This window comes from Rhopalosiphum maidis, chromosome 2, assembly GCF_003676215.2.
Source record: "Rhopalosiphum maidis isolate BTI-1 chromosome 2, ASM367621v3, whole genome shotgun sequence".
NCBI classification, from domain to species: domain Eukaryota; kingdom Metazoa; phylum Arthropoda; class Insecta; order Hemiptera; family Aphididae; genus Rhopalosiphum; species Rhopalosiphum maidis.
The window spans coordinates 14,908,432-15,196,789 of NC_040878.1; the positions used below are offsets into that span (position 1 = coordinate 14,908,432).

A 288,358-nucleotide genomic window follows, 5' to 3' on the forward strand; every position below is an offset into this window, starting at 1 on the left:
ATGGGTAGGTGATGCCTGACCACTTCCCAACAAAATATGGCCACATCCTAGTACATTCCTGAACTTGACTAGTGTAGGCATAATAGTGAACTACTTATAATATAATAATCATTATTATAAATTATTATTTTAAAATATTTTATTTTTTACACCATTTTGTACAAAATATTTAAACTTGATTTATAACAAGGCAAAAACAGGATCAAAATTTAAAATATAAATATAAATGGATTATTAATACATTTTAAACATAAATTTAACATCATAAGTACTTACTTACATTTACAAATAAATACTTTATTTACTGTTAATGGCTATATAAATACAATTTTATAGTATTAGACTATTTGTTATTTTAAAAACTACAAAAAATAAACACAAAAATGAATTATGATTAATGGGTAATGCACTTGACAGACCATGCATGTATGATACTATACATAACAATCTATGTGTCAGTATGATATGGGGTTAAAAATGAAAGTAAAATATTGCATTTTTATCTCTTATTAATTATTATTACTTTAAATTACATAACTAATCTTATACTTTGATACAATAAAATTGTGTACATGTTGTTAAGATGAAAAAATCAATCAAATTAAACTTATTATATTATAAATAGTGAGACCTTTGCTATACTGAAGTTGTTAATGTGTAACTTTTTGCATGCTTGGTATTAAAATTAATCTGACAGATCAGTAAAATCACTTCCTTCGCTTGTAGAACCATCATATGGCTCAAAATAAATATGTGGTTCGTTTAACTTTCGAGGTCGAAGTTCTCTTTTAACACCATCAATTATATCCTCTGAAGGATCTAATTCTAGATCATAATCAGCAGGTTCCTGTTTAATTTTAATTGGTTTTCTTGATTCAATTTTAGAAGTCTGTTCGCTTTCTGAAGTACATTTTTTAGACTTCCTACGTCGTCGTTCACTAGTAAATTTCTCTGAACAACCACTTTCTTCTTCTTTAATCTGAACAAGTGGATTGACCTTAACATTTGTTTGTAATTCTGTTAGGTCCTCTTGGTTAATTTTGCCTTCTTTATCCTTTTCTATTTGATTTTCTTCATGTGAAGTCATTTCTATTTCTTCAGTATGAACTTCTTCGTTAATAACATTTTCAACATATTCTACACCCTTATTATTGTCATTAGCTTCTTCAAAATCCATTTTCTCATCAATAATTTCATGTTTAATATTAATTTCAATACGTTCTTCAGCTTGACATTCATCATTTATTAGGTTGTTCATTTTTACACTAGTATCATTTTCAGATGGTTCAGTTTTAATATGTACATTAGATGCTTCACAGTCTTCATCACTAGATTCTGAATCATCTGAAACAGATGGGCTTAAGTTCAAATTATTGGATTCGGATGCTACTGACTGCAATTGTCCTAGATAATTGCTACGTTGGTTTAATAAAAAATGCAGTTCATCATTTTCTTCAGACATTTGAGCAATTTTTTTTTCCTTTGACCATGATTCATTTTGCTGTGTTTTAAAATTTAAAATCTAAAACAAAACAAATAGTCATTATTTTATATCTATATATTTGGTACAAACATTCAAACATACATACCTCATTGTTTACTTTTTCAATTTTATTTTTTATAATTTGTTGATAATAATCTTTACGGCATCTTCCCAATAAATGAGTCAAATGGTTTTTGTTCATTTCTCTTAATTGAGTTAATGCATTATCACACTTGACTAATTCTTCTAAAACTTCATCATTTTCCTAAGGCAATATGTTTATATAAAATAAAAATATAAAAAGAAAATGTTTTGAATAAAATATTTTGATAAATACCTCATCAGCTATACTCAAAGAAGGTAGTAATTCTTCTGGTGTTGGTACCGGTTTAGAATTACGACCAATGAGTCCTAATTTATTCAATTGTTTCTTGACACTTTGTTCTGCATAAAATTCTTTACAAACATTGCTCATTTCTTGTGGTTTTTCGTCATCTTAAAATAAGTTTAAAAATTATTATGAATTATTTTTATGAGCGAGTATATATGTAAATAATTCACCTTCATATTCTGCGAACATATCTTCAGAATCCTCTATAGACAAATTTGAATGATCCAAAAGAGCTGTGATAACTCTTTGATAAACTGGTGTGTATACATTACCATCATGTCTATAATAATTAAATAATATTAGTTTATGAGTGTATGTGAGAAAACTATAATTTGATATAAAAGATTTTTAAAATAACAATTCATAAATAAAAAAGTTTTATTGCTTTTAATTTAATTTAATTTTATACATTAACTTAAGTTAGTGTAAAAGAAGAAAATAGCTAACTTGATTTTATACACATTTAAAATTTTGTGATTAAGCATTAATTAAGTTAATACTATAATACTAACTTGATAACTTTTAAGTATAATTATTTAAACACTTTTGTTATATAACAGAGATCATTTTAGACTTAAATTTCGACTGTAAGAATATAAATTTTAAAACTTGAAATAATTTTTATTTATTTTTGCTATATTTAGTAAATTGAAATACTTATCAAGATTTGATTTACAAAGCTATAATTACTAATATATTAAAATTAGTGCCTTAATGACTTAGCACCATTGGTGAGTGTTAAAAATACATAATATTTAATAATATATCGTAGTTTTCCATTTACAATAAATAATATTTTTCATGTATTTATTTAAGTAATTTTGTACAAAACGTAAGCTACTATATTCTTCATACATACTTACAATTAAACATTTAAAATTCAACTTACATAGCAGCATTAGCTTTTTCCACTAATTCTACAACATCAGGGGGTATACGTTCAGCAAATTTAAGTTTTTTAGGCGGACGTGGAGAACATGATGACTGGTGTTTTTGCATTTCTAGCTCTTCTTTAGCCCAATTCTTTGCATAATGTTCACCCAAAGGTGGTATTTCATACAATTTTTTACTAGGGCTATACGATTTAACTAGGTCATCTAACCACTGAAAAGTTTCATTCAAATTAAATAATTAAAAAAAAAAAAATTGTTAATATATTCTTACTTTGAGATCTTCTTTTTTTACATGTGCTAAATATGGTTCAACCAGTAACCAAAATTTATTTGCTGATTCAGTTTTGCTTGGTGGTAATTCCTAAAATAAATTGATTGAAATTAAATAAACTATTTAAATAAAATATAATCTAATAATATAATATATAGTGAAAACTCTTTATAACGAATACGAAGGAACCGAGAGATTTCTTACGTTAAAGAGGGTTTTTGTAATAGAGAGGGTTTAAAAAAACAAAATTTTTGTTAGAAATTACGTCGATAATAAAATGAATATACTCGATATTGATAAGAACGGTATTATTGCGATATTAAAACAATGAAAGAATGTAATCGTTATTGTAAATTTAGGCATTTATGCCGATTACTTTTATAATTTATAATACGATAGCAAGTAAATTGTCTTATGAAACATAAAATATTGTTTCATTATTGAGAGTGACTATACGTTATAGAGAATGAATTGACTAATGGGTTATAAAGCAAACCAATCATTATTATGTAATGTTTACGTTATACAGTTATACATAGTTTTTCGTTGTAAAGAATTTTTACTGGACATAATAAATAAGTATCCGTGTGATTGTTATATGCAGTAAAACCTATCCACAACAGAACCTCCACAAAATGGAAACAATCAATTTTATTATCATGTCCCTATTAATAAAAATATACTTTAAAACGAAATTAGTAGAAAACAATGATTATTATGATTGGAAGTAAAACCAATGATGAGTCAAAAATAAAATATTTTAAAACCGCAATTTCACATTTAGAAGAATTACAACAGTTTTCAGCCACAATTTTGAATTCAAGTTTATTAGAACTAACAACAAAAGTACAAAATGTGCTAACATGCTTCCCTTATTCATAAAATGCAGTCAAATATTACAAAATATTTTTCTTAATTATAAAAAAGGTAATATTTAATGCTAACATTAATTCTTATTTTTAATATTTTGGAACATATGTATTATACAAAAAACATATTTAAATGTTAATTCATATATTATAATGTTTAAGTATAAATTTACATTGTACAAAATATTTTTCTAAAATATAATTTTTAACACATATGTGCATTCTTGAAACTAATGTGTTGGTCCCAAGCGACTCTGTTATAGAGAGGTTTTACTGTACTGTATTAGCAGTTCACTCTTAAGGGACATCACAATACTAATTTTTTTTTAATTTTAAGTTTATTGGTGTATTATTGTAGTTAACAATGATTATTCAAGGAGATAATGAGAGTTGATGAATAGCCGCGTGATGTCATAGAGCCAATATCTGAGCAGCCACCTAAGTTTTACGTGTAAAAGTATTTTGATTTATACAATAATTTAATAACTTAAAATAGTATTTTAAAAATTTTTTTTCATAATCTTAAGTATATTTATGTGCTTAAGATGATGGTGTGATTTAAAATTAAATATACCTTGTTGTTGCATATATATTATAAATTATAATTTAGTAAAATTATTGAGTTTGTGACTCGCGTTGTATTGCCGCACAAAGCAAATTTTACAAAATTGACTATAATAGTTTTATCTACTATAAAAAAACTAGAAAGTATATTAAAATTATAATCACACCAGTGTCATAGACACAAAAAAAACATTTAATGTTACATAAAAATAAATATAAAAATATTATATTTAAAGATTGAAATCGCCGTGTTAATCTTGATACTGTTTCACGTAAAACATACATCGCTGTTTCGACTATGGCTCTATGACGTCACACACATATTTTTAAATGCCTGTATCTCATTGAATAATTAGTGTATAAGTGTGGGACACACACCATATTTCTTAGATAATGACATACTTGTGTTCCCGTGAAGAGTACATTGGCCTGAGCAGTTTACTTTAATATTGATAAAGAGTAGAAATTTAAATAAAAAATATGTTATAATTACTTTGCTAGTAGGATCAAATTCAACCTTCATCTTACGACATTCATTCACTGGTGATATTTCTGCAGCAGCTCTTGGTCTCTGTAAAAATTAATATACAAAATATTAGTAAAATCTGTTTTTTCTAAATATTTACAAATTATTGGCATCACAATTTCATGTATTTCTCACATAAAAATGTTCATGATATACACAAAAAAAAATGTTTTACATATTTTAATTTTCAATATGTTACTGTTACTATACTATTAAGTTAATATCTTAATATATTGCAAATTTTATATGTTGCTTGAGCATTGTGCAAAAAAGCCTATTAGTAATAATAAAAAATAAATAAATACAAATATTCCCTTAAAAATAAATATTGGTTATGTTTATTTGAACAATAGTATTAAAAAAACATACTTTCACAACAAATATACTTACAATTGTAGGAAGTTTAGGGTTTTTAGCCATCCTATGTAGAGAACGAGCAAACTGCATTGATGCAAAAGTGCTTAGCTCATCTCTTATTGTATTTCTGCGTACGATTACATTGGTTAGCATTGCTTCAAGATCCCATTGAATATGGTCCAATTCGTCATCTGTCATTATATAGTCAGATTTGTTATCACGGTCCAGCACTAAAACAATAAAACTCTTTAAATACCTATAAGAATACAAACAAATTCTCTAAATGTATTTTTACTTGATAGGAATGTAGAATTTTCTGGAATGACAGTAGGTTTTAATCGAGGTAATGACAGCTCTCTTTCTTCACTGTAATCAGTATGTTTTTTTCTGATTGATGACTGTGGAGGTGACATTGCCTGTTTGAACGACACATTACCATCTGTGGATGTACCTTCGGCATCAGTATCATCTGCAGTAGGAGTATCTGGAGACAAAGGTTGACGTGGCTTTGGACCTCTTCTTTTCGTTATACCTCTACCACGACCTCGTGACCCTCCACGTCGTTTTCTTTAATACAACAAATAAAATTTATTTATATCAATAGTATGTTACACGTATGAAATATCATTCTTGGGGGCCTTATGGCTTCAATCCTATAGAATTTTTAAAAGCCCCATATTTATGGACGTTAGAAAAAGAAATCGGAGTGTGGACACATGAATAACTACTTTAAAAAATGCTATTTCTTCCCCTTCAAAAAAAAAAACAACTAAAAGTTAGATCAAATATCTCATTCTATTGTAATACAGACAGATATACACTTAGTACATAAATAATATATAACGTTTAATACTCACTTTGGCGACATAATTAAATTCGTTCAATTTTAACAACAGTTAAATACCGGTTTTCGAAATTAAATAATTCGATCCAAAATATAAAAACTACAAATCACTGATGTTATTGAGAAAAAAATTCAATGTTTGTCAACTTAGCAATTAATATAATATTTTAATAATGCCGCCGAATGCCCTGAATTTACAAAATACGATTATAGTTATAATAATAAGCAAAAAGTACATGATAAGAATCAGTGTGCGCACTTTAAGAAAACATAAAATATAAAATAATCTACCAAACTAACTGCTCTTACATGGCTCAATTACCAAAATACCACCAACAAGGCAACGAATATATTAATATAAATATTCTGTGATTCTATTTAGCACAGAATTATTAATTATTATTCACTTTGGTCTTTGGCACGAATTAAGATATACCTTAATTTACTTAATAGGTACATCTTAATTCGTGGTCTTTGGTGATCATTTTCGATGAATCACAATCATGATCATCCTCACTCTCAGTCATGATTAAAGATTAAAAGATATACTTTAATCATGCTCTCAGTGTACAATAGTTTGAAGTCTGTTGAATACACAGATATATAAAAATATTTTATTTTTATATATCTGTGGTTGAACAGAACTTCGTTGATGATAACTTATATATTTTCAATTTTAATGATTTCCTGTTGATTATTATCAAAAATTCAAAAGTAAACCATGTAAACTAGCCACTTGACAATATAAAGTATAATAAGGTATAATATACCTTAATGCTTAATATTATTAAAAATTTGAAATTGAACCATATGAAAATAAAACTGGACTTAAAATTTTTCACCACTGCGTTTATTAACCATACACAGTAATATTTAAATTAATTATGAACTATTTTAAATTACTATAATAATATATTATATCTAATAGTCTGCGTTTACCTTTGCTCAGAATTATTTTTCACTATCTACAATGACTTATCAATTATCATAGAAATAGAATTAAAACTTATCCATCACATTGACTTGTCTCAATGTCGAGTATTCGACACCTACTAAATTACTAAAAGCACAGCGACTTCCACTGTTTTTTTTTTTTTTTTTTGTCTTCACAGTACATAATCATGGGTATTATAATGTACAAATTGTAAGCACCTTCTTATAGTTTACTTTGTAACCAACGGATAATAGATATTAATTAAAAAGTTATTATCATTTTGTATGTAGGTAAAAAGCCACTGAATGCAAACTCTTTTTGACTTTTTAATTTACTCAAAGCCCTACCTAGTCACCATTCGCATCATTATTTTAATAGTAAAAATAATATTATTAAATTACTATAAATTTAATTACCTAAGTACTTATACGTATTTATTTAATAACTGTTAAAATGATTTATTATAATATATAATAACATTGAGTTATTGTATCTGGAAATACATCCAACATTAGGGCTTAGGATCTAAATAGGAGTAATGTATTCGTGCAGGTATTATTCCAACTTGAATTTAATTAATTGGAACTTGAAAGTCGTTTATTGTTTATTAGCATATTATGAATTATGATGTTTTATCAGCCTTATTCACGCAAAAATGGTTACTATGGTTAACTATATAGCTACGCTTTCGGAATATTTAATTAAATTTAAAAGGGAGAATAATATCTAAAATTTTAAAGTTCTCACGTAAGATTTTTGAAATTTTAAACTATGTTATGAATTATAAATGTTTAAAAATTTATAATTTTTGTATATTTTTTTTATTACCAATAGTCTTCATTTTAATGGTAAAAAACTGAAAACATAAACGTTTTTATTAAAATTGCAATTTTAAGGTCTAGTGGTGAACTTGGCATCCCTTTAGGCTTTGGGTACATCTTTGAAGTACAATGATGAAATCGAAATTGATTTTGTATAAAACATATTATATCTATATTATCTAATTTTATACATCGCTTTGTTCTAGATCAATATACCATGTATTTATATTATACGAGATCTATATTAGCATAAGTTCATGAAGGCATAAAGTATTGATATCGGACTCCACGAATCAGAAACGAAAAGGGTGCAAATATGACATGCATGTCAAATGATGTCAATACGTTATTTATAGACTACAATACTACACATAGTTAATAATAAATAGAGCACAGTATAGACGGTTGTAGCAGATAGAACTTGTGAAGTTATGGGCCATTGCAATATTTATTTATTTATTATGAATTAAACGGGCTGAGCCCTTTATAAAATTAAGTAGAGCAGATATACAGAAAAAAAAATACAATTATTACATAATGATATTAAATACAAAACAATAGAAATACATTTTAAGTTTGTGTACAATTAAAAATTAAGAAAGTTAAAGGTGGGGTCCATGTTGGCATGCAACATCAAATGTCTTGTAGGTTCATTTTTCATGTAGTTGGTGGCACTAAAAGCGGGAGGATCGTTGTGGAACTTTAAATGTAACTAGGGAAAATAAAGAAGGAGAATCTATAACACCAGTCAGTAGGTCTTTTAAAAATGTATTACCAAAATACAGTGGCGTATATTGGGGGTTTTATAGGGATTCAAACCCCCCAGAAATGTATGGTAAGTACGGGCATTGATTTTGATTGTATAATTAATTATACAATAAAATTATACAATTATACATTATAATTTAAGAATGGAAATTTTTTTTTAATTCCCCCTGAAATTAATTTCTATATACTGTCAAAATAACGTCGGCGATCAGCTAAAGAAACTAAACCAAGATTAGCAGCAACAGGAGAATAATCATGAGGTGGACAAATAATGCCAAGTAAGTAGCTGGCCAAAACGGAAAAACCTTCGCTGAACCCTTTCTATAGCTGACAAGCATTAACAGCAGTACGAGAGTCCCAAACAATGGCACCATTTTCAAGTATAGACCGTACAATAGAATAATAGAGAGTCTTAAGGGAAGAGTCTTGGGCCAACCTCATATATTATACGATATTGTCTTTTAGGGCCTTTTAGCTTCGGGAAAATTACGTTAAGTACTTATAATACATATTAGAATTTTTTTGAAAATTAAGGGAAAAGAATAGAAGACTTACTAGCTTACTTACTTAGTTTTAGTACCCGTATATTATATCAGCTATTATACTATAATAATTGTTTATATTATGATACAATAAAATATTTAATAATTTATTTATTTTTATATAGTGTAATATTAATTTAAGAGGACGCCATACCCGCGTGTGTTATCTCTGTTTTACTAACGTACATCATTACAAATTTTCGTTTAGCAGAATACATTTTGTGATGTTAGCTTTAATATTAGAGTAAATTTACCTATTATCAAATTTAAAGGTAAGACTATTATCTAGACAATTATATATGCTTTTATTAAAATTATTATTTTAAAGTGAGTTATAGCTATGTAAGATTTTACAACTTTAAAATGTTCATAACTCACTTTAAAATGATAATATCAATAAAAGCATATGTCATTGTCTAGATAATTTTCTTACCTTTAAATTTGATAATAGATAAATTTACTCTAATATTAAAGCTAACATCACACAATGTATTCTTCTGAACGAAAATTTGTTATGATGTACGTTAGTAAGACAGAGACAACACACACGGGTATGGCGTCCTCTTAATAAGATAGTCGTTCAATTAACGTCAAGAAACCAAATCTTAACATCGTGATATAAACAATTAATTAATTTATCTTAGTTCATGTATATATGATTTAAGGTATACGTCTAATTGACTATACTTTGTACGAGAAGTCAATATTATAATATGTACAAAGTGATTCTTTTATCATAAACCACTCATTATTTCAAAAAGTATTCATGTTTTTGAAAAAATTTTTTAGGTACATAGTTTCAAGTTGTTAAAAAAAACGTTTTTATTAAAAAATTATATTTTTAAATATTTTTAAAACATGAATACTTTTTGAAATAACGAGTGGTTTATGATAAAAGAATCACTCTGTATATATAGAGTATTTTAATTGACCTTGGAGTCTTACTCCTCAGCCCTTAGGCTACATCATAGTAATTACTCTACGGGCTACATAAACATTAAACATAGGTATAATATGTATTTAACCCAATAACACAGAAGTCCAAAACCGGTTACTTTGCACGTGGTTTCCATGCGCGGTTACCAGTTGCCGGATACTGATAACTTTAATCGATATTGTTGTTTAATGATAAGAGATAAGCACAGAATATAACAATTAATAATTATCTTGTTTTTTGCTTGAAGCTATAGCTGTTTGTTGTTATTGTCATCTAATGTTATACAACCGGAAAAAATAGTAAACAAAATAATACGTTTAAAATATATTTTTTTTAATTTTTTACTTCTCATTTGTACAATACAATATTTAACATGTTGATTATATTATAGGTACTGGATTTGATGAAAACATATTATAACTGAATGTTTTCTATAGGTATTGATTGACTAACACACTTTTATTTACATATGTGAGTAACTTATTAATTATATTCTAGTTTAAGTATAGAATTAATTATAATAATCTTAATGTTTATTTTTAATATAAATGCAAATATAAATAATTATAGATTTTTGGTAAATACAATTTTATGAGTTTTATTAAAAAGTACCTATCACTGTGTTTAATTATTCAATATTTAAATTTTTGTCAGAGATTCCCATCCAGGGTGCCGCAAAATTATTTTAAATATATTTTCAGTTTATAGGGCATAGGGTACCTCTGGATTTTTAGAAAATAACTAAGGGTGCCGTGAGTCAAAAAAGGTTGGGAACTTCTGCCATATGTACATGAGTAGACAATCAATTATAATGTGTTTTTTGGACTTTTGGAATAAAATCAATTAACAATTTTACTGTTATGACAGCATATTAATTTATGTAGTTTTAAAATTTTAAAATCAATTCAAAAATATATGTTTTTATGAAATTTAATTTTGTACAATCAATTTAATCTAGCTCTACTACTTCATTAAGTTTAGAAATTATATTTAAAATACTTCAGAGTTCCGAGTTGTATAAGCTTAAATTTAAAATAATTATCAAGGTTTTAAAAAAAGTGTATTATTTTATTTTTACAATAATACATTAATACACTAGACAATAATTTTTAACATTTAAAAAATTCGTTAATACACTGTTTTTCTTGATTTTATTATCAAAATAACTTCCTGTAGATAGTTCTAAATATTTAATGTTAACTATTTTCAGCATAAACACTATTATATTATGCCTAGCTGTTTTTCAATTTTTATGTTATAAATACTTATTCATATTAAAGTTATAATGCATTTTTTATTAATATATAAAAATGACACATGTTTACAAAAATAATTATATGTAAAAAAATATCTTTCATACCTATCACAATATTTTAAAGCTAAAATTATAAATAATGTGTATTATATTTATATTTTTTTTTCTTTCAGGAAATTGTTTGAATAAGTTCAAATCAAAACTTATTAAAAAAAAACCGAAGATGGAAAAACCTTTGAAATTTGATGTGATTGCCACTTGCAATACTTCACGAGCTCGTACTAGTTTAATGAAATTACCACATTATACAGTGGAAACACCAGTGTTTATGCCTGTTGGTACCAAAGGATCTGTTAAATCAGTTTTACCAGAACAGCTGGAAGACATTAATTGTCAAATTATTCTAGGAAACACATATCATTTGGGTTTACGACCTGGAGTTGAGTTATTAAAAAAAGCAAAAGGACTTCATAATTTTATGGGTTGGAAACGTGCTCTACTTACTGATTCTGGGGGCTTTCAAATGGTTTCATTGTTACATATGGCTGATATTAATGAACAAGGTGTTAATTTTGAATCACCTTATGATGGTACAAAAAGCTTGTTAACTCCTGAGAAGTCAATTCAAATACAAAATGCTATTGGTGCAGATATAATGATGCAGTTAGATGATGTTGTGCCAACTACTTCAAAAGACAATGAAAGAATGGAAGAAGCTACGTATAGAACAACACGCTGGTTAGATCGTTGTTTAAGTGCTCACGAAAGACCTAATGAACAAAATATATTTCCAATTGTCCAAGGAGGTCTTATTGAACATTTAAGAAAGTTGAGTGCCAGTTTACATTTAGAAAGAAAAGTAAATGGTTATGCCATAGGTGGTCTTAGTGGTGGGGAAGCCAAAGAAGATTTTTGGAAAATGGTTCTTCTATCTACTCAAATGTTACCCGGAGATAAACCTAAGTATGTGATGGGAGTCGGATTTGCAGTTGATTTAGTAATTTGTTGTGCTTTAGGAGCAGACATGTTTGACTGTGTATTTCCAACAAGAACAGCTCGGTTTGGTTGTGCATTAACTTCAAATGGTCAGATTAGTTTAAGACAAAAAAAGTTCCAGATGGATTTTGGACCGATTGAAAAAAATTGTATCTGTTCTACTTGTAAAACATATACTCGAGCATATATACATCAGATTGTTGCTACTGAAGCTGTTTCCTGCAATTTATTATCAGTGCATAATCTTAATTATCAAATGCAGTTGATGAAGGGTATTAGAGAAAGCATTAAGATAAACAAATTCCCAGAATTTGTTCAGGAATTTATGATAAATATGTATCCAGATAAGAATTATCCACAGTGGTGTATTGATGCACTGCAGTCAGTGAATATAGAACTAAAATAAAAATAAATATTATAAGCACATAGGGTTGTTCTACAAACCATACAATATTATTTGATTTTATATTTTTTTCATAATTTTCTTTGATTGGATATTAATATATCAACTACCAAAGAACTATTAAAATAATATAATTGTATTTATTTATTTAGTTATATATAGGTGTATATTATTTAAATTAAGTTGGTATTATTGAAATAATTTATAATATTTGTATTTAAACATTTAAATTTAACATAATTTTTATGACGTCATATTATGTTTTTATTGTTTTTATATACAATTTGTTTACAATTAAGTTCTACTATTAACTCATTTATTTAAACTGTACAAAATTTGAATAAATCTTTTAACATAACATCTATTTTCCAACTCTGTTTCAAGTCTAGATGTATACCCACTTCATTGTAATGAATACGAATTACCTACCCATAAATTTAAATCATAAGAAATCAATACTGAATAATTGTATGTTTATGTTAAATTATCTATCCTGTATGTAAGTAAATTAATTATGCTGTTAAACATCTATCATTGGTTCAAAATAAGGCTTTAAGTCAATTGAAAATTATTTTATAACTAGCCAAGTAGGACCTTGGTTTTTATATTGTGATTAAAAACTTAAGACCATGAGTTATGTGGCTAGCATTGTAGCATTTAATATTAATTATTGGAGTGTAGATACTAAATTAGTATTCAATCAATTTTAGTTTACTACTATTGTTCATACTATTACAGTGTTAAAAAATGAAAAACATTAAGGATTACCAATAAAAACTGGTATCTGTCTTCTGCAGGTAATGAGATAACCAGTATACCGTGATATCACTTTTCTCGAAAAACTTTGTTTTTTCTCGGTTTTTCATGGATTTTCTAGTCCCAGTGTTCCTGCATTTACTACATACATATTTTCGACTGCACTTCTAACAGCTCAATCTATTAATATACAACAATAGGGAATCAATTTGCACGCATACATCTTAATGGTCCGTGAATCAACTCATACATACCTATTAATGACCCGGAATATTGGCGCAACTACATATAAAATATTAAGGGGCTACAGGCCCACAAATAAATACCTAATTTAATTTACGTACTTTCATGTTTTCCAAAATACTAGATGATCGTCTGGATTATTTTTATATCAATAGCAACAACTGTACAAATACGGATAAGTTTTCTGGTACATTAAAAATACTAAATGAGTTTTTTTGTCCATTTTTAATCATCCAAATAAAAGTAAAATATTGGACGATGATCGCCGCAATGCCGCTGGTAGATGCCGCATGCCCGTATAATATTTATTAGATAAAAATATTTTTATTAAATGATATGTATATTGCAAAATAAACTTTAGTATTTTATATTTATACAATTAATTTTTAAATAATTCTGTTATAATAATTATCTACGTCATATTGTATAGGATGTAGGATGTATCCCACATTTTCACTATTATATGCTTTATGGGTATCAACTTACTCCGTTCTAAACACTGATTTTAGACCAAGGTTCAAAAAATAAAAAAATTAAAGACAAATTAAACATTCAAGTATTTGTATTATTATGGATTAATTTTAAACATGCATAATTTTAGTCATACACAAAAAAAAGCACCTTATCTTAAGATATAAATTATTGTTATATAATATTGTACCTATGCATATATAGGTGAATAGTAATCAATGATTTTCATTAATTTTGTTTTTTACTTTAAATTCTACGCACACAAAATATTAAGTATAAAATTACAGATGTTTTTGCTTACAACTATAATTATATGCATTATTGACATACAAAAATGTTAACATTACGAGTTATATTTTAGGAACAATAATAATAATAATTTTTTTTCTATGTGGAAAGACATTTAAATTATAATTATTATTTATTATAATACGAGACCTACACAATTAAAAACAAAATATATTATGTTAAACAATTGTATAAAATATTTGTACAAATTATATTACGCAAACACGACTTACTGAAATATAATTTGCGTTTACTTGTTTTAAATATATATTGACATCCATAAATTTAAATATGATTTAATAATCTTGGCCTTTAGGTAGCCTATTGGGATTATAATATTTTCACTATAAAAATGATGACCTATGAAAAATATGGCTTATAAATAATTCAAAATCAAGTGTTGCTGTAAACTATTTATGAGTTATTGTTTATTTATATATTATTTTGCGGACTACAGTACATATTACCATTACCATATTAAAATAACTAAATGTACCTAGTTGTCAATGATATTCTAATAGTGAATAGTACGATGTTTGAGCGAAAAAAATAAATTTTTGTATAACATATTTTTGTGTTGAACAGCATGATGTTAAAAGTTTAAGAAATTAAATTATTAAATATAATTACCCTTTTAAAGCATTTGTCAATTTCAAAAATCATCCCTTTCTATTGTATCACAGATTTAGATTTTAAACAATACGTGTATAACTTTCAATTTTTAAAACAAATATTATTTAGTAAAAAAAAAAAAATTGTTATAGCCTTATAATCTGTTGTTGAAAATTACCAGTAGAAAAAATATTGTGGTCCCAATTATTATTTTACGAGATTTTTTTTTTTTTTTTTGTTAATGACGTACAATAATATGTCTATAAAATATTTTATTTCGAAACCGGCTGCGAGTTAATCTGAATGCAAATGATATGTAATAAATTAAATCTGAATTAAATATTTTAAGATATTATAAAATAATTATAAAATTAAAGCGATAGATTTATGTATGATATATTGGTAATTGGCATTAATCATTGAAAGTGAAATCGAATAATGTAGGCACAAGGCACCTATCTGGATATAAGAAACAAATAATTATCATCCAACTCATAATTATACCATAAATTTATAAAACTATTGAGTACAATATTATAGTAAAGAAAATTGGAAGGTTCACACAAATATCATAGGTAATAGGTAGGTATACTTAAAAATAAACCGTTTTGTTCAATTTTACGACAAACTTAGTTATGGTATAATATATAAGTGGTTAGGTCTATATATTTTATAAATATATATACGTAATAATTTATGTTTTGATTAAAATGTTAAAAATTACTATATAGATTAAATTGACACAAAATTTAGTCTTAAATTGGATGTTTCATGTTTCATTACAGTGATAGGCTATTTAAAAACACCGCCTGAAGGTAGGTCGGTCATTGTGTATAATGCATGTCTAAACTTAAATCTTTAAACAATAATAGTATAGGTACCTACCTAATATCAATCATATTATATGTTAATATAATGGGTACCTACAGTTAAGTTTAAGTACGAAGCACTTGTAATTTAAAATAGGTACACCATTTTATTTATTATAAGATTATTTTTTAAGTTGTTGTATAGCAATACGTATAGTAATTATATAGTACATAGATAGGTAATATTTTTAATTAATAAAATAAGTATTTTAAGGTAAGATATTATAATAATATGTATATAATTTTAAATAGTATAATATATATATATGTAATACAATTTGTTATGACAATATTTATGTAACTTAATCTTACTTATAAAATATATAATATAGTCATACATAAATATAATATTATTGTATGTTATACTAGGTAGGTACTTAAAAATTACAGCTGATTACAGCACGTAGCATGTGATATTCTTAATTTTCACAACACACACACACAGATTAAGGCAAATATAGTACATAATTTATATACTTTTCATAATATAATTTTGTTTTTAAGTCAATAAAAAAATCGAGGAGGGGTTGTATATTATGTACCTATATTTATTATGAATAGGTACTTGCAGTGTACCTACTTTATTGAGTAAAATTATTATGCGTCTATCTATGTGACTGTGTAATTAGGTATACAAATAAAATAATTACATTTGAAGACATTTTATTCACAATTTTTAAAAGTAGGTTCCTATAGGTTTTGAAAATAAATAATGTATTGATAACACAATAATATATTCTAAAACATTTATATAATGTCTTTAGAATACACATACTTTTTCAAGTGTATTCATATTGTTTATTTACAAACAATTAATATAATATATTTATTATAATGGAGAACCGTACCTATACATAGTGGTAAGTAACTTAAGTTAACACAATTACAAGAAACCCTTTCAGAGGCGTATTTAACAATCAATTATTGTGGTCTTTGAAAAGTTTTTCGTAATATATACTTTGACACCCGTGTGTAGCGATATTTCTATTCAATTGATGTAAAATTGTACAAATAAAAATGTGGACAGGTAGCATATATTCACTATTATTAAATAGACATAACACGTAGGTAGTAGGTAGGAATAAATTATTATATAGACTTTATTTTTAAATAATATAATGCTTGTCACTCAAGTTCTCGATACGTGACTTCTAAACGATAATGTAGAAATTCGTATTTTTGGTTCACTTTTACGAATTCTATATTAAGTGTTTCATTTATACCAATCTATTTAAGAAGATCTCCATATTTAGCGCATATAATGAAATTTTGTGTTCCAAAAGGCTTTACGACAACGAATTGTGCATACAAAAGTGTAAATGTGCAATAACAATGTAAGCTACAGTGCATAAAAATAAAACGTAAAATAAGAGCCAAGAGTTAAGACAATAATAATTTAGATTGTTTAAACCAAAACGCGAGTTAGTTACGTTAAAAGTAAGTCGGCCATTAACGTTTTGAAATGGACGTGGTTTAGTTTTTGGTAGAGTATCTTTGTACAGGTCTTATAATATGAATATAAAATTAAATTAATGTAGTTAAAACAAATAGTAAATACCAATATACGGTATTTATTATTTTAAGTTTTTACTGTATAAGGTTTGTGTTTCAGCTTCGTAGGCAGGTATTTATATTTAGATACAATTTATACGCCTCTAACCAATAATGTTATAATAATAATATAATAATATAATTATTTACAAGTCAGATACCTATAAGAATATATTTTTTTCAAATGAGAGGGTGCAAAAGTAAATTTAGTTTATCTATTTATTTATGTAACGATGAATAAGTATTTTTGGCGATATAATAGTACTCTTACTATGAAAAACAGAAATCGAAGAAACCAGAATATAGTTATTCCCTGTTTGACTGCAATTCACAAATGCATTAGCCATAAAGTATAAAAAATAAAAATACAGCAGTGTGTGGTAGGCAATTAATAATTTTTATTATGTAACCTATGTAATTTTTGTGATTTTTTTTATACCAAACCGTAAACCTCGAACACGCACTGTATTTTGTACTTCAAACTGTACACGATAGAGGTGGCGATGTCAATCAAAAGTCGTTTAAAAACATACATTAAAATGTATAATACTACTTTTCCAGTTTATTTCTGTGAACAAATTATGCACGTTAGGTACTACGGAAACGTCGAGAATTTCGGATACTATTGGAAGACGTGAGTTCGTGAATATGTTTGTGTTAATTGTTCCGATCCAGCTCAATAGAAATAAATTAAAAAATAGTTAGATATTGCATCGAGTGCGGTGTTCCAGTGTAATGTAATATATCATATTACTATTATAGAATATAGGGTAATTGGAGAAGAAAAACAGATATTTGACGAATAACAATTATTATTTATTATTGAACTCATTAAGTCAAAGCAAACAATCAAAATCACCATAATATTCTATTATATATTATGTTGCGTATACAGAATAATACTGCGAATGAGAATAGTTGTGAATAAGAGCCTTTTGTGTTTTATGTTTTTATGTTAATTATTATTACCATGACATTTCCGAGTAAACCTATACATATACATTAGTCATTATACACCTACTACCTACCTATTCCGTATTATATAATATACAAATGACTATATTATACATATTTAATACTACATCATATTATTTATGTATTTATATATAAATATTATATATGGTCGGAAACTCAGTCGTTTATAACGTTTTGAATAGTATAATATTCATATTTTAATACGAACAAACAAAAAGTTCCGGTATATTTGCATCGGTGGACATCGATCCGCTTTTGTTTTCGTAAAATCGTCTATGTATGTGTGCGGAAATTTCGAATACAGATTAAGCATTGTATATTACGTACTATACTTTGCTAGTATGCATATGGTTTATTTAAACGAAAAAACTAAATCATGACGACCACTGGTCATTTTACCTGTACAATATATTATATTGGCTGTCGAGTGGTCCCTAAATTCAAATTTCAAATTGTATCCATTATGATGTATTAGTAATACTCTTATAAGTTATATCTAACAATATAAATGGACGTGATAAATATTATAATTTATTATTACACGGTTCTATAACAGTTATTTGTTTTGTATGAACGGGGGAGGATTGAGTGAAGGATATGAGATAAAGTAGTTTTGGGATTATTTTCGAATTTAATTTTCCACTGTTTTGAATCGCTAAAATTGCCGAAATTCGCCCGCACACATATACAATATATTAAGCCACAGTTCACGATATTTCAATCTAAATCGACTGAATTATGTTATTATTTGTCCAGGCTTCACTGCTTCAGCTATTAATGGGATTGTGAATAGATGTTGAAAGCATATGATATTATACATAATATATATTTATAAATCTGAATCTTATATTTGACCCAACGGTGACCAGAAGGTGTAACTAAGTGAAATGGCTATTACAAATATACCTGTACCTTCTATATATAATATTAACTTGTTAAGTTTTGATAAACGTATACTATTGGCTATAACTAGTCCAAAGGACGTGCAAAAATTATAAGCTAGCACAGTAAATGAAAAAAAAAAATATAAAAGATTACCTTTACCAGTTATCAAACGTGTGATATTTCTTCGACTATAATCGAAACGACGACGGCATGTTATTATTTATCATACATAAATAAATCGAACATTTAATAATTGTCATTGAATAATAATGTATCATGCTATTATGTTACTCAGACTTGCCGTGTTTTAATTTTTATTATTTTATGTAAATTATGTCACCGATCCGATACGATTCAAATAAATTGCGCGTTTCTTGCAGTGTAAATATATTATATATCTATGTGTAATAAATAAGACGTGCCATATGGGCTATAAATAGTTTAATAAATATATATATATATACTGTATATACATGTAATATAATTGACAACGCTTGTTTGGCTCGGGACAGTGGACGGGTATAGTATATATAATATATATATATACACATTCTTATATAATATATTATAAATCAACGATGGAATGCATTGGTTTCCTGAATATACGGAATAACGGGTGAGTTCCACGTCGGAATGCAAGTTTGGGATAAATTGAAGAATAAAATAATATTTATATATCGATAGACGCTATTCCTATGGCGGTAGTCGGTACAATAAGGATCAGGATGTTAGCGGCGAGTATATTATCATACCTCCGGTCCTATGCTCCCGACGAAATATTGCGACAATGCTCTCGTGGAGTACCCTTCAAACCAAAGCTCCTTTTCAACCCCCGCCACGTGCTAAATATTATGCACAACAAGTGTGTGTACAGTGGCTGTGTACATTGCGATCAGCAATAAATACGAAAAATCAGAAACGATACCGAAAAAGTCTTTTGCAGCCGCACATAATAAGTCATCGTCGTCGCCACCATCGCCATCTTGTTTAGGGTTTATATAATATGTATGGGGTATACTTCAACTGTATATTACTCGAGGAGAAAAATATAATTCTAAATCTGTCGCCGCCGTTTCGTGTTTCACAAAAGTGCGCGTCGGTCTGGGCATTCGAGCCAAACCGTAGGTAGGTAGGGATATAGGTATAGTCGTCGAGAGTCGACCAGTTTTTATCGCGCCACATTGCATATTATTACTGCAGTCATTATTACTGTAAGCGTACAATTATGACGTCGTTTATTGACACGTGTGGCGGCGGCGTGTGATGCGCACCGTTTTGCTCGATGACGGATGGCTCTATTTTTGTTCCGCTCTTCCCCCGTCCGCTGGCTGACACTACTTACCGCATCGTACGCTATTATAATAAATACGGTTTGACGATTGAATAAAATAATCATATCATGCGAAGCGACTGCGCCGCACCGTTATATTGCGCGCTATATCGGCGATCGCGGGTTAAGGCCTTTTTGTCACGTTGGCCCCAAAAGATCTGCAGAGAGATTGTGTCCAGTGCCGGTTCTAGATTTCAAGAGTCCGCGGGTGTAACTACTAATAATTGATGATCTTTGAAAAATCTATCCATAAGTAATTTGACACATTAGTTATGATATATATTTTTCCTTCGTATTTGATAAAATGGATTTTAAAAAGAAAACGTTTCAACTACGATGGGGATCGTACTGTGTTCCTGGAGTCACTATACAATAGGGTTGAAAGCGAGTGTAGAATAGTTTGAAATCAACGGGTGCGGGTAACTTCCTAAAATAATCTCTTTCTCGACTATTATTTAATATCCACAGAAATATTTATCACTTTACTAAGTCAGAAAATCTAGGACGACGACCCGAAGCTCATTCTAAAAGTACCTACTCGGCCTTGATGAGGCCCCGTTCGACCGTGCGACCCCCTGCAGTACGCTCTCTTTAAACCCGGCACCGGTCGTCTCGTTATAAACGTCCGACTATAGTTGATGGCGGTGGCGGGGGAGGGGGAGGAGATTAATTAGCCGAAATATCCTACTCGCCCGCCGCAAGCGGTCGGCCGACCTCACACGTATCCGTAATATTATTGCATTATATGCGTTATGACTGCGTCATGTCTGCACGTGACGCGTGTCGTCCGACATTCCCGAGCATAGAACTCGCACATACCCCGCAGCCACGAGGATTATTCTTTTACCGCGCGCAACGTGTACACGCGACGGATCGACGAGACTTACGTTTCCACGCCTTAACGCAAATTAAACATTTCGACGACGGTGACCATGCGCGCGCACGTCATAATTTAATACCATTCGGTATACTATATACATGTAATGTTATTACATTGCATTACGGCGTATTATTATGTATAATATGGTTGTACACAGGACGTATAATGATGCGAGTGTGACGCGCGCGCGCGTGTGTATAATATAAATGCTGCGAGCGCGCTTTTCCAGAGGGTAGGGGTTTGTAATGTCGTGTATGTGTGTGCATTTATATAATATTTATGTAGTATAATATACGAGGGAAGAAAAAAATCGTGCGCATGTATACACGTATACAATATATAAACGTAAATCGCACGCGTAATGATAATAATAATAATGATAATGATAACAATAATAACGGTATATACCCATCTAATGCGTGTTCGGAGCGGAGTCGTAATAATAACATTATATTAATATAGCGCCGGACGATATTAACAGCATATTATTGTTATTGTTATTATTATTATTATATTGTATGGGCAATATCGTATCATATATTATATTATTATTGTTATTATAATATCATCGGCCGGTGGCTTACAGCTCGTACACGTCGCGGCCGCCACCGCCGCCACCGCCGCCGCCACCGCCGCCGCAGCCGAGGCCGCCGCCGCCGCCGTTGGCCCTGGCCCGCGGCCTGCCCTGCAGCGGGCACGACCCCGACTCGCGCGACCTGGTGGGACTGGTGTACGAGTACATGTTGTAGCCGGGTATGATGTGCACGCGGACGTCGCCGGACGGACGGCTGACGCCGTCGCGGGCCCGTCGCGAGAACGTCACCGTCGTCTTGCAGCAGCAGTAGTGGAACAGGTTGACGTACGCGTTGCGGAAGTGCCGGTTGCCGGCGCAGTACACCAGGTTGTTGAAGCACGACTTGCTGAGGGCCAGCCACGCGAGGTTGTAGAACACCTGCGCGGACAGCCGCTGGACGGTGGCCAGCGCCAGGACGACGGCGAACGGCGCCCAGAACACGACGAACATGACGAAGCTGTACGCGTTGGCCAGCATCAGCGAGTAGTCCCAGTTGAACGCCAGCGGCGGCTTGAAGCTCGGGTTCAGCCGGGCCACGTGCACCTGGTAAGTGATGCGCATGTACAGCCCGGCCGTGATGAGCAACGGCGCCAGCACGATGGCACCGGCCGCCAGCGCCTGTGTCGGAACGATGCTGCTCACCTGCAACACGGCAGCATGTAATTACGTAAACGAACACACGTAGTCATAACTCATAGTATACAGCTGTGTAGTCGTATGTTGTAATATCTCTTATTATTTAGTATTTTGGTGAATCCCCCCCCCCCCGCTAACGCGCGTTGTCGGAATATTCGTCTCGATATACCTACGTCTTATACGTGTTTTTTATATTATCGTATGAAACTTACTGAATTTTGTCATGCATCGTAAAAATATATAAACAGAAAGCAGCGAGATGAGTTTGGACGAATTCAAAAATCGTGTGTTACTATCACGTGCGCATAGACCTCTCTCCGGATTAATGTTATATGCGTTTATGTTGTAAACAGAGACCCCTGGAGTAATGCTGTTGTACACCACTTTTTGGCAATAAAATATCAAATCGAACCCTATAGCGTCTTCTTTCCAGGTCCAGCATTGCTGAAGGGTAAGTCAGTTATATAACTACATATTTATATGTGTATGTATATTGTACATAAACACATAAAATTTGTCAGTTTTTTAAGGCTTTTATATTGGAATCCAACGCTCTATGTAATAAAACCCGTAGGCTCTGTGGGAGTCATATTATATTTAATAGTGTAACTGGTTCGAACAATTTTTATTACTTACCCTATAATATATGTTATTGCGTTTTGTATGCATATATTTATATATATCTATGTCAAACTCAACAATGACCTAATCTAACCTATACAACTGTAAATTATATTTGCTCAGAGTTCGTCCCGCTGGACCTTTACGATGTATCTCATATTATTGTGTATAAGTATTGTGACTATTGCAGGCAGCACATAATACACGTGACTCGTTACTGATTTTATTACGATTACCGTATCTTCGCGAAAATCAGTATACGATACCCTATCGCAGAGGTTCAGAACCTTTTCTTGCATGCAAATGAGCTATTTTTATAAACAATTGCAAAATTGTGATTTTCAAAGAGCCGTAAAAAATTACTAATATATTTCAGTAAAACATTTTATCGGGAATTTATATACATTAAAAAAATATATAGTAAGTCTTAAATTTAGAAAACTTTGTTCCATTATAATATAATCGAATTTTAATTTATATTTTTCGGGTCTCAATATTGGTTTATATTATAAAAATTCCTAGGTTTCCGACCCCTGCCCTATAGGATAGAATCTATATTCTCGCAAAAATACCTATACAACATTTCAATATAATACAACATATAATATTATAATTGAATTTATAATATACGCGCGCGTGTGCATCATTCCATGGCGACAATCTCCTATTATTATATTCCCGTTAAAGCGCTCTTATCCATATCGCGCACGTCTGGGTGTGACACATATCATATTATATATAAGGTAGATATGTATTATTATATAGATAAAATATGTCTGCAGGCGTCGCGAAAACGTCGATAAAACTGTGTAATAATAATAATAAACTGTAGAGTTGCTGCAGTAAAATGAATGCATTAAACAATTTTAAAAATTAATAGTATATATTATATAAGTACGTGCATGTGAATATTAATAATACAGAACTTATATACGAGATAGATCTTGATAAAACTTAATTTATTCTAAAAAGTTGCAAAAAAAAAAAACATCAGAATTATAATAATGTACTAGTGATGCATTAAATTCACAACCCTGATGTGTATTCTCTATCTGACCTCAGAAAAAACACTATGGGTAATTAGTATTGTCGAGTGTAAGCCCCATCGTACGAGCTGATTTTGTTAAAATGTTAAGATTGATTTGGTGCAGACGACTTGATATTGGGAGCGTGTACTGAAAAACAAAATAAATTGGAAAATAACCATTGTCATGGGATCGGTTTTTATCAAAGTGACGACGGCCTGCCAATATAATAATAATTAATGTATAGGGGTATACACACTGCAGTCAACAAAATTACTAAAGTTTTGAACGATTCATAGGAGTGTGTAATTGAATATAAAGTCGAAACCTTATTTTCTTGTTCTCTTTATTTTTGATTAAAATTAATACAACCGAGATGAACAGTTTTGGAGAGGGAGGAAGGGTCGATCACAACGAGCGTTATAGTTCAATGCGTTGTAAATTGATGTCAATATTACGTCTAAAACAGTAACGAAAACGTATTAACTATTACTTCATCATCGTTGATAATAATGGCGTTATAATGTAAAATAGTTAATGGTTATCGAAGACACATACGATATAGTGATACCAATAGATAATAATGATATATTTTTATTTTTTGGTGTATCTATGTTAAGTGCAGTTCTCGTTATTGTTGTGCTGCAATAGCCGCGTCAAATAATCGAACATTCATGCTGTACCTACTGCTGCTGTTGCTGTTGTTGATTCGGTTGCAAAGAAAAAAATCTCTGCCGATAATAATGGGGACAGTGGCGTCTTCGTTCGACATCTATACAGATTCCAATACCAATAATGAGAAAAACAGAATGCATTGCAGCATAGTGATACACAAAAATAAAAACTTATCCAACCTTATAAGGTCAAATATCTACTAGATAAAGGTCTAAAAATGGAAAAGAATCGTTATTTTCGCAATACTATTATATTACATTCGCTATACTGCAGTCTTTCACGGGTGACTGCATTTTTTCTCTCTATTGAGCGTTTCGTTTCTTTTGAACGTGCGCGTATTATTATGATATGAAGTCGGTCCGATGTTTATTATTTAATTAGTATAATAATACCATTGTCCATCATGCGTACATTATCAACAATTCAAAACAATGTTAGTAAAACAACATCAAAGACTGTACGAACATACAAAGATATCCGAGAAGGTCTTCAAAACTGAAAATAACGTTGAACGTTCCGAGTGCCTTCTATTTTCTCGGAAGAGTCGACGAAAAAATATATAATTCAAAGCCACATTTGTCTGTTGACCTTTAGTCAGAAAAATGACGCACTGATAAAAAAGTAGTTCATGTCTTGGAAAAAAAGAGTTGACGGGTGAGATGGCTTTTGACGTGACTTACTTTTGATCATGATTTACATACACAAGTATACACCTAATACATGTATTATAATACAACAAACTGTAAGAGTTATAATATGTATTTATACTTTACACGATATGTATCTTTTACATGTGGCAATGTGGTATAGAGAATAGAGATGTAATAAGGGAGAAAGTCGTGCATCATTTTTTAGGAAACTTTGGAAAACTTGAATACTGAGGAGTGAGCAGTAAGCAGTGAACATCACCTTTTCTTATTTCTCCGATAATCTTAAATATAATGCAGTTATGTAACAAAAAACCTTATAATATTCTACTTACAGCTTTTAAAGTTTTTAAAATAGGCAAAAAAATGGTTATGTTTTATTCACGTCATAAATAGTAAGCAGTTACACAACATACAACCGTTAAGTATAGCATTTGATTGCATAAAATCCAAGATGTGTTACAGAAATATCGACTTAAACAGTTATTTTTAGTTATTTTGTATAATTTATACAATTATTCATCGACGTCCATAAAATAATATGATATTAATAATATTATATAAATGCACTCGCCTTACCTTTTTGGCGCAATAGTCTGGTCCCATCTTGTAGACAAATTGTAACGTGACCAGGATCGAGCTGACGATCCAAATGGCGAACAAGAGCGTGGTGATTTTCGTGACGGTAAGTTTGGCGTAGCATTCGGGTGTCAGACAGAGTCTTATGTAGTTTTCGGCCGCCACCGCGGCCATGGTAAGCACGGTTACCAAGCAACACAGGATCGACAGGAACCATTGAAACTGGCACACCGGCGGAGAATCCTGTAGACCGGACAGGATGACCACGGCAGATGCTGGAATGACCAGGCCGCTGATTAACAGGTCGGCCAGCGCCACGTTCGCCACGAAAGTGTTGCCTGAAACGAGTGTACAATACGTTAAATTAAACACTAATATACACAGTCTATTCCGAATATTTGATGAACATTCTTATTATTTGCGATTAAATCTAACACATTATCATATTATCACAATTTAATAAGAATATAAAAGACTTTTCGATTAAAAAAAATATACTAACGATACAACGTTAGATTTCCGTAAAGTCAGTATACATCACTGTCAAGAGGTATAACAGAGTTGAACCACTCCGTCAAAAAATTAAATTAACAAGTAATTATTATTTTTTTAAAGTATAAAATGTGGTAAAGTTGATAATCTTTTAATGGTTATCGTTCTGTCAACCAGAAATGGAGACCTAAACGATGAGGAGCGTTTACAGTATATACTTACTCATATAATTGTCAAAAAAACAAGGTAACAATATAATATCTATTTTTTTTTTTTTTAATTGGTTATTACTTATTAATAATTATAAATATGAATATTTACGGGCTAGTTAAGATTTTTCAGTAAATTTGTTGCTAGTTTACGAGATAAATTTTAATATTGGTTTTATGTACATATCGTATAGTTGTACAATGATTATTTAATATTTATTGTTAAAATATACTACACACTACTAATGCGAACCATTTGCGTGATTATACGCTAATGTGACGATATGTGTGTAAAGATGATTACGTTGTACTTACCGATATGTGTAGTGTACACACTACACGTACACACTCAATGCACTATAATAATAAACGAATTTCAATTAATCAATAATAATATTATTCTGGTATCTACCTATATAAAACACGGAATGTGCCATGTGTATAAAAGCAGCGTAGGTTTTGGAATAATATACAATATTGTATGACACAATAGAGAGATAATATGCATACACAATATAATAATACACGATAAATATTACTATGTACACGTTAATTAAATTCTTTTAAAACATTATATTTATAATGTATTATATATCTATACACTATAAAATTATTCCAATCACAGCAAACAAAATCCGTTGCAGGGCGCTAAGCTTATATTTTGTTCAAAATATTACCATAGAATGAACGAGTTATAAATGAAATTGAATTTATTCTGTTATATTACTATCGCTTTATCGCTTTATTCGAGATTAATGCGTTTTGGGGAATAAAAATAAATAAAATGAGCTATGGTGTGTTCGTTACAAATGTATTATTACAAATGATAGATAAACAGGTTTTAAAATGTTAACCAGGGCCGGATTGGCACCCAGAAACTTGCCGAGCCAGTTTACCGGCCCAGTTAATTTAGCCAGACATTTGATACATTTATTAGATACACGGGCAAGCGGCGCGTGTATCATAATAATCTTGCGGCCCAATCCGGGCCTGATGTTAACTTTCACAGTATTTCACCTATAATACCATGATAATACACTGTATATTGTTCTTCACACACGTTTGTATATCGTCTCGTAGACTTTTAGTTTCACATATTTTTGTTAATCCCGATTGAGCCCATATTATATAGATAACGAGGTGTATTATGTTTTATTTATATTATATACCAACCTCATGGTTCACTCCACAGTGAATTTACACTGCGCAGCTGTTTTGCGCCGACGAGGATCGAAATAAATAAATCTTCCGTAGTCTGAGTATGTCAGACTCTTATCGTGGAGTTCTAACGATTTCAAGTGGAATCGGAAATCTTATTACACCGCTGCAGTGCTAACGAATGTGTCTATTTATTGACATTATATTATATTGTATAAAAGAGAAATATGACATTTTTTTCGGCATTTAATGACCAAGCCACAAAAAGTTATTAAACTTTTTTGCCAACGCTGTAAGTGGGTAGTGTAATTTGATTTTGATGCCCCTATTATTTCTTATTTTTCATATATTTCATCGTTTCTGCGCCGTATAAAAAAGAAACCCGAACGCGTTCAGAATCTATTATACATATGGTTTGATGTTTTTACGCTCTTAAACTTAAAGGGCCCATCCCTAACCTAACTCCTCGTATATAACAATATCATATGCTCGTGGAAAGACTATATATTCTAGGGTAGCAAGCGAATATAACGACCATTCTATCACTAAAGTTCAATCTCTATATATAAGTATAAATATATGAAATATAGATTATTGATTATAGTTGTCTTAATTTTCTAAGGCAAATTTATTTTATTAATTTTCTTTTTCTCGTTATTAAAATTCCAATTGAGTGATATTGGACCATTCAAGGCTCAAATAGATGATCTTTGATTTTTTCCACGTAGAAAGTACAAATTATTGTGTTACGAGTTAAGTGCAAAAGTTTTTAAAAAATTACATGTTTCAAGAAATTTGTACTTTACAAGGACTTTGAAATATTTTATTTTACTGTGACTAGGTATATGTATAAATTATGAACGTTTACTGATTTACTAAAATTTTATAAGACAATTAATAACTAATTTTTAGTATATATATACGATTTATAATGTAGCATTTAAAAAAAATTATTAGTTTACATGTTTTATATTTGTTTTAAATATGCAACATGTATAATGGCACTTTGGTTAGCTACATAAAATTATCAACATAACTACTAAAATATAAACTCTATTTATACCAATGTCAATGTGGACGTACGGAAACCAATTCGGGTTATGAAAAATTTTCAAAGACCAACCGTATTCAATGCCTCCAATCCAAACCCTCAGAACTATAACAACTAAAGCATCCTTTTACGTTTTCAACCAGTCCTAACATAATGATTTTGCCTACTCATCCGTCCATGACGTAGCTAAAACTTTTTACTGACAATTCAACTTAAATGTTCAAAACTACACAAATCCTAGTACCTGCGTCAACCAATATACTCGATAATCTCAGAAAAATACTAAAAAAGCAGTAGTGTCGGAATTCGTTAACCTAGTTAATGTCCAAATTGTATTTATAATATTATGAACGTACATAAATGTATATAAATAACTGAAAAGTGCATTCACTGAAAGGCTTCTTAAATTCGTCATTCAAATCACACCTCGTTAATTACTGTTACTTATTGTTCTATTTGTAACAAGTTGTAGATTATATTATAAATATAGTGGACATACATATAATAGTAGACACTTAATAAAACATACAATGTATGAAAATAACATAATATTATAATACTTAATACATAAAAACCTACGTATTTAGATTATTACTTAAAAAACGTATTTAGTATTAATTAATTTACATACTAAATAATTTTGATTAACAAAATATTTACAAGTTTTTATTAAAAATTAAAATGTTGGGATATTTTTTGAATTTATTATTATTTTTTTATATTTTATTAATTTTAATTAAAGATGAGTTAAAGTTTGTTTTAAGTTACAGACATTTTTGAATAGATAGGCACCTATAGTGGTAATGCCTATTAATAATTAAGTAGAAAAACCGGTAAGTTGTGTTACTATTTACCGTAGAGCAGCTTTTACAGTATTATTGCCATGGACATATTGTAATATCATCGCGAATTTGGCGAACCTACACACACACATTTATCATTTGAAAATGTTTTTGGTTATGCACAATGCGTAACGTAGACCCGTTTGCATTTTCATAGAAAATATAAGTCTGATGTTTTGCGAATTCGAAAACAAAATATAGTAAATAAAAAGTATAACAGCAATAAGCGTAGTTTTGTTTCGTTCGGATAAATTGACTATGAAAAAAAAACGATATTTTTGACTTTTTATGTAAAAAATAATATTAAATTATTATCCATGACCAAAACAATGTCGTTCAAAACATTCGAACTATATTACTGTGGTTTTCGCCACACCCTAGAATTCATACGCTCCTACAGTATCGTGTGCATCCTATTCAAATACATCGTCATGCGAGATGTCCTTCAGCGAGAACACCTTATCATAAGCGTTGCACGGGACGGTCTTTCCAACCTACCGAGAATTAATTGGCTTTATAATAACGTGTATTTTTTTATGTCTATTAAAATTTTTATATTCTGATATAAACACGTATTTACAAGCTAGACGAAGGACGAGTGCTCCAAGCAATAGTTCTACATTTTCAAGGATTTGAACAATAAGCAGTACCTACGACCTACGTCTCATTACAAGAGTCCAACACATACGACGACATCGATGTTTTTCTTTATTTCTTTTATAGTTGATCAAACTTTTCGCAAGTATATGATTGTGTTCATATAATTTAACGATAACGCAATGACGACAAAACTTACATTTCTTGTGATGAAAAAGTTTTTCAGGGTGATCTATTATACCCTTCTCCATACAGACATACGCACACTGCAGGGTATAACCAAAAACCCAAGCAAAGATCGTGTATTCGTATGTGGTGCCGTATATACTTTCAAGTTGTATACTATTACGCACTTAAATATATTGTTGTTTCACCCCAGTTAAATCTGCACACGTCTGTCTGCCATATTTTAATGTAAATAATATATGTGTAGTATGTATATCATATATTTATTCTTTTATTCGTTTGAGAATAATAGTGTTTGAAGGCTGAAACATTGAACTTTTTTAAATTGCTTATTTTTTTTTCAGATAGTTACTAGAAACAAGTAGAGGTAATAAACTTAGGCTCGAAATGTATTATAATATTATATTAGGTGCCGACTACTTATACACTGTTTTTTTATCTGTTGGTTAGATTTAGTAATTTTGTAGGTTAGTAAGACTACCTATTATACAAATTGTAAATTTTTCATACAGACTATACTCGTACAGTGGCGTAACCAGGATTTTTTTTAGAGGATGGGGGGGGAGGGTTCAGTAATAAAATAAAATAAATCTACAACCGTGTTAAAATAATAAAATAATTGAATAATAATGATTATTATTATCAGTGCAGTCGATAACGTGAATACGGAATAACAGAATACATTTCTGGTCCCAAAGTCTTATAAGCGGCGTCTACTGTATATACATTATATTTTTGATAAAAATACGGCCGAAGGGGGGGGGGGTTCAAAACTCAACCCCCCTCCCCCTGGAAACGCAACTGTACTCGTATTGTTAAATAGTTTATAGATATAAATTTCATAAAAATAACTGATTTTTTTTTAATAAAAAGGTATTTCGAGAAATTTTTAATATAACCAACAACCGATGGCGTTTGTTATGATATACTATACAATTTTGATTTTGTACGCATCGCAAAATATATTATAATAATAATACCGACCTAATATGATAGTTTCGCGTAAAATTACCGTATTGCGATGCCGCTATATTGCAACATGTTTTTTTCGTATAATCGCGCGTATATACATAATATTATACAGTTGTCAGAGTTAAACTCGTGACAACGCGGCGAACAACGGACTATATTCATAAGTGTATATTATTTAGAAGCCTTTTACGATTATTTTGTGAATATTTTATCCGTAAGAATTGTTTTTTTTTTCAAATAATAATATATACAGTACTATATACTCAAAGTGCATACATTTTTGAATCGTTTTTATTTGTCTCTAACAAAAGCAAAAAAGCATGTAGGAGCAGGTGATCTTTATAATATAAAAATTATACTATCACAACCCGTGTGTACGTTTTAAAGAAAATGAAGACTTCGTGAAGGTCTAAACGAAAAGTGTTTATAACTGTTACAGAACAACAGTGCTGAAATAAAACATGATATGCGGTCATACGGGGTATATTATGCGCTGCGGGAAGTATATATTATAATATATAAATCATGGTTAGGTATAATAATATAATAATTTAATAGAAGGTTTGGTAATGCGATATTTAGAAATAAATTATGTTAACAGTAGACGTAAAGCGAAGTGTCTGGTAATTTTATAAAACTATATTGTTATAGATCGTTGATAATAGTTATAACGATATGATTTTATCATATTTATGTTACATTTTTTTTTTAAAGGCATACCGCAGAACAAGATAAGTCAGGTAAAAACATAGATCCATTAATGAAATTCGTTTATATTATCATGCACGTGTTTGAACAGGAGAGAGAAAGGGCTCTGTCCGTATATATTATAATATTCAGATATTATAGTCCCACGCGGATTACCACTATACATAAATCGCGGGTTCAGTGTTTGCAGTTTACGGAGGTATTCAGAGTTTAGGTCACGTTTATACATTTTTCATCGCACAGCGTGTGCATTCGGGTCACGCGATTTCCGCACAGCATCCACCCGAGCCTCCAACGCATCTCTATTCTGCCGGCTCCGTTTCGAAACTTTTTGCATGCAAACGAACAGTAGACACCGCGGAGCAAGCAGGACATCGGTCCCGCGGGCATGACGACACGCAATAAATGCATATGATAAATAACAGATGGCGCAAGATCTTGTTTTTGAGCACAGCTCGTAGCCTTAGCCCCAGAGGGAGTGTGCCAACAAACATGACTGACGCACGGCCCCTGAAAAAGGAACTGGTGAAATACAGCGCGCTGCAATGTATAGTAGTGATCTGCTGTCGACATAACGCTGTTATGCGGTATTAGTATTTCGACTTTTAAACGTGATAATATATGATATGATATTGTTATGACATGTTCACAATATATCGTTACGAATTTGTAGTAGGTGATTATATCGCGCGTATTATGATGATTGGATTCCTCGAGTATATTCTTTGGTATGAAAATGTCGTGTTTTATAATCGATATAGGTATTTTAAATATTAATTTACATGTTCGGTATTTTAGCTTTTATATAATATTAATATAGACAACCCATTAATCGGTATACATTTGATTTGAAAAGCGGTATGCAATTATGTACCTATACGTATGTTGTACGTCACTGTGTATGCATCGTGCACGCATCATATATGATGTTTGTATATGTATAATGCGTTCATATGGCGAACGAGTTATATAGAATAAGTGTGTAGTTATTTCAATCATACGGCTCAGTAAATCAAAACGAACGCGATGTGTATTCGTCTGTGCTCTCACTAGTTAGAAGTAATTTATTGCTCGAACGCAATGACTTGTTATACCTAGTTTACGGGCTTTAATGGAACGGTACAAGTTTCTTTAGATATAACCGTTTAAAGTTTGTTTCTTGAGCTGAATCATTTTTGCTGCAGTCATCTAGAAATGAGGATACGCATTGATTTATTTTAGGATTTAATGGAAATTGACATATCTATAGTAGAGTACAAACATATAAATTATGAAAACATTACTAAGTGTGTATAGGTACATATACGTCCTACATGCGTCATGCTTGTGTAAGAAAAATAGGACAACTTCAAAAGTAGCTTGTAAAAAATAGAGTTTGAAAATTAGATTAAACAATATAATATTACTAGGTCATTTGGTACTCTACATACATAAATTGAATTTCAAATGTATTTCCATAGAATGATAGAACCAAAGAATAGATTATTTAAATGTTGTTATAGTTTAACACATTTTACCCTATAGTCTTGACGCTTGATATGCTCAAGCTTATTATCTTTCATGTAAATGTGGCTTGTGGCTCATTTTAAATGTATGCTACTTGCCTTCTCGTATTTGATTATTTAATAAATAATTAGTTTTTTTAAAAAAAATTCAAAAACTTGTGTTTTATATTTAATAATTCATTATGAGATTATAACTATTATTTAAAAAAAAAAAAAAATATGTTACCTATTGAATTGTCACTATAATATTTAATACAAATTACGATAAATATATATTTTACTACGGTAAAGAAGAATCTGATAAGAAAAAGACCGCTGCGAAAATTTCGATGGTTAAGCGGACTGTTTAAAGAAACAAGTCTCTATTTAGATATAAATTAGTACGATCTGATAAAAAAACGAGAAAGATGAAGAACGATATGTTATGAATATTTGGTCAAAAAGGTGGGGAAACAAACAATATTATTTTTCTCGGTATGGTCACATGAATTTCTTACAATTTATAACAAGGTCACAGGGACCATACCATAGAATATTTAGAAAATTATTTTTATTAAAACGCCCGGTAAAATGCATAAAGTATGTTAATTATTGCAGTAAAGATTATTATCAAAATGCATTAACAGAAAATTATTAGGTACATAATAAAGTTATTTTAATATGGAAATGGAATACTATTTAGTGTTGTATAAATTATGCAATATGTAAATATTTTACTATGAAATATTGTGTCTTATTCTAAGCAGGAATCTGGAAGGATTGTAATAATAATTGTATTATTATTATCCTTATATTACACATGTTATTCAAAAAGGATATTTACCCGTGCACGTAAAACAACTTAAAAACACCACCCGGGCAACTTTTCCAATTTCCAGTAACTGTTTTAGACGGTATTTTATTAGAATCTTACAGTTGTGTAGACCATCAACAGCTTATAAATACCAGCTGGCCAACGTCGACCATAATATTATATATATATATTACAATAATATAACGATGTGGTAAAGATCGAGGACGGTACTCCGTATATATATATACATATATAACAAGTCTCGTTACTTCCACACATGTATTTTATACGTACAATGTGTATATAGTACATACGCATAAATGCGATTCCCATAGGTCGTTCAGATATAACTATATAAGTGCGCCATTTTCTGTACAACACTGCTGTACAGCATCCGGAGTCCGGAGATACCGTTCAAGAAAACCTTTATTCAAATACCCACAGGACCGAACTAAGATAATATCTACTACTAACTAGACATAGAGCTTGGTATCTAAATGTTAGATTATAATATAATATTATGTATGTAGGTTTATATTATATAGTTCTATCTTAGAAATATGGTGGTGTTTATAAACATTTAAAATAATATATAACTAAATATATAACAGAGTTTTTTTAACAGTTGTCGATTTTGTATGGTTTTCCTAAGTAAATATTTCATTTTATTAATGGCTGTTGGTATTTTAACGTATACAAACATTATGATTAAATATTATCAATTTAAAATGTATGAAATGTTCATAATAGGTATAGCGTTACAGAGCTAATAAAAAAAAATATGTCGATTCTAAGACTTGCTATGTACTACCTATATCGTAAGTAAATACACATAGTATGTTTATCATGTACACAGAACATAATATATCTTGCTGTATAGGGACTAGGCACGGCGGGAGAACGCTCTAACTAAACGTAAAAAAAGAACGAGGTGTTTTAAAAAAGCATGCCGGATAACAATTTGCAATAAATTTAGCTCTATTATACGCCACCGCCGAATAAATTGTATAATATACAATACAATAATATACACAGCGGTATTTTAAACGATCCCTTGTCGTTTACGACTCGGACTCTTAACGCGTCGTGATATATTGTATATACCTACATAAACCGTTATTGATAATAATAAATTGTTGTATAGTGACTATAGAGTCTATACATGTTTAAATATCAAAAAAAAAGAAAAGGAAAACGATATCCTATACTGCGTTACAGCAGAATGTCGTTCGTACATTAAGCGAGCATGTATTGTATGTACACGTCTCGGTTATTACTTATACGCGTTATACGTGTACAAATGATCGATCGACGGGCGACGATATCTATAAATTTCGTCTTTATCTTAGGCGTGTAAGGAAAATCCACCCGAATAGAATATCCGTGCAGAAGCGCTCCCATAAAATTTATCCGGTTTTGAAAATTTTATAAAATATTGTTTAATATCGTATATAATATAATATATCGTATCTATTGTCTGCACCACATGACGTCGAGTAGACGACACGACGGACTAGCGCATATATATTGGTATAGCCTTGCGGAGTACAAAACTTTGAGCGACAACGAACAATAATATTAATAATACTATAACAATCAACACCTGGCTGTCGAGACGAATGTCCATCTTGACATCAGACTATGCGATGTCGCCATACAGACTGCCACAGTACGTAGCGGGCATCGTTCCATATGTATTTTTTTATGTATACTAAACGCGAACGGAAAAAACCATTTTTTACTTTTAAATTGCATCGCGTTTATGTTTTAATTTTGTCTCTCACTGAATCTCTATAGCGCAGCAATACGCTTTACGCGGTACCGAAAACTGAACTGAACGTAAAATATTATATACGTATAACCGCTAGCTGACTTGATAAAATGGTTTATATGGTGTTTAACTACGGTCTGTATGGCTGCTGTACGATGTCGGAAGGGTGTTTTGTTAATTTATTGAGTAACTGGGCGATATTTTTGAAGTAAATTAGTCAGCGGTTATCTGTGAAGGTTTTAAGAAGACGTCAGTGCATTATTTGTTTTCTTTTTCTGGCCAACGCGCAACACGGACAAATTGTATTCACGCGAAATCATTTTTTTTGTGTTTTTAGTAATCTTTAAGGTAAAATTATCCACTAAAAAAATTACAGAAAATAATATTTTTGTAGATTTTTAACGTATCGAAAATCAATGTCGACTAAATATTATCTCTTTCAAAATAATTTAAAATATATTTAAATTAAAAAAAAATTCTTCTTGTTTTTAAATTCGAATATAAAGTCAAATAGGTCAAGTAATAATAATAAAATACAAAATCAATGTTATATCGAAACCTTAAAAATATTATTCTCTATAATTTTTGTAATAATAAATGTTTTTATTCTATGTGAATACGTTTTGTATATGTTGCGCTGGGTCTGAGAGAAAAAAACAAATATTGCGTCAACTTCCTCTAAAGTAAATACGAATCTGATTTTATTTCATTATAATTCGAGTGCTCTATTTAAACCGTTTCTGAGTAATTCAATATTTTTATAGCTCATATTTTTTCAAATATCAATAATCTATTTATTGTTTTCGATTATTTCATATTCTGCAAAAGCGCAACGAATATCATGGGAATACCCCATCGGCCACCACAGTTCATTTCGTCCGACTAGCATTATAATAGTTATTTACTGTGGACACTTTATAATTACTCCTGGTAAAATCATTCAACGTATTTATATTAGAATGCTTCACAGAATTATTTTGATTCGGTATCTAACCACTAAAAATATCAATATTAAACTAAAACATTACGCCTTAAATTGCTAATTCATATCATCGTATAGGTGTCGAATAAATCTCGTTATTGAGGCGTAACTCACTGTAATATATATTGTATAAAAATTGAATTCGATGATAAATCATTGCATACGAAAAACGATCCGTAGCGAAGACGGTCTGTTAGCATAATATATTATTAACTATATTTCATGTCCTATTATTTTGTTTATATTGCTATTAGAGTAATTAATTTTACTATTAGTTATTAGATTAATTAATTTTTTCCGAAAACGTGGCATTTTAAAATGTTATTGTGCACATAAAATATAATAATATATGTTAAAAGTTTAAAATATCCATGAGTAATATTTTTAAATTAAGTATAGTAAAATAACTAAAATAATCTAAATCTGAATTTAAAATGTCTATGAAAAGAAAAGTGTGATTAAATATTCTTAAGATATTTTAGTTTTAGTATGAACTACTTATAACTTTTAATAAAATTAAAAATTGACAATATTTAAAATTAGCTCGAAAAAATCAAAATCTCGAAAATTTTATCACGTAATATAGAAAATGCTTAAATAAATATTTGTAAACAAATTAAAGTTTCTGTTGTTATTTGTTTTCGAGTTACATCGAAAATACAAAACAATTTTGTCAAATACTTGTCTTGCGTAAAATGTCCCGTTTTTCCTTATTTTTTTTTATTTTTCTTTTATATTATAAAAGGTACTATTTTCTTTTTCGATTTCTTCCTCAAATTTAATTTAAATCCAATTTGTTAACCAAAAAACATCGTCAATGTTAAAGGCGAAGCGTATTTTACTATTCCTAAAGATGATGACAGACAGAAAAAAAATAACAGACATCATTCATTGAATCACTCAGAATCTAAAATATCAGCCTGTGTAGTGTTCTATGACTCAAATAATAATATTATATTATACATTATAATGTCGTTGGTGCGCAATTATAAGTACTCACCCCTTTTGTTGAGATGGTCCTCAATCATTACCGAGCTGATCATGTACACGTTACCAATGCTTCCGATGACGGACAGGCCAAGCATGATCAACAGCCTGGCCACCCTACTCCATTCCATGCTCAGCGTGACAGGCGATACGGCGTCGCTGTCCACCAGCGGTCCGTCGTTTATCATCGTTGTGCTCATAACCGACTCTACTATAGCTTTGGACGTCTCGTTTATCGCGTTCGTCACGTTGAATTGGTCAAAATTTAAAATGGGATTCTAAAATTAAAAATAAAGTAAGTATAAGAATTATATTTTACGGTACTAGAAAAAAATTGTTTATAAGGTATCGTTATACAATTCTAAAAATGTTACTATTATTATAATATTTTTTAGGACATGTATGTATTTACCCAGAGTAATATTATTATTATGATACGTGTAATGCATAAATAAATGTATGTATAATATATAAATGACTATAATGTTATACATAAAAATATGAAATATATTCCCTATATATATTAGATTATTGGTTGGGTCAAAACTCTGTCTTATGGCTATTGATTTTACAGTAATAATAATTTTTCCGAAAAACCTTACTTTTTAATTTATAACCTCGAAACACATTACCCATACAATTATTGACTTCGTGATTTTTATTTTAGAATTTTAAATATGCAATATGTATCTTTAAAACTGTGTATTGGAACGAAATATATTGTGATAAAATAACCAATATAATTATATAGAACAATCTCCAAATAAAAAAAAAAATTATAGAAACCTGTTTAAAAAGAGAATATTAATACATTGTTTATTTTTAACATTCCAATAACATTTAATAATACAGGTATGAAATAATAATAGGTAAATTAGTTATAAATTGTTTTAGTTACCGGCGATGCACTGCAATTACGTATATCATATCTATAATCTATATTGCAGTGGACATTAATAAATTAGTCCAAGTCTTACTAGAGATATAATTATTATACCTATTATTCAATATTTTTAAATTGTAATTTAAAAAATATATCTAACTAAAAAAATAACGCGTTAATAATCTCTTTTTAAACAGGTTTTTATAAAAAAAATTTATTTGGATATTTTGTCCTATTCAGTGGTTATTTTATTCATTGGATATTTTAGTACAGAACATTTCGTCCTAAATTCTTAAAACCACTATACCTATTGCACTATTTTAGTTTATTCACAGCAGTCGTAATAAGCTACGCACTGACGGACGTGGTGCTATTATTTTAATAATATATATTTATTATGTATGAGTTCTGCAAATGAAATTTAAACACGCTATTGAGTAAAACTGAGGAGTAAAATAATTGCATGCGACGCCGTCGCGGGAGTTGATTAACTCTGAACAGATCGACGTCAGACACATTACGCTGGTCGGCGCCATACTTTAGCCAAGGATTCCCCGCAAAGGATATATGCGACGATGGGGCGCAGGCGGGTTTAGCAGTTACCAATAAAATTCCTTTTAATGAGTTTCTGGTAGAAAAGGACCTTGGAGAAAACGTGTCACATGCGTGCTTTAATAAACATGTCAAACGCCGCCACTGACGACGCCATGGTGAAATGGATCGATCTGGCATTGACGGAGAGGGAGAGAGAGAAAGAACGAGAAAATTATAATCGTAAACAAATATTCTGATGAATGAATGGCAATGTTGAGCATTTTGAGTAGTCTGCAACTGAAAAATATGTTCGTTGTGACGAAGACGAGTTTTATCAAATTATTTTATTTATATTCCGACTCTTATACAGTGTTGTCGACACGGAAAAATATAATATGATATAATATACGTAATATGCTATAGTCGCTGGTTAAAATTAAAGTTCTATAATATATAAACATATAGTTTTTTTTTGTATAAGATTAAAGTAGGGGAGCTCGCGCAAATTAAAATATAATATAATATTTTTATATGTCCCAGTAAATGTGTGATTACGTCTAACAATAATTAGACATATAACCACATTATTCCAGCTATAATCCACAAGGGTATTAAATTTGTAAGCCTATTGTACATAGATATATACCACAATGAAAATAAATCGTATAAAAGAAAAACGTATTGTATACGATATCGAATATTGGTTTATCCCTGAAATTTTATTTTATGTTGAAAATTATTATTAAACCTTTATTATATGATGTCTACCGCACATTTAACAAATTAAATCTACCACGAAACACTTTTTTCATTTCATAGGTATTCATATAAAAGGATTTTACTACAATAATATGATGTTTATTAATATAATATAGTATTCATCATCGTGATGTTTATTCAATTTGATGTACCTAATGATAATGGAAACTGAACTAGAACAATATATACCTATATGTAATATATATATTACGTACATCAATTTTTATTTTTATTATTCGCATGTTTTATAGTGCGTTTTAACGTACGAAACGTATAATAATAGTATATATCATTGGATGTATGCAAACAAAATATAATATTATACGTCACGTGTGGTCAACATGAATAAAATATGCTGGTACGTTATTGTTAGATTACTTAAATCATGTATGATATGATGATGTAACAAGGCGTGTGTTGGACTCTTTGGAAAGATTTTTTTATTTACCTTTTTTGATGATAAGCAACAAAAGAATTCAAACTTTATAAATATAATAACACTTAGGTTAGGTTAGGTTATTATAGATAATATTATAATACGTTATAAACGGTTTTACAAAATTAACGTGAGTGTAAACATTTAACCCTTATTGTTGAAATAATTGTATAGAATGAAAATAACACAAAAAATAACGCAAATACGCGATGAATACGAATTAATGATATGGACAACAATAATATTATAATCATAGCACATTCAAAAAAATTTGTATTTATGCATAATAATATTATAATATGATTTCTTTTTACAATTTTGAAATATAATTATATGATAATTATTTATAATTATCTTTATTACATAAAAATATATATTTTAGTTTTTTTGAAAAATTATAGGTTAGTATTTTTTATTTTTTACCTAATTATGCGTAATGGTATTTTCTATAAAATGCTGTCTTTACTATATTATTCAATATATTAGTTGATGAAATACATAAATATTAAAATGTAGAAAATAATATTTAAAAATCTAATACAATTCATTTTTGATTTTAGGTGACCTGCATATTTTATAATAATAAACGCCGTATATGACATGCCATTATCGAGTAAATCTCAGTGCTAAGGTAAAATTTATTAAAAATATGAGTGGTAGGTGAGGTATATGAGTATTAGTAATTATGATTTATCAGCTAGGTATTACTTAAAACTTGTTTTAATAAACACGATACATACACTATTTACACAATTAATTAATAACTATCGATTATTTTATTTTTTAGCTCAAGTTAGGTTATTACCACAACGTATTAAATAGTTTTAATTAGATTCAATTAAAATTTTTGGTAAACTAAATTATATAATATGAATTTACAAGAACATTCAATTGGTAAGTATAAACATTGTATAGTATATTTTTAATCAGTTCGACAACAAAACATACCGTTTTCACAATTTCCACAAAATATAAAAACACATAAGCTTAATTAAATTGTTTACCTAATGTGGGTTTAGTTATGTCTAAAATTACAAAGAATGAAGAAAATCAAACTTTATAACTTTAAATAAAGCGAAAGGAAGTTTAATCATTACCAACGCTGTCGTGTAAAAAAGCAATACAATCCGATACTGCATAAACAGTTATTACGAAACACTGTGTATTGATATGCTATAATTATTATCAACAAATGCATACGGACTTCAACATTTAAGTTAAATAATTGAATGTAAGCTTATTGCAGACCTATCAAACAACTTATTGGCCACAGACCCGAGTCACGCACCCGAGAACCCGATAGTCCATCGTCGATCGAGCTTCTGACTCTAAACTAATTCTAACTAAGTGTGATTAAAACTTAAGCTTAAACTGACGAGTGACAACCAGCTGCCCAAAATGAGTAATAAATAATAATGTTATACTTATACATCAAAGACGTATTGTTGTCAATCGAACAAAAAATTTCATATAGAACAATGACTGAATATTTAATATTATGCAATTTTATTTTTATCCTAAACAATGAAAAATATCTTGTCAAGTTAAAAGTTAGCTTTTTATAAAAGGAACTCGTTAAACTATATAAAAGTAACTTAAATTTAACTTTTAACTAGTTGATGCCTAGACATGTATTTTATTAATCACATAACTTTCAAGTTTAGGGCGACCTTGTCATTCTGAAGAACACGTATAGAAAATTATACTTCTCTGAGGTCTATGGTGACGGGAAACCGGGTTCGACATATAAGACCGTAATATAATATACGTATGTTATTATGGAGGACGTAAACAGCGTTTTGACAAAATAAACTTTAAAATTAAAAAAATCACTGAAGCGTCAGTAAAAAACCTGTTCAAGATGAGCATGTATAGGGTATATGCATAATGTATTATATTTAATATAATAATATGTGCAGCTTATTGTACGTATGTAAATGTTTTGATATAATATTTTGTTAGTATTAATAAGCTTGTAAAATACTATTCTTTTTTTTTTGTTATTATTATAATAATTATTATTTATAGTTTTTTTGAAAGTTTCTTTTTGTTTAAGATTCAATATGATATAATTATAATATTATTTCTGTATAGTTATTATAATTTAAATAAAAAAATGTTATACTGCAAAATGTTTATATAAGCATGTTCATTCATTTTTTTTTTTTTTTTGTTATTCAAAATCTGTTTTTTTTCTAATTTTTAAAAATACATTAAGACTATATTAAATTCTTAAGATTTTTTTATACTACATAAATAGCGTTTTGTGGAATACAAACTTCTATTTTTCAAATGAGAACCACACTTTTGTATTGTAAATTATTTAGCAGAATTTTTTGAAAATGTTGATAAATCAAAATAATAATTTAAGATATAAGATCTGCGAAGACTTGAAACTGTTAGTAGTTAATATTAGTCTATCGACATTTGTACTTTGTAAAAATAGTGCAAGTATAATAAGCACTAGATAGATCTAGTAAATTAAATTAAATTTATATTTTTATTAAACCTTATTTATAGACTTTTATCATTAGTATAAACATTTTAATAACTAAAAAACTACTTGTTCGAATATTGAATAAGGTATATCAAAATTCTTAAAAAAATTATTCACTAAATAATTAATACTAAAAAGGTAGGAGTTCTTGTTTGAAAAACAGAAGTTTGTACCGCCACAAGACATTCATTAAGCAGTACAAAAAAAATCTCTTAAGAATTTGAAAATATGATCCCTGAGTATATTTAAATATTCCAAAATTCAGAATATGAATAAATCCATTATAAAATAAAATAATTGGGATGAGTATGCTTGGTAAATTACTCTATAAATAAAGAAATTACACGAAGTTTAAAAACAAAGTTTTAAAATTTCTTTTCGTCTGCAGACGTGTGAACAAATATTTGTGATTAAAATAATTAATCTAGATTAGTATTTTGCATTCTAGTTTTTGAAGCAATTAATAATTGTAGTTTTATGTTATTGATTTATTAGGTTAGCAACCGAATTGCACCAATTAGCATATTCTTGAACCTGTCATTTATATTATAATATAAATAATGCATTACATTTTGAATATGTATTTATAGTTATATATATTTTAAGTATGTACCTGTATTGATGCATTGACAGTTTGTTACAATTCATTTTATTATATTATCGTTTTGTATAAATACACATTAAAAATTTGTGTGTTAGTAACTATAATTCTCATAAGTTGTATATCAATTTATACATAATAATATAATAGTATGACTTCATTTAAAGATAATATATCTATTGATTTATATTAAAATATATATTTTTTTAATTCAAGAGTTAATGTATTTATTAGTTAATCAACTTTGTTAATAGGATTAATATAATATGAATAATAATTCATTTGTTGAGTAATTTTATTATAGTATTAAGTCATCCGTTCTGTCTTTATGTAATAGCTTTTAAGCATAAAGGTGATTTTAATTAAATCTTTATAAAAGTACATAGTAAGGAAAACAGACTACTAAAAGATTATTGAAATATACTTAGAATTTTAGGGTTCTAAAAATGAATACATAAATATTCAACGCGCATATAAATTAATACGGGGAATTTAAGTACAACTTTCGATTTAACTTTTTTCCATTATTTTTAAATGAATATTAAATTTAACAATAACAAAAAAGAGATTTGCAAGTTTTTTTTTATTATTATTTTTTTAACATTCAACTTGCTCTGATAACTTATTTCTCTTATGACTGTAATTGAATTATACAAAGTTTTCTCACATATACCTATAATGATATTAATTTAATTTAAATTCTTTTGTTTATTTTTAAGATCTCTTTGAACAATATAAATTATTATTATTATTTCTTGTTATATACACACTTGTTTAAATTAAATCATCAAGATTCTAATCATTAACAAATAAAAGATAAATTTAAAAAGAGGACAAAATATACAGATTGCTGTATAAAAACTGTAAAGTAAATACGGACTAACTTTGATACTTATAAAAATGAACCTATACATTGTTTGTTGAAATTTTGAATTTTTAAATATAAACTTTAATTAGATGTACTTATACAAATTGTAATAAAAGATTTGAAAAGTATTTTGTTATAGTTGGATTTTAATTATACAAGTTATTTAAAATCAACGAGATATTTTTTGGCACCTTCAGTATAAACAGTGAAAACTTTCATTTAGTCATTAAAATAATTTCAATATATTATATTTGTTCATATTTTTTTTTCTATTAACGACAAAAAAAAAAAAATAAGATAATACTAAAATGATATACTGTATTCAACACGTCTTTATCTTAACATAAAATTCATGTTAACGTTGAATGCGACATGAATATTTATTCTTATTTAGTTATATATTTCATAGGTTAACATTATTTTCAGATAATCCATTAGGTTGCTAGTAAATATATATTTCAATAATATTTATAATGGTGGAAAAGATAACTACTTATATTATTTATGATAATATTATATTTGATGTACCACATTGTATTTAGATATTAAAGTTTAAAATACAATTCCCCTCCTCTTAAATTATAAACTATGTCATTATAATCGAAGATTATAATTTATAGCTTATAATATTTTTGTTATATAATATTATTATATGTAAAACAATTAATTTTTTTTTTTGATACTTTCATGTTTTTACTTTCACTTACACCTTTACAATTGTACCACTCGTGAATCAAGTCCCTTCAGATCCCCACTAAGTATGTTTCTTACTGTTGCAGTTATGTAATATATAGTATCTAAACTCCGACCTATACATTATATTAGGACATAAGTTATAATGTTATCATAACTATAATGTATATATACATATACAATAATTACTGGACTGATTAGATACGTTTTTTAATATATTTTTAGATCTATGGACTGTTAATTTTTTACTGATTAAAGGTAACTTTGAACTTGTGAAGCTAACAGTTGTACTATGATCCTCTGAATATCAAAATATATTATTTACTATACAAATTATTAAAACCTTTTTGCAATTTATTTTGTTTTTTCTTTAATTTTTTAAGAACTATGTAGACCATTTTTATGGAACTGAGCGCTTAGGTATTAGTAGTCTTGTTACGTTTTGTAAATAGTGAAAAATCAACGAAGCGTTTATAAAGGTATAATCGAACCACTGCCAGCAATTGAAATAAAACGTGACGCGCTTATAGGCCATGTGTATCTTTAATGAAAATGCTATTTGACTTATAATTTTCAGAATAGTGATATAATATAGGCATGTCTACACTTAGGCTAATTTAATTTGATTCTTATAACACTTAGGTATAAGCCATATGTATCTTCAACAATAATGCTATTCGATTTATAATTTTCAGAACAGTGGTGTAATAATATAGGCATTTCTACGCGTGGGATAATTTAATACGATTTTTATCGTGACGTACCGATTTGCTAACATGTTAATTCGTCGACACACCATTTTGTCGATATCCGACATTCAACTCACCCGATGTATTTAGTTCAAAATTAATTATATTGAAAAATATTATTGTTTTACTGTTTTAAATTATTTGTATGAATCATGAACATTGTTCAAGTCAACTATCAACTATATATAACAATGATTAACCTTACAAATTTCTTTTTCTAAATGAAAATGGAACATTATTGGTGTCTAAATATTTCAAAATACAAACCGTACCATTTTGTAGCCTAAAATTATAATTTGAAATGTTAATAGAAGAAAAATGTATTATTATATGTCTATATGTCATTCAACTTTATGAAATAAATACGATACCTTTCTTTTTAAAATGATAATATTTTTTCTAATTTTCTGTACGAGTATTTAGATTTAATTTTTTGTGGCCGATTGCAGTGTTTTTGTGCTATGAAGTAAAGCTTGCAATTTTTTTATTGAATAAAATCATTTTTTTTTTTTGTATTTTGTGAAACCACGACTTTGTCGAAGAATAAGAACTTTTTCCATTTTTACCATTTCCGCTTCGGCAAAACGAGTAGTCGGATAATTGGACGTCGGCGAATCGGGACTGAATCATTTTTATAACGTGTCACACACCGGTTAAAAAAAAAAACAAAAAAAAAAACCCTGATGAAAATATAATATAAATTAAAGCTATATTACATCGTAAATCAGCACAACGGTCAGCTTGGGCGCACGGCGATTACAGCGATTGAATTGTAGATATAGTAAACAAGCGATACCTACTTTTTTCAACAAAGTATTGTCCATTTTGTCGAGGGACGGACAAAAAAACTAGCTTCGGGGAAAAATACGACTCGTTAACCGATCGTTCAGAATGTAAAAAAAAAAAGAGAGAAAACTCAGTCTAAAGTCTCACGGCGTATGCTGGCTTAAATACATCACTCCGAACGTCCGCACCGTGTGGTTTTAAATGAATCGATCGAGAGATACGTGAAGTATATTATACATATATGTCTGTGATTCTGTGTACCGCGGTATATACCTACCACGGTCAACGCCAAACTCGTGTTTATACCATCACTCGATCGTTAGACTTTAAACACGAGTTTAGAAATCGAATCAAACAAGCGTCCATACGCCAATACAAATATGTATATATATATAAACATAATAGACGTAGGTACACACTCATGGATGTATTTTTGCGCTTACCCGGTTTTTCGCATCGTGTTTGCTTATTTTACTCTTTGAATCCGTGGCGTACACTGCTGCGAACACTTTTACGAGTACACTGCATGCGTGTAACACATCACGCGCGCTTGTCTAGACGACTATATACGTCAGCCAATGAACAATATAATATAGTCGATTTTTTTGTTATCATTATTATTATTATTATTATTATTATTATTATTGTAACTCTGTTTTGGCATTAGCCGGTGAAACGGGAACACGCTGATTTGGCACGGACGGGTGCAGGCAGGGTGTTTTACCCCTCTTATGGACGAAGGAGTGTCGATGGTTTTTGGCCGACGAATAATATTATAATATGATTTGTTCCAGAACCATACGACTGCAGTCTTCTACGACAAGTTAAATTAGCAATAGTTACACGCCATCTCGGCCGCTCTGGTTATAATCATTATTTATCTCACTGTATAGTATATAATATATTATCACTGTGACTACGTAGTGAAACGAAGAACATTTACGATTGTTTATGCGTCCGTCGCATTTTTTAAAATTTTATTTCATCGCTTTTTTAAAACAAAAATAACATTTATGTTCATTTGTTTTATTATTTACACTGTGTAACAATTATTATACTTTATGATTTTATACGATACGTGTATATATATTTAAATAACCCGTTAAAAAGTTTGCAAAGAACAATCCTTATGCGAAATAATAAAGAATAAAAACTTTTTGCTCAAAGTATTAGTACTTTAAAATTTATTATGCATAATTTATATGACGTATATTATTTGACTTTAAAAAATATATTTAAAATTATAGAATAAATAAAATAATTCCTTGTGAATAAAAATAAAAACTTTTAAAATAATTTTGATTCTACAGTAAATATTTGACATGGTTAAATGATTTTTAAATTTTCCTAGAAACAAGAATGATAAATATTTAGTTATTATATAATTATAAATTTAAAACGTATGAATTCGGGTGGGTAATTTTTTAAATCTGTATCCATTTTCATTATAGTACGGGGATCATCGACGGTACATAATAGTATACGATTTTCAACATATTTGCATATTTTAATGAAACAAAATATTTTCCTTGGTATAAATGTTATTAAAAAAAAAAAATTACCTATAAATGAATCACTTGTTACTCGTTTAATCTTAAGTATGCTAAAATTATCTATGTATAAACTATTATATTATTATATATATAACAAAATATTTGTTTTACGATGCATACTATTGGTACATATTGTCTCAAAAAGATTAATCATTTTTCAGTTCGATTTTATAGTCAAATTATATAATAAGTTATTCGTTTTGTTTTTATTAAATAACCGAAAAATAAATATTAATTTTTTCCTCAATATCTACACAATAAAAGCATTATAATATAGCGATATTCGGTTGAGTTGACTTGTTAAATGTATTATGTGTGGATACGTCAAAGTTTTTACTCATACAGTATATAATAAATTGTTGTTGTGATTGATTAATGACATAATGTTTCGATACTTCTTGCGGTGAATCGAATTTATATACATATAAATACGTATATAGTGACAACGTGATGTACGAAAGTAAGACAAACATTTAGAAATATAAAATCCGTAGGAAAATGTGTTTTATTTCAATAACGTTCCGCTATTAATTTCGTTTAAAAGTATATTTAAGTGTATTATCTAATATTGAAATCTTTCAAAATATTTAAACAAATTTTGTTCAAAACTTTAAAAATAAATTATATTTTATGAAAAATATATAGCCTAACTTAACTGTATTGATTTAAAAAAAAAAATAAAATATTTTCTTTGTTATAATATATTGAAAAATATTTTGCACATAATATAATAAATTAAAAACAACACAATATAAGTTTTAAAATAAATTAATCAGAACATGATCCATAAAAAGTATTTAAATCTGAGACTACAACAGCTTTATTAAATTAGTATTGAGTTTTTTGTTTATAAATCTGTTTTTTTCCTTTTGAATAAACATTTCCGTCTAAAGTCAACACCCACCAGTAATATTTTTTACAAGCTATTAGGTTCAAATCATTATAAAAATTTACAAAATTACCCCTTATACTCGTGTTTTTAGGCTATAAAGTTATATTTAAACTTTATATTCCATTATTTTTATATAATTTAATATCAACGCATAACATTTTCGGTGGCTAAGTTACATTTTTATAAAAGATAATAATAAATAAAATTAATATAATTGTAGAATAATACATCGTTTTTAATTAAATTTAAAATTCCTAAAAATAAAACATGAACATTAAGTACCCATATTTCCAGTTAATACTACGGTGGAATATTTTTAATGGTTTACAACAATAAAATCAAGATTAATATAAGTTATAACTTTTAGTAACTATTGCGGCTTTGACATAAAACTATAATTTCCAATCCATCTGAAAGTTGTAGAGAAAATTGTAATTTAAAGTTTATAAAAATTATACGTGGCTTATATAGAATGATTGATATTTGCAAAAAATTTACTTAAATATAATATTATGACACTCAAGAAACTTTTAAAATTAAGGTTTGCTTATTTTTCACGCAAGAAAGTCTTTTTTTACAATTATTTTAATACACAACAAATTAATTATATTTTTGTACAATAAAAAGTAATAATAATAATAAAACTAATAAAACTAATAAATAACTAAAATATCTATGATATATAGTGGGGGTATTTTACTTATAAGAATAGTTACATACTAAGATAGCCAAAGTCATTAAAATAGAAACTCATATAGATTACACATAATATCTACACATGAATATACAGTATTATGTATATTAAAATACAATTAATTTAGTGAATTATGTTACATTATTGGGTAATATCAATATGGTTAAATGATTATAAGTTATAACAACAAATATATTATAATCGACAAGTCTATTAATCATTTTCAAATCAAAAGTTTAATTTTTATCTAATAAGTATGTAAATGAGATTTTTTTCCATAAATTAAATAGCGTACAAAACGGATAAGTTATTTCAAAAATTATTTGAAACACGAGACATCTATCAATCGAAAAACTGTCTAAAAGTAGTTGAATGAAAAATTGAAATTGTTTATAAATTTTAGTCGATTTACAAACTCTTTAAAATAACTATGTATTATATATATATATATATATATATATATATATATATATATATATATACATTTTAGAAATACATTTTTTATTCAAAGTTAAAATTAATGAATAAAATCGAATTAAGCGCATTGTATATTTTGTAAAGGCAATATATATATATATATATATATTGACTTCATAATAAAATCCATGGCCTGCTTACTATATAGGTTTTAATTTCTGATTATATTTACTTTTAAATTATTAAACATTATCTTATTTAATGTGACAATTATTTATAAGTAATGGCTGCTCGTTATAATTATTTTAGTGGAAGTATATTAATTTAGGTCAGTACAACGTGGTGTGCAACAAAAGATAATTTTTTATCATTAGTAATCGGAGAATATTGTGGAATAACGATACACCCTAAAGTATTCCTGAAGAATTGAATATCAGATTTTCTAAGCTTATTAAAATAATCCTTCAACTTGCTCTTGTTATATTTAATGCTGTGTCATTTGCAGTGATGATGTTATGAATTTAATAGCATATGCACTGCATTATTTTCATTCATTGTATATTGTTAAAATATAATATTGTATAGATATAAATAATCATAAAATATATTTTACAATATATTAATTGTGAATTTTATTATTGCAACAGCTTTAGAGACGACAAAAAAATTAATTTGTTTTAATCTTTAATACAAATTCGAAAACCTACGTAATGTTTACTTAATTTGACATAATACGTATTTCAAATATAATGTGTTGTCAACTAAACTTAACTTCAGTACAAAACATAGATGAAAACGTTTTCTTTGAATGCAGAATATGGCGCCACAAATTGATGAGGCTGGATGGTTTATCATCTTGGGACGATGTTTGGGAATTCTATTCTCTTTGAGTGTTTTAGTTTACAATAAATAGAGAAATGCTACAGTTCTAGAAGTATATCAAAGTTTTTAGAGCTTTTAAGTTAAATATTTTATCTAAAATACATAAGAAAATATATTTTCAAAAATTTTAAAAAAGTATTTGTAATTTGTTTATTTAATTGTAGTCGAATAGGTTTATTAAAAAAAAAACGTTTCCTTCCAAAGCGTTTCAAAAAGTTATATATGAATAATGCATTTATATTGATTACAGAAAGGACATAGCTAATACTTTCAAAATAAATAATTTTTAAAATTTTAAATAATTTTTTAAACAAACAAAAATATAATTGCATAACTAATACAAGTGAATATGACGCTAAAATAATTTTCGTGGCCATTTTAACTGAGTTGCATACAGTGAAATTAATTCTTTTTATGAAGTTTTTATATAAATACATTTATCTATACTGCCTTTGTTCGGTCGTATATAATTATGAGCTATAAAAGTTATATTTTAAACTACCTAACATTTTAATACAAGGTTATTGAATTTAATACTATGCATTTTATAATATTATGTTATATATCTTGAAAATGTTTACTTGTAATATTGTTTTATGAATATTTAAAATGTTTATTATTTTATGACAAACTTACTTTTAGGTTGATTGTATAATATGTATAGCTATTAAAAATTAAACATTTAATACGAGGTTACTCGTAATACATAATCAATATATTTAAAAAATAATAAATTCTTTTTATGAGTACTTATAAATTTATTTTAAACATCTTTTAATTCTTCAAGCATTATTCATCCCATTTAAGCGTATTAAATATTATTTTTGTATCATTACTGGTTCCTTTTGTATATAACGAGCCAATAGCTTTACTTACACAATGACTTACTAATAAAAACTACAAATTAACTTATAAAAAACTGCATTATATAAGAATTTCACACAAAAATGATATTACTAATCCCTGAATTTAAACAATGTCAACAAATATAGTGTATCGTTGATAAATTATTTTGATATCATAATAACTTATTATTATGTACAAATTGTTACAGATTATTAATTTTTTTAAATAAAAAAGAAAGTTTTACGTATTGCACTCATTATAATTTATAGTAAGTAAATAACACTGCTAAAAATTATTTATAAAAGCATAATGTACATACAATAATAATGTTATAAAAATATTTAATTTTTGAGATTAAAAAAAATATGAATACCTCAACACCTAACTTTTTTATTCTACATCTTTTTAACTAAATTAAATTAAATATATATTAAAAAGCTAATAAAAAAGAATAACATATATTATCATCGTAAACTAAATTATTACAATTATTATTGTTAAGCAAAAGTAAAATATAATAATCAAATTTATTTAAAATAAATGAGATAAAAGTATTTTATTAAATAAATACTTATAAATTAGTGATTTACAAACTTTATACGAAAAATAAATAATCATTAACCATTAAAATTATCTCAAATATATAATATATATTATTTATTTTAAAAACTAATAGATATTTAATAAAAATAAATTAAATCAATTATAATTTAAATGTTTGATTTTTGTACAATATATGTTTTATAAAGAACAAAGAAAGAAATTTGGTAACAGATTTGTTGTACAGGAAGTGTCGAGTGTATTGCGTAATGTATGTGTTAACTTTGAACTTAAAGATAAATTATTGTTTACGAAAAACGATTCTGAGCGAAGGCCATTTGTTAACTAATATTACTATAAGTATTTCATGAAATATTTTTTTTTGATATTGCTTTTAAAGTAATTTATTTTACTATTTATTTGATGGTAGATTGATTTAATTTAGTAGAAAACATAGCATTTATCATATTAATTATATTAAAGTACGATTATAATAGTATGTATTAATACATTTTATATAATGTATTATTTTTATTAACTTTTAAGTCAGTAACATTATATCATAGAATAAGTTATTCATAAGTGCTTGTAGTATAAGTAATTAATAACTTTATCTAAATATTTTGAATTCGAAATTGTATATATCAATCAATTTCAATAATATAGGTACGCGAAAGTTTCAAGTATCAACCAATATATTTTTTAAATAGGTAACAACAAAATAATTAAAACTGTTAATCTTAGTGTAAATATCTAATCTTGTTTAAATTTAAACTTCAAAAAAAACTGTTGGTTTTTATTTTTTACAGTTTTTATCTCAAAATAAAATACTTATGAGTAACTATAATTATATAAGAAATAAATTTCAAGCCTTAGACTTATCATTGGTTATTCGTTTTTAAATTACAACAAAATAAAATATCGATTTGCCAAAAACTGCAGGTTTTGCGTAAAATTCTCATTTTTCCTTATTATTTTTTTTTTCCAATTATTAAGAAAAGTACTTACAGTGAATTTTTTACATTTGACCTCCCAAAGTACCAACTAGATTCACTTTCTTACCAGAAAAGATATTGAAGTTGAAAATCTAAGCATTTTTACTACTTCAAAAGACGATGACAGACACAAAAAAAAAGACATACACTATACATACACCATTGTATAATCAATACATTCATCGCTCCACTGAAAATCTAAAAAGCTCTACTGAATATAAATATCTCACTTGATTTAAAAACATCGACAAAAAAGTGCACAGATTATAGTTACTGTTGTTTAATATGTTGTTAATAATAAGTTATTACTGTTTTTTTAGATAAAATATTATTTAATTATGTTTTTAAAGTTGCCTGTTTAAAGTGTATCAGCAAGAATAACATACATTTTTTCTTACAATTAATTTAGAAAAACTATAAATCTGTTTATTCAAATTTGAATGGTGGTATAAATAGCTGAAGTATTTTCGTTCTATTTGGTGACTGACTATAGACTATACTGACTTATAATTTTTATTTAAATATTCATTGAAGATAAATTACGCAAATATATATAATATAACAATTTATTAATGCATTTTTTAATTGTCATGTTTTGAAAATATTATTTATAAAAAAAATACTAATATGTAATTGCATACAAATATGTAAGTACATTAGTAATTTCTAGTAACTCAATTAGTAAATAGCAATTTTTATTATTTAAATTTTAAAGCGTAAAATACATTTAATAAGATTAAAACAAATTATTCATAAATAAATAAGATTTTTTTTTACAAATTAAAAAAGTAGTGAAATTACTATTTAGTAAGTTGAATTTACATTAATGAGTGGTTTTTTTTGGAAAGTATATCATAAAGAGCAGTAAAAAAATACAAAATGCATCACGTATCACCTTTAAAGATTAAAAAGTGAACATGCAAATTATATTTTCACTAAAAATGTTATATTCTAAATTTGTTCGTGGTTTTGCAAAAATCAGAAAAAGAGTAACAAAAAACTAGGGCAAAAAAAAACTGTAACTGTGCCTGCGAAAACTCGTTTTCAACATACACACATTACACACGTATAAATGATAATAAATTCATAATTTATACTTTATTGTTTATAATAAATATTATATTAACATTATACCTACCAAAAATGCATCATTAGCTTTATCGAACGATATCTGAATGTATTGTGTAGTACCGATGTTCTTAATTCTTTATACTTAATTATCTTACATTAATACAGTTAATTTACATTATACAGGGGGATCCAACAAGTATGTTCACACTCTACAATGTAGAGCCTAGACGTATTTAATTGGTATTCGATTGTACACACACACGTGCACATATATATATTTATAATAAATATAGATAATATCAGATATTTATTAATATCTCATACTTTATTTCTATTTAAATTATTTGTTAATTATAACCGAATTTATCAATTTAAATGTATTTTTTTTTTATCTAAAATATATTAGGATTTTAATGTTGAATAATTGTAATATTAAGACTAATAGTTTTTAACAAATATAATAATAATAAAAAACTGCTTAAATACCTATATTTTTTCGAATACTTAAGATTTTTTATACCATTTAAAGAGGGTTCTGTGACGAAATTCTGATTTTAAAACGAGAAGTCACCCTTTTTTCTTTAAATTATTCATTAGTTTTTTTTATAAATGTTAATGTATCTAAATAAAAATTCGAGGGAGTTGTTTCCAACTTGTTAAACTTTATGTACTTACTAAGGATAATAAATCTATGATATTACTTCGGGTACCCCGACTATGGTTAGACTTAAAATTAAAATAGTTGTAATATGTAAACGTACTATTTGTTTAGTTATTATGTTCTTTTTAGTAATTATTAAGACAATAAACAACTTTTAAAATTCTAACAGATTATTATTTAATTTACAGATTACCTGTTATAATTTGCAAATCAATTAAACTATCCATTGTGTTTTATTGAATCTCTTATCTATAGATTTTTTGTAAGATAAACAAATAAATATAACATAATATATTATATTACTCATTTGTAAAACCATATTTATTATCTTTGGTATTTTCATAACGTTTAATTGTTGAAAACTACTGTCATCTGCTAAATAATTCAAAGTAATTCTTTTTACTCTTTTTGTATCACCACAGGATACTGCTTTAATGGTTCAAAATATATATATATATGAAGTATTCGAAATATGATATTTAAGTATAAGTACTTGAAAATCACAAAAATTTGAATTTGAAAACATTATAAAAATAAAAATAGGATGAGCATATTTTGTGAAGTACTCTGTATAATGATTAATAAGTTCGAACAACACATTTGACATTACGTAGTTACGAGAAAACAATAATAATATTACATAAAATGTGAATATACAGCTCCCAAAACAATCATTGTTGTGACAAAATGTATATACACCATACACGCTGTGCACATTTTCAGTGCATACGAAATATTGTAATAATCTCGACGATATTAGAATACATAAAATATCAGTTTGTTTTTTATTTCATACTCCTTCGGAGAATTTTGTACTGTGGCTTATATGCGACTTGGGCATACCTTTTATTTTTATACATTAAATTTGTGAAATGAGTAAATTACTTGCCATACAACTCTGAAGCATGCGAGCCTCACTGCGATAAATTCAGTTCAATAAATTGTGTAACCTATACAGTAGGTATATTGGTATAATATTATAGTGGTCATCACTAATTCATAAAACAATTGCAGGAAGACGTTTATAATATAAAAAGTATTATTATTTAAAAAAAAAAATTGCTTTATTTTTATAAATTCTATGCAGTAAATAATGTCTGCTAATGTGTGTATTTATTTTATATATACGCGAGCAAACCCTTTATCAATAAGTTACATATGCGTTTATAATTTAATAGTAACGATAAATAACTAAATAAATAATAAGTACATTTTTTTTTATCACAAATCGCAATAAGTTTATGTGATTTAAGTTTTAATATATATAAAATATATTTATTTTGATGAAATGTAGAATGAACATTAGCTACTCGTACATTATAAGAACATTAGACGGATTAAAGGTTCATTCACATGTATTTTACATGGATAGTGGAACATTAAAAGGCGAAAAAGTCTGATCTGGCATTGGGGAGTTTAAAATTAATAAGTAAAAGAAGGGTTTAGAATCAGTTTTATTAGGTAGTACCTATAATAAACGATTGTTGTAAACGCTGTGCAGAATATTTACTGCGCTCGTTTATATATTACTTAATTGTTTTATGACTACTGGACATGTATTTTTAATAAAATATAAACCAACACATATTTTGATATGGTAAGATATAGAGATGATGTTATTTATTTGTTTTAAAATAAAATATTGAGTTTGTTTACATTTTTACTTGAGAACTATATAAGTAACTGAAAATGAAATTAATGTGAGCAGTGATGTGTATAGAGTAACGAATCACATAATTTCTACAATTTGGGATGTTAAACCAGATCTAATTATAATAGTTATATGGATTGCTTACCCGTATTTACACGCAACTGGCAAGTAATGGGATTTATCCTTCGTTTAATTATGAATGAAGATCGTTCGTTTACAAAAAGTCTTATAATACCTTATGTTACCTACTTAATAACTATATAGTATATATATACTTATTACCTAATAAATAATAATATTTTCCCTTCTTATAAGTTATGTATGTATCGAAAGTTTTTAATGCCCTACAGGCCTAAAACAATGTATTATATTATTACCACAATGTTACCTTTTGAATTGAGGTTACTATTAAGCTTAAAACCAAGATCTAATAAGCAACCATTTGGATGTACAATAACCTAACAATCCATAGGGAAATATTTATGAAAAAAGCATTTCCTTTAAAAATACATAGCCTGACCATTGTTATTATACAAAACTTAAAATTAAAAATATATGGCTATTATAACCTCTGTAGTATACATGCTATATAGTGTTTTATCCAATAAAATAAATTAAATCAAGGTAAATACGTACAAAACATGCGTGCCAATAAAAGCACCAACAATTTTTTTGTTTTTGGCCAATGAGAAACTTATTAATACAGTTAAACGTGTATTTTTTTTATAGAGTTTAATAACGAAATATTATATAGAATATAATGTTTAATGTAAACATTTAAAAAAATAAAATATATAATAAACTTAATAGCATAGATGTGCAAAAAATTCAATGTTTTTTGTAATGTTGCGTGTAATGCCAGGAATAAACATATTGCGATAAAAATTCCTAATGGTTAAGCTCGTTATTCTTTTATTTGCACAATATAATTTTTATAATTAACACAATACACCACATGCATATTATATTTTATACATTATTTTTATAATACGATTTTTTTTTTCAATAAAATACGTATGAATAAAACTAACAAGTGAAATTAATAATAATGACTTCAATTTAAAATGGTTTTTAGTGTTTTTACAATATATACAATATACATTAAAAGTCGTAAACTGTTGACAAAAAGTTTTGTTTGACTTAATCAAGAAAACAGTGATCATTTATAAGCATTACAGACCTACTATAATAAATGTAAGTATTAAACATTTTTTTTTTCTTTAGTTTTTAATATTATAATATATTATATATTATTATTATATTATTTAAATGCTAAATGATTATGTGACTTAAAACGTATAAAATAAAAAAAATTATTTATACTATAAAATTATTGATACGTTTATTTGTATACAACCTCCTTTTAAAATCATAGAAAGAAAAATTGAAAATTATAATTTTATTTGTATTTTGAATATTGTAGTATTGTACTCGTATTAAACTAACTAAAAATTAAGAATTGATTAGTTATTAAATACATTATTATAATATATTAATTTCGCTTATTTTTTGTGGTAGATATAAATCAAAATTTAAAATACTTGCACTATGCAGTTTTTTCTTGTGTCGTCGATTTAAAATTTTTATAAGTAATATCTTTATCCCGAGTAAAGACAGTAAAGTAAGTTGTAAAATGTTATAATACGTGCATGTTATAATACCATCTTATACAAGTTTAAATTACGGCAATTTATTAAACTAACCCACAGTAAACTTGACGGTCATAATTGGCCGAATAAAACAATTAAAAACGTTACGAGTTTATATGTATGATTGGACACTTGAAAACTAAAAGTGTAATTCAACCATTGGATTGTATATATATATAAAGTATATACCTATGTTCTATGGTGTCTCATTGTTAGTTGCGTATTATGCAGATAATTTTAGTTTACCAAAAGTTCTAAACATTTATAGTTTATAAACAAATGAGAGGAGAAACCTCATCTGTATTCTTTATATACATATTAAAAGAAATTGAAATTATATAATATAACAGAAACGTTCTAAAACTATATTTAATTACATTATATTATATAATATACTGTATAGTTGACACAATTTTTTTACGTTTAATGTATTATAATTATACAGCGACCACCGAATTAATTTAGCCTTTAAATTCGTTTTAATCAAGATGATGCAAACTGTAATTAAAAAAATTCCTTTTAACACGCCACTGCAGTGTTTGTCTATACATGCATATATATATAGTCACATAAATTACGATATATTTAGAATATATTTCACGTAGGTACTAGCTATGCCAGCAAATATAAAAAATTGTTAAATTGTTAAATTATTCATGTAAACAGACCATTATCGAGCTTAGCGAATTGTTTTACAGTACCAACATAATAATATTTTAGTCGTCGATTTTGAAAACGTTTAATGTTTTTAGTTCGTTTTTTTTTTTATATTTTAAAACAAAATACTATGCATTTATTTTCATACCTGTATACACAATATATACCATGCGAATTCGGTAAAATCGCTCTATGGAATATTATCATGGCGTGTTTGAACAAGAGTATTCAACGAAATGATTAGGAATATTATGCATGCTGCAGCTATATACCTAACTACTAACGGAAAATCGTGTGAACACAATTATACTACAATATTATATTAACCAGGTTATTGTGTATAATTCTGCACGAAAATGGAAATACGTTTTATCTGAAATTCGACATCGGAATTATTTTAACAGTATAGGTATACTGTAGAATAGAATATTATGTGTGTGTGTTAGTATATGCACACAGTTTCGTGCGTTCAATAGGACGTATTATTATTTATTTTAATCGCCGGCGGTTTGTACAGTGTCGAGTTTTGCAGGGTGGTACTTGATTTTAGTATGAATTATAAATTACGAATTCCCACTAAACTCTGGAATTAAAATTTTTATATTTGGCGTATATGCTACGTGTTATATAAATATATTGGCATTTCTAAATAATCCGTTTTGATTGTCGTGTAAATACTACAGTGACATCCGCGCGCAGCCTTGCCAAATATTTGAAATAATTATAATTTTACAATGCATACAATATTTACCGTCGAACCGTCTGATTGATAAATCGACATTAATTTCTCGACACACAGTGATAATACTATAATTTTTTTTTTACGATGAGGCGCTTAGTGTTTTATTATAATGAAAAAAAAATAGAACGGAACGCGTAATAGTGCAATAATTGTTGTATAATAATTAGCATCAAAATATAATAAAGCAATAACCATTGTAATTTATACACATATACGTACTTTTGAGATATTAAATTAAAGTATTTAACCGACGAGGGAATAGTAACCCCAGTGAAAACTTTTATGGAGCCATATATATTTTAATTTCGAACTGCTAATTACAAAAATAAAAAAGTGGGGACAAACTTTAAAACCATTTGACAAATTATATTTACATAAATTCATATAGATATAATACATTTTAATATACACAATACTCATTCAAAAGCCTATTGTGATCAGTACGTATATAGACTTAATTGGTTTAATTTTTGGCTTTTTGCAGACTCCGAGTAGAATAACTCATAGAAAAGTGGCTCCTATATAGAAAAGTAATTCATAACAACTATTTCATATTGGTCTCATTTTTGATTTTGACATCTTTTCATGGCTGTAAAAATAAAAATAATAAATCGCTTAGGTACTTAAGAACACTACATGTTGTGTTTATTCAATATCAATAGGTTAAAAATTGAAAAAAAAATATTGTGTTAATAAAATAAGTTAAATACAAAGTATATAAAAGATTATGTTTTAATGAATTAATATAGTATCTTATTTGGAATATAATTTTCAACTATAACGTTTCTATGAAAATATTATAAATTAATAATATAATTTCTCATATTTATAAATATCAATAGATAAATAAACATTCATAATATTGTTATTGTTTACATTATAATTATTATTATTTAATTCTCTCATGTTTTAAATAGATTAAAATTAGTTAAAATATTGAAATATTAAAGGCTGTATTGTGTACAAAAATAATTATATGTTTACTGATGAAAAGTTTAAAAAGCTACTTCCTATTTAAATTTATTTAGTTAAAACAAAATAACTAAAAAACATTGGTATTTTTCGAATAAATAACTTATTTCTTCAAAATATGAATTAAACGTTTTTAAAAAAGTTAGCTTAATAGTATGTATTTTCAATATTATTAAATTTATAAAAGAATAACTTATTAGAAACGAACGTTGTATTAAATGTTCAAACTTTTTGACTCGCTTAAAATAATAATACAAAATAAAGTTTAAAATACTATCTATAGATAACTTAAACTAAGCAAAAAGTATTTGGTGAAAAATAAAAATGTTAAGTTTCTATAGGTTATCAAATTTCAAATTATATATTTTTTTAAAATTAAATTATTTTTATTTATGATTTATTTAAAGAAATACAATTTTTTTTTATTGTATTACTTAACATAAAAGTATTAATAATCAAAGAAAAATATGATATGAAGTTTACATGATCAGAAATAATATCTATTGATATTACTCTTTGTGTAAATATATATATATATATTTATATATATTATATACATACACATACATAATAATGAAAGTATAATAAGTTATTTAGATATTCGTGTTCAAGAATCTTTTTTTAATAAAATTGAATATAAATAAGAATTTGGTCCATGGTCCACTTTTTTTTCAATCGACAGATTGTATCAGCCAAGTCTAGAAAGAATAAAATTGATATGACAAGATATGAATGATTATGCAGTTTTTTATAGAATGTTTGTTGAATTAAAATTATTGTTCAGTGATGGTCACCATGAAAGGTTTGATCACTAAAATAGTAAAACGCATTGGTTATTGTTTTGAAAAACTTGTATAATTTGTATACTTGAGTTTTTGGTGCTCTCTTAAATTGGATTTCACAAAAATGTATAGTAAAGATGAATAGTTTGTATAGGTAATAATATATTTATATTTAATTTTTTCCGTGATAGTATAAGGACTTTGATTTAATAGTTTTTATTCTCCATATCTATAAAAACAAGTTTGTAATTAATTAAAATGACTCTGAAGTTCAAAATATGCTGTTTCAGGATTTGGATCAGAGTCAATCATACCATTATCATCAGCAAAAGAGCCAAAAATTGTGATTTTGTTATGCAGGATATCTGGTATATACATTCTGAAGAAAGTAAGTGCACGCATATTCTTTTTTAAAGGTTTCCCGTGTTAATATTAAAACATTTAGAATAGGCATCACCACAGAAGATTTTAAAAGATTGGTTATATTATGTTATGTGTTGGTGATTTTTTTTTAATTAAATTAAATATTTTCGTTTTATTCCTATATTTTGTTTGTTTTTAAATTAGTAAGAAAAGTTGTGAAGATTTTATACTATAAATTCTCCAATTATTGGTCAAAGAACTAATAACTAGATCAAATTTTATTTCAAAAATCACAATTAATGTTAAAGAGTGAATGGAATTTTCTGCTCCAAAATGTGACGTTGGAAAAATTAAAATACACATAGTTGTAAAACCAATATTATAATATGCTATAGATATTTTATGTATAACTTCAAACCTTACATAAAGGTAATTATTCCCTAATCTATATTATTATTAACCTTAGTTAAATAAATGTAAGATATAAGTATATAACAATATGTATGCAAAAGTAATTATACGTATAGGCTATAGCATTGTAAGAATTTAAAACACTAATTTACCAACTTCAATTAAAAAATATAAATTTTTCTAATTTTTAGCTAATTTTAGTTATATATAGTTAAAATAGTTTTGTAATCTTTAATTATGAAAAAAGAACTTATTGAATTAAATTAAACCAACTGGCAACTGTTTAATATTGTTGACCTCTACTGTAATATTTCGTCTCGCAAATAAAACGTTAAGGTAGTTGGAAATAGGAATAGTTCGGATGTCGGGATGTTAGAGTACTATAATACATTCTGAAATGTAGATGGTTTGAATTATTTGGACTATTTAACTTTACTTAATGTAACAACATAAATTACTATAAACATTGAACATTAAAGTATGAATACGAAATATTTGATATTATATACGTCATGTTAATCACGTCTGTAATAAAAACGATTACACATAATTATTCATAGAATAAAAAACATATTTAGGTATGTATAGGGTCGTAGGATTGAAATTGGGATAGCGAGTGGCCTATAGTGTATAAACGTCTGAGAATGTATAAGAAATTAAAATAATTAAATATAGGAATACTTACAAAGGTTTTCGGCTGAGGATTTTTATGAATGGAGAATGGAAAGAAAAGCCCAAAGCAATCATTAGCAGCGGGCTAGGTCCATTATACGCTCACCAAATTACTTTTATCGTTTTTCCACTATATTGTTAATTTTCCACTACAAAAGTACGGCTGATGTAAGCATTCCACTAAATAACATTTTCAAAACCTTATCCGGCATTGTTTATATTTTATTCGGCGTGTATATTGTACATTTATACACAATAAAACAACATATATTGTACAAGCATATACACGTTACCTATACTTAATATACCTATAATAATACGGGAGTATAACAAGTTTAGGTAGTATATTATTCATATGGCAGGAAGATAATAGGTTATTTAGAGGTTTGGTCATTTATTATCAACGGTTGCAGTAGTGTAGACTTAATTTAGACCACTTTGCTATGCGCAGCACGACGTTAGAAAATGTTGCTTTTTAATTTTTACTATGCGTATCGAAAAGTGACAGAATTAATTTATTGTCACAGCTCAAGTAATGATTTACTATCATTTAGCGATTTATGTGTATTCAATAGATCTATATTGTATATTTGTTTTATGTACTTATTCAAATCGTTTTACAATACGATGTACAGACGAGTCTAAGATGATGACTAATAGCTGTTTTAAGTGCATAATTTAAATAAAGTAAATTTTTTTTTTCATATATATATATATATACAGAAATTCACAAAAGTTAATATTTTAGACTATGATCTAGGAAATAAAAATAATGTCTAATACAATATTGTTTTAACATTATTCTATAAATACCAATAAAAATATATCTTATGTTTTTAATTCATTATAAATAATGCTTTTATAATAAATGGTTTGAAATTGAAAATAAGTGATACTCGGTTCTATCTTCCAAGCCATGAACTAAAATATATAATTTTAAAAATTTTAAAAGCTTTACTATAGACATTTTTTGGAGTATACTACTGCACAAATCCAACTTGAATCAATAAGTTATCATTTATTTATCAGAATTAAAAGTTTGCGGCTATACAGTGAATGGTTTCTCCAACCCCACTCATCAAAACTTTGAATAATAAGCTAACTGATCGAGCATGTACAGTATTAATAAATATATTCAGATAAATATTGCACTACAGAATAAAAAATTAAAAAATATGGTTTATTATTGTTTTGAAAAGGAGAAATATAAAAGTTAATATAGTATAGTTCAATGAAAAACAAAATAAAGTTTTATCACAAAAATTCATCGAGTTATTCTTACATTAATATTAGTGATAAAACTGTTTTACTTTAAATTAAAAAAAAAAAATTACAAATAAAATTAATATTGAACGTTGAAAAATCATCTTAAATAGGTAGATAGATATTAGATACATATTTTATTACATAATATAAATGTCTATATGAAATTAGAAATAGTTTATTTTAGCACTGATCTAACGTATTTAAAAATCAGATTGAGTACAAATTTGATAGCCATTGATAAAGAATATTATTTTCGCTCGAAAACCTAACATTTTAAGTAGAATGAAAAAACTGATTTAAAATGTAATACAATATTGTAAATGAGTTAAAAATAAATAAACGATTTTCGTGTTTTGAGTTCATATTGTATCAAAGTATTAAATTGAATTATGAATAAAAAACAAATGCATTAGTTAAATTGAGTAACCATTATAGCATTATAAAATATAGTTAAAGCTATCTGTATCTCAAAGAGGTTTTTTAATGTAAACACGGACGTTTATACATAATGATATGACTATATGTTTGTATTAATTTACATAATTCAGTTAAATAATAACCTTGTATGCAAGACGTAGATTTAAATGTAAGAATATTTTTTCCGGAATATAATAAAACATTGATTTTTAAGTACAAAAAGAGGCAAAGTAAAAGTACAAGTACAGTATAGACATTAAGTGAAATAAATCTTTTATATTTACATACTAATAATGATTCTAAGCGAAGACGGTTTGATAGGCTTGTTAGCCTATATTAATAGAGTAATTTTACGATATAAGTATATTTATAGATATTTCAATTATAATAATTTATTTTATTATCAGTAATACGGTAGATTGCATTAATTTTTGTCAAAAATATTTTGTTTATTATATTATTGGTATTTAATTATTATAATAGTATTATATTTATATCACATATTATTTTATTGTATGATTAAAAAAAAAAAATTATTAGTTTTTATATCTTATTTTTATCTTTCATGGTTTGATGTAAGGTAAAGGTATTAAAAATATTCAAATATTTTTGGCAATGGGGCATCCATAAAAACATACTACAAATCTCTTGGTCGTTATTAGTTAAATTTTATTTTATTAGTTATTAGGCAAATTCTAAATACTCACAACAGCCATACTTAAAATGAAAACAAGCCAATAAACAAATTGTTAACAAATCAATAAGAAAAAGATCACGACTCATAGAACATTGGGGTATTTTTCAAATAAGAAAAACTTTATTCAGGCCACATAGGATTTATTTTTCATCAAATTTAAATAACGATAAAAAAGATAAGATCAGTTTCGAATTAATGAAAAGTATATATGATATAAAGATGTTTATTACACCTATTGAAAATATAAAATACACATAAATATTTTAAAATCAGTCCAATGTGACCTGCATAAAGTTCATATTTCAAACAACGTTTATTAATATTATGTGACGTGTTGTCATAGCAATAGAAAAGTATTTTAAGATTTAAAATACTTTGTGTGAAAAGAAATTTGTAAAAATAATATTTTTGAGAGTGTATAAGTTCGTTGCTTATTTTTAAACATTATTAAAAATGTAAATAGAATCAATTACTAAAAAAAAGCGTGTAAAGCAGATAATAACTAGGTACTTATATTATAAATCGTATTCTAAGGTATTTGTTATTAAATTTCAAATATATAATATTATATTCAAATTCTTTTAATAATAAAAAATAACAAAAGCTATAAAATTTTCACTAACTGTCATCTTCGCACTATTCAAGACACGTACCACGGCCACGGTTATATTATATACGCCGACTATTCACGTTTGCAATAGACTGCAGTACTATGTAATAAAAAATATTTCATACATTTTATATAATAACAATAATAAAAAATAAAAAAACCGTATAAAAGTCTCATAAAAAATATGGTTTATTCCTTTGATTTGTAAACCTCAAAAAGTCTTTTCCGATATTTTATTATAACAAATAGACTTTTGCGAACTCTGGTTTCTCGTAATATTATAATATAATAATAAAGGTATAATTATTGACGGTCGCGTGGCGAATGCGACAGACCTCGCGGGCGTGCAGCCGTTCGGCGACAACAATGTGATATCTATTCGCGACAAATGCACCCTTTGCCGGTGCGCCAACATAATAATACAATAGACATTTGACTGCTATATTATACGCGTGTACCTAATTTCCGCGAACCGAACACGTCTCAGTTGGCGGGGCACTCCCGGATCCGGCAGAGATCGATTTGACGTCACGAATTCCGGCACACATCGCGTTCGGTTTTTTCGATTTCCGCGAACTCTGCGCGACGCGTGTTCGGCGAGACTTTTGCAGCTTCAGGAAAAGTACGCGGCGGCGGCGGCGGTGGCGGCGACCGCCGCGGACGCGCGTCCAATCGATAGAGCGCTGACTGCTGCCGCCGCCGCCGCCGCTGCAGCCGTAGCCTCCTCCTCCGCGGCGGAGAACGGTTTCTGTGTCGCGATCAGTCGGCGGCGGGGACGGACGAGTCGAATAATAAAAATAATAATATTTGAAGAAGCGAAACGAAAAAAAAAAAAAAAAAAAAAAACGATCAAACAACATTGTGTTCAAACGTCGGACGCGTATAATATTATCGTCCTCACTATCCGGCACACGTGTTGCGCCGGACGCGCGCGCGGCCGCCGAACATGCACGTTCACGTCGTTATCGGGACACGGACAGACTCGGGTTCAACAACTGCGCGTGCATTATAACGTTGTAACGATGACGATATATTATTAATATTTATTAACGAATGTCGACCGATCACATCGATCGCGGTTTTTCTCCGGTACACCTTGCCCCGCGCAGTTATGACATAGATCGACTGCGTCGTATCAGGATCCCATGCGACTCGAGCCAAGCAGGCGGGTACGGCGCCGAACAATATTCAGAGACCGTTCGGAGTTGGTCTACTCTTAATAGAAATAATAATAATAATAATAATAACACGATATTATTAAATAAATATCGTCGTAAATATTTTTATCAGCCCCGTCACGCTTACGATACGCGGGGACGCGGTCGCCGCGGTATACCGAGTCGGTGGCGTTGTCGTGTCGGTGCGGTTATTATTTGGGGGAAAAAAATATTCACAATAGCGCGCAATATCGTATCACATAATAGTATTATGTGTTAAAATGTAGTGGGTGTGTGAGCGGTGTGATTTCGCATTATTTCGGTTGTTCGCGCATCGCAGTGAGTTTTCGACGCGTATTCCGACGCACCGGGTCCGTTTCAATTCCCTCGACATCAGGGCCTCATGTGCACACGGAATCTGGATTTTTCGTATGATAATAATATTATTATTGTAATGGTAGTGGCAGTGGCGCGTGTACCGCGACGGTCGAGGTAGAGCCGCCGCCGTCGCCCCCGCCAATCAGATCATCATAAATATGTTGCTCCGCCGCGAGATCGCCGTCGCCGTGAGTCTGTGTACGTGTGGCGGCAGACGTGTTGCGTCACGTTCCCGTGGACCCGGACTAGGAGCTCATGCGAACGACACTGCCTAATACGCTCCAATGCTGAGCGTATGGTCCACGCCGCGTCGACTATAATATTATTTTTGTAACGCATTATAATGCGTATTTATTATAATGGCATTATGTTATTTGCCCGTACGCCGCCCATACCCATAAAAAATGAAATAATATACAAAAATTATAATGTCTATTTCTCTGTCGTCCATAATGTACGGATTTAAAAACTACGAGATCGTTTTCAATACAAGTCAAGATTACTTGAGAGAGAATCGTGTGAATTTTGTTCCGGATCACCTTAATCGAATATATCTGTTTGTTTGCACGTAGGATGGTTTTGTCGCAGATTAATACACATAATAAAATGGTCACTATATGATTGGATATCATTTTATGTATTGTTGTACCTATATTTTTCAATTTAAGAACTACTTAATAAAGTTACTCTATGTAAATGTTAAATTTTGAACCTTATTTTATAATATTATATAAGAAGCAAAGTGAATAGTTGGAATTTATGTTCTTAATGTTTGACCGATTTTGGCAAAAACGGAAATGTTAATAGCTTGTCAGCTAATACTTACAAGTATGATAAGTCAGTTTCTGTTTAAATTATACGTATAAAAATATTGAAAATCCACAGTTTTTGACAAATTGTCGTAAAACTTTGCAGATGTATAATTTGGAACCTAGGATAAAATGTATGGTTAAAGTTTATTGATTTAGAAAAAAAATATTTGGCCGATTTTCACGAATGGTGAGGAAGGTTTAGACAATATATTAAACTAGTTATTTTAGGTTGACTTACCCGCTATTAATAATATTAAAGCCGTAACCAAATATCCGTTTAATTTAAAAAGTTATATATACTACTATCTACCGCAGGTGAATTTTCAATCTTGACATTATCCCCGGCAACGCCGGACATAATACAGTTGGTCATTATTATATCTTTATAGGTACCCCATAAAACGAAGGATATTTTATACGTTAATGTTGTACGCACCGCGATATTTTGTCGTAAAATGTTGAAAAACGATTGCAACAGCAACCTAAGCAATAAATATAACCAATGAAACTATTAAACTAGTAATGCAGTAAAAAGAGTAACAACGATACGTTTAGGTACAACATTATTGTACGTGTGTGGTGTGTATATATGTTGTGTCTTATGTGCGTGTGACTATTGTGACGTAGTATTATCACATGAGTTAAATTAGTCGCAATTCATAATATAATAATCCAAATAAGGGATACAAGAAAACAAAAAAAGTTATCAAAAACTATTAAACTGACATAACGATTTTTGTTTAAGAATTTCAATTTAACGTCCTAAGTTATAACGAAGCAGAATAACTTTATAATATGTATTTATATATATATATATATATATACATATATAAAACATATGCAATAGTTAATTTGAGACACTTTTCCAAAACTTACATCTCTAATGAATTAATAAATGTGCAGAAAACATTGTAAGTTAATTATTTTATATGTACAGTTTTAACCAAGACAGCTATATACTTTTTGTATATTATATACCTGTATAAGGTTAGTCACGATAAAACCATGTTGATGTTTATTAAATTGTACACTGTTCATGGCTGTTCAATTATTCCATAAGTACGCCCGTACTTATACTTGTAAGTACCTTACGTAAGCTTTTTGCAATTTTGAGTTCTACTCAAGTTTATGAGTAACTAGTAATAATTAATTAGTAAACGTATATTATAAATAATTCAAATTATTGAACCATAAGTATATTATAGTCATGCGGTAAGCACGAGTGCGTAGCAATATAAAATAAGTTGCAGCTGGTAAAAGTGCAAAGTATTATTACTTCAGTCGTAAAATTCCATATTTTATATATTATATAATACTTTAATACGATATAATACAATAAATTGAAAAACTGCATCTATTATAGTAGTCTTTAAAAAAACCTTTTGGTTTCTGGAACATTGTCACATAATAATCACATTGTATCGTTTTACTATATAGTATATAGTATATAAAATAATTTATTTCTACAGATTAATCATCTCAATCGTACGTAATTACTAGTCTAATTGGCAATTACTTCAGTAGTTCTGAAAACGAATAAAACAGACGGATGAATTAACATTGGCCATATTGATGTTATAATAAAATAAAATATTATCCATATCAAATAATTGTGTGTAATAAATGTTTTTCAGTGGTTACGTCATATAATTTATATTTTCTATTCTTCAAAAAGATAAATAAGTGCACCTCAAGTATGATTTGTATAAAAAGGTTAATTATTGAAGTAGGGTAAAAACTAACCATCAAATAGGTAATTGCTATGTTGCATAGTAGGTAACGTTTAGGTACCTTTTTATTGAATGATAGGCAATAGGTGTGTTAAATTTGAATTAAATGATAAATTATTTTATACGATGAAAAATGATTCTGAGTGAAGATGATCTAATTTTTTTAGTAACAAAGGTTACTAAATATTTTTCTTTTAGTAATAACATTTACATTTTAACAAATGTTCGAATATTTTTTTACCCTGATTGCTTTTGAAACGGTAGTGATAATTTTTTATTTTGGTGTTCTAAAAGTACCAGTACAAGATGCTATTTACTACCAAAGACCTCTTGAAGTCGATGATCCGAACAATTTTCTACTTGGGAAAGTGTTTTCAGACATAAAAATAAATTAAAAAACACACATCATTGCAGTAAAATTAATATATAGAAAAATTATTTATTAATAAATAATAATTAATACAATTTGTTATAATATGTTTATTTTGAATAAATACAATTTGAATCTGTTATTATATTCGTGTATAAATAAAATCAATTAAATAATTTTTAATATTTTGGATTCTGTGTGTAATGATGAATTATTAGTTTTACAATGATGTATCTTTTCTTTATCTGAAGACACTTTTTATAGTAAAAAAAATATTTTATTCTTTTAACTTCGAGGGTGGTTCCTGGGATAAAATGAGAAGATCACCGAAAATAATTTTTAACATTTTATAAAATAACCGAAATAAATAATAAAAAAAAATAATAATAACATTTAGAGAAAAAATGAAATTGTACTTGCTATTGACATATTTCAAAAAATCCGAAATGTTTTGGTATAATTCAAAGATGAATGAAATAATGAAAATATCAAATTTTATGTTTGTTATTTAACTTATGATTTTTAATGAAATGACTAAAACATAAGACGAATTTTATCAATATTACATAACATCTATTGTAGTATTGTTTAAGTATTCATTATCGTTGTGTGGAGATCCACGACAATTGACGATAGCCAATCGATCAGAAAAATCAAAAAAACAATATAAGAATTAGTATTGTTTGACTTCAGACTCCTACATTTAATACAGACAAAATTGTATTGTATTACATTCGAATACAATTCATCTGCAGTAGGTATTCTGTGAATTCGCATAATTCCTCCAGTAAAATATAATATGAATGCGTCTTCGGAGTCTTAATGGTATCTATATTAATACCTTGTACACGATATTGTTATCTGTGTAAAAAAAAAACGAAGCCATTTTACGATCAAATCCTTGGTCTTACTGTATCCGAGTTTGCGCATAAGCTCCTGAAACATCCCTATACACGAAACAATGGTTGTTGCATAATACACATTTTGACAAAAAGGATTTAAATACCTAACAAATATTAAAAAAGGTATTTTATTATACGTGACATTTACACATGAAGATTTATAATTTCAGACTTGATCAGCTAATTTTTGAATACATAAGAACTAAAAAAACTGACATTAATAAATTCTTCAAAATCAAGAATTGTCATTCAAATATGGGTTTACCTAACGACAATATTATAAACAACTTTGTTAATAGTGTTTGATGGAAAACGGTATAATTTAGCATAAGAATAGATAATAACTATATTTTGAACAAGCCCGACGCTTGTCGTATTTGTATAATATAATATGTTGAGTAGTTACAAATATTTTAGTGTTTTTGTAAAGTACTGTTGGTACTTAATACTTATAAAGTATAAAATATTATAAATAATTTGTCATTAAATGCCGTATGGTATCATATGTACAGATACATCTTAATAATATATAATATGTATAATATACTAATACTGATATTACACAAATAAAATATAAAATACGGTAAATTAAATTTTTACATCACTATATATATATATATCTTAAATAACAACCCAACTATAATCATACGATCTCGTGTACCTAACCTATACGAATAATTTATTATAATTCTTGACTTAAACAGTTACTTATATTATAAGACATGTAATACCCTTAATCCCTATATAATATACTCAAAGTAACGTTGAAATAGATATGCATAATATTCAGCTATTCGCCGTATACATTAATGCTTGGTTATACAGTCACCGTTTATTATATGTACACAGAATTATTTATACGTCTTATCTATGATTTCTTAAGCCACCTTCTCGTCCCTTTTTTAATGACATAATAACCTATGTATTTATTCGAAATTTGATTTGAATTAGTTTTGTATTTCACTTCACGTCCACGCGTAATATTCATTTATATATATATATATATATATATATATATATATATATATAGAATCAATAAGTTATACATATACATACAATAAGGTGGGTCTATTTTAAATAACATACAGATATTGGTGTTACCGTTCTTTACTGTTTCTCCGAGATACTCATGTAGTTACTGTTGGACCACAAAGGACTTAACGACAGCAATCGTACATTAATACGGCGCATATGTTGGGTAGAACGAAGTCCAGCGACGGAATTTCGTGCGTATTCTCGTAGTCGGCAATGTTGCAAGTATTTATATTAGTTGTTAAATTCAGTTGTTTCTGTTGTTTGTATTTCCAAGGAAATTATGAGGTCACTGCGTGCAAACAGTACGAGGTTACTGTGGTTCGTTATCCGTACGCGGAAACACGTGTATTGTCAAGACGTATTCCGGTGTTCAACTACAGCAGAGACAATGTCCGATTTATCCGACAGTATTTGGTTAAACATTTGTGTTAACATTTAATCGATACCAATTTACTGTACCACGCAGTAGTGGTTTAAAACGTTTGGATCAATCGTAAAAATTAGTTAAAAAATTATCATAAACCTTACGAAACAATTATTAGTACGATACGATTAGCATAAGTACCTAACCTATTTATACGATTATTAATTTATAATGTTTAATTATTATTATTTTTTATACAAGAAATCTTTTTCGTATTTTTTGTTGTAAAAAATAATTTTACTACGTAGCGTTTAAGACCACCGAACGATTTTATTAAAAATTAATATTTAAAGAAAACAGTAATATGAATATCTAAAATCTAGATCGTGATATCAAAGTATAGGTGAATAACTTATACCATGCATGTGATATAGATTCATGCAATCGTATCCAAATACTATAAAACGCCTGAACAGTGGACATTTTTGCGTTTCATTTAACATTCATCAAATTTATTATACTGTTATAATAATACCTACACTAATGTGACAAATCTACAATACTTGAAATGTATGTTAGTATCTAAATTGTGTTAAATGTATAATATTATAAAATATGCAATATACAAAATTAATAGGAATTGATAAAACACAACAATTTCCTCGGAATTTACACGTTCCGCGACTGTTGTACGGAAGTTTTACAATGATTTTCCAAGTCTACACGGAATTAGCATACAAGTGCTTGTAGAAAGCTACACATACAACATAGATATAATATACACGCGCATTAATACGTTATACTTAAATTCTAAATAATCTTCGTAAAAGCGTATGGAATTGTAGGTATTCATATAAGGAACTTGGCACCTGTGAATAATATAAATGACTGATGTGAATTCTACCTTAACGTTCCCGCAACTGAAACGTAATCCTCGGGAAAAAAGAGCAACGCGTCTCGACGATCATTATGTGATAATATCTGCACTTTGTAGGATCTTATATAAGTTCATCAAATTCAATGGAATTTCGGCGCACTGTACCATTACTGGATATTCACACTCGTGAGTCGCGAGACAAAAAAGGTTAGTTATTCGTCGGAATTCACAAACGGACATTTTGATAAATTTTACCTAAATATTTATCGGCGAATCCCGATAATTGGTGAACTGTTAAATCCCAAAGGTCCCGCCAACTCTATGGTTAACGGTAAGCGCTCGTGTCTAGTGGGCAACCACATATTTTCTATTGGTCCGTATATTATAAAATAGTCGTTACGACCGTTGTTTACGAGGTCTTCTCTTTTCTATCAAAACATCAGCTATCAGTATTGTCCGTTTTCGTGTATTTTAGTTTTGTATTCGCGACTGTGAGTACGGACAATTTTTGACCATAAATAACCGAATTTCTTTATGTCGTTGTACGCGAATGCGTATTATATAATATTAACTGAACACTGTGCAATGCGTTACATTGTTAAAATATGTCTTGAACACTTACAGCCTGACGACACGTGTAGTCCGTATCCTGTGCTACCGAGGATTAGGCGCCAGGCATTGCGTCAAAGCAGGATTAAAAATTGTAAAAAGTCACATGCATCATTCACAAGCCAGTTGTTGAAATAAAAAATTATATAGACGCACGTTATTTAGAAATAAGAATTCATTGACCATTGTATTTACATTACATTGAGTTTGAAAAATCTAAGACTAACTTTTGTAAAACGATTTCGTAACGATCTAAAAGTTTATATAATACATTAATACTATAAATATCATATCAATGATATTAACTCATATTTTATAGATAAATATAGTTTTATTAATTACAAAGAAATATATAATCAACAAACCATAGAAAATTTATCTTTTTATTGTTTACCATCTAAAATATTTATTGTAGAGTTTTTTCTTAAGTTATGATAAATCATAATAAATAATTAAAAAAAAATTCAACTTTTACTACCTACCTACTGCTAAATTTTTGTAATACAAGTTAAAATGAATACATTTGTCTGAAACTTTTTTAGTGATCAAACCTTTTAGGGACGAGGCGTTTAAAACAAATTATACAAACGAATAGAAATGAGAACTATTGTAAGAAATTTGAAAACGAAAATTGAAGTTCATGACATATTGATATATTTATACTATATTAATCTAAAGGACATTATCGTATGATAGTATAAAATAGATTATTATAAATAGATAATTATACGCAGAGAAATAAAATACTTAATGCTATTAGTTTAAATACCTGAATTATTTTAAAGGAAAAATTTCCTTACTTAAATATGCTAAATAAAGTAAGTACTCATTATCTATTGTTATATGTATAATTTCTGTATGCTTTATTATTTTTAATATGCGATTCGAAATATTTTTAGTTGTTGTGTAATATTAACTAACTTTCAAAGATTATTAAAAAATAAATAATCATTTATATTTAGTTTAATATAATTACAATTTAACACTTATGTAAAAGAAAGAAAAATGTTTAGTTTTTTTTATTTTTAGTGAAATTTGGCTATTTAATTCATCATTTATTTCAGTCTTTTTTAATAAAATTAATCTACTCTATTCGTTTTCCTAATTTAATTAAATTTTTTATGATTTCGTGACTTTAATGTCCATCACAAGCATTCTAATTTTATGATAAATTGGAAATTTTAATAAACTAAACATATTTTACTTGTCTCACTAATATATTATTTAGTTTTCGTCAATTCATGACCTAAATCCATGTTTTTTATGTATAGACGTCCAAATCAAATTATGATAATATAGTAAGTGAAAATGAAAAACCATAAGCGTATGTTATAAATATCATTTATTCCATTTTTATTACCATTTTGTTTTTGCACCAAAAACACCATTAACGTAATTAATTTATACGTTTAAATAACAAGATAACGGAAAGGTCGACGTGTGTTTATACAAATGTTTATGTAGCAATCACTGCAATGAGCACACGCTGCACCGATGAACAGTTTCGCGTGTTTTACAGTGAAATCAAATTAACCGATATTGGATTGAACTACGCTCAAAAACGCGCAGAAAATGGGCTTTGCTAATAAATTACAACCTTGTTGATTAGAAACCGGACGGTGACATAAATTTTATAGCCGTACGTGGATATTCCTACGTATATAACATAGTGACATTTGCTCGGTACGTGCTCGGGCTAATATAAAATATATTGAGTCATAAGCATCTACACACGCATGCAGTTTTCATATTGAAAACTATGGATGTATTATTTCTATAATGTAACCTAATTCCATGCTAAATCGTATGGTAAGTGTAAATACTATTCAATATGATTAATAAATGGCAGAAGAGTAAGGTGTGGGAAATTTACATGTGAAAATAGAATGTCATTCTGCATCAGCACTCAACAAGCACGCATATCATTGTGAATAGGTAATCTGTGAGAGTTATCACCGAGATGGCGAGATGTCAGACATGTCCGTTTGGCCATCCAAGAAAAGCATATCATATACAAGGTAGTTGGTGAAAGCACTATTTTCAAACGTGTTTTTCACCGAGTTTTAAGGACCTTTATGCAAGTTGATAGATTATTCTGTATAATTCACGGTTTTAAATTTTGAAATAGAATGTTTACGTGACCTTTCATTATTTAAAATTTGTGTTTTAAGTTTTTACTAAGCATATTTATTTTTACTCGACATTACATAGTAACATTTTTTACTTTATTAAACAAAATAAACATCCCACGCACCCCCCTTCCAACTTTGTACCATTTGTTGATCGATCGTACTCACAGAAACAGTCCTTAAAGTAAGTATATCAACGGGCGCCTATAGCAATGATACCATAATTCATTATATGACGATTGATCGGGCAAGTTCAAAACGTTCAAAACGACTACGTGTATACGTTTGGATATTATCATTGATTTAATAATTGTTAATGATGATAAATCTGTATAATACTATAAGGTCAAAATATAATAGTTGTTATTTTTTTGTCAAGAACGATAATTCATGATAGGAGTTAACAATTTAAAGTTTTTTTACTCAATAAAATCTGCATACCACAACGGCATTTCACGTGTATGCATTTTTTTAACCCATCCGCATTTAAATGTATTATATATCTGTTTTATAACAATATATAAATACACGTACCCAATGAAACAAAATGCCGGCGCTATGTGCAAGTCTATTGCAGGACATGCAGATTGATGGCTGGCGCTGCTCTCCGGTCATAGATCAAGATAAATATATTATACAAGTATATGAATGTCGATCGTATAATAGCTTTGATGCTTGACTGATATATATTGTATAATATATATAATATATATGCATTGTTATTATGCTATATGTTGAACGGGTATGCGCATAAAGGTGTCAGGTCTGCTTGTTTATTTGTTTACGGTACACTGCTCAAAAACCAACGATCCTTTATTTGTACTGCATTTCTAATAATAATACGCTAAAAGGTTTCAAAATAACCACAGTTGATTTTGTCATCTAACAACCATGCAGCGGAAAGTTCACTGCAGTTTCCGATGATAAATCGAATAAGTAATGCCTGCACACGATAGAATGTCATAATACTATGGATTTTCTGTTGATGTTTGAAGTATAATCGTTTTTTGATATGGGTATATGCCAAAACAAAAAAAAAATGACAATAATTTTGATTTAGTATATACGCCTCATATAGGGTTTTTTTAAATTTACCTTTTGTACTCGTACTTTGGAACCAAATGGGTTTTTGTTTTATTTTATATTCGCCTTCAGCGTACAACCCGAATATATAGTTTTTTCTGTAGTGATAAGTATTCTACAATATTAATACAAGACATTTAGTTTATTATAAAGATACTACCTAAAACAAAACAAAAAAGTTTATTTTTAAATTAATCAGCAAAATTTCAAAATCCATTAATTATTATGCTTAATTAGCTGTTAAATATTAGTTTTATAATATTCATATTCAATAATAACGTTTCTATAACTATACAATATTTAGTATAATGAAATTGAAATTTAAGTTTACAGCTTATAAGTTTTATAGATAATTTAAAATTTTTCTTTATTATTCTAATTTAAAGTAAATACATAGAAACAATAACCGTATTTAATAATATATATATATTAATTATTAATTACCTACTAACTATAGGTATATTTTATAATTTTTGTTTTATAATATGTAAAATCGTAAAATACTTATGTATATTTTAATTTCTTGTATATGAATCAGTATAATTTCATACTAATTCATCATAATAAGTGTCATTGCTAATAAGAAAAAAAATGGACAAAAGAAATATATTGTATTGTGCACCTACTTTTAAAATACATTATATGTCTAAAAGTTAAATATTTATTTTTTCAAACCAACACTCGTGGTTCTATTTGAGATTTTATATTGTGCGTACATTGAATTATTTACAGAATATTTTCTTCATTTTATTGTAACAGTCGTACAACTTTAATATAGTTAAGATATAGAACTACAACTCCGTTGTATTTGTAACACAACGCGTTTCTTACGTCATTTTGAAGGGTTTTATATTTATCGGATCTTAAAAGTTTTAATTTAAAAGATTACTAAAAAGCATCCTCAGACATTATTTTGGCACGGAATAATAATAAAAATGTCCGGTTAATTGTAGCTGGCAGAGTATGTATAAGATCTTTAATCAAGCTTAAGGCCCAAGGAAAAACGTACTCGTCTCAAGAAATATTGGATCGGAATATTTTCGTGGCGCCCAAGCACGCTCCATCGTCAGATTGCAAATTATCAATAAACAAAACCATGTAGTACTAATGCGTGACTTACACTCATGCAGGTGAATAAAGAATAAATACACGAGTAGTGGTACACTTATGTGAACAATATCGAGCATGAACGATGAAAGTAATATTATACATAATGTCACGAACATTTATATTTTTATCCAGTATGTTTTAATAAATAATTGAGTCCGTATTATTGTACTATTTTTATCGACACTGTATAATAGTAAAGATAATAAACTAAATAAACGATCATATCTTTCAAAAATATTGTATAATGTACATAGGAAAAATATTTTTAATGATTTTTATGAGAATAAAGTTCACATTTTGTGCGTGGCTTATAATATAATATATTAGTAAAAAGAATTCAAATCTTTTTGAAAAAGAAGAGGACGATTACACGAACGCCGAACCCTCATATATTATATCTCTGTTTTACAAACAAAGCATATTATAGAAAACCTGCGTTCAGGAAAACCAATTTTGGGTAATATCATTATCTTAAGGTAATATAGGGCACCTTGTGGGTTTTTTATATTGATATATTAATTTTAAAGCGAGTTATGAGCTTTTTAAAATTTAATTTATTAAATGAATATAGATCACTTTAAAATTGTAATATTTAACATAGTTATTCATTTTAATAAAAACCTATATAGCATTCTATAGATGATATTATTATTATTTAGGTTTGATAATAGAATCACACTAATGTTTAAGTTAACAACACAACATTTGTAGTGTTGAACGAAAATGTACTTTGTAGTTGTACGTTTCTAACTCAGACACACCACTTATGCGGGACGTGGTTGAAACGTCCACTCAAGTTATTTATCTAAGCTGATCCAATATTGATGGACAAATTGCATTTGTAATTCTCTCCGGAATCGATCAAATATAGGTTTGAATATAATTTAATGGTTTCAGATGTTTGTTTTACTTCTTTCGACGTTTATTAAATTAAAACGCTCAAGAAAATATTAAGAAGAAAGTATTTACTTTGTCTGAGAGAACTAAACATAAAAATGTATTTAATCTAATATGATTAAAAAGTAATTTTTTCAATTAACACTAAAAATTAACATTATTTTAAAATGTGTAATTGGTGATTTGGAGAAATAAGTGTAATACTACCTATTAATGTATGTGTATATACAAAGCTTATATTGATCAACAACGTTTATTATTTTAACTGATTCCATATTATATGTGTATTCATATTTTCAATATTCATTTTTTATGTTACTACAATATGGTTGATAAAAATAAAACACAATGTTCTGTTTATACTCAAAAAAAAAAAAAACAAAAAAAAATATTTCTCCCATAGATATGACTCTATTTTATTATTATATATATATATATATATACAATACACAAAGATATAGTTTTCGGGTATTAAAATGAAACGTAATACATACAACAAAGCATGTCCTATGGCTCTTACTTTAAATTCTGTAGAAATAGAATATTTAACGTACCGTAAATTTAAAAGACGAGTGAAGTTTCTTAACATGCAATATACATATAAAGGAATAATTTATATTCGTATTAAAGATCTTCACCTGTGATCATGCGTTTTGGCTGATGTTTTATATTATACGGAGACATGGAGCGATATAGTGTAAAGGTATTTGTTTCGAGATTATTTGCCTGTCGATCATATATAATACGCACGACAAGACCGTTTTCGTAAAATATAATGACACACATCACAAATAAATATCTAAATACGTATAATAAGTGTATACATTTATTTTGCAGCATTATTTTACTTTTCTGTTAACAAAAAAAAATAAAAAAAAAAAAAAACACTAACAAGCAAACCATTCACGCTCAAAGTGCGTGCTGCGCCAAACTGGTGAGACGAAAAAACGGCAACATCGAGACTGAGATTTCGGCTTCGCGTTTATACCGTATATATATATTTAAAGGTATACCTTCTCTATAGAAAAAATAATAATACAGACAATCACACGCGAGTATTCTCTTTACCGCGAGTGTGAGAGGGTCATTCGATCGATTGTGCTCGCTCGCGCTGTTGGAGGATTCCCTTCTCCCATTCCTCACCGAAATCCCCTCATCCAGGCTATTTTTAACGCCGACTCTGTGTGTGCGTCTATCTCGTATACCTTCTCCGACTTAATGCCCGACCACTTCCGGCCGTGCCGATTGTTGTGTACACGCATAAACGATGTTATTATGTATACATACACGTGGAGGAGAAAGTAAACGAGCAGACGTGGAGGTGTGTATTAATATACGCACGACTATACACACACACACACACACACACACACACATACACACAAATGCCCGTAAACGTAAGCGTAGAGAGATTCCTCGGGAAAAGTACACGACGAAGACAAATCGTCTGGTCCGTCATCACGTTGGAATATGGTCGGAATGGGCGGGGAAGGAAAAAAATGATAGGAAAGAAAAAGAAAAAAAAAGAACGTTAAGCGTGGAGACGTTTATTTGTTGCCGGCGAACGCCGTGACGTGGCGGTGGTGGAGACGGTATTAGTGGAATAAAAGCGTGCATTCGTTTGCGTCTCGTCCGCGTCGTCAAACTCTCCGAGCAAAAAGATATTATTGTTACGAAAACACAACTACTACAGTTATAACCATTATAAAGACACTATATATTAAGTTACTATAGTACTAATATAGATTTGGGTCATTGCACAGTTGAATGACGCAAATACCGAGATCCGTTAAAGAATAATATCCCAATAGGAAGCAATAGGAGTTCCTTAGTTCCATCAGGTAGGACACTATACAATTTTATTGAGTCCTTAACTTTTATATAAAAATACAAAAGTTTGATTATATACATGTTTACTTATATATATATTATGTAGTACATATAGTATATACATTAAAATTGAATAAGTTAGTGTCATATATATATTATATACGCAACCCAACCTAGGTACTTTTTATGTGTTACGGTCGTTATGGACCACTGCCATGTGTGCATTAAGAAAAGTTTGAAGAATTATGATTTAAAGTGAATTTTCAATAGAAAAAATAATCAAGATATTTGAAGGAATTAGATACAAATACAGGTTGAAATTTGGAGTGATCGGTGAGGATGAGAAATCGAGGAAGCGAATGTGTTTAAGGGCTGATAGCCGTGACCACAAAACATATATGGTATACGTATGCAACAGTCGATTTTATGATTAACCGCGTTAATCAATTAATTTATTAATTATTTTTTTATTTTTTATTTATTTTATTTATTTACGTTTTAATTTATTTAAACGCATTTAAATTAGTCATGAAGTGTCGTAAGTGTAATGATCGTCATTTTGTGGCTTGCATCGCTGTTATAACGTCAGAATTCATTTAATATAATGATGATGTTTTGGTTAGGTATTTTGACGTAACGGAAAAGGGCTTCGCAAAATATATCACGGCCATTATCTTTTTTATTTAAAAAATCATACCTACCATAATGCAACATCAAATCTGATATACTGTAGGCAAAAGAATAAATATTTCATGATAGATCGGAGTAATTATGGATGAAAAATCAGCGAAGACCCTAGGAGCTAACGATAAATCAAACGTTGCTGTGTATAGGTACGTAGCAGAACATGTTTATACCCCATCCCACATATACATACAACTTCACTGCGGGCATTTTAAATTTCGCGATCGGAAACGTTTGATTTCACGAGTGATATATTTTGTTGTAAATCTTTTTTTTATCAGTGTGTACGTTATTCCGTTTCGACATGCATTCAAATACGCACCAAAATGCCAGCTATTGATAAGGAGCTACAAATACCCGAAGTATACACGACAGTTGTAAATATATACACTTTACAGATTGTCGATTTTGTAACATCTTCGTTTCGTAATAGATTGTGATTATATACGATAAAGTCGTCATTGTAAACGATTAAATCATATAATTTATTTTTGGTTTGCACACCGATTGTATTTAATTTCAATCGTGATATTTCAAACTAAACCTTTAATCATTAGGTTAGGTTTTTTTTTAGTATATTCAAGTATTTACTAAAATATAATGTATGACATTTTTGTGATTTTCTAATACGAACCAATAAATCGTTGCAAAAGTGTTATTGTTTAATAAATATATTTCACGTCGATTATTTGAAAATACAACTGAAATCAAATTTAACAACTAGCTGGTTTTATTACACGATTTTCGCTCAGGTATACCTACCTAACAGATGGCTTTAAAATTGACTTCGTTCGAAATGGATTTAATATCCTATTGTTATTTATTAAAAAACTGAAATATAGACAAGTAAATACATAATGTTCACGCGCGATATAAACGTATAAACTAAAATATCGTAACGACTTACTTCTAGGTTAGTAGACATGTTAAACATTCATAAGCCCAATTAGACCACGTCTTGTGGGGCTAATGAAGCGTTCTTTTATGGTGAACACCGCTCGTTCTTAGTGGTTAATTCCCGATAATTGACTCGAATTTATTGCTCAGCGATCTAAAAACACAACGCATACAATTGTTAAATTATATCTGTACAGTATATTCCCTGTGCATTATTAAATTAAATGTTAGTTTACTAAAATGTGTACAATTGAGAGATGTATTTAGACCTATCATCGTTAAGATTTATTTTATGTCTGAAACTTTGAACCATCGCTGTCGTACTAAATAACACCGTTTCCTGCAGTTATCCCTGTTATACCTGTATAATAATTATGATAATGTAATTTAAACATCGTTATAATATACTTAATAACTTAACGAGTACTCGTTAATATTTATGTACACCGTGTTTAAATACTTCGCGTATATAAAATATTATTATCATTTGTAGTCAAAATATGCTTGCGTAAATATTTTTGTATAGGTATCTTTTTTCTTTTTTTTAATAATGTTTATACTTGTTAATATTTTAATCATATTAACCGACTACTTTTTATAATTTGTATTATTATCATTATTGTTTAACTAGGTATTAAAATAATTGAACTGTATAATTGAAAATAAATTTATAAACTTTACTTTATATAGATATAACATTTTGAAAAATGAAACTAAAAGTAATTAATCGGAAGACGGCATATTGTTGGAGCAGATGATATGACATATATTTAATATCGATATAATTCGGCACTAAATCTAAACAAATAGGTACAAGGAAGATTAAAACTAATAGCTTACTAACTCTTATCATGATCACAACAATACAATTTTCATATAAATAAAAATAATAACAATATATAGCATATTCATGTATACAAATAAAATTATTTGATGAACTATGATTGCATATACGTAACACAATATAATTATAAATTATGGTAATAATTAAGAAATTATATTTAATGCAAACATATAAGTAAGTAATTTAGTTTAAGATTATACTGAAGAAATTGAAAATTTTTTATTTTTTTTGATTGGTAAATTTTTAATTAAATGCCCAACTAACAAAAATTTGCACAAAATAGTGTTTGTGCAGCTAATTTTCACAATTATTAACAGTGTTAGTAAATTAGGATTCGTTTATAATTTTTATTATGAGCACACATTTTATGTAAATAGTCATTGTATTATACATAAGTGAAACTTTTAAAGAATGTATGGTTGATATTTTCAATAATTTGTAAACATAATTATAAACAAAACGATTACACCGTTACACAGTCAAGTGTGCTGTTCTGCAATTATAAAAAAAACATTAACTTGAACGATGAAATATTGTAAGCAAGCGTTTGTATAATAATTTAAATAATAATCATATAATAGTTACACTCTTCACTATGTTTTAGTTCAATAAATATACTAACTCGTAATTCGTATACATATTGTCTTACACTCTAAGACTTTGAGTACGCGTCATACATTTACGTATATCGGAATCATTTTTGTATTTTTAACTACATTTATTTGGATTATTTAGTAATTTGAGATTATAATGATTTGGCCTCTACAATCAAACTTAATAATAGTAATATTATTCGTCGGTTTTTACGATATTTCAATTTTTGAGTGAATTATTTGTATTTTTTAATTTCAATATCTTATGTTTGAACTTATAATTCACTTAAGTATTAAAATATATTACGTTAACCGATGTACAACGAAATATAATACTCTTGCTTTTAAGTTTAATAGTAAACAAATTCACTTTGATATCAAAAGTAACAACAGTGTAATATAAAATTGATTCTGCTGAATTCAAATTTGGTATATTGTGCGTAGTTTATATTTGAAATAAAAACATGCATATGTGACGTTTTCTTGAAGATTGTTTGTGTAAAATGTTAATCTAAAACTGTCAGACTTTCTTTGGTTTCCAGGTATATCTAAACATATACTCGTTCAATGTCGTTTGTTGGTCATGGATTAAACATACCTTATCATTCTACAGGGATTTACGCTATTCAAACAATATTAGATTTACAGATTTAAATGGTTTTAAACTGACATTTTATTGCGTTAAAGTCTTTGCATTTTTTTTTTTAATTTTATAATATTCATCAATTAGGTAGTTTGGTAAGTTTATTTTTAATAATTATTATACTATGTCAAAGTATCCAAACATTTTCATTAACTATTAATTTAGTGCACAATCTGTTTTAATGCATAATTTATTAGTTTTGTCTACAATTTAATTTTAATCTTTAATTTTTTTAAAGAAAAAAAAATTATGCAATAATAAATCAGCTAGCGTAAGATTGTTAATTATGTACCAAATGTTTATATATAATTAATATTTTATCATACATAAAATAATTAAATATTAAAATAATATTCAAAAAAATATTTATTACTAAAATATAAAAATAAAATCTTTCAAATATATTAATTATAAGTTATAAATAGCAATTAAAAATTTAAAATTTATATAGTAATTAATACTATTCTTATAATTTTGAAGCGTTACAAAATTGTGAATAAAAAAAAATAATACATGAAATAGTGAAAATGAATAATATAATATATTTAATGTTGTGTATTATGTAATAAACATATGTTTAATACAAAATAAAGTAGTATTTAAATTATTAAAGCATTTATTTTTTTTAATTATAACGTATCATTGTTCATAATGTATTCATATAATTTTCCAACGTACATTTTATTTAATCTCTAGTCAAGTTTTCAATGCATTTATACTATTAGCATTCATTAAAATAATTTTTTTCTGGATTTATTCAATTTCAAAATCAATCATTAATATTCAAAAGGAATTCAGTAAATTACTTTCTCGTATATAAATATAAAGATAACCGTTGGTATGATTTATACGGAATCATTTATTGTTAAAATATTTATGATTCAAACGCTGTGCTTTTTTAACGCTTATAGTTATTTTCATTTTACTCTGTAAAATAATAATTAAAAATGTTATTTTCATATAACTAACGATATTTTGTGAAATTGAGTCAGTATTATTTGTTTTATAATACACTTGTTTTATGCACATTATATTGTCAAAAATAACTATATATACTTTATTAATAATAATAAAAAAACACTTTTTAGATTGTCAACAAATGTTTTATACAAAATACAAATATTACAAATCTAGTTCGTACTTCATTAAGGTAACAAGACTAGTAACGTTGTACTGAAATAAATGTTTTCTAATAAATGATTGAAAAATCCAATAAGCAGCTTTCCGTGTTTCTAAAACTGAACATCATTCACATAGTTGACACCTCACAATACGTGAGCGGTAAAAATAACGAGGTAGGTAAATAAAATAATCAACACTTCTTTGCAACAGGTAATACTTAGCCCAAGCCATTTAAACTTGTTAGTTAAATGAAACACAACTAGCGACCATAATGACACAAATAAATTAATAATTATATGTATTTTAAATTTATACGAAAATCATAATGATAATAATAATACCAAACAGTATAATAAATAGGAATACAAGAAACTACAATCGACTTAAGCTTTGTGATTAGTCTTGCAAATAAAGAGTCGTGAGGTTATATAGATTAATTAGATTTACTGAAGCGTTTTCAGTTTGTGGGTCTTTATACGTCATTTTATTCTGGTCGATGATTAATATTTTCGGTCTAAAATGGCTGCACACTCGTCTCACTACGGACACATTGCCTTTTAAACCTTACCATGCGTTGCACTAACGACGTCGAAACAATAAATAACAAACGAATAATAACTATCATGGGTCCAAATTTATATTCCAATATCTGTACGTATTGATTTAAAACAAAATACTAAAAAGCTGGGCGGGATAGCGGTATACATTAGGACCAGGATACTGAGGTGTACTTTATTATTATTATAAATTTGAAAGTGAGTACAATAATAAATCGTAGCGTTCAAGAAATTGTTTAGCTTAAAGCTCGGTCAAAATCGAGTAAGTATGCTACCATTTCTCAAAAACATTTTGATAGCTGACGTAGATTTTAAATGCAACTGAAACATTTCTTGTATATGCAAAAATCAAAAATAAGTTGATAGCAAAAAAAATTAAATATATCCTTGTAAAATTTATTCTTTCTTAATTTGCTAAGCACTAATTATTATTTTTTATTTTTTTGTATATGAAATATTACCGACTAGATCCAATTTTATTCTAGTATTTGACCTCATTTTTAAAAATTATAGTATTTTACTGCCTCAAAAAGCGTTTACAGACACAAATAACACACACACACACACACATTTTAATCAACGTGAACTTATATTAAGACAAATATTAATATACTCTTTATTGAAATATAAAAATAATTTATTATTTAGAACAGGAAAGACATATGGTATCGTCGTTCAGTCACTTAAAAAAATGTATTATAAAATAAACGTTAGATTCGATTCAAATAAATCGCATGCAACAACTTAGAGGAAAATAGTGAAAATAACTTTTATGGTAACTGACACCATGCATCTATTATATACATGCATTGTATAGGAACATAATTTATTATATTGTAAGCTATTTTAAATTTGTCTTTTCTTCTCGAATACCTATATAACGACAGTCGTGTGGTAACATCGGATGTTGTGGAGGGAGGGGATGACGAGGGTACTATTTTGACAAAAAAATAAAAAGTCCCGATGACAGATAACGGTAGAATTGACAATATTATACAAGTTTTGTGCGTGTATTATAGAATTTTCGTAATTTATGAGTGAACATAAAGATGCAATGTATTGTGTATAATATAATAATATTGTTGTTCCAAAAGCTCGATTCGTTATTACGACGCAGGTATAATACCGAAACGAAGACCCTCGAGCAGCAATATATCCCGAGTGCTCGTCGATTTCGAGTGGATTATAATATGTTCATGCATTCGTACACACTCAACGTGCATATATTGTTTACACAGATATTATCATTGCACTGTATTATTGAGTTATATATATATATATATACATACTGTTATTTTTCTCGCTAATAAAAGCCTAAATTTAATCGTTAGCATATATTAACTAGACGGACGACGTTTCTTTTATATCTGACCGTTAAATAATATAACGGAAATAGCGAATTATTGCATTGTATAATATAATAATAATAAAGTAGTGCGCGACATGTTTATGATTTTTTCCCGACTAAACGCAGACAAATTTAACCGAACGGCGCCTAGAAATCTGCGTCCAAGACACACAAATCGTTGTAATCCTGCGCCCTAAATATACACTATAATAAGCTCGCTGGCACACAAGTTTCGACATAAAATTTAGGGTTACTTGCTCTGACTCCGATAAGTTCATCACTAATAAAATAATACAAACAATATGGTTCACATGCGATACGTATCTGAGTTACAGTGTTCGTTAAGAAAAAAAATACATACAAATTATATAAGGTGCAGCGTTCTATAAAACAGATTGAAAATTTTGGAAAAACTCATTTCGAAAGACATGAAATATTGTTCGTGGCGACTGAAATAAATTTCAAAACATTAATTAATAAAATAAATTACATTTTCTAGTAGGTAGGTAATGTCTATTTTCGCATGTACACGGTCGGTTTAGAATAATTTTTTTTTTGTTTGTTTGTTTCTACGTGTCCAAATTAAATGGTTTATGTCAGAGACCAGTAAAAGAAATGAGATATTATATAAAAACAAAAGTTTTTCCACGTATGTTTGTATACTGTATATGATATATAAAATGCATAATACAAGCATACGTAAATACATATCTTTATTTCGCTTTTATAATATGTTGCTATACAAAAATACATTTATTATTCTTATAATATGCTTATATCGTTATATACAAAACTAGAATTATTTACGTTTATTTATAATATCAAAAAATAATTGCGTGGATCTAGAATGATTATCAAACTTGATAAACTCGAGAGCTCTACACGAACGCACATTTTTTTGAACAAACAATCTATCCTGTACTCGGAACTACGGAATGTCATTGTTGTGTGAATAGTAAATCATCGTGGTTTCTTTTTTACGCAGAAAATGTGACGAGAGTGAAGATCGATTTATTCATGTACACGTAAATCTCGTTTATTCCGAAAACATATTATTAATCCTTCAGGTAGTATACTTTGCGCGGGACAGATCATTTGTTGTGCGAAAAACTGTTTGTGACGAGTAGGTAAATATCATAAATAATAATTAACGAGGTACTATAATTATTACTGTAAATTACTATTAGAAACTTAAAAATATGTTTAAATACATTTAATATTTTCCACGAAGACTTCTACCGTGTAGTGATGTAGCGTATTCTGAGTATACGGATCGACAACAACGTGTTTCAGCTAATTCAATTTTAGTGCTCATAAAACAATTAAAAGCGACTTATTCAATATAACACATGTGCGCGGAGTATACCTATGATGTCCGAAGAAACTTTCCAACGTACAACACACCAAAGCTTAATGTATAAGTAAAAATTTATATTGATTACGGTTTGTACATCGAAATATTGAATTCACTCTATTATTTATAAATGTTTGATTGAGAAATAGAATAAGGATACGCATAACGTACAAATTAGTAAGAGACTATAGAGAATAATTAAAAAAAATTATAAATGTTCGTAATTAAATTTTTTATAACGGTGTTTTTACTATCATGAAGTATAATAACTTAAAATGTGCTGCTGTACAGAGTAATACAAACTTCTATTGTATTAGTATGAATAATTTGTTATACGAGTATACTCTTATTTCACGTGTTATAGTGTTATATTGTATTATGTACTACTTAGTTACCATAAATTAACGTTGACGGTAAACAAGTAAATGTATAAAACTAAAATAATAGCAGTGCGTATTATTTGAACGTTATAATGTTAAAAGTTTTACTGAAAATTATATATTGGGTGTTGACTTGTATTAAACATTTATTAGTTCAATTAAAATATACATTATACTTCAATTTAAATTGTAATTGTTCCAAAAACCCTCTTAATATAATTTAATATTTTTTTTTATCATGGGTTATATGCAAACACAAGAGAACCGTTAGCTACAGTTTACGTTAAGAGAGAAGCTTACGTCGGTAATCATTTTAATAAATATTTAGTTTCTTGTTGTATGTGATCAAACTCGTATATGAGTTATTGTGATGTAATATATGTAGCTTTTGTGAAAGCTGTCATTATTATAAATTTAAAAATAGTAATAAAATTATTCAATAGTTATTAATTTTAAAAAGTATAATAATTATTTATCGTAAAATGAATAAAAAGTATCCTGGATGTTAAAAAAATGTCGTTTTAAGAAGTCATCCGACAAATAATTCAATCTAAACAATAACATTTGTTTAAAAAAATCAAAGTTTCATTTAAAAATAGTATATTATGACGATACAACATTATATTGGTCCCGTTTACTATCCATAATACTTTATATTACCTATTCTATCTATTGTAATTACTAAATCGATGCATCGTGTAAGTAGATAATATGATTACGCACGCAGTTTTATACTGTATTATGAGCTTATATTTTTTAGATCATAAGCTAACTAAAGGATACATTATATATGTATATGTATACATCTCGATTGAATTTATTAACATATTCATTTTTCTACTCTTTATAATATATAAACTACTTATTTATGATACTGATTGAAATTCGTACATATGAATAATAATAGAGATCGGGTGATAACGATTTCTAATTAATAAAACGTAATTACTTGAAAATAGGCACTGCGATCTACCGGCTATACTGTTGATCTACCGTTCTTAAAATGTGAGTTCTATCAAACCTGCAAACCTAATATGTAAAAAATTAAAATTATTTTTCAAAACGTTTTAAATTTTTCAAAAAAATCTATATATTTTCGAGTTAAAACGTCTTAATTTAAAAAAAAATTACACACACGTGATTTCAGCATGACATTACACTGTATTATATCTGTATTCAATAATTTTAACATTGATTAAAGATTAAAAACAATAATAAAATCACACAAAAACCGTAAGAATTTATCGCATCAACCTCAACAATAGTCACGGTTAAACTAATTTATAATTCTTTTTTATCGTATGGTTAAATATCTTTTATTAAGAAAAGACCTTTTCCTAAACAGACATAATGTTATCTTAATTGTAGTTTTGATAAAATTTTGTACGGTAAATTGGTATATCGGTAGTTTGCACGTTTTCCCGTAAATAGCATATACGGTAAATTACACGTTTGGCGCTGTAAAAAAATACTACATTAAAAGTCGAACTTTAAAATTTTTTCACCATTAATTGTACTGCCCATTTATATTTTTTTAGTCCCGAAATGAACTTGTTCGGCGGAGCCCATTATCTTATTGAAGAATAAATATATAAATACAGCTGTGTATAGCAATTATCACCATAGATACTATACAAATTGATAATTGATTTAATTTTATAAAAGCGTTTTGACTACGCTTGTCGAGTACTAAAACACAAAACTTAACTTATTTAAAATATACGAACGTTGCCTAATCGAAAACCTACAATACGCTTAACATGTTGTATAATGTGGCTTACTAATAGTAAAACATACTAAAAATGCCGCGCTGTCTGTCATTTATATATTTTTTATCGGGTAACATAAAAACTAAGAGAATAAGAATTTTACAATGGACATTATTTCAAAACGATAAACCATAATTATTCATGAATAATATTTATTTATTTATTTTTTTATGGTGCAAAGTTAAACAATATTTTTGTTATGCCATTAAAAAAAATGTATCAAGGTCGCAGTGATAGTATTATACTATTATAGCTTACACAAAGTTAAAACCGTCGTCTAACCTAATAATATTTTATCTTTAATCAGATCACTCATCAAAATGTTTTTTTTTCTTCGTGAGTATTATACGTCATACCGATACGATTATTTTTCTCAAAACTCTATCGTCCTTTTATTATTATTATTATTATTATTATTATATATATAACGAATTCGATGTAGAAATGCGCTTATTATACAGTTTATTCGCACCAGAAGTCTCAAACGAATCGTCAGGTGCATATCAACAGTATTTTCAACAGCGCACACAAGCAGACCGTGACCATCTTGTTACGCCCTACCTGTATTTATATTGTTATTATGTGTATACGTATATAAAATACGCGCCCCTCAACAGACCTCAATGAAATATGTAACGGGTGCCGCCGCGACGGGCGCTCATTAAATTATCGATTTGACTATACCATATTACGGTCATTTCAAAAGTTTCTCTCTCGCACACCCCCTTGTATATATAAAACACTGGAGCCCAACGTTAGTTTAACTGAAATTCTTCATTACAATACGTGTATAATGACGTAGCCAGTCGTATTGTGCCCGTGTGTAAACTGAAAACCGTGATAAGAAGTGTACGACACGCGGTCGTCGGCAAACTGCGCGTGTTATGTAAATGTCAACACGTCATAGGTATATCGCTTTCCACAGTACACGGGGAATATTATGTAGGTGTACCTACGTGGAGAGGGTGTGAGACGAAGACAAGAGGGCCAGTTAATCGATCGAGCCGCCGACGTCTATGATACGATGTGATGTGTCACTAGGTATATATTATATAATAATACATTTGGTACACAAACTAGAAATCGAAACAATGATGATGACTGTACATTATTCTATATTATATGCGATACGTACACATATATTTATTATTCATAAACTATAGTAGGATTATTTCACTTGTTTTTTTTAACCGGACTTTGTTTGGAAATACGGTTAGTGGCCGAACCGGGCCGGCGAAACATCGCTTAAAACGTTCTCGATAATCAATTTTCGAAACGGCGCTAAGTGCAAAACCGCGTCTCGGTCCAATTTACGCGTGAGTTATACTGCATTATATTTGCAGGGCGTGTGTATATATTATGTATTATAACACACGCGTCCGTATATGCCAGTATACTTAGTACTACATATTTTGCATACGATATACGCGACAATAAAGACTGCACATTTTCTGATCGCGAGCAATTCGGTTAGGTTTTTAACAAAATTTATAAATGTATATTATGATTAATAACAATGTATGCCATTTATACATAATATACACGGATTGTAATAAAATTCAAATATTTTAGAATATAAATTGTAAAAATAAAGATAATTTAAAATGTAGACAAAAACACGAAGAAACGTACAGAAACAGTAAAAAAAAAAAAAATAATATCACTAATTGCACGGTTAGACCACAAAGTCGTTACTCTAGTAACGGTAAATCGATATTTCTGTACTTGAAAGATCATCATTGGTATTACATTATAATACTTTCTAATAGAAGCCATTATAATATATACTATAACATAAACCACAATAACAATATTATAGTCATATAATAATATAATTTGATATATCATATGACATATTATGTACTCGCTAGCTGTAAACAGCTAATGTAACGTAAAAAAATAAAACTATCTGTTTTCTTATAATCTCCTAGGCAAAAGTTTGTCCAATTAAGTTTGAGTATGAAGATCGTTTCAAGCGCATAACATTATATTATAATATATGAATTCAGCGTGAATTAACCACATGCAGGGTAAAGACAAATAAACCATTTACAACTACACAAGACGTCTCCCGTTGTCACTTACATGCGTCTCACCATGAACGTAAAACATTATTATTACTCTCTCTTCTCTCGGTATAGTATTACGGCAAAACTGCAGCTGGAACGGTATAAATATATATATAATAAGTATCGTTATATTCGGAATGACAGGCGAGCCACAGCGCTTGTGTTATACTCCATAATAAAGTACCTTTTCGTCTAACGGATAAACTTTAATTTAAATATAAATAAATCGACTATTATTCGAGAATTGAAAATTTCACAGAGAGTGTGCTGCGTGTATACGAGAGTGGGATGGCGTTAAACCACGACGAATGTACCTATGTGTGTGTGTCTGAATAATTTATAAATAGATTGATATTCGAATTCGTTCTGAGAACGTTTTTGGTATTCTTAGAGTTCTTCAGCTCTTGTCTGTTGTTAAAGCAAATAAATCGCATATATATTAATAATTAATATTATATGCATTACACCGAGTGAACCATTGGTATGGTACGAGAATGAATCAAACATTTAATATCTTGAGAGAAAACAAAAAATATATTTAGTTTTAATATTACGTGTTTTTATTTATTTGTTTGTAATCATGTTCCGGGCAAATATGTTGATATACATTTTAATTTAAAGAAGTCATTCTTTTATTTTCATGCAATGCCTAAGGAAAATTATTTCTACTTAAGACACATCTATTTTTTATAAAACCAATTGTGCATTTTTTTTATTATAATAAAAAAGTATCAATGACATTAGACACTTGGACATATACGAATTATTTTTAATAACCATTAACGAAACACAAAAAAATCTTAACACTTTTGGGAGGTTCGTGTAAACTGTAAATATCAGTAGATATACCAATTTTACCTGTATTTCATCGAATTTTCAATAAAGTTTCACTCAGAAAGTTTTTTCTTATTCTTATCGATTATTTAAAAAATGGTTACTGACTTTTATTTTAATTTTAAAATTGTGCGTAGCAAACACCAGTTTATATCGAGCAGTGATATAATATCAGCTATCGTTTTTTAGTCACTAATCGACATTTTACTTTATTTTCATAAGTATAATATTATAATATTGAAATAACTGCATTTTAAACGGTTTGTGATGGTTGTTTGATTCATACGACTAACGTTTGTACCCAAGTCTTGAACATTTATGTGAAGGACATTAAACTGTGGTAACCGCGCATTAACATCAGCCAAGTCTTCGCCGCGGTGAATTGAAAACGATTACAGTCACAGGTAGCGAATTGGTAGGGGTATTATCGTATGCGGTACACCAAAAGTTCTGAAAACAGCTGGAAACAGCTTTATTATAGTGTGCATATACTCGATATACTCGAAGTCGTAAGATTTATTACCAAAAAATATTATTGTGATAGCTGTTTAAAACAACTCAACGGTTTAGGTAACTAAATCAATTATATTTTGACGACCACTGTTTGAACATTTCATTCGCTATGCCTTATTTTTATTACCTATGATATTTAAACAGTAAATTACAATATTTTGATTTATTAGTGAACGGTAAAACATCGGCTGTTTAAGGGACCACAAATAAAGTATGATAATTGAATATAATATTAATAATATTTACAACATTAGTTTTATTATATATTTTTAACAATTCATTATTATTATTATTTTTCTAAATTTAGCATATATTGTGCAACTATAATATCTGAAAAACTGACGTAAAATATAATGTTGGCCAAACAATTTAGCAAAAATCAAAGTGTTCTCATTTGATATTTTGTAGAAGAACATTCGTGCACAATTAAACTCAAACGTCCGACGTTTCTATTTCATTTATATTGATGACTTACAATATTACTATATTTTACGGTTAAAGTTTTGAATATAATACTCTTGTAATTCATTTGATGATGTTGTGGAAACTTAAAATTAACAATTAAGAAATTTTTCTACAGCTATTTATCCTCCGTATAAATATGTACAAATTGTCTTAAAGTAAAAACTTATAATGGAATCAAAAAAATCAATTTTAATATAAGTACAAAATATTTCAATGGCTTTTTCCATAATATAATAAATACCTAACCAATGCGTTATGATACGTATTATAAATTATAAATGTGAGTTACTAAGTTGCTTTTTAAAGTAGCTTAAATCTACTTAACTAATTTAAATCATGTTAATTATTTATTAATAATTTGTTGATAAAACAAAACGTAATACGTTTAAAGTTTATAATTGAACATTTTTAGTGCTCGAAATATTAATGATAACTATTATAAATCTTAAATGTGCACCAGAGACCAAACTATAAACTCAGTATGTGGTAGGTATAAGGTTTTTCATTTGAAATATTATTAATATTATTAACTTTAATAATACCTATTTTTTTTAGAATAAATTGGATAAAATAATATTATGTTCGTTAATCGGCGTAGCCAATATGCAATTTCGGTACACGGGCGTGTAGATCACTCTCGGGTGGTATTCACACATGATATATTATTATATTATTTTTTCATAATTATTATATTATTATATATGCATGGTTGTATAGTGTATTTTTTTTTTTTTTTGTATTTTGTAGTTAAATTAGTTATTTTTCAATTAATTTAATAATTTGTTAAAATCATACTCACAGGTGATTAACGTTTGATGGTAAACGATGTTCAATTGTACACGATCACCGACATAAAAATATGTTTATGTATTATTTAAAAAAAAATAGATTTAATGACTAATTAGAAATATTTAATACAAAAATAATAAAGTTATACGATGATAAATCAGTTTTCTTATTTTGTCGTTTACGTCTATACATTTTTTGTGAATAATAATTTTTTTTCGTTAACTTTGTGAATTTGGCATAAAATTATTAACAAAACCGGATAAATAGTAAAAAAGCATGATAATTTAATAAGAATAATAAAAAAAAACAGTAATGTATTAGTGTAGCAGTAGGAATTACGATGATACAAATGATTAAATAATAAATTAAGTATGTGATAAGTATTATGTTTCATTAAAACCGTAAAATACTTTCGAAAAGCATAAAACGTACACGACCCCAATTTCGTGACATGTGACATTAATTTCGGTACACTGGTCCTGACTTTTAACGGAACGTCACTGCCGCCGTCATTGGCCGAGATTGTCAACCGCATATAACGGATTGGACAAGAAGAGGAGAAAATGTTATACATCCGTCACTCTAGTAAAATACGTAATTCCCAGAACAAATGTTTGTGAATTGCTGCTGTGAGTCGACTTTTTTTCGTTATTATAAATAAAATCGCATCTTTTCGCCAACGTCGGTGGTTTTCAGCCGAAACTCGTATATCTACCCTCGCGTAATTTATGCAACACATTATATTGTTGTGTATTTTATACTCGCGGTATGTATCTGCAGCAGCCTTGTCCCGCAAAATCGGGTTCTGTAAAGCATGATGGACAATCGATCGACGCGCTGCAGATCCAAATACCAATCTGTCTAGCTGACGGAATCAGTCGCGCGAATCCCGTCTACAAATCTCCTATCTAAATGTCGATAAGCACATTATTATTTATTGCGGTACAGAATCCCCACATGCTGTCACCGCAGATCAGCCGGTGATTAAATGACACGAGAAATATATTACGCGTATGCCGTGTCACCGTGTACTGCGACGTCTTGCTGTATAATGTCGTGACGACTTAGTCGAAAAACGAATTTGCCCGCATTACATATTTTGACACGATACTATATTATAACCCGCACACGCGTGTACGCCGGTCGGTCACGAATATTTCAGTGCCGGGATAGTTCAGGCGTCGAGTAAACATTTGTGCAAGAGTCATCGACGCGTGTCGATTCAGGTGAATATAATGATTAGCATGATAGCAGTACACGATAGTGTTGCGATGAGTGGAGACACGATCAACAGCCTTTGCCAGTCGTCTCGTTCAATAATTATTATTCGTTTAGTCGTCGAGGAAGCAATGCTGAACTAATGGTAGTGTGTGGGTCTGCGTCTGTACAGTGGTCATAATATATCAATGCGTGCGTTCGTCGTTATTATTGGATAGGTCGACATCGGTATGTAGGCGAGTTGATCGATAAACTCGTGGAGACCTTAATATTTTAATGATCATGGACCATGGTATACGTCCGACGCGTGACGTACACAAAAAAAATGAATCGGTAATTAACTTACCGAACTACTTGATATTTTCTCTACTGCACAGAATATATATTGGATCATAAAAAATATGATTTCAAAATTCTAATTGAAAAAAAATGCATAACTTAATATATTATATAATTCTTCTGTACGTGTGTATGCCACTGAATTCCGTTTAAACAGCTGAACTGATTTTGATGAGACTGTGTGTTTGAATTTCTGCACTGCATAGATTTACAGTCAAACCTGGTAGATTGCACTGCAATCGGGTTCTAGGAAATGCTGACATAAATATAAATATATTTTAAATAACACATGTGGTGTTATCGTGTTGTGTGGTTTTTTTAAATGAAAAAATACACTACAGAGAAGATATAGGCATAGTTTCAAGGACTAAACTCCCCCCCATCCACCAAATATCGAACGATAAAATATGAATAATAAAGTCGAGCTTAATACAATTACAGAAATTGTCAATATTTTATTAGGTTAATTTTTACATTAATGTAAAAAAAAATCATTATAACAATATATTAAACAAATTAACAATTTTCCATGGAATCCGATAAAAATCCGAAATCCAACGATGTAGCGCCGTGCGTTCCTTCGGGCAGAGGAGAAGGGTAAAAGCCCATTTTAAATTATATTATAATTTAATTAAAAATCGAGTCATTAATTTACAAAATAATCGGAAAATATGCACAAAATGGTATAACAGGAATATCTTATCTTCTATGAACGACGAGTAAAAATAACATGGTAAAATAAGTTTGGACCATACATAAGGTGTAATTTTGATGGACGACAAAGCGTACGAGAATAACTATATATATTATAATATAGTACAGAAATTGTTTGCTGCCGTATGAGCTCAGAAAACAATTTATACATCTATACATGTGATCATAAAAACGAATAATATAGTTTACAAAGAAATATTAGTAAATCAATAGTTAGAAACTTTGAATAATACTTTTAAAAAAATATTTAGTCTAACACCGATCAACTGAGTGAAAAATAATTTTTAAAAATTGATAGTCGAAAATAGAATTTTTACACTAAATTAGAAACCAAAAATATTATTTATCCACATTCGTTAAGCTAAATCTTAGTATTAGGCAACCAAATTTAACTTTTATATATTTTGTGCGGGCAACAAAGTGCACGAGAATAACTATAGTATATAATATAATACAAGCGATGCTTCCATGGTAAGTATAGGAGTTAACTTGTGAAAAGTCGAATTGCAAAAATCTTGATTTAGCGGGTCCATTTTTTTTCGGTTGCTATGGTAACGTAAATATAATATGACTATAGAGAATACGGTGCTCGAATCCACTGTCGGTTGTTGGACGGATCAGTCTTCGGAGATGGTTTGACGTATCGCTAGGTAGTCTAAAAGTTTTCTGACGCGTTTTCGTGTTTTACATTATATTATCCTAGTCTTAGGTGTTTACACGAAATAATATGACCTGTGAACTTTCGTATCGCTTTTATTGACGGCGTTACAGTATCTATTTATGTACTTCAAATATCCGATTTCGCGATGTCAAAGTAAACAAGCAACAATGCGTATTACGCCCGTCGTCAATCGGTCAATAAGAGTTTGATATCATGAAAATAATTTTAAGTACATATCCAATATACATCACACATATATAGCACATATAACCGTCGTGCATGAAATGAGGACATTTTTCCGGACCGATAAATCGTTGCCAATTCATCGGCACGGCAATTCGGACAAATGTGGAGTGCGGCCAGTGCGAGTAAAAATATAAAATATTCGGCGACTGCCGGGAAAACGTCTATATACATCGCGTGTCAGGACGGTGCACGAAAATGAATATAAGCCAAGACGCCGTCCGCAAATCGATCATCGCTCGCGCGGTCCGTGCGGTTCTATTTTTATTTCTCGACATAATGATAATGTATGGATTATGGATATCGTGATAACATTTTTACATTGTCCGTTCTCCCGACCTGTTTTACCGCGTTTGCAAAAAAATCATCGATAACGGCCGCGGCGGCGCCCGGTGGGAAATGTTTTTTTATTATACACGGTGTATGCCGCTCCGCACAACCTATGCGGACTCATAAATTATTGACTTAATTGAACGACGGCACGCACGTTTTATAGGTACACACACGTTTCGACCAGGCCCGCCGCCCATGTCATTTTTTTCCCGGATGCCCATCCGTATATACGACGATATAATAAACATTTATTTTATTTTATACCTACTTGTTTATACATATATATATATATATATATATATATTATATTATATTTATACGCACTCGGTCATTACACAACTCTGCTACTGTTTGCTTATATCGGAACAACATAAAGCCGTTGGACGTTCGGTGCAGTAATTTTATTCGATTTTTTTTTTATGACTTTCACAAAGAACTACGTAGTAATAATAATAATAATAAAAAATAATAACAATAATGACGTCCATATACATACATATATATATATATATATGTGATATGTGTACGCGGAGACGAAATGGATTACCGAGGGAATATAACCGAGACGAATTGATTCGAATGAGTCTCGACTCTTCGGAACGACAAAAATAAAACGATAAGACAACTTTCCTATAATATACATAAAAAAAATAACAAGGATCCTTATGAGCCTTTATCATAGAGAAAAATAGCTGTTCAAATTGTTCGGTCAATATACACTTTTTCCAAACGCGTTACGGCGGATCAAGTTAATTCATAAAAGTTATAATATGGTATAATTATATATTTTACATACATTCATGCTTAATTTCTTGTTCCACATAATCAATTACACGCTAAACATAAAATAATACGTAGGTATTACACGCTTTATCGATAAATACTGCAAAATATGAAGACATCGACTTTAAGCAGCTGGTATAATCTGAGTTTCGTTTCGACGGTACTACCACTTTCAAATTTAATTATTTTTCTGTGACTTTTAAGTCATTCATGCTATTCAACTATTCAAGTACTGTCATATTAGTAGAAACTCACTTAAGTATATTTATTATATTATATTAGTTTTGTTCCTATTATACAGTCTCTTGAATACAATAATAATATGTACCTACGTTATATGTTGTTAATTAAGCGACATATTATATACATAATATTATTATAATAGATAAACGAATTAAAATAGAACAAATAATTTAATTTACTCGTTGTAACAATTATTAAATTATTATATTATTTTGTATATTAATATTAATGTATGTTACTAGTATTTTTTTTATTTTAAGCGTGCGTATGAGCTTATTGAGTGCCCGTATTAATTGTAAACTGTATACACGGTTACAATAATCATATATATATATATATATATTATTATTTTTAATGCATCAAAAAATTTATTGTTATAAAATATCTATAATATTATTTCGTTTTAGATTATGAGTGGAACAATAAATATTTTACAATGATGTTTTTTTTTATCTGTGCACGCGGTAAGTAGATGAAAAAATGGTTTGATTTCCAATTTTTAAGGTGGTTTCTAGTAGTAAATTGAACTTACTGAATTTTTTAAATAATCGAAAAAAAATAAACAAAAAGCTAAGGAAAAACATGAAATTTTACGCGAAACCAGCTTTAGACAAAATCAATCTTTTGATTATAAACTATAAATTATTTTTTTGACTATTAATCTTTTAATTTAAAGAATAAAAAAACAATTGATTTCCGAAAATATAAGCCCATCAAACAACTGAAAATATACTATTGTACTAGTAACAAATTAACGTTTAAACAAAATAATCTATTTATCAGTAACTAATTCTTCTCTGTATCATATTGCACGGAGAATTATTATAATTATTACAATATCGTTGTATTCGAGCTATGAATTATTCATCGTTGGAACTTGATATGTATTCCATGGTATATAATTATAAGTAACAAGTACAATATATTGCATTATGAGATATGAATACTCGTAGTCTATACGAAAACAAAGCTTAAGTAAAAACTAATTTTCATTGGTTGGTGGTGGTCAATGATGGTTATAATAGTATATTTTTATAACAATATAATACAATAACGTGAATCAACCCTCTCTTATTTTACTTAGCTCTAAATAGTCCTCATCTCTGACCCCACCACTATACAATCTAACTACTCATATTTATGAAAATGCCTATATCTACCAAGAAATATAAAACAATAATTTATCTGCAATTTTAATTTTAAGCTTATCTCTGTACTTTTCTATTATCTCCAATGACTATTGCTGTCGTGGATGTTTATTTAATTTTTAAAAAAGATTTATTTTTATTTTTTTTCAATTTTTCTTTTGCATCTATATAAAATTAATATGAATAATTTTAACTTAACGTTACGACTCAACCCAATATTTAATATTTTCAGACATATTACAATTTCAGTTAATTTCAATAAAATATCATTACATTATATCATTTGATAATAATACTCTCAAGTATCGAATTCTAAAGGATAATATAATTTAATTTACAGCATCAAACAGAAATTGCAACATTTATATTATAATATGTACGTCATTTGCACATAAAATGTAAATTTACTGCGCCTATTAGTTAATAAGTACATTCTTATTCCATTAATATAATAGAAACTTAGATCAAGCGACTGAAGAAGTTACAATGTAAAATGTCAGTACAGAAATTTCTATATCCATAATCCCTTTGTATAAAGATTATATAAAGATTTAACTATTTAAGCTATTTGAAAGTTCAAAGTTATATGACCGGCATTATGTAAATTAAATTACACGTTATTGTACTTAAGCCATTTAGCTATCACGATGAACCGATTTTAATAAAACAACATATTATTATAATTAAATTCACAAAATCTTAATACAAAAACAAATACTACTCGATATCAACTGACTATAACATAATAATAAATACGTTGTATAAATAAAAAAAATTCATTATTATTAGGTATCTTGAATAATAAAAAAAAGTAAACGCGTAATTAAAATAACATGATAAACGATAACATTATATTAATAATCTGTATATAGAGTATCTTTTGACATTTCCGTATTGAAGTTTTGTAGAACTTTAAAGTAAGAACTTTTTACTGCACCACAATTTATAAATAAGATACAACGTGACTAATTATTAATAATCTTCAACTTTCGTATAATAAATTTCCACTATTATTTTAATCCATTCCTATAAGAAAATTATTTGGTTTGGATTAGTAAATCTTAAAATAAAATATCAGATAGGTAAATTAATATTATAATAGTTGTTTTCATTAAAACTGTGCATAATTTAACATACAATTAACATACACATTCTCAGGAATCTGTGTGTTTGGTAACTGATAATCAATACTCTAATCCCACTTAAATTAAGCGTTTTTGTTATGTTGATATCTGCTGATATGAAAGTTATAAAAAAATATGTAAACGTTATCTTAACATTTTAGCTATCTACTATAAATAAATAAATCTACCTAACCTAACCTGATCTGATTAGTTAGGTACATATTGAGATTAAACAAATTCGTTTTACATTAAATGTAATATTTTACAAAACTCATCACATACTCGTAACATTCCTTTTAGTATTCTACATTAAAAATATAAAATAATATACCTGTTTTCACTATTATATCTATATTATGTTGTAATTTATTATCATTAGTACCAAACACATACTAAATTGTTATACAGGATATACCAATTTGACAACATTAATAAATATATATATATATATATTTTTTTTAATTTAACAGTGAACGTAATATATTATTTTACAGACCGTTATAATCCCAATACAACAGGTATTTTAGTACACACTTTAAAAATGTCTATTGTATCTATTTAATATGAATTATTAATAAAAAAATTCAAAAACTGATTAAAGATATTGATTGTAAAATTCATAATTTTGTGTAAAACGTATGATTCTTATGATCTTATTATTATTTATTATTGATAACTGCAAAGTAAAATTAAACAAGCATTTGCATTGTACGATATAAATAATATTAATTTCTTATGGTATAACCTTTCTTAGTTATATTTCCCAAGAGATGTTTTAAAAAGTAATAAAAATGTGATTAACATCACTGTTAGGTATTAAAAAGGTTAGGTTAAAAATATCCTCGACATTATAATATTATTGTCATAAATGCATTAAATTAAAAGGACAAATGAAAGCAGGTAAAATTATAAAATTACGACCTTGAATTAATTATTAATATAATAATGATTGATTTTTATTTTTACTTCAAAAAATAATTTAAAATATTAAACTAATATATTAATAATATTTTCACCAAGACCTTTTTTTCTGAATTACATTAGCTTAGCACCATTTTTTAAATTTCTCATTTTCTATGATAATAATAATTGTATTATTTATTTATTAGTAGACACATCGTAAAACTAGTGCTTATGGTTATACATTATAAATTTGTACATGAGTTATAAGTATACCAAAAAAATTTTAAAAAACTACATTATCATAATAATAAATTATGTCGACTATAATAATTTATTATTTTATTATTTTAAGATATTATTCTTAGTTTAAGTATATAAGTTACGACTTACGAACTATAGTACTGTTCAATCAAGTAAAATTATTTTTCATTAGTGTAAAATAGAAACGATTTGTTAATAATATCATTATACTAAAAAGATCTTTATACCTATGTGCGTAACATTTTATTGGTTTAGAAATATGTAATTATATATTTGTGCATTAATTAAAAAATCACTTATTTCTTAAGACAAATGTTTTAATAATGTTGTATACTGAATGATTCATCACGACGTAATCATTTGGTCGTATTGATATTTCGTATCAAATAAAAAAAACTTAAAAATATATTTTTTCTGGATTAAATCAAATCTATTCTGTCATGAAAAACTTTATATTGATACGATATAAGGATGACCTTATAACTTTTATAATATAATTGATACCCTTCTAGCGACTATACTGAAAAATCAAACGGACACAGAAAATTAAAGTGACCTAGTTTGGTTTGTACAACACTAATAAATCATATAAATATCTAATAATTTATCGGTTTACAATGATGTTTCGTTTAAGCGAACCACATAAACTTGCAATATTTTATTGATTGAACAAATTTAGAAGGACATTTTTTTCTATAGTGATTTATTTTGTTTTGTTCGATTAGCGTTTTTGTGTTATTTTTTCGATTTCGAAAACATGTTATTCAAGCTTTCAACAATTCTTTCTTTTATCGTAAGCTTTATATACCTATATGGCTATATAGGCGATATGGTGATTACGCTATGTCACTGCCTATGCCGTTATATGAGAGATGCGTGCCGCTAGACGGAAACCAGTCCGCTGCTTGATGTATTCTATTTTGGAACGGTATAATATATTACATTAAAATGACTATTCGTTCCGTTTAAAACGAGATTATCCCTTTTTGAAGCATCATGTCTCATCATTTCAATATTATTATACACATAGAAGCTTAAAATAAAAATCTGTAAATGACAAATAATAAATATTTTTACCGTTTTATATTGAGTTATTATTATTGAAAGCAATGTTAATAGCCATAAGCAGCGGATTTTGTGACGAGTGACAAATGACGAGCATCGAGTGACGACGAACAGTTGTCATCGATAAGCATGACTCGTCATGTCCTATATTGGCATACAGCACAGCGTATTATAGTATGAATCCGCAAAATAAAGTTACCTTCTTCATCCATGTATTAAACAGACAAACATTATCTCAAAAATATCATTAAAAATATGAAAATCTATTAGAAAAATATATAATTTTTTTTTTTAAATTATTGTTTAAATTTTACAAAATATTTCCTTATACTCTTGCGCGAACTATTAAAAATCAAATGTTTTTTAAAACGTCAGTTTAGAATAATTGTAAAGGTTACACTGGTACAAAGATACGGACAAATTCATATATTAGTATAAACGTACGTTTGACACTATTAGTTAGACGTACATTATGCTCAATTTGCACACATTACCCGAAATGTATGATTAATGACAAACGTGATATTTTGCTACGGACTTTCACCGCAAACTTACGAACATTTTTTTCGCAAATATTGTACACGCGAAACTTCAAGTATCGTTTACTATATATTATATAATATGTATAAATAATATACGCCGGCACAAAATCAGTTTACTGCCAAGGCTGCAAAAAGTCCGTTCAAATCGATTATACGCACATAATAATGCAACCACCCCGGTTCAGCATTGATTTCCGCCACGATTTTTCGGTCACGTAACCGACCGGCGGACGCTGTCCGCCGTCAAGTTTGATGAATGTTGTGTGACGGTGGTGTTCGTGCAGTTCATCGTTCGCGATTTTATAAAGGACGGAAAAATGGAAACTCGATGGATCTAACAAATTCGATTTACTTTAATGAAAGCCTGTGGCAGTCGTATATACGTTATATTCTCGTCTTGTGTATATGTGTGGGTGTATATATTATATATATATATGGTATATAGATTTGAGAGAGATTGACTGTGAAAACATTTATCACGTTGCAGCGACGTGTCGACGTACCTAACAAAAACAATCGTCAGTTAGGTGGAATCGATTATTTATATTTTTGATTTACCCCGTCGTACTTGATACAAATATTCACGAAGTCACAGGTATACCTATGTATGTGTAGCTGCTATTTCTTTGAGTGGAAAATTCAGTTTTGAACTTGGTGAGTCGAATGACGATAATAATCATTATGCAGTAAATGTATATGGGCATTGAGTTATAAATTTACGGAAACATACTACTGGTTATAAGATATTGAATCATAAATCATAAATATTCAATAAATATGTTTTGTAGACTAGCAGTCTTATAGATTCTGAAGCATTAAAAATTCGATTAGAATAAAAAAAATGTGTTTGATCTTATAAATATAATATCTTTAAAAACATTTATATTGAATTTAAAGCGAACGTTAAGATTTCAGTGTAATCGTTCAAAGTAATTGAAAAAAATATCATAAATATTATGTACAACGATTGCATCGTATACATAAATATATTACAAAAATATCTATTAAAATATTCAACGTTGTTTTTTTATCTATTGAAGGAGAATTTTTTAAAAAATTGTATTTAGTAGGTATATAATCTAATAATCAATAATCTACTGCAATTCTCATAAATATTATATAGATGGTTTGATAATATATAATAATTATAGATGTAGATTAGCATTATTTAAATTGTAAGCGTTTTTTTTTAAATTTATATTTATTATATTTCAAACTCATAAATCGTAATTATCTTCAAAAAAAAAAAAAATATGTTAACTTCTTTTTTTATTATATTTTGCTTTTACGATAATTAGTCTTTGCAGGCAAGATATTATAATTATTACAACTTTCAATAATGATAACGAGTCACTGCATGCCAACAATTTGTGGTTCTGATTAGTGATAGCCGAATCTGAAGTCATCAATAAAAGAATTTTTTTTTCGACTGCAATAACGAACTTACTATTCACTAATAACGATATAACTATAAATTTCAATACCGAACTCAGTTGATTTTCATTTATTCATATAAAATAGCCATTGTTGTTTTATAAAAAATATTTCTATATCAACGAGTAAAAATATAAAAGCTAATTCAATACAACAGCAAATATATATATAAACTCGTATGATTGATTTTTTGCAACAGGCCAATGATGGATATTACTTAGTATTAAGTATAAAAGTAGCAGAGAAACAATTAGCCCACTTATACTTTGTCGTCGTTTAAATTGTTAATTGTATAACAAATTTAATCATGAATATCATAACGTAAAAAATAATAATAATGATTCGGGACTATAATCCAATATTTTTATTTCATTCCACTATATTGTAAACTGCGCCGGTTTTTATGAAATTAAGCAAGTGGTAATATAATTAATTTAATTTAATTTTTTTATTTGTATTATATCCTTACACAGTAATGATTCAAGGTAAACCGTGCGTACACCAAAGACCAGTATAAAAATATGATAAAACCACAGACTCATAACACACCTGGATAGCTATTATTTATAATGCATGTACGCTGATAAATATTGATTATTGGTACTAACCGCCATTTGCGTAGTGGTAATCAATAAGTTATTATTATTTGTTATCATTAATTATCGGTGCAAATTGGCTATCAAATTGAATATTATTTTATTATACTTCAACTGAAGTTTTAAAATTCCCGTGTTTTGACTAACATTTGGTTACACATATTTAAATTATATATTATAATATCATGTGTACATACTGTAAGTTTGTATTTAATATTTAAATGCAGTTATATATAAAATTAGCTTTTTCAGTAAATAGTTTTTATTTGTATCTATTGAACTCTATGAGTAAAATAGTGACATTATGTAGAAACTTGTAATTACTTTAATTAAAATTACATTTATTGTGATCTAAAATGTACATGAGAGTACAAATATGACTTGTAAGTTGGATAAATTGTATTTCGTTATTCCACTGTTCTGATTTGGTGCACCTAGATATATGTTTTTCCACGAAATGATTAAAACTTAGCCGAAGTTATTAGTTCAACAATAAATCGTTTATAATCAATAAGAAAATATTAAATAAATTACAATACCTATAATAAAATTATCGAACAAAGCAATATAATTACATTTAAAAATTATATCCATATAGTAGGTACTTCAATACATAACTATAATTAAATGTTATATAATTAGTAAATGTCTTCAAATTATTTGCCGGTTATCTATCTATCGATACTATTAAACGACATAATAGCATAATATTGTAACAATTCAAATTTAATTCGTTTAGTGATTATTCCTTTACTACAACAGAACATTTTTTAAATTTAATTTCAACTTAAAATTTTAACGTGTTTTCCTATTGTTAAAATAAAAAAAATTACATAACAATTAAAGTATTAAGTATTTTATACTTTCAGGAACAATCCCGTTCTTACAACCCGATGTGAGTGCCAAACCTTATTGTTGTTATTAGTGAAAACCCCTGACCACTGACCACTAAGTTGGATTTTGACGTCTTACGTTTAGTTCGGAATGTGTATATATTATTTACCTGTAACCTGTAGCTTTACGCTGAAAACTAAAGGAGTATCATATATTAACGAGAAGTAAAAAAATAAAACAAATAAACGTCATAGCTAAAGCACTTTGTATTTGCATAATAAGAAACTCATAAAAAAAATATTCCGCGCATGCTTATAATATATATTCGAACGTCGAAATATTGATTTCCGATAAAGCGCATAAACTTTTCATAGCACGTTACTTATATATATATATATAATATCGCTCATAAACGTGCGTATATGAAAATATAATCATGTATATTATCTATACTTATATGTATAACATAATAATTGCGTACATGTATACGCGTGCATTATTCTAATATATTATACTTAGCATGCTAATGCGTATTTCTTTACTCGAAGTATATTTATCAGCTATAAATTAGGGTATTTAAATTATTTTATGATCGTTTGTAGGATGTATTTTGTTTAGTAGTTTGAAGACTTTATAAATAGTAGTCATTTTTTAAGTTGTGTTCAGATATACTCGCGTATAGCCTTTTCTAATCGAATTGATATTTTTAATATAATATAATTAATCGGAAAACACAGAATATTCGAGTGCAAATAAAAAAAATCGACATTAGGGTATATTACGCACGTAAGAAGTATATAAAAAAAAATGCCTATTAAAATAATAGATAACTACGTTAATGGCAGTGACACGTCATCAGTATAATATACATTACATGCCATTGCCCATATAGTCGCGGGACAAATTTAGTGAAAGAAACAAATCGGTACGTTTAATTGTAATCCAGACGTCATTTGAAGACAATATATGTATAACCATATCGACATGTAATCGATTTATATTATATTGATTGAGTTGAGGGGGGAGGGGGGTGGAGAAAACTCTAACCGTACAGAAGAATGAAATACCTACGGTACAGTTCATGCACTGTATATACGCGTAAATCACAACATCGAACGATTCGAACGGCCTGAAAACATATTGTGTCCAATATATTATTACGCATTATGCGTGTATTATATTATTATACAGCGGCGGTATCGCCGTGTAGACGGATTTGTCTACAGAATCCGCCGACGGGCGCGATGAGGAAAATCACGCGAACATCTGTCCGATTAAACGCTCGACCGGGCGTGTATTATACTATATTATTATTATAATACTATGCGCGTCCGGTTGATAGCTCACCAGATCGGTTTTCTGCTGCGGTTTTCACACAGCGACGCGCATATTATTGTATTATTGTGTCTCGCGTAACGTTCATGTTTGTCCGGTCGGATTAACGCGAATTTATTGTGCGTCGACGCCAACGAATAATAATGTCGTCACCGTAGCTGTATACTATAATATATTATAATATTATGCACTATATATCGTCAACGCTGTGGCCGTTTCCCGAAAGCGGATATCGCACGCGACAAGTGGTGCTCGCCATCCTGGTTTAAAAAAAGTTGAGTGGGATATGAAATTTTAACTGTTCTCAACCAAGTTATTACAAAAAAAAAAAATTAAAAATCACACTGAAAAAAAGATAAAAAAAAATATGAATTTTTATTTTAATGAGAAATTATGAGAAATCAATTGACAAACATAAGACCCTACGGAATGACATGACACACTTTTACCCCCGTGAGCACGCCACTGATACCGTTGGTCGCAATCACTCGCTATATGCGGACAACGTGTCTGAACATACTTCTAACGCATTAATTCGATGATACCGATATCGGTTCTTTTACATTAGAACACTAAATTAGAAACATACACGGTTTTTCTCAAAAAATAAGTAGGTATTTACAGTTCAGATGATCGGAGAAATGGACCAACATTGTGCGGTTTACTTCTCTGCAACCTCTGTTCCACGCTCATATGAGTTTAAATATTTCTAATAAATACAGCTATACAATTGACTACTCGTTCATTATTTGAATTTAATTGATTGAAATTCGTAGAAAATTCACAAATTTGAAGTATAAAAATTAAAATATAAACAGGGCTATTAAAAAAATAAGACCTAAAAAAAAATTATTACGAAAAAAGTATAAATAATTGTATGTATAATGACTTTAAATTATATAAAAATAAAAAAATACTTCCAAAAACTTCTGTAGCAACTTCTTTAGAAAATAACGGTTTACCTTTAAAAAAAACACCTTGTAATTTGAATATAATAACCTGTTACTATGTCCTATATAATTATTATTATCAAGTATTAACTATTATATTATCGTGAACTGTTTATGTGTTCGTATTAATATCGGTAGAATAATTTTCTGTTACGCTATTTCGCACTGGTAGTATTTTATTGTTTTTAGTTTCTACGTATTGTTTCTATAGTTATAATATTATAATAAATTGTTCGAGTGAACGTCGGTTTATCGTTTTATTTAATTCAAAAAAATGATTTTTTTTTTTACTGTATAAATTTACCATAATATTTATAAATAAAACGTTTATGTCTATAATATTGTGTATTTAAATATTGCTTATATAAAATGAAACACAACGATAAGGTCTTATTAATTCTTTTCGTTCGATAATTGATATGGTATAAATATTAATTGGCAACAAGACATTTTCACAAGAGTTATAAGTGACTAATTCACTAAAAATAAAGTAGATGAATAACGACTAGATTTTTTCTTACAATATATTTCCACAGTATACTCAGTATACTTCCCAAAGAATCGCATATTCAACAAATTTCAAACATATACATGGTGTAGTAGATTAAAACACTCTTTCGCACAGTTCTATCAAATTAAAAACTACTGCTAGACTGAATAAAGTAACACATTTTACGAATTATTTGTAAGCTGTACAAAATATACGAATACCGAGTTCGTGTAAAAATGTGGGTAAGTACGAACGAGTACGCGAATGTTTTGTATAAATCGATTTTTATAAATATTATTTATTTTATGTAACATACATACAATATAATATTTATTTAGTGACTATAATAGTAAAGTATGATTTTAACATATTTAAAAAATATACAATTCACTACGGTTGAATTTATATCAAGTAAATGTTAATGTATTTTTTTTGTTGTTGCAAAAGTGATTATTATTATTAGGTATACACACGAATTGCATAATACTGTTACAGTCCTCGAATTTCGTTCTACTATTATCTTAAAATAAAGGTAACACGAATTACGTCTCTAGTTGAATTATTAAACATATATTTTTATGGGTTCTCAGTGGTTTCCAAACTGATTTAAAATATTATAAATGTATAATTATTTTTTGTGAAAATATTTAGCATTGCAACATCAAGCTAAAAATACTTAGTTTAATATTTTATATAAACATGTATGAAACTAGTTTTAATAATGGATTTTATGTTTATTAAAAATATTATAAAATATATGGATTTCCCTCTCAGTAATTAAATAATAGTTCATAGGCGAGACATCTTTATAATATAAAATCGTTAATAGAAATATGATTTTTTATTGGAAACATATACCTATATTAATAAAAATACAGTATTTCCTTCAAATTTATAGGTAGAAAAAAGTTCAAGCTCATTAAGAACCATCAATGCTTGTGCATTTTTTCATTCAAAATTTAACAGATTTTTTTATTATTCTCACCCAATCAATCATATACTTGATATACTCTATGTATTTTTAAAATATTTAAAGAATATGCAAACCAATACTATAACATTAGGAATAAGTAGTCTAGAAAAAGTCCACACACTAATAAGAGAAAAAATATTATTTATAAATAGTACAAAGTGCAATAAGTCAATTAATAATAATGAAATAGCAACTAAAGATTATGTAAATGTTAATATTAGCCAATAAAAAACAAAAATCGAAAAACATGAAATTAAATATGATAATATGTATATCTATATTATATATATTACTTCTATGATATTATGTAGTATTATTATTGTATATTTAATTTTAAATAAACATCAAATTGTATATCATTAGTCAAATTTAAATTTCTTAATTGTATGTGCTTTTGGTAATATAGCTTTAGAAATCACTAATGAAATTAAATGTAAGCGAAAAAATAACACGGGTTACATCCGAAACGAAATTCGTTCAAAAAAGTACGTTAGATATCTGCCTTGGTACGCAATTAGTATGCACCCATTTTAACTTTCCAAGATGATCAGGTTAACATACGAATAGATACAAAAAGGTACTTAGTGAGGCCGTTATCACTCAGTAAACCAAAAGTCCATGCCTCTGTGGTCACCCAAAAAATCAATATTATAATGTAGTGTGTACCACGTCCACCATTACACTCCAAATAATTAACATATTTTACTCATTAGTAGAAAAAAAACATTTATTACGTATGCAGATATTGGAATTTATATCGTCACGTATACATAGGTGTAAGTACTTACTGGAATTTCCAATGAGGAGCCAGACAATTATTTTTAAAAAATCCCTTAAAAGAGGGAATGGTTAAACTTAAAATAAGGTTTAGTATAAAAATGAAAATGGTTATAGACAACCTTTCAAATTTTAATGATTTTATTATGATACACACAACATATCGTAAACAATTTATAATTATCCATTAATTATTTTGTATAATTTATTTATGTTAAAAGAGTCAAGTTACCGAAGTTTCGTAGATAAATTGGGGTAAGAGATAAACATCATCATGAGTTTCCCTCACTCCTGCATATACATGAGTACGTAATACTTTTCACGTTATGTTTACACTTTGGCTAGCTAAATATTGATGCAGTACACTAGGCGGATATAAATTAGTATCAGTTACGACGCTTAAGCAAATTTCAATCACTATTACAATGTTTAAACGCGATTTAAATATTGTGTAACACCATGCAATAACATATGGTAAGTACTATAATAATATATTATTCTAGTGGATTAAGACCACGCGTAATTGTGGCGTTGGATCGACCGAGCTTCAGCACTTCTCCGGTGAATACAGTCTTGTATTATATAATTATACGCGGCTTAGGATTTTTATAATAAAACATTTTAAAATGTGTATTAATGATGTTAACTGTAAAAGTCGAACATTTTACGTTATGGGAACGTGAAATCTCATTCGGCTGGCACTTTCCAAGATGGCGATATTTTCTTTAGATTTATATTACCCCACGAACATAAGGACGTCGGTAAAAGCTACCTAACTAAATACATAAACGGTGGAAATAATTGACAACATTTCTAGCAGTAAAAAAGTTTTTGTAGACGAGCCCCGTTCAATAATCAGTCGATCGAATATACTACGAACCTTTATCAAAATATTATTGGTTTCATAACATTATAACAGAATAATAATGGGACTTTTTTATTTAATTCGGTACCACCGTGTATAAATTAATACATATAGACGTGCGTTTATGAATATTATTATCGTTGTACCACTAACGCGTTTATAAGTTCTTCCGAGAAACCCTCAAGGGTGCCCACGGACACGTTTCCGATCGAGACGTGCGTGACGCAGCCGTACGACGACAGAGTTTCAATTCTGATCGTTTTGTCGGTACTATAATAATAATAATTAATTATGAACGCGATAACGCCGCCACAATAAAATTGTGTACAGCGGCGTAGACTATCGTACGTCATCCAATAGTAACTTCCTTAAATCCACATATACCTACTCATAATTATTGTTGTTACCGTTTCCATACAGATCGGGTTAAGGGTAAATGATAATATTATGTTTTCAATGGCACATCGGTTTATGTTCGATTATTATTTCAAATTCCTAGTGATATTGTTTTATACGGTAATTACATTTGTGTTAATATTTTTTGAAGTGGACAGCAAACTGTGTCGGTCTACTGTTGACGGAACACAATTCATTCACCAACCGAAGACCGATCATTCAACGGTTAACATAACTTTATACTAATACAAATAATTCATTTTGTACCTCTTATTCTTACGAAAATAATAACAAAATTAAACAAATTAAAATATTAATATTTGAACATACATATTATCTACACCTGGTATACTTACCTGGTTTAATTAATATATTTCGATTTTTTTTTCATGCACATATTTTAATTTCTTATAGCACAATTTCTGAATAACATTAATGATGTTATTATATGGTCAAGACTTTAAAGGTAATTTAAAACCTTTGATAATTGATACTTCATAATAATATATTATATATTATTACATTTTCACTCTATCGCCACATCGAGACCACACGTCTTGTCTTAAGTCATTTGGGCGACCACTGAGTATTTACATAATATTCCCAGTGTATTAACCCCAGAGTCAGCCAAGCGATCGAGAAGTCTGTGTATGTACAACGATATCGAGTTCGCTGTTCAGTTGTTGGCACGGGCCCCGTTTTAATCTGTAGCTTGGTGTTTCGGCAAACGGTCCGCAGATTGGGTTAACTACAAAATAATACGGTAAAAATCCAATTTATACGACGGCAATGACTTATATTGTTCCGTATATAATTAGCTAGCTAAAGTAAAGGATGTACTTTATAACGTGACTATACATATAGCTTGTATACTATTTGAAAACGAACAAAAATACGGACTTCAAGGACTCTCGATAAGTCGTATAGAACGAGTAACGAATTCGGCACGATCGTTTAAAATGAATGCCATTAAAAATATAATAATAGTTTTTACGTACATGAAAACATATAGACAACACTGTTCATCGACAACATTTGTTTGGAATAAGCGAACTGCTCTTAAAGGTGTAATTAATAACTGTAAAATACAATGGTACGCCTATACATAACGTAATATAATAATACAGCGACGAAATTTTTATTGTGTTCGCGGTTTGTACGCCCGAAGCTATAATAATATTAGGTGTGTATGTCATCACGTCATTTGTCTGTAAAACGCGAAATAAAAAATTCACAAACGCATGAACATAATATTATAATTCTGTTTGATTTTCTCGTGGTGTTTTTTTATAATTTACTTCCTATCCACTTTGAGGAATTTAAGTAGAAACCCCTGTTTTGATATCCGAGCAAAACTCCCTGTAGAGTATTAATTAAGCTGTATGCCATATAATATAGTTGCGAAAGAGACTGCGTGCGTTTACATCATTATACAATATACACGATGCACTTATATTATATTATGTTCGAAATAGCATTTGCAAATTTTTATTGCATTCCACCGTGCGGTGACGACGCGTGACAATGGGCATGATCGTTTAATATATATTTTTTATTATTGAAATTCTGGTCCATGACTAAGACTGAACGTAGCTATAATATCAGTTTAATGATGTTTTTTTTTCCTCCGGGTTTTTAGGCTAAAAAGCAACTCAGATTCCCAGAACATATTTTATTTATTACATTTATTGAACATCCGTTTTTAATGTCGTATTATTAACGTGTTTTTGACTAACGAATTCTCAAAAATCCCAGTCTTTTAGTAATGAACTAGACATTACAACTTACAATAGTTGTTCGATATAAAATGAATAAAAATTAACTGTTTTTGTGTAAACATATACATATATTATTATATTATGATCCTAATTAGCAATTATTGTGTAAAGTTTAATAAACAGTGATGAACTGAAATTAAAATATGATTCATGATAATACGTTAATTATGATAGTTTACTCTGAGACAGGCAAAGTGAGACAAACGCTAAACATAATAATATTATCTTGTATCCTGTAGTTTTTCGAAACCTTTTTTTCGTTTCTTTAAGAAAAATATAATGGTTATAATATTTTGTTTAAAATGGTCTCACTTAATGATTTATATAGGGTATATGGTTGTACCTACATTAATACCAATTAAAATTCTTTGTATAGATTAATATTTTATACGTACAAAGAATAATCTACCATACCTACATAATTATAGTTTATCCTTGAACGAGTGAATGCGGTGAAAACATGTACATTTTTTAAAATGGAATTATATTTTTATACAAGCACAATGTCTTTTATATGCATTTTTAATTCAAAAAATTCGGTTAATAATATCATTACCTATTATAAATTATTTAATTCATTTCAACATAGATTACCTAATATTGAATTTAATATTTATGCATAGTATATTTAACCGTTTTCACCCGTATTACCTAAATATCTAATCCATTATATCGAATATATATTGTGATTGATTGAAATCTTTATTTATATATAATCATTATTCACTATAATGAACCATGATAGATGAAAATAGTGATGCTTTACTAGATATAATTACCAAAGAATACTCGATTGTATCAACATCGAAATATTTTGAATTAGTCTCGTCAAATTTGAGTGTGCGTCATTTACCTATAGAATATTTACTGTGTTTATCTTCGCGTGTACACGCTATATTCACTCATATGCCTGTATCTAGCCTAATATTTAAAACATTCATATCTATTTTACTACTATAATGATAATTATTTATTTTTATTTATTTACATTAATAACCTCTATTAGTTCTTGATAAATATACATAAATTTAGATAAAATAAAACTACTGTAATGAGGATTACTGCGATGATCATTTCCAAAAATATTAAATATAAAAAAAAATTCATAGTATACATCTGGTGAAATACCTCGTAAATGTAGATATTTTTTAAATTCTCTAAGGATACATGAAAAATAATTATATGTCATTGTCAACTGTTGACACTATTTTACCTTGTATACCATACACACACCCGTTCAAAAATATATCTTAAACTACTCCAAACATTGAATATAATAGTAATGAAAATAAAATACAATTAATCAGCTTATAAAATTCCCTTTTATTACGTGTTTAATACAACATTGTATCTTATTTTCAATCCACAGAACAGTTTAAAAAAACCTTAATATCACACCTATTGGGTATTTGAAACTTGAAAACTAATCACTAACAACAACATGTTATTATTGTAAAATAGATAAACCCTGCATTTTTTCATAAAGCGTCTAAAATTGGATAGTATTTTTAAAAAATAACATGAAGAAAATTAAATTCATTACAATAAAAATATAAAGTTTATAAATAAATTTATGAATTTTCTAAAACGTACAGGTAGAAATTATGAATACCTATATATATTTTCAAAATGTCGAGAATTTTTCAATTACAATTTATTTCTAATTTCCTACATTTTGAATAAACAAACATATGAAAGGTATTCCGCATTTTCGCACATAAATATCGAATTAATAATAATGAAAAAAAAAACGTTTAAACGTAAAATAAATTGCTTTAAATATTCGTTTAGTAAATAAAAATAAATACATGATCATAATCATTATACATACAGGAAGTAAGCTTGAACTTTTGGTTAATACCACTGAAGTCGATGCTTTAATTTCGTCTTACAAATCTGTCAAATCAGTTTTCGTCATAACGGTTTAAAAATAAAATGTTGGTTTTTTGGAAATTATAGCACTTTTAAACGTTTACAGAAAAAGTACTTAATGACTATAATAATAAAAATAATTTTATCGTAATATAACGTAATAAAATGTTATAATTCAAACCTTATCGTTAATGTTCCCAGAACTTTTGTCTCATGGACACAATTCAAAAATCATCTGCCCATCTTGATGCAATACAATATGGTATAATATACACCTATAGTAATAACTTAAAATAACTTAAAATTTTATACTAGCAGGCATAAAACTTATTTTTTTTTTCTAGTATAGTTTCTATAGTATTTTTTTTTTTATTCATATAATATTATACGTACATATTTTATAAATCTGTAAAAAGAATCGAGACTAAAGACGTTTATACATTAATACATTATTATGCCCGAACTCTCTCAAAAAAAATTGTCATCTAGATTTCGTATTTTAAGTACATAAAAAATAATCAAAGTAACCCTCATTATAAAATATAGCGCAATTAAATTAAAAACTGACTATAAGCATAAAGCCACTGTGGCACTACTTATTTATTATCTCCGCATTTGCATACCAATTCCATAAATGACCAAACAATTTTCTTTTAAATTTTGAATTATGTTAACATACGTTTAAAATAAGACTATAATTATTTATAAATAAAGAACTTTTTGCAGAGTCAAATTAAAATGAATGGGCAGATACTACGTACTTACAATTTTATGTACATTATATTACCTTTTAAAATTAATAAAAATTGTCGTTTAAAGACAATGAGAGATTTCTATCCTATATAAACATGGGTCAATGAGTGATGAGTGATGACCAACATAACAAAATATATTCACTGTGTACATATATACGATGACGAAAGCATCCTTTACTGATATTTGATTTTCTGCTTCCCCGTGGGGCGTGTATATCCTCTGAATGTATAATATTTTATAATTTATCCTATTATCCATCGCAGTAGCTTATTCTACTTTATATCATAATATTATACTATTGTATATTCGTATGTAATGTTGATCTTTTAATGTACCTTGTTCAATAATACTCTTTTGAAATATTTGATTGTACATAATACCTATTAATGAGTAATGACATGAATTTATAATTTATTATAATTATATATTGTTAAATATAATATATATTTAAATAGAAAATATGATAACACTTATTAATTTATTTTATTAAATATATATTATAATTATATACATTCATATATTTATATAAGTCCTATAAATGATATTATTAAAACATTATAAATATATTAAAATAAATCTAATTGATTTAGTTGTTCGGTAGTCAACAATAATATTATTTTTAAATTTCAATAACTGAACTAAACTATTATAATTTTATAATAAAAAAATCAATTAAAATTAGTTTATACTGTTATAAACATCATAATTATTATCTCTTTATATATTATATACAATATACGTTATTTGTCAACTATGTATTATTGTTAGTTCAATTACCATTTACCATATATTTGTAGCTATTGTTACATTGGTACATTGGTTTCATAATAAGTAGGTATAAGCAAACATGTATATAAAATCTAATATAATAACATTTCGATTCATAAATATACAGCATATAAAGTACCTACCCGTTTGTATATAATTGAATCATATAATATTACCATAACATGAGTTATTTTATTTTACAGAAAGCCAACGCTAAAGTCTAAAATTGTTTCTATTTACTCGGTTTTACTCTGTTAATTCAGTATTACAAACGTCCTTTGGCTACAGCCCCTCGCCCTCTCACCATTTCCTTTCGATTTGTAATTGCTGGATTGCCGGGAAATCGCTTTGTCTTGCTATTTATGTTATATTATTTAACTGCTCTCGGCGTAAGTGTATTACAGTTACCAGTCACGTTCGTGTATAGCCGTTAGCGTTATACTAGTTACATGCATAGTGTGTAGGTACATATAACAAGTGAAAAATTTAATCGAAATTATATACAGCAGGTGACGAACGAAAACAGTAGAAGCGCGTTTAAAATATTTCAACGTTCTATAGGTGTCATTCTCCAACTATCAAATGAGCGAATCCTTTAGGACTCGCATCGTTTGCAGACGGAATTTTATTGTCCGTTGCAGAAATATGCACGAAATACGGTGGGTTTAAATTTCGTTTAAAGCCTTTTTTTTTTTTTTTTTGTTAAATAGGTACGCTGCATTTAAAAATAATTAATCAATATATCTACATATAAAAATATATTTAATTTTCAGTATAATTTGTAATCATCATTACTATATGAACAAGTAGCCCATACACGACCATGAGTAAGTGATGAGAACGCAATGATTGAATTAAAACGCAAAAATTAAATCAACTAATATTTTGTTAACAGACTCGATAACTCCACGTATAACTACGTTAATATAATGACAATAATCCAACGATGACGATAAAAATAATAATTTACACACCATGTATACATACCTATTCACTGATGACCGCGTGTATAACGTTATGTTTTTAAATGCGTATGTATCGCGGACCTCTGCAGATAGTACCGTGCTACAGGTGTTGACGAGGGTGGATAGTGGAAAAAAAATCTGATCGAAATCCAAAGCCGGTGCACGCACACTATGTATATTATAATATAGTACACGCTCGGAACGTCCAGCTCGTGGTATGGTCGGCTACACTACTGTTTCCCGGGGGTAGTGAACGCGGGTGAAAAGCGGACAGCCACCATAGCCACCCCGCCGCCGCTGACGCCGCCGCACGCCGGCTAGTCGTGTGGTGTGACGCCTCCTCACACGCTCGCCCCGCCGACCAGTGCGAAAGTGTCTGTTTTTGCGCGGGTAAATGGCTCCCTTGAAACTGCACCACCAGGTACCTGTACTTCGGCTATAGGTGAACGACGACAACAATACGCGTATGTATATTATTATATATATACCTTATATATGCAGCATTGCAGCTCCAGTGTATTCGTCTTTGCAGTTTTGAAATACATTTTAATATTATTATTCAGTTCCTCGTCATCGAATTTTCCCTCCCTTTTAAACTTATAATCACTCATTTTCACGAATAGGCGATGTGTTATTCTATACAAATATTATATTCTTATTACGACTATACATGTTTTTCCCGGCCTATTCAATTTGTTGTATTTGTCTCGTATATAAATATTTCACTATACGGCATGCGCTTGTGTGAATAGGCCACTAGGTAGTGGAATAAACGGTTTTTATTTGTACATTTTTTTTTCATCTTTGAATCAATCTGCAACAATTCATTACTCAATATATTATTTTTCAATGACGGACAAACAGAAACATTTTGTTTAAAATTACGACTGTCTCGGGTAGAAAAACAAAAGTTATTTTTTAAGACAAATAAATAATTATTTTACTTTTTGTAGTTACCTACTTAGAAATTTCTTGGTTTTGCAGTATACTAATTGCATTGTTGATTGCTCAACGCCATTGGTTTTCTGAGTAGTCCTTCGATTTTATTAGAGAATAATTTATTTAGTAAATTTAATTAGTATAAAAAACATGTTTACTTATTTCTATATAGATTATAGAAATATATGCATAATCATTAAAACCGTGTTCCGAGAAAATAGATATTAACTCTCTGCTTTTTGGAGGAAAATGGTGCCACTCCAAATACATAAGTACATTAGTCAGTGCCGTAATTACGTGCATAGTGGTAAGTAGGGTGACGCCCTGTCAGAAGATGTGTAGTGTGTACTATAGGTACTATGAATAATATATTATGCTATCTTTAGGAGAACAATTTAAAACTTATTACATAGCTTACAGTGTCTTGATTTAAGAATTTTAATCGCTGTTGCACCTGCCATTGCCTCTACTGAAACTAATAACTATATTTTTCAATTACTTGAATTACTAATGTTTTATATAATACACAGTATAGCGAAAAATATAACATTTTTTTTGATTCAATCGATTAATATAAAACATGTCTATATGAAAAGATAACATTGTCGAGTATACTTATATTCAGCGTTAGCTTAAGTATAACGAAAAAAAAATTAAATGTTTTGATTAGTGAATGTTATTTTACTTATAACACTAATGATAATTTTTCGACAATAACGTGGTAGGAGATAACGGTATTTTAATCTACATAAAAACACTAGGTTTTAAGAGCGTTTGTGTGTATTTTAAAAGTTTATAATATAAAGCGTTTAATAATCACTTATTGAATTTCTCTGTATTACGTAATTGTTTTGGCTATATGGAATGGTTTTGTGCAAAAAGTCTTATAATATTTATACAATATTTAAATTTATGTCTTACATTTTTATGGACTTAAATTGAAATAAGAATGTTTACAAAGTTTTTTTTGACAATTTGAATTCTTGCATATATTACACAAAAGGTAAATTTATTAATAATATACTTAATACTAATTATATATATTAATATTTTATAATATTATATATAGTAAACTACGAAATCAGAAAATCGAGGTAATGTTTTAACCTAGATATATAATATATTAGATTCAATTCGTACAAATAGGTAGTATGCAATACATTATGTAAATAATATAATATGTTTATAATTCAAACAATTGTATTAAAAATAATCAACAGATCTTTGAAATATGTATTTCAAAAGTCAATTTAATAGTATAGTGCAAACTCAGCAAGATCTTAAAATAATAATTTCATTTAAATTAATGGAAGAAAGTTTTTCAATTACCCGACACAGAACATAATTTTGAATACATTTTGAAACTTAACTTAGCGAATTTGCTTGAAAACTTATTAAATCTGAACTCTACCAATATATCGAAACAACCCAAAACACTAAAAACATTATCGAAAAGTGAAGTGATAAATAATATAATATGGTAAAATAAGTTTGGAATTTTAATGTGTCATTTTTTAGTACTTTTTCCATCCGTTTATGTACGTTCCATTACGAATGTTACAATATACGACGAATGTTTGCCAATAATAACGTACATTGTGTAATGCATACACCAAATATTATCAAACTATGATATTAGGTAATGTGATAACAGATAATATATTTAAAAAAAATTATAATGATTGTTTGTAATAATATAACACTATTTTATTGTTCAATCAAATTCATAAATTATTATATAGCTGCTTCAGATATAATCCAATTCTAAGCAATTGCGGCCATCAAACATAAATTTACGATTCTGTAAACTCGTTCGTATTTAAAACGTAGAATGCGAAAGATATATTGCTGCTTTTATCGTGTTAGTTAACGTTCAGTTTGCTTTTAAATTTCGTTTCCAATGTAATTGATGGATTAAATCTGATTATTATTGTTATTATTTATTTTATTTTTATTTTAGTGCAAACTGAACGTGCTGCATCTCGATTTTCACTTAACATCGGTCTTTTCCACAAATTTCCTTCATATTATTCGAGCGAAGGTTGTTTTTAATCATTTTCATATTTCATTTTACAACAAATAAAATACCTAAAAACTACAACATATATACCCAGCATACATTCTTTATTACATAAATATTATAATGTCATAATATTATTATGCTTACTACCTGCAGTGATATAAGGCTATTTATGTTAAATATATATGCCTATATAATATTTTCTATATTTATATTATTTCATTCCTAATTTTCTATATTCTGGAACAGAATATTCCTCTGAAAATTTTAATAAATTATGAATCATTGTTCATGATATTATAACGAATTTCAAAATAAAATATAATTGTAGAGAGCACAGAAAATATTTTTATCTTTTACAAAAATAATTTAAATTGTAATGTATATTTTTAAAAGTAGAAAATCATTACGAGCTGATCATAAATCTTGAACTATGATTGTATTACAATAAGACATGTTATTTGCTGTTTATACTCTACACGTATACATAGAATAATTCAGTCGTCGCTTAAGAGCCATTATTTTAAATAATATTATAAATTAAAATACCGATTTCAATATACTAAGACTCTCTCCTCAGTTACTACCTTAGTCCAATGTTACGGCCGGATAAGAAAGTGTACGACTACTTTAATTATGGTACTTTGAAAATGCAATATCCAAACCAACGTGAATTATTTCAATAATCAAGTATATATACACCCCGTCGAACAGTTTATTAAAAAAATTTACGAAAATATAAACTCGAGCGCGCTACAATACCAATACAAGGTTATTAATCTTTTTAATTGATAATAATATTCTCTTGAATATTTTTCCGATTACATTTATAATTTATTACACTGAAGTTAGGTGAATAAAAATGCACAGTACCTACAGTAAATTAAAATATTTTATCGATGGCATAATAATTTTTAACTAAACTTATTATTATTCACAAAAAAAAAAATTAACTTCCTTTAGAAATTTACCGTTTCTATGTACTTTTATTTATCCGTGATCAAGATCGTGAACGTACCTATTTTTCAATTACGCGTGATGTATTATATTTCTTTTGAAACTCGTTTTTAACATCGAATTCCATTAACTTCGTAGCATCGATCCTAGTTACCTTATCTGTTAACATTCTGTTTTAAATATACCATTCATAATTCATTGTTGTGTATGATTCACCACACAACTACTAACAAGTCTCATCGAAAACCTCCCATGCCACGACAACAACGAAATGTAATTTTAATATTGACGATTGAAAAATATCATGTCATAGTATCAGTATTCGTCCGGCTCCTTTAATTTCAACTCTAAATAGAAGTTATTTATAATACCTATTTAAGTACACATTATAACGATAATCGTTCTATAACCATGCTTAATACATTATAGTATAATGATTATACGGCGCGTCGTGTAGGCAATTTAAGGTCACAACATTTTATACCTACGATACATAATGTATTATTAATTATTGCGCCATTTATAATTATTTTTATATTATAGTTATTCACATAAATAGAAAAACAATGTTATACGATGATTCCATAAGTATATGTATTAGTTACTGAATTATGGATTATTTAGAACTTTGTCTTATATATAATATATGTGATAAGTTTTAAGTTCAAACCTATTACAAAATAGTATAATAAAATGAATTTAAATAATGATAAATAATGTCTTAACTAAACAATATGATTTATTTATTTTAATATTTTATTATTAATTATAATCGGTGCTCTTGAAGTATCACTTTAACTTGAGAATACGAAAAACAGAAAAATTAGGACTACATTAAAAATAAAAATTATTACGAATAAGTTATAAGTTATTCAATTAATATAATAAGAAATATATTAACAATTCCATACAATTAATTAATAATTAGTTTAATTGAAAACATAACAATACTTTTCAGTTAATTGAATAAAATTATTTTGTACATTTTATGTAAATTTGTTGGCTCAAGAAATACAAACTGATTTTAAACGAATAAATTTTAATATTAATAAGAGCTACAATTATATACAGATAACTAACAATATTTATACTGTATATCATCTCACAAAATACACCACCCAACGTAATGCTATGTACTATACATTTACGATGTCGCGATAAAGTCATACGTACTATTTATTTGACCTCTATATAAATTCGCATTATATCCAATTACACTTTAATCAGTAAAGGCTCGGCATATCCTTATAATTATACAGATAAGCCTCACCTTGATAAATGATAATACATTAATACATATTAAATATATAATTTAATTTTATGAAATTATATGATATAGGAACTAGTCACTAGAAGTACTGTTTTTGCACAATGATATTTCAAAACATCACTATTAACTAATAACACATTTATAAAACCACACTGGACAATTAAATTACATCCAATGGTTTTGACATTCAATTAAAACGAGGAATTCTAACGGAACTCCCACGTGTCTATGCTAATTATTATAATTTTATTTTTGTTTACCAATAATATCCATTAACTGCAATAATCGCGCGTGACTATATCTATACATTTGCCAATAATGTGCCTTGTAAACTGTGGCTCTACGTTATATATACTTATAAATTTTTGTTTTTATAATTGATTTTTTAATGGTATTTTATTCATTGTTTAGTGACATGAAACGATTTAACCGAATGTGTTATTTCATGTATCTAACAGATTTTACGATAACCTACCGATAATCTAACTACAATAAAATTTCAAATACTACCTAAATAATATATCTATTAGCTGGATTACGATTATTGTGGTTAAAATTATCGAGGGAAAACTTTTTTATGTAGGCTTTACCTATAGGGGAAACATTTTTCATAGTATCTATACATGTCATCACATTTTTATGATACGTGTTTAAATTTAAAAAAATGTTTAAATATTTTATTCCATCTAATTTTACATCATCTAATTTTCTATAACGATATTTTATATTCACATAATCTATATAAAATTCCTATAAATGATAATTGATAACAATATAATAAGTGATGTACATTTTAAAATTAATATATGTTGTGTTTCTTCTACTTGGGATAGACCAAACTCCAAAACCATTTAGATATTATGATATTAAATATTCATAGTAGGTATATAATGCTATAATAAATATATATATATATATTATATAAATCTGGGTTCTGAAAAAAATCAGCTTGTACAATTTTTACGATATTTTTTAGAAAATTAATGGTTGTTTGTAAAGTATAACAATTTATTAATTTTACATTAATATGTATACAATAGACCTTAAGATAAATATACTTAGTAATATTCTATTTAATACAAATAACATAATACTTACAATACAGTTTGATTATAGTGTATGTCCATAATGTTTGTTCGTTTTAACGTTAAACTTATGAACATTGTTCATTTGTAATTGAGATATAGTAGGTATATTTTATTTATTAAAATTTTAAAACAATAATAATTAATTTAAATTTAAATTTTAAATATTTTTAAAGATATTTGAGTTATGTTGCAACCAACTTCCAGATTATAATCAATACTATAGTAATTGATGCTTATCCTATCTTTTAAGTGTCTTAACTGTATTCCTAGCTATAAAAAGCTATACAAGATATTTGTCAAGTCTAACTGAAAACTATCTGACGAGATCATTTAACGGACTCCTCCCTTATACTTTATAATCCTGTTGAGAGTGGTGGTTACATAAAATATGTTATGCTAATGCTTGATTTTAAGATTATAGTTAATACTTATTGTTCAATGCAATCTGAAGTTTTTACACTATGTTATAATCAATATAATCTGTTTTTTCCTCGTCGGTACGCATTACTTAGATTTAATGACTTTATTAATATTATTTATTAGTTAGATAGCCCTGCCACACTCTCCAGTGTGATCATGTATTTTATCATATTAATTACTGTATAATAGTATTGTATATAATATATATAATATAAAATTCCAAACCTGCATAACATATTACTCTTACATTAGGGTAAAAATGTACCTTTTAACATGTGCATTATACACATTTAATTTATTTTGATTAGAGATTCAGAATTATAGAAATCTATACAATGAGTATTAAAGATCATTGTGAGAGTATCTCCAGCACCACACATCACATATCTGAAATTATCGACGCTTGTCTGTGTAACCTTAATATGAAATACAGAGCTATGTTTCACATACCTATAGGCTATAATACATTTTACATTTTACGTTTATGCGTTATGCTTTTAAACTCTGCAACGACGTAAGTTAACAACACAATTCAACTTCAAGGTAAAAATAGTTACGACCAAAAAGAGTTTAAACAAAATTGAAAATATGGTCGGAAACTCTTAAACTTATACAAAAAAAAATACACTTGTCTGTGACTAGATCGTCAGTTACCCGCCTACCATCGTTACACACAAACACGCTTATATTGATACCATGGTAGATAACAAAAGTAAGAAAACTGACATTTCGCTCTTGCCATAAAGTCAGCGTTTACAATAATAACTTTGCAATCTTAGCACGTTAGTTTATTGACCTTATTCCTGTATTAATAATTTATTTTTCTAAAAAAAATGTGATTTATATAATCTTCTTACAGTTATTTATAACTGCTTGTAAGTAGGTACTCCTGTAGTATACAAAAAACTTTATTATTTTTTTAAAGAATTGAAATATTATTATTCAAAGTATATTCATCAGGATTTTAAAGTTTAAGACCTAAATCATAACACAAATACGTTACTTAAAATTTTTAGATTATTGATTAACAAACAATAAATATTTAAAAAATATATTCTAAGAATATAAAGAATGAAATTATCATTAATTTTGATAATTAAATTACAAAAACGCAGGAAATATTACCTAGTACGTAAAGATGGCGTTGCGTACTTACATGTGATTATCGGCGTACTTAAAAACTTTTACTGGCTTTTAGTTGAAGTTTCGAGGAATGACGGTTTTATTTCATATGCTCAGAAAGATGAAGAAGGCTGAGGAAGGTTGCTTTTATAAATGTATTTATTTTACAAAATTTAAAGTTAGATTTATGAATTTCCATACCTTAAGCGCATTTAGGAAGTGCATCTTGAGGCTTAATCACTTAGAGCGCTCTTGAGACTAATACGATTTACTGCACATTGCGTCACGATTGAACGACAATATAAATGTAAGTTTAGGTATGAACATATTATACCTGGCAATTGCAGGGTTATCGTTGTTAATAAATTTTTATTTTTGTGAGAAATAACAAAAAATAATTTTACGATTAGCCTATAAGCTACTTCCTGCAATTCTAAATGACTTAAGTGGTAAAATTGGTAAATATGTCAAATATTGTGAAAAATTAGATATTCACCATCTATAAAATACTTAATATTATATATGTAACTGTATGTGGTTGCAAAACTTGATAAATTCTTAAATATCTTTTTCTTTTATGTTTTCAATGCATACACTATCATCAATGAAATTTAAAAAACACTGTTATATGTTGGGGAAAACAATAGGTACTTAAATTTTTACCATTAAAATATTATTAAAGAAGCTAACAGGCAACGACACTAATATTAGATTAAGAGCATCATTTTATACACTATTACTGAATACAACCATATGACACATATTTATCTAACTATTCAGTATTATAACCAAGGTATATGCAGTCTAGTCAAAGTTATTATACTTTGAGTATTGAATTTATAATAACATAATAGTGAGATAAAAAAAGGTACAAGAATGTTTAAGACAAAGAAAAATTCTGAATAACTTATATCATATTAATATGTGGTATAAGTGTATAATGTCAGTTTTAAATTCTCATTATTTATCCTTTGTCTTACATTTTTAACATTTTAAACAATTCTATTCAAAAGAAAATATATAAAAAAATATTGAATTGTTTAATGTTAAAACTTTTATATATATATAAGAATATAAAATAAATAATTTTTAACATAAATAAAAGACATATGTAATTTAATATTTTATAAAAGAACATTAGTATAATAAAATAAAAAATTTAATTTATAAATCGTACATTAAAATTATGTTATATTCGATTATATATTTTTTAAACTTACAAAATATGTAAGAAGTTATATTATTATAGGTAGCTGAATTTCTAAATAATAAATACAAATAATTATATGAATAATACAAATAAAGAATCGGTACTTATGAGTTATCTATATAATAGTCTCAAGGCCGGAAATAATGATCAGAAGAAATTAACTGTTAATTGTACAATATATTAGACATTAAACTTATTTATTGTTGCCGTTATTAAAAAATAAATAAATTAGGTAATTATATGTAAAATACCAGATTTATAACGATTATTAGTAGACTAGTAAAAGTAAAATTAGATTAAATAAATGTAATGACGATTCCTTTTAACAGTTAGTTAATAATATTTTTCAAGAATTTATAAATTAATATTAATAATATATTGGTGATGATTACGAACGAAAAAAAAATCAGTGAAATGGTGATATCCAGAAATTGAAAGCCATATGAAAAAACCCATACAATTACGATCAACATACAACAACATATTATACACCAAATAATTATTATTAAATGGATAAATAAAAAGCTTACATTTTAAAGACATTTGATATTCATGCGTGAAATAGCGGTTTTTTTCTAGAACAAATTATATTATTAAATTCAGAAAAAAACTATTGTAACTTGAAACATACAAATTGTTTAATAAGTACACTGTAAAATTTTAAGCAAATTTTTGAAAAATAAAGTTTTAATTTTTTATATAAATAATCTATTCTCATCATTATTCTACGACAATTTTATTATATTTATATATAATGTACATATAACATATAACATATGTTATTATACTTTTATATATATTTTTCAAATTATTAGGTCAATCTACGCTATACCCAATTCAACATACCAATAAAAATAATTGTTTTATTTATTAAATTAATCATTCAATAGATTGTTATTTTTACAATACTTTAAATAAATATATACACAAAATACAGACAAGAAATGTATCATATCGTATACTGTCGTGGACTTGCTGAATTACTGGGATACTACAGTAGTACTAGTACAGTATCCTTTTTCTTAAAATATATTTGAATCCAATTGGTGAAAATATACTTAAGTTAATCTAGCTAAAATTAATGTGAATTTTTAATGAATAAGTTTTATAATAATGACCGATTAGATCATAGATCTAATATTTATAAGATAATTAAATAACTATAATAAACATCATAAATAATACATCTAGGTATATAGTAGCTAGTAAGGAAATAAGTTAATCATTTTGAGCAGCTATTTTTTATATTTAGGTACTCTATTATTATGTATTAACAATGTATTGTTATTTATCCAAACATTATATAACTTCCCGTGCCTTTTTTACCAGTACACACCTGATCATAGGTATATAAAGTCAATAGTTGTAGAAAAAATAATTTTAAAATAAAAGACATAAAATAGTAAATGATTAAATACAATTAATAATTACCTATATAAATATAACTGTTGTTTATAAATAAACCTATCTAAGAATTTTCGTAAATATTAGAATATAATATGTACAATACATGTACCTGTTATCGATAACTATCTCCAGTAGGAACTATCCTACTACCTACTATCCCCTGACCTAGATTAACAAGATTCGCGATGTCTTTTGGATTATATTAAATGATTCTTAAATATAAAAACTGCACATAGATAATTTTAAATCATTATCATATTGCATACTTAATACTTTTAAGTTTTAATGGTGGTTATAATAATGTATTAATGAGGCACAGCTAATACATAAAAAATAATGCATATATCTGTAATCTGTGTGACTTTGTGGCTATGTGTATTAGTTCTGCATCATTTTAGTATGTTTCATGTAATACTATATTCTCTATCTAATGATTCTACCAATTATGTGAACCAACAATCAATTTGCAACGATTTCGGTTAGTGTAAAAAATTTTTAATTGATCACGAAGATGTGATATAATAATTCGAATCTCACTTAACGATACATCATGACGTGTTTGAAGATTTATTTATGAATATATTATAAAATATAAATAACAAAGTTTGTTTATTATGTCAGTGGATATTGAAACTTATCAAATTTTACACAGCTTTAGACATTACCGGTGCCATCTTTCGAAATAATATAATATTATATAATATAGACATTAATACCAGTGATGTTCCAGTGGTGAGAGTATACTAACTATATCATCAAACACGCATGTATTATGGGTATACTGCATAATACCCATAATATTGAAAAAGAATCTTGAGAGTAGGTATACGGCGTACATGTAGTATACCCTATGGGAACACCCCTGATTAATACCATGAACACTCTCTAGTGTTCATGATTCATACGAATGTGGACGACGCGATGTCCGGTGGGGTTCGTTTGGCACGGAGCGTTTTCGGCGTGTTGTCGTCGCCGGACAAAAGGTCGCGGGGCAACACAACTTACGCTCACGACCACAAAAGCAATAGTACGATTATTACGACGATCCGCGCGGCTGCCATGACATGTTTCGTTCCCTTATCAGACATTACCGTCAACCACGACCATTATACCATTATAGCCGTGCTATCGACACGATAGTCGCAACTTTTCAGTTTACAGTTTCCAATGAAATAAACAAACGCGACTTCAGAAAACGTAATCCGAAAAGTCGAAAAACCGTCGGAAGGACATGAACAGACAAACCAGTTAAAGTGTATGTTTTGGGGGTTCGGTAGAACTATAAAAGGCGTTTCACGGTTTTTTTCACGCGCGCGATTATCGTAAAAAAAATCGATAATCACGCACGCTTACGTAAAAACAATCGCCGCTACAATTGTCTGTACCCGTGTCGAGGTGCCCGTGCGCGCCGTCGTGTCCGTGCACTGCAGTGTGCAGTGCGTTTCGATTCTGCTAGTCGCGTCGTCGTCGCAGCCGTCGTCTACGCCACCCGATGTGCGGGACAAGTTGATAAATGATAATAATAATTTTTACACGTCCGCCGTGCGAATCCGTGACACTGTCGAATAGTTGTGTGCGCGCATCGTGGTGACCGCGGCGATCGATTGACCAGAAACAGAAACGTCGCACGTTTGATGGTGAGTTTTAATTCGATTATCTAGGCGCGTACTATAGGGTGCGAGATGCTTTATGTTTTAAGTATTACCGTGGTCGATTCAGATGTGTCAGTCATTACGCACATCGCGGATCAGGGGTGCGGGTGGCCTAAGTCGTTCTGGAAAACTTTTACTCCACACTATACAGTTAAAAAAGATAACGCGATAATATTAGTTTTTTTTTTTTTTATTATTCGTCTAAATGAATACAATGTTGAAGGGACCAAGATCAAGTACTTGCCTATATAGTTTTCAAACTTGCTGATCAAGAACCAGTCTCGTAGAGTGATATAAGTTGATAGGTATAGTTTATCTCGCCATCAGAAAATGTTTGCACTCGGTTACCAATGACAGCTAGATGTGTAACTGTACGTCACTGAACGTTCTCAATAAATTTTGCACTACTCGTTAACACTAAAATTATTTATTATTTATTTCACTAAACGTTCACATCATTTGGGACTTACACAAAGCAAACAGAAAAATAGTTATGTCACTCTAAAATTTGATGTGTAATATACTAAATTGATTACTGAGTTGCTTACCTATCGATTTTACTACAGTAATAAGTTTTCACATGCATTCTTAAATCAAAAAATATTTCAAAATTAAAGATATCTTAAGAATAGTTATAGTAATTCATTCCCCTATAAATTAATTGCTTTGTAGGTATTTAAACTATGTTAATACGTTTTACAGTGGGAACATTCCTGACCTAGGAAATGATAAATGTTATAATTAAAAATTATAAATTAGGTTGGACAGTCAGAAAAAAATCTATTATTTCTATGAGATATATTAATGTATTTATTCGGTATTTATATATTATTACATCTATGTCTAGATAATCATTTTCTTGAATTTTCAACATTTAATATACATATACCTAATTGAATATATATTTTTCTTTCTTGTAAAATGTTGTCATTTAGAATTATAAAATTCAATTTTTTCAATAATTAGTAGGTATTGTTAGTGTAATATGAGTAAGTATAATGTATATATTATTAATTATTAGTTTACCAAAAGTTTCCACAGTTAGGTAGGTTAATTATTTAGTATATTTTATACTTATTATATTAGTTTTATTCAATTAACCCTAGTTGGTTTCAAAGAATGATTAAGTAAATAAATAGTATCCTATTTGTACAATTTAAATGCATTTTCTGATATATATTCTCAATAACATACCACTTTTGACCAGTTTTATTAGCAGAAAATAGAAAAAAAACACCAGAAGAAAGCCCCTAATTAAATCATAAAATCAAATTGTCTTTCTAAGGATCTAAATTCTAAAAATTCTACCAAAATTGTGTTTATATTTTCATTATTATTTTCAAAAAAAAAAAAAATAAATGTGTTAAATATAATTAAAATTAAAATAACATCGCATAATAAATTATTTAAAAAACTAAATAAAAAAAGTTCAACTTTAGATATACTTTAGATAAATCATTTTTAATTTTTATGACACTAACCTATATTTACATTTAACAATAACAAAATATAAAAACAGTTACCAAATAGAATGGTATAAAAATGGTTTACAGCAAATTTTATTTAATATAATTATTATGATGATATATTTTTCAATAACTGTAACATAACCTTAAAATATATAGACCCTTTTTCTTATTTTAGTAACAATTTCAGGATTAGAATTCTTAATTTTAAGACATATAATACAAATCATAATATTATAGTTTATTGGTAACCTATCATTATATTTAGTTGGAAATTATGTAAATACCTAGTTCATTACATTTTTGAAAGCATGCATAATATAAACTTAATTAAATGTCAACATCAGGACTGGGACTATGATAGTTAACAGAAACTTTAAAATAAACATATAGATTTAGAGTTAAACATTTCTATTTTATTATTAGCTACAATTAATGTCCAATAATAAGCTCTGTACAGTGCATTGTCTTCCATCAATTTTTTCCAAAAAATAAATTTCTAGTTTAGTATCAATTCTTACTCAATAGGATCACATTTATTATACTTCAATACTTAATTTATATTATTAGATCACAATATAATAAAAAACATACAGTCAGACAATTTATTATATAACTATATAAGCAGGGTTTTCGGCCCGCTAAACATGTGCAACTCACCTTCACTTAATTTGAAGCTTGCAATCACATTTTAATTATGTCATGTATTTTTTAAAAATAATTAGTGGCTTGCTGTCAAAAAAAATGTCTAAACTATTGTAATATAACCAAGAATATAATAGGACGTCTCACCCGCATGTGTTGTCTCCGTCTTACACACGTACGACATAGTAAATTTTTGTTCGCCAATTTCAATAGTGTGCTTTTAGTTTTAATATTAGAGTAAATTCACCTATTATCAAACTTTTAGGCAAGAATATTATTTGTGTTCTCTCTTTGGTTTATCAATATTTTAATTTTTAAGTGAATTATGAACATTTTAAAATATTTAATAATTTCATACTCATAACTTACCTAAAAATTAATATATCGTAAAAAAACAACGAGAATACACAGATAATGTTCTTGCCTAAAAGTTTGATAATAGGTCAATTCACTCTAATATTAAAACTAAAAGCACACTATTGAAACTCGTAAATGAAAATTTACTATGTCGTATGTTTATAACACAGAGACAACACATGCAGGTGAGACGTCGTCTTAACTATTGTCAATTATCATTAACTACAGTTATCAGGATATTATAACTAGTTTCGCACTAATTATAAAATATTTTATTCTGAATCTTGTACTTTATGTCAATATGTAGAACTTAATTAAATAGATCAAAGATAGTTATGGCTAAATGTCCAAATTGTATTTTGTTGAACTATAATATTCAGGTAATAGCCAATAGGTATCAAATAGTCAACTCAGTATATTTGTGTTAGTATTATTAAATTGCTATGTCTATGTAATACGTAAATATAGAAATTATTATGATAGTTCCTAGCAAATATATTACTTTCTATGTAAGAATTTCATTTTAATAGGTACCTAAAAGTAAAATTTAAATCAAATAATCAAGCATACACTAGTAAGTGCTTATGTTTTATATAATTCGTTCAAACAATTAATAGATGTATTAAGACAAAATAATAATATCTAATATCTCTCTTTTTCTTCTCTTCCTGGCATCACAACTCTTCAAAAGTTTTTGTCGCCACCGACACTTCCTTCCATTCTTCTCAATTTTGTACTTTTTCTTTTCAATTTGGTATCCCTAGTTTCTCTAAGTCTCTTTATCCTTTCTCTAGACATATCTACTTTAAAAAAATTAGAAGATCACTTAAAAAAACTCAGAAATAAACTAAATTAGATATAATTTTGCATTATGATAACAAAAATAATTAATTGATTATTTTTATGATATTTATTTTGTCTTTTGTAAGCGTAGAATAAACAATTTTAGAATTATTATAACTACAAGTTTATGAAATTAAAGAATTAGCCTATTGTATTTTATTTTAATATATTTTTGAATAAGAAGGTAGTTAATGTAATCAATAAAGAATAAATTGAAAATATTAATTACATATCTCTCTCTAGGTATACATTTCAGATTTTGAGACATATTATCTACATCATTAATGATGATGCTTCTTAATTCATACTTAACATTCTAAAATTCAAATATAGGTGATAAATTATTGAATAGGTATTTAAATAAAATTGTAAAATTAATTGCTTATTCAAGGTATTCTTTCTCATGTTTTATAATAGGTAATGACCAGTTATTAAATAACAGCCCTCTGGGCTTATACATTTACATTTATCTGAATGACCTAATTTACAGAATAATATTGATTGCTATAATTTGTAATTTTTATTATTTAATCAATTGAGACATAAAATCATCATAATACTTAATATCTACGTGTACCAGTTGTACATATTTAAACAGGTTGGTTAGAAATATATTTTCAAATTTGTTTTAGTTTAAACTCATTTAATTAAAGATAAGTGTTGAATTATTGTTCATAACTCATACCTAAGTAAAAATTAGGTAAAAATAGATTATTATCTTTTATTTTAACATAATTTTAGTGTACTATTTAATTTAATTTTTACTTTTATGTTCTAGTGTCCTTCCATATGAGTTGCAAACGAGATACCATGGCTGATATAATGGTACATTCGGCTGATAACTCTCCTCGGCGTGAGGTGTATCGATGTGGGATGCTCTCACCAGTACTTGGTCCACGTAGTAGTTTTCGTATGAATAGTGAACTCAAACATAGCCGTAGTGATGATCTAATATTACAAGGTGCTCCTTATACTCCACCTGATATGCAGCATGGTATTAGTGATGCTGCATTTCAAATTCAAAAAGATGCATGTGTGGTGTATGACGATGAAGTTAATGATCATAGAATATCTGTGGCTTGCTATGAATCTCCTATCGTTGCCCCAGAATCAAATCAAACACCGCTATTGAAGTTAACTGGAGATTTTTCATCAGAGGGTGCTAATAAAAGATGTAGTGTAATTGATCGCATTGACCCAGAAGATAGCATTGGTGATATCATCTCTCAAAATGACTTTTACAGGTAATAAATAATAGTTTACATAAAAAATATAACTTACAAACTTTATAAATATAACTTAGTTTGCTTCTTTTATTTATTACAAATTATTTTTTTTTTATGTATTTAGCTAAGAATTTAATTTAATTTTGATTAGTTATGTTACAGTTTTTGTAAACTATTTTTGTTAATGTAAACATTTTTAAATAAACTAGATATTAATAAATTCATAAAACTTGAATAAATTTCTGTATGGCTGTGTCATCAAAGCTAGATTTGTTAAAAGTATTGAAAGACCAACTATATTCTTTGCATGTTTTATTATACATTTTAATTAATTTTTAAAACGTATTGCAATTAGCTAAAATAATTTTTTACAATTAATATATACACCCTTATCTTTTCATACTTTCATAGGTACACAATTATTCCTTCCAACTATTTTATTTGTCATTGTTTTTATTCATACATATTATTTAATCATAATGAAATTGTTGTTAAACATGGTAAATTTGAGATATTAATGGTTTATATTAAATCTTAGTATAGTACCTATATTTAAATTTTATATCTATGGCATATACTATAATACGATACTGGAACGATACCTAATTCCAATAAGATATAATATGTAATTCACTGTTCTCAAAGTATTTGTTACAACTGCACGAAATAAATAAACAATTTTTTATTGTATGACTACATGAACATTATCCTTGAGCATAATGACGAATTGAAGAACACGTTTATAACCTCAGAATTTTAATAATATCTAACTAACTTGACCAGTTTCATGGTAAGGTGTGCTGTAAATAATTATTAATGACCAAATATTTGAAAATAATCTTTAGATTTTTAGATTTGAATTTAAAAAATGAATGGCAATCTCTTCTTTTATTTACAACAATTTACAAACATAAAAAACATACATAATTTTAAAACCATAAATTATTATAAGACCAGACTACAATTTTAAGTTTGTTATAATAAATTACAATTTACAAGTACAAATCTATCTGTAATGGAATGTTATGTGTCTTCAATACTTGCATTTACAAATATACATTAATAACAATAATTGCGTCATTTCTTTTATTTCCCGAAGTAAAAATAAAGTATATATTTGGTAATTTAATTTAAAAATAATTAAATATTTAAATACTATTATTTTTATCTGTGTGGCTCTATTGATTGAATAAATTATTACGTGAGTGGTACAATTAAGTGTGTGACTGAACTGTTGTATTGTCATAAATATTTACCATTTCATTGTGTAATATACTAATATTACTTTGAATTCTATGACAATAGCCACAGCACATACTAAATTAGTAATAAAAACCAAGAAATAATGAACATAAAATTTTCAATTCGATATTTAGTATGAATTTGAAATTTAAATGTGCCATCTATATTATATATTTATAAATACCGTCAGTGACTATAATTATAATGCGTTGTAGTATACATAATTTAAAAAAGAAAATGACTTCGTTATTTTGATTACCTTTATGAGTAATTTTAATTAAAGTTTATTCTACCTATATATTCTTATAAGCTATAAAACGTTATAGTATTATAGGTATTATGTATATTCAGGTTAAATTGCCTAATTATTTTTAAAAATATGAGTACACGTATATGAGAATATTAAAACTTTTATTATTCTATAGAATAATAATAGCTTCTTTTATACATAGATATTTATAATGTAATATTATATTCTTAAAAATAAAAACTACGAGTATAACTTTAAATGTTTGCATTTTAGATATAAAAATTACTAAATATAAATTGTTATATAATTTTTTTTTAGTTTAATTTATTATTTAGTCTCATTTTTGGTTGTGTTAATTACTTACATGACAAATATCAAATGATTTGTATGTTATAAAACTATAAAACTATTTTATAGTACCTAATGTCTTAGTATAAATTATTAGGATAATATGAAGAATGTTTGTTCTTAGTACTTTGCGTATGTTTCGATCTACTGGTGTGTAATATATATAATGTGTATATGCTATATGACTTTTTTTTAATTAAAAACCGTTATATATTAATACATGATTTTCTAATTATGAAATTGTAACGCTGAAAGGTGAAAATTGTTACAAGACATGTGGTTTTGCCCTGTCGAGTTCATTCATGTTTCACGAGATATCAAATCACAAGGTTAATTCGATAATAAGATTTCCGGTAGATAAATTCCCAAGAAATTCTATCTAATTATTTTTAAGCAACATTATTTAGAGTTAGAGTAGTATTGTAGCTTTAAATTTTATTTTAAATAAAAATGTCAATCTAACAATTTTAAATGCCTGTGAGTAGTACATATTGATACTACAGAAATGAATTAGACGCAGAGTATATCAAACAAGAAATTATAATAAAAACATTTGTTATGATTCAAACGTTTTTTGCAAAAAAAGGTATAAAGTTTCATTAAAACTTGAGCAAAAATGTATTCGTATCAGAGTTATGCATGTTGTATAGACAAAAAAGTTTAATTTACGTTTATTTATTTATTTTTGTTTAATAATTTATTATTCATTTTGTGATTGGATGTTTACTTATAATATTTTGAAGTAAACAAATAATAATCTAGATTTTATTTGACAAATCAAATATCTTCAATACTATAGATGTATGACGGATGTACATTATAAAATTAGTATACAACTAGTCAAATTAATTTCGTTAATATTAAGTTATAACGTTTAATTAATAACTCCTAAAAATAATAGACATTAATTATCTAATGTACATGTACTTAATGTAATGTATTATTTGTAATGAACGTCAACTTTTATGATAAATAATAAAGATTTAATTCATGTTTATATTTTATTTCAGATTTGTGTTGTTCAAACGTCACTACGAAAAGTATCTTGATATATCTCGAAAATACGAAGAAGCTCGAAGCTTGGCATACTATTTGGAAGAAAAATATCATGAAATTAAGGTGAGTTTTTCTCTTCCCATATGCGACTATTGTTCGGCGAGTTTAGAATAATACGGAACAAATATATAGGTCGATATACTCGTACATATTATTATATTTTGTTTTATTCGTTATTCTGTGGTTATTAGCACTTTCACTATTCTTGCAGTGTTTGGTTTGTGCGACAACACCCACAATAATATAAAACCGCGCATTAGGAGGCCAAAGATGATTCTTATATTCATTTAAACTAAGCCTCAACATTGATTCTACATAGTGGTGGGTCTCGATGACACTAATTCTGTATTTAGGTCATCGGCTATAATTACGCACATAAGCAAAACAGGAGAAAGCCTAGCACATTATATTATGTTGTCTTCTAGTAGTTTCCAATATACTAGGCGTTTCTACTAATTGTAGATATTAACTCGAGTATCAAAAATACTGATTAGCGATTACCTACGAAGCGGAGAAAAACTGATTTAACTTCCTGTTCGTAATATATGACCTATGATGTGGCAGGTAGGCCAGGTCTTATAGTTTTTGAAACAATTAAACCGTTTGTTATTAAATAATTCGCAAATAAATACGAGAAACGCTAAAAAAGTAAAAACCTCGTGGTTTATGTTTATTAAAAAAAAAATGTATCATTACACTCGCATAATAATCAACGAAGGCAAGTAGTAATTGTAATTGTTGTCCACTCGTTATGTAATTACTGTGAACACGAAGTGAGAGTTGTTCGTGTAGGCACCTACTACCTCTACCGTTCTCCATCAGGAAATCCTATCGATAAGTAAGTTTTTCATACTCAGCTATAATATGACTATGTTTATGTGGTGTTTGCTGACCTATTCTCCCCAGTCGTTGATATTATACTATTATATAATATCGTTAAAAAAAAAAGTATTTTTGAATGAATAATTATATTATAACACACTAGTCTCCTTGATGCATACGTTCCCAAGGTAAAAACGACGATGGATAAATCCGCTGAGGGTCTCGACCGTAAGAGAACTGGAGTAAACACGAAAATAAATAATTGTAACCACTGGTTAGTGAAGTGTAATACGGCGGTGAGGCCAGTATGTGTGCAGTTGTGGTGATTGTGGTGTGTACTTTGCCTTTAGGACATATACTGACACAATCATTTTGCCGAGAGATCAGCTTCTTGCGTGACCCACATTTAACGTCAAAAGAAACAGGCGGCTCTTGATTCACGTATGTGAAATGGATACCGTATCGGGAAATGATCGGTAGTGACGGTGGTTAGGATGCATTTCATTTTTATTATACGCGTGTAAAAAGTCGCTTAGAGGTCTTATTTTTATTTTCTATACCTTTTTACGTAGTACAAAGAAAGTATTAAATGTCGCTATGAATAATCTATAAAATACAATTCGATATGAATTCAATTTTATTTATTGAGTATGTTTGTCAAACATTTTGAAAACTACGTTTTTATTGAGCTTAGTTATTGAAGCCTGGGTTTTGCTATTTTGTATATATATATATTTATGTTTTATTTGTACGGTTTAACGGTTATGAATGTAATAATTCAATTTCTTAAATTCCGGATTATAATAAATTTAATAAATTATTTTAAAAACCAAAATAAAAATGATTAAATATGTCTATAACTTCAGCAGTACGGGTTCTACGAATACATTACGAATTCTATATTGGTATTTACTATTTTGTAACCATTTGTTTCATGATTATTTTAAACTATACAGACAATAAAAACGGAAAAGATATTTTTGTTATCAACTTATCGTAATAAACAAAATGACATACGAGGAAATATATTATAAATAATTATAAACAATTTTAATTTAAACTTTTCCTAGACGCCAATCTCACAATGTTTCACAAATACAATGCTTATAATTTACACAATTAAATTAACCAATTATAAGATGTTTTTCTTTTGAATAACGTCGGAATATTAAGATAAAAATATAAAATAGTTCATTTAAAATGCTCAATAATTATGTACCTTATTTATTGTCGTATTATTTTAAAATGGTTATATTAGATTTACAAAACAAATAGCTTAAGATTTAATTACACAAGTGTAAGTTACACAAATATAAAAATATATTATTAAAATAATTTGACTGGACCAAAGTATACGTTAAATTACCGTTTTTGAATATTGTCCCAACAAAGTATGAATGATTAAATAATATTTAGGTATATAGTTTATTATTTACTTGTAATTTTAAAATAATACGATAATATCAACTGTTCCTTTAACGTTTTATTATTTAGTCAACGTCCATTAGTTTTTATTTTCAAATATATAATTTTAATGAAAATAAACAAATGTTTTTAATTCCCATTCTAAAATTACTTCTATTATTATACAAATTACATTTACATAAAGGGGTCTCATACTCCCATGGCTCGTATTCCTCTTATTGAATAAAAATATTTCCATCATATTAAAGTTTGTTGCAACTAGTATGTATTTGAAATAAAGTAGCTTGTGCTCCACCCAAATTGTTCGGAAAAACTACTAACATACACGTGCGGGAAGTCGACGACTAAAGCTATCATTTATCTACTAACCGAGGTGGGTCGTTTTTGTTTTTAGTGTGTAATTTCTTATATTACAATGAATGAAACATGTACATGCTCAACGAATAAATCGATTTTTATTTTGGGCGTCTCTGGATATAATGCTACAATATTTCGTGTTTGACAGTTTATCGAATTTCATAATTTAATTAATGTAAAAGAAACGTTAAAAAATTATGATTCTTAAATGTTTGATTAACATATTATTATTATTATTATTATCATCATCATCTTGTTATTTGTTTTAAATATTAATATTAATTTATTGTATTTTTATAATAATATAGTGCCTACTAAATTTTTATTTGAATAAATTATTACTGGTTAGTTTATTGTTCGAACGAATTTAAAATTATGTATTTATAAACATTTTATAATTGCATTTAGTTTTAATATGTTATTCAAACGTTCTCTAGTCGTATTAATTTATTTTTGTTTTACATATTCTTTAGTTATTCTACTGATTAATAATATTTATTCTATATTTTATATTTTTATATTTTATAATTCAATTTTTAATTAGTTTAATCAAATCTGTCAATAATTTATGAACATAATGATTATAACAATGTCTAGTGGCCTACATAGACAAATAAAAATTGGACTATTATAAAATCAAGTCATACATTTAGCGATCATTATTTTTTATTTATAATAAATTATTATAATGTTGAAATATTATTACTTCTTTTAAAATATAATTCCATAGTTATTTATAAATTGATAATAACTATTAGACCTTGGTGTACCTAAGTAATATTTCAAAAAACATTCATCTTTAAGTTTTATGTATAGATATATTTATATTTATATGGTTTTAATTTTATAGTGAAATAGATGCATACAAATTTTTTTTTAGTTAAAAATGTAAAGTACACAAAGAGTAAATAATGTTTATTCATAATTTTATTAAAAATTATTAATTATTATTTATTTAATATTTTAACCTCGCGTCTCACAATACACTTCCGTTCAGAGATATCGTTTTGGACTATTTTATCGTGTTAACGAATTTTGTTTGCCAATCTCTGTACTTCAGGTAATATTGAAACATTTTATTAGGATTTTATGTATTAATGTTTGTTGTTATCTATGTTTCATTCATATTAAAATTAAAAAAATAAACAAAAATATTCGTTGTTTTTTTATGGTGATACAGCCAATATAATTATTACAATAAAATTTCGAAATGTAAACTTTAAACTAAATCTTTAAACTTAAAGAATTGCATTATTTTCGAATCGAAATCAATACATTCTCAACCCAATGCTATAATAAATAATTATTATCAACAGTGATATCGGAGACATTAATTGTTAATCCACTTATTTTGTATCACTGAAACGTGCACACTCTTCGTGGTCAACGAAGTATTGATATTTTTGTTGCATGATAAATCGTGTGTAGATAAAAAAAAAATCCCATTGAGATATTTTAGAATGTATATGTCGTGAATACACTTTAGTTAAATTATTCAAATATTCGATGTGCATCCGTAACGGGAAATCGTGTAGGTACTTCCGTTTCTTCAAACGCTCATATGATAATCAGTATACGATATTACGATATTATACGAACAATAGACAAGCGGAAGATGATTCGGTCTTTAAACAAAATGAAAGCATTTAAACATAAGATTTGACCATGTTTATAGTTCAGTACTCAGTACAGTACTGGAGTACTAAATTATACTATATAAAGTAATCTACTCATACATACAGATTGTAATAATAACCTAGCAGTAGTAGTAGTTACGAGTTGTGATCGTGTTTCGTATCCAAATAATGGTATTGTATATATTGTATAGTTTTGAGCTTGAAAGTGTTTTTACAGATTTCTATTATATCTATTATTATACTATTAGTTATTATGCCGTTAATAATTAAAGTGGTAAAAAAAAAATAATAATAACTACTTTTAAATAATATACTTGAAGACATTATTATATTATCGTTCCTCTCATTTTAAAAAATTGTGTACGTAGGTAATACACCAATACGTATACAAAAATAATAAATTGACAATAGAGTACTTCGGCTGTGCACGCTACGTAAATATTGTTTATATATTATATATATATAGGTACCGTGTACGTCATTCGAGCACTCATATCTATATATTAGTTATGAACTTGTACATTACTACAAAAGTTATTGTATTATTAGCGTCAATTGTTTTTTCCGTCACGATTCTGAAAGAAATTTCATGAACTGCGGACCCTCTAATTTCTATTTTACCGATGCTAATAAAATGTGCCCACATTTCCATAGTTAAATAAGTATAAAATCGAATTTTATTTAAATTTGTTGCCTTTTCAGAACTAAATAAAAACAATGCATCTTATCTCAATATACATTCTACTGATTAATATAGTTGTTTTGTGTATTGTGTAAAAAAACTCAATTTAATCTCAAAGTGATTTATAAGTTATAACTTGTATGTCTCATAGTGTTCCTACTGCAACTAAGTTCCAATAACTGCAATTAAAATTAAATCATCGATCAACATTCATACAGTACATACAAATATCGTAAATAATATAATAATAATATAATAGGTTGTAAAATATGTTTTGGTGATAGTGATGTGGCAGATTTAACAAAGATTATAATGAGAAAAAAATCAATTATAATACTTTCAAGTAAAAACTTTTAAACAATCATTTACTAGTAGTTCAACATATACACATTAATGAGAATTCGTGCAGTGCAAACGTAGTTAAAATGTGCGATTAGCCAGCGTTCGTGTATATATATATATATTATATTACACGCAAATATTGTTTGTTATACAACAATATATTGAATATTAAACACACACTTTATTTATTTATACCGAAAGCAGTGCTAGTCTCGTGAGCTGTTTTCAATTTTGCCTCAATCTTCTCGTAATAGTAAAGGACTGAATTATTGCAGGGGAAAATATAAAAATGTGTAAACGAGAAGAGAAATGCTGGAAATAAAGAATTATTCGTCAGAATCGATAAAATTATGTTTTTACTATATCATTAATCATGATGCATTATATTGTCATTGCATACATTTTTTTTTGTTGACTGTTTTATATAAAAAGGAAGGGTGTACTACAAGTTAAAACAATTATATTTCTTTTTGTCTTAAAGTTTTAACTAGCTTATATTACGTGCAATTATATGTGTGTAAACAAAGCAGCTATATATCATTTAAAGTAATATATTATATAATTACTAATTACTTATATTTTTAAAACGAGTGTAATTGCCCTGTAAACCTTCTGGGTGAATATGATGTTTATGGCCCTGATATCCTAAATTCGGCTTAGTTAGCCGTCAATCGTTTCTGTTTGGATATTTATTTTAACATTAGTACTTATACTTGAACAATTCTATTGTGTGTTTTGTTTTATTCGCCAAAGCAGTAATTTTTCTGTCTGTTGACGTCGATAAATTAATGTCAGTTTCGGTTTCCTATTAAAAACAAATATGCCCGCCGTGAAAAATGTGAAAAATAATAACGCTGCGCTGCATGAAAAAATTATATGTAAAACATTATGTTTTCGACATTGTACATTAAACACGTTATTATATTTTTCACCTAGCCACCAGTGTGACGCAGTGGAAGTATGTGTATATACATAATACGTATCTATACCGGACATAATTGCAATAACGTGTTTACCAAGGCCACAGAATAATATATATTTGAATCCGTTGTACCCGGTACGCCGATGTTACCGCAAATTCGTATACACAAACGCTAGTATTGTCTGTGTTATACACATATTTATATATATTATATTCTATATTTATTTTTATTATATACGGGTAATAATAATAATGCGATTTTGCAATTCGCGTCCTTTCGCGAAAAGGACACGCACAGCGCTGCCGCTGTGGCGACCTGCGTGTTGCGTGCAGTGTGTGTGTGTGTGTGTGTGTGTGTGTGTGTGTGTGTGTGTGTGTGTGTGTGTGTGTGTGTGTATTAGAAAGTCGTGATAACAAAAAAAAATATTTAAAAAAAGAAGAAGAAATAATATAATAAAACTGTCTAATCGTCGTTTGCGCTGACATCATGATATATACCGCGCATTGATGTAACGTTAAATGTATATGGACGAGGTGTGCATAAAACGGAAAGTAGGTAGGTCCTATACACATCTACACATACCTACACATTATGTTGAGAATATTCAGTAAAAAACAAAACTTTTTAGTCACCCTGGGCCATCTTCATGAGTTTATAATAATGATATCTTCACGTCATGCGTGAGTGCCTAGCTATTTTCACATCCTATTTGACAATATACCTACGACGTTACGCTTTTATATAAAACAATACACACAATATGCAATCTATACAACTGGCACTCGGATGACTTTCGAGTACATAAATAAAAAAATAATTTCATTTCATATCTTTGTCTATTAATTTAATTTTATTATATTTGTATATTACTAACTTATAATATCATATATGTTCACCTTTTACAATTCATAATCAAATGTGCCTGTTAAAGTTATAAGTACAATAAATATCAGTTAAAAAATAAACTGAAAAATATTTAGATATAATAAATATCCTATCTCAATGAAACGTATAATAATCTTCATCCCTACTTTTATTTCTGATTTTTAATTTTTTGTATACAATTACAACGTTTTATTACAGTCGTGTACATAATAAACCAATGTCTGTATTGTGATAATTAAATATTAAAGTATATGTGCTCGTTTTTGATAGAATGCAATGCAGATTGCCATTTATTTTTCAAAGCGGGACGTTTTTGCGTTCTTTAAGGACAGCGTGACTATGCCGCCCAAAGCGGAACGTTAGTTATGTATAATATATTATATTATATTGTTATATTTAGGTAGGTTAAATTTCATTTCATAAATAATATTACGCTCTTCTAATATATACCTATTCAGTTATATGTATAAGTATAATATTAATAATATCATATGAAAACAACCGCTTTTGTTGTTGAGATGAAACAATGAACGACTAAAATCCAGGGAACTGGGCCGCCCAGAGAGTTCGATACACTTTGCGCTACCACCGTCTAGACATATGTACACGACCCGGAAACTCGCTCGCCTACAGACCCACAGCCATAGTCTACGGCCGCCTTTGCGAAGTGTGTGGGAAATTCTCGTTTTCTTTCTAAAATCGTGTACATAGTTGATAGGTATACACACTCTTGCGAGTGATTTCCCTTTCGTGTTAATTGAACTTTTATTATTAGTAAAAAATTATTACTATAAATATTATGTACATTAAGTTTTAACACTTTTTATATATAAAAATAAATTTATGAAACACTGGTGTGTCTAACCTTATAACAGTTATAAGTTATAGCTTATGATATTATGATACATATCATCGGAGATACGATAGAAAAGAAAAATTCTATCGATATGACACACACGGCGGTGACTATAATATCTAATTACACAGGACCGATACCAAATACGGCGACTTCTCCGATTACGGCGTCACATCATATGTGTCTTTAGAAGTCAAAGAAAAACTCGCTCACGTGTCGTAGTCATCCGACCAATCACTATCGTCTAACACAATAATATTGTAGATATTATCTGCAATTATACCTATCGTCGTGTATGTGAAAACAAACCCAAAAACGGAACCGAATTGTATCCAGAATCGATAAAATTAGGTTTAAGTTTTATAAACATAGAAATGTGTTGTAGAACAAATCTGATAATTGTATGTTATTTATTTTATATTATACTGTACAAAGGTTCATGCGATGACGGCCACGATTCGTAACGGTTCTAAACTAGTCTTGGCAATGCGTGATTTGGCTTAGTCGAAAATTTATATAATATGGAACGTTTGGCAGGCAGACGTTCTCTTTTATGCCGCATATGTGTAAATTGACATTTTGTGGGAGTACAGTTTGAATTCATACATCACAATTTATTTATTTATATACTCAAAACACGTTTAGAGTTGTTCAAATAATCAATAAAATTCTCAATTCAATAATGCACGATTTTGATTTACGTATTGATTCAGATTTAAAAATATATATATTATATAAATATCTTTTATTTACGTTGTTTTTGTAATTATTTTTTATTTAATTCTTAATTCCATAATGATCTCGAATTCGTAGGAAATGAAGAATTGACATTAATCGATATTAACCAGCCAAAACCACAAAATCATCATTCTATTGACCTGCTTGCCCGTTTTTTCAAAATTGAATATTCCCAATAAAACCAGTTGGGGTTACGCTGCGTAAAGGTCCCGAATTCATAGTAATATAAAAGGGCAACGTACTGCAAGATATATTCTAAAAATACGTATTTCACAGCAGTTCGTGCTTAACATACATTTCCGTTCCGATTCGACTGAACATACTGCACAAAGTATTCCATTATTATATTAAGTTAAGACATATAAATTATATATAAAACCTTTTATAATGTATCAATTTTATCGCAAACGAAATTTCCAATTTTGTTTTATTTCGATATATACCGATAAAACTTGTATTCGTATATAATAATAGTTTACTATCGATTCAATCATTTATTGCAATTTATATACGCATCGGTGCAAAGTACAATATAATGACACCAGAGATTTCATTTACCGTTTTTATACACACGCGGTAAATGATTATAAGTCGTAGTTTGTTTGACTCCATGTGGTCTATTCTCAACGGGCATTTTTATTAATTGGATAACGACAAAACGAAAAGAAGACTACATCGTATTCGTCTCGTATTTCGTATGTAATATGTTTTATCGTGCAACCAACGACGGTGCATAGGTCGTAGGTGGGCTATAACACTTGTTAGCTGCGTATAATATTCGCGAAGAAGGTATTAAGTATATTGAATGACAGGTTGTGGTGTCCCGTGAAGCGTGTATAATATAATATATTGACTCGAGTTAGCGGTGTCGCGCATTTGCTTGCGGTAAAAATGAACCCGTATTTCATCGATTTTTTTTATTTCCATTCAGGTCTTTGCTGTCGTTAAATTGTGGTAAACGCAAATAAGTCGTTTGGATTGGTGTTAGAAATTAAAAAAAAAAAAAATAATTTAATTGTATAGAAAACGTATACGTATGTGCATTCTCTTTAAACACAGGCAGTCACACAGATATACATTATAAACTTCTATATATGTTCTATATTCTCAGCAATGAAAGCTTTTTACAATAATAATAATAATTATAGACGGATAGATTAAATTATATTCTTCTTTATATCAATAGATAATGATATACAATATATAATAGTCATATAATACTGACTTCCTGAAAACGGTTATATTTATAAGAGTATAAGACATGTTTGTACTTCGTGCGTGTCTTCTTTTCTATATACTATAGTACCTATATACACTTTTCGAATTGAGATTCAAAATTACATTTCTTTTCCTATAATGCTGTGTACGCAAGAGAAAGGTAAATCATCAGTGATGTATCTCAGTGTTTTTAATTTGAAAATTATAAAGCAAATCAAACGAGTTTGAGAACTTAACTGTGTAATCTAATAATATTTTTTTCTATACGTAGGCACTATAATATTCACATTCACAAATATGGTATACATATACATTGTATTACATACATAGGTAATTTAAATGTTATGATTTTGATTCATATACCTACATCTTACTTAAGTTATATCACCATCGTTAAAATGTTACATATATGCAGGTAATTCTCATAAACTGTGTTATAGCCTACAGCGTAGTGGTATAATATTATTTATGCGTAGAACGGTTATGTGCGATATATGCTTAAACCGTTTGCGGTGATTTGAGTAAACATACACACCACTTTAACATTTCGACCGTATAACCGATTTAAGTATCGTTTGGCAGATTAACAGAATTCCTAGTGTTGCGTTGAAAAGAATAATAAAAATCGTGGCACTATAGCGAGGTCAAAAGTTGTATTCTGTTTACAGTGTACAATAGTACAGCATGAAATATCTCGACATATATAGAGATCCTACCTGATGTGATGATGACGATATTGGTAGCCGCCATAACGGTAAACTGTCATCGGATGGTGAGAGCAATTGTGTACAATTCGGGAATTGTCCGATATTTAATTTATCTGTATATACAGAGTGTAACAGAATTAGCAGACGAATGTTATTAACTAACTATTCAATAACTGTTGTTCTAATCAATACTTATCACATTTATTTAAATATATAATACCTAATTTTAAAATGACTTTATAATTTTTTTATATCAATAATGACAACACTTTTTACGAGGTATCTAGTGAGTTAATTACTTTTGTTGGTTCTTTCCGTTACACTCTGTATACGATATAAAAACGAAATTATAATAACCATACGGTATACAACTCTACGTTAATAATAATAATAATAATTATTATAAAAGAACGAAACCGATCGAAATCGTCTCGTAGATTAATCGATAGAATAGCCTACAACGCTAGTTTCGCACACAATAGACACGAAAACGTGACGTATATAATATGATTATAAACCCGGTATCTTTACTTATATTGTTATACGGTGCGTGGAAAATGGTGGTAGCGTTGTGCCACTGGACTCCGTGCTCGTTGTTGACCTGATTATTGTATGTATAGTTCTGATGAACGGCTCTAAGCGCACCGGGAGGGAGGGTAAAATACGGTCATCGAGAGTATTATAATAGTATTGTATCTACCTATGTATAATGGGTATAAATATATAATATATATATATATTTAACTTTGGCTATGTTTTGCAGGCAGAACGTGACAGTTTAATTGACACGCACCACGAGCTAGAAAAACAGCTGGTGACCCGGGACTTGGAACTGCACGAAAAAGAAGAAGAATTATTTCTGCAGCTAGAAAAGGTGATTCGATTAGAAGAGGATTGCGAGAAATTGCGCAATGAAAAAGACAAAATGGTCAAGTGGAAGGACCGTTTGGAACGTGAGAAAAATGAAGCGTACAGGCAGCTGCGGCTACAGGCTGAATCGTCGGAAATCACTAGGCGCAACTTGGAAAGAGCGCGTATGGACGCGTATAGACAGTTTTCGGAGATCGCAGCCGAAAAGGACACCCTTGAAAAAGAGGTATAATGATTATATATTATTTGCAGAAAATGTTTGAAATTTGTTAATTATATTTTGTTGGTTTTTTTTATTTTAGAACTCGAGGCTTAAAGAAGTGTTGGAGGATCTCGGGCGGAAAGCCGACTTGTATCACACCAACAGCAGACAGGCCAGTCAAAAGGCCAAGCGCGTGTCTGGTCTGGAACGCGAAGTAAACGAACTAAAGTTGATGGCCAAACAGTCAGCCACTCTGAACAGCCAGCTGCAGAAAGGTATGAAACACTTGGCTACATGCAGGCGCAAAAAATGTTCCGTTTGTTCGTATACCAGAGCTACCTTTGGAGAGTACACGTCAAGCAGACACGGGTAAGTCTAAACATCGAAATTAGTAAAGAATAAATAATTTGATTGAAGGGTAAATTCGTTTTTTTTTTATTATCAATCTTAACCTGTCAAGTACATCATTTGTTTTATGTTAGATAAAAATATCGCTGCTTAATACTTATATATAGTAAACAGTTTGAGGATTTTATTAAATCTATATTTTTTACTTTTAAAATAGTCAATAAATAATTAAGTTGCGCGTTCACAACTACCTCTTTTTTTTGTCCATATAGATCGCTCTAAATTGTTATATTATTATTATACCGTCTTAGTCATTTATATATTATAATGTTCATCTTTTTTTTATTGGCCCTCAAAATATGCAGGGAGAAGACTTCGAGATTCATCGGAGGTTGTTTCCCACTCGACGAGCTTCGCCGTTCCTCCGACCGGATGTCCGCGTCTGACATCGAACTGGAGTGCGCAAAACTCGCCGAACGCCTGTCGGCGTGCTCGTTCCCGCACACGCCGCCGTCGACGCCAGAACGGTCGGTCGCCAGTGGATCGCTGTCCCGGTTCGTATCGTACATCGACGACGCGTTCTCTTCGGCCAGCGATGATGAAGACGTCTGTGGTGACATCGGAGGCCGACCAGCTAAATGCACCGGAAGCGGAAGCCGCCGCCAGTTCTCTTCAGATTCTGGAATCTCGTCGTCGTCAGCCACGCCAACTGATCCGAACAAGATAACTCCGGCTTGTAGCAGTCATCGCCCATCGTCTTCCACGTCATTCAACCGTTCCGCCAAGTGGACTTCTTCGTTCAGGAAGCTTATCAGACGCGTGTCTTCCAAGAAGCACGTCGACGAGTCTCAGTAAAAATAATAATAATGTAATATGTGCACGCAACCAGATAGGTTTGGAAAAGTTTTCCGTCAAAAGTATTATCTACATCATCACGTGTATCGTTATTTTTTTTTTTTAATTTTAGTTTGTTTATATTATTATTATTATTATTAATTTAGGGGAAGTTATTACTGTTGATATACTTAACTGGTGTATCAAATATCTCGTTTATCATTACTGGGGGGGAGGGGGGTTGATAGAAAGACGTGCCTGTACTCACGAAAACTATTTTTACGAAATTTTATCAACGCCGTCGTTGTTCACTCGGAGTTTGTTTGCGCTACTTACACTAAGTCTATCTTCGTAGATATATAATATTATGTGGGTAGACTAGCCGATAGGTACGTAGAGGTAGGTGCTTAAGTCTTGATTTTTCGTGTGATGTACCTACGTTACAATATACTAATATCATACTTATCTCTCGCTATTTTTATTGTTTTTATTACGATTTTTAATTTTATTTTTTAACTTACAATAATTGCAGTATTAATATATTTACTTTATCATATCGTTAATATTCAAGAAAACTCATTCCTATTTAACGATATTATGTTATTCCTATGTATCTTTAATATTAAATAATGAATTCTTCAATTTTTTTTTTATCAATTCTATACGCTTACTTGTTATTTAGCAATATTTTATTTATGGCAGTGTTGCATTTATATTATATAACGATATCTATTAAGACAATGTTTGTATACTGACGGGGATCAGGAGTATAACGGATGTTTATTAAAAAAGACATTTAAATAAGTATTATTTTATTAATGGTCCTATATATTACACACGATGTAATTGGTTAATTTAATAATTATTATATTTTACTGTAGATTGTTTTTTTTTTTTTAAACCAATAACGTTGTTTGCCTTAGGCTTTACTTTTAAAAAATAAAAAATTTTACTGTCTTCGAAGTATATATACTTACTAAATATTATTGTAATTTAATAATGTTTAGTTTTTTTTTTATCATGTAAACAAAAAATATTGCTAATGTGTTGTATACTTTATTTGTTCGTTGTATAATTAAATTTAATATAAATATATCAAACAGATTTGAAAGCAAAATAAAATTATTATGTATTTACGTTGTCTCTTATATACATGCGTACGGGCTATGATGTTATAATGTTCGAGCTTGAAGCTGGCGAATTCGCGACCTCTTATTTGTAGCCTTGTAGGTATGGACACAATACACTCTAATAAAGGACGAACTACCAAAAGCGTAATATTGAAAATATTTTTTCGACTGACAATGATTGTTGCAAAACCGTCGACAACGACAACGGAGCGTAAGTTTTCGGAACAAATTTTTCGTACAATAACAATTGAAACTGCTAAAAGTGCTAAATCGATTATATGTTATTATAATGGTGTGCAAGTCTCGAATATACTATATACAAATATACAGCACGTATTTAACGGGATATAAACGAAACGAGTCATCGATTCGTCGACATTGTAAACAATGATGATGATGATAATAATAATAATAATGTCTGTGCTGATTTTTTTTGGCAAAATATCAACAGTCGACACGGAAAAAAGTGAGTGAGACACCGTATTTATATGCTATAATATATTATACACACATGGTTTCACTTTTACGGGATCAATATAAGAAATCAAAGCTTTTTCATTATACTATTAGTCTATATATTTTTATAATTCATACGTATATGATATTTTTAATAACGAGGCGTATATACGAAGTGTGTGCTTGTTTCGCGCTGTGACTGGTACAACAGCACTTTATAATTTATGTAGTTTATATTATGTTTGTACAGTATAAAATAACGCATATATCTTAGAATCTAGATAACTAAAAAAAAATTCTCTCGACCCAGTTTGAGAAACGCCGCGGTTTGTAGGTACCTATACAATTTATTCGTTGTAACGTATTCAACGCGAGCTGCAGAACTGCTGCACGACGCCGCGTAAGTACTACCCGATATGGTTCTGATTATGAACGAATTCGACCACTATACTCGGAAATTTATATTTTACGTCGTGACCGTTGGTAATTTTTTTTTTCGTTGTCTATATTATGACACGTGTGTCTTGTTGATCGATTTAAAATTCACCGACTCCGTTCGCGCGTCGTTTGACGGCACGAAAGTGAAATAATAATAACAATCGGCGGACGACATTATTTCGTGAGATTGTTTTGCGGTGTGCGAATGTATTTGTAGTGTTTGACGAACGACAGTGAATTTTAATGGCGCGCCGTCGTAATATATTATTCGTACGAGTACCTACATGTGTTCACTTTGGCTATCCGCGTGGGTTTCGCTTGTTTTTGTTTTCTATAATATTTAACGTTGTACCGTTTAACGAGGTTGTCTATCCGAAAGAAAAAATAAATAAATATACCGCGCACGTGCGTAGTCCATGACGTGTCAGTGGTCGGTTGACGGATGTTTAAATGTGTAGAGTATTATTACAACGAAATCCAATCGCGATTGGGCGAGCGTCTTAGATGGTGCGGTGTATACTGTATAGCCGTACGTATAGGTATAGACGTTTTTCACTGTGAGGTTTCACCGCCCTCCTCTACAGGTGGAGTAACTCGAGAAGAGAGGACTTGTAAGACTAGAACCCATACTCCCTTGTGATATCTGCAACACGAATAGAACTTAAATATTTTCAAATACACAGAATCTATGTATGTTTTCAACGATTATTTATTATGATTTTACCTCGTTTTTTCGGCTATTAGGAGTTCCTCGATAAATCGATCAAAAATTTGCTTAGAGCCATTTATTTATCGGAAAATCTAAATATTTAAATGATAATATATTTTATGTTTTGATGTACACATTAAAATTTACATGTATTTAAATATAAGAATTAAACAAATGTTAAAGTATACATCAAAAAATAATATATTGAATCCGTGTAATTGACTTGTAAGTACAAGTCACTTTAATGTCATCATGTTATATTGCCTATATTAATTTCCTTAAAACACGACCGACTGTATCCCCCATAATGATCTACATTAACTATCACTGATTATTTACTCAATCGCTTAATAAAAAAAATATACACAAAATTCTATATTATCTGCAATATAATAACATAAGGTACCTACACAATATTTTTTATTATTAACATGTTATCTATGAAAATTTGGGAAGTTCCTAATAGAATATACATTTATAAATAAATATACAATCGTTAAAGTATATTTTATGTATATCTACATAATCTACATAATAGAAAATTAAATAGTTTTTATAAATATAAATCGTTTCTAACATTGCAAATATCCAAAAAATTGTCTGGTTTTTTAAATTTCTACTGCCCAAAATGTCAGAGATCTCATATAAAAAGTCGGGAAACTAAAAAAAAAAATGTAAAAAAATCATCTAACTAGGAGAGAATCTTATATTCGTTAATCTAAAAATATAAGCTGGCTTAATTTAATGATTAATTGATAAATAACTAATAAGTTCTCCAAAAGCTAAGCCCTCTGAAGAAAACTGCAGCAATAGAAGGGATAAGTGTCGCTGGAATTATAAGCTCATAATATTTATTATTTACACTTTTCGTCCGCACGTTTTAAAAAATTAACAGTTGGTTGTTGTTTATGTAATGTCAATTTAAAGTCAAATTGATCGGTAAATATGATAAATATCCGTGATTTACTAACTTCTTGCTCTATTTATGTTTGATGGCAGTATATGTGTACTCAATTTTTTTTATAATTTATCCAGTTAAAAACTGCAACAATATAAAAATAAATGTTTTCCAAGAAAGCGCTTTATTTGATTTTTTAATAGTATATAATGCTCGTATTATATTTGATTCAAAATAGTGATTGGTTATTACATTTATCACTCGATAAAATAATTCAATTTTTTTTAAATACATATTTTTAGAAATAATAAAAACAATATAATATGTGTATCGAAAATAAACTGTTTTCATAACTTATTTATTTTATATTTTATACTTACCTAATATCCTTACAATAGCATTTTTAAATTATTTTCTAGAATAAAAAACAAAAATTATTTTTAACTGTTGTAGTCTTGAATTGGAATGCCAATATTTTACTAAGATATTAATTAATCATAAGTCATTCAATCAATTCAATTATTATTTGTCCATAATAATAAAGCCACTTTAATCACATACCGTACTTACATAAAATAATTACATGTAATATTATAAATTACGAAGATTACCTATTACTTTAATTTAACAAAAAAAGACGACTTGATTCAAGTCATACATCTATTGTATAGCCAACTCTCGAAATCTTGTCCACCGTATTACTAAACTCGACATTTACTGTCAGTACAACAACAGTAAAACAATAATCTCCAGGTATTTTTGTTGGGTTCCAATCATTTTAATTCGATGAATAAGACATGTAGGCAAGTACATCAAATAAAATATATTTTATTCACACTAGTTAGTTCTAATTAAAGGCATAATCTATTTCTATTTTATCAAATAACATAATTATTATTACCATTTTCGAAAAATGTATTAGGTTAGTATTAAGGTAGTGTATGATATTTTCACTATTTCATGATACCAACTTGTCAATTTTTGTAATAATTGATTTATATACTTAATAATACGAAAAAAAAATACAATTTTTTAACAATTTTTAATTTTATTAACTTTTTTTAACAACAATTTTTTGAAAAAAAAACAAAATAAATTGTGGCCGAAGGGCTCAAACAGCATATTAAATTAAATTTTGTAATATTGAACGAATAATTGATAAAAAGTGTATAATTTTGAGTCTGTCAAAATGTGTGAAGCAATAATCACAACAAAACGTGTTAACATAATATGAACAAAAATAATATGCCTTTTAAAAAAGGAAAAACAAAATCAGGTAAAAAAAAAAGGGGGAGGCGTGTAAGATAAAGGCTTCTGCAGTCACCTGTACAGCGGTCGAGCGTATTTTGCTGAGACGTTTGTCCGGCAACGCGATTCAACGACCATTATCACGGCAGGCCAGTCCAGACAGCTTCGGCTTCGGGAGCGGCTCGGCGCGATGTGGTGCAGATCTGGCGACGGACAGGGGACACCAAAACGCACGGATCGGCGACGACCGGAGGCGTAACGGCTGACGGAATCGCCGCGAGACGAAAAAGGGAGTCAGCGGACAACGACGCAACGCTGTCTTCGGACTCTCCTTAAATCTCGTCCCGGCGGTTCCGTCTGCCGTGTCCACATCCGGCGTGCCGGCCTGATCTTGAACTTCCGAGTCGCTAATCGGCCCGGATGCAGCACATGCATCCCAAAGCCCGTCGTACCCCTTTCCACGCCGTCGAAAATCTTCGACGACGTGGAGGGGTGACGAATGGTTGCATGGTTACACCCGGTGCCAGCCATCCGATTAATTCTCCTAGACTATTTTTTACTTCTTGGCCCCTGGCCATCACAACGTCCCTTTCTATCGGCTCCAACTCACCGCCGCCAGCAAGTGTGCTTTCGAGCGACGCATTATAATCCATTTTTTCCGGCACAGTACCCTTCTCTATCGCTTCCTCGTCGCTCGCATCAACCAATTCGTTTTCGCGTAACTCCTTGTCTATTTTGTCTGGTATACAATTTTGTAATTCTATCTCCACGACGTCTGTATGGATTGCCGCTGCCGCCTTAACATCGCCATCTAGTGATTTATCATCGGTCGACAAAGATTCCACTATTTCTGGTACCACCACGGACGTTCTTATTTCCTGCTCTTCATTACTTGTACCAGCCAAGCCATCTTCGGGCGACGAATTTTTTAATTCTATCTCCACGATGTCTGTATCGATTGTCGCCTTAACATCGCCATCTAGTGATTTATCATCGGTCGACAAAGATTCCACTATCTCTGGTACCATCACGGACGTTGTTATTTCCTCCTCTTTACTTGTACCAATCAAGTCATCTTCGAGCGATGGACCTTTTAATTCCGTCGTAGATATTGCATTGTCGTCGCCACTAATTTGAGAACGATCTCCGCTAGACACTGACGGTCGCAAGAGTAGATCGTTCTGTATTGCCCGTACATTTTGATTATTAAATAACCGTAGTTCTTCAATAAACTGATCTATATTTCGTGACATTGTTACACTAATAAATATTTTGTCGTATGTATTGAGAATAAATGTGTAGTATGTCCGGGGAATTTATTGTTAATGAGCCTTTAAAAAATGTTGCGCTAACAAAAAAATTGAAAATCTCCCAGACGACGGATACAGTGTTGTTTATTATACTAGCCAGCGACGAGTACGGTAAGTCCGTTATTTTTCCAAAGACCATTATTATATTGTAAAAATGTTAATTATTTAATATAAGTATAGGTACTATTTTAACGAAAATTTTGATTTCTGTACTATACCCATTTTATACTTATAGGTGGATCTTTTTTCAAATATAATATATTTTTTTTCGATTTAACTCTATAATATATGACATATTTTTCCGATAAACAAAGTTTTTTCCAACTATTTTATATTTAATACAATAACGATCAAGTAAAGATATTATTATTTATTATCAATATTATATTATTTTGTAATTTAATATATTTTAAATAATGTATTTCTGTGTATTATACATATATTATACTACGACTCTTCTGGTCCAAACCTTTTTACCGTTTTTTCCTTGAATTACGTTGCGGCATAAATAACTCTTGGCTGAAAGATGGATAGATAAATTACGGTGTGGATCCACACGCTCCTCATCACATCAAAAGCATATGAAAAAGTTCCCAAATACATGACGATATACGTCAGCAATTGGATGTATTACAATTTAATTTAAAATTTGGAAATAAACTACAATTGTTTTTTTTTTTTTTTTGTTATCACGCATCTTTTAATTACCAATGAGAATTTTATAATATTACATTTAAACTGTTTAAAGTAATGGCATTGAATTAATTAATTTTGTTTTAGCCGTCAAATTTTCTATAAATTAAAATTATTGAAATAATAATGTTTAGTTTAGCATTAATTTAATTTTAGTTATTAAATATTTTTTTTCTCAAATTATGTAGGTATAATTTGTTATTAAAAAAGTTTTAACTTTTTAAAATAATTATTAGACTTTTAAATGTCTTGTTTAAATTTATGTTATGTGTATCAGAATAAAATTACACGCCAATAACTGAACCGCAAAGAACCGAAAACCCTTTAAAATTAAAATTGGTATTTTTAGATAGAATAAGTCTTATGACTCTTAACAGGTTCTTATTGATTTTAATAGATTAAATAAAACAGATTAATTTTATAAATTGCTTTTCGTAATCTTAAGCTGAGTTTACACTTAGGCCTGCCAAGTCTATAGGTTTAGTTCCATAAATTATATAAGAAGTTTAAAAAAATGGAGCTATGTAAATTGAATCCGAAATACTGTTTTTGTGGTAAACTGAGTCCCGGATTTGAAAAGGTATACGCGGTAAACTGGCTTATAATAGGTTTAGTTTCCAATAAAACAGCACACATTTTCCTTCTCACTTTTACAGGCTTAGGACTATCTGTTATGTTAACAACTGGCATGATGGTTAAAAATGTGCTTTTTTGTTTTTAATATCTAATATATTAGATATATTATACGTTGTAGATACAAATCACAATTAATTAAATACAATAATATATTATACTATTATACAAATTCAAGTCAACTTTTTTTTTAAATTATATTTATTGTTATTATGTATACATAATACATGGTAAAAATGTATTTGATATGTTCTTAACAAATTCAAATCTTGAAATATTTTTATTTTCATATTTCAACATTTCTTGTCTCAAAAAAAATTTTTTCTATTTTTATTTTTTTCATTTTAATCAACTCTTTGTTACAAATTTTTATATATGTATCTATTTAAATGTATTTAAGTAAGTAAATCAATAATCACTAATTGCTGGCGACTATAGTCACTATATATATATATATACAGTACTCATTGAATATAGAGACTTTTTATTTTTAAGTAGGTACATCGTCGTTATTTATAAATTATTTGTTCGAAAAATATTACTACTCGGAACTCAGTTCACTAGGACGTTAGTTTTTCGGACTCAATTTACCCAGCCCCAATATCCACTCAATTATTTAGCCCTCAGTTTACCACTCCCATAAAAAAATAAAATGTATTATTTATGCACTTATGTTGCTGCATAAATAAAAATATATAATACATAAACATTCTTTAAAAATTGTATTAAAATTATATAGGTATATAATCAAGTACGTGTATTATTTATGTTTACATGTAATTGACAAATATATGCCAAACTTAACCCTTTCTTTGCTCAATAAATTAAAAAATGACAGCCTACCAATTACAATAATTTAACTAATTTAAGCAATTAGTATTTAAAATTTAAATAGATAAAATGTTATTTAATAAAATCAGAATATAATTTATGCATGATGCATCCATATTTACTTTCAGAAAATATATATTTATATTTAATGTTAAGGGGTGTTTATATTAAGATCGAATTACCTATTATTTATATATTAATATATTATAATTACCCTGTGAGATTTTGAAAAAGCAATCAATATATAATATATAAACTTTTTTTTTTTGGTAGGTATAAAATTTATTGAAATCAAAAAAAACCTTTTAGAAGTCGTAAAACCTACTTAAAAATATCGATTTTAATTTTATAAGATTTCTGGTTTCAACTATTGTTCCCCGGTAGGGAGGATAAAATTATCCCCCCCCCCTCTGATATAAAAATTTCACTAATAATGTTGATAAAAAAAACAATTTTATAAACAGTGTCGACACAGAAACGAAAATCATACACCGCAACGTTGTCTTATTGCCTATCGGCAAAAAAGCGAAGTGTTTAAATTTTTTTTTAAATTTTATAAAAAATAAAGTACAGCATTTATTTTAACACAATTATTGCCTTTTCTCTTTTAAAATATAATTTTTTTAATCGTCCCCGTATCGCACCTATCTTGTACACGTATTGAATACGGTATACGCCGATACTCGCCACACGAGCTCTACCAAACCAAAAAAATAAAAACGCTTTATACGACCCTGGTATCGGAACGGTTTACTTCCAATGGGTACCAGTTTAGTACGCCGTTTTTCACGATCGACATTTCCGTGTTTTCGCAGATTACTTGGACAGAGAGATGGAAGAAGTCAAAACCGAATACTTCGTCAACAAATCCGATAGCATGGGAAGTGGCGGAAATCGCCCGGTTAGTTATAACACACGTTATTATAGTTATTAGCATAGAAGACAAAATCAATAATAACATTATTAATGTGCACTGAGTTATTTTAAACACTTAAATGTTGCTTATTATATATACATATATATATTATATAATTATAATTTTCTGAGATGAAATTTAAATTATTTCGCATAATTTTTTGAACTTCTCTGGTTGCCATAGATGTTTTTGAATCTAATTTTGAAATAATTTCTCGCATATTTGAAAAATACGACAATAATATACGTATTTGTGTATAAATAAAACGCCAAAATATTTACAAACATGGTATAATTGTATTATGAATAATTTAAATCGTTAACATTTATTACCTACCTATTTTAAATATCTTATTCTAATTAAAATATACATTTATGCATATAAATCCATTCCCAGCTACTTATAACTTATATTATTATTTATTACTAATGAGTAATGATGAACGCGTAACGCATATCATATTTATAAAATTAAACAAAATAAATACTAATTCGATTCGAGACTTCGAGAACATCGATTTCTTTTAGAAAAGTAAACAATCAATTTGGTAAGTAAATATTTTCTATGAGTTTCGCGTTTATGAGTTTATTACGTATAGTCACACTCAACGATAAGTCTGGCATTTAAGGACTGTTTTATGGACAGTGTAGAATATACAAATATCCTTAAATTATATTTCAAAATTTCAAAATTTGAAACTTATACATTCATTATCATATGAAAAATAGGGTTGAGTATAATTCAGTTTGGAATAGCCAATTATTATCAATATCAGCTTAATAACAACATTTTTACTGCAACATTATGATAGTTTAGCATTTTTAAAACACTGAGTATTTCTAATTTGTTTTAGAACAAGGAACATTTTTAAAAATAAGATTATCAATACAAATTAATAATCAAAAATATCTTCATAATGCATACTATTTTAATTTGTATTTTGTTTGTAACAATAATTCTCATACATTACATTATGAACCCATTGTAAAAAAATTATCTACGTTTTTGGTATGTGCTTTTATTTTTAATTTTATTCAGGGTAAGCAAATGAAATCAGTGACAATTGTTTACTCCTTAGCCCTCAGTCATATTATTAAGATTTTAGAAAAGAAAATTAGTATTCTCATCATCGAGTTGTTAGCAAATAGTTGACAAGACTAAATTTACTTTCGATATACTTTCCCTAACTATAATTTCATTATTCATTTGTGCTGGTTCTTAGTATAGAGTTTGTATTAATGAAAACAAAATATTGATTTTTACAACGTTCTGCAGTTAAACATAGAAATAGAAGATAATTTTCTTTCTAAAAGTGATCAAACAGAAAAATTATTCCATCTGATGAGTCAAGTAATGGAAGATATGAACTTTTACAAAAGATGTACATTAATAGATAATAAAATATTATAAAATATATTAAAACATTTTTAGTTTTATTTTAGGCAATTCATTTGTGTTTTTTTTTTTTTTACTTCATATATTAAATAGTATAAATACTGGTTTATCATAAATCACTTTTTCTGGAAGGTAGTCATGTGTATTGGACATAAATTCAATTTTTACAAATATTTAGATGCTGATGTAGTAACATTTTTTTTAACTATTATTCATAATTCACTCATTATTCTTACAATCAAACATACTAATTGTGGATCACATAAGAAATAATAATTATTATATTATTAATCACAAGTTTACATTAATTATGAATACTAATAACTCACCATGCATAATCTTATACCAAGATAATAATATAATTTAAATGAATATTATTATCAAGTATATAAATTAGAGACTTCATTTTGTATCCATCGGCTGTCATACAATTTAATAAATTCAATATATACAATTTAAATAAAAATTAAAGGGAAAATATTGTAATCTAATTTATGAAAAAATTATCTATAAAAACTATAGGTAGTGCTAAAACTGAAAACAAAACATTTTATTAGTTAACAAAAGTCGATAGAAGTCTAATAAGTGAAATTTTTTTAATTATTTGTTATCATGGAAATCGGACATCTATGATGCATCTCTGTAACAACTTTGATTTTAAACATATATTTAATATATATTGTACATATATACATATGTAATACACAGAAAGAAAAAAATATTACAGCTTGTCCTTTTTTTTTTACATTCAGGATGAGGACTTTGGAAATAAATTTTAAATTTAGATTACATTTGTTTATCTTAAGGATAATATTGTAATTGTCAAATAAGACATCCAGTGTTATAAATAAAAAAAAAGTATAAAATACATACTACAGTGTGTATGAAAAGTAAGTGAATGTATACAAATTGTATTGAATAAAATAATAAGTAATAATTTACTATGGGCACTTGTGATCAATTTGACTTTTACCACCTTCTTTAAATTCTTGATGACTAATCCACATTTGTTGGAAAGTTCCAATTGATGCTAATATTGAACCACCAATCCAGGCACCAAATCTTCTTTCAGTGGATCCATTAGGTGCAATCAATTTTAATCTCATACTAGCTGGTATGCGAACAGAGAGATCTCTGTTTAATCTTTCTGGGAAGCCCTTTGAATTTATAAATGCCAAAAATTAATAAACATTATGTATTCTAATTTAATACACAAATCAATAATTTACTTGTAAAAATGAATTTCCCCCAGTGACAATACCATTGTTGTATAAGGCTGGCCTTACATCCACATCACACATTCCAACACTTGTGGTAACAATCTGACTCATACCCAACATGGAACCACCCATACTAGCACTCGGATCAAATAAAGCTTCTGGTATTTTGAATCTTTCATTGCCAAATTCCTAAAAATAAAATGCAAAATATAAGGTGCTATCCATTTAGTTGAAGATATCTAAATTTTAAATACTTAAAACAGTTAAAACTTATAAATTACTCGTCCAAATTTCAATTTTTTATATTGATATACTATAAAGTATATTCTGCTTCAGAATATGAAATTAAAAATTATATTGTCATTTAAAATGGTAAGATTTTTTTTTTTAATTTTATTTTTTAGATTAACCAATATCCTCTAAAATACTTTATTGATATGCTAAGTATTTTCAGGACATTTATTAACTTTTTTTTGAATAAATTAAATCACACAAGATAGAAAATTTTTAACAGTGATTGCTTATATACCTACCACTTAAACAGCATATCATGTAAATACATAATACTGAAATATTAAAAACCTACCGTACAATCACTTATATTAATTATATAAAAATAAAAACTTGTTAATATTATTAAATTGTATAATTGCTGTCTGTTGTTAACTAATTAAAATAAATAAACCCAATAAAGTAAATTAATAGAATAATTATACGGCTTTAGACTTTTTGATTCTGATCAATTAATAAATGTATGCTATTAGTGTTTTGAGGAGACATGCAATTTTATTTTTATTAATATTTAAATTATTTAATATAACTGTGGTATCATCAATTATTTAAGAAGTTTAAGATCAAAATAGCTAGAAAAAGATACCAATTTCTAAGTTTTACTAATTAACATTTAAATATTACTTGATTATAGCCATTAGGAAACTCAAAATGAGAAGTTGGAAGAACTGATATTATTCTTTCATCATATGGACCTTCAGATACTTGCAGTATAGAATGCTTAAAGTCTTGAATAACTGCTTTACACATATAATTATACCAAGAAGTTGTTACTTTGGGAAGTGAATTTTTCTTTGTCCATACTGGCTTTTCTTTTTCTTTTACTTGTTCTTTTTTTGCTACCATATAATGTGGAATCACTTCAATTTCATTCTCCTATAAAAGAGGAAATTAAAAAATAATTAAAAAAGACTAAAGAAATACTTAGTCAAATAATATACTTACTTTTAGGAACTGTCTACATTGCATACTAATGAAGTCTCCACCTAATGGAGATTTGACAATAGCATTAGGTATTACATAACCATCATGTACAGGGATTGCAGAAGTGTGTGTTGCTCCGCTGTCTACCACAATACCAGTAGCTATTCATGTTTAATTTTGATATAAATGTTGTGCTACACCAATTTTCAATAATAAATGATTTCAATAAAAATATAAGTATGTTATACTGAATTTGAATTAAAACGATGAAGTCTCATTCCGTGTTAAGAATTAAGAAGAATTGAGCAAAATAATTAGTACTAAATACCAGACAATAAAAAAAAAAAACTGTTTATATCCATCGATAATGAATAAAAATAGAAAATAAACATTTTTTATTACTATCATGGAAGACAAAAAATATCAATTATCGTTTTGGAATAAAATATAACAAACATTATTAATTGTCGCGAAACTTAAACATTTAAAATATTTTTATTACTCAATACTCATTGATTAAATTATTTATTCAAATTGAAATTATGATTTTTGTAGTACGCAGTCAATTATCTATTTAAATGTTATTGAAATTTCACATAATCCACCTCAATTGGATTTCTATGTTCTTTTATTAGTATCTGAAATAGATTTTTTAGATGAAAAGTGGGATTTAACTACTAGATAATTGAGTGTATTCTTCACATTTCAATTTTTAGTATTGCTGTAATAGTAACCTATGTTATAAAATATAATAAATCCTTGTGGTTTTCAGGTAGCCCCATTACCCGCATGTATTGATGGAGTAAACCATGTATCTAAAATTTCTAAACTTTCTAAATTGGATACTGAAGTGGTTGCTTGCTGCTTGTATTCAAAATCTAGTATAACTTATTTAGTTTTATTTGAACACATAACTATTGTTCAGTTGAAACAATTTACCAAGATAGGTATTTTATATATTTTTTTTTAGGTATTGGAATGTTGTTTCATTAGTAGACTTATTCTGTTATAGTAACTTGTATGTATGTACTACTAAAATAGGACAACTTGCAAGTAATAAAAATCGCTATTATGAAGCAATTAGTGCTATATCACAACCATGTTTGTTAATTTAAAATTTTTATTTGAAAACAAATGTATGCTAATAGCCATTACTCTGTAGGTGGACCAAAATCAACATTTAAGGACATATTTACTATGTTTTCTGCAATGAGGTAAGGATCACGATTTATTGATGTTTATTTAAGGTTTAATCCAGTTTCAATAAATATTAACGAAAGAAATTTAGTACTCTATGGGCTTGCTAATGGCTACATTCGACAGTTGAGAAAGGTAAATTATATGCCCAGGTTATTAAACATTTTATTTAATAGATCACAAAAAATTAATTTTAACTTGATTAACACATTTTTAAGGTAATCTTATACAATAAGATTAATTTTTATTTTTTTTTCAAATCTTACTTAATTACTAATAGATTTACTATATTATGGTTTATCTTTACCTGTCTCTATGTGCTTGACATGTTGATTTTTATTCTGGTACTTGGTAGTTTAAAGTCAATTCATATTCTACCTTTAATAATATGACTCATTCTTTCTGGAATAAATGGAATGTGTTTGTTTCTGAAGTTCAAGATCAACTAATTGCTTTATAACATGTGTATGTTAAAATACAAAAATACATTCTACTCATATGGGAATTTTCGCCGACACAATAAATTATCTGGAATTTAACCTAATTGGAGATGAAACTATGAAAGTTTCTCTGCCATAAAAGATATAGCATTATATTTGTTTTGAAATAAAAAATATATGCAATAGATGTATTTTATTTATTTTCAGTTTCAAATTGCTGTACTAAATTTAATTTGATGTACTATAATAAAACAACACAATGTGTTTTAAAAATTGTTTATCTTCATTGATTAATATATTTATTTTTTTTGTAACTCTTTTAAATAAAGTATTAAAAAATATTAAGATATGTGCATCAAGCGCAATAAATAATATGATAATTATGTACATTTTTTCAAATTATCCCTCCCACTCAAATTTTTCCCTAAGTTCACATATGATGTGCATGGAATTTCTTTTTATATGTAATAATTAATTTTTCTTAAAAATTTATTTTGTTTTAGTATCTTGTGGTATTAAAAGAAAAGGATGTAGATAAAACATTTATGGGGAACTACTACAATAGCCTAAACTTACTCAATATAATTAGCTGTTTTACAAATTCAGATGTATATCAATTGGATTAAGAAATTGAGAGGGATATAAGAATAGTATCAGTATGGAAATATCTAAAAACTGTTGTTATGTTGAATTAAAAAATATTCAATAATGTAAACTGTAATATAACAAAAAGTAATTTCTATGTTAAATGGAAATTAAATGTAAATAATATTTTAGTAAATTATTTATTATTGTTTGGCGTAATTAAATAAAAATAAAAAAAATTAATTTCAATTTTGTTTACATGGATATCTATAAAATATATTTTTATTGTGATGTTTAAAACATAATATTATTATCAAGTATACAAATTAAAGACTTGATTTTTTATCTATCAACTGTCCTACAATTTAATAAATTCAATGCATACAATTTAAATAAAAATTAAAAAGAAAATTTCTAAGTTTTACTAATTAACATTTAAATATTACTTGATTATAGCCATTAGGAAACTCAAAATGAGAAGTTGGAAGAACTGATATTATTCTTTCATCATATGGACCTTCAGATACTTGCAGTATAGAATGCTTAAAGTCTTGAATAACTGCTTTACACATATAATTATACCAAGAAGTTGTTACTTTGGGAAGTGGCCTTTCTGAGGGACACACAATGAGTTAATGTCAATAAAATGTTTTGTATTTTCGTTGATGCGATTTCTTGGTTTTACGTCAGGTTCTAACATCCTAGTTTCTGCTATACCATCGCTCGAGACACCAACCACTGCTGGAATTTCTGCTTTTGGTGTATCTTCTTGGGCATAACCATTTCTTTCATTAACTCATTGTGTGTCCCTCGGAAAGGTACTTTACAATAATATCTATAAATACCTTCAGCTTATGGATTATAAACACCATTTATTTCTTTATCAAATATATGCTCTTATTAGGTATGGAAGTTGTAAGCTATATGAAAGATGGTATGATTGACGATTGGGATTTGTTAGAGAAAATATTGGATTACTCTTGTCTCTTACTCAAAGTGCTTACAAACAGTCTTCATTAAACATTATATCTAAAAGAGAAAAGTTGGTCGAATTAATGTTTGAATAGTATAATGTTCCAGTTACTATTCTGGGCAAAAATTCTGTATTAGCTACAAATTGTTATGGCCGCTCTACTGGTATTGTGGTAGACAGCGGAGCAACTCACACTTCTTTCATATAACTTGCAACTACCATACTCAATAAGAGCATATTTGATAAAGAAATAAAAGGTGTTTCTAATTCATAAGATAAAGGTATTTATTGGTATTATTGTAAAGTACCCTTCCGAGGGACACACTACACACAACGAGTTAATGTTGACGAAATATTGATGTTTTCGTTGTTGATTCGATTGCCTTGTTTAGCATCATGTTCTAACATACGACTCAAAACCGCCATCCAGTCTTACCAATATTGCACAATATTTCATTACAATTATTTAAAACGACAAAACACCATCAAATTAATTACGTTGTATTATCAGTTATAATATAATATATTCCGTTTATCCTAATTAATTTGTTATCAATATTAAGTTTTTAATTATACTTTTCTGGTCAGAACAATTTTTATTTTTTAGATATATAAGCAATTTATTAGTTTAAGGTTTAAGCCGTACAAATTAAATTGTACTTTTCAGTGAAACATTAACTATTATAATATAACTACCTAATAACCTAATAAATGAATCGCGAACGAAAAATCCGTTTCAAAAAAATTGGACAAAAATTCCTAAAATACAAAATATTTTATATAATTAATATTTATTTTAAAAATTTAAAAATGTTTGTACAAATGTCACATATTATATTACTATATTTTCGTATAACTAACAAAAATATAACGGAAATCCACTTTCTAAATCTTTTTTTTTGAAATGCCAATAAAAAAAATTGGCATTCCAAAAAGTCTTAAAAATTTACTAGGTTTATTATAAATCTATAAATAAGTTGTACTTGTCTTATTTTAGTAAAAAAAAAATCAAAAATCGTTAATCTCAATATTTGTTTAAAGCATTTATAAAGTTCAAATTTCTACGAAATATGTCAAAATCGCGAAAATTTGCAAGCATTTTAGAAGTTGAAAATTTATAACATTTTTGTGAAAATATAACTTTATTTTAACTCCATAACTTTTTCTTCAAACAACTGTAAAAAAAATTCTAGCATTAATATAGAAAAAATTGTATAAGCTTATGAAATTTAATTTTTTACGAAATCGCGTAAAATAACGATATATTAAAATTTATTTAAACATAGCTATTAGCAAAAATATAATAATTCCTACTAAGTACTAATTATCTTAGACTGACAAATCACCTCCGTTAAAAATCGTTTTTCGTTTACAATGATGATACCTGTCATTGCATCCATTTTAATTTATAATAACCAGGACCTACTCTCCATCTCTACTATACAGCAGAGCAATACCCACTTGCTCACCTTTTTTTAGTTTTAGTTTAGTTGTATTTATAAATAAAATAAAATTTATTGTTTATTTTAATGTATTAAACAATAGTATTCATTAGTTACCATGTGTTTGTTAAATTTTGCTCATGAGTAAATAAATTATTTAATAATTATTAATAAATAATAATAATAATGAAATTAATAGGTAATCATCAATAAGTTTTAAATTATGGCCTTAATTGTTTATAAATTATACTAAATATTCTAGTATAATTCTGTAGGTTTTAAATTTAAATAATTATATTCTTATATTGATAAAAAAATAGGTACCTACCTAATGAAATACAATATATGTATTAATAATTAAAATATGTATTGATATTATACAGATCATGCATGAGTATTAATATTTAATTCTTTGAATAAATTGGGCACATTCAAATAGTATATAATATATTATTCATATTAGGAATAATACACATAAATTAGTAATTGTTAAGATATGCATTAAAAAGTCAATAAATAAGAATATCAGAGTTTCATTACACACAAATTATACGAATCATATAAATGAGATAGTGCTAGATGCAAAATTCGTCGTGGCTCAGAAACGGTTTAAGTTCTCGAGATTCGGCACTATAAATACATATTAATTTAACTATCAAATATTATGATTTATAATATGTACAGTATATTATAAACTCTAACAGGTTTTAGTATAGGAACTTTATACTATTCGAAGTTCGAGTTTATACAAATTTTGATTTCACTTGCTACGCGCACATCATCCGCGATTCGACAGTTTGATTGCCTACCGGCCTGATTATGGGAGGTTTAATTTCGTTTAAATAGTTTTTCCCCGATATCTGACAACTTGATTAAAGGTATAACACTAATTTGACTTTAACTTTTTCTCTTTCAAAACAGTTTCAGACTTTTGACGTCTGGAGTACAGCTACCTATCGATTTGTATCGGTTGAAGGCTGATTTCTATAGATCCCTAATTACCATTTTTTATATTTATATTTTTTTATTCATTCAAAAATAAAATCGAGCTTGCGATGGGACACGGTATTACACCGATTGATGACTGAAAGCTAGACACTCAATTCCAATTTTCGGCATGTTATTATTATTTTTGAATTAAAAAAGAACCAAGTATGCGATGGGACAAACTTTTACACCGAATGATATAACTGATAAGTTATAAAAAAGCTATTAACTCACAAATACGGTTAGGTTAGGTGATACGATTTTCACTTAACCATCACCTCGAAGAAGGCGCCTTCTAAACACCGGAATCGAGTTTCACCAAAGAGCCCCTAGTAAAAAAATAAATCCTATAATATCACAAAGAGTTCTATAAAAAAACATATTATCTATTATCCGTGGCAAACGACAATCGTCGTCATTCGTAGGAGACGATTAACAATTCTAAATTCTAATAGTTTTATTGAACAGTCGTCAAAGTCAAACAACAACCTTTAGAACATGACAAGTACTCTCATTTTCATAAAATATTTCAATAATTTCATTGATTAAGCTAGCTTTTTCTTCGGTGGCGGCACAGCTTTATATTTCACCGAAAAGCATAGAAGGATACTTCCGTTTGTATATTTTCATATTAAAATAAATGTTTATTGAATTTTACAAGCTGATACCTGAACGACGTATACCTATATTTTATTTCCGATCGTCCAATGCAGTGGTCGGAAATCGGTGGGTTATTATATAAATCCGGCTTTAAATATTTTTTAAAAAAAATTTTATTATTTTAAAGTTTTAGACAATATTTTTTTTTTTCATAGTAAATAATTTAAGAATAAAAAATTTTATTATTGTCTGGCCCGAAAACTGTTTTTAATTTGTGAATGTGGCCCGAGAGTCCAAAAAGGTTACCGACCACTAGGCCGATGTATAAAATAAAGTCAAGTATTATGATACCTTGGATCCTGGACGTAGCAATGAATATATATTGTCATATTGATTTTACAAATATGTAGTTTATTTTCCGTCTGTCGTGAATTCTTGTAGCAAATATGATCTATTTAGTACTTTGGGTGGTTAATATTAAAATAAAATAAAAAATTTCAGATCTTGTCAAAATATCGGGGAAAAAAAATTAAGAAAAACTAAAATTATTAGCCACATACTTGTATAATTTCGGCAAAATTAATTAATAGAATGTTGAAAATTTTATCAACTGTTTACATTATGATTTCCTGTACATTGTATAATTTTAAAAACATTTAACACTACCTATTTAAAACAATTAAAAATTTTTATTTTTTTTTTTTAAGCAAGCCGAAAAAAAATTATTAATAGGAAATTGGCAAATATGATATTTAAAATTTAATACAGGGTTCCTCATCAGTCGTTCACTGAATTACTGTAATCAAAAATACATTGTCCCGAAATATTTTTATAAACGTTTTAAATTAAAATGTTCACAAATTTTGTCTAAATCTATACAATTTTCAAATTATTTTTTCATTAGATATTCATATACGTATTATTTTCTTTTTATATAAAAATTTAAAAATGTAATATTGTGATTCTCATTAGTTTTTTTACTTATAATAAAAATAAAAGTTTTACTGGAAAGTCACATTATTTTTTTATAATTGTTTGAAGTTCAATATTTTAAGACTTATTGTGTATTAATTATTCATCCAAAAAAAAAACTAATTCTTCTAAAAAAATTTTTATAATGTGTTATAATTTAAAAACAAATAATCTTATGTACTGATAACTTAAAGTTTTAACCAATTTGTATGAGAGTATTTCTTACTTATGCTATTATTTTAAAAATATTTTGAAACTATATGTTGTATTAAAGATGTTCATTATTTTTTTATTATTTAATAACATTTTGCTTAGGAACATAAGACTTTTCGTGTATTTTATAATATACAGAATGATATTTTTGACATATAATGTAGATTAATCTTAAGCTATTATTGATTCTAATAATGTATTCACATTATTTCACGGAAGGGTTGTACCTATTGACTCAAAAGTTATTAGCATAAGAATATAATACGGTATAAATTATACTTATTATTTATATAATAATAATTATGATAAATTCAATGTTTTCAGAAAAAATGTAATCTGTCAAACTTAATACAAAAAATAAAATAAATAACTTAGCATTTTAGCAATATCAATAAACATTTAATATTATGAGTCATAATAATACATCATGCTTTAGTGGTATAGGTCGACTGACCGTCTCAGTATTGTTTTTCCAATTTAAATTTAACACTCCAATTATATTAATCTACTTAATACCTATAATGCGTATAAAGCAGCAGAAACTACTACCCTACCTTAATTTAATGCAATTTTTGATTATTTTGTAAAATGGTACTGAAAATTGAATCCTCCAAAGCATTGACTATAGATACTATTTGTTACATGAAACCACAATAAAAGAAACGTATGAATTTGTTTTTATTATGATAGGACGTGTCTACAGACACAAAATCTATAAACAAAGGCAATTGCATCTAATGTTTGTAATATGTAAGGTTAAGTTAAAACACTGCGTGGTTAGAATTAAAATAATGCAGAAACAATAATTCAGAAACATAACGCTATTAATTATAATTCTTTTTTTAAACATTTAATTTAATTTTTTTATTTATTTACTTTTTTTAATATTTATATTCTTTTTTTATGTAATTATTTTTGTTTAGTTTACTATTTTCATAGATTATATAAAATAATTTGTAATCATCTACATTAGAATAAAATATTAATAGGTACTTTGCATATCTATAAAAATTTAAATTTCCAGACACCCGATTACTATTTCCTACCGAATTTCCCGCGAAACGATTTTCACTCTACCATTTCGAAGGAGCCGAAGACGGCTTCTACAACGTCCGCGATCGACTTATACCAGCCCCAATAAATTCATAAAACTTGAATTAATTTCTGTATCATCAAAGTTAGATTTGTTAAAAGTATTGAATGAAAACTATATTCTTTTCATGTTTTATTATACATTTTAATTAAATTTTAAAACATATCATTATATTTATTATAATTTAAACATAAAAAAAAACAATATAATTGTCTAATGTACACGTATTTCATTTTCTGTAATGAACGTCAACTTTTATGATAAATAATGAAGATTTAATTCGTGTTCATATTTTATTTTAGGTTTGTGTTGTTCACTACGAAAATTATCTTGGTATATCTCGAAAATACGAAGAAGCTCGAAGCTTGGCATACTATTTGGAGGAAAAATATCATGAAATCAAAGTGAGTCTTTCTCTTCCCATATGCGACTATTATTCGACGAGTTTAGAATAATACGGAACGAATATATATATAGGTCGATATACTCGTGCATATTATTGTATTTTGTTGTATGTGTTATTCCGTGTTTATTAGCACTTTCACTATTCCTGCAATATTTAGTTTGTGCGACAACATCTACAATGATATAATTAAATAATGCCAGTGAATTTACCCCGTCTTAAATTCTGTTAGGTACACTGCAACAATTTGGGGGGGGGGGGGTATTGACCAAAATAATTTATTTTAAAATTATTAAATGCTATAGTCTACACAATGATATCCAATTATTCCGATCATATTAACTATGTATATTTTCTATAAACAATAGCATCCCTCAAAAAAATATTCTTTATTGTAATCCAACAAATTTATGTGTGAGTCTTATTTTAAAATGCTAAATTTGAAAATTGATTTAGACCGTTTTAAGCTGTATTTCCTCGGGTATAACAATTAATCGATATAGCCCGTGTAGGATTAGTGATTATCTATGAACAAAATTTCAGAACTACGGGTGTGATAAACTTAGCTGTGGATTGCTTACAACTTTATAAGTACCTACCTAGTATCTACACACAAACGTCATTACCTTTTATTAATTTATTAACCGCCGGGCGGTTGGTACTTAATTCAATGAAGCATATAGTTTATAATGTTTCTATGATTTATATTCTATAACATATTAAGTAATAATAATAATTTATCGATATCGATCATCAACAAGACCAGCATTCAAAGTCAATAGTCTATAGGTACACTATAATATTATATAAACATAAATGGTTAAACGGTCACGATCAAATGTAGAGCGTAATACGTACATAATATATTAGACAAACTTAGTCATATTTTATGTACTTCTACGTCGTGCACACTCGCCGAAGGAATAAACAGACAGCAGTTACATACACTACTAGCATTTCCATAACAGATTTATTATTACGTTTATATCATATTATTTTACATTTAACTGTTTTTATTTAACTCGAAAACGGTATTCTCCACGCTCTATACTGTTGTTTTTATTCGATGAGTTTTAAAATTGAGTAATAGGTACCTATATAGGTTACTCGATTATTATTTATCATAACTACCTTTAAATTTAAAATATAGAAAAAATGTTATCGTAGAGCCCGGATAATGTTTTATCACTTTATCGTAATTACGTCTAATATCATAGAAAGAAATTTTACTCGTTTAAAAAAAGAAAAACTGAATTGGTGTTGTGGAGCGTTAATTTAGTGCTTGTATAGCTAAATAGTTTAGTATTGTGCATGAAAAGAGACAACGAATGAATATCGAGGATAGTACACCTACATGTGTAGGTAATTTTCGTCTTACAAACATACAACAAAGCAAATTTGCATTCAATAAAATAAATTGTGTGTGGTTAGCTAGCTTAAAAATTAGAATAAATTTACTAAAAGAAAGAACATCAGGTACGTTGTGATCTTTTATTAGTTTTTACGATATTTTAATTTATAGTGAGTAATAAGAATTTTAATATTTTTGCATACTCATAGCTCGTTTAAAAATTAATATACTATTGTAAAAAAAAAAAAAAACGACGAGAAATAACAGATATTATGTTCTTATCTTTAGGTTTGATCAATTCACTCTAATATTCTAGTTAAAAATATAAAATCGTTTTCTACACATAAATTTGTTATGTTACATCTTGCATTATTATAAGACTTAGACAACCACTTCATTCCAGTGTTGTGTCATCTTAATAAAAAATGTATTGATTGTAATTCGATTTAAAAAGAATAATACCTACGCGTTTGCATGATTATATAGGTACTTGCTAATAATAATAAAATTAGCGTGGTAATGTTTAATGTAAATATTATATTATACTTGAACGTTTAACATAAAAAATTTAGCATATGTATACAATATACATAATAACTGTGTTTACTAATCCACGCCTGAGTCTTTATAATCGGACGATTCTTCTATATTCGTGAATTTGGCTGTACGAACAACTTCTCCATCTGGAAATCGTTCCATTCATCACTATAATGCCGTCCTGCAAGATGACTTCCGTTGATTCTTGATCGTTTGCGAAAGACTGTAAATTCGACGAAGTCACGATATTCACAAACTAATATAGTGATATTTACTAAATATAGATGTATAATAATATATTATTATCATAGTGAATTCGTGACAGACAGCAATATCGCTAATATCGAAGGCTCTCCCAAAAAGTTTCTAAAATATATTTTAATATCTTGATTCTTGAACTATGAAAAATGCTATAAACAATATTATTGTTTACGAAGCAGAATAATATAACGGATCGTTTAATTTTGAAATACACGGAAACACTATATTATCATATTTTGTAGCTACAATTACCTTATTTTTAGCGTCTTGATTTAGGTACCAATGATTTCGATGACATTTATTTTATAATTGATATCGTGCTAGTAACAAAGGTGTACACAACGTACAGCAGTCTAGTCTTTATATACACAATATTAATAAATAAATAAATATTGTAGTACTAGTAAGCTGGGTAAACTTGTCATAAAAATGACATACGATCGTAGTGTTTTGGATTAAAAAAAAAACTTAATAACATAAACATTTACTTTGAATGATATTTATTTATATACATTATACATCATATTAGATATTAACCATAGGTATTATTATGGGAGCTAATAAATTATATCATATTTTCAAGATGGATTTATATATATTCTATTTGTTTGACTATACTTTACTTGAGATTTTTATAATAAATAGTATATACGTACATTACAAATTAATATTAAAAATAAGTTTGATCCAAGACATTTTTGTGCATGTAATGTGAAATAAGTTGATATGATATTGTGATAAAGGAGGGTGTGGACTGTGGGAGGCTTTGGTAATAAAATTATTCGCCCCCCCCCCCTGTTGGGGCGTTAAAAATCCTGGCGCTGTCACTGGGCAATATACACACTATATATATCACAATGCGTTAGTCACGAATCTAGGAATTACAGCGCGACGACACCTACCCACATAGTCACTATATTTTTAAATTCATCTAAATAGAAAATATAGTATTATATCATAGAATCAATTTTACACGAGTTTTTCCGCTAGATGAACGATTTTACACATAGTCGATTCCAGTTGTTTATAAACTTCATCAACACAGCAACTAGAATTTAAAAGTTAAAACGTTTGAATACAACGCGCTTATGAAAATAGTATAAATTCAATTGTTCATACCATAAGCTACTCTCAATGTTTACAATTGAAACATTATTACAATTACTAAAAATGACGCCATCTTTACATAAGAATAAAAAAAACACATTCTTAAAACAAAACGCATCCATCGCTCCGCTCCGATTGATAATGATTCAGAACTAGGTCAAATATTGTTACCCATTACTTAGTAAATATAAAGCTTCAAGATGAAAATCGGTTACACTCACACAGTGGTGTTGTCCTATTTATATAGAAATTATTTTCACTGTGGGCCATTTAAATTGGCAACCCACGCAGACAGGTACTACAATCTTTACGAAATATCTTCAAGATTAGAAATACATCATATTTTTATAAGAAGGTATACTATATCACATGATAATACTAAACCACGCAACCACAAACAAAATCCGCGAACGATTTCCCTGCTAACCGATCGGACCCATATAGTATATCCCGCCATCGTTTTAATATCTAAAATATTATAATATATGATTTACGCACGGTTGGGGTCGTGTTTGCAATGCGATTCCACATCGTCGTGTCTTCAACCTCGATGGTATACCTAACCTAACTCCGGTAGTGGAACAGCTGGTCTAAGGTGGTGGAGTCGGATCAATTACGACGGGTGTATCTACTATCGTCTATCTATAATTATATATATTATTAAATATATATATATAATTGATTAGTGCGTACAATGACGGCACGTATGCGGAGTGAACGATAATAATAATTAATAAGTAATAGGTACACGCACGAATGGCTTACGGCCATTTTAATATGCCGAACAATTACGGCATGATGCAACGGACGGTCGGGAACGGCACACTCGCCAGGACAATACCACCGGTACTAGTTTACGAGTTTACCGTACGCTGTCCTATGCCGCGGTGACCTGTCGGTCGACAGATAAGCTTATCGGTCTTTTGGCGGTGGTCAAGGCGTCATCGGCGTACGTCGATTGTGGCGTCAACATAATTTTTTTTAATAAATTACAAACATTTATTTTTCAAATATTTTTATAATTTTATAACCATAATATTTTTGCCTATAAGACAACTTTGGATATTTAGGAATGTCTAAAAAAAATTCCATATACGTAAATAATTATTAAATAAATACATTTAATTATGTTCTCTTTTCATTTACTATTCAGTCAATATAAAAAATTAAAAATCAAAAGCAGACATGCTATGATAAAGGAATGCTTTGAGCTATAAATAACTTACTGGAATGTAGGACTAATGTATAGGATTTTTTTCATAATTTTGATTCTTATTAAAATATGAAATACAGGAAAAAATTAAATAAAAAATACAGTTTTTTAGGAAAATAAATATTAAAGTATTTAGAAACACTTTTTGTGCCCGGCGAATGGGCCTGATTCATGATACTACTGTTTGGAGATCCACATCTGTTGGAAGGTAGACAGAGAAGCCAAGATAGATCCTCCAATCCATATTGAGTATTTTCGCTCTGGTGGGGCAATGATCTTGATTTCCATTGTAATAGAGCCAAAGCAGTAATTTATTTTTAAATTCTGTCGGCAATATCTACCAGGGTATATGGTGGTACCTCCAGTCAATACGTGCAGTGTTGGCGTACAAGTCCTTACGGATATCTACATTGCACTTAATGATGGAGTTGTATGTATCTCCGATGATATGTATCATAATATCATAAGCTATAACTTATAACTGTTATAAGGTTAGACACACCAGTGTTTCATAAATTTATTTTTATATATAAAAAGTGTTAAAACTTAATGTACATAATATTTATAGTAATAATTTTTTACTAATAATAAAAGTTCAATTAACACGAAAGGGAAATCACTCGCGAGAGTGTGTATACCTATCAACTATGTACACGATTTTAGAAAGAAAACGAGAATTTCCCACACACTTTGCAAAGGCGGCCGTAGACTATGGCTGTGGGTCTGTAGGCGAGCGAGTTTCCGAGTCGTGTACATATGTCTAGACGGTGGTAGCGCAAAGTGTATCGAACTCTCTGGGCGGCCCAGTTCCCTGGATTTTAGTCGTTCATTGTTTCATCTCAACAACAAAAGCGGTTGTTTTCATATGATATTATTAATATTATACTTATACATATAACTGAATAGGTATATATTAGAAGAGCGTAATATTATTTATGAAATGGAATTTAACCTACCTAAATATAACAATATAATATAATATATTATACATAACTAACGTTCCGCTTTGGGCGACATAGTCACGCTGTCCTTAAAGAACGCAAAAACGTCCCGCTTTGAAAAATAAATGGCAATCTGCATTGCATTCTATCAAAAACGAGCACATATACTTTAATATTTAATTATCACAATACAGACATTGGTTTATTATGTACACGACTGTAATAAAACGTTGTAATTGTATACAAAAAATTAAAAATCAGAAATAAAAGTAGGGATGAAGATTATTATACGTTTCATTGAGATAGGATATTTATTATATCTAAATATTTTTCAGTTTATGTTTTAACTGATATTTATTGTACTTATAACTTTAACAGACACATTTGATTATGAATTGTAAAAGGTGAACATATATGATATTATAAGTTAGTAATATACAAATATAATAAAATAAAATTAATAGACAAAGATACGAAATGCAATTATTTTTTTATTTATGTACTCGAAAGTCATTTGCCAGTTGTATAGATTGCATATTGTGTGTATTGTTTTATATAAAAGCGTAACGTCGTAGGTATATTGTCAAATATGATGTGAAAATAGCTAGGCACTCACGCATGACGCGAAGATATCATTATTATACATTCATGAAGATGGCCAAAAAGTTTTATTTTTTACTGAATATTCTCAACATAATGTGTACCTATGTGTAGATGTACAGTATATAGGACCTACCTACTTTCCGTTTTACGCGCACCTGAGTTATTATATATTATTAACGCACGTCTTTGTTTTGTCGCCGTCTCGTTATTTGTTTCAATAATAATTATAAATAATAAATATAAAATGAATTAAAAAAAATTTAAATAAATATTAAAATACTTGTGCTATGTCCCTCAGAAAAGCGTTAAATATGTCACTTTTATTAATACCTCTCCACCACGTTTCAATGAGATACCTGTAATTTTTATTATATTTATATACATATCTTCGTATTATTATTATTATCATATTATAATATATTATACCTTGGAAGCAAATCTGGAGTTGTACCACACATATTTTTCATGATTTTTAGTCTTAGAAGTCGCCATAAACTTTCAATTCTCTGGGTAAGTGCCTTTGATATTCATTGGATCTACGAAATTTTCGCTATGATTTACTTTCGCTCACTTTCGCTTTATAGTTCTTTCGACCGCAGTCTTAGCGGGATGGTACATGCAGAGGAATAGAGATGTGGATTTTACGTAAAATTAAGAATCTTGAAATAATTTCACCTCAGTGGTAGAACACAATGATAATAAATTAATATATGATATACAAGGTGATTCTTAATCATGAACCATTTATATTTTAAAAAGTATTCATGTTTTTGAAAACACTTTTTCAGGTTGTTAAAAAAACAACGTTTTTATTAAAAAATTATATTTTTAAATATTTGTATCCTTATATTTTTTTTTTAAGTTTTTTACTTTTTTGAATGACAACATAGTTTTAATTTCACATTCCAAAGCAGAATATTTTTCTGAGTATTTTGATACATAAAAATCGAATTTAGGGTGAGTAGTTTATGAGTTACCATTGAATATTGATTATAACTATTTATAACCAATGCTACTACTACCAATGCAGCTACTTTTTCGTCACACATATTGAGTTAGTTTTTTTAATTTGTTTAAACTTTGAATGTGAAATCAACGAGCGTTTTGGTTAGCAGAGGTTACTTATTGTTCACGTGAGGTCCATTAGTTTACAATTTGAAATATACATTTATTAATTAGTTAATAAAAAATTAAATAATTACAACTATTTACAATAAATATTTCTCACATAACTAAAATATCAATATAAATAAATAATAAATACGTATTTTAGATTCTGAACGGAGTGATGAATGTATTGATTTTACAATGATGTGTGTTTTTTTATTTTTGTGTCTGTCATCACGTTTTGGAGTAGTAATAATGCTTCGATTTTTGACTTCAGCCCCTCTTTGAACAGGAAAATTCATCTAGTTTTAGGGGTCAAAAGTAAAAAATTTCCAGTAGTATTCAAAAGCGTCGGGAATAAACTTGACAAAATAACGGAAAACGGGAAGTTTTACGCATAACCACTTTTTGACAAAATCGATTTTTTGATTTTACTGTAACTCAAAAACCAATCGTTGTAAATACTTGAAATTTTCACCAAATGTTTATATTATGATTATCAATTTACGATTAAATTTGAAAGCACCAAGTCATTGTTACTATTAGACTTTATTAATTGCATAACATACAATAAATCATAGAATACTTAGTCAATTTATTGTTCTTAAAAAAAAATACATTGTACTGAATTACCTATAAATTGTAATGATATTATGATAATGATAATGCTATTAATAATAGTAATAATTCAATCAAAATATCCTATTTTATTTATTATAAGATAAGTATTCTATAATTTGGTACCATTTATTTATTTTTTGTTTTATTAACAATTTCACATTAGCAGTCATTTTTTGTTCACCAATAACGTACCTATAGGGTATTCCAGCGGTAGCGGCAGACGCGCCGGCTAGCTAGTAGAGCTAACTCGCTAACCACTACCACCAATGACGATAAGTCGTCAAACATTAAACACAGACACACAGTATTATAATATTATACATTTTATTTTTAATATTTTGTATAATAATAATTAATATAATATATTAACCGAAAGCTTTATCTACTCTGCTGAAAAAATAATTATTATTCTATATTGGAATTTGGAATTACCGTCGAAAACTCAAATAACTCAGTGTATGGTTTGTTCAAAATAAGAATGCACCGTTTTGGCGCATCCAAATCCAAATGAATCGCGGAACGACATCCGGAATTTCGTACCCCCAAGCTGAGTATAATTGTTCTGTGATTGGTCGCCCATTCGTTAGCTGTCGGTAACGGCACGATCGCCGTTGTCGCCGAAGATTACACACGAAAATTTATTAATAACGTATTGTTTATAATGTACCTACTTATGTTATAAAAATAAAAAATAAATACAACCTTATTATAAGCGCGTTGATAGACATAGCTATTAGCTGCAACTACTGCGTATACGTCATACGATTCAATCGATTCATACGTTATTGACGGTATTGTTACTGTAAATTGTTGAGTGTCAATTTGTCAAGTATTTTTTTTTCCAATTTAATAACGATATTCATCATCATGTTCTTTCGTGGTTTTACATACAGACATAATAGGGAAAAAAATGAAAACACGTAAGTAACATAATATTATATATTAGTGTAAGTATGAACTATGAATAGTAGGTTACAGTCTACATACTATAAACATGAAACAAATATTAATGAATATTGATTATTTATATTAATGACTTTAACATTTTTAGTTACTATAAATGTGCAAAATCTTAGGATTTTGCTTGCCTCAAACATTACATGAGATGGCTATTAAATTTGAAAATGGAGATTTATTAAGGTATATGTGTTGCAACAATTCCATATTTAGTGGATTAATTAGAGATGTTGATGGTAATATTTATATTTAATTTTTAATTGCTTACAAATGAAATATTTTTTTTAATTATATCCTGCAGAAATTAAAAATTTGATTAGAATTAACAAAAATTTCATACCTATTTCAAAGATTCTTAATGTTTTCTATCTTAAAGTCTGTAGTATCTGGATATTTAGATTATTTTAGTTTTTTTTATCTTTTATAATAACTACTATTAGTATCTTTTCTTAAAATGTACATACATTTTTATGATGATACCTATAATATACTTTAAATTTAATAAATATATCATAACAAATTAACAAATTGTATTGAGTCTTTATTATGTTTAAATTCTAGTTAAAATAATTAAAATAAAATTATGAAATAAAATAGTTTATTAACCAATAAATTCTTAATCAGATCACAATACATATATAAACAATAGCCAGTAGGCACATAATATGCTTCTTTATAATAATATGTTTCTTTTAGAATATTTTTATTTATTTATGCTATTAATAAAAATGTGTGATATAATGTTTTAAGTAAATACAGAGTTATATTAGCATGTACACACTTATTAAATACAGTACTATCACATGGCATAACCGAGGTCCACGCAGATACCACTTTTAAAGTTGTTATATTGTTATATATAGTTGTATATGGGCAATCAATTGCTGAGTATTCATTTTTTGATTGATAATTATCTAAGTTATATTTAATTTGATATATAGTTAAGTTTTTATAGTTATTATTTTTATTGATATAATACCAACTTAACAAAAAATGTTAATTAGTTGTAGTTAAAACTTGATATCTTGTTTTGCAGTCCATACCAATAACCTATGTGTTAATGGAAACAAAATCTAGAAACTCATATCAATGTGTAGGTAATGGATTATATGAAAAATAATTTATTTCCTAACTTATCGCCATCATTGATAATGACTAATTTTGAACCGGTTCTTAGAGATGTATTATCTTCTAGTTTAGGTGTTGAAGCCACACGTATCTTAGGATATTGGTTCCATCATAACCAAGTTAGTATATCTCTGTTGATTAATACTTTAAATTGTTACATAAACCAATTTAACTTATTTTTCTAAAAATGTTAATGTAGGTATACCTGTACTCATTACTAATACATTCAAATATAGATTTTAATGTTTTATTTATAAACATTTTAAATTTTAAAAGGGTAAATATTTTCAACTTTGTGAATTAAGTAATTAGTTACAATTTAACTACCATTTTCACATCTAATTTTTAATTTATTTTATTTTTGCGTTATTACAGCATATTGAATATTTTTCTATTTATTAAGCATAATTTTATATTTGACTGATACCTGCTTATGCTGTCTAGCCTACATTTATTTGACGGGAATATATAGCAAAATTATATTGCATAAAATCAAAGTAATACTCTTATATTAGAGTATACATCTATTACCTACCAAATTTGAATAGGAGACTACAAATATTATTCAAACAATATGTCCTTTTTAATAAAATATTTATAAAATTTGTTTTTTTTTCTGAAAAAAAATTAACAGTGTTGTACATTTTCCTGTTTTGGATTATTATCACTTATTTCTACATTAATACAATGATATTTTTTTTTTTTGAAAATGGTATATTTTATATTTGTTAGATTGATGGAGACACCAAATTAAGATATCACTGCCTCAGTCTTATAACTATAAAAAAATGTATAAGTTTACAGTATAAATAGTACAAATTAATATATTTATCACTTGTTATTTTCTTATTTTAATATAAATTTAATTTACAGGCAGTATGGAAAAAAATGAAATCCCTAAATTATTTACAAACTATCAATTCAAATCCATATGCGTTGAAAATGTTAATGTGTGCCATCATTGCCCAGTGCAGAAATTGAACAAGGTTTTCTTCTCACTTAAGCATATGCTATCCACCACAACGTTCCATTACCTTTTTTTTTCCTTTGTAAATCACTACATGGGAGCCAAACTGTTTTGACATTGCTTAGCCCATTTTCACATTGCTTAGCCCTTTTCGCATTGCTTAGTCCAGTGTTCCTTTACTTAATTTGTTTGAATATTACTAAAAGTAGGTAATACATCATAATAATTTTATGTACTACAGATATGTTTCAATTATTAAAATTCACATTTTCTATTTTTATTAAATGTTTTAGTTACTGGATAAGATGTGTCAAAGTTAATATATTATCTGTGAATGAAGCTCAAGAAGGACGATCAATAACTTAGAAAGTTTTCATAATTTTTTGAGACACAAGTTTTCTATTGCACATCCAAATTTATGGGTCTTTCATGGTAAGTGTTAAATTAATTTCCATTTTTTATCTGTGTAAAAGCTAAAAACAATACCTTTATAAATATTTTAATGCATTTTATTTTATTTTTACTGGTCTAAAGCATCAGCAACTATGGCCATTAGTTTTTGAATGCATTCCTATCATCAAAACTAATATTACCAAACACTACTGTACAATGTAATATATACTGTATATTATAATTTACAAAGGTACAACTGTGTTGAATATTTAATTGACCATTTAGTTTTTAGTTGTACGACATACTTTTGTGAGCCATTTCCCAGATGGCTCACTTTCCATTTTCATAGCTGGATAAAAAAGTATTGTGTCATTTTCAAAAATCAACATTAAATAAATTTCAGCTTTTAGCTAGCTATATTTTCATTTCTGATTAAATTTTATAAATGGTATAAAGTAAACATATATTATAAATATAACACAAATTATATAATTTAGGTATTTAAGTATACAAATGCACAACCTAGTTCCATTACTTAATAGCCCTAGGTGTTTTATTCAATTTATAGTTCTATGAGTTTGGCAAAGAATTAAAAAGGTTCTTGGAATCAAAGGGAAATTCGAAAATCATACACATACTATTTATTAAATTTAATTCTTAACCATAAATATTAAATACATGATTATTAATACTTTGAGTAGATACTTACCTATGCCATTTATAATACTGAATTCAGTAACTATTATTTTAAATTTGATAAAAACTGTAATTGTTTACTTAACTGCATAATTTAATAACATGAAGCTATATATTATGTTATTATGTTATATATTATTACATTTATATATATTCATATGACAAACACAAATATTATAAAATTTAATTATTAATTTGGTTTAATCATCAGGTCAAATATGTGAGTTGAGTCGGAAATATCATACCGTGGTTACTCAAATTTCCAATGACCTGCAACCAACTAGAAATCTAAAAACTAAGTACCTTCTGAATTCAAGATTAATAAAAAGGGCTGTTGAACATCACAAAGTAGATCTATTAAGTGTATGGCAATTTCTAACAAAATGTTCATATTCTTGTGCTGGCTATGAAAGAAGGTAAAGACATTGGGTACTAGGTATTGAACATAATCATGAGTCAAAAGATGATATTTTAGAAGATGACTTTGTAGAACCAGTCAAACCAGAAGTACCACAAAATCCACCAAAAGTAGCTTACAATTCAAGGAATTGTATGGTTTGTTTAGTTCTACTCCTGGTGAAAATATAGCTTAGCATATAGTGATACCTTGTGGTCATGCTTGGATCTGCGAAACATGCGTTTCAGTGTTGGATGGTAAATATCCTAGAATGTGCCCAGTCTATGCACATCATTTCCAAAGAATATTTTTATCATAAATTATGCTACTTATTCATTATTTTGTATTAATATTTAATAAAAGTTAATATTATATAAAATTTTGTGATTATTAAGTACCTAATCACCTGCATCATGTACCTACAGTATATACTATATAGTTATATATTGAAATTTAGTTATTACTCTTTTTGTGTTATTTTCGACCATACAAAATTGAAGAAGAAATTATGAGATGTAAATGAAATATATTATTGTAAAGGTTACTATCAGTAGTGTCGTGATTGACATTTACCTAATGCTTGCTTAGCCCTAGACATTTTTCTGTGGTATATTTTAGGGGGATGATTAGTAGTCATTGTATAAATAATTTGCTTAGGGTTTGATAGATGTTTGCTACACAACTGATTACCATCCATAATTAATGAAACCATTCTAATTGTAGTGAGGGTCAGGGGATGACCAGTATACTAGAAAAGAGTATCTAAATCAAAACATATAATTTACAATTATACAAGGTATTATATATCAACATAATTTATAACTCAAGTACAAAATACCTACTAGATACTAAATATTTTACCTATTTTCTAAGTTACTATCAGATTTATAAAGAATACTTATAAAAAGGTTAGGTGTTTAAAAACTATTACTCAAATTAGTTACCTTTTTGTATAAAAAAAAAATATATTATTGCTTAAGTATTTGATAAAAATACAAAAGTTCTAGTGTGTAAAACAAACAATATTGAACAAGCGTTATCAAAATAAAATTTGTAAAAAGCAGTAGGTATTTTAAATACTATTAAGTTTTATGGTAAAAGTGTGTACCTATTTAAAAAGTTTTCAACGCTGAAAAACCTTTAAATAGGTAAATAAATGAATATATATAATATAATGTTAATAAATGTTTTATTTTTTGAACCGAGAACACATTAAATATATTGTAAACATAAATCTTTTGTTAAGAATTTTGTTGTTTTGTTTTTTGCTAACAATATGCAATACTAAACATATTATAATAGTATTAATCAGCTATAAAGAGTAGATATATTAAATTTAGAATACCTAAAGATATTTAAGAAATATCAATAATAACAATTACTAAGTTTGAGTTTATCTATAATTTATAAGCTGAGGTGTTAAAACATATTTTATTGAATATTCATGTTTATTTTATATACCAACATAATTAAACACAAATACACAATACACGTATTAATGACAAAATAAAATAAAGAATAAATAATATAACTAGTAATATTTTAAAAGGCATTTGTAGAATGTATTTTGTATATAATATGGAATTATAGTGATCAGGTGTAAGCATATATTTGAATAAATTTGGTAGGTACATTAAATTAGTGTATACACTATAGTATGATAAATAAATACATGTCATGACACCCAACCATGCACGATGCACACTATATATTGTATATTATGTACAGTTTACATTTTGCTGTTCGACGTTGTTATTATGTTTTTGTTAACAATATGCAGTATTAAATAATATTAATAATAACAATAAATAAGTTTGGGTTTGACTATAATTTATTGCCTAAAGTGTTGATGTAAGTTATATTGATTATTCAAGTATAGTTTTACGGGAAATATTTTTTTTGAATAAAATTGATAAATTCAAATAGGTAGGTACTGTATTCTTTATTATTATATTATTACCTATTCATATATTATAAATGTATGTTATACACGTAAAAATGACAATATGTCAACAGATATTGTACGCAAATACATAAACTAGACAATTAATAAGATGTAAGAATATCCAAGTCTCGTGACATACGAACTATACAAATTGCATAAGTAAACAGGGCTCAACTAGAATTCGTCGCGACTAGGAAACGATTTAAGTGCTCGATATTTGACAGTAGTTTTCAACTCAAACTGTAGTTTATATATATAGGGTTAGGTGTTAGGTCCCAATGCAAAGGTTAGGCAAAAGGCAGATGTAGCAAAAACGAATCCCGTTCCAGGGGACACGGCGACATAGCTGCGACGGCGCATGCTTTACACGACCGCCCAGATTTTTTGCAAATTTTTTATTCGATCGTTTTACACGAATTTTTCATTTTAAAATCAATTTGAATTATTATTATTGAAATAATAGCCTAACATCACACAACAAACAATTCAGTGTACCTATGCATTTTAGTCTATTTGAATTGTTGAGTTATATCATTCTATAATAATTTACATGACATAAAAATTATACAATATCATAAGCGATTTATACTTAATAAATTATAGCTCTTTTTCAACATGATTGTACTGTATGCTACAAATCCGAAAAAGTAGGTATTTAATGATATATAATATATTTTTATTTAATATGTAGTATTCAGTGACGGCCTGGCTAGGGCCGCGAACGCGGCCGAGGCTCCGATCCCCCGTACAAGCGACCGAGCGGACAATAGGTTTGATCAATATTTTATTTAATTATTAACATTATTGCTATATCGAAATGAAGTAGTTAAGTAAAAACTACACTATAATAAATATATATACAAACTATAAGCTATAGGTATGTGTTGACTAAGGGCTTCTCAAAGATTGTCATTGGTTGGGCCCTAAAACTTTTTCATCAATTAATTCGATTAATATATTTCCTAACGGTGATTTAGAAACCATTTGTGATTTGGCAGTAGTAGAACAGAAAGTATTTTGTAAGGTATACTGAAGCAGTTTGCTGATCAGTTTGAAAGTTTTCAACCAAGTATGGCTTCAGATAGTGTATTAAATGATACATATAGTATCAATGTTAGCGATGATGTAGAAAAAATTGAATTAGTAGACTGTGGTAAATGTGTTAAATGCATTGCCTGTGCCTATATTATAATTAATAAACTTTCATTTCATAATTTATTTACAGTTTATAAATGCAGCCACTCAAGTGACTTGTGAAAGGGTATTTTCTAAACTGAAACTTATAAAGTCTAAGATCCCCGGATCGTACTCATCATAGTCATCGGGCACTGATAGTGGCAACTGGCAAAAATACGATTTTATGATAACAGTATAAAATTAAACAACCGAATAAACTTTGACTGGCTAGAAAAGTCAGGTGCACGTTGCCAATGTCGATTCACACAAACAATTTGCGACGGATGAAGCCACGTCGTCCCCGTTAATTACATTGTATATTTTCCAAGATCGTAGTGTGTGTTTTACTTAGAAGTAAATTTGAAATAAAATTTTGAGATTAAAAGCAAGATGGTCGATTTTGACATCAAGTCGCAACTGGATCTGCTCAACGGTATTCAGCGCATATAATTATTATTATTATGATGTAGTAATGTGTAATTATATTTTGTTAATAATCGAAATTAATTTTTACTTATCGTTAACGTAAAAAATAAAGTCCAGCATTTACTTTTAACACAGTTTTTACCTTTTTCCCTTTTAAAATATAATTTTTTTAATCGTCCCCGTATCGCACCTATCTTGTACACGTATGAATACGGTATACGCCGATACTCGCCACACGAGCTCTATCAAACCAAAAAAATAAAAACGCTTTATACGACCCTGGTATCGGAACGGTTTACTTCCAATGGGTACCAGTTTAGTACGCCGTTTTTCACGATCGACATTTCCGTGTTTTCGCAGATTACTTGGACAGAGAGATGGAAGAAGTCAAAACCGAATACTTCGTCATCAAATCCGATAGCATGGGAAGTGACGGAAATCGCCCGGTGAGTTATAACACACGTTATTATAGTTATTAGTATACAAGACAAAATCAATAATAACATTATTAATGTGCACTGAGTTATTTTAAACACTTGAATGTTAAATGTTCCTAACTATATATATATATATATTATATAATTATAATTTTCTGAGATGAAAATTAAATTATTTCGCATAATTTTTTGAACTTCTCCGGTTGCCATAGATGTTTTTGAATCTAATTTTGAAATAATTTCTCGCATATTTGAAAAATACGACAATAATATACGTATTTGTGTATAAATAAAACGCCAAAATATTTACAAACATGGTATAATTGTATTATGAATAATTTAAATCGTTAACATTTATTACCTACCTATTTTAAATATCTTATTCTAATTAAAATATACATTTATGCATATAAATCCATTCCCAGCTACTTATAATTTATATTATTATTTATTACTAATGAGTAATGACGAACGCGTAACGCATATCATATTTATAAATAAAACAAAATAAATACTAATTCGATTCGAAACTTCGTGAGAGGCTTTTTGAACATAGATTTCTTTCAGAAAAGTAAACAATCAATTTACTAAGTAAATATTTTCTATAAGTATCGCGTTTATGAGTTTATGACGTATAGTTGTACTTGACGATAAGTCTAGCACTTAAGGACTGTTTAGTGGACAGTGTAGAATATATTATTTGGTTGTCATTACATGTTTAAAATGTTCAATATTTACCGAGAAGAGTAAATAAAATACTCATTAACGAAACATTAATAAATCTTCATCTATATTGGATTTCTTTTTATGTTTAGTGTTTTTATTGTTCTCGTACGTTATCAATTAAAGCCGTGAGAAGTCCTATGAGAAATCCGATAGGAAGTTCGTTAAAACTCATAAAAAGAAACATTACTAAGACTTTTGATGGATATATTTTTTAAATCAGTCATATTTCAATATTTTCTTGAAATGGAAATAAAAGACATCTCGAGTACAGTTTTTAATCTGTGTAAATCGTATATTATTATTGATGGTAACTATTTACCGTAATACTTTGGTATTTAATTTTTGCATAACATACTTACAAATACATTTAAATAGGAGAGACACGTGTTGCATACTGATCAATATGACTCCAAATTTATATGCAATGTGTAAAATAAATATAGCATAGATATTTATTACAATTTACAATACAAATGTAAACTTGTATGCAATGCATTATTTTATTATATTAATATTCAATAATTTAAAAAAATATATTTTACAAATAACTAGCATTATTCCAATAGTCCAAATAAATAAATTAATATGAACTAATATATAATTATAACATGCTATACTCATTTTCATTTTAAACTATAACCACCTTTTATTGCAATTTATTGCATTGTATAGCTGAATATAAGAAAGGTAATTTCTGGTACAGTGGTACATTATACTTCCTAAGATAAGTGATTAACATACAATGAAAATAAATAAAATAAACTTCAGGGGTGTACCCAAGGAGGGAATCTGAATGCTTTCCATTGATTGACAGAATTTAAAATTCTTAAGATGCTAAAATCACGGATTGTATAGTACTTTTTACATGTTAAACAAATTTGAATCCTTCTTAAAAAATGCCTTGATACGCTCGTGTATAGCCCTTAATATTGTTCTTCAATTTTTGTCACTTATTGTCAATCAATTTTGACGTTGATATTAAAATGTTCAAATCTTCAATATTTTGAAAATAGGACAATTTTTTTTTGTCGTTTGCGGGGTCTGCGATTTAGTGTACTCTTAATCTTTTAGAAGACTTGACTGGACATCAATTTTAGATACTAACGGGAAGAAATATAATCATCCAAAACATTATAGCGAGTCTAACGATTATGAAACAGAAGCACTCCTAACCTGGTATTAATTTAATCGTGTTTTAGACGTTTGTTGATGACGATGCATCGACGTGCATCGCAAACGGATCGCATTACGATTGCTCGTGGCCGACGTACAAAGGCAACAGAGTTTCGTTTCCGCGGATTGTATCCAAGAAAAGGAGCAAAGCCATAGATATCATCGATCCAGAGACCGGTGAAAAAATACAATTATGAACGAATGTCGAAAAAACTCAATGGCTGGCATATATTTGTTACCACGTTTTGCGTCCAATAAAAATTATATTATTTTATCCACCCAACCAATTTGTATACGGTTTACTACGTTTTTATTGGCCTGCCGTATTGTCGTCTACTCATCTCGTATTATTGATATTAAAACATAAAAATGTCCGTAACTCGGCGAATTGGATAGGCAACTTCGCTACATCCACACGTAATCAGTTTCGAGGCAAACAATCCGTTCCCGTATTTTTCTTAAGTTTTAGACCAGTAAGGCAATGGTAAATTACACATGGGTATTCCGGAATGAACAATAATACATTTTATTTTTTATGATGTATTGACATGTGTGCGCGTGTGAAAATTGTATCCGGTTGCTACCCGATCGCTCAAAGATCTCTTATCTATATGGGTATAAGGTATGATACATCTAATTGAACTTTTTATTTTATTTTCAAATTATTTTTTTAATTTAAAGTATAATCAAGAGAACATCACATCCTTATGTGTTGTACCCCAGTTACAAACGAGTAGTACATTTGCATTTAATAATTCAAGTTATGTGTTTTTAAATTATTACAATTTAAAAACACACATACATCACAGGGAAATTTAAATATTACAAAAAAGCTAATGTGCAAACACTTAGTTTTCTTAAATAAGTATAACTTAGCTTAAGTACACTAAGTTTAAATATAGGTAAATTCACTATATTTAAACAAACAGCATAAGATTTGCTATGTGTTGCACAGAGAAAATTAATAATGAGTAATCCTTTTGAATTAGATAATTTTTCAGTGGTGTATGATACATGTGATAGTTTATAGTATGATTATCAATGTGTAAATTATTGGCATAAATTTTATTTAGAATACAAGTAATTTTTACATTGTATTATTGTTTTCTAACCATGAATTTGATGACATTTAAAAATTGTCCACATATATATTATACAGAGTGATTAATGAATATTGACCTAACCATAAACTAATAATAACATTTTATAAATTATATTTGTTACGATAACATATTCACTACCTAAAGTTATTGTGCAATAACAATTACAATTGATAATGTTGTTATGTACAACTTCAAAAACATACGATACAATTGTGCAAGGGGATTACTAAAGATTTTAATTATATAAATATGTACAAATATAAATCAATATTAAATTAATTTAAATTTATTGAGTAGGATTTGACATAACATCAAAACAATAGCACTTCAAATATTTATTGTTTTTATAAGTGTCCAGTTATATACTATAATAGTAAACACATAAATTATTAAATGTGACGAAAGACCTGTTATCATCATCTGTAGACTATATATATATAAAATATATTTTTTATATTCATAGTTTTCAGATATCACTAATGTGATATTTAAATGAGCGATTAGAAATAAAAAATTCTTATAATATATTTTTCTGCATATCTGCATATCTGCATAAGTATAATAATACATTAATACCACTAAACTAGACCAATATTCAAATGCACTTATTGAACACAAAAAAACCATATTATTGTTAAATAATAGTGTTTATTTACACGTTTTATAAAACCTTAATATTATATAGTATTTAAAAACAATCAGCTTTACTATGGACACATTTGCCCGAACATAACAATGTTATTGCAATATAACAAACATATTATTATTACTAATAGAGTTTCAGTCACTAAATTCAACTTAAAATAGAGATGTATGTGGTTCTCACACTGAAAGATGTCAGTAACAACACATAATATTGTTTTCTTCTTTTAATTATAATGTAAATTTAAAGATATAATATAAAACTATTCATAACACCTTCTAAACAGTATAATATTCATCAAGTTTAACATTATTATTAAAGTTTATTGGCTAAAGGCACTATAAAATCCGTTTATTGTATAAAAATAAAATATTATCATCATTCAAAATGTTAACCTCGTGCTGATAATATAATTTATTATTATTTTTTTACAAAATAAATTGAGCTACTCTCGCCCTATATTTTAGTGTCAAACGCTACATATGGCGGAGGCAAATATAAATATCAGAACTATCGTTGAAAAAAAAATTATCGAAAAATGCGTATGGGAAATATACTGTTCCTTTCAGTGATTAAAAATAACGTATTGATCAAATCAGTCACGAATTCCGTTATCGAACTGTACACAAGACCTGACGGATTTTTTACCACCGAGTTACGCCATATCAGAAAATTAAAAAAAAAAAAAAAAAAAAATACTTCGTGAAACGTAAAAACCTCGTCGTTTTATTAAAGTACAATATACTTCGAAACGACGAGACCCTGTGAACACGCGCGATTTACGTTCACGCAAAAATTAAATTTAAATAATAAATTAAACTGAAATAAAAGTATGGTCATAATCGTAATAATAATATTAATAATAATAATAATAGTAAATTATAGGCACGGCCAGTAAAACTTTTCTTCACAATATAAAGGGAATAACTTAATAGACTAAAATAATCATGCAATATTGTATTCACACTACAACTTCCTGGCGATGTCCTGCAAGCTGATGTACGTGCCCAGCACCAGGGCTAAGATGCCAATGATGATCAATATGATGTCCTTGATGAGTACATAATTGAAGCGGCCGAAGTTACGTTCGGGCCACAGGACGCAGATCTCGATAAGGGCCGGGAACCCGATGCCCAATACGGACAGACACAGGGCACCGAATAACGAAATGAACAGCTCCAACAGCGGTATGGCAATGGCCAATAGGACTGCAAACATTCATTTAAGTCAAATATTAGGTATATAGTTTACACTTCAATATTAGTAATCATAATATTTTTCGATTTAAAGATGTCTTAAACTGCCAGTTTTTTCAATACCATGTGTAATCAATTGCTATTGATTTGCAACGGTGAATTTTAAGTAATTTTATTTATCAGTTAAAAATTAACTATGTATATGTCGTACTGTCGTAGGCATAGTCAAATAATTTTTATTCAATTTTACTATCCACCTATACATTTAATTAAATGCCTATTTTAGGTAACGCAAATAATAAAAATTAAACATTTTGTATTATTTCAAAAATTTAACTATATTTTTCTTATTAATTATTTATTGCTGTTATATATAAAAGAAAATATGTATATAGGTATAAATATATATAGGTAATTATTATAAATAAACCGGTCGGTGTTTTTGTTTTTAAAAAAAAAGTTAAATGCTCCAGAATATTCCATCAACCAATAACACGTAACAACAAATAATAACTAAAATTTAACAACAATTTATAATTATAAAATAACCTTTTTATTTAAGTATACTCATACTATTACACCTAATTAGTAATTACTTATATTTATTTATAATTTAATTTTAAAACAATAGTACCGAAGGACAAGAAATCAAAAATATTTCATATACCTATTATGTATTTTACAAATTAATAAATAATACATAATGTATTTTTTTATAATATAACAATAATTAATAAAAAAATATGTTAAATTTTTAAAATAATACAAAATGTTTCATTTTTATTACGAGTATTTGTCTGACTTGAAATAGACATTTAACTAATGTCTAGGCGAATAGTAAAATTGAATAAAAATTAAATTCTTTAACTATTTGCCTAGGTGTTTTGCCTAAATGCCTGATTTTATTATGTGCTTAAGATACATTATATATAATTTAATACATTTAAAAAAAAATAAATAATTATTATAACTATACATAATAACTTTTTTACGTTTTACGTATAAATATTTTTAAAGGATAAAAATTCACCCGCCTTCGTTCACAATCTTAACTTGTTATGATGTTCCTCCCATTATCATGCGTAATCTCTGGAAGAGTTAAAGTACATATTACCATTTGTTTTATAATATAATGTATAGTACATTATAAAAATTATAAGATCTATGTAAAACGTTATAAAAATACACATAGGTATATCGACAAAAAAGAACTGAAAGAATGCAAATAATAATAATCCAATTCATATTCATGATATTGGAAGCTTGATAAAAATAGAAATTAGATTACTCTACGTCTATACAATCTTATTTATCAATTGGCCACCAATGTACGTACCTCTGCCTTCTAAAATAGTACTATAATCAGCATAATCTAACTTACGGTGTAAGCAAACATCTTTTAAGTACTTATATATTAACTAGGTATGTTAAATTGTTTTTCCTAGTTAGACTATTAAGAACATGTTTTAAGACTCTCCTTAAAATATAATACATTAGAGATTACTTCCATTATAAGTAAATAAATTATACACATTGTGATCCATAGAAGACGTAAACGATAATCGTGAAAAACAGGATATGAAATTCAACTTTTTCATTCGACATTACGAAGTAAGATGTTACATGTTTTGTATCGAACTGAAATTATGTAACGGAATTTTCGATGTATTACATATAAAATATAGGTCCTAGTATATTATAACATTTTGTGGACTGTCAAGCTCGACATTTGGAAACAAAATATATTATGTTATACACTTATAAACCATTTGAGTGTTGACAATCGGTAAAAATAAAATATATATACATGATCGTCTACATTTGGCACGAGCGACTTACTTCAAAGTGAATGTTTGGCAATTAACAATATCATACCGAAGGTTTGAGTTTTTTAAGTGTAATCATTATATATAATTCTATACTATTACTTTAAACTGCAGAGTTACTATAATAATATTATGATAAGAACTAATAACTATACCATGGTATTTTAACAAATAACATGTACTCGTCGATAAACGAGACGAATATACGACACGATTCTATGTATAAATTATCACGAAGTATTAAAAACACATTTGGGTTGAACTGAAAATAAAACTAATTTTTTTTTTTTTAATTATTTAGATGAATGCATACAACTATATGATTTTGCTGAAAAATTAGTTTTCAAATGTAAAACATTTATGAAAAAATTAAACGGTAAAAATGAACACTTAAAATAAGTCTACATTTTCATTTCTGACTGATTAAATATTTTTTTTTTGCTTTATTTTATTTTGGATATTTACATTTCCCGATGGATTTGATTTACAAGCGATGGCGGGTAAGTTTGAAATAAATCTGCTATGCCAAAAATTAATTTAAAATAACAGTATAAATAGAAAACTCGTTCTTAAAATAGATAGAGGTACCTATAGGACTGTATAGACTGTATAACTACAAATTATTAAACATTATAGGTAGGTTTAATATTATGTTTTTATGTCCAATTCCATAAAATTTACGATATTTTACGATCGATATATATATCGTTACATAATTAACATTTATGAGACAATATCTAACAAAGAACTGAATATTTCATAAAACAAGCAAAATACAATAAGTGTTAGCATCGGAGTTAAGTGGTCGGGACTTATGAAGAGAAAGAATGATAAATTAAATTTTAAGTCACGAAATAAAACCGACATAAAATACGACCATTTTAGGGGGAAGCCTACGTAACAGTAGGAAGATGGGGCTAAAGAAGATCCAAAAATCTTAGGGGTGTTAAATGAAAAATAAATAGTATTCATAGAAATACGTAGAGATACGCATACATTTTGGAAGTGGTATTGGGCCTGAATTGCGTAAAATAAGTAACTAAAAACTAAAATAATGATAAGATTGATTAAAATAAAATTTATTATACACAATTGGTCAATTACATCTGTCAATTCTTTCTGTTACACCCTGAATTAAATATCTTTAACCAATTTATCTTGACGAACACATTTAAGTTAACACGGCTTTATGTTAAACCGTACTTATCAACCTTATATGTCTATATTAAAAAAAAATGACCTATCACGGGTGTTGCTAGTTGGGATTTCGTGAACGTATCTATAAGCAGTAAGCACCTAGTTATAATATACTTTCAGTTAAACTATAACTTGACAAAAATGACAGTTTACAAATAATTAACTTTCCCTTTCCTCCAAGAGAAAAAAAATGGACTACCCCTAAATCATAAAAATTAAACATATTTTTCGGACCTGCAGTCATTTTTTCCAATTTAAGTAACCAGCAGCAACACATATAGCTATTTTGTGTATAGTTTATTATTATACTTACACGTAATGAGCACAACGGATATGCGGAGCAGATATTCCATGGTCGTCTTGTCCCAGTTTTGAATTCTTTTCTTCATGTATGTATTCCAAATGATATCTACTGGAACGTACGCTTGAAGTGCGTATGTGATGAATATAGCGAATGCAAAGATGAGTTTGACCGCTTGCGAGAGGCTGAAACAAATAACAGTTGTAAAATACAATGTACATAATAGTGGAGACGCTGCTATGACTAATAATATGTAAGTCCACATTAGTCTGTTCGACTCCCTCATTCTCAAAGTTTTTTCAGAAAACTTCTGAAACAAAATCATCTTTTTACACACGAAATCCAAAAGAACTGGAACATAGTAACTTTCGGTAGGTACCTGTATTTATTCCCTTTTATTTATACCCCTCACCCACTACAATATTTAATCTTATTGCATCTAAAAGAAAAAAAAATACAATTTTTTTTTAATGTAAATTAATTTATCTGAATATTTTGTCAGTATAATATACTTACTCAATCACTAAGATATTTAAAATATATAAAATATATATGTAAAACATTTATATTTTAATTACACATATATTTAAAATTTTAAATAATAATCGAGTAATTAATAATAATATGTTAACTCGGTAATCGTCATTTAATCTGGTTTATTTTGAACCTTTTTAATTGCTGATATTTTTATTGGATAAATAATAATAGTAAAAACTTAAATAACAGTTTAGGAATAAAATATATTCATCTAAACTTGGAAAAATAAATAATATATGGGATGATGTATAATACAACAATTAATTGTACTTAATCTTTCTAAAAAATTAACAATATTTGTACACTACCATACATTTTATGGTAAAATATTAGGTTTTTCAGTTATTCTACTCTTAAGCTAGATTCCAGTTAAAAAAGAGTTGAGGAGTTCGTTCTAGACCTTTATTTTTTGAATAGTAACCAACATTCTTAATTTCCGTAATCTGAAGTATAATACTTCTAACGAAAAATTTAATTGAACAAATACCTACCAATACGGAATATACATAAAAAAAAATGTATTAAAACTCACATGTCCGCATTTGGTAAGTTGAGCGTCACGCTTCCCTTTGCATCTTCGCCGTATTTGACGTACCCGAAGAAGCCCATTCCAACATACATAATTGTAATGATAGTCATACCGATGTTAAGTACGCCAGTTGTACCACCGAAAGATGCCGGGGTTTTCATATTGTTTTCCAACGCCAGTACCTATATATATACACAAATATATATATATATATATATATATGCATTATTGTTACTATTTTTATTGTCAGAAGGTGAAAAATGTAGCTTAAAGCCTCAAATTTTCATTTTATATGTGCAATACGCATTACTCATGCAAAACGTGGTTAAATATACAATTATGTCTGCATAAAAATGTTGAAAATACTTATATATCTAAATAATTTTATAAAAATCTAAACAAGATTGGTAGGTATCTAGATCGTGGGAGAAATATACACATATATATAAATACTACCATCAATGATATTTATAGACATTATTAAATGAGCTAGTCTATGTTGACTCTAATTATTTTTTGTAGGCATTGATAATATTTGTGTAAGTACTTTAGGGAATGCCGAATTAAGACAGACGGTTATACAAACAACAATTTAATATGAATATATATATAATATAATATATATGATTGGTTAAGCATTGTCATTAGTGATTAAGAGTATTTAGTCAATATAAAACTAACAGGATTGTGATAAGGACGTGATGAATTTAAATTGTATTACTGTTATAGAGATCATGTATGGACATAACTTATTTTCACGTGATAAACATCTATTACATTTCGAAGTACGAATCCATTTATTGAATTTAGATGTTGTATTATAATATATAATATTATTATATACTAGCCAATAAACCGAATTATAATATCAGCTGATTTAACAAGTCAATGTCGTAATATCAATGACAGTAACATAATATATAATATAGTGTTCACACGATGACATAATTATGATACTTGCAAGTAGCAACGAGAAAAAAAGTAACATTTCAATTGTCGAATATTGTACATAATGTCATAAATTATTACTTATAATATAATACGAGTATAATAATGTTAGAACTTCAGAACTATTTTCACAGCCAATCGGAAGCTACAATAAACTTACCACACCAACGGCTTCCAACGCGAATAGGGTTGTGCCTACGAACAGGGTGTATTTTCTCGGTTCACCGATCAACGGTCTCGAAGTTATTGGCGGCAGGTCAGTGAATATGTACCAGAGTACAATGGCAAGTCCAACAAAAGTAATGATGTTGGCCGCTTGTGAGAAGGGTGCCAAAAGTTTTAAGTTTCTGATGAGATTGATGGCCACCAATGGAATCAGAATCATCAGCATGTAGTACCGCTCATTCATCGGTTCGATGTAAATGTCCACCACCTGTGTAGCAGAAAAAACAATTATTTACACGAAAGCTATGATTAAAATGATATACAACTATTAAGCTATAATAGCAACCCCCCACTCTATATCGCCAAAAAAACATATACATAATATGTTGATCCTGGAGGCTTGAATCGTCGTTTAATAGGTTTAGGGGACGAAAGGCTTACACCTGTAGTAGCTGTAGAGCGTAAAATATCCAAATACGGCCCTTGTACTTTGCACAAGCAATAAAACGATATGTATATTATAACTACTAACCTGTTTGATGCTGGTTCCGATGAACATGATGTACACGCAACATATTCCTAGCTGATAGACGATCAAGAACCCGTCAACAATAAACCTGCACACAAACGGAAATCCGTTATATATTTCCGAACGACAGCGCTAAAATAGGTACTACTAATACGCCACTAATGTGCTTATACAAGAATGGGTTTGATTATTTTTTTCTCAACTTTTTAAAAGCTTAAACAGATTGGTCTATATTATAATAGCAGTCGCTTGATGGTCTAAATAACGACCTGCCAAGGTCATAATAATGATGACAAAAACACGTAGGAAGTATATCGTTACTGCGTTGCACTGCATATATAATATATAAATGCGGTAACTGAGGAATTTTAGAATTGTTTTTTTTTTTAAAAGTTTATGCATATTATGATGATCTAATAGTTACACAATGTCATTTCATGTATTTATTTTTCAGTTTCTTATAATATTTTTAATGATAGTATTCAGATAAAAGTGCATATTTTTAAATATATTTAACTTATTTTTTGTACAATATATATTATATACAAGCGTAAACTATAGTCATTAATAGGTACATGATTATTTAGTTAAGAGAGAAATGTATAGAATTGACCATGGGTTTTATTATCATTAACTATGAACACTTTAAAGTTATAGGTTAAAATGTATTAATAATGTATACGACCTAGGTACATGCAGAATTTACGTTCATGGGTATACTGGAAATACTGTCAAAAACACAAATTTTGAAATTTGTAATAAAATATAATAAGAAATTTAATTTCAGTAAATTAAATAAAAACAAAAAAATAGTAGTTAAGCTGTAAACCAATTAAATTAACTATTTAAACATTTTTCGGTAATTGTTATTTGTCATTTAAAAGTAAACTTTGATGTAAATTTTCATACGTATAAAATATGTAATTGTATTATTAAATGCCATCAAAAATTCAAAATGTCGTTTCACACATATTTTTGTAGTTTTTTAAGAGCAAGCAGATATTTATACGACGTAATATAGGTATAATCGTTAAGAGTTGAAATAAAATCACCAACGCAGAAAGAGGAACTCCGAATCTCAAAAAGGCCGGACCGTCTTGTAGGGCGTATTTCATGGAATCCGGGTAACTGAGTATGGGCACTCGGAGTCTCTTGCATAACAGGTACTGAGATCTAACCTATTGTCAGTAATGGAAAAAAAGTATATTAATAAAACTTTAGATATACGTCTATAGACCGTTCAGAAAGTCCTTATTATACGTTTAAACGTTTTATTATGTTAAAATGTTTAAGTTACCTACTTAATATAATATTTAAAATTGTTATTAAACAATTTAACATGCTATTAATACATTTTTCCTTAAATAACTATAGATAATTAAAAAAAGAATATTATGTTATATATTATTTTTTGCATTGTAATATCTTACTAATTCAAGTAAGTAAAATAGTGAATACCATAATAATTATTGTTTATAACATACTATTATAATGTACAATTTTGTAGGCAAAATCGATCAAAAATTATTATTAAAAATTGCCCATCAAAATTTAAAATAAAAACAACTACTTTTATCCGTAGACGTGTAAAACAGGCGTCTCATGATCAGTTTGACCGCATCATAATATATCGGTGCCCGATAGGGTGTGAAACATCGAAAAAGGAATCGGTTAAACACACTAGTATAGCATACGCAGATATCACTAATGTAATAGATTTTTAATGCGGCCGCGTAAAACACAATAGATAATTAAGAATAGGATTTCTAATTTTACATTACATACTAGTGTAGTTAAACATAACCAGCTCTCGCGACGAGATTCTTCCAGGTCCGTCAACATGGCATCCCTAAAGTAAAATTTTCCAAATTTTTTTTTTTTTTGAAAAATGAATAACTATTTGTAATAATAAGCAACCACAAAATTAAAATGTTTAACCTGAATCTTTACCCTCAAGCGGTGTCTTCTTTTTCGAATGCTAAGCTGATGTCAGACTTACATTACAAATTCAAACCAAACTAGAAAATTAGTAACCAATTCTTAATAATTTATAACCGTAAATTCAGAATTCTAGTATGTTTAATTCTCAATAATACAATATAAAATTTAATTTTGTATCAAATATATTATAATTTGTTATTTTATGTAATAAAAAATAAATGTATACCAACATAACATAATAATATTATATATAAAGATTTACAATGAGCTAAAGTACCTCCTTTCTTATCTTTAGATAGGAACTTTTTTAAATTAAATATACTATTGAATATTAATTTTTTTATTAACTTGTTGTGATAATGATTTAATTTGTTATGCATACAATTTTAAAGTATAAATAAAAAAATTAAATATAAAATACAAATCGTTCTAATATTAAATTTACAGAACAATTTTTAATTTATACAAATACGATTATTGACTCTTTTTATAGAAACAATATATTTAAAATGTTTCATGAACTTACTTTGATACTTCTATAAACACTTAATAAGACGACCATTTAATTGGTTTTCTCCAGTAGCGTTTCACGAAAATGTTTTTACCTATATCAGCATTGACTAAGTTATTTCTGACGTTGCAATTGAAAATGGTAATGTAGCACTTTTAATAAATGACTTATTGATCTAGTGTTGTAATCGGGATTTTTGGTTACCGCATCAATCAGTAAAATTAAAAAAGTAATTATTTTAATAATCTAAAACATAGAGTATTTAATAATGACGCTATGTCAATCAGATTTGATAATTTTTTTCAAAAATTAGTTAATTAATATAAAGGTGACCAATCTTATTTAACAGACAAAAAAGAAATATGTTTCAATAATCATTTATGATGAAACTTCGTAAACAAACAATGTAACAATAACCGTAATAGTATTTTATAATAGACGAGTGTACATTAACCATGAGAAAATTGGTTTTAAATTTGACAGTTACCTAACCTAAATTATTAGTTAAATTTAAATTTAAAATAATCGAACGTATTAAATTAAGATGATAAATATAATTTTGTATATTAAGAAAGTGATTGGGTTAGTATAAGTTAATATAGATTCGATAGTTGAGTAAAAATAATTTTAAAAGATGACAAATCTCTCTCTATGAGTGAACAGACCTGTGATTGAACAATTTAGGATTTGTTTACTTTAATAAAGTAATCATAAATTAGCTTTTTATTTTATATTTATACAATTTGGACTGGAAGATTGGTATGCCTGTATACTTTAAAATTATTAATAAGAAATCAATATAAAACCAAATTACTCTTAAATATATTATTAGTTACATACGAATAACTTAGTTAATTTTTCATATTAGATACATAATTTTCTTAAAATTAAAATATTTGTGAGCGATGTTCAATTATTGAAGGGTGTTCAATAACTGGACGGTTCACTTACATATACTATTTTTCTAGTTTGATATGAAATCGAAATTTTGATTTTGGAGTACCAAATTGAGCATTCCTTAGGAAAACATTTATTTTTCAGTTAAAACTTAGTTTCAAGTTCTGATTTTGCGATTACAAATTTGAAATTATTACAAATAGCTTACTAATTTTTCAAAAAAAGTACAAAATTTCACTTTCGGGATGCATGCTGACGGACTCGATTCCGATGTTTCTTTTGACCGAACGCAACACGATGCGATTATGCAGAGGACATCCGTTTAAATTGGATTCATCAAAATGCACAGTGATAGCCACTTCCAATTTTTCAACCAACAAAAACGTCTACAATCACGATCAGAACGGTGGGTACTTACCAAAACGTGTAAGCAATACGTGCATAAGATGCCGATTAGTATGGTTCCCACGGTTCCGATGAGCAGTCCAGAGTTGTAAAAGGCGTTGGGCATAGCCAGAATCCCAGTTCCCAAACTGCCTTTGAGCAAGTGAATGAGAGTCTCGTTATTTCTATAAGTAGCGAAAAAATAAACATAAATATATTATTACTTTCTAGATTAGTATTATGATTAGGGTTGGGGGAAGACTTCTTACATTTGCATGTTTTTTTGTAGAGGTCATAAATTATTATAGGTGAGTTATAAATTTGCATATTTTTGGAAAAATGCATATCTTAGCAATTGCTAGCATATTATGCATATTTTGCATTTTTTAAATATGTATATACGTGCAATTGTCGGGAAAAATTATAATTGGAAAACAATCAAAAATATTTTTTTAAATAAATTAAGGTTGTATCTGACTCGTACGTCTGTTTATGATAGTTTCTTTGTCGTTTAAAAACCAACTTTTTTATCGACAATTGTATAATTGTAGTAAAACATAATGGCATCTAGATTCTATAAATCGTACGACAAAATGAAATGTAGTACACATTCGTTCGTTAATCACAGTTATGTACCTATCTAATTTTTAAATTTTTATTTTTGTTTTTTATAACTATAATATGCTTTTTATGTTTTCAAAAACAAAATAAAAAATTAGTTGCATATTTGATGATTTTAACTGTATATTTCAATAATTTTAAGTGCAACAAGTTCCGAACCCTAATTATGACATTAGTAGTTACGTCAATTGTACCATAGTTGTACACGATAACATGATATATATATGTATTATATTTTTTAATAATGATATTATTATTGCACTGTATACGTCACACATAATAACAAACAAAAATATGTACACGGATTGCTGTCATTTCAACAGTAAAACTAACAATTAACGCATAATAATTATTAATAATTAATAATTATGAACGTTGACGATTCATAATTATCGACCATTTTATGTATACAGTATACAGACATATATTATTATAGTTTTAATCGAGGTTTTAATAAACTGTATACATACGATGAACATCGAATAAGCGCCAAGCGGTTGTGGCAATAATCATAATTATCGATATATTATTATTTAGTACGACGCTCGTCAGACGAGACGAGTGTGTCTGAAGGGCCATCACTACCGATTGAACTAAGCTGTACGCGAGTTCTCAATTTAAATAAAATTCATATACGATATATCTGTTGTCTATTATTATCATACAACACGATGGTAGAATCGAACGCGTGCACAGTCAAGTATTGTATATTATAATATAATAACTAAGAAGTAATAACCATAACATTGTTCAACTGACGGCCGTGCACGTCTTCAAACGATGATAATTATTGTTTATTGCGGAACACAAATACATAAATTATAATAGTATAATACCTACTAGCTGCAATATTATGATCTCATTGATCACGCATACGTGATATTAAGTGGTAAGCAATGAAATTAAGAAATATACTATGTTACTCCCTGCAGGTTGACTCGCTAGATAGAGTGTAAAATATTTTCAACCATCTCCCCATTGGTCATACTTTAAGAAATTTGTATGAAATAAAAGTCAGAAATGAATATTTTTGATAATTTAGAAATTTATATCAGTGCAGATTATTTTTTGTAAATACATTTTAATAAAATATCCAGCGTATATAATAGCTTGTATTTCATAATAATTAATGATTAGAGAGCTGAAAACTTTCAGTTTTTTTTTTCATATTTTTATTTATCATTATTATAATATATATTATTAATGTAAATTTTAATAAGTAGGTACTTATATTAGAAAAAATAAGAACACATTTTGCAATTTCTCTATAACATATCAGTTAGTCTTGAATAAATTTAAATAAATAAAAACACATTTAAAACATTTTTGGTATAAAAAAAATTCTCGCCATGGTAAGATAGTATCTGGCTCAAACACTGCGCCTTGTACATGCCTCGTAGGAAATAAACTAGTTGACCGTCATGATTTATAATTTGTAAATAGATTATCAAGCACACATTGTTATATAATGATACACCAATATTGCTAGTCCCAAAATTGGAAGTAGTGATCGATATTTGAGTTGAAAATAAGTGTTTTTAATTCTAACAGGGGTGTTTAGTTTCACGCGACTTTATAATATTATTACATTTAAAAAAAAATATCATACAACTAATTTAAGTAACTATGCGTTATTCGATTTATCTATTGGGTGTAAATGTGTAATCATCAATTGTACTATTTTACTAGTACTAGTATATGAACTAAGATTTTACTACATTGAATAAGTGATTTTGATAATGGTAATTATTAACAAATCAATGGAACTCACGTGGTGGGATGTTCAAGTATTCTATGCGCGTGAGGATCATATGGTGGAGATCCATTGGCGTTGAGCGACGCATTTTCTTGTTGTACGTTCACTGCGTATGATTTTGATTTTTGTTCCTTGCTAAAAATAAAAAAAAACGAATTAATTTTAATTGATCTAGGTACCTAACCTAAAGAAATCTGTAACTACTGCACATATATATTATACATATGTAAAATAATGTGTGATTATTTTTCCGCTAAAATTGCAATTTTTTTTAACGTATTTTAGTTTCCACAAATTCTTTTGATTAATTAACATACCAAGTTTATTTATATACATTTTATATATAACAGAGGTAAATGTACATAATTTTTCAAAAACCACAAATATTTTTACATAAATAGGTATATTAAAATTAAAAATTGTACAAAAAAAAAAATTAACTCTCAAAATGTTTTGATATTTTAAATTCTAAACACAGTGATAGTTTTTTTTTTGTGCGTGTGTCTATCATCACGTTTTAGAGTAGTAATAGTGTTTTGATTTACGACTTGACTGAAATGAATCTAATTGGTACGTTAAGGGGTCAAAAGTAAAAAAATTCCAGTAGTTTTCAAAAGCGTCAGAAAAAACATGAAAAAGTAATGGAAAAACGGAAATTTTTACGCATAACCATTTTCGACAAAATCGATTTTTAGATTTTGTTTAACTTAAAAAAATATGAATTATTGTAAATACTTGAAATTTTCACCAAATGTTTATATTAGCTTTATATATTTACGATTAATTATTTATTTAATTTATTTCAAAATATTTAGAACTTTTTTAAACTATTTATAGACCATTGAAATTTTCGATTTTTCTAAATGTTTTTTCTTGAAATGCCAATAACAAAAATTTGGCTTTCCGAAAATTTTTTAAAATTTAATGCAAGGTTTATTATAAGTTGTTCATATTGTAGTAAAAAAAAATCAAAAATCGTTAATCAAAATGATTGTTTATAAGCATTAAAAGTTCAAATGTATACAAAATATTTCATAATCGCGAAAATTTGCAAGGAATTTTGAAGTTGAAAATTCATAAAAAATTTTAATTTATATCTAAGGTTAAAAACCCCAATACAAGGTTTTCCACAACTTTTTCTTCAAATAACTGTAAAAAAAAATTAAGAATGTAAAAATCAATAAAGAAAAAAATTTATTTTTTACGAAATCGAGTAAAATATATCCTACTAATTATCCTAGATTGACAAATCATCTCCGTTCAGAATCGTTTTTCGTATACAATAATACCTGTCATTGCATTCAAATTGAACACATCCATTATTAGTGACCTACTCTCCATCTCTACTATACAGCAGAGTGATGTACTTGCCCACTTTTTTTTATTTGATAAGATTATTTTAAATGTTTTATAACCAAAACAGTAATAAGCTAATAAATTGAATGTTTTATCGGTTTATCTTTGTAAAATACATCATATCATAGCGTATAAGTGGTAGGTATTCGAGTATATTTTTTTCGTTTCAACGCACAATCCGTGAAAACATCAAATTATAAATTAAAAATATCCCACGTCTATTGAATATAAAACAAATAAGTACGTATATAGTATATACTTACTATATACGTATAACCTATTCTATACGGCTAAAAAGGCGTTTAAATATACCTATAAGTTTAAAACGATACGCTTTGTAAAGAAGTATAATAAGTAATAAAATACTGATCGAATTTTTAGATAGATAAAAAGTTTTTTTTACGCATGTTGCGTTGTGACATGTTCATAGAAATAGCTACCAGGGCCCCATGGTTTATCGCAACCTTTGGTCGTGTTCCTTTCCCTTATTTTCAAGTATAAAATCGTAGAAACGTATTATTATTATTTCATAGAACAAAACTAGTACTTATTGTTGTACCTATGTATTATATATTTTTATTTCCATTTAACGTATGTTTAAGAAGAATTGTGTAATATACAAATAATAAATAACAGTTAATAAATATAACTCAACACCACTAATTACTAAACTTTTTTATAGCAAACAATAATTAATATTTCATTGATTTAAAAATATAAATAATTATTTGAATTTAACTGAAAATCAGAATAACATGTTTAGGAACAAATGTATGGAAAAAAAATATTTTGATGCAATTAAAATATAATTTATTTATAATTGTAAATTCACAAATTGTACGTTTAATTTTTTATACAAGATTTAATAGAAAAAAATTATGCTTTGAAGTATATATGTCTACATAAATATTTTAATTATTAAAATATCGTATAAAGTAAAATTAAATAAAAGAAAAAAGCCATAGTAGTAAAAAAAATGTATGTGTTATAAAAATGAATTTTGCAAATTTCATTCTTTTTTTGTATTAAGTGTAAATAATTCATAGACATTTATTTAATCATAGTACTAACTTTTCTACTTGGTAATAGTTAATTACAATTATAATATATGATTCAACTACTTTGGTAATGTAATTAATAAGTATAATAAATTAACATAATATAAATAAATAATAGGTGTTACTTTGTTCTCCGTAATTTGTTTTTCGAATCTAAAACAGTTGGTACGAATAGTACTAAATAAAAGTCCAATAGGTTGAATATTTTCAAATATAATGACGATATAGTTTATTTACAATTTAAATATTAACGTAAATAAATTATCTATATATAATTTCGCAGTGGCGATTTCACTTTCAAGCGAATACTTACCAGTTACCAGGATTCTATAGTTACAAGACTTACAACTACACGAATGCTCTACAGTGTGATCTTCTACACATAATACTATATAAACAGTGACGAGACTTTCTACAGTGTTTTATTGAATTTATAAATGTTCTAATTTTGGGCAACTGAATATAGTTGAACGGACACCTATTGTTTATACTTTTGTAGTGTTTATACACATCCTAAACATAGAATATTAAATATAATACGTAATATGGCACAAATAAACGATAAGTTCTCAATTGATATACATATTTTATTAATAATAGATATTTGACGCAGAGAAATTGATTATAAACAGTGGAATACATTTTAGTCAAAATTAATTTGGATATTTACAACGTATTAATTGTCAAATGGTCATTTGACACATAATATAGGACATAAAATAGTTTTTTTTTTAATCTAAAATATGATAACTTACAATCTGTATAATAAACAATTAGTACAAGATGGAAGTAAGGAATCAGAAGACGTGAGAGTGAAAGTCAACCAGTGGCAACACCCCAAAAATTAACAAAAGTTGTACTTAACGTAAAATATATAAATGCAAAGTAAATATCCAAGTATTTGTTATTACTTTTTTTATTCTTCTCGTGTAGAAAATAAAATTGGGTTGTTTACTGGATATTTCTATGGATACCTAAATAAAACATTGTTATAGATTTAAAATTAATTTTAATTAAATTTTATCAAGTTGAATAATTTGTTTAAAATTTTAAGCAGTGATAAATGTATTGGTTTTACATTATTTTTTTAATATTTAATATTTTTGAGTCATAATCAAATGCAGCAGTAAAAATGCTTAAATTGTCAACTTAAAGAAGAGGTGTCAAAATATTATAAAATCAATAGTACTTTTTAAATACATAAATCTTTCAAAGTTTAATATTAAAAGACTTGTAAAAGATAATATATAAATAATAAAAATTAATGATATTAATAGACTAGATAAGCGTTATCAAAAAAAGAATAGGTACATTTAATCGCATTTAAATGAACTTAGAAATTATCTAATGTATAAAAACAATTAATAAGTACTATTTTAAATATTGAAGTATCTATATTGATAAGACAGCTATAATAGCTTTAATTACTGAGCATGCTTTTAAAAAATACTGTAAATCGAGGAACATTTTGTCGTTTAAATTGAATCTAAGAGTACATTATTTACGATAAATTTGTGGGAAACAAAATTAATTAAGTTAAAAATAAATCAGAAACGTAAAACACGATTTAACTTTTTTTCTATAATTGTATTTTTTTTTAAATATAATTCACATTTATGATATTTAACTTTAATATTATCATAGTTAAGTTAAAACCTTTTTAGAAATTGTTTATTTATATTCAAATTATATTGTTAATTGTACACTTTTATTCATTTATTTCCTCTGAGTACTTATCTATTAATGTGACAGCTATAAATATATTTTTTTTTGTCATTCTAAATGCTGCTGTATTCGTTAAAACGTTCACTTATTGTACATAAGGTTACGACGATGATATTAAATTGTATGGGTATTCAGGAATTGTTTTTTCAACGAAACACATGATTTAATAATTGTAGACCAAAATAGTAGTCGGAAAATAAACCCACGGTAAACAAACGAAAAAACTAATGTAACCCGCATGTTTAATTAAATATTTTAATTTAATTTCAATAATTTATAAAAATTATAAATCAAAAAATATTAACTAATTCGAAAATAGATACATAAAATTAATCGTGTATTAAAAAAAAATGTCAAGGAAATTATAAATAAATTATGTTAACAATATGACGTACACCTTCAATTAAATACGTGTCTAAATTCAGCATTTTTTTTTTATATAATATTTAATATTGTGTAATTGTTAATTTAATTAATATAAAAAAGTTTTAAAAATTCCAAAAATTAAACCACGTTTTCCTCTTACTAGCTGGCCCACCAAAAAATGTATGTCATTTCTAAGGGCAATGAGTTAAATTGGTTTTTTTTTTAGGATATTTTTTTATGAACCCTTTTTAACCCGGACCATAATTATCAACAAGCAAGTATTTAAAGTGATTAACTTTTAAACTGGAAATTATTTTTACACAAGTTGATCGCTAGCAACGGATTAAAAACGGACCATCTGGTGAGAAAGATGCAAATTAATCATGACTGGTTAACAGAAAATGAGGACCGTATTCATATCATCTTTACAAAGAAAACTTTTCGTCGCCAAACAATAAAAAACAGCCACAACTAAAACGTAAAAAAGGCTGGAGATTTAATTGCTAAATAATGTTACAAACAAAATATCAAGAAACCATATTAAAATACACAGTATCATGTCACAATTATTTGAATTATTGCCATTAATTAAAAATAACTATATTGTGCATTGAACGATAACGTTTCGGACAAGCACCAATTATTATTTATTACACTCTCAATTGACAAAAATTCCTGGATACAATATCCGGTTACCCGCTTGGACGTTTCGCAACTATTTTGTAGGAAACAAACTAACATTATTGTCGACCCCAAAATAAACGAATTACGAATAACACGTAATAGATAGCCATGATCTTATCATCGATCGAACGTACCCAATTAATGCCGATCGGATATTCGAATATTAACGAATATGAACAATCACTACCTGGTACAAAGTTCAGAAATATTTAATAATAATACAATATTTATGAAATTTATTAATAAGCCATACAACTATAATATGATAATATAAATTTTTTATTACAACACTTTAGTGTATTAGAAAAATAATGATCGGCTCTATTCTCTTTAATTACAACAAACAATATTAATAGATTCTGAAGTGTGAACACAAAACATATTATTAGTTATTAATGTACATCATGTTTACGCAAACGTAAACAATATAAAAAATATTTTTGACCTAGTAGCACAATTTAACAATAATTGACCAAAATTAAGTCAACACCATACATAGTACATACTACCATTGCATATAAAAAAATTTACATTTATTGGAATAGAAATAAAATAAAACAAATATTTTGGTAAAAATAATACGTTTGATTGATTAATATTTTTTATTACAATACTCATTGTTAATCTTTTGTTTCTATATAATGCATACGTGAAATAAAATAATATATACACACGTCACAACGTCCGTGCATTGAATTGGTCTCATTTACTGCATAATAGTGGTTAATATCTATTAGCAAGTATAATGCAACCGCTAAATAGTGTATATCGAACGATCGTAAACCATGTTTTACAATTAGTTTATTTAATAGATGTACCAATGATTACGTCCTTCGTTTTCACCGAGTATTTCGGAAGAAAATAATTCATTTTACCCAAACGTTGACTGATCTCGGATCTTTTAACGCGTTAACAAAACGATCCATCCGATGTCTTAAAATAAAAACGAAATAGGCATGTTTTTGTGCAAAAACAGACATTTATTCATATCGTCGAGCATAAAAATATACTTTGCTGTTGGTATGGGTTGTATGTTATTCCGTTCAAATTCTCGTATGCTGCAAGAGTGCATTTAAAGCCCAAACACACGGTCTTTTAAAAACTGTTCGACCCAAACGACCTACACCTACCTGCTACCACTCCCCCATCCACGTCTACGATTACCAAAAGAATTTTACCCAAAACTGGTTTACCAGGTAGGTAAAAGTGATCCAGGCTGTGTTTTGTTTTCGTGTGCCCACATTTTCAAAACACGTATTGTAAATGTAAACATCTTTCTCGTTTTGTATCGATTTTTCTACATCCAGCTGGAACGTAATGCGTAAATCGTGTTGAAGATTAAACGGACAATACAGCACAGTGAAGAAATACCTCTAAAAACGAATTCCACGATGACGATTTTGGCGTTAATAATACAAATGTGAGTGGTGTTGCGGCATCCAACTCGCATTCTCACGCAAGTAAACATCGTGGTGTACGGCGTAAGTGCGCAGTTGTAGAGGACGCGTATATAATAATATAATACAATATCTAACCCCCCCTATGACCACACCCTCCGTAAAACGGCGGTTGTTTAACGGACAAAAAAACGCGAACACGTTAGTGGGTAGAAAGACGAAAATGCTCGTGTTATTATAATATTATAAGTGTTTCGTATATATACATAAAAATGTATTAATTATTATTATACTCACGTGCCGGACGGGGGTCCGATACCGGTCAGCGAAAGCGATTCAGACATGTCGCCGTTGCGATGATTCGTAAGTACCTGCAAAAAACGCGATCGTTAATTAACAAGATCTTCGAGTGATAGTGGTGGTGTGAGAATAATATGAGGGATCGAAACACGTGCGCTACAATAAAATCATGTAATGACCGTGCAATATTAATGAGATTGTCTGTCAACAATAATTGTACCGTACAATGACATTAAAATATTATGTTCTCGTGTGTTACGATCTGCCGAGTCTCACCTTTGGAAATTTTGGCGGTAAAACGATTTTTATATATGATAACGAGAGAAAAAACCGACGTGGTATGTCGTGCGTGCGCGCGCGACGACGGATAACCGAAATGTCAATAAATGCTCACCGGCGGACCGCGACTACTGAACGCGTATGGTAGCCTCGTTGTAGTGCAGCGGCACTCGTCCCAGTCTCGTGTCGAGCATGCGCCCCACTATCGGGCACCAGCGGCGGCAGCGGTGGCGAACGACCGTGATCGATATATTATTATTGTTGTTGTTGACGTTGTGCGATCGCGGGTAGCCCGACGGGAAAAAAGGGCTGCACGACCCACGTTTCCCATTCATTTCGACCGATGGGTTCGTGATATTCACAATGTACCTACGCATACATTACCATAGTTGTCGATGTCCCGAAGATGCACCTATTTATACGTGTCTGTAAAACGGGGAAATACATGGCAAAAGTAATAACAACGATAGTAATAATAATGGTTTTTTCCCGTCCGTTTCTCGGCCATGCGGTGACGACGAACTGCCGGCAAATTTTTAACATCCTTATTGGGCAGCACTCGTAATATTAGCTTGCCCATGTTTCTATAGTTGAATTTATATATGATCCGGTTTAGTGGTGGCATTTATTGGGGAGGTGAGGTCATGTGGGTGTAGTGTTACACCCACGAATTATCTTTCAAGGGATATAAGTATCATTTTGCACGCACATATAACGAACAAAAAAAAAAAATTTAAGTAAATTAATAATATCGTGTATTGTTAGCTATAGAGTACAGAGTGTACAGTATAAAATATATAATAAATGTATTTATTTTCGAATTTCCGTAGTAAACTGTTAAAAATAACATTTATAATATTACAATGGTAAGAAAAAAGTACAAAATATAGACTTTTATACTACACATTTGGTTTTTCTATATAGATATCTGTGGTACAAAACGTCAAGTTCTGATATCTATATTCTATATAATTTTTATTTTATTCCTTGAAATGTTATCGTAAATAATTTCCCGTTCTAATTACAAGATACCCAATTTAGATATATATTTTCTATAAACCTATTTCAATATATACCAACAATCGAGTACGACTGGTATGATAAATAATTATGGTACGATAATTTATAGTAATATCATTTAACTCATATCAGTTTGAAATTTTAAATCGTTTTCATCTAATACTACCTAATGTAAAACTGTAAAATTTGTGACTCGTGTGTGCTTAGTAATCGGAATAAAAATCACTGAAATATTAATATTATATTACGTTTCCTAATATTTTAACGCTAGTGTATACGATATAAAAACTTCAAATGTTACCTATTGACGTGTAATGTATAGTGTTTATAAATGTTATTATATTTTATTTTATTAAAACCTGTGTTTTTAATCAATTATAAATAATTTTGTAATTAGCGTTTAATAAATATTTATTCAATAATTTTCATATGATTATAAGTGATATTAAAGTCTAGGGATTTGTATTCCGGGATTCGTGTACTTACGTCTTACATTGTTTCTTTTACGTGCTGTACTGCTGTGTAAGTATCAGAAAAGAGAACGAATGCAATATCTTCAAGAAAGTTTCAACTGACAATTGACAATGATTATGTTATATTATTGTTACCTATAGCCCTATAGGTCAGAGGTATTCAAACTGTGCATCGCGGCTCTTAAGGGCGTCACAGGATTGGGAAATGGGAGCCAAGTTAAAGAACCGGAAACTAAAAAGGATAAAAAAATAATTTTAAAAAAATATTGATAAAAAAATAACGTTTAGAAGATGAGAACAACTTGGTATTTCTAAACTATATAGAACCAAGATTTGAACGTATTATGAAACATACACAAACTCATCTATCTCACTAAATTAGTAAATTCTAGTTTTTTTTTTATTAATTTGTATTTATAAAGCATACAATATTTTATTTCATTTTTTCTATATTATCTATTTATTTGTAAATTGTGATAATACTGCAGTCAAATCGCGATAACTCGAAGATGAAGGGAGATAAAAATTTGTTTAATGATACAAATGATACAATAATTAATAAGTTTGGCTTACTGCTTTGGTGATATTATATTTTAAAAAATTGAATTTACCGGTTATCCCAAATTTTATCATTTATCAAGCAAGATTAAGCAGTTTTACAGTATTTTATGTACACAAAGAATTATTTTATTGACTTTGAAAGTTTGAACAGATTATTGACAAATTTAATGCAGAAGCTTCAATAAAAGGTCGTAGTTGAACACTAGTAGTTGAGAGTACTGAGTAGTAAACTGTTACAGTCTTACAGATAATCCTTTTTTTTATTATTAATTATTATTGTTTAAAAAATATACTAACTGATACCTGATAATTGATATCATGTCATTGAATAATAAAGTCTTAAAATAAAATACAATTTTGTTTATTAATATAATTTTTTTTTCCTAAATTAACTTCGCTTGATTATATTGGTGCATGAAATGATTGGTGGTTATCTTTCGACAACAAAATATAACATTTTTAATTTAATTAAAAACATTAGTACTATTCACATTTTGGTAATATTTGTTACCTAGGAGATTTTGGACAATGTTATCTCACACGAGTTAATGAATCATGAGAATTTTTGCACCCTCATTAGTTTCCACAATAAATATTCATTGTTCGACAAAATCTGATTTCTAATACAATATCAATGGCTCAACTTTTTACATAATAATATGGTTAAGGTTTTTCCACCCGTGCGCCAGACGTACAATAATAATGATACCTATATAGTATACATGAAATGATTTGCACTGTGCGTCGTGGAGGTGGAACTCTATATAGACGTCTGTTGTATAACTCATACCTCTGTATATATAAAAAAAAACGAACACCAGACAGACATCGGCGTCGACGACAGCGGCGACGTTTGGAATGCGTATCATAGGGGTACAGACGGTAGAGTATTGTGTATTTGTGTGACTCGTCGATGGTTTAGGCGGTGTGGAGGTGGGTCACAACTCACAATACTCTCAATCGTGAGATGTATTCATCATAATAATAATATTATAAAAGAGCGATAAACACTTCGTTATATGGAAACGTTCCATGGTCCGTACTGTCTACGATGATGAAAATAATAATAATAATAATAATAATAAAATATTGTGTGCTACTCAGTACCCAGATGTTGGCCAACCGTAAATTAGTGTACCAACTTACTGTATGGATCATTTAAAATTATTATTAAGATCCGTAGAAAACGCACACACGATCGTCAGAATCGTCACTCCATCGTTTTCGGACAATTTTTAAATAATATTTTAAAATCATCTGCCTGTCCGAACCTAAGTCATTAATCATTATGATGAATCTACAAGGCTACGACCTACGTATCGACGTATGGTAATGAATACAAGTTAATTAGCTTATGATTTACCGGTGATTTTTATTATTTTTTAACCATATTTAGATAGGGATTTCTAAGTATTGTTAAACATAACAATAGTACAATCCGATACCCATTATTAATAGAAAAAACCTAATTATAATTACTTTTATTGATGAAAACATTAATTATAAGACATAGTACATATTATACATCTCATAAACCACGAGCAGGTTATAATATATATGTTTATATTACAATAATATCCTGTGAATAACGCATGCAGCATTATATTTTGTCTAATTTAATTTTAGAAATAATATCGAACGTTTGATAAAACAATAATAAAATCATGGCTTATTTGAGCCACGAATAAAACGTTTTTGATTACTCCAGTGCTCGACTTGGCAAAATTAAAGTAGGGGGACTCTGTTAACTTTTAAAAAAAGAGCGTCCCCATCACTTGTTAAATGTTACTAAGCCGTGGGGCCTACGCCCCCACACCCCCTATATCACTCTTTAAATCATATGAAAAATATTTATAAATAATCAAACTAAAAAAAAATTACTGTAGATATTATATTGTTATATTTTAGTTATAATTAATATAATAACAAACTCAAAACTAACTTAATAAAAAACAATTTATTTAAATAGTTCCATAATTTATTATGAGACGTATATTCTAGGATGCAATAGTAGTTAGAACAAATATAATGTGGAACAAATATTTTGTGGCACAATTTGTAGTGATGATTTAAGATAATTAGTTAAATAATAATAATAAATATCTTAATGATAATTAAATCTATGGTAAGAAAAATTATTATGATGTTATCACGTGCATTTTGATAAATATTCAGAATGATACAGTGTCCCCTGCGTTCCCCTTAAAAATAAAAGTAGGGGTACGCTAAAATTTCTGAAAAATTAGTTGGGGTACTCCGTCCCCTTGCGTCCCCCACAAATTGAGCACTGGATTACTCCAAAGATCGTGTGAAATATTGAAATTAATGGTGAAGGTGAAATGGTAAGACTCTAAGACCGTAACAAGTGTGAATTTAAATTAGAATCGTAATCGTAAAAATTTGAATACCCGCAACATGACGTACCTATCTAATAATTATTAACGCACGTCAGATAAACAATGAAATGCAGGCTTGTATAATCTGGAGCAATTAATTTGTTATTATTATTAATACTCCTATTAATATCATTCAAACATCGTTCAATTTTCCTAATGAATTCAACCGTAGTTTTTTCAATTACAGACAATTCAACAATTACACAAAGTTTTATTTAATTCGTATTTCTTAAACGTGTTTTTCGACTTGGGGCAACGCCCTTAACGTTCTGTACGTATACTAACGGCCAATACTATGATGCATATAAAAATTGTAATGTAAATTTTAATTATTTGAAGAAATGTTTTTTGGATTTGTCGGTTTACCACTTGTAATTCGTAGTATTAGGCCTTTGGTCCGAAAATTTAACACAGTTTAAACAAAAACTGTATTCGTTTAACACTTAATGTTAAAAACATAGCACACATTATGCGTGCAGTGTTAACTATCAGAGGACGAATGTGTTGAAACTTGGAACTAAATATTTGGTCGATCTAAATTTGAAAGCGGAGATGGACCGCAACATTCTAAAAACGGTTCGAGCTAACCTATCACGAGTGCGTCAGAATGAACCACGTTTACTTCAGTTGAAACACTTAAAACACAATGACAAAATGTCGACTTATAATGATTTTTAAGATTTAAAAAAATATTAATCATAGGATATAGCTGCTAGATGATAACCTATGGGTCGTATTTTATAAATTGTAAAAAAAAACTGGTATTTTTTTTTCAAAAAATTTATCGACGCTCTGGCAGTAATACAACTTCATAATTTCTCGAATCAATGCTCGGTTGACAGCAAGGTTGTTTTATTATTTTATTGCATTAGTCAAAATATTAGAACCTATAATGAAGTTATACGCGTAGTTTTCAATTTGCTTGTAAAATAATGATATTAAATAGTTAAATTTATCTAAAATTTATACTCTTGATTTCACTGTATTTTCACGTTGTATAAAAAATTAAAAAGCATAGTGAAAAAAATATCTTTCCTATCCGTTTATCGACATTAGCATAAATAGCATTAATTATCTTTGTGTGTACACATGCAATCGAATAATTCGTTGACAAAGTCAAACGTAACTGAATCATAATATAGTTTATTTTAGAAAGCGTAAGCGAACGTAGCCCACAAACATAAGAATTATAATCGTCATAATATTATTAATTTATTTTGCCGAAATAGTTGGGTTAAGACGAACAATATATTAGCATATGCATGCACTGTTTTTTCAAATGGTTGTGTATTTCGTTTAAACAAAAACAATACTTACTACTGCAGGGCTCTGACCAGTGCGACCTATATTATATTATTATTACAAAGCACAAAACACATTCGTCACACATACACGCACAGACACAATACAAGTTCCAGTCAACAAGTAGAGAGACACGCCTACGCGTCGTAGTCGCGCGACCAGCGAGTTTTAAATTAAACTCGTCTCGGACAGTTGGACGGTATGAAAATAATCACTCAATGTCAAACGCTGCAGGTAGGTATGTATATAATAAATTCAAAGATGAACGGCCAGATGTCTGTTTTCGTATAAATAATAATAGTACATAGAACACGAGAAAACATACGAAAATCATCATATATGCTCAGTCGTAAATATGAAGCTTTGTTTTTGGTTGATCTTATTAGTTTTTTATCGCGTTTTCTAGAAAAACAATTCGTGATATTGTTTAAAGATCGATGTTGATCGATGATTTATAATCGATATCACGCATAATAAAATCATATAGTTCAAAAAGTTTCATTAACATTTTTTTCAATTTTCTGCATCATCTTTAATAATATTTCTTTCAAATTTTATCTCACTATCTCAAAATGTATTTTCTAATACTAATTTAATTTAACTCTTCTTGTGAACACTCGCGATGTACGGCTCGACAGTCAACTAATTTATATGATGAACTATTAAGTATTGATATTTAACACTATCCCGCATTGACAACTTTATTCTAATCTGCCATCATCGAACATATTTTGATCCCTCATCCTATTATGTACACAAGGTCTTAAAATATTTAGGACTGATAAGTGTTTAATGTTTAAATTCAATAACAACGGAACAAACATAACCCATGGATATACATTTTTTTTTTTAATGATTTAATATGCATTATAATACGAAATAAAACAATTATTATATTGTGCGAGTATATAATTGTTGAACAATAGGTTACGTTTAAAACAATTTCAAACAATTTTTTTATAACAATAACCATTAACCAAAGACTCGAAGAAGACAGAAATAACATAATATCTTGTCATTGCAACTATACAGTACAATTTTCCTAAGCACACGTTTTCGTTGAAGATCACGGTACAAGTTCGGATTTTGATTTGTACAAAATGTGCTATATTATTTTTAAACTTTAAAATTAAAGTTTTATCGAAAAACCAAGAACCTTCTTACTTCCATTATTTATTCTATTCCCTCTAAAAATGCAGGGAGTATTCATAACTATTCCTTCGAACCTAACCGTCCTAATCTATATGGCTATATATATATATATAGTATTATTCCTATTCACTCGAACAATGCAATTTTTTTATTAGATTTAAATTTTAGACTCAGTCTTATTATTATATAGGTACGCTATTTGCCTATATAGGTCTTTTCGGGGCTGTTGGCAATAGTCCAGTGGAACGTTTTGTTTCTAATTTTAACGGTAATACTATGCAAGTTGTGCGCATATTGTATATCTATAGGCTATAGGTACAATATATTATACACAAACACAATATATTAACGAGGATAAGGTGTACAAGTCTTGATGGCCTAAGAATCGGTCAACCTTTAATTCTTTTTCAGTTTAATAAATTTGAAAAATTCGTTGGAAATTACTCAAAACAAATGCACTATCAATTTCAAATTAGGGTTGATGTTTTTTTCGGTAAATCGAATACTGGTATCTGAATTCAATATCGTCAACCTTGCAAGTGCTATCACGATTATCATTTAAAATATACTGCATATTATAGTTTTGGTATACGGTATACCAAAACTATCAGTCTATACATATTTCACTGCTTATTTATAAATAATTTATCTACATAATAAACAAATATGATTTTAATGCTGATTCATATAGATAAAAAATAACAAAAATTTAGTAGACACTGATCCAACGAATCTATATGAACTGCGAATCGTTTTAAACGTTGAAAGGTCGTGTCATAGATAGTATTTTACGTTTAGTAAAAAAGTCTTATATTTTTGATGATTGGTAAACTCTGCATATGGAAATACAATGAATATTTTGAAAGTATACTATATCATATATTTATAAAAAAGAGAGGGAAATGTGGTAACCATCATACTGTACAGTAAGTGTTAGGAGGATCTTGTAATAATTGAATAAGTCACTGTAATGTATTTATTAAATTTGAATTCAGTGTATAAGCCTAGATGAAAAACGATTCTAAGCATATTATACAGTCTGTTGCAGCCTATATTACTAAGTATATTTTATGATATATTTATAATTTGTCATTTCTATGACATTGTGTTTATAAAAAAAATGTGCTTATATATTTATTAGTATTCAATTTCTTAGTCTAATTTGTTCTTTTGTCCTATAGCTGTAAAAGTGAAACATTTTATTAATTTTTAACCACAAAACAATTAATAAATTTTCATTATTTTGTCAACATTTTAATTTTAAATGCATATAAAAAAAAATCGTATTTTTAATATTTTAAATAGCCTACAACTAGGTACAATTGTATTAGATTGTTAACAATCTACATGGAAAGGACCTAAATTGTATTATATTTCAAGCTTTTTGTCGTTTTTAACCCAGTGAATTTTATTTTTATCAATAGAAAAAATAAAAAAAATAGCTCAAAAAGAGTTAAAATATTGAAAAGATTGTACCTTTTGTAAGGAATGATAATATAAACATATATACTAATAGGTTCATGGTATTATTTCTCGGATATATCATATTGTTATAATAATATAATACTCATTAGTCATTACTAAAACCCGAATTTGTATGTTTTTGCATATTTTTTTAAAATTTTTGTCAATAATCTTAACGAATCATACTATTTGGAATTCACTGTTAAATTTTTATTTTGTATATTTTTGCACATTTGACCGTAAATGCATATTTGGCAATAAATGTATATTCGTTGCATATTTCAATGAATGCGTTGTCACGGAAAAATTTCGTTCGTTAGGACTTCGAAGTAGTTACACAATTCTAGCTATCTTAATTTAAAATACGTATTATAATATGTAACATATATATATATATATTAGAAATGGTCGAGGTAATCCCATCGTATATTAAAAGAAATAGCTCACCTGCTCCAATCTAATTTTTATATCGTTGTTTTCGATATTATATATAATACATTTAATGTTATAATATTACCAACAAGCTATGAAATGAAGATCTAGTAAATTGTTCTCGAGTTACAACTGTGCTGGCAATTGATATCGACATTGTTTAGTTACCATACTATTAAAAATATACTAATTTTAAAAAAAATTTTGAAAGTACAAAATGCCAAAAGTTATTAGTTCTTTTAGTACTAAAATATGCAAGTTGATTTCTTGTGAAAACAAAAACGCAGAAGTTTTCACTTCAGATGAAAAAATAATATATTTTGTAACGCATGTGGACAAAATATAGTTTGTGAAAAAAAATCACGGTTAGATCGACATAAAAACAGGTACTTCATTAATTTAAACAATTAATTTAATTATATGCAAGCGTAATATAAACATATAGTAAGTTCTTAGAAAGATTTTTTTGTATATTATAGTTACCTATGCATGAGTGATGTGTCTGCAATTAAAAGAACATTTCAAAAACAACAATTAATTTCGAGTAGCTCCCCACAACCAGTTCCAATTTTTTCGAAGATTTATGTTTCGCTATGGGTTTCATCCGAGATAGATATACCTTTATATGAATTACAATAAAGCAAACCATTTAGAAATTCTTATCAAAATATTCGCATGATAACTATTTACTTTACCAATTGTATTGGATTTTTTTGTAGTGGTATAATTATGATTGATTGTTTTAAAGGTATATTTTATTTTTTAAATGGAGCAATAACTTTTTGAAACTTTTTATATTATCGAAGGTAATGGATTATTATGTACATGTAAAAAATGTATTTATTATTTTTGTTTTGATTCTTATATTATTATAATATATATATATATTACATTTTTGTATTTTTGCACATTATCATGCATTCATGCACAGTATCAATTTTTTGGAAATGTTTAATTTTTTTTTATATAATGTTTTCCTTTTTATTATATACCTAATTAATTGTTGTATTTTCTGTACATATATTATATATACTGTTATATTTTTTGTCATATTATTTATTGTTGCAATATCTTTTTATTTTTTTCTTATTTTATTACTTTGTTATAATGTTGTAAATCGTTAATATAATAAAAACAAAATTTTCTAAAGAAATTTAGTTGATTTATTTAGAATAATAAAGTTACGACTGGTTTTGTATAATATTATACAATTTTAAGTTTATAACACTCGTCTTCGTTCATACATTTATATACATTTATGGTTTGACTTAAAAATCGATAGCATTTTAAGTATTATTTTAATTGACACTAATTAATAAAAAATATTTTATTATGGGTAGACTTTGAGCTATAGGACGGAATATAATCCGGAATACATTGGTTCTACGATCATTGCAGGATACGTCGTTTCTGCATATCGTATGATTATAAATTATAATATTATGACTTGTGAGGCACGGTGTAGCCTATACAGTTATAAACTTATAAATAGTTTCTATATAATTGCTACAGTTGAGTAGCTAGTTAAAAAAATTTGTAATTTATTAAAATTGGTGCAATTATAAAATTTATAATTCTTATCAATCATCCATGTTTATAGGTAATTTATACTTCATTGAAATTTAAATAACTAAAGTATATAATTTATAAATTACAGTATCCAGATATAATTACAAACTCTCCATGTAGCTATTCTCTATTACTAGTAGTAGCGCAATAGCTATTCGATTCAAATGCATATTATAATTAATTTTTGCATATTTGTAGATATGCATGTTTATTAATATACTCGTATTTACTAAAATCATTATTTATTTTATTATTTATGTATTTTATACTCAATTGTTTAACATGGGTATATTATTTTTCTAAAAATGTATGTAAATTATTATAACAAACATTTAATTTTTCCGCAGGAAAAATAACGAAACTGTTTGATACTATCACGCTTTAGTTATGATTGACATATTATATAGTTTTCATCCAGCAGGTTTTCAATCGCATTTCATTAATATCATAATAATTTTAATGAAAAATAAAATTAATATTTTATAATATAGAATTGTTAACAAAAATTCAGAATAATAACGTTTTGTACTAAAGTACTACTATATACTTGTAACTAATAATTAATAAGTTATATATTGTTTTTGCATATTTAATTTTTTTTTTTATAACATTTAACAATTTTTTTGCATATTTTAGATTTTTTATATGCATATTTGCATGCATGTCTAATCGGTTTTAACTATTTACTTTAACTCCGAGCTCTAATTTATTATTATACAAATCACGTCATTACGATATAATAATTTGGTATTTCAGTCACGTATAGTGACAATTTCAGTTAATTGTTACTAATTACACATTAATTACAAATTTGAAATTATACAATATATGTATCAAACCACGTGAATTTGATCTAATAGTTTTAAAACATTTATTTTTTATACATTGTTTTTGTATCAATAAAAATTATCGTTTTGCGTACACGATAATATTATTTATTAACATCCAATGCAAATGACAATACATTACATACTTGGGCACTTGCCTCCGCTACTATTAGGATATTATAATTTATAATTTAGTCGTGCGTTGTATATATAATACTGCATGATGTAGTACGCACAGCCTTAATATTTTAAATGAGTATAAAAATCGACATCACTATTGAAGTATTGAAAGTTCAACGACACTACTGCCTTTAAATGTCTGTATAATACATCTCTTGTTAGGTCCCAATTATAGAATATGCGTCTATAATTAGGTAAACCAATGACCAAGGTCATTCGAATGAAATTGAGTGTATTCAAAATCACGTTACTTTACTACTCTATATCTGTTTAAATTATGACTTTAAACGCCTTAGTGTTTTGGTTATATGAGTATTTTGAGCATGACAGTAGTTTCGTATAATAATTATAATTCCTCAAAATTAATATCTTTCCAATCGATGGAAAATATTATTATAGTTTGTATAATTTTTAACACAAAGTTATATTATGTTAATAATTTAGTATAATCGGTAGGTAATCCTATATTTAGGTTACAAACATTATGCACCTAAAAATTTTAAGTTAAATTTGATGTCATATCTGGGATTTGGATGCAAAATTGAATTATACTTCACTTTCTCTATGAAGTACATATTTATATATATAATATATTGTATATATCATAATTGATACCATTTAGATATTTTCGTATATGTTCATTCTGATAAAAAAGCTTTCAATTTAAGACCAAAAATATAAAAACATTAATTTGGTGTGTATAAGACTGAAGTAACAAATTTCAATTTTTATATTATATAAACATTTTTGAATTCGAGGTGATAGACCTCCCGATAAAAATATAATCTATAAATTTATTTGCAGTAGAAATAAAACAATTTCTAATTAAGATTTATTTTGCACATAAGTGCATATATGTATTATTGTAATAATAAAATAATTTTAATTAATAATTATCATATCATGTATGCAAACATATGGATAAAATTATTTTTTAATTTTAAGCATTGTTGTATGTTTTGTTGTTTAATATAGACATACAGTTTATAAAATAGATAAAATATAGCTTAAATTGTGGTTATATGAAACTGTTACATTAAATTATGCCCTTATTTTGACCATTATGTCTGTAATATTTATGAATAATGATAAATGAATAAATTATGAATTACAATCAATGTTTTAATAATTACAATTTGATATAAATCGTACATCTTAAGTCTCTAAAGATTTAGATGTTGAAATAATGTTATTAATATGTAGTCAATAAAATGTACATACATCTGAACGCGTCATTCAAAATGTAGATTACAAATAAATGTATGTGTGTACAATGTACCTACATACAACTTAAATACCTAATTTATTATAGTAATTACTATATATTAGCGAACGTGTATTCAAGCTTTTATATATATGTGTGTATAGTTTCAGATTAATATAGTTTTGACGTACTACATTTTTTTCATGTTTACGTAAGTTGTAAATGCATACAATTTATTATAAATAGCGATTTACAATTTAAAATCATACATTTACCGATGATCTTCTTATACCTAATTATTAGTATTTAAAATATAATTATTATTTATTTTACTAATTCAAATGTTTCATGTTAATGATTAACCTACTTGCTGACTGTTGAATTATTAGATAAAATATATAATATAATATTATTATTCATTACCATTTACCATTATGACGTTTAGATGTGTACTGAGTAGCTTAGCAATTTTATTGATATAGTACTAACCAGCGACATGTTCGATTTTCGTTCAGATTTATTACAGATAATTATAATATTTTATTGGTAAATTGATTGTGACTAAAACAATTAATGATGATATCGACATTCCAACATTTGACAGAATTGATATAATTATTATTAATTACAAATCAAAATATTAATTGCGAAATATTTGGTTATCTAAATGTAATTATAATTAATGTATATAGAATTTTGTACGAAAATAATGTCTCAGTTATTATAAAAAGAAAAGAAGTAAGTTTTTATTTGTAATAAATTTCTTAAATTCAAATTAAACACAATAATTAAAATTCGTACGGATTTTTAATATTATCTCAATAAAAATATTTTAAATAGTTTACAATTATATGCGATACAAGAATAATCATTCTTAGGTATATTGATAAAATATATTATTTACGTGGAAGGTGTAAATAATATTATTTAATATCTTAGTGACGATTTGTATAGAATTACGTAGATAATTTTACCCAACTTTTGTCCATTTTATAAAATTAATCAATAGTCCAATAACAATTTTGAAAATATTAAAGAGATGTAAAATTTAATATGTTAACAAATTAACTTCAAATGGAGTACAATCGCACATCGAATTTATCCTCTATAGTAGCATTATTTTAAATAACAAAGTAATAAATAATTGGCCAAAAATACAAGTATTAAAATTGTACAATTTAATAAAGGTAAAAGTCGATAAAAATTAAATTGTTTTATTATAAAATTAAATTTTTAATATCGATGGGACTGAAGAACTCTATTGCCAGCAGTCAGTCTCCGTATATTTTTAAATTTACGTCGTTTTATGAAGGAGAGTACCGTGAGATTTCAAAACAAAAAAAATAAATGGTTACGGTAAAGCCGGTACGTGGTACATAATCGTTTTCATAAAAAAAAATAAATTCAAAAATGTGAAATTTGTATTATTGAATAATAGTGCCGATGACACTTATCACTTATCATCGTATGTATTATTTATCGAGGAACAAATGTTGTACTTTTTGTTAGTGTAATGTTCGGTGATACGAAAATTAGGAACTCATCGAGTATGAAGTAATAAAAAAATGTAAATGATTATTGAACACATAAATAATATCATTTTAAAAAAATATACATTTAATACATTTTTTTTCAGTCTATTAATGCATTTAAAATGTTATCTACAGGTGGTGCAATTTTTTTTCGAAATTACACAGGCGAAGCCGGGCAGTTCTACTATATAATACAGTATATGTACCACTGTCTAAATAGAATTATACTAAACTATATTGTGCTCAATGCTATGACTTGGTAGTTAGTGCATACTACAACATGCTCGACGTGTGTGCTCGGGTACACCGCGTCCATACGGTCCTGGTACCGATTTCGACGAACGTGACATAACATCGACCCGATTGCGAAATCGTAAATCGGACCGAACCTAGGTGACCTAGGTACCTAGACGGTGAGGTGTATCAGTGGTTCGTCGGTTGAGACAGTCCAGGGCTCTAGGCCCTAGGTTGGTGTACCCACCGTGTGCGGGTGTTCAGACCGAAGGGAAATCATTACAAGCCCCGTAAACGAATATTGTAATAATATTTAATTATTATTATTGTGGTTAATATTGACAATATTGTATAAAACCCGGTGACCGAGGAGAAAGAAGGTTCGCTCGAAACCGGAGGCGATTGCGCTGTTCTCGGTGACGTTCGGGCATGCGATCCTGGTACGCGTGACACTCGAATGATCTAGTGCCCCGGCGGTGTCGAGCGCGCCGAGTCGACGGGAACGCGACCCGATTGCCGAGCAGTCAAAACGCGACTACTGGTGCATGATATCCTGGTACTCGATCGCGGTTTTGTGACATAACATCCGCGGTGTGGGAGAACAAGCCGCGGTTTGTTGTGCAAGGAACCGCGAGGGAAGTCATCATATGTGTTGTATACGTCATATTCCATTATTATATGACACCGTCATCTCCCCATCACCCCACACCATCATTTCTATTGCCTCCACACCGCCACACCAACAGTACTACCACTACCACTACTACCACTACTACCACTACCACCAGAAAACGCGGACACCTCTACTACACCACCAGTATACCTACTATCAGCGATACGATTGCCACTGTTGTCGCCACCGATGCATACAGACACTGCGCACCGTAGGTCACAGACCACGATGGCATTTTTCAACAGTTTGAATTGTTTGTCCAAATGAGGATTGCATTTTTTTATACACAATTCACATTCACACGTTTATAAAGGAAGACTCGTGTCAAGAAACGTGCTCGTTAAGTAATACGAAGGATTGTATTGTGCTTATACAATACACACATTGAAATACAAAATGTGTACTCCCGCCGATTAACGAATCCGAAAAAAATATTTCTGTAAGACAACTATTATATACCATTGGACGACAGAGTTTGAACAATAGATTAATAGACGTGCGATGTAAAGAGGACATCTCACATTTAGACCAGGGGTTGGCAAAATATTAAAATGGGGCTGCACAAATTTTAAGCAGGCAAATTTTTTTCACCCGTTAATTGGTCACCAGATCACAGAAATAACAGTGAAATATATTGCTGTTTTGAAAAATAGGGCGTCAGGGCCACGTTTCTTATACGATCTAGCCCATTTGTGGAAGTCTCACAAACGTTTAAAAACATTAGTTGAATATTATCGTATTAGCAACACGGCAACACTCCTAAACGTGAATGTGAAGTTTCGAAATTCAAAACTTACTCCTTCATTTTTTGACATGTTTTCTTTGTTTTACTACACATCAAGTTTACGTTAATATAACTACGTATCTTTCATCGTTAGTTTAACTTTAACGCGTAATAGTGAATCCACCTATTCAAACTTCGGGCCATGAACGTATTATGAACACATATTTTATCTGTGTTGAAACGTTATTATAATTTTTAAACGTCATGAGTCGTAAACTCGTAAGCTTAAATACGTGAAAATGTGAAATATTGCAATATTCTAAGATTCTAACTCAAAGTTTTAATATTTTGTAAGAAATCAACGTACAAACACAGATAAATGTTTTTGCCCTCAAATTTGATTATAGGTCAATTCACTCGAACTAGGAATTATTAACAACATGAGATCGGTTCTGTTGAACGGTAATTTGTTATGAACTTGTGTTTGTGGAGTCGTAGTTTTGAATAGTTAGCAGCAATTTTCAATACGTTGCCGTGTTCATGCAGCCCTGGTAGTGGTTTTCTCGAAAGTAACGTAACGGTGAAATCCATGTTTTCGGTTTTGTTTTTGATTGTCGTCGGTGTCGACGATATTTTTGTTATTGTTATTTTTTCGTTAAAACTCGTTTCATTTTTTAACTTTCCAAATTTTCCCTTGCTCGGATCAACATGCAAATAAATATCCATAAAAATTCTTAATAATACTTTTGGAAACAACTGAAATAGCAAACATTTTGTATGAGAAAACGTACTAAAGTATATGAAAACTACAAAATTATAAAAATATTAATTACAAATGTTTATATTTTTAAATTTCGATGTTATGACGTTATATTGTGTTAAATTAGCAAGTACGTAAATTAAAATAAACAACGTTAAAAACTCCAAACTTGGTTACGACAAAAATATGTAATTACGGAAAACACTGAAAAATACTTTACCTATAATCACGTCCGACCGTGACGTAGAGAAATGCGAGTAATAATTAATAATTATCGTCCACCGTGTACCGCGACGCAGTTGGCGCCCGGAGATGAGTGAAATATTAAATATATGTACTGAAGGACCGAAAAGGAAAAGGATAGCGTGGGCGACCGTACGAAAATGAAACAACCACTTTCCGAGTACCAGGGCACCATGAGCATGTAACCGCGTTGCGTGCTGTATTTCATTATTTTCATAATATTATATTAATGTTGTTGTTGTTGTTGTTGTTGTTGTGATGGATTCGGAGTCATTTAGTTCGTAACGGATGGCGGGAATATAACATATTATAGTAGTACGACGTCAAAAGCGAGTCATTTATATAGGCTCATGCAGGACGTCCATATAGCTGTCCGACTCAAGTCAAGTCCAACCGGAGTTATGTCACATTTTGTGAATACTACTACTAGGGTCCCATGCGCCGAAATCGCTCTGCGGCACGATGTTTTCGACGCACACCGCTACACCATTTCCTGTGCATTGACCGGATAGATTTTTAATATTTACAATTTTGAGTAAATTATTAATGGTTAAAAATTATTGAAATTATTTTTAATTAAAACACGCTTATATCTACAAAAAAAAAAAAAAACGTAAATATTAAAAATCTATCCGGTCAATGCACAGGAAATTCTCTTCTTTAAAAAATATAAATAAATAAATAAAGGTGTTTTTGCCCTAAACTGAACCAGAGAGTCGTAATCGTGGAAATACGGAGTATCTTTGTTCCTATATTATGTGAGATAGACAAAGAAAACATATTCTGGTGTAGCGGCCCTTTAATATAACAATTTAATTATTACACACATCTTCGTAAACTTAAATGAAAATCGGGTTATTTTTTATCTTTTTAGTATGATACCTACTTTATAGGTGTAATTTAAAATAACGTATTAATTCATCTTACAGAAAAAAATACAATTCATTTTTTATTACAGTCTAATCAATTCTTCTGCACACTGTAATAGCTGAGGTGATTATAAAGTCTACTAAATTATTGACCCAAGTATTTATTTGTTTAAAATCATTGTGTACAGCGTGATTAAATAAAATATATTTACTAAATTAACTTGTAATTTTAATCACAGTGTATAACCATATTATTAATTTAATTATGTGTTTATAATTTTTCAAATTCACTCAAAAAAAGTTAAATAATTACAATGGACAATTAATTAATTAATTATTTTCATTAGAGAATTAACTAGACTAATTTAGTTTAAAAGTTTAAAGAACTAACTATATAATCAATTAATGATCATTTTTGCATATAAAAAAAAGTAATAATTTACTCTAAAGTTACCAATATAGATAGTACTGACTTGATTTATATTTTTACTAATTTTAGGATACTACAAAACTTCAAAGTGTAAACTACTATTTAGTGTTTACACATATTATTACAGTAAAACTACTTTATAATGGATTCACACTATAGGGCGAAAAAAATATCTTTAAAATGGAAAAATCAATTAGTATAATGAATGAATAAAGAGGTTTTACTGTATATAAGTTTATTATTAGTCAAGTATTTTATGAGTAGAAGAACGTCATCATGTGTCACCTCTATACGTTTCTCGCTAGACTTTTAGATACTTTTTTATAATAGGTAAAAGTAATTTAATTTTGAAATTCCTCCCTAAGAAAAATAAATCATCATCCATTCATGCATATTATTTACAGCTTATTATATTATTTCTACACTACTCATACAATACGTATGTTAATAATATTTAATTACATGGTTAGGTATACTGCAAGAATGGTGTATAACAAAGTTACTATTTATTTTTTAAATTGGTAAGTATTTTTTTAAACGTTATATCTAATCTTCATATATTTTATATAATATAATAGATAGGTACCTAAAATAAAAAATGCGCGATAAAATCCAAGGCCGATAATTTTTAATAAGCTGTGTTATTACTATAATATTATCTATCGTATTATTATTTAACCATATTATATGTTAATTTGTTTGTAACAGCACTGCTCGCTATGCATAAAATAAATTCAAAAACAAGATATTTATTTTTTTGAACGAAGTCGTTATAATATGAAATAGTATACTGTTTTAGTAATCACTTGCGAAATTAAGTGAAGTTTATCAATTGAAGTTATCATTTATACACGAGAAAACTACATAGTACTATATTTCTTGATGAATTTGTACAAGAATACACTTTTTTTCGTTATTAGTTATCTATTACAGTAATACCTACTTATTTAACATTAAACTGTTATTTATTACTTAACATAATATCATAAATTGTAGTATAGTAGGGATACCGGGATACCATAACATATTTTGCCTTTGAAACTGAGTGGTGCAAAATTTGTACTAATAACTTTAGCGCAAGAAGTGTTTTTTAACGGAATATATTTGTTTCAATCGTTTAACGTTGGTATGGACAGATGGGAAAACAATTTGTATTATCATTAGTCTCGGAATGTTTTATCGCCGGTAAAACTCAAAATCATTTTGTAATATTATTATATTATTCAAATCTACTGACGTGACTTACAGTATGCTATACTTTAATAATACTATAAAAATATAAAACATCTGTTCGAGTTTACGGCTATACATTATTATAGGATAATATACTGCACGTGTCCGGGCGTTCGGATGTATATTGGCTCTAAATCATCGAGATCACACAACAAACGCTGTGGTGGTGTGGAGAATAATAAGTAATAAGTTAGTTAGCTAATGAAGCTATATCGCCAATCAATAGCAAACGCCGTATACTCACATGGCAATAATAATAATAATAATATAATGAATAATTATAATATTATAGTAGTACTGACGTATTATATATTTGTACACGACCAACAGTTTTTCGACTTTTACTGAAATCCAATTGATTTATCGACGAATAAATTACAGAATAAGTCGATCTAACATTGATCTATATCAAAATATAAACATACTGCTCGTTCACTGTTAATAAATTGTATTTTATTTTCGTTTTATGTTTTATAATACTGTATCGAAACGATAAATCCGTCGGCTGTAAATTAAACGAATAATATACATTTGATGCATGCGGGCGCACGTGTTAAAAAAAAATTCAAGTCTCTCCCGGCGTTCACACGTGTTTGTTGTGACAGTGACGCTCATCTTATCATCTATGTATTGTGTTTACTAAACATCTTGTGTTTTGTAATATTATATCTTAATTTATACAGTATTGGGCAGAACTGCATCTACATAACAATATGGTTATTAAACGTCGATAAGCCACAGCATTGTGTTTTTTTTTTTATGTTTATTTCGTTATAGACGTAACAATAAATAACATCACAATATTCAGAGAGACACACGAGTCACAGACGTCATCCATTCAGTCCATTCAGCTACGCTATTTTCTTTCGATCCCGGATATGTAATCAAGAATTCCGTATCGCACGGAATAACCTCTATCACCAATACGTCATACGAAATACGACACGTGTATTGAAAATATTTCCCCAAATGTACTTTGTATACATATTATAATATTATATTATATTATAATGGACAATATAAATATTAATTTTAAATAAAATACAATTAATACAATTTTATTCAAATAAATTAGATTCCTGTGAAAAAATTTTGACTTGAGATGATTAAATTGCGATTATTATTTATTACTGATTAATTTAATTATTAAATAAGTAACACATCATCATAGTAAAATCAATAGATACATCGATTCAGAATCTAAAAGTTATTTAAGTTGTTAGTTGGTACACTTATTGTATAAAATTATTGTAAACGTCTTAAACTTATTTATAAATATAATATATTTATTCTGTAAAAAAACTACTACGTTTTTTTTTTTTTTTTTTGAATATTTGAAATCATAAATCAACGGCCACTTGAATATTATTTAAGTATTTGCATAACAATAGTTGTACAATACGTAAAACGTTAAAACGCTGTAACCACCGAACAATGTAAAAGAAAATTCATGTTTGTAATAATAATACTTATTATAATATATAATAAATAAATAATAATTTAATACATAATGTATTTATCCTAATATAATGATAATAATAATATGGGGCATTTTTTATTAGTATAATGACATGATATTCGTATAACTATACTTATGTCCGACAACTGTTAAATTAGTCTTCTCTTTTAGTCCACAGACAAATAGTTTGAATTTTATAACAAATAACTGCTTTCTGATGACTGATGAGTTATGGGATCAAATTGGTTTCTTTAACATGAGTCAAATTGATTTCCCGAATTAATTTAGAGTCCCCTTTTCTGATAATAAATTATCTATTCTTTATTCCTTTACTTAAAAAATCAATCAACAAATAGTTATTTTAATTATTTAAGTAATTAGCTAATAATGTGTATTGTGTCCTTATATACGCAGTATGTACATATTCTTTTCTTATTGACTTCAGCCTCTATAGTTATAAATAAATAACTTACAAGGTGGTTTTCGGGGATTCGGTATGTCTGTTTTTAAGGAGTTAAATATAGGCAATCTTCTAAGAGCATGCCTGTGTACGTGTAGATGTATGGATAGTCATAGATCATTATTATAATATGACTGCACTGACTGTAGAGTGAAGTACAGTTTATGTTAAAAATATGCCGACGTGCGAAATTTACAACACGAATATTATTATTTATATTTTTTTCGTCAAGAAGTGCTGATTATTTTTGTCATATTATATAGTAGCTGAATTCCCGGTCTTCACCTGTGCGCAATTTTAAACCACAATGTAATTATTTATATAATAGGTAATTAATATATACTATAATTAATTTTATAATTTAACTATTTTGTGTAAAAAACTTATTAAATATAAATATAAATATAAATTTATTCAAATTCCTCGACGAAAAACCATGAAATTTAAATATAAACTTCTCCTTCCCTCATTAAAAAAAATTAAAAAATAGGTGACGTAGGGAACTGGAGGCAATTGGAAGTGCAATGATTTAATGTTTTTCGCGTTGGTTATAGATAAATAACATAATAAAATTACTGATGACTATATATAATATTATGAATGTATAAGGAAATCTACAATTATTTCAAGAATAACAATTTTAACGTAAACATTTTTATAATATGAACGAGTATACGACTAATCATAAAAAAATTGAGTATACTCACATAAAGTCGAATGTCATTATTTTGACTTATAAATATTTGTAAAAGTATGTGTGATACAATTGCATCTTCACAGACCATCGGTCGTATAATATGCATACATCCAATAAGATAAATAATATATTATATTGTACCGTTGCAGTTTGTTCTATTATTTACCCGAATAAAATGTATTATTTAAAAATTACTTTCACTGTTTCACTGCAACTGCACTTGTCAGCAAAATCGTTTTTATTAATTTTTCATTTAGGATTTTAGGCAAATACACATGGAAATTTTGAATTCATATAATAATATTGGCACATCCTAAATCATTGTAGACATCAGATCTGACTTTTGTAGGGGAACAAATTAAAACTGGCACAAAAACATACACACCGCGAGATGTATATTCGCTGCACATTATGGACAGGGTATAGATCTATATACAATATACATATAATATGTCCGGCCTCAACATCCGAGACAAATCTGCAAACATTAATCATTATATTATATAATATCGTGATGATCAATACGATCTTCGATAGCTTGAAATAATACGACGAATTATTACGGAAACTCAACGTTCCAGGGTTTCCTAATATTTTGACAGTATTACAATTGTTATAGATTGCCATGCCGAGTGAAAAATGTAATAAATGGGCGTATCACATATAAATAGTGTTTAAACCATATTTATTTTAATAAACCTTAAATAGTTTGAAATATTTACTCTTCGAGTTGCACTTTCCATACACACATGTAAAGATATTTGAAAATTCGCACTTGTCGTTATGAAAGTCTATGCCAATTAAATATATTAAATCAATGTCAGTCATAAATAAAACAAATAGTTTTTATTTACACGTTAAATAAATCATAACAGGTACTTTAGTATTAATAATTGAACGATATGAAAATAAGGTTATATTATTATCTATTTTAATCAAACATTTAATACGGCTAGGTAAGTAAATTTTTTGAATTCATTCAACAACAAAAAACATTTTTAATAAACCAATTGATTAAAAAATACAAATAACTTACCATTTCTTATTGATTGAACACGCAATGAGGAATAATAGGAACTATAATTTCGAATAAAAATATTATAGCATTCAATATATTGCGTATACAAAATTGTTAGGACTTTGTTCGGAATAAGCGGCAGGTATATTAGATATATTTTACTAACACCCGTTATCTAGATATTTCCCAATACCTACTGAATATAATTTATAACTATCAGAGTGCATACATTATATATATAAATATTGTATTATAATTTGTGCGTGCCATATGATAAACGTACACCAGATTTAGTAAAAAAAAATTTTTATAGATTATACGTATATTTATTGTTAAAATAAATATATTCTATAACTTAAAAATGTATCGGGGTCAAATGACAATTGAACTGAGCAACAACAACTGCCTCAAAACAACATGTCGACGTCAAATATCGCTTTTGCATATTATCTTAAAATTATAACATCAGCTTGGTTAGTATTCGAAGAATTAGAAAGAATTCAATTAAGTAAAATGTTACTAACTGAACTCCCTGTGTAATGTTTCAAATGTTTCAAAAATGATAGGGAACAATATTAAACGTGTAGATTAATTTTATGACTTGTAAAAGTTTTCATCAAACATTGAATAAGCACAACACATTTTTCTTCACATAAAATACTTTATTTATATTATATATTTTTGCTATTACGATAATAATATACATACTCTGTATATTCAAATTACATAATTGTTATTGTCACTGTAAAAATAAAATAGGAATTTATTTCTATGAAGAAAATTATTATTATTGTTATTATTATATATTTAATGATCTTGATTGGAACATACATCGTTCAATCATAACATAAAAAAAAATGTAATGATCAAGGCCGAATTCAGTGGAGGGTTGAGTGGGCTGCAGCAATTCGGGGCTCTCACAATTTTATGATGTTTAAATTAGGATACAGGAAAAATATTATGATAACATTACTTATATACCTACTAGTTACACTCGATTTGATTGTTTTTATAATTATTTATTATTAAATAAGTAGTTAATTGTTCCTACCTATTACTAAATATGATAACAAGTGTTATTTAAACAGTAAAAAAATATATTTCCTTGTGTATGCTGTATAAGGGGCCCCCACAATGCATTCCGCCCAGTGTACACTACATACCTAAATCCGCCCCTGGTAATGATCATTAAAAGACATCCCGAATCAGACTCATTTTACAAATCGATATATGAAAACAAATTATAGAAACGAATTATTTCAAAGACATCAAACAATTACATTATAATAATCAATGATTTAATAAAGGATAGGGAGATACCCAATTTTTACAACCTTCGAATTTATAGGTATTATTTTAAAAATAGTAAGATTTTTAGTTATGAAATTATATATTTTGAGTAAGATACTACTCTTAACTACTCTGTAAATCCAAACATTATTACAATTTAAACTTTTAAAATAATTTATGATATCTTTAATGTAATTAAATATAATATCTAAATGTATTAGACTATTAATTTATTTTTACTTTTTTATTATACAATTTTAGAAATTTAAGTAATCGAATATGTACAATTCGATTTGAATGTTTATTGTATCTTGGTACCAATATTTATGGTTTTTAACGTATTTTAAATATTTTATTAGATCAAAATAAAGTGTTTTAATATTTTATAAATAATCTACATGTTTTAAATTTTTCCTAAAAATTGTTATTATTGTATGTTTAAATTTAGTCCGCGCATTCCATGCTCTTTTTATCAGTCTGTGCCTGGGTATATAATATTACACGTCAATTACTAATATGATTATTATTTTAACTAATTTGAAAATGTAATACAATATCAATACAAAAAAATCTTTAATGAACGAATTATGAATTATAAATTTTCAAAACTAAGAACAGGCCTCAGACTTTGGTCCGGCGGTGAAAATGGTGAAATGTCTGTTAGCAAAAAAATGTTCTATACTGACTATACTTGATTTGTAACCTCTCTTACAGTCTCTTAATAGACAGTTTGTTCTGTCCTGTATCCAGTTTTAATATAAATTTTTATTGGCAGTTCTTCAACTGTATGTTTTGCAGATAGCCAGATAGATTTTCTATTTGTTTAATTTGTAAAAATAATAATATTAAATTAAAATGATTGTATGTGTATAATATATATTATATATTATTATATCGTAACTTTTAAATGTTTTTATATTAACTTGTTACTAAAAGTATCTATTGCTAAAGCTATTCATTGGGAATATACATTTTATGTAGTGCTTTTTCGTCACACGTTTTGCAAATGGCCTTATTTGTTTTATATCATTAGTACCAGTGCTCGATTTGGAAAAAAACTAGAAGAGGGACTCAGTAGATGTTGGATGAACGAGCGTTCCATACAAATTTTACTGTCACATTACCGTGCGGGACAAAGCCCCCCACACCCTTTTTAGCTACCCATAATACTAAAAATTCATTAAACTTATTATATTAAAATATTTTAAAATAAAGAAACACTTATTTGTTATATCATCCAATGACATTATAATATCACAGATATATGTTTATACTTCTGTGGGCATATAATCAACCATATAAACCAAGTAAAAATTCAACTTAGTTTTTATGGTCGAAGGGCATAATACTTTCTTATCATTACATTTTACGGTAAAGAATTTTGCAATTAATTTTTTAATTTTTTTTCATAGCCAATACAAATGTACAAATATTATGGCTATAGGTTATAGGTATATTTTGCATCAAAAAAACTGATGATTTACAAATTCACTTTAGTAAATGTTGCATTCTTAGCGTTCCATTTTAAATAAATAGAAAGGGTATGCTAAAAAAAAATTAAAAACCCATTTCCACTCTCAATTTAAAGATTGTTCTCTTTATCATAAATATTACTTTAAATTACTAGTATTATTAAATATACAAATTATTTAATAAACATTTTATAACTGATGATATTAAAAATCGAAACTGGTTTTAAACTTTTGCACACTTTATATTATAAAAAACCATACAAGAAATATTATTATTTTGAAATTACCTCAAAACAATGTTATTTTGATTTATTATTAACTGTTATAATTTTTATATGATTATATGAACCTTACTTTTATAAAATAATTTATTTTTCTTTCTATTATAGATAAGTTATTTAAAATGTTATGTTGAGTTATTGAATTAGATGATATACATTTGTAATTATCGTACCTTATTTGTGATTACATGTATTTATTTGTAATTGTTTGATTATGTTAGTATTTGATAATATTCGTTGCACCACCTGTTGTTAATAATAATTAATACATACATACATAATGATTATTGATTATACTAATATACGAATGCAGACATGCAATTATGCTAATACTTACTATAGTCAATAATCATACATACCTCACTATGTTTTAAAAAGTTTTCTGTAGAATTGATTTTCTCGTATTGTTTATATTTTAAAATTATTGATGCTTCGCATCCAATTTATTATAAATAAAGGACACTACGTTGTAACATATATAGTTAAAGTTAAACAGTGTTATGTCAATCCGTGTAATAGTAATAATTTTACCTTTTTTTGGTAATTATATACAATATATTTAGTATATTATGTGTTTTGTTTTTAAACAACAATTTAATTATAATTTATAATACAAGGTCTATGTATTTTATGAATATATATTAAACATAGCAAACGACCGTCATCACTCGTCGTCGGAGACGATTAATAGTTGTAATGATTGTAACAAAGGAAAAATAATAAGTAAAAAATAGTTCCGTTTATGTGATTTTCATAAAACACCTCAATACTTCCAGTTCAAAGTGTGATAAACAAAATTGTATTTTCGGTAGCGATTTGAAATAAATGTGAAGTTTATCGATAAATTGTAAACTGCTAATGTAGAAGCATAAGTGATCAAAATGTTTATTCTATAAACATAAAGCATTCATATTGAGTAAAAGGTTTGTACTTGAATATTTGTTTCCTTTGAGTAGGTAGTTATTTCATGTCCTATTACATTTTTTGATTGAAATAATAGCATACTGTAACATATTTTACTCGAATAAGTGTTCATATAAGTAAACAATAAGTGTAAAAATATATTTTACAACACTGGTTGGTACTATGTTCAATGTTGATCATTGCTACACAAATATGCTTTCTGTGACCAATATTTTGGAATTAGGTGATTAAAATTTAAAATAAAATAATTAAGGTTGTAAAAAAAAAAAAAATAAACATCAGTACGATAATAATTATTATAATATTTTTACATATAATAATTAGCGAAAAAACCGCTTTGTAAATTATGTCAGTCTAAAATACATTATAAAAATCTAATTTATTAAAAAATATATATTATCTTAAATGTACATAGATAAGTATATAATATATATACTTAAAAAAATAAGAATCAATTAATTACAATCTATAATAATAGCCATTAATGTTATTTTTCAAAATAAAAATATAACGAACTCGTATCACAATAATAATTTCATAAGGTTAATTCGATTTAAGTATCTCCAAAGGTAAAAAAAAAAAAAAACAAAAAAAAATTAAACTAGAGATCTATCTCAACAACAATTATTTTTATTTTACTAACCAATTTACGTCTATTGATACAATTTATAATAGTAGAAATAGTAAAATAAATATAGTACTTATTGAGCAATACAATTCCAAATGGTTCATCTACACCGTATGTTACATATACAAAATATTATTGAAAAATGTATTCAGCGAAGGAATGTTAAAACGGCTGAGGTTATGGATGCTTGGTTCATAAAGACAAGATTAAAAAAAAGAAACTTTTGTGTTTGATGTCCTGTTATTTGGTTTTAATTTTAAAAAATAATGGCCATGAGTTTGAAATCAAATAAAATTTGTTCGCACTCAACTTATAACATTGTACAGAGTGTAAGTTAAATGTTTAACATCAAAAGTATATATATATATTAAAAAAAAAAAATACAAAGAATATTTTTCTTTATATTTGTTATTTGTTCCGAGCGTTACTTTAAAGTCAATATAAACCATTTTTTTTGCCAAATGCATTGTGAATTTCACGCATATTCGTGTGAAATAATATAATTTTGATTGACACTAAAATACATATGATAGTATGACATAATTTGAAAACCGACCCGCGCCGTACTCGGACCGGTTGGAAACCTAAACACCTACGTTGGTAATATTATTATTATTATTTTGATTTTAAACGTCGGATTCCATTAATAAGAGTTTACAATATTAATAAAACCAAATACGATTATTATAAAACGACAATAAAAATACTGAGTGGGCATTATCCATCCAAATTCTAAACCAATAACGCAAACAATTGTAGTTTAATGACGTGATATAGAATATTGGATTTGAGTTGTCTTATTTGTTACACGGTTTAAGAGTTTACCGAAGCAAACACGTAATATTGATGTAATAATATAAACAATGATTGGTCGTTACTCGCGAGTGAGTGAGGTGGAAAAAACTTTTAACTACCCGACGCACGACAACCAATGGTCACCGTCGTCGTTGTTGTTTTTGTTGTTGTTGTTGTTGTTGCAGTTGTCGTATAGTCCGTTTTTGGTGTGGGTTGACCATAAAACCCGTGACAGAAACGAACTTAATGCTGATTGAAACGGAGGAAATCACGTCATGTGATGTATGATGTCGGACACGCTTGTAGACACGCCGATTACGAACGCGAATATGGCGATGAGGATAATCAGCAAGTTGCGTAGGCAGAATAGACCGAACCGCAAGTTTCCTTCGTCCTTGTAGACGTCGGAGAATGTCAAAAAACTGACGATCGCTGGTAACGCGATGCCCACAGAAGACAAACAGAACGCGCCGATCAGCGAGATTAAGTGCTCCAAGTTTGGTATGGCAATGGCGAAGAAAACTGTAAGAAGGAAAAAACAAAAATAAAATTTGATTAATTCAAGTCTTGTTAATGCAACGAGAGTTACAGTTGCGGAGAGGCATGTGGCTGTATGATCGCATTCAACCATTCATCGACTATCTCGAAACAGTTAAAACCTCCCACACGAAACCGGGTAATTTACTTTCAATCAATGGGGATTACTTACATGTGATGATCACTATGGATGTTCGTAGTGCATACTCCCAGCAGATCCTGTGCTCATTCTTTTCCATCTTTTGTTCCATGCCCTTCCAGAGGATGTCAAATGCGACGTAGTTGGACAGAGCGTAAGTAAAGTAAATAGAAATTGACAGAAGGAGTTTCACGACTTGAGAGAGCCTGTAAGTATAATTACGATCAATTAATTACGTTGATCTTTAATCAGGTTGATATTTTGATATATCATACAGCATATTTATTATGCATAAAATATAAGGAAAATTTAATTGGCTATTTAATTATACGTTTACATTCAATGCATAAAAAATGAAGTCACTCGCGTTCACTAACTGTTTTTTAAAAAGAAAAATATCCATATAGAAACTCATAAAAGAAATTAAAACGTTCATAATATAGTCGTTCATTAAAATAATTATTCTATAAATGTTTAGTAATAGTAAACATACTATTTACCTATTTATACTCTGGTTATAAATAATTTAAAAAAGTTGTTTTTTGTTTATGAAATAATTAAATCTTATATAATTACAATTTAGATAATCTATTTTATATTAATTTTATAAAATTACATACCCTTTTTATGTTACGTTATATATATATATCTCCAATATTATCATAAATCATTGTAAGAGTATTGGTATTCAGTGCTCACTAGTTGGGCCAGTTGGAGTACCAAATTTATTGAAGACAATTTAAAACATTTAATAAGGTGTATACAATTTACTTGGAAATATTTCTATAAGGTTAGTTATACTTAGAAATTTAAACTCTATAAAATCAAAATTTTCTCTTCTATACATTAATTATCAATCCTTATTACAGTTATCAATTTTAATATAAAATTAATTTGTCATATAAATTGTATTATAACATAAGTGTTAACATGCATAATAAAATAATATAAGAATCAGATTTAGTAGCCTGCATTAGACGTATATACTGTAGATACCACGTATTTTTAAAATTCTATAAATATTTTAAAAAAAATCTTAAATATTGTATAATAATGAATTTTCCGATAGGTACCTACCATAATGAAAATAAAATATTAATTTAATAACTTGATAATAATATTAAAAATACATGTTTATAGAATAAAATTAATTTTATTTGGACCATCTAAAAATTCTAAAAATGGTTTAAGTTCCTTACAAATACGGATTATATATTCACGTTCCATTTGATATAAGTGAGTGACGTTCACGTGTCGTTCGTAAAATATGAACGTGAATGTATATTCTTTTTAAACACAATATATACATACGTAATATAGTGTTAAACATATTAAATAAGTATATAATGCTCTTATACATAAAACTATGCAACGTTATATAAAAAACAAAACGCTACTTATACTATGTATCTAATGTCTATATACTTACACTTCGGTCTGGGGCATGTCGAGTGTTATGCTACCGGTGGTATTTTCGCCGTACTTCAGATAGCCGAGTAATCCGACAACTGTGTACAAAACAGAGATGGGCAACATGGAAGCATTAAGCACGCCAAACACACTGCCAAATTTCTTGGGGTTCTTCATTTCGTTTTCGAGCGGCAAGACCTGTACGAAAAACCGAATAAATGCAATGTTCAATATTATGGATTACTTAATCTGATTTTATGACGGGTTCAATTTAAAAAAATGAAAGATAGTATTAAATATAATTTTATTAAGTAAGTTAACATTGAAATTTTAAGTTATTTTGATGATTATTATTCTTGATTAACCAAGAAGCAGATACGATTTTACGAAGAAAATTAACTAGAAGGCCTAACTATTCTTAGGTTATTGGTAGAGCCAAATATCTGATAATTGTAGAATCACAGTTCTCTGTTAATAGTTTTATTTATTACCAGTTTGTCGCTGGTAGATAATTTGGATTAGACTATTAATTTAAAAATAATTATCAACAGTTTTGTTGAAAAATTATTCTGTCTGCTTAATACACATTATAAATGAATATAGTTATTAGTTGGTAATTACATGTGTAAATAATTAATAAAATATATAATACTAAATAACTAAATATAGAAATATTTATTGATTTGGTTTTATTTAAAACGGCGATGCATACAGCGCGATTAAAAAATCATTTGACTAGATAAGTTAACTAACACCAACCTATGCAGGTTTTAAGTATTAGTGTAATATTATATTATAGTGTTGAGATATGTACTTACCATACCGATGGCTTCCATGGCAAAAAGTACAGTACCGAAGAACAATGGTATACTGTTGACGGTACCGACTGGTTCGCGGCCGACGAATGACGGCGCTTCCCGGAAAATGTAGTAGAAAATCAATGTAAAACTCACGATGGTCATGCAAGTTGCAATTGAGGAGAACGGCGCCAGGAGTTTAAGATTCCTTACCCAAGAGATCAATATCAGTGGGATCAACAGGTACACCATATACATTCGCACGTCTGTGTTGCCGCCGAGATAGGCATCGCCGACCTGTAACATTTTACAAAATACTGTGAATACCCATCCCAAAAGACCACATTTGAGTGCCACTCTTGCTTACCGCTTTGAGATTGCTAGCAATAAACACCACGTAAATACAACTGGAACCGATTTGGTACAGGACTAGGAACATGTTTGTCATCATTCTGAAAAGCAACAACGAATGTGTTAAAATAGGGGTTGTTAATTTAACGGACGACAATTAATATGTAATATAATTAGAACAATTATATTTTGGTCGGGGTTTTACCTGGCGTAAGGAGCCAATATCCTAGTGAACTTAGGACCCTCTTCGAAAGCCGCCGCCACGGTACCCGGGTACGTGAGACTGGGCACTTTCCTTTTGATGCACAGCTCGTGCGACGCGGTGATCTATTCCAAACAAATAATAACGGTTGTATTATTAAGTTGTATTGCATGTGGGCAAAACGAACCGTTTCTCGGCACGTCTATTATATTTCACACTTACCAGCAGATGTATTGTGTATGTACACAGTATTCCGATGATGATTGTACCCAACGTACCAACCACGTAACCGGCGTTTTTGAAGGCACTGGGCATGGCTAGAATTCCCGTTCCCAGACTAGCCTTTAGGAGATGTATCAGGGTGTCAAAATATCTATATAATAGATGGACAGAATATTATAATAATATTAATTACGATCTTTTGCTATGTTATGATAAATATGTATTATTATTGTACTCACGTTGTGGGGTGTTTTACGTCGCGGTGTTGGTATGGGTTGTAGTAATTCTGTTTCTCATTCAGCTGTGCGGCGGTGTCACCTTTTGTATTGATGACGACACACTTGTTGAGACTGTCCATGTTGATGCTGTAACATCGCAAAAAAAAAAAAAAATGAAATAGTATATTGTGTGGAAAGGGCGGGAAGTGAGCCACACATACTATTTTTTGTCACGCCCCTGCGTTCTTGGAAAAGGTTATACAGGGATCTATGCAATAATAGACTATTATAAAGACCGTGGTATACATTTTAGTTTCTGGTTGGGATACGTGCCCGGCACTTTTGGAGATTTCCTCTTTTCCGCCCGCAGGACGGAAAAAGGTTGCTTTCCGGCGCTTCAACCGTGGTTGAAAACCAAACTTTCGGTGCAGGCGTGACAAAATAATATATTTATAACAATAATAATCTAATAATACATTAGTCATGTATCGTGTGTATGGACAATCTCACTATTTGTATAATCGATTGCACACTTGAAAAATATACAAATATATACACAAATAAAATCATCGACTCTTAAAGGTGCTGTGCACTTGATAAATCGTCACGATTCGAACGTATAAGTGAACGTTCATTGAGTATACAAGTGTGCCACAAATTTAAATTGTTTGGAATTCAGTTTGGTTTAATTTTAAATTCTCTTATAATATTATATATTTATATATTTATAGAAATCAGCACTCGAATCTTGTACGAACTATAACTTAGTGTACGACGAACAACGAAGATATTTTATCGTATTATATTATTACTCGTTTGTTCAGTGCGAAGCACGTGATGTTTAAACTCGAATAAGATAAATAAACTTTATATTACGACTCATAGTAGAATCCACAGCATTAATTATTTATAATAAAATACAGTATTGAGATTTATGTCATTCCGATGAATGAAAGCGATTTACCATTAAATGTTTAATTTTTTACGGATCAATGAATTGTGTTATATATTTATGTATATTATGCAATATGTGTACTACTGTATATAATCCAGTTAATATACGCAACCAAAATGATGACGCTATTGATTGGTGGCATGATGAATTATAACATATTATAATATGTAAGATGAAGTTAATATGAACGTTTTAATTAAATTATAAAAAAAAAAAAAACATAACGTATCAGTTACGATTTAACGATAAGAATAAAAATCTAAATGATAAGAAACAAAAGAAAAACATTAATCAAATAATCTATCTGTAATGTATACGTGGCCATACATAAAAGATTATTAGGTATCAGATCATTTAATGATTATTCATAACCAACCGAAAAAAAAACCACCCAACTAAAATTATCAAATATTAATAGGTCAAGACCGTATGTTCGTATATTCTTAAAGAAACAACAAGCTACCGGTGTATATAATATAGACTATCGTAAATTAATAGTTTTCAATGATTTAAATTATGTTGGCTCGTATGTACCTACGTATAATATATTATCTATACTGTACATTATGCGCAATTATATATTATGCAGGTTATTTTAGATTGTTTTAATTATGGTAAATTAATAAACATTTAACTCTAAGAGGACTACACAAATTTATTTTTATTTAATAATATTATAGTACATTAGTACATAGCCGACTACTTGACAATCGACTTGATGGACACACACACTGTACATTCATATAATCACATCGATGAATAAATAATAATTGGCAACATATAGGTTTATAATATTCCCATTGGTATATTACGATATTTAGTATTTACACCGGAACAAATATATATTATATTGACATTCGGTTACAGATATAATAAATGAAATATAATATACGAATTATGAATTAACGTAGTCGTACACAAGTGTTATGCAATTTTTGAAAGACTGCAGTCTTAAGTCAAAATGTTGACTGAATTTAATAAAAACGAGTTAATAAACTAGAATAGTTATTATTACGATAGGCATCATTATGTATGAGTTCAGGAGTCTTTTTTTTTAATTTTGAACAAATATCACGGATGTATATAATGGATGATTTGCCGATTTATATGCGCATCATATATGCGAAGGCAGTGTCATTTTTTGAACTGTGATATACTATTGCTAGTGTAAACCATGAAAGTAAAAACAAAGTTTGTTCGTCATTGGTCGGAAGGTTTTTCATGAAAAAATTAATCATCTGAACTTTGAAACCGGCAGTTTAATAGAGTTGATTTAATACCTATATACACTATACACTATACAGTTCCCCACACCACTGCCGATCTAATAGGTATACATAATATAGAGTGGCACAACACTTTGCCCAAAAACGTTCGTTATTACGTCTGACTAACGTCTCGGATTCGACTCAACAGCAGATAAGCGTTTTTCATAACCGGATATATAATAAAAAAAATAAAAATGATAAAACATAAAATCTTCATTGAATTGACGAGTTACATTTGCCGGTGATCAAAGACGATGCAATGTCTAAACATGATATTTACAGTGAAATATTGTTGTTGTACACCCTATATATACATATATATATATATATGCATATTTATAATGTGGGTATAGTTCAGATTATATGCAAAAAAAAAACACTTCAATTTAAACCTAATCTTTATAATACAAGTCCAGAATATAATATACTCACCAAGTGTTTCCGTTGACGGGTTTTCCGTTGATGTCCAACTCAGATCTCAGCATCCCTTGGTTATCGTAACCGTCCACCGCTGCCATTTGCTGTAACGATAAGACAGACGGTCATTGGTTATTAATTATTAGACATATTATTACTAAAAAACTGTATGGCAGTATAAAAAAAAGAAAATTTGTCATTGCACGCGCTTATTTTCCGTTCTCCTCGCTACCCCCTTCCAGTGATATAACGAATAGGCACATCAATGTTATAATAATATATGGTACAGCGATGATAACCTCGGTGCACCGGCAGCTGTTTATCGAACGGAGACCTGTCGGGCATTGAACGATAGCTGCAGCTGTGGCAGTTAACGAGTAAGTACGTATTATGTGATGTAAGTACACATTGATATACAGAATAATTTTCGTCGTTTAGTCTATAATAATTAAAGTGCGTGAATTATTTGTACGAGCAGTATAGCTATATTGTGATCTCTAGGCGCCTTATTTAGTGCACGGGCGATACCTACAGTACTTTTTACGACGACTCGACGTGCACCAGCTGTAGTTGTAACTCGAGCCGCGCATATTGTGCGTGACAGTGAGTATGCGCGCGCGCGAAGTATTTTTATTTCGTTATATGACAAAATATAGCTACGCCCCGGTTCGTCTTCGTGACGTATTTGATTTTCTGCGCTTTTTATAGGTGCCAAAAATCATATCTGCCACAGATATTATAATCCAACACTAATATAATTGGGCAAGATTATATGTCGGTCGGCCGGCAAAACGTCCAGAAGTCACGGCATATAATAATGTAATAGACAAAATAAGAAGCCGAATTAGATATACTATAGATATTATTTGACGACATGAATTCCGATCTCGCGTATGAAATATGACCGTTAACTTATAATAACTTATAAGCTCGAGAGTGGTTAGTGCGCATTAGTCAAAGGAAAAAAACGCATTCAAATATCCCGCATATTATATACCTGTTATTGTAAGGTGTTTTCCGAAACGCCCTAAATTTCGTCAGAATCAATTATTTTTAGTAATATTAAAGTTATATTAACGGGTTATTTTTTCTGTATACAAGACACGTTGAAAGTGTCAAAAATTAGTCAAAAAAAAAATACGTATAAAACGTAAATTGTCATGGTTAATGGCACGCGAATATATTATTATTATTGTGGACTACTGTTTGTGGTTTTAGAACCTAATATACGGTTTAATATAGTAACCGCTACCCAAGTGTCGAGTGTACTTTATCGAAAATTATAATTTATAATGCGTGTACATACAGGTGTCGGTTGCGGATCAGGCGTGGGTATAATAAACGACACTCATAAATAATGTTTCTGAATTATGATAATATTATTGCGGTTATGAAAACGTAAAAATGTATTTATGAATGTTTTTTCTCTGTTCGAAGAACAATGGGTTCTTGGCCATTTCCGTTTCATTCGCTGGTGTGTATTTTAATTTTGTTTTAATGCCACGAGAGCTAAAACAGAATTATATAGGTATCTATATTGTATCGGGCGACGGATAATAGCTAATAATATGAGAATAAAAAGTTCTAAAATTTAAAAGCTCTAAAAATGTACTAATACATTTATAGATAAACTTAGATAATTTTGATTTATTTTTTTAATAATAATATTGGATTGTTATTGCATGGTTTTAGTGGTTTTATATTGGAAATTATAATAAGTTTATTTCAAATTTAAGTCCTAGAAATAATATTTACGTGTTTATACGCTGTAGTTCGATTACATACGACTTGTCACACTATACAGAGGTTGTAATTTGAAAACGTTAAACGGCAATAATTATTTGGTCGTCGCAAAATCGTAACAACAATGATGTTTGCGTACATGTATTTAGTTAAATAATTACACGACAGGTTCAACGCGTGCCAATAATGTTTATAAAAATAATATGATATCTAATAGTTCATCGACTTTCTTCGCACAATATTAAACTGGAACGCGTAGTGTATAACTATGATACATCTCTTAAGTTCGACATGTTGGCGGGATAGGAAAAATGCATAAGCATCCCTTTACTATTATGGATGATTAAATAGCATTGGTTTTCATGCGTATATAGGTGACGTTCGTGGGGAAGGGGTCATGGAGTATTCGAGTATGGATATAACATGTGAAGTTGGAGGGTAATAATTGTTTGTGTTTATATAATATTATTTTAACCCGTTGACCTCTTTTGTATGTCTTCCTCCGCGAGTAGTATACCTAGTCATAAGCAATACTGTTTCATGATTATCGAGATTCAATATTTACAGAAATCTTTGCACCGCAGACAGACGAATTAAATATAAACAAAAGAAACGTATTTCTATAGCATTATTCGCGTTTAACTGTTTTATAATATTATCCGATCAAGGTCGTTTGCATTTTTATTATTATCATTTTTTTTTTTTTTTTTTTTTGGCACGTATCGCGACGACCGCGGAGTAAAGGACGCTGCTGCAGAAGCACAATAATATTATAAACCTTCAATATAAACGCGACCTCTAAATACCTACTAATAAATAATTGCCGTCAAGCAGCTATAAAAACTTTTAGAAAAAATCATAAAAACGAACAAGTGCGATTCGAAAATTGTAAGGCCGGTTAGGTTCGGACACAATTTTTCTCCACTTAATCTCTGTGTCTTGTACTCTCGTGTTCTACTGACCACCCGTCGAATTGAACCTCGACATGAGTTCGGTGTCATTGTAATAATATTTTATTATTCATGCAGTACGCATAGTTGTGAAGAAACTCACTTGTTTGGAGACGTGTTGTTCTGGTTTCGTAGTGGAAGGATAATTATTGAAGTTCCGCGTCATGCTGTCTGTCATTTCTACTGTCTTGAGCTGCGTGTATGCACACTAAAAACAGAAAATCAGACATATGTCGTTAATTAGTTGAATTTTATAATACCTATTATTAATAAAAATTTTATAAAAAAAAAAATTCAATTTCCATACATTTTTACAAGCGTACGCGAGTCGTAAAGGGAGAGAGAGAGACGAATCAAATTTATAGACGGCGAAGATTTTAAAATTTAACTTTTGGAGAATGGGTCGACAGTTTCACGCGGGTGATGCAGTCCTTTAGGACGAGCTGCAGCAGTGACCACTGTGAAGATGTCCGCGTGCGGCGGAGCGTTCTGTACGACTGCCGAACGGAGTTGAGGCGAAAACGGCGCGCGTCCGACAATCGTAATTCGATAAAGGCCGACGATCTTATCGCACTGAAACACGATACGAGTACATGTGCGTATTGCCCTGGTGCCCCACCTAATACACATACCTCGTTACCGGTCACAAAATTAAAATACTGATGATGAGAACCTATATGGTTAGTTTAAGCCTAAGTACGTTTAACTCTTCGCGTCATAGGCTTTTTGTACGGTCACTGGTCATCGTTATCTGGGGGCGTATACCTAATTATTAGAGATTGAATTTAGTGATTGAATTCGAATTCATCACATCACCCACCCCGCAACAGAGTCCAATGTATCATTTTGGTATATACAGCGTTGTTATAGGTAAGTTAGGTATAAACTTTGAAATGAATGAATAACTCCTGTAAACTCGGTTTGCATTTTGTACAAATATTAGATAAAGACGATAAAGTATATAAATTAATGATTAATGTTAATTTGTGCGCGAAATTCGAACGTAATTAATAATAACGTTATCCATTTTATTACTACCGCGGATATTTCTCATAAATATTTGCGATTGTTTGTAGGTAAAACAAATATATAATGATAAAATAACGCGTACATAGGCTGTTAGCGGAGTTCCGTGAAATCCAATAATCGATGGAAAATATAAAATAACCGAAAAATACTACCACCAACTTTCATCGCCAGCAAAAAATTCTAGTTTACAATTTGTTTCCATACATTTATAGACAATGAGACGACGACGACGATTAACGATGAAAATGATTAAAGTGATGATAATAATAATACCATTTAGGCATTAAATAAAAAGTCACGACTATTTATTCTAGTTTGTCACGCTCAGCTATCAATATTCAAAGAATATAACTTTTTATTTATTTTAATTTTCTTACAAAGAAATAGGTGGGCTTCACTGAGAAAACGTTTTGAGCATTCACAAAACTTTACATAATAATATATTATATATTCTGTGTGATTAAAATTGTCATCCACTTTTGCAAGTTGTAGTTTCATATATGCAGTAAGTTAATTAGTACAGTATTTATAAGTTATAAGTACCTATTATAACGTATTTGATGGTAACTGATATTGTGTAGTGTGGACGGAGGACTTTTAAGGTATCAAAATAATTATCAATATAGCAATTAAATAGTATTATATAATTCCAGGAAATTAAAATGACGGCGGTAAACAAAATTTAAGACCATGATCATAAAACGTATATTTTTGTTTTTAACAAGAAATTACGGATATTTCAGAGAGGTAACGAAACAATATGCAACCACAATGTATTTGGTTGATTGACGCCGTTTAATATGTATTATACCTCGTAATATACACTACAGTACTATATTTACACAGATTACGTTATTGATGAGTTATCTAGAAAATAATTGTAGTACACCATGTGTATGGCCTAAATTAAATGATTGCGGTAAAATTTCGATCGAATGAACCGTTTGAAAAAACACATACAAGGTCCGCAACAATAGCAGATGGATTTGCTACGCGTTTTCTGATGTTTTCCGACCGGTCTGAACCTTGGCTGATTCGCGCGATCGAATCCAACCGATTAAGTCGTCGGAAAAAATCTTTTTTTTTTTTATAATTTCTTAACTATAATAGATGACAGTATTATAATCGTTTCGTAATCGTAGTAGAAACCTCACGGTCCGCACGATTCGCGCGCGTGCGGTTAACCCGACGTCAGCCTTTAGCATTTCCCCAGTAACCGCGACGGTTTTCTCACGTCGTAACGACTGAACGATAACTACTGATAAAGCTGCTATAATAATAAAACGGGATACACGTTTATGTTTATTTTGTACGAAGTACATAATTAATATACTGCATAGTATCTGGGTAGGTTTACTTAGTACGCGTTTTTTTATATATTTTTTTTCGGAAGACCTTGACGTCCATAATCGTAAATGATCTTAGACTAGGAAAAGAAAAACGTTAATAAAAAACTTTGTTATATAATACATTGTACCTGCAGCCAGGTAGAACCAGCAAATTAAAATTATTATAATTTTATTTATTTTAATATAAATTGTCAAAAAAAAAAATTATGTTTAGAATAGACAGTGGGGGCTTTACATGGTTTCAAAGAAATTGCCCGTTTGCAGGGTTTTTGTAAGACATGACGTCGATAAAAAGTGTAAAAAAGCAAACGTGGGCGTGTCGTGGAAAAAGATCAGAGAAATTCCAGTGAAACGTTCGGTTTGTTTAGTTTATTATTTCCTATTTCACGCTGTCGCCGCAAAATATCAAAACATCTGTACGCTTAAAAAACCATTCCGTCTGTCGTAAAGTTTAAATGTGAAAGAAGCGTATCGATCTGTGGTATGACATAAACGCGTTCCTTTACCGCACGAATATAATACTGATAGCAGCGGGTAGAGTGGTATTCAAAACAGCACTGCTCTAATGATTTACGACGTGCACATTTCGCGAGCAATTATAAATTATTTTCGATGAAATAATTGATCCCATTGCATACAGAGAATATGTTAAACGAATGTCTATTTTTGCAATGCAAAAAATAGATTGCCGTGACTGTTGCGCAATAGTATACCTGCCTACTTACCTACCTCCACTAACCTGCGGTTCTTGAAGTGCCTGTATTTGCTGTATTAATGTATTGTATACAATTCGCGATATGATAAGAAATGACTTTTGAATATTTTTAATCACTCAAATTTGTATTAATAAACCTCAAGGTTAGTGGTCGGAATATATAAATTATTGTGCGTGTACATTATTTAAATTTAATTATAGCAATAACTTTCCATCACTCTGCAACGGGGCGGTTACTGCATAATATGAGCTATTAATATTTTACAAACATGATTATTTAATCTAATAAATAATTATCAGATGATCATTAAATCGAAATTTGCGAATAAACATCAGCGCTAAGTATATATAATATTATATTTGTAGTTGCCAACTATAGCCAGAAAAATTAGCAACAAGATATTATGTGCCTTTAAAGTCTCGTTCGTCATATTATTTTATAAATAATAATATGGGGATAAGTTAAATTAAAATAATATATATTATCAGTTAATATACATCTTGTCCAATGATAATGATATAAAAAAATAGATTAAAAACAACAGCACTAGGGGATAAAAAACATTATTTTTTGAAAAATAAACACGACGGGCAATGACACCACCGCGAGCTCGTGACCTCCAAAATACAGTGAAGAACTTCTAAACGGGACCTCGGGGATTACGTCAACTCACTACTTTGTTTTTTGGTAATAATAAAATTCATACGAATAGGTTTATGTGTCGTTTATTATAATTGTATCCATTTTTATCGACCTTCGCGCTGCATAACCCGGCGGTGCGTTTTTAGCGAACGCTGTAGTAGTGAGATGATAGTATTATATTTTATACGCGTGTAATGATAATAATAATATTGAATACCGTAATGTGGAATCAGTGTTTGATGTGTTAAGGCAGCGGTTTTTTTTTTTTCGCACAGAAATAAAATACGTCTGGACCGGATCCAACCCACGCACGCCACCACCGCCGCGATATCAACGCGTGCACAGTTTAATAAATAGTATTATAATATTATTATAATCGTTGTGTTCCGCGAGATAACACCACACAGTGCCGACCGTACATGAGCGCTGAGTGGCGTGAAAATGGTACAAAAACCTATTGATTAAGCTAAAAAGTAAAAAAAAAAAAAAGAAAAAACGTAAAAAAAAATTTAACAAATCCTCGATTACACACTGCACCACGTCAGAAAGTGTTCGACAATGACGATATTTGTGCAGTATTTTTTTATTTTTTTAGATTCCTCTACCTAGAGATTGTTTCGGGGCGTTAAAAGTATTTCGCGGTTCGTCCTCTTGAGTTCTCGGAAATTGAATCACAGTCATTTTTATAATAATATTTTACATAACGTTTTAAAGTGTTTGTCGTCGACAATTATTTTTTTCTATTAATGTTCTTTGGAAATTTTATGTTTATGGAAATTTGAATAGTGAATTTATATAACTCAAATTATGATTATTGCGATTTCGATGCATATTTAGTATACACATACACATTGTATCATATGATTATTTTTATTTTGTGAACGAGCGCATTAGTGAATAAATCGCCATCACGTTTGCGACGAATTTGCAATATTGTGTCGATTGCGTGATCTAACTACGATCATCAGACTAGCTAATTGTAGAGTACCAATGTAAGCCTCCACTATTCGCGAGCGATAAAATATGAGTACTCATAAGTACTTGACACGGATTAGTTTTGTTTAAAACTTTAAGGATTTAAATTAGCTTCGGATATAGAGACTAGAGAATTAAAAATAGTCATAAAAAAATTAAAAAAATAATCATTGATTATTCGTGCGGCGTCACCGCAATACCACCAACCGCTTTTTAGTATATTATAATAATCGCAATAAGTTCTTGCGATTTAATCGCGTTAATCAGCAGTAATAAATAATTATTGAAATATCTTTGACTATTATAAAACAAGAATGTCGTAAAATGATGAATATATTATAAATCGTTTCGTTCACTATACTAACGTCACACTCGAATCAGTTTTAAAATACGTACATTATAACAAATTTGCATTCAGTAGTTCTGATTTTATAACTAGCTAAAATATTGGTGAGTTTTAATTTATCATCAAATAAAAAGGTAAGAAAACTATCGGGTTTCTCTTGTTGGTTTTTTAAAATTTAAATTTTCATAATATTCGAATTTTAAAGTTTGATAATAGTCCAATTCGCTTTAATATTTAAGATAAAACAAAATCGGAAATGATGAAAGTAAATTTTGGCATGTTAATAGCGTTAGTATATAAGACCGAAGCAACACAATATAATATGACGTCCACTTAATAATAAATAATAATCATGAAAGTATAACAATTTTAAACTTAAATCAATGTCAACGTTCACTACATGACATAAAAGTAAAATATTTTATGCAGGTCAATTAAGTATATTATATGAATGTACTTATATTCTGAGTGATAAATCACTTTATTTGAAAATGTATTATATGTATAGGTGGTACCTGTGCTCGTTTATGAACCTCGTGTGACAATAAAAGTAAATAACAGTTGCACGAAACTTGTTCAGAAACAAACGTATAAAGTTTAAAGAGACATTGACAACCGACTACGACACTTGAGTATTATGATACGAAATTATTTTAATTAAAATATGTACATTGTATGGCGTACAACTATGCCGCAGTATAAATCCTCAAATTACTCATTAAAATCAAATGCATTTTATATAACGTAATTGATATAAAATATTGAATGTATAATTATTAAAAAATACAAATTCATGTTGTTTGTATTTACTATTTAAAAACAATTTTAAAAGTACGAGTATTTTATCCATTCTTGTGTGCATTACACAAACGGAAGACGACAATTTTCATACTTTATTATTTTGTCGACGTTTTTGTATTTTTTTTCCAGATGATAAAAGTAGGTCCACGAACTTGTTTTCTGTCTCGTCGTAATATACAGCGTAAACATCATGCGCCTGTTCTATCGTTGACCACCGGATCTACGAGCAGATCTATGCAGTCATATTTATATCTAGGTACTGATTCCGACGTGTATATACAATTGTTCGTTAATGTATATGTTGTGTTTAGTAATCGTTCGCCGCAAACGACTGTTAAATGTTATTCATGCACACTGTGCTACCTATACGCAGTCAGAAATGGTATAAGAAATTATAGGATTGAAATTAATACAAATTATTATCAAAGATTATAATGTTTTATCTATGGTAAATTTATCACGTTGTATGTATCAAAATCGAGTATGAGAGGGTGTTACTACGCAACAACGGAAATCGAAATGGCCATTTTGTATGGCACGTTAGACAGCTGCAGCAGCGCTTTTATATCTGCAGTCAGGAATTTATTTTATTGCAGATATAAACTCGCATGTCATTGTGCGTGACGAAAATTTAGACAATTTTTTTATCACCCCACTTAACTATTGTTTTGAAAACACGATCGACCTTGAACGGGGCATGCAATAAATTATAGACGGTGAGAGGAATATTATTATAATAAGTAATACATATATATTAGTAAGTACGTGCGATGTAATAATATTATTAAGACACGACCGGTTTGTAAACTACATAAAATACCTACCGTATACTCGATCATAATATTATTATTTATTTTTTACAGTGATATACATATAAATATCATCACAAACTCACAAATGTGATTTCGCGCGAGTTTTGAGCGATTGTAGGGGTGAAGGACTGCCGCAAGAATACACGAATGTAGCATTCATTGAGACTTTGCCCAAAGTGTGCATTGCACGGTCCGTTGCACTCAGTACGACTTTTGAAATTTCTGTGAAAAAAGTGTCCCCGCTACGGTGATCACCGAAAGGGGGCACCGTTGGCGAGAGGGGGTAAGCAGAAAGCACTTTCACCTAGAACGACGGCTCGTCACGAAGCGGAGGTCAAACTTGCCTTGACGGTATCTGTGTGCAGTACAGGTATACAGCTGTGACTAAAGGTATAAGAGGCGTAATGGCGGGGACACGACTTGTGTGTGGAAAGTCGTTGTATCCATCCGTAGTTCGATTTTGTATTTTTTTTTTCAAAAATATTTTCGAACCGCTTTTGCGAAAGTTTTGATTGGCATTGCGTAAAATTTGATATAATTATAAGACGGCGTTAAAATTCGGCCAGTGTGGGATATTAGTGACAAAAACGAGTTTTGTTTTACTTTTACGTGTTGACTAGTTTAATTGTTGTCATTGGTCCGCTACTGTCGCGAACGATTAGTTAATGACGGATTTCATAGTTTATATTGACTTAATAGTTGCATTTGCGACGATGACAAGTGTTATATTTGTTTGGTAATCTCCCGATTTTCCGACAGGCTTAATAGTTAGGTATACGTACTATTACGGCTTACGTGACTTGTTTCGTGAATATATTACTAAACCAGGCGAGTTGGTGAGTAGGCTTATCGGTTGGGTATTAAAGATGTACGTGAGTGTGCAGGTTTAAACTCACAGGACCCACAATCGACAACCGAAATGTGTGTGCGTGTGAACGTGGGCGCATGTGTGCGTAAGTGGTTATATTGGGTTATTATGTATGGACACGGCGCGGCGACCGAAAAACCGGTTAGGAAAACTTCTAATGGATTTTGGAAAGCAAATAAAAACGTCGACGGAACGCCATTATAATAATATAATATAATATTACATTAATATAAACATTGTAAATTATAATGAACGGGCTTAGGAGAATTCCTAATATTGTTTTATCTTCATGTTATATTATTATACATAGTACTAGTAATATGAGGTCGATTTTGTAAGAAGGGTTTGGCTGCAGAATAGATTTTGGTTTTTATGTCCAATTGGTGATTAAACGAAATAAATATTCAAGTGCAGGTGCGTTTTGAATCACGCCCATCGTCACCGTAGAATATAGAAGTATTTAAAACGATGATCAGTCCAAACCTAACCGATATTGAAGCGTGAAAAGGTGTACCTATCATAGCAATAATGATGTAATTGCGTCGATAACGTGTACGATGTCAAAAATGTGAAACAACGTCGAATTTGTTTAGCTATACGATACAAAGCGTTTTATTTGCGTAATATTGCCGGTACGAGCTTTGATGCCGCCGATTTTTGTATGGAAAAAAGCAATGTGAAAAACCCAAGTGCACCGACATAATAATATACCACGTGTGGACTTTGATCAGTGAAATTCCAGATTAACTGTGTTCCCGGTTTCGTCGGGCATCTCGATCGGATGAATCATCCTGGGTTATTTTCATATGCGATCCGACCTACATGCGCTCCCCGCCAACGAATATAATGTACGGATAGTAACAGCGTACGTTCTTCTGTTCGATGCGGCTTACACGGAACGAAATTTCAAAAAAATAATAGTACTTCTATTGTCCCTTGTTTCTTAGTAAAAAGGACGTGTTTCAACACGTTCTTTTGTTAACGTCCGTAGGGGGTGGTCTGACCTTGGAAATTAGGGTTCGATAATATGTACCGAACAGACCGACCTCCCTCCACAAATTTCAGAAAAAGAACCCATTCATCTTATTCCCCCCGTTGCTGTATAGTTGAATGGCGGGAATTTAGCCCGTTGACAATAAAGTATTATTCATAGCAGACAGAATTGCGTTATCACGCATTTAATCTTCTACACAAAGGTATTAATACAAGGTTCATAAATTTATCGTTATCACTGACGTAAAAATCGCGATTTGCGGCCAAACGATGTTCATGAAACTCGTGAACAAAACTTGTTCAAGCACAATTTATAAATTGATATTATAAGTATAGAGATTATATACACACGGAGATACGGTAAATTAATCGGGCAATGTTTATATAGAATGATTTATGGTCCAAAATGCTCTCCCGGAGCGCTCTTTTCGAAACACGGATTTTTGATAGTGTTTCGTATCGTACATTCAAGGATTACGCAACAGTTGTTTATAAATAGACTTTGCGAGACGGTGACTGCGACGACGTCATGATTACATTATACGAGTGCATAGCATAAAAAAAAAGGTTATGATGGTCTGTAGAAAAATGTGTCGAAAATATGTTATAATTGTCCTCGCCGTAACGTGCGCGTTGAAGCGCCGTGCTAAAAATACACATCGTAAGTCGAAAGTCACCCCCCAGGCCAATCATCGATCTATACGTTCTATTTTGCTATCACGGAGTTTGACAATAATAATGCTAATAATAGGTAACAAAAATCGATTGTATATACTCACATCTTCTGTGCATATGTTTCCGTGGTACGGAATTGGAATGTATTACTCGTCGCGGAGACCGAACTCACTGGTTATTGACTGGTGGTGATGTTGACAATATACTGCGGATGACTTTAAAATCGATTGTTGACGATTGCACTAAACGATCTCAGGTACGTGATTCGAAATTGGAAAAAAAATAAATGAATTGAATACTTTTACACCGACAAACAACTACTGTTGGTGTGATTACGGTGATTAAGTGGTTGTACGCGGGACGACGGGACGAATATTTGAACCGGCGGCGGGCGTACGATAAACTGAACGCGGTGCTCGCCGGCCGGCCGTATATATATAAGCCGCGGCGGCGCGTGATCTGTTTCCCTTTCCACCGTAACGAACGGAACGCAGCGCCGCTACCGACCCGCCGCCGCGGGGTTGTTCGTGCTGCGGCGGTAGAGTCGAGGGGAGTCTTATGTTTCGTGGTGGGAGGGGGTTTGTGGGGAGTCGTACGGTGGCGGGGTGGTGGTAGTGGTCGAGTGGTCGAGTGGACGAGTTTTTCGTCCACAGCGCCTGCACGTGGTCTAATCATCGAGATTTTTATTGTTCCGCGTAGGTATAGTGTTATACCATATTAAGTAATAAATTATTTTATTATCATAATTCGCGACATTTTACGTAAGTCACCGGCTCTATCCTCGTCAAAGTGGCGTACCCAGTCGGCAGTCGATACAATTGCCACGGATTTGCGGGGATTTGTCTCACCTTTATCGTATATAACACATACGGTGGCGGCACGAGGGGAGGTTTCACGTGAGTCGTATGTGTCACTATTATCCGAAAAGCCCGCGTGTTATATTTTATTATAATATATTATTACAATACGCATTGTCTGTGATTATTGTAAGTAACATCTTAAGATACCGTGACGCGACCACGGCTTTGTGCAAGTGTACCTATGCCGTCACCATCGCCGAGATAGGGTTATCTGTAGACGTAACAAAAAAAGAGTGCACACAAAAGAGACCCCGAATGGCTCGTTTACCCGGCAACGGGGACTGGGGAGGGATAGATGTATTTTTCAATGTGTATAATATTATCATAAATCCATTTCTGTGTATATCGGCAATGATAGTATGATATATATATATATATATATATATATTAATATAATCGTATCGAGGCTCACCAAATTACGACCAGCTACTATCCTTGTTGCTTGCACAGTCTTTATCGGTCATGATGTTAAATATACGCCACTGGAAAACGGTGCATTGCGTTTCTGCACATTATTTATCAATAGTATTGTACTGATAAAGTGACAAATGACAATAAGTATTTAAATGTAATATTTCAATGAGTTATCACTAATTGGCCCTGTTCGGATGATCCTGCAGTAGAATCGAATTAATCGTGGTGGATAAGGTACTCAAACTTTTTATAAATACTGTTACATTTTAATTCTAATCAATAAATAATAATAATGTATCATAAATGTAATATTATATTTGCATATAGTAGACTAGTAGCACAGAATATAGTAGAGTAATCCATTGTTATTATTTTAATATTACTCGTATAGTCGTACGTACTTATTGGTTTTGAAACTGACGACGTTGCAGTTGATATTATTATACAATATTATAATATTTTAATAAAACGTAATACGATGCAATTATTATATTTATATATTATTGTGTCTTATTAATCTGTATTACCTGCTGTCATATGCATGATATATAATTTTTCAAACAAAACAAAAAGAAATATTGCCACTTATACGCTTTAGTTTTTCGAGAATATCGCATAAATCTGACAATTATTTAAGTATAAAATATTATATAATATAATAATGTAATAATGTTTCATGAACTTCTTCATGTTTATATTGTATACTATATACCTGCCTATAAAATAACTATTTTCACATTTCATAAGTACAATTCTATGTTATTCAGTGATCCGATTTCCTGGAAAACAATGTGCGATGAATCTATCGAAAAACAACCAAACCTTAGACTATTGAGCAAGTTTGTTATTGTTAGTAATATGACATTATATATATGTTATAATAATTTGGATTTAAGATTCATCTACGGATATCATAATAATATATTATAGTTGTTTGTCATTATTTGTTTACTGTTATACCTACCTAAATATTTATTTATTTACTTATTTACCAAACCGTATTAAATAATTTGAAACATTAATGTAGGTATGGGTATGTAGGTTTTATGATGGTCAAAAGACAACATTTGAATGGCAACGGATTGAAAAACGTTGACAATTATATTACAAACTTATGAAATTTAATTTATATAATATAGTGGTTTTTTCATGTTTATATTAAGTTTCAATATCGGTAATAATTAAGAGCTGTAATTTTTTTTGTTTTATGATGTCTAATAGTTATTAAGTATAATATCATTGTAATATATATTACATTTTTATATTATTTTTCTAGGGAAGTCAAGTACCCCGTCTTACTCCCTCCTAACAATGGACACCCATGTTTTTATTATAAAAGTTTTATCTTTTACATATAAATATAGAATGAAGTAATTAGTGAATAATTCATTTTAAATCTAATTCATGTTAGTCATATCACATACAAATATGAAAATATGATACATAGTAGTACTGCATGACAGTATTAGAGATAATTACCTACTACAAAATATTATAATTTATAATATAGAACCAAATAGCGATGTTAGCTTAGGTACATAGAAATAACTATTAATCTAGTTCGGATGGATATTATATGAATTCGATACCAAATAGGAAGTGCGATTAGTTACAACTCAATATTTTTTCCTCGCCATTCCTTCAGATGCAATACTTGAAATGTATAGCTAGTAGTCGGCACATATATTTATTTATATATAAATCAAAATTGGTCGACAATTATATTTGTTTGAAACTTTAAAATATGAATGATTAAAAATAATATAATCATTAATTTATGTTATATATTGGTATCTGTTAGTAAAATATCAAATCTTATATTGAACATTTTCGAGTAAATTAACTTCTATCAAAATATTATTGTTATTAAATTCTAAAACATCAAAATATAATGATAATGGAAATTGATCAAGTCGGCAAGAACAGCAAAAATATGAAAATTTAATTCGAGCAGTAAAAGTAAAAAAAAATAAAATTGTTATTGTATAGTATAGTATGCAATATAGAAACTGCAACATAAATTATCATAATAATAACTATGTTTATACATCATACTGGTATACATCGTTCACTGTTTGCGTTTTTGAAAGTACGTGTCGACGTCATAGTGGTATCAATGGCATAATTTTATGTTACAAATCAGTGTCTCTGTGATCGACATATGTCAAAATCTATATTGCTCTGGTTGACAATATATTACTTTACACTCGGACAGGGTGCACTATGGGCATATTGAAAAAATATGTCATCCACAAATCTCAAGCGGCGCCACCGATCGCTGACATCTAGTTTACATCTTTATTTCACGAATCTTTTTATTAGTTTATTACACTGCCAGTTTGTAAATGGCGTGCTTCAAGGTTTAGTTTGAAACTTTCGATACTATTAATTTATTCTGTGGTATGATTTTCATTTAATAAACGGTATCGGTGCAGTGAAAAGCGTAAACTATTAAATGATAATTTACCATACATCATATTAATTATATACACCAACAACATAGACGTATAATAAAGCCATCATGAGACGCTAACGGTCCGTTTATTTTTGGAGAGACGTTATTCAAGTGAGGTAATACGAGTAGGTAGAATGTTTTTTTTCATCATGTAAAATAATACAGCCGGCCGATTCAAAAAGGACAAGAATTCTTGTTATTTGATTGGACAGAAATGTTAAAAAGTATTTTACCAAGGATTTCTATGAAATAAAATAATAATTAAGCTCCTTTTAATTGAAAGAATATTGTATTGTTAAAATGCTTTTCGACATTATAGATATATTTGTATATGTATATATTATACAATAATAAACTGTCTACAACCTATTTATAAATATAGAAACGAAGAAACATACGTTTAGCCCGCGATAATGTGTGTAATGTAAAAAAAAAATTCAAACAACATAATATAGACTGCACGATGTGGTGAGTTTTCCAATATTTTTCACTGCCTTCAACATAAGAAAGGTGGTGCCGTTATAATATGAAATTTGAAATCAGATTTAAAAATAGTTTTAAACGAGTCTTTTAATATGTTTTCTAAAAAAAAAAAATTAATTATTTTCGGAAGTTTTTTTTACGAACGGTGAGAATATTCATTGAAGTCGAAAAGTTACATGTTCTAAATCTGTTGCCTAAATTCATTTTTCCACATCTATAAGGGTGTTATATAAAATTCATTGCATATGATAATGAGTTCATATAATATTATGTATTTGATTCAAAACTGGTGGTTTGTTAACACGGTTATGTATTGATAATCGTGCTTGTTTAATACTAAACTATTCAAATCTGACGTTAGACAGATATTTTCATAAAAATATTCGTATTTACTATTTAATAATGGATGCATATTGTTAATATGTCCGCTATGACGTTTATACTCGTACCTGTAACTTAATGCGCTGTACAAATATAATATATACATTATAGGTATATAAGATGAATCGGAGGAGGTAATGTCCCAGAAAAGTTGCATGGTTAAAAAATTAGCGGAAAATGAAATATTTCAGTAAATTATATTATGATATTAATTCATCGTACAATCATTTAATATATTATAGTGTTGTTCACAATAAAACTGCGTCAAAAATCGGTCAGATGTAAAAACTTATTCTTGGTATAATATATTGCTGTAACTTGTAAACACTTAAAGACAGAAGGAATTTGGTTTACATTCCGGGAATTTAAAACAGTTTCCCTCTAGAAATAATGTTCAATATTATATTATATACTAGTTCACTCATATTGCGGTGTAAATATACCTATGGTTATGAATTTATGATGCTATATGATTTACGATGTGCAGCAGTACAGCCGCATCCACTGTAGTCTGTAGCATGGTGTATAATATTTATTATACGCGATGATTTCTTAATATCCCAAATTTGCATATCGATGGTTGAGGATATAATATATAGTGGCTTTTCGTAGAAACGTGTAAGTAAATTTTACGGTTGTAAAAGTATATTTCGTTTGTTATTCTTGTGTACACAATAAAATACTTTATTATTATGTATTGTTCGATGCTGCAAACGATTCCTTTGAAACAGCTATTTTATTTTCACTTTACAAGCCAACGACATGTCGGAAAATAAATTGAAAATTATTATATTAAAACAAAAATTAACGTTTAATAATATAACGATTGCAATGAGGTTAATAAGTATCGTAAAGGAACATTTACGAAATAAAAAAATGTACCTATCGGCATTCAGCCAGAAAAAAAAAATACTGACTTTCGGGTAAAAGTAGACTTCTTTTAGTCCAACAATATTATACTCGATTTAAAATGGTAATATTCATGGTACATATTTTTCAAATATTATATTTATTGTACGCGTTTCGCTTCCAACAAAGTTATACTATAACGAAGTTAAAAATGAGTGGTTTTATTGTTGACATGAAAGCATTTTAAAATGTATCTACCATACTTATAATATATGAATATCGATGAAGTATGATAAATTGATAATAATTAGTTATAAGTTATAAATATAATATTATTGGTGAAATTACTGAAATTGTTGATTATATTACTTTATATTAGTCTTTTTTAATAGTCTTGCTTGTTTACCATACACTAAAAATTGTTTACAGGGAATTAGATCATAAGGGTTGCATATAGTCGAACTATAATAATACTATTTGTAATAATACCTGATGTTGCTGCTGTACCACAAAACAGCATTTCGTATAAAAACGAAATATTTGTCAATCGCGTTAAACATTTTAATATACTCATAGTATAATTAAAAAATGCATTCATTTAAATATTGATACACTCTTTCCAACAGTACGCGATATTCTAGGTACCGTATGAGCACGGATCAATGTTGCTGAAAACATTATCGTGCTCGTGCGGTTACAATAATAATAATAAATAATTATATATTATATTATTATTATTTATTATACGTCTTAATCCTTTAATCCTTCGACGTCATCGTTTTCCACCCGTCGTTTCGAGAACACAAAGTGTATAGTACAACAATATAATGATATAATAATTATTACCGACCGCAGCTGACGACAAACAATGAGACGGTATACGAAAAAAGATTATTTACCATTGTAACGTATTTTCTCTAAACATAATAATAGCTAGACGAAGACTATCCTAGCTGAGCCACTACACAACACAATGCTTATAAATTAATATACATTATATAATATTATTATAGTGTCTTTAAAAAACCGAAGCTTTCATATTATAATTTACAATATAATAACAAAAGTCCTGTTATGATGTATGGTGATGTAGGGTTGGATGGTGGGAGGGGAAGGCTGTGTAATAGGCCTGGGCTTCCTACGATTTTATAATTATTTAACTGTAAACACTAGGTACACAAAAATGAAATCACACCATAAAAATATATTATACATAAAAATGTAATTATTCGGGATTATTTCGTGAGCCTGAAATATAATATAAGATTTAGTCATGTATAATATATATCTACAAATAATAAAAATGTAAACCGTAATACATTTGTTAAGTTTGATGGGTAGCGTCTATGTAATGAAATGTTAGGAGTTTATGACTGTTAGGTATTATAACATAATAAATAATACCTACTGACCTAATCTATAGGATTTCGTTCTGGGCATAAATACTAGAATAAAATGTACTAGTTTTTATAACTTATGTATTATTTATTTCAAACGTAAAGTACCGAAGACAACATGAAATAGACGTATGTAATAAGAGTAAAAAATAAACATACATCTTGCTCAGTTATTGGGGCTATCAAACACTTCTCTCAGGGACCGTCCCCACATACTTAAATCTAGTCTATATATAATATATATGATAGTCATACCGAAATAACACATAGTTATTATCGCCATCAATCGTTCGTAAACGGTTGTCACTGTAGGTCCATAGATAGCAGTGTATCAAAACCAATATGAACTGAAAGAAATTATCGACTTATGCGTAGTTGTTCAGTGAGAAATTTTATACCACTCATCGGTGTATACGTGTTTGAGTGTTTCCTATTTGGAGACACGTGTAAAATGCGTCTGAAAAACAGAACGATGACCTTAATAATTATAGTCAACTAATAATGTGTGTTATAATAACTACGTAGTTATACACGTATAAATATACAATAAATGTATAACAATTATAAGAATATACATTTATTTTTAATGTTTGCTAGTATTGCTTCGTTTCCTCGAATGCGAGTGTAGTCATTTCGGTGCGAAGCGTTTCCAGACGTTCATATCACATTACGTATTTGAATATATAATAATATATACATTTATATACGTTTATGCGCTGTAGAAAATAAAAATATTATAATAATGACGATCGATACAGATCGACCATGTCGCAGCTTCGATGTGCGCTTCACGGAAATTGTCTGTTTGATCTCCGTCACGCGTGTAACTAATCATCGAGTCTTTTATATCGCAAGAAATGCGTATATATTGGATTGTTTGGCATGATCAAAGTGAACGAAAATTTGTCATATACTCATCTATAATATATGTGACTATTAAAGCGAAAATATTGGGTGAAATATATATTGTATTATATTACATTATCATGTTTATTTATATATTACTTCTTGACGTCCATTGCGATGGACATTTATCTCTACGCTACCCTGAAAACCAAATATAAACGTATTTTTGTTTAGATTGATGTGATATGATTATATTACACATTTCTATTCTCGATAAAGATATCTTATCAATGAAAACAAGTACATTATATATGAATAATTTATTAGCTGTTACCCTTATACCTAAATCAATTCAATGAAATTTTTTTTTTAAAAATTGAAAAATCAATACAATTTCATATGATATTACGGTTAAAAGACACTGGGAGGATATAATTACGAATTTCAGAACTTGACTGAACTTGTCTAGAAGAGTTATTTACTTCAGCAATACGATATATAGTTATTATTTAGAGGTCAGTAAATAACAATTTATTGATAACGACACCGGGGCCGAGTTATTGCAGAAGATGAGATATTGTGGTCGACTTCGATTTTACTCGAATAGTGTATAATGTATATGCATATAACTGGGTGATATTGCGTATTCATGTAAGTGACTTTAAGCAAATACTTATTATTTATAATATTCAACTGCCCCTACCCTAGTAAACTCTGTTCCTGCACTTTTTGAAAACAGCTAAAAAAATGTTTAATTATTATTCATAAACATTTTTTAACATTTTTGAACATAAATATTAAGCAATAAATTATATCTATTATAACAATAATTAAAATAATATCATGATTGATCCAAAATTTAGATCTATAGGTCTGAGTAATCGTTCATGAAACCGAAATGACTTGAATAAAATTAAAACTGATTAAACAGACTCCCTCTAAGTATGCAATCGGACACTAGAGCGCTTATGGTTTATCGGATAATACTATTTAGTATCATTGTTGATTTTGATATCGTGCGATATTGCGGCGTGACAAGTGACAACCATCACGTGACTTAGCCCGTATAATATATTTTAACGGCTCACGTTTTCACGCGCGCTCACATGATATAGAGACATAGATAGTAGTGCTTTATATTATGAATTATTATCGACTTATCGTATATCTATTATTATGTTATATCTACAGGTGCATATATATTGAGCTTCGCCGTGTGTCTGAAGGATCTCTGCAAGTCGATTCGATCCTTGAATGCGGTAATAAACAAACATTTTTATAATACGGAAAGTAACAGCATGACGTATCGGCTCAGGCCGAGTGTTTTTTAATCTTAGCCAGCATGTTATCTTGCGTATTTAATAACCCGGGTCGACACGCGGTAAGTCCGTGTCCGACGCTCGTCGTTTATTTAATGAATTGTGTATGTGTAATTGTGTGTATAGTATTTATTTATATGATATTAGTTAAACGTGTGCAAACCTTAAAACATTGTGCGTAATAGTTTTCGGCCCTTAATGTAGACCACTCAACCGCTGCCATTTCTCTAAGTACAGTCATCCTCAACGTTGTCGCGTACTCGCGTTGATGCAAGGATTTTTTAAAAGAGGGGCACAATTATTTAAAAAATTGTAGGTATATATTATGTAGATATTTTGGTGAAACGACATTTTATTTGGAAAAAATCATACAATTTAAAAAGCTCGTTTGTATATCTACGTGGTTAGGTAAAGCTAACAGTGGGTAAATATTATATAATGAGAGCACCATTTATCAGAACTTATTATAATATTAAAAATTATTGTTACTATTTGTATTATATTTATTCTATCTTACCTATAACATATTATTATTGAATTATTATAATTTTTAAACTTATATATGTTATCTAAATTTTAAATTGTTGTACAGGGCTTTGCCAGTTAATATATATAAATAAATAACATAGTTCAAAAAATTTGGTGAGATGCGGCAAAAGAATTATGTCATCACGTGCACGTGTCAATAATGATACAATAATATGATTGTATATATATATATATATATATATATATATATATGAACTATATATTCATTTATAAGTATAATATAATATGTATATAAATAAGTTATTATATAGATGAGTAAACAACCGACATAATACATGATATAATTGTATAGGTATTGCACTATTGACAGCAACGGTGGCGCCAGAATCTTTTAATGTTTTATGACATATTATATGTAACTTATACAGTACATAAAAAACACCTCCCACAGTCCTACCACGAAAACTAAATATTTATATGATTTTTAAATATATACGTAGGTATATATATAAATAAATATATGTGTCAACCGGTCGTTGTCGTATAGTTATGATATTGTGTACATGGGTTCGGCGCCACTGTGGGGTTTATTGGCCAAAACATGACGTGGTTAATGAATCACTATTGAAAAGAAAAATGACTGCAGCAGCACGCATGGAGGGTAGATAATTTCTGAGTTAGTGAACAGTTTTTAAACACATTATACTATAAACGAAAAAGATTATCGTAATATAATAATAATTATAATAGTATATAATAATAAAGTGCAGTATTGTAAAGTGCATTCATCTCTTTCGACCGCTCGCAGGTGTAGAGTTTTCTCATTTACTTTCTTCGTCGATTCTCTCTCCCGTCGGTGAACCAAAGTCCATCGTTATTGTATGGATTTTATTCGACTATACGTACTAAAACTTATACACAGTTATAATAGAAAAAGGTCGAATATGTTAACTGAACGGACGCAATTCCCGCGCTAACATTAAGCCGGTTTTCTTCTTGTATCTTGTCCACAGCATACTATGCAAGTATAATAATAATAATAATAATAATAATAATAATATATTCTGTCTAGACTTCTACACCGTTAATGATAACACCCGGACAGCTACGTTTATTTGTTTATTATATTTCATCGAATTCGGTATGATAATTTTTTTATTTAGTGTTTTACTTTGTATAAATACATCATTATTTTTGAAAAATGTCCGGAAATTGATGAAAATAACGAAGGATGCTGTTTTCAAATTTAAATTGTAAAGCGTATTTTTTTGTTGTGATAAACAATACTCTAGTAGTTTAATGGGCGTTTTATTTAAGTAATAATCCTACTTTGTTTTGTGGCATTTACAAACAGAATACAGAAATTTTAAAATTTCCACTACCTACTATCACATCAACAGAAATATAATGTTATGGATAATAACTTTAATTATTCTTATTATATTTATGTATATTTGAAATACAATTCTAAAAAAATATCGGTGACTTCTTTAAACAATGAATTCGTGAAACAATGTTAGAAAGTTATAATGGGCTATATAATATTCAATAATAGTTTTCATATACTTGTATACATTATTTGTATAGTACTTAAACACCTTCGATTAAACATAACTATAAAATAATATGTCTATTACAATTATTTATTATTAGAGTAGAGGACTTGTAGTTCTAAATAAGCTCTAAATATGAAAACACTTATGCACTTAAAAACCCCATAATAGTAATGCATTTAAAAATATTTTTTGCGAATTTATTTAAAATTATTAATAAAATAAATAGCATGTAAAACGTAAAACAATTCAAAATAATTACATGATTTAAATATATTTTATACCATAGCTAAATGAGCAAAACACATTTTTCTTAATTTTATATTTTTTTTTTCTGGCAGTAATTAGTGTGGAAACAATTGATTTATGCTAAATATGTCTCAAAAAGTATAAAATTGTAAAATATACCCTAAAAACAAAAATGACTCAAAATATGCATTTATATGCAAAATAAAATTTAAAAACTAGCTGTGTGAAAACATGATATGTATACTTGTTTCGTACTCTGCTATTTTTTTGACTGCGTAAAACAAATATGCAAATGCTACAAGTCCTCTGCCCTATTTATTATTATTGTCTAAATGTATAATGTATCTTTAAATAAAGTTTTATTTTATAAACTACATGTATATTAATATGGGAAATGATAGTGAATTCAAAATAATAAAATTGATACTTAAACATATTTACCAATCACAATATTATTATTTATTCCCGTACAAGATAAATATTATTATTGTAAGACATGTTGTCATTTTTGAAAAAAAAATAGGATATTAAGTCTGTAAAATAAAATGATCCATACAAATTTAAAGCGTTGAGATAAGGAAACTTGAAGTGGGATTAGAATTTAGTTTATATATTATATACTTATATGACTACGTCTAAACAAGAACATAAATATCAATAAAATTCCATTAAACGTTTACCTAATGAATTAAAAAATAAAAATTTTAGGATGTTCTCACGATTCTAACATATATATTTTTTTGTACAAAATTAAATAAGAAATAATAGTTTGAAACTTTTTAAAGAGTAATTTATATACATTGTGTGTATATGGTATTGAAAGAAATAATAATTATTCTATACTAACGTATAGTTTATCCTCAAAAAACACTATATTAGGTATTTTGATAATTCATATTGGAGATTATTAAAATGTACACACCCTTAAAGATACTGAGAATATATATTGGAATGTTATAAGAGATTATTTCTCTTGCCACGGTTTTAAAAGGATTAAGGAGACAACATAATGCTTATCTGCAATGTTATCGCCAAGGAAAATATTATTGTTTGTTTTTTCGATTTTCAATTTCAACACTTTTTGCTTTTATCGAGAAGCGTACATAGAATATAATCCCATACATATTATCAATAGTATCGAACCATAAAAAGACATGCTATATGAACTAGGAAATAATTTTATCGGAAGTCTATACGATGCACGTTTCAACGTTTGTCCGGGTGCGGAAGTAGAGTCGAAACGTGAATTGGGAATGGAAAAGGACAACGATGATAATATTTTATTACATTACACTCTGTGAAATATGAATTTAATATATAAATGAACATACAAAATAAAAGTAAATTGACCACCGTGATTTGTTAAATAGAATTAAGTATACCTTCATCCAGTGCTTGGGCATAATTGTATAAGATACTTATACAATGTGGACCGATTACGCTGAAGTTATATAATCGCAGTAATTTAGAAATTTGATAAACTGATGTGTATTTGATAATTTAAATATTTAAATAAATATTTTAAAAAAAGGAACTAAGAAGTAATCGATTTGGGTGTGAATATTGTTTTTTTTTTTAATAATATAAAGGTTATATTGTATTATCTATGTAACATTTGTTTTTCGTATAGTAATGGGCGATAGAGGAATAAAATATTATAATTATATTTGTGTAAAAAATAACAGCCGATAATTATAGAAAAACCACTTATTAGTTATAGTGGAATTAATTAAACAAAAATAATAAATTACAAAACTACTTAATTAGGTACACAAGAAATAATTGTGTATTGTTCTATGAGCATATTATAGTATATTATATTATAGCATAATAGTAAATAGGTATTCAAGTCGAATAATAAAAGAAAATGATAATATGCAAATTGTTATGTGATAACTTATGTGTATTGAATAAATTGCTATAACTATTTACTATTAACTATAATAGTAGTATAGGTATATACTATATATAATATTTATACTGTACTTGTATATATAAAAATAATTTATATTTTATTTTATACTGATGTATGTTGGCTTAACGCCAAAATATGGATAGTTATCTATTTAAACTATAGGTGAGACTTGTTTACCTTATGTATCAATATATCATGTATATATTTCTGTGCACTTGAGATACAGATTACGTTGAAATTATCTTAACAAATCTTTCTAGATGAGGAAAATAATTAATTTCATAAATTATTCGTGACAAGTTAAATAATTATATGTAAAACAAAAAAAAATTATACACATTTATTATATACTTTATGTAACTATATCATATTATAAATCGTACAACATCAAAATTATAATTGAATGTTTTATTGTAAATCATTTAATCGATAATTTTATAAGCTATAAGTTTATTAAGCGTATAATTGAGAGAGTAACAACCGTTGAGGTGGGTCTTTGCCAATTGCCCGTCTATTCAGCATATTTATTGCCTTGTGATACGAAATTTAAGTTAAATAAATATACTTATTATAAATATTTATATATTCAATTTTTTATAAAGATAATATATTTATGAAATTTCACTACTATTCGTTATTATTTTTAAAATAATAATTAAGTTATTGGGCTTTTTTGGTAAAGGAATAAATAAGTAAAATTATTATAGTTTTGTAGTTTTTTGTATAAATCATAAGTTATTACTATTATAGTCCACAAGAACTAAATATGACATACTCTCAAGACAAAATATTTATAATATACCAGCAAGTTACATGCAACAAGGAACACGGTTGATAAAACATTACAATTCAACTTGTCTTGTAAATACAATCCAATTAAAATCAAAAGACTTTGTTGCATATTAGCATATTACATAATATTATACTGTTTAATAGTATTATAATTCATTATTCTTTTTTATATTATTATTATTATAACATTGTCTATATTTAAACACGTAAAAATAATAACAATAATTTTTAAACATCTCTACTTTATAACTGAAAACAATGTTTATAGTTTTAATTATTTTATCATTACGTTTGTATAGAATCGTAATAATTTCTATTTCAAACCGTATTTTTGCGTCCTGAGTAGCCTACAGATGTAATCATCAAAATATACATAGTACCAACTGATTACCGACCTGTCTATATATCAGCCTAATTAACGTTCATTAAAATTTCAAGGACTCCATCTACTTTGTGGTTTAGCCGAAATACTATAACAATGTCATGATAATCAAATCACTAAATTTATGAAGTCTATGAATGTGTGGTCAATATTATTGTGCATAGTGCATACCTACATGATTCATGTCTGATGATTGTGTGGAACAACATCGCTAATCATTATTATTTTAGAAATACGCCGCGTGTATATATTAATTTTATTGTTACTATGTATCGTGACTAGGAATTCGTGAACTGAACCCCTATAAATACAGTTTGTATATCTGGCTTATGGTTTTAGGAAATGCGATAGACTAAGAAAATGTGTATACTGTTGTATGCAAGTATTATATATATATTGTAGTGTAGAATGATTTAACGGTAGGTAAATGGAAACTTTCTGAATTTGTCGTTGAGGTTTTAATAAATAAAAAAGGAGTGGAAACAGTATGTTTTGGTATAACAGTATGGATTGACAACCGGTAGTATAATCGTCATATTTTTACTTTTATACTTGATATAATGGTATGAAACAAAAAGGAAACTGAAAAATTATATGGGGCGATTAATTTAATGTAGAAGTTGTATTGGACTTAAATCTTAAATATTTATTAAAAATGTATACGGTTTTTTAAAATATCCAATGACTAACGTTAAGCCAATTGCTATTTATATGACGGAAACCAAAACTATATTGCAATATTAAAGTATATTTTACACTTAAGCAGTTGTTATATAAGAAATGTTTCATTATTTTAATTTGTATTTAATTTTAAATAATGTATCTTTATTTTTTGATTAATCGAATTATAATATTAGTTAATATATATTATAATTTAACATAATGATAATTTCATTCAAAATATTTGTGTACAAAAAAAAAAATTGAAATTTAACTGTCAGATAATTAATAATAATTAATAAGTTATGATGAAGTTATATAAATAACTTTAAAAAAATTAAAAGTTGGATTTATGTTATGAGGTCATAAATTATGACCATAGAAAATAAAATATTGTATATATATATATATATATAAGTACGTTATAAATACATCGATTAAATAGAAGAAGCTAAGTGAATCACCTCTGTCAATGTAAGTATAAGTGTCCAAGTGGGTAAGTACTTATAAATATCGTGTAGTATTGTAGTATAACGCTTTCAAGACATAGAACATTTACGAATGTATCGTGTATAGAAATTACAAACGAGTAATTCGGTAGTAATTCGGTAATACGCTCAGAAGACTTAATTTCATTTATGATTTAATGCTCGATAAATCCAGCTGCACAAAATAATTTAATATTATTAAAGCTTTCACTTTATTTAATATCTAATTTAAGGCGTTAAGCGGCTAAGTTGATCATCCGCAAGGTGTTATCGTTTTTATAAAATTATATATGTATGCATTTATTGTGTTTATATATATATTTATAGGTAGTATAGATGATCCATATAATATTATTACTTTTACGTTTTATTAGCGTAATGCGTTTGCAAATCTTCGTAATCTGCAGTGATATATTAAACTATATTCTCTTCGTTCTTTGTTTTTGTATGGATGTAGTTATATTATACAAATATATATATATATATATCAGTACTCAAGTATTTTAGATTCTTCAACAAAATATCTTGCGTAAACTTGGTTTCGAAGTTTGTTTCAACGCCAGTTGTTTTCCTCCTAAAAATATAAACAGACATTAGCAATCCACTATAATACGTCTATACCACTTCCTATCATTGCACCAGACAATCAAAAGTCTGATGTTATATCAGATTGCAGGTTATTATGAAATATAATTAATGGAAATAAAAAAATCAATCGATACTTTGAACTGTCACTATTGTTACTAAATTAAATTATATAAAAACTAAATAATAAATTAATAAATAATGAATTATATAATAAATAGGTACAATTTAAAAGAAGATACTAAATTCACTTATTGTCGCTTGTCTATTCGTGTTGTGATGGATACTTGCTTTTGGGGGCCCTAATTTAATCAGGGGTCAAAGCGGTGCAGTGCGTCATTACTGCCAAAGTACCTAAATAAAAAAGTTACTTTAATTTATTAGGAACATATAACAAATAGAAACAAATAGCTTGAATAGATAATACTATAATACGTCTATAACATTATCGAATGCCCCTACAAAAAAAATAACATTTGTTCGTGTTCATTTCGTGTACATTTAGAAAAAAAATATTAAAACAAAAATACTGCAGTATACAACGGCAGTATAACATAAATACATTATGTTGTAATACAAACAAGCCTAGACGGTTGTATGGGAGTTATAAAATAAAAACAGTTTCATCCGAATACAACGATAATACACCAATATAAAATATAATACTCATTATTTGTGTCAAATACGATAACCACGACGACCTATTGTTTGCCAGGGGAAGGCATCATCGCATACGAGTTTCTGTACATATATTTATACTTATAATAAACTCAGTCGTGTAAGTAGAAATTTAATGATTGAAACTTTTTAATACGTTTATGCATACCATTGTTGACGCGGGAAAATTAATTTTTTTTGATTTGTTTGTAGGTATAATAAATTATGTTGGTTTAGGTAAAATAAATTATGAACTAGTAATGAGGATGGGTGTGCAGTGTGCCTAGATAATAGATATATCTACTTATGCAGTAATATTTTATTTTGACCCGGCTCTAGGTGACGCCACATTCACAGCGGTATAATTTTTTTTTGGTACATCATGATATGTGTTAAATATACACTAACAGGATAATTTATAGTATACATATGTACAATAGCGAAACCGGCGATGTTTACAAAACACGTAAACGCGGTCCCGAGAATTGGCGTAATCGCCTCCTGCGTTATTTATACCATAGCTATAAGAGGTAGAGGTAGTGACGGCCTGCAGTCAGTGGGTCACGTCATGATGGCGGCCGTCATAGTATTTATTTCACGAGCGTGGGTAAAAAACGCCGTGAAAAGTAAAAAACAAATTCGTCCTCGTTGATCACGTGCGCGTTCACGTGCAGACCATTAAACGCCTGTTATACTGTCCGTATAAATACCTGTATTTATATTATGTTGCTGAAAACAGGGTCGTTAAATTTTTCGTTACCTAAACAACATTATTTGTAATATAGCGGAGATTGAATTTTACGAATGAATATTATGACGTGATCCCCACCGAATTTGTAATGCAACATTTGGATGTAACATGTAAAACTGCAGGTAACGAGTTTGTAGGTACATGATGTACATACGTGTTTTGTGTAGTGTGTATAATTTACTCAAGTCGTTATTGACAGAAAACGGGTTCCGCAGAGTGAGCGTGATGTAGACGATTTTGGCGGTCTTCGAGGACTCGACGTGCGAAATCTTCGTACGGGGATTGCGTTTAATATCGAATGTTCGGTAACAATTTCGCGAGCGTCAGCGTGCGCGCGTACACACTCGTAAATATACACTAATAAACGTAAGGGCGTCAAGGGCAAGCAATTATTGAGAGTTGTGAAAGAGGGAGAAGGGGGAGGAGGTAAATTAATTTTTTTATTCTTCAAAAAGGACCTTCACCTTCAGCATCGTTTTGTTTTCATAAGTGCTGTGATTTTGTTAACAAAAAAATATATGTAAAATATACATTTGGGACATTTGGACACAGGTACTATCTATAACAGTGGAATATACCTTAATAAATTGTAAATTTTAATAATAAATCTACGCATCACATATTGTTGATGGTCGATGCAAAAGATTACACATCACCATAATCGTTTTTTACTTCTCTCCAATGTCTAGGGCAGATCCCTAAACAATATCTCACCATGCCAAGTATAATAATTTCTATAAGTTATTTAAACTTTCTATTTTTATTATTGGATAATTTTAGAACGAAAGCACGAATTTAACATGATATTATTATAGCTCGATGAAGAAAACAATATGTAGGGCAGCACTAGTCTAGGGAATTAGCGTTTACGTGGTGTTTTACATTAAATTGTCGAAGTTCCAGTTAGTTATCACTTATATGTTTACTAACTGAAAACAAATAACAAGAAAGCATTCGTTGGATTAGTATTGAGATTATTGACGAGACAAACTACAAAATGAATAAAAAATGTGAAGGATGTAATATTGTTATAATTTAGTTTCTACAATTTAATTTATTGAATAAATAATTTTATTTAAGCGCTAAAATTTTCATTTGTAAATAGTTTTAATTAATTTACTTATTATTTATAGTATGAAAAACTATTATAAGTTGACAAAATGTTTATGAAATTCAGAAGAATCTCTCTTCCTTTCAATCATGGACGGACAAAGTGTAATACTAATATCACAGAACAATATAGAAGCGACACTCAACCAGCTGATCGGTTTACTGTATCCCTGCGGTATGAAGTATTGGACTCTAAAAGTTAAAACCGTATCCGTAATCTGATTAGAAGTTGGTAATGTGTATCCCCATTTGTTACGATATTATAAAAACGGAAACAAATTATTTATTATGTTTATTATTATTATACTATTATTTATTATGTATTTTAATAAATCTTAGTAAAATGAATAAGTGCTACTGTAATATTGTTATTTGACACTGGTTTATTGTTAAATAAATAAATAAAAAATTATAACAAAATATATTTCTTTGTGATAATATTGATATTATTTATTAAGTGATAATGTATGTCACGCCCACTGGAGACCGTGTTCAAGGCTAGAGACACCCGATTTGGCCAATATCAGACAGTGTCTATAGCATGCTAATATTTAGCATTATTATGCATTACCCAGTAGTGCCAAAATTATAATTACTGTCCAGAGCATTCATCGTTGCAGAATACGTCAATAGACAATAAGCGAATGGAAATTATTCACATTGACGTAATTTCCGAAACTTTATATTATTCTCTTTCAGATGTAAATAAAAAATTAATTCTCGGTAAAAATCTCTCGTTTGCGGTTTTTCCTTCCATTTGCATTCCCATCCAAACACGCTTTAATTACATATAACATATTTTAATATATGATAAATAATTACAAACTACAACGTTATACACAGCAGTCAAGCAGCTAAGCAGTTAGTAATTATATGTACACATAATAACACACTACACACCTAATAGTAAATAATATATTGTAATAAATGGAGGAACTCTGCTGTATGACCGTTGCGGGTTTAACGAACCGTTTTAGTTGACTCGAAAACGAATGTCGAACGTCACTAATTTAGTTCGGCATAATTTGTTATAATATATAATATATATATATATATATATTATGCGTACACGATATGCTAATCATTAAAAATTGTTAACGATCGTCAAAAATTAAATGGTAGCATATTACTCTGCCTCGTTCGTAGGGAATAATGTATAGCCGGAGTTATAGTTATTGTCGTTATTGTCAGTCACTTACTAATAATATTTATTATAATAACAGTTATTATTATTTGTCTTTATTTTTTTTTAACTTTGGCAATACACACGTTATCTCGCACTTCCGAATTATAAAAAACTAGAAAAGCACTCGAGTAGTTAATTATATTATACTATTAAATATTAAATATAATATTGACAAGTTTTGAGATATATTGCACTGTTAAAGCTCAAAGAGTCAAGAGATGAACATAATTGAATCGTTTGGCATTTAAAAAATTAAAAACATATAAAAATTTATTCTTTCTTCAATGTGTATAAATCATGGAGTGTAAAATGTTTAGAAATATCTCAATAACAAAAGAAATAAAATTGATTGCAGCATTAATATTCAAAATCGTAAGTAGGGCAAAGATATTTTTAGCACAGTAATACATTTTATTTTTATTTTTAATTGAAAATAAATGTTTTTATAAACATTTAGCGTTAGATGAACATACATATTTGTGTTGACTATATTACTATATTTATTATATATTTATATGGCATGTTTTAATAATTTCGATATAATTCAAAATATATAAATTAAAATTAACCTGAGAGAAAATGGTTTTACAAGAGTAAAAACCTCTCAAAGTCGAATCACGTTTAAATGCGTTATTATAATATACGGCTTCCCCGAAAACAATTTAATAAAAAACCTAAATAATTGTTTTTCATCAGAAGTTCGATAATAATATCCTTCTTGGTAGATCAATTTTTCTCTGTACTGTTAAATGATAAATATATAATTTTTTTGTATATGCAGTATATTATATTGTATACGTATACAACTGAATACATAATATTATGCTAGTACGCAATACATCAATAACGTTTATAAAGCCATAAAGATAATACATACTAATTAAATATCGCAAAATGTCGTTTTCAAAGCACATGATAGTTTTTCAAATTTACGTCAGTTGTAGTTGTACAAGCGTAACTGCATAAGTATAGGTGCTAACTACTTACCCAGTACCGGCTACCATAATAAATTATTACGCATGAAATTCTATAATAATAATACAGGTTTATCCGCGAGAGAAATGAGCGCACTTGTTTGTTATGATTATTACAGTAATGGAATATACAATTATTATTTTAAAGTACTACAGAAAAATATGTTCTATTTTGCGGTGAATGGGTACATAAAATTAATATACATATACCTAATAATAATATACAGCACGCGTTAATGCGGTTAAAGGTAAACTGCCTACAATTGCGTCGCATACATATAATATAATATTATAAAAACATTGTATAATATATTTTATGACGACGCATATCAAAAGAACCGTGACAGTTTTAATAAAAACGGCAAGGGAGGTCCCTCCTTTCGGCCTTGGATACAGCGCACTCTCAGTTTTCACCCAAAGCCGGACAGCAAAATACAACACGCTAATAATCCGTAGATATGATTTTATTTATTAAACTGAAAGTTAATTCCTTTAGCGTATTGAGGGTGTTAATGACCCCTGTTCCGAACCCAGAAAGTCTGCCTATAAATCCCAATATATTAGTTAGCTATAATACTTACTATCGTATAAGTATATACTTAGTAAACTAACTATAAAGTAATACTTATTCAATACGGTAAATAGGAAGTGGTTGCACTTATGTGTTTTTTTTTCCAAAAAATGTTTTAACAAATGTACAACTGATCAAACTGCTAAAGACTTGGTACATTATTTTAAATTATTTATAATATTATATTCTTAAAACCATCGTGACTGAATACATATTTAATACGTTTTTAAGAGCATTAAGAACAAAGTATTAATCCCTAAATTCTGAAGTAACGAATGTTTGCGTAAGAAGACAACTGAAATTCGATCGTGAAACACAATACTATATAATATATGATAGGTTGCTATATTTTAATATACATAAACTGGGATAAATATTTTTAACATAAATTTCACGGAGAAAATCTTACCACTCTTCTACATTAATCATTAGTATTTACATCATATTTTTTCGTAACTGTAATAACACACACAATGATGGTTAGCAATCTACAATATATGTTAATAAGCTAAAGACTAATTCAAAGTTACAAATCGGAATGAGTTACCGACAAAATTATTAATAAACGATAAGTGATAACACAATTTGTTGAGTGGAAATAACAAAATAATGAACACCTATTCATTAATATTGGCCATCGTCAGGGTAAAAATTTTTTAGAAATATAATAACTATATAATTTCATCAGTCATTTAAATAATAAAATTCGTTATATTATTATCATTTATCAAAACAATATTGTTCTTCTACTAGAAATACTTCTTAAGAGACAAAATGTTAAAATAAATTATTGAAGTTTAATTCTAGAACAATTGGTTGTCTTTTATTAAAACACTTTATTGGAACACCGGGGTTAGGTACGTATGGCAACCATAACATAATATTATTACGTGAATAGTGTATTAATATGCTAACCTGTTTGCTCTCATATTATTGTGTACAACAAAAAAATTAAAGTCATCGCAAAATACCTTCGCGTCCAATTGTTGACTAAGGACACAATAATATCATTTTTTTTTATATACACATATATATTCTATGTATTGCAGTCAGTCGTTAGGCACGTACTATAATCAATATATTACATTTTAATTTTCTCGTGGAATAAGGAAGGGGGTTGAACTCCACAAACCCTGTTGTAAATACATGCCTGATTTCAACGTAATGCTGGAAGATATAATATACGCCTGGAAAAAGTATAGAATAAGTAAACGTATAACATGTCTCTATATTTTACTTATTATACAGATTGAAAGTTGTAAGTGCAAATTTAAAATACGTAAAGCTTCGAGCTCGCAGACACCGATGGTATTATAAATCGGTATACTTAGAATATAGTTATGTTACTTATATTTATATACAATACTTATACATTATTTTATACAGAGTGATTCACCAAACATGATGACTTTCATTTTGATTTAATTATAAATATATTTAAATTTTGATTTTTGGAATGTTTAAATAAAAGATCATTCTATGAAATTCTTGAGATATTTTTGTACTTCTGGAGTGTCACGTGGTGATACGAATTTCTGATTTTCACGTTAGAGCACTAATTTTTTAATTTACATTATTTAGTGGATACATATATTTTTTAAACTTGATGTAGGTGTACCTAATTAAAAATAAAACGCCTTGTAAAGTACCTTGTATTTATAATATAATATATTAAGTATAGAGGATTTTTAATTCTTTCTAAATAATTAGTACTTAAATGTAATTATAATCTTCTCTGATACAGTTTATGTGATATAATTGCTATGAAGTAATTTATGATTCCTATGTTTTGTCGATATTATAGTTAAAGGTAGTTGCCGGTAAAGTTTGTAATACAGGTAAATGGTAATGCGTATTAATTGTAAAACAGAGGTTTCAAAACTGTGGTAAGAGACAGACCGAATGGTTATTCCATGGTACACTTAAGGGATAAGACCATATTATAATCATATAATTTAGCATGGAAAAGTTATTTTTATATTTATCGATGTTTGTGATAGATCTAATATTATTTTATATTTTGTGTAAATTATTATTGATTATTATTCTTAATTTCTGAAAATATGTCAATAAACTGTAATTTATTATCAATACACACCTCGATCGTATATAATTTAAAAATTATGTTTTAGTGGTACGTATCTGATTCGTAATAAATATAAGAGGTACGCGATAAACAAAGTTTGGGAACCTCTGCTGTGTCTGATTCAAGACACGCACGTTGTATAAAGACGAAATTCGACCAAAACAGGAAATTGTAATCGGAATATACGTCGTTCAGCCTAGGTCATTTGTGTAATCACTGTCGGAACAATCTCGAGTATAAAAGTTAAACGTATAAAAATTAAAAATCGTATAACAGATGTATAATATGCGTTTTAGCCATTACTTAATCGCGGACTCGTGTACCTATATTATAATATTATGGGAATCCATTATCCATAACGTATCCGTAACGCACCAGCTCCTCTTTATATGGCCTTCTGCCATAATATGTGAATAGCTAATATAATATACATTTAGTTTGAAATCGTAATCCATATCACTATCACGCCGCACGGTAACTACGTGTATATACTGATAGGTCTTCTCAACTGTTGTAAATGTATATACAGTAATAGTATGCGTAGACTATTATTTATTACAGTATAGTAAATGCGAGTTGTTACAACTCTTCCCACTTTCCCAGTAGTTGCTTAATTCAAAAACTATGAACATCGCCTTGATATTATTTTCCTACCTCGAAAAACGAGTCGATTGCGGTAAACTCTACGTTGTTTATTAATGAACTTTTTAATACGAGGAAATAGTATGTAAAGCGTCTCCCTTCCCGAGTTCTGGGATTCTAAATTCAAAAAGGCATGTAAAGATGTATTTAAAACGTACTCAATAAACGTAACTACATCGTGAGTAGTTTTCCGCGGAGCGTATTACTTCAGGATAAAATATAATTTTAAGTAGGTAATGTATTATAAATTATAATAGACATATAGATATAGAAGAATTGATCATTCTGCATTATTATGAAATAGTTCAGTTAAAAAAAATTTGTTCAACTGTATTATATTATGCGGTAGTCGATATATATTATAGGTATACGTATTTTCTGGAAAAGAGCAGTGTTTAAAAAATAGTTAAAAGCTATATTGCGATTCATTATATTTTATTATTTTGGTACATATTATAGTATTAATATCTGCGTTGTGAAATAAATGAACATTATTCGTACTATATGTCTATACAATGATTTAGTATATAATATGTGTTAATATCAAAATATGTAGTTCCGGTTTCTATATACTTATTATAGTTATTGTATTTATACCTATTATGGTCGTGCAAAAAAATATCCAGATAAAAAGTTTACGGTACAAAATATAACTCGAAAATAATGTATCACGTTGTTCAAATGTACTTGTTATTTTATTAATATAATTAATTAGGTTACAAATTTTATCTAAAAATAATAGATTGGGTATGCAGTTAACTACGAGTATGACATACGTAATATGGGTGAAAAACAAATAGAGTAAGAGTGATATTTGTTGAAGTTGACGAAATTAATTGTAAAAATTAAAAAATTGGTATATAAAAAAATAGAATTTCGATTGAACATATTATGTCAACGTTTAGCTGAAGGCAGACATTCTTAACTTTTTTAGATAATTAGGTTAAGACATAAGAATGAGATCTTTTTAAACTTGTTCATTATCATTTAGCGTTAATAATATGAATTTAAACCAAAATATTTTTGAAAATATTATTTTATTTTTAACGCATAAATACTATAACAATACATGAAAGTATAAAACTGTAGAAATTAATAATACAAAATCTTTTCTAACGAAACTTTTTTTTGATACTCATGCTTACATATGATGTAGGTAACTAACAATGTACTTTATTTATGAGGCATCTGAAGAATATTTTATTTTTTTCTTATAAAAACATCATTAGTAGCATGACGAGCACCAGTTAAATTACAAACGTAAATTGTATAAATGGTATAAAGAGATAATAATA

At 28.3% G+C, this 288,358-nt stretch overlaps 8 protein-coding genes, 1 long non-coding RNA gene and 2 pseudogenes across 12 annotated transcripts; 5 read left to right on the forward strand and 6 right to left on the reverse strand.

Moving 5' to 3' along the window:
- Window positions 1–305: 305 nt before the first annotated feature.
- On the reverse strand, window positions 306–6,381 carry LOC113552897. Its single transcript, XM_026955910.1, has 10 exons — window positions 6,212–6,381; window positions 5,650–5,921; window positions 5,388–5,584; window positions 4,965–5,042; window positions 3,039–3,128; window positions 2,764–2,978; window positions 2,045–2,154; window positions 1,821–1,978; window positions 1,590–1,748; window positions 306–1,522 (listed from the first exon to the last, which is right to left on the reverse strand). The coding sequence occupies exons 1-10, from the start codon at window positions 6,220–6,222 to the stop codon at window positions 686–688; spliced, it is 2,127 nt and encodes a 708-aa protein (XP_026811711.1). The 5' UTR covers window positions 6,223–6,381; the 3' UTR covers window positions 306–685.
- A 4,049-nt stretch (window positions 6,382–10,430) lies between these two features.
- Window positions 10,431–13,011, forward strand: LOC113553103 (queuine tRNA-ribosyltransferase catalytic subunit). The gene is made up of 3 exons (XM_026956257.1): window positions 10,431–10,499; window positions 10,592–10,671; window positions 11,629–13,011. Exon 3 carries the CDS (start codon window positions 11,679–11,681, stop codon window positions 12,855–12,857), a length of 1,179 nt encoding a protein of 392 aa, XP_026812058.1. The 5' UTR covers window positions 10,431–10,499; window positions 10,592–10,671; window positions 11,629–11,678; the 3' UTR covers window positions 12,858–13,011.
- A 9,283-nt stretch (window positions 13,012–22,294) lies between these two features.
- On the reverse strand, window positions 22,295–121,695 carry LOC113554102 (melatonin receptor type 1A-like). Of its 2 annotated transcripts, XM_026957793.1 has the most exons (5): window positions 121,503–121,695; window positions 83,845–83,988; window positions 38,738–39,002; window positions 26,472–26,809; window positions 22,295–22,930 (listed from the first exon to the last, which is right to left on the reverse strand). In XM_026957793.1, exons 2-5 carry the CDS (start codon window positions 83,869–83,871, stop codon window positions 22,295–22,297), a joined length of 1,266 nt encoding a protein of 421 aa, XP_026813594.1. In that variant the 5' UTR covers window positions 83,872–83,988; window positions 121,503–121,695. The 2 variants fall into 2 exon arrangements, with proteins under 2 accessions (XP_026813594.1, XP_026813595.1); XM_026957794.1 differs by lacking the exon at window positions 83,845–83,988.
- Window positions 121,696–133,335: 11,640 nt separating this feature from the next.
- On the forward strand, window positions 133,336–154,775 carry LOC113551975. The gene is made up of 6 exons (XM_026954592.1): window positions 133,336–133,550; window positions 137,655–138,120; window positions 140,953–141,061; window positions 152,354–152,686; window positions 152,763–153,031; window positions 153,376–154,775. The coding sequence occupies exons 2-6, from the start codon at window positions 137,666–137,668 to the stop codon at window positions 153,863–153,865; spliced, it is 1,656 nt and encodes a 551-aa protein (XP_026810393.1). The 5' UTR covers window positions 133,336–133,550; window positions 137,655–137,665; the 3' UTR covers window positions 153,866–154,775.
- A 10,567-nt stretch (window positions 154,776–165,342) lies between these two features.
- Window positions 165,343–169,954, reverse strand: LOC113550980 (actin-like protein 6B; the record flags this gene model as incomplete). Its single annotated transcript, XM_026952959.1, has 7 exons — window positions 165,343–165,658; window positions 165,731–165,910; window positions 166,637–166,888; window positions 166,958–167,097; window positions 167,722–167,797; window positions 169,605–169,717; window positions 169,783–169,954. Coding segments are annotated over 7 exons (1,149 nt in total), but the record flags the coding sequence as incomplete, so codon positions are not given.
- A 12,171-nt stretch (window positions 169,955–182,125) lies between these two features.
- LOC113550981 lies at window positions 182,126–182,903 on the reverse strand (annotated as a pseudogene).
- Window positions 182,904–184,642: 1,739 nt separating this feature from the next.
- On the forward strand, window positions 184,643–188,440 carry LOC113550982 (annotated as a pseudogene).
- Window positions 188,441–191,631: 3,191 nt separating this feature from the next.
- Window positions 191,632–194,564, forward strand: LOC113554556. Its single transcript, XM_026958447.1, has 3 exons — window positions 191,632–191,674; window positions 192,028–192,113; window positions 194,030–194,564. Exons 1-3 carry the CDS (start codon window positions 191,632–191,634, stop codon window positions 194,198–194,200), a joined length of 300 nt encoding a protein of 99 aa, XP_026814248.1. The 3' UTR covers window positions 194,201–194,564.
- Window positions 194,565–195,734: 1,170 nt separating this feature from the next.
- LOC113551345 (proton-coupled amino acid transporter-like protein CG1139) lies at window positions 195,735–216,409 on the reverse strand. Of its 2 annotated transcripts, none has more exons than XM_026953538.1 (10): window positions 216,250–216,409; window positions 215,971–216,044; window positions 209,103–209,222; window positions 206,745–206,895; window positions 204,034–204,155; window positions 202,981–203,065; window positions 202,444–202,716; window positions 201,339–201,517; window positions 200,282–200,454; window positions 195,735–196,957 (listed from the first exon to the last, which is right to left on the reverse strand). In XM_026953538.1, exons 2-10 carry the CDS (start codon window positions 216,015–216,017, stop codon window positions 196,716–196,718), a joined length of 1,392 nt encoding a protein of 463 aa, XP_026809339.1. In that variant the 5' UTR covers window positions 216,018–216,044; window positions 216,250–216,409; the 3' UTR covers window positions 195,735–196,715. The 2 variants fall into 2 exon arrangements, with proteins under 2 accessions (XP_026809339.1, XP_026809340.1); XM_026953539.1 differs by having other exon boundaries at window positions 216,199–216,346.
- Window positions 216,410–243,727: 27,318 nt separating this feature from the next.
- On the reverse strand, window positions 243,728–263,367 carry LOC113551693 (proton-coupled amino acid transporter-like protein CG1139). Of its 2 annotated transcripts, none has more exons than XM_026954089.1 (11): window positions 263,074–263,367; window positions 253,867–253,971; window positions 251,086–251,174; window positions 248,452–248,577; window positions 248,213–248,363; window positions 247,994–248,115; window positions 247,805–247,889; window positions 247,459–247,734; window positions 246,660–246,838; window positions 245,264–245,436; window positions 243,728–245,076 (listed from the first exon to the last, which is right to left on the reverse strand). In XM_026954089.1, the coding sequence occupies exons 2-11, from the start codon at window positions 253,939–253,941 to the stop codon at window positions 244,823–244,825; spliced, it is 1,530 nt and encodes a 509-aa protein (XP_026809890.1). In that variant the 5' UTR covers window positions 253,942–253,971; window positions 263,074–263,367; the 3' UTR covers window positions 243,728–244,822. The 2 variants fall into 2 exon arrangements, with proteins under 2 accessions (XP_026809890.1, XP_026809891.1); XM_026954090.1 differs by lacking the exon at window positions 263,074–263,367 and adding an exon at window positions 254,071–254,267.
- An 891-nt stretch (window positions 263,368–264,258) lies between these two features.
- Window positions 264,259–265,625, forward strand: LOC113554207. The gene is made up of 3 exons (XR_003405244.1): window positions 264,259–264,477; window positions 265,011–265,092; window positions 265,520–265,625. It is a non-coding gene; the product is annotated as an uncharacterized LOC113554207 (long non-coding RNA).
- Window positions 265,626–288,358: the final 22,733 nt, after the last annotated feature.

What these genes read in the sequence shown, in the direction of transcription:
- LOC113552897 (XM_026955910.1), bottom strand. An exon ending in TAAAAAAAGAAGATCTCAAA is followed by an intron (nt 2,979 to 3,038) that starts GTAAGAATATAT and finishes GAAACTTTTCAG; the next exon opens with TGGTTAGATGACCTAGTTAA. An exon ending in TTGAAAAAGTAAACAATGAG is followed by an intron (nt 1,523 to 1,589) that starts GTATGTATGTTT and finishes GTTTTGTTTTAG; the next exon opens with ATTTTAAATTTTAAAACACA.
- LOC113553103 (XM_026956257.1), top strand. Translation starts at nt 11,679, where the DNA reads ATGGAAAAACCTTTGAAATTTGATGTGATTGCCACTTGCAATACTTCA.
- LOC113554102 (XM_026957793.1), bottom strand. Translation starts at nt 83,871, where the DNA reads ATGTTTAACATGTCTACTAACCTAGAA. An exon ending in GGACCATCTCAACAAAAGGG is followed by an intron (nt 26,810 to 38,737) that starts GTGAGTACTTAT and finishes CACTCGTTTCAG; the next exon opens with GCAACACTTTCGTGGCGAAC. An exon ending in CAGACTATTGCGCCAAAAAG is followed by an intron (nt 22,931 to 26,471) that starts GTAAGGCGAGTG and finishes GCCGTGTTGCAG; the next exon opens with GTGAGCAGCATCGTTCCGAC.
- LOC113551975 (XM_026954592.1), top strand. Translation starts at nt 137,666, where the DNA reads ATGAGTTGCAAACGAGATACCATGGCTGATATAATGGTACATTCGGCT. An exon ending in TCTCAAAATGACTTTTACAG is followed by an intron (nt 138,121 to 140,952) that starts GTAATAAATAAT and finishes ATTTTATTTCAG; the next exon opens with ATTTGTGTTGTTCAAACGTC. An exon ending in AAAAATATCATGAAATTAAG is followed by an intron (nt 141,062 to 152,353) that starts GTGAGTTTTTCT and finishes TATGTTTTGCAG; the next exon opens with GCAGAACGTGACAGTTTAAT.
- LOC113554556 (XM_026958447.1), top strand. Translation starts at nt 191,632, where the DNA reads ATGGTCGATTTTGACATCAAGTCGCAACTGGATCTGCTCAACG. An exon ending in GCAACTGGATCTGCTCAACG is followed by an intron (nt 191,675 to 192,027) that starts GTATTCAGCGCA and finishes GTGTTTTCGCAG; the next exon opens with ATTACTTGGACAGAGAGATG. An exon ending in GAAGTGACGGAAATCGCCCG is followed by an intron (nt 192,114 to 194,029) that starts GTGAGTTATAAC and finishes ATCGTGTTTTAG; the next exon opens with ACGTTTGTTGATGACGATGC.
- LOC113551345 (XM_026953538.1), bottom strand. Translation starts at nt 216,017, where the DNA reads ATGTCTGAATCGCTTTCGCTGACCGGTATCGGACCCCCGTCCGGCAC. An exon ending in CGTTGGAAGCCGTTGGTGTG is followed by an intron (nt 201,518 to 202,443) that starts GTAAGTTTATTG and finishes GTATATATATAG; the next exon opens with GTACTGGCGTTGGAAAACAA. An exon ending in ATCCGTTGTGCTCATTACGT is followed by an intron (nt 196,958 to 200,281) that starts GTAAGTATAATA and finishes GAATGTTTGCAG; the next exon opens with TCCTATTGGCCATTGCCATA.
- LOC113551693 (XM_026954089.1), bottom strand. Translation starts at nt 253,941, where the DNA reads ATGACAGACAGCATGACGCGGAACTTCAATAATTATCCTTCCACTACG. An exon ending in CATACACAATACATCTGCTG is followed by an intron (nt 248,116 to 248,212) that starts GTAAGTGTGAAA and finishes TGTTTGGAATAG; the next exon opens with ATCACCGCGTCGCACGAGCT. An exon ending in TTGCTAGCAATCTCAAAGCG is followed by an intron (nt 247,735 to 247,804) that starts GTAAGCAAGAGT and finishes AAAATGTTACAG; the next exon opens with GTCGGCGATGCCTATCTCGG.